The sequence below is a fragment of the Jaculus jaculus genome, chromosome 13, assembly GCF_020740685.1.
Source record: "Jaculus jaculus isolate mJacJac1 chromosome 13, mJacJac1.mat.Y.cur, whole genome shotgun sequence".
Lineage (NCBI taxonomy): Eukaryota > Metazoa > Chordata > Mammalia > Rodentia > Dipodidae > Jaculus > Jaculus jaculus.
In genome coordinates this window covers 74,930,813-75,215,369 of record NC_059114.1, presented here as the reverse complement: position 1 = coordinate 75,215,369, position 284,557 = coordinate 74,930,813, and the positions used below count along the sequence as shown (strand labels likewise).

Genomic DNA, 284,557 nt, shown 5'->3' with positions numbered 1-284,557 from the left:
GGTTACCCCCCAGTCACATCTGAACCTAGTATGTGTCCTTGGCACCTGGAAACAGCTAAACGTCTACAACAATGTGACAAAGGAATAAACAGACAATGCCCATATATTCCACATTTGGAAGATGCTTACAAAGGGAGAGCCTGGAGTCTCTGCCACAAAAGTGTTGACAGTTGAGATGAAAATGATAGTTGCGTTTAGAAGTATGAATATTTTTCCCATTGTTTTTAACTTTGCTTCCATGGAACCCTGCCATCTTTATCTTTGAACTGATGATAAAGTGAATGATCTCAAACGATGACAGAAAAGTAATGTAAAATCTCTCTAATCTATATCTTCTTGAATTGTGCAATTAGACTCATAGTCAGAGGACCCATATAAAATGAACTATTCCTTCCCCAAGGTTCAAACCACTTATTTCAGATGGAGATTCGAAGGACTCTTATTAGAATCATATTGTGCTGTCATCAAAAGTTCCAAAGTACTGTAATGAAAACTCCCATGTTTTAAAACTTAAAAGATAAGCTCTGTATACATAATATATATACTTACAACTATGCTGACTTTTCTTATTAGTCATAAGGACTAATTTTCCGTTAATGTTAATTTTATAGACATAATCTCAGTGTCACCTCATTTAGGGATATTGTCCTATCAGCACACTTACTGTTTGGAAAGTCCCTGTTATGACTTTTAAATAAACAGGAAGTCAAAGTGGCACCTTTAAAACAAGAGAAATGTAGAATTTTTATTTCATTAGTTATTTTTGAGAGAGAGACAGACAGACGACAGATGGACAGATAAAGAGAATGGGTGCGCCCAGGGCCTCCAACCACTGCAAACAAACTCCAGACACCTGTGCCACTTTGTGCATCTGGCTTACATGGGTCCTGGGGATTCGAACCTGCATCCTTAGGCTTCACAGGTCAGCGCCTTAACTGCTAAGCCATCTCTCCAGCCCCTAGAGTGAATTTTTTTTTTACAACCATATTATGGTTCCTGAATGGTTTCTTATTTTGTAATGGACAACCCAGTATACTAACCTGTATTTCATGTTTGGGGTATTTAAGGGTTTTCCCTTCCCAATTCTTCATCCACAAACACACACCCATGCACACGCACACATACGGGAATGTGGACAGAGCACTGCTACAGGGCTTCACTGCCCTGAGAACTATAGTCACCGGTAAGTGTTGAAAAAGCCTCAGAGAAGTAATAAGAACTAGAAACAGCACTAGAGCAGCACTTTGATCACGTGGTCTATTGTAAAATTAAAGTGTGCTCTTTCCTTATGTCTTATGTCACATAACAAATTGAAGCCAGAAGCATAGTGCTTGAAAGGTGTCGTTAAAAGTTGTCTTTTTGAGCTTTCTGTGTTAACTGGACTTTCTAAGAGTTGATATGAGCAATTTCCACTGGTTCAGTATAAAGATGACTATCTCCTTTGAAGAGAAGTTCTACATTAGGGTATCCAAAACACAGTAGGGCAATGTATTTCATCACCCCAAAGATGACACATTGTACCAAGAATGAGTAATATGACGTAAAATCAAAATAAGTTGGTCAATGTCTTACCATGAAGATTGGTGATGAAATAAATCTGTGGGAAATTGGGCCATTGGATATTTACTTCTGAGTCCTGTAAGTGTCAAGTCAGACAGACATTTTCATTCAAGAGTCCTTGACGTAATGCAAACAAAGAGAGCCCAACTCTATGGCTCCTGTGCAAACTCACTTCCTTCCCATCAAAATACCAGGGCAAGCATCACTCCATGGGCAGATTTCTTATTTGATAGGTCCTGAGCCAATGTGAAAACTTTGTGGAGGAAGAGGGGAAAAAACAAAGGCTGATTAAATGACTGAGATGTTCCCTAGAATGAGTCAAAATTTCTAAACTATTAAGCCGTTGCACATAAGCTTAAAACCCTTTCACTTTCTTGCCCACTTTCTGCACAAAGTCTGAAATTTGTCCTCAAATCAGCACAAATGTGAGTGAGGTAAAGTTGCTTTCATAAGCTACAGGAGAGAAAATGTGGCCCTTGTAAGTAAATCCTTCTGTCGGTGTTCCTGGTTCTGTAGTCTGCATGCCTAAAGAGAGGTGAAGGACTCCATTTTCAGATGGAACAAAGCTGATGATTCAATTTTTAACTCAGTATAAAAATATGTGACTTAGTTTCCATTTCCAGTTCCTAAAAAGTTTATGCAGGAAGTTCTTAAAATTGACTCTATATCTTAGGAGCATCCAAATCTTGTGGATCCAAAATAACTTTGTAATGCTCCTATTACTTTACTCAACATACAAAAAGATGTCATATGCCCTGAATGGCTGGACATTATCATGTATTACCATTATCACAAAATGGATATTTCCTTGGGGATGATGATGTGTAAACTAAGTACCAAGGAGACATTCTTAGATTCTGTACACCTGAGTATGAAAGAAAGAAAGAAAGAAAGAAAGAAAGAAAAGAAAAGAAGCGAAGCACAGTGGAGAGAGAAGAGTTGATTTCTAGGAGCAAACTAGTATTTAAAAGAGGCACTCACCCTTATCAGCTGAATCCCTTTTCCTCAGGAATGTAACCACCAAATAAATTCTCTTACCCTAATCACTAGCTTTAAAGTGGTGTAATTACTTTGGAAAAAGTCATGATCCCCACTGGTTTTGAAAGGAACCCTCTGAAAAGGATCATTTTTGTGTGATTTTAATTTTTATGCTTTATCTAGATGAAATCTTTCTTGAATTGTCACATCATGACAGGAGACTCCAAATGCAAGCAATCTACTGTATTGAAATTAACATTACACCCCAATCTTCCTTATCAGATTATAAGAGTAGGAAGATTAACACTCAGTATGTGAGTCTCCAAGGAAAATGAACTGTTACCTAAGGTCTGAAAAGCAGAATTACACTGTGGTCTCCTTAAAGTCCAGTGATTTTGACAGCTGCAGCATTTTGAGTCTCCCTTTGACAACTTCATGAGGGAAATAACTCGAAAGGGATAATTCTCTACTGAAAACACAAGACCCCAACCATATTTAATGCGGAGAGTAATTTCCTCTTAGAAAGCAAATACATTGACTCACACACTTGTTAAAAGTTAATAGAGAAATAGCTCATTTTTAGAGCCAGAAGTTTATGGTCTCTGCATCATCGATTGAATTTAAGCATTGCTGAGACCATCTTTAATCTACTCCTCATTTTGTAATACCTTATTTATGACGCATTTTCATCTTCTAATTTGCGGGGGGGGGGGGGGGAATGTTAGCCTGACAGAGCCAGTAGATGAAAGTGTAGAGAGGAGGTCAAATGGAAACAAAGACTATTACCCACTGTATCTCAGACAGGACCGAAGCACTTAGCCGAAGAGCCACTGGGTTATTAGATTAATTTCAAAAGAGCTTTTACAAGTTGCTTAATTCCATTAAAAAAAAAAAAAAACCATGGACCACAAACTCAAATGTCCCTTCAAATGGGGTTAATTTGACAAATGAGGCATGGACCCAGTGTTGTAGAAAAAAGCATTCCACTGTAATGAGATCTTGGTCTTTTCTTGTGAGACTATGCTATGTATGTAAATATATCTGGAGGCACCTTCGATAAGCTTTTAGTTTTCTATGATCTATTAGTTTAGTGTTATTAAAGAATCAAATGTATAGAATTACTAGGCATTCACAGGAATGCTATATAGCTAATGTATAATGGATCTGCTCAAAAGAGACACAAGAACACTTCAAACCCACTGTACTGTTCAGTTTGCGATTATATTCATTGCTTTGAAAGTAAACTATATCTGAATAGGCCTTATAACAAATGCTATTTGTGTCTTTAGTAATACCAAGCTAAGGCAATTTGGCATTCTCCTACTGTGATTTGTGACTTTAAACCAAGAAAATAAAGGCTTTTTGGTATTGATTGTATTTAATTAAAAATACTTCCTCGTATAATCTGAGGCTGATGCCACTCTCAGAGATTTACCGGCTGAGTGTTCCGTTCATGTTGCTTTTCTCAGTATCATTCATGCCTTCAGCAACAAGAATGAATGGAAACATTCCTGCTCACTTTCCATCCACACGTCTGGCTAGGCAGACTTTCATAACTTCACAGGTTACTCGGGAAGGTTTTCTGTACTAGGAGAATGGAGTTGAAACAATGACGTTTTAGCTCAGTGCAGCTGAGCCTTATATTGTAATCGAATGGCAGATATGCACTCCTTGAAATGGCTTCTTTTATTTTGTTTTGTTTTCTTAGTCTTATAAATTTGAAAAGAATGCAATTTAAAAAGTGATTTCTCACAGAGTAAATATGCCTTTTGCAAATCAATTTTTGTAACAAGTTATTTATATGATATTACTTAATAAACTGTTTTTTTCTAAGTTGTTATTTTTTTTCAATTCTCTCAAACTATGGTTTATAATCATGGACTTATTTTTAATGTAGACGCTGACATACCTTATCTCTCTTCTCAGACAGCTAACTAAAGCTGGTTTGCTATGCAATAATTAGCTTGTAAACAATCATTTCTTTTAGCCAGCAATATATACCACTGGCACTCACTGCCCTACACTTCCTACTGCTGGAACACCAACAATTCTGTTACTTATGACATTACTGTATTAAGAACAAAACTACTGGGCTGGAGAGATGGCTTAGCGGTTAAGCGCTTGCCTGTGAAGCCTAAGGACCCCGGTTCGAGGCTCGGTTCCCCAGGACCCACGTTACCCAGATGCACAAGGGGGTGCACGTGTCTGGGGTTCGTTTACAATGGCTGGAAGCCCTGGGGCGCCCATTCTCTCTCTCTCTCTCTCTCTTTCTCTCTCTCTCTCTTTCTCTCTCTCTCTCTCTCTCTCTCTCTCTCTCTCTCTCTCTCTCTCTGTCTCTTTCTCTCTGTGTGTCTGTTGCTCTCAAATAAATAAATAAACCAAAAATTTTTTTTTAAATTTTTTTAAAACTACTTACCCTTGTGGTAATTGCTTTATGTTTTAAAACATGATGACAGTTCTATACTTGTGTCCTTCCCAAATCTCCATCTCTTGTTTTACCCCCATAAAAACAATTGCCCATGGATCTCTCATTTTAAAAAGAAAAGAAAAAGTACAGGGAAATAAGAATAAAAATCCTTCCAATATTCTGATATGAGTAAATGAAATGCTTTCAGCATATTCAGAGCTCTAGCACTTTGCATCCTTATTCTTTTTTTCAGCTGCCTCCCTTTTCTTTCTACGGAGACAATTTCACAACATTTTTTAAAGTTTATTATTATTATTATTATTATTATTATTATTATTTATTTGAGAGCAGCAGACAGAGAGAAAAAGAGGCAGAGAGAGAGAAAAAGAGAATGGGCATGTCAGGGCCTCCAGCCACTGCAAATGAACTCCAGACACGTGCGCCCCCTTGTGCATCTGGCTAACGTGGGTCCTGGGGAATCGAGCCTCAAACCAGGGTCCTTAGGCTTCACAGGCAAGCGCTTAACCATCTAAGCCATGTCTCCAGCCCTCATAAATTTTTTTTAACTAAGACAATTTATAGTCTTGCCAAAGGGATTTTTTGCTTATTTATTCATTCATTTATTTCCTGTAGATTCGGAACTCCACCGTGTGCTGTGCAAAATTTGACAGTAAGCCACACTAGTGTATGTTCCCTTCTCTGCAGAAGCATCTGGCCCAGGAGGAAAAGATGAGCTCCTACATAGGGTGCACACTAGAAGGTGATGTGGGCATATCTTAAGAAAGACACTGAGGAAAGTATTCAGAGGAATTTTTTTAATGTTTATGCCCACATAAGGGCTTTGGAGGAGGCTTAGCAATTAGCAGGATTGGCATAAGGGGAGATAGAATCAGACTAACTAGAGAGGGAGAAAAGACAAGGATGCCTGAAGATGGCAAGGCTTGAAAAGCCACGTGGCATCAGAAGGAATAAATGCCATAAAGGCCAGGTTTTGCCATTTTTAAAATGCATATATATTATTTATTTATATACTTATTTGAGAGAGGGGGAGAGAGAAAGAAAGAATGGGCATACCAGGGGCTCTAGCTATTGCAAATAAACTCCAGAAGCATGTGCCGCCTTGTGCATCTGGTTTACGTGAGTAATGGGGAATCAAACCTGGGTCCTATGGTTTTTCAGGGAAGTGCCTTTACAGCTCAGCCATCTCTCCAGCCACTGTTTGTTTTTGGTCTCGATATTTTGTCATTTGGCTTGAAGTTAACATGCCCAGGAGCAGAAGCTCACAGAAGGAAAAGATGCTGCTCGAATGCACTTGTGAAAGTTGGGCCAGCTGCTGTACAGTAGCCTGCCCAGTGCTGTGGCAGGCTTGTCCTGCTCGTCGACATGGAGACATAACATTGTCATCCACAAAGTTCACAGTAGAATTCCACACACACACACACAAAAAAAAAATATCAAAAATATCTCATAATGTTTTAAGTCTGTTGTAATTTTGTATTGGGCCACTTGTTGGGCACATCTGCTAGAGCCAAGTCTCTCTACATTTAACCCAGCCGTGTGCCACACTCAGAACTGTGACTTCCCTAAAGCCGTAGACAGAGCCAGTAATCTACACAAGGCTGGGACACTTCCCTGATCTAGTGGCAGCGCAGTCTGAGAACACAAGGCAACGGCTTCATGAAACCAATTCCAAAAGCAGAATTTGGGCAGACAGTTAGGTAGGAAAAGCTCTTTCCCAATGCCACAGCGAATCACTGTGTGTTGTAATTTTACTAACCCTGGTGCCCACAAGAGATGAAAGCTAAAAAGTCTCCATAAAGTCGATTTCTCACTCCCTGCAAAACCAGAGGGGCTGAAGTCCTTCCTCCCTCTTGTTCTGATGGCATCAGATACACGTCGCCTCCAAGATAACCCTGGAACAAAGCCCCTGTGATGCTGCCCAGCACTAGTGATCTTTGCTGCCTATAACTTCAATCCTTGTCAATCTCACGGTGTCTTTCTGAAATTCTCACCCCATTGGAGACACACACACACACACACAAAAAAAAAAAAAAAACCCACATCCCATAACAACTATGAGGGAATTATCAGGAGAGAAAGTAGAAAGTCATGTATAATTTCAATCTTGGTTTCAAGTCGAAATCCATCTAAGCAGGTGTTTGCCCACCATCCCTGATTTCAACCCCCTAGCAGACGTTACTAATCAATCACCACACTCATTGATCTCCTAAGTGTAACTTTAGAATGCCTTACTGGAATACTCTAAGCAGCCATCAACAATAGAATAATGTTCACTGTGTGCCATCCCAAACATAAGAGATGAAGTTCTCTAGTTAAGAGTCTGTTTACAGGCTGGAGGGATGGCTTAGCAGTTAAGGTGCTTGCCTGTGAAGCCTAAGGGCCCAAGTTCGATTCCCCAGTACCCATGTAAGCCAGATGCACAAGGTGGTGCAAGTGTCTGCAGTTCATTTACAGTGGCTAGAGGCCTTGGTGTGCCCATTCTGTCTCTCTCTCTCTCTCTCTCTCTCCTTCTCTCTCTCTCTCAAACAAATAAAAATAAAACATTTTTAGAAGGATCCAAGTTCTGGGCTGGGACATCACACAAGCAATCCTGATTACGGGGCTCCATTCCCAGATTCCATGTAAAAGAAAGCCAAGAGGCTGTGGGGGACTTGCCAGCAGGCTGACAGTGAGCTGGGAGGCGGAGCCAGGAGCATTTCCCTCATGCTCTTCGTAAGCACAGTGAAGAGGAGCAGTGAGAGAAGCCTCCCTCCGATCAGGTGGGCCAGTGAGGATTGAGCCGAGACTTGTCCTCTGACCTCCACGATCACGCGGGTGCGTGCGTGCATCCTCACTCACCTGAGTAAGTGTGCTCATGCACCTGTACACAAACACACACAAAACAAAAATAGAGTGCGTTTTCTGGGCCGGGCATGGTGGCACACGCCTTTAACCCCCAGCACTCGGGAGGCAGAGGTAGGAAGATCATCATGAGTTCAAGGTCACCCTGAGACTACATAGTGAATTCCAGGTCAGTCTGAGCTAGAGAGAGACCCTACCTCGAAGAAAGAAAAAAAAAAAAACTGTTTTCTTTCATTGTAAGTTTTTTTTTGGGGGGGGGGTTGGCTTTTTCTGTATTTATTATTATTATTTATTTGAGAATGGGTGTGGCAGAGCCTCTTAGCCACTGCAAATGAACACCAGATGCATGGGCCACCTTGTGCATCTGGCATTGGGGAATCCAACCTGGGACCTTTGGCTTTGCAGGTAAGCTTAAGGAGCTTAACAATCTGCTAAACCATCCCTCTAGCCCTTGTTTGGCTTTTTAACTTTTTTAAATTTATTTGCAAGCAGAGAGAGACAGATAGGTGCACCAGGACCTTCAGTCACTGCAAACAAACTCCAGTCACATGTGCCTCTTAGTGCATCTGGCTTTACGTGGGTCCTGGGGATCTGAACCCAGGTCATTAGGCTTTGTAGGCAAGCACCTTAACAGCTGAGCCATCTCATCAGCCCTTATTCTAAGTTTTGTTGAGTACTACTCACCACCAATATTTGGAAGAGCCTTTTGGTCTTGAAGTTGTCAAAATTTTAGAATAATTTAAGATGCTAAAATACAGCCTGCTTTATAACCAGCTCATATCTTTCAGAGGTCTGTGCCAGTAAGCATGAGTCCCTTGTTTACACAATTATGATATTAAGTTATTGGTTGAAATGTCTCCCCCGGGTAATATTCCTGGACTTTTACACTCATGTTTTTCAGAAATCCTGTAAACATAGGTCAACGTGACAGGGCATGATAGCAGACACAGATCTTTGATCAAGGGCTGCCATAACTTATCGTGCCATTGTTAATCATAGTTTGCCCTACTAAACATCTTGTACTGCGTAGTGCTCTGATTCTTTATAGCACTTTTCTAGGTTTCATATTCCCAAACCCAACACTTTTCTAAATATGCTATGAATAGATATGGCTCTTTTAAGAGAAGTAGATTGTCTCCTACTTCTCTCTATAATATACTTATTCCTTTTTAAAATGTCTCCCTTGACATATTAGATCATCTTTATTGCTTCCTGAGTCATTGAGTCTCAAAAACTTAACTTTTAAAGGCGAACATGTCTTGTTTGCACATTGGTTTAAAAAAAAATGTCTCCCTACAGTCAGTAAAGGATAGGTTTTATTAAAGCTTTTAACTTTGCTTAGCTGCCTGATAATAATGCCTTACTTTTCATACAGCACTTTAGAAATAACTATCATATATATTACTTAATAAAGTCTCTGTACAATAGGCTGTTCCATTCCCATTTCATGAACAAAGAAAGTAAGGTCATTTGCCCGTAGGTCCTCATCACAAGAATTCTAATTAAACTCTCTTCTCTTAATACAAGTTTTGCCATCCTGCCATCCTTGGCATGTACATCCAATTCCATCCATTTGAGTGGATATTTGTGGGGAGAGGAAAGATTTTTCTTTCCTTATCCAAATCCTAACGATGATGGCCCCTGCTTTGCTGATGGCTGCAGCCCCAAAGACATTCCTCTGCATGAGATCAGGCCCAAGTCTCCAACGGGTGGGGCGGGGGGGGGGGTGTGGAGAGAGACTGAAAAGCAAATTTTTGCCTATTAACCCCAATTACCCAACTAATTCTTATTATAAAACTGAAACAGTGCTGTTAGGGAAAAAAAATATATATCCCCAAGAAATATCAAATTCCACACAATATGCAAAAGTCCTAATTGTTTATGTAAGCATAATCTTGATAACACAGACACTTCCAAGCTCAGATTGCAGCTGGCTCTCTGTAGAGTCGCAATGCCCCACGGTGGAGGGGGAGGAGGCAGGCTGTAATTAGTACATACTGTCTATCTATGTGACTAGAGGAAAGGAGGCTGTTATAGTTGGGTTTTCTAGGCACCTCTAAACCCAAGGGCTAAAAGCTTGGAGCTCCGCAATGGTGCTATTAGGAAATAACTTGACCTATTGAGGTTAGGCCTGATGCAAAGAAGTCAATGGAAAAGATAAATACCCTTGAAGGTGCTGCAGGGACCTAGGATTCTTCACCTCCCTCTCTGCTTTCTGGCCACCATGAGATGAACAGCCTTTTTGCAACACATGCTTCTGCCATGATCCACTGTGTCACCCCAGGCCCATAGCGACAGGGCCACATGACCATGTACTGAAATGTCTGGAGCCAAGAACCTTGTAATAAGTTGTTCCTTAAGTTGATTGTCTCAGCGTTGTTTGACTTTTCTTGGGGAGTTGTAGACAAATGTCTGTTCACTCCCAGGGCACCCACAACAGACCAAATTAAATTATTCGACCTAACCCTAGCTTGGTGAACTAATGAGTTTAATTAGGGTTGCTTACAGAAGCACAGTTGAGGGATTGCTTCCAGGAGCATAGACAACTTAAAAGGCAGCTACACCAAGAAAGGAGAGTCTCTAGGCTACAGAGATGGCTCAGCAGTTAAGGTGCTTGCCTGAGAAGCTTAAGGACCCAGGTTCAATTTTCCAGATCCCATGATGCACAAGGTGGTACATGTGTCTGGAGTTCATTTGCAATGGCTAGAGGCCCTGGAGCACCCTCTCTCCCTCTCTCTTTCTCCCCTGTCCCTAATACATAAATAAAAATAAAATTGAGAAAAAGAAAGGAGAGTCTCCCTCCAAGAAAATGGTATGAAGGACTCAGGAAGCCATAATAGGCCTCAGAATCATCAATAGGCCAAAGTTTCTGCTTCCCAGCAAGGTCAGTCTCCTGATAAGGGAATGGACTGTCTGCACTGTGCCTTCCTGTGGTCATAGATAAGTTTACTCAAAATAAGTCTGCTTAAAGTTCTTTGATACACATAGCCAATCACAATAAAGGTTACCTAATCTGCTTGGAATCCCCCTTGCCCCCTGCCCACCAACATCTTAAGCCTATCAGAAAAATACAAGTGCAGTTACTGCTTAAGTCAACAAATCATGTGACCATTCCCCTACTTCTCCCTACTTCTTTGTTCAAATCCCTATAAAAACCCTAGCCCCCTGCTGCCCAGGGCTCTTGTATGGACCCACTGCACTAGTGAAGTCAAGAGTTGGAGCTTAAGCCCCGAAATAAAGCTCCTTGCTTTGCTTGGTTCTCCTTGGTGGTTACTGGAGGGGGTGCTGAGAACTGGGCATAGCAGGTAACCACTTATACATCTTTTGGGGAGAGATTTCATTTACCTCATGAGCCCTGCCCACTTCTTTGGGGGGCTGGGAGAGCCCATGAGTTTCATGCATCCCCTAAGCCCTCCCTTTCCTTCCATGGGGAGACATGTGTCATACAGGCTAAGACTTCTTAGGGACTGCTGCCACGCCCAGATGCTCTGAGTTGAAGACCACAGCGTCTATGTCACTCCTGGAGGTCTGAGAAAGTACATTTGCCGGCAGTTAGGATCCACTCATGAAGACTTCACCAGCATAATGCGCCGTCTGAGATGTCACCAGAAAAGCCAATTGCTCAGTTAGGCGGGGTGTAGGTGTGGCAAGTTAGCTTCTGTACATCTTCCCTATTAACTGAAAGAAACATGTTCTCCTTCTTGTTCTCTAATTGGATGAAAGTTCTGGATGTAACCCTGCTTCCTGTGAGCAGCAGGAACTCACCTTTGCTCTTTCCCACAGTCTTCACAGATGCTACAGCTAAATCGCATGAGGCAAAGGTGATGTCAAAGGCTGGGTGAGGAGGAAGATGAGGCATCACCAATGCTTACGGCTAACCCACTAAGAGAGAGGGCGGGTGCTGACGGATGCCTGGGAAAATATGACACTTCTCTATGTGAACCTTCCCTGATGGTACTTCCATCTACTACAAAATAAGGAGACAGACTTTTATTGATCAGAATTCTTTATTTCATTGCCATTATTTCTCACTTTCAGAAGGTCAAGATCAAAAGCTTAAGGAAGACACCTGATTCTTCCCTCTTGTAAGGCTTGGCAGAGACCCAGGAAGAACTGAGGCATCACAGAGTGTGTCACTGTTTCCAACGTAATGCTAATTTATAGCAGTATCTTCTTATGTTTTACTGCCTCTGACATTACATTAGTTAATGGTATCTAAAAATATTAAATAATGTATTAAGAATTGATCCCATCTTTAATGATTTCTGAATATCTGTGATAAGTGTATGCCTGCAAACTTTATATGTAAGATTGTTTTTTCTTTATTATATATCAAAAAGTACATGACAAAGTACTTTCTGACTTATGAATACATTTACACAAAACTCATATAAAATCACAGTTAAATGTATATTTAAGAATTCCTTTGTACTGCAAACAATGCATATGTGCAATCCAGTATGACTAGCTCCATTAGAATTCAACAGCATCTTTCTTCTTTAAAAATAACTTGGTGGGGGCTGGAGAGATGGCTTAGTGGTTAAGCACTTGCCTGTGATGCCTAAGGACCCCGGTTCAAGGCTTGATTCTCCAGGACCCACGTTATCCAGATGCACATGGTGGCACATGTTTCTGGAGTTCGTTTGCAGTCGCTAGAGGCCCTGGTATACCCATTTCTCACTCTCTCTGCCTCTTACTCTGTCTGTCCATCACTTTCAAATAAATGAATTAAAAAAAAATAACTTGGTGGGGCTGGAGAGATTGCTTAGTGGTTATGGCGCATGCCTGCACAGCCTAAGGACGCAGGTTCAATTCTCCAGGTCCCACGTAAGCCAGATGCACATGGTGGCACATGTTTCTGGAGTTCATTTGCAGTGGCTAGAGGCCCTAGTATACCCATTTCTCACTCTCTCTGTCTCTAATAAACAAAAAAGAATAAATCTTAAAAAAATAATAATAATTTGGTGGCTGAGGATGTATCTCAGTGGCACCATGCTTACCTAGCATGTATGAGACCCTGGGGTAAATCTCCACCACAGCAACAACAGCAGCAGCAGCAAAAAGTAATAACAATAATAGCAAAGGCATTGCTATTATTATTATATAATTATAATATTGTGGCTTAGTGGATAAAGGACTTGCTGTACAAGCATGAAAACTGAATTTGCAGCCCCAGACCCCAAATGTAATATACCAAATAAATGAATTCAAGGACAAAAATCACATGATAATCTCAATAGATGCAGAAAAGGCATTTTAGAAAAATCTAACATTCCTTCATTATAAAAGTCCTAAAGAAACTGGGAATAGAAGAAATCATCTCAATATAATAAAGGCTATTTATGACAAACCTACAGCCAACATTATACTAAATGGGGGAAAACATGAAGAATTTCCACTAAAATCAGGAACAAGACAGGGGTATCTACTTTCTCCACTTTTATTTAATAAAGTATTATAAGTCTTAGCTATAACAATAAGACAAGAGACACAAATAAAAGGAATACAAACTGGAAAGAAACAGATCACATTATCATTATTCAGAGATATAATTCTATACATAATGGACTCTAAAGACTACCAGAAAACTGTTAGAGCTGATAAATGCTTTCAGCAAAATAGCAGGATACAAAATTAGCACAGAGAAATCAGTAGCCTTCCTACATACCAATAACCAACATGCTGAGGATGAAATCAGAGAAACACTGTCATTCATGATAGTCTAAAAAACAAAAAAAAAAACCTAAAGTATCTAAAGTAACCTAACCAGAAAGTGAAGGATCTTTATAATGAAAACTTTGAAACAGGTCTGGAGAAATGACTTAGCAGTTAAGGCATTTGCCTATGAAGCCTAAGGACCCATGTTTGACTCTCCACGTCCCACATAGGCCAGATGCACAAAGTGATGCAAACATGCAAGGTCACACATGCACAGAGGGTGACACATGTGTCCTGTCCGGAGTTCGATTGCAGTGGCTGGAGACCCTAACATGCCAATTCTCCCTCTCTCTCTCTCTCTCTCTCTCTCTCTCTCTCTCTCTCTCTCTCTCACACACACACACACACATACACACACACACACACAAACATTAAAATGGCCAGTCTATTGCACTGCCTCAAAAAAAAAAAAAAAAACAATCTTGGGCTGGAGAGATAGCTTAGCTGTTAAGCGCTTGCCTGTGAAGCCTCAGGACCCCGGTTCAAGGCTCAATTCCCCAGGTCCCACGTTAGCCAGATGCACAAGGGGGCGCACACACATCTGGAGTTCTTTTGCAGGGGCTAGAAGCCCTGGCACACCCTCTCTCCTCTCCCTCTCCCTCTCCCTCTCTCTCAAATAAATAAATAAAAATAAACAACAAAAAAATAAAAAAAATTACTCTGAAGAGAAATTGCAGAAGACACTAGGAAAGGGAAAGGCATCCCATGTTAATGGGTTGGAAAAATCAATATTGTAAAAATGTCTACCTTACCAAAAGCAATCTACATATTTAATACAATCCCCTTCAAAACTCTAATGGCATTCTTCAGTGAAATAGGAAAGAAAAAAACCCTGCACCAGGTATGATGGTACGTGCCTTTAATCCCAGCACTCTGGAAGTAGAGATAGGAGGATCACTATAAGTTCGAGGCCAGCTGAGACTACAGAGTGAGTTCCAGGTCAGCCTGAGCTAGAGTGAGATCCTACCTCAAAAAAGAAAAGAAAAGAAAAAAATCCAAATATGTATCCAGAGCACAAAAAAAAACCCTCAAATAGACAAAGCAATTATGAGCAAAATATAAGGCTGGTCATATTACCCTGCCTGGTTTTAAGATAGATTTTATATCCATAGTAACAAAAACAGATATGTAGATCAATGGAATGGAATAGAGGAACCAGATGTAAACCCAGGCAGCTACAGCCATCTGATCTTTGATAAAAACGCCAAAAACATTTACTGGAGAAAAGACATTCACTTTAATAAACAGTGCTGGGGAAACTGGATATCTGTATGTAGATGGATGAAAATAGATCCTTATCTCTCTCCATGCACAAGACCTCAATACCAGACGTGACACTCTGAAAGTACAAGACAGAAAAGTAGGGGAAGCAAGGATATATCATGAATAGAACCCTAGCCACCCACGGAGTGAGACTAATCAACCACAGGGACCTGGTGAAAACACAAAGCTTTTGGATGGCAAAGGACACTGCAAATAGAGCAAAGATCCAACCTATAGAATGGGAGAAACTCTTTGGCAACTATGCATCTGACAGAGGATTAATATCTAGGATTTACAAAGAACTCAAAACAACTAAAGAATAAGAATTCAAACAACTCAATCCAAAAAAAAAAAAAACCTCTAGAACTCAATAGAGCATTCTCAAAAGAAGAAATACAGCTGGCCAATAAACATCTAAAAATATGGTCTACATCCTTAGCCATCAAGAAAATGCAAATTAAAACTACTTTGAGATTCCATCTCACTCCTGTCAAAATAGCTATCATTAAGAAAGTAAATGACAGGCTGGAGAGATGGCTCACTGGTTAAAATGTTTGCCTGCAAAGCCTAACACTCTGGGTTCAATTCCCAAGTACCCACATAAAGCCAAATGCACAAAGTGGTGCATGCATCTAGAGTTCATTTGCAGTAGATGGAGGCCTTGGCACACCCATTCTCAAACAAATGACAATCAATGCTGGTGAGGGTATGGGGAAAGGAGAATGTTTTTCTACTGTTGGTGAGAATGTAAACTGGTGCAGCCATTTTGGAAATCGGTGTGGAGGCTCCGGAGACAGCTAAAAATAGATTTACCGGGCTGGAAAGATGGCTTAGCGGTTAAGCGCTTGCCTGTGAAGCCTAAGGACCCCGGTTCGAGGCTCGGTTCCCCAGGTCCCACGTTAGCCAGATGCACAAGGGGGCGCACGCGTCTGGAGTTCGTTTGCAGAGGCTGGAAGCCCTGGCGCGCCCATTCTCTCTCTCTCCCTCTGTCTTTCTCTCTGTCTGTAGCTCTCAAATAAATAAATAAATAATTTAAAAAAAAATAGATTTACCATATAACCCAGCTATACGACCCTTTAGCATATACCCTAAGGTTTCTACTCATTACTTTAGAGATACTTGCACAACCATGTTTATGGCAGCTCTAGTCACAATAGCTAGGAAATGAAACCAGTCTAGATGCCCTTCACCTGATGAATGGAGAAGAAAGATGTGATAACTTTGCATAATGAAGTTTTATTCAGCTATAAAGATAAATGAAGTTATGAAATTTATAGGTAAATGGATGGATCTGGAAAGGACTATACTAAGTGAGGTAACCCAGGCTCAGAAAATCAAATGCCACATGTTCTCTCTCATATTTGGATCCTAGCTTCAAATATTTAGATTTGTGAGTCAGAGTGAAAGTTAATAGTCGGGGCCAGGAAGCTAGAAAGGGGCCATGAGGGAGGGAGGAGAGGGGAGGGTTTAGGGGAGTATACAGTATATATGCAAGTAGAGGAGCAGAGTCCTGGGGGATCTAAATTGAGGGGATGGAGGAGAGGAGGGAGTGAGTAAAGCAAATGAAAATTTGTGTTATTAATAAGCTATATGGAAACCTACTTCCTTGCTAGCTAACAATATATATGTTAAAAAAAAAAATAAAGAGTATTGGCTGGGTGTGGTGGTGCATGCCTTTAATTCCAGCACTTGGGAGGCAGAGGTAGGAGGATCACCATGAGTTCAAGGCCACCCTGAGACTACATAGTGAATTCCAGGTCAGCCTGGGCTAGAGTGAAATCCTGCCTCAAAAACAAAAAAGAGCCAGGCATGGTGCACGCACCTTTAATCCCAGCCTTTGGGAGGCAGAGGTAGGAGGATCGCAATGAGTTCAAGGCTACCCTGAGACTAGTGTAAATTCCAGGTCAGCCTGAGCTAGAATGAGACCCTACCTAAAAAAAAAAACAAAAAAAAAACAGGGCAGGAGAGATGGCTTAGCAATTAAGTGCTCGCCTGTGAAGCCTAAGGACCCCAGTTCAAGGCTCAATTCCCCAGGACCCACATAAGCCAGATGCACAAGGGGGCACATGCGTCTGGAGTTCGTCTGCAGTGGCTGGAAGCCCTGGAGTGCCCATTCTCTCTCTCTCTCTCTCTATATATATATATATATGTATATATGCCTCTTTCTCTGTCTGCTGCTTTCAAAATAAAATAAAAAAGGTAACCAAAAAAAAAAAAAAAAGAGTATCCCTCCAGACATAAAATGGCCTCGATATCCATGATCTCATAGTGCCTGACACTACCTACACAAGACCATAATAAGAGGAAGGAAAGATCATGACATCAAAATAAAAGAGAGACTTATTGAGATGGGGAGGAGATATGATGGAGAATGGAATTTCAAAGGGGAAAAGGAGGGGAGGGAGGGTATTACCATGGGATATTTTTTATCATCATGGAAAATGTTTTTAAAAATTGAGACAAAATTAAATTAAATTAAACTTTAAAAAAAAGAGTATCTCATGGAGGTGAATAATGTTGTACCCAGAAGCCATAGATTGTTATTAGAAAAATTTCAGTGCTGGAGCTGAACTAGAAGCTCTCTCCCTTTGACTAGCTGTCAGAAGGCTGAAAAGAGCTTTATAACCTTTTGGGAGAGAAAGGTCATCAATGCTGTTAACCAGCAGTGGAGCCTGCAAGCTTTATGGCTGGCTAGACAAGCCAAATGTACCTCTGATTGGACTGGAGACCTGTTCAATGGGGGAAAATTGAATCCCTGCCTGGTACTGAAAACCTAACAAAAAGCCTATGGCTGGGGAGGTCATAAGCACTAGGGGGAAGCTACTACCATTGTCTGGCTAAAAAGATATATTATGTCTACCAAACTACCGTCGAAATATTCATGGCTATGCTCATGTATTAATGCTCTTCTCATTTTTGCTTAGTGAAGCTTTTTTCAGATGGCGATGACCAGTAAGGTGACTCAAAACTCACCAAAGTGCTGAGAAGTGGCAATGCAGTGTGCAGCATGAAGTGAGACATCGGGAGGCAGGGAGGGAGGGAGGGAGGGAGGGAGGGAGGGAGGAATAGTATGAAGAAAAGAAGGAAAGAAGAAATGAAAAAGAAGGTAGGAAGAAAGAAAAAAGGAAGGAAGGGAGGGAGAGGGAAGGCTAGTATGAAGAAAAGAAGGAAAGCAGAAATAAAAAAAGAAGAAAGGAAAAAGGAAGGGAGGGAGGAAAAAAGAAAGGAAAGGAGGAATAGTACAAATAAAAGAAGGAAAGAAGGAAGGAAGGAAAAAGAAAGACTCCAAAAAAGGATTAGGTATCCGGAAGGAATGCGGTGGGAAGCACATTCGGATAGTTTTCTCCATTACCTTGCAAATTTTTCATACCTATGCCTCTGTGCCTCTGTTGAAAAGATTTTAGGTTTCCAACTAGAATGCCAGAAGAAGTTCATACAAGGGATATTTAAAACCTAAGGTAAAGCTTCCCACGAACTCCCCATTCTTCACAACTTTCTCCCTCCTCTCCCTGCAAGTGCCAGTCAACAGGAAACCACGGAAACCCTCCAGAGTTGGAGCCTGGCTAAGCCTGCGCTGCTTCTTCTTTTCTCCTACTCCGAGCCTCAGCTGGGAGAACACACCCTCTCCCAGGACCCAATCAGAGTTCCACTTCAATTAGCTTAATTGGAAGAAGACGCAACCAAATTTCCAATTAAAGTTCTAAACAAGCTATTAGAATAGACTGTTTTTTCAGAGCAAGCTCGCCTAATAGTCATTTTTTTAAAAAGGCAAAAAATAATCCTTAAAAAAGAAAAGGTGAGTACAGTAAGATCATTGATGCTATTAACCACTCTGGATCAGAAAGGGGGCTTTTCACTGAGATGACTAGGAAGTAAACCACTTACACATTCATTTAGTGTGTGTGTGTGTGTGTGTGTGTGTGAAATTGCACATAGTTCTTCAACACTTGTGGTGAAAACTTCCTACTTTGCCTCCACTCCCTTTGGCAGAGGTAATCTTCTTAACTCTGAGGGATGACTGTCCTAGCATTTACTTTCATGCCTTATACATTTTATAGTGAAAAAATTAAAACTAGTTAATATCAACAATTTCCTATAGATCAAACTAATACTACTTCTTAGGTTTACAGGTTTTAGTATGATGTACTGACTTCCTATTATAGGAAGTAAAACCTTAGATTTACTACAGTCCTCTTCCCTTGCACACACAATTAATGATGACATACCAATTCCCAGTTTTCTTTTCTTCACCTTTCCAATATACTTACAGCATATTTTGAGGTCTGTATTTAAAGCTTCTATGGTTACCTCTATGTAAATATTGTTCACAGTTGAATCTGATGTAACACTGCAAATTCACTTCCTTTCTTATTCAAGTTTCTTGTTTCTGATATTAATAATTGCTTTTTTAAAAATACCATTGAGTCTTCTACATCCTAGCCATAATTTAACCACAACTTACTGATTTGATTCTTAAATTCATCTCAACCATGTAATTTATCCACTTACTTTGACTTTCCATGTTGCACCAGAAATTGTCCAGCATTGTGATATCATAGTTCTTTTTAATTTTTTTTGTTTATTTTTATTTATTTATTTGAGAGAAACAGACACAGAGAGAAACAGGCAGATAGAGAGAGAATGGGCACACCAGGGCCTCCAGCCACTGCAAACGAACTCCAGACGCATGCGCCTCCTTGTACATCTGGCTAACGTGGGTCCTGGGGAATGGAGCCTCGAATCGGGGTCCTCAGGCTTCACAGGCAAGCACTTTAATGCTAAGCTATCTCTCCAGCCTGTGATATCATAGTTTTAAACATTTGTTTTGATCCCTGCTTCTTGTGTGTGTGTATGTGTGTGTGTGTGTATGTGTGTGTGTGTATTGCGCACACATGCGTGCACACATGCACTTCTTTTCTGTTTATGTCTTTGCCTTCCACATTAGACACTTTCCTCAACTACTGGTGACCCTTCATAGTTAATAATGAAGTACCAAAGAGCTAAGGAGAATCCCTGGGTCAGCTAGCAAATGTCATAGAGTGGCTGGGAAAGTGATGTTTCAGCTACAGCTCCCAAGCATCAGCATTCACAGATCCTTAGTTTGGGGTCAGTCTGTTTCTACCCAAACAATCCCTTTAGTTTCCTCCTTTGAGGTATAGTCCTGGCTGCCAATTCCGTGATCTTTACAGATCAAAGAGGGCGAAGAGGTCTCAATGATCAAAATACAACAGCCCTTTCAACCATGGAAGCTATAGTCCATGACCTCCTGGGATGTCTGGAACCATGGAACTGTCAGACCAAAGGATCTAAAAGATGTGCTCAGTCCTTTAAGATGGTAGATTTTGAGTAAGTTTTGGAGTATGGGCAGAGAGGTGGGTCTATATTTTTTTTTGTTCATTTTTTATTAATTTATTTGAGAGTGACAGACAAAGAGAAGGACAGATAGAGGGAGAGAGAGAGAATGGGCGAGCCAGGGCTTCTAGCCACTGCAAACGAACTCCAGACGCGTGCGCCCCCTTGTGCATCTGGCTAACGTGGGACCTGGGGAACCGAGCCTCGAACCGGGGTCCTTAGGCTTCATAGGCAAGCGCTTAACCGCTAAGCCATCTCTCCAGCCCGAGAGGTGGGTCTAATTACCTCTAAAGAAAAGAAGAGGCACCTGCTGCAAAGCCAAAGGACCCAGGCTTGATTCCCAAGGACCCACGTAAGCCAGATGCACAAGATGGCATATGAGTCTGGAGTTCATTAACAGTGACTGGAGGCCCTATTGTGCCCATTTTCTCTTTCTCTGTCTGCCTCTTTCTCTGACTTGAGCCCTCTCTCTCTCTCTCTCTCTCTCTCTGTCTCAGAATAAATAAATAAACAAACAGAAAAGGATAACTGAGAAAGAAGCTTCCAGATACAGATGGCTCCTGTGGTGGTTTGAATGTAAAATGTCCTCCATAACCTCATGTGTTTGTGATTAAGCCTACATAATCCCCAGCTGGTGGAGCCCTGGTGAGGAGCAGCCTTGCTAGAGGAGGTGTGTCACTGAGGGCCAGGCCCCGAGAGTCACAGCCCAGTACGCCTGCTGCACTCTCTCCACCTCCTCCTGCTCCTGCACTGCCTTCCCCCACCGAGATGAAACTCCCCTATAAAATGTAAGCCATACATAAACCCTTTCCTTTCCTAAGCTGCTTCGGGCTGTGTGTTTTGTCCTATCAACAAGAAGGTTACTGCTACAGGCCATGATTTAACAGGATTTTTCAATTTTATGATGGCATGAGAGGGATATTCAGTCTGTAGAAGCCGCGCTTGCAATTTTGAATTGGCTCTGTTCTTCACTAGCAATATGTGATGTGAACCTCTCACGGCTCTAAGCAGCAGCAGCAGAAGCAGCAGTGGTTCCCAGTCAGCTAGAGGACCAGAAAGGAAGCAGCTGCTGTTCTGTAGTGTGCTGTGATGTTTGGAAAGTCAGACATATGAAATGAATTTTTTAAGTATTTTATTTATTTATTTATTTGAGAGAAAGAGTAAGAGAGAATAGGCACACCAGGACCACTAGCCACTGCAAATGAACTCCAGACGCATGTCTGGGGAGCCCAACCTGAGTCCTTAGGCTTCCCAGGCAAGCACCTTAACAAACAGCTAAGCCATCTCTCCAGCCCTTGAATGCATTTTTGACTTTGGCTATTTTCAATGTATTCTGAGACATAGCCACACTGCAAATTGGAGCACTGGCCGTGCTTAAGGCCAACATGGTGTTCCAGTTTGTGAATTTTTAGTAGCCCCAGAAATGCTACAGTGATAAAGTCTGGATCATCTCTTTTTGTCTAAAAACATAAAACCCTCACTTACCTTTCCATCAAACTTGAGCCACTCAGAAAACGTAAGGGAATACCAGTACTGTATTTTTATTGATTACATATTCAGTGCCATTAAAATTCACTCTCTTGAGGGTATAGCTGACAGTTTGGAAAAACATGTTTCTTCCTAGAAAATGCCTTTTATTCTTGTCCTGTATCAAAGGCAATTGATTGGGTTCTTAAAGAACAAAGAGCTGGGCTGGAGAGATGGCTTAGCGGTTAAGCGCTTGCCTGTGAAGCCTAAGGACCCCGGTTCGAGGCTCGGTTCCCCAGGTCCCACGTTAGCCAGATGCACAAGGGGGCGCACGCGTCTGGAGTTCGTTTGCAGAGGCTGGAAGCCCTGGCGCGCCCATTCTCTCTCTCTCTCTCCCTCTATCTGTCTTTCTCTCTTTCTCCTTGTGTCTGTCGCTCTCAAATAAATAAATAAAAATTAAAAAAAAAAAAAAAGAACAAAGAGCTTATCATACATGCAGACTTCCCCCCTACTAATCAGGGCAACTCAACAGTTCAACGTTCACAGATACCTTTTGTCTTGAATATGTATGATTGTCTCAGAAAACAGATGACTTCTATAATTAAGTCAGGTTTAACTCATTTCACTTGGAAAAAAAATAATATTTGCCATATCTATCCTTAATCAAATCTAACTTAAATCTACTTTTTTCCATGCAAGAGTCTTTTTTTTTTTCAAATTCTCCATGAATTATATTTAATACAACTTCTGAGAGATGAGTTGTGAAAAGGTTGCCTGGTCATGTTATTGACATGTATACGAAATAATTCTCATCACCATTCACAATGGTCAGTCCTCTTGGTTTCTACTTTGCTAGGAAAGCCCTTTAAGAAATGGTACACACAGGGTCAATACAATATGTCAAACATCTTTGTTATCCATCCATATACCTGCTGCGTTGTGTATACACTGGGTTTACAATGAATATTTATTGAATACCTGAATGAGTAAATTTTTATATCTTTTGAAGAATAGTTACTCATTAACATCTATTCTCCAGAAATGTCAAACTGTATCTAAAAAAGTAATCAAGGATGACTATCCTAATATTTTCCTAATCTTTGTACCTTAAATTTTGCATGCTTTTCATGTTCAGCAAGCAAGTGCATCCAATGCCTTTTATGTACTTGCAATGAATCTACATATTACAGACTCTCAGTATGAAACTCTCGCAGAATTGACCTTGAGATCTCTTGGTAAGATATTGAGTGGTGATTCAGAGAAAGACACTAGGTGGGTGGGCGGGTGGGTGTGGGTGTTGAATGTTGCAGCTGGTTTCTTCATCAGGAGGGAAAGGTCGAATACCTGGGGGATAAGCGTTCTCACACACTGAGAGACAACGCTCATCTCTTTTGAATACATGATAATGGGGAGAACAATGCTGCTGAGCAGGCAGAACAGGCAGGATATCAGCGGGGACCGTGAAAAGATGCTGTACAATCAAAACTCATGGAGAAAACAAAGAAAAACCCTCACCAAGAGCCTGGAAAATATTTATAATTTTTTTTTCAAAAACTAAGTTTTGCAAAAAGATTTGGGATTGAAATGCTTTCTGAATATTTAAGCTCATTGTAAAAGGAAACCATTGTTTCCTGAATTTGGCTACTTGCGTAAAGGCAGTCTTCTGTTGGAGTGATTCAGGACCAGAAAGTTACAACCAAGGAAAGAAAATTCTTAAATCACTGGGCTAGAGGGAAATAATACTCTTTCAAATGAGGGTTAAATGATTAACTTTTTATACATACCAACTATTTTGTTTTAAGTTTATTCTCATCCTCCAAAGCACCCAAGACAATGAGAGTTTTGCTTTTTCCTCCTGCCTGTCGTGTCTCTGTTTCTTCATATATTTATTCACTTGTTTTTGAAAACATTCACAGTGCACCTGTACCCCACACAGAGTTCTGTGCAAAGCTCTGAAGAGATTTTTAAAAAAAGAAAGTTGGATTCTTGCTTATCCTAGAAGAGCTGTTAAATATTTTCATGCTGAGAATGTTTCAGCATTGTTCATTTAAAATGGTTGTATATACTCACAACAGTTAGAAGAAAAAAAAATTACTTGATTCCTCTATTTTGCCTATAATGGATGCTTTTCTAACTAGTCTGCTATGTGGCTTCAGCTAATAAGCCCCCAAGGAGAAATTAATAGGCTACTTTCTCACTTGCCGATTTGGATACATTAAATCGTGCTTCTAAGTATTTCAAGCCCTTTAACTTTGCATAATTTTACATAGAGTGAGTGGGGAGAAGTTATACTAAAACTATTTTCTCTCATTTGTCATAAAATTTTAAAACAAGAGACTGGGGAGATAGCTAAGTGGCTAAAGGTGCTTGCTTGCAAAGCCTGCTAACCCAAGTTTGATTCCCCTCTACCCATGTAAAGCCAGATAGATACAAAAAGTGGTGCAGGGGCTAGAGAGATAAATGGCTTAGCAGTTAAGGCACTTGCCTGCAAAGCTTAAGGACCCAGGTTCAACTCCCTAGTACCCACATAAGCCAGATGCACATAGTGGTGCATACATCTGGAGTTGCTTTGCAGTGGCTGGAGGCCCTGGCATGTTCATTCTCTCCCTCTCCCTGCCCCTCTCCCCCCCCCCATAAATAAATAAATTAATTTTTAAGGTGGTACATATATCTGGAGTTCATTTGAAGTGGCAAAGGCCCTAATGCGTGCACACACACATACACACACACACACACACACACACACACACACACACAGACACACACACAATTTTTTAAAAAAAGAAGGCTCAATGGTTAAAGGCACCTGTTTGTAAAGCCTGATGACCTGTGTTCAATTCCCCAGTACCCACATAAAACCAGATGCACAAAGTGGCACATGCATCTGGTGTCCACTGAAAGCAGAAGGAGGCCCTGGTGGGCCCATCCTCTCCATTTTCCTGTCACTCTCTCCCTTAAATAGATAAACATATTTTTAAAATTTAAATAAGAATAATTGTCCACATTGCCAGTATCCTTCCCTTATTATATGAGTTGATAGTTCTTTTATGTAATTAAAATGAAAGTATTACAAAAATTAAATCATTAAATACTGTTTGAAAATTAAATATTGTTTGAAAACAATACTTTCACTATTAGATAAAGTTTTGATCTTTTGACATGTGGCCTTTTGATTATTAACTTCTTATTTCTATATTTTCTAGGAAGTGAATTGTTATTTCTACTTTTGTGATAGTTTCTAATTCGGAGGCAAACAATATACTTTCAGTGTGTTGTCAGAGCTATGTTTTCACTGTATCTTTCATGACATTTATTTAACTAGACAAAATTAAGTTAGCAATGAATGTGCAATAACTGTTTTTCTCAAGCATCAGAATAAAACAGTTAAGCAGCATGTGCAATGGTCCCAACTTTACTGTTGCGCTCAGGTGCATATTGCTGGCAAGAGACATCTGACCAAGAGCAGCTTGTGGGAACAGAGAACTTACTTTGGCTTACAGACTTGCGGGGAAGCTCCATGATGGCACGGGAAAATGATGGTATGAGCAGAGAGTGGACATCACCTCCTGGCCAACCTCAGATGGACGACAGTGACAGGACACTGTGCCAGACACAGGCAAGAGGAAGCTGGTTAAAATACCCATAAGCCCACCCCCAACATACACTGCCTCCAGGATGCTTTAATCCCCAAATCTCCATCAGTTGGGGACCTAACATTCAGAACACCTAAGTTCATGGGGGACACCTGAATCAAACCACCAAAGCAGCAAAAAGAACTCAAAGGATGGATGAAGAAAAATGGAAGATAATCAACAAGATCATCAACAAAATCATCTCAATAGATGACTGAAGGAAACAAGAGAATCAGGAAACAATATTCTATTGGCAGATTAATGAAATTAAAGTCAGTCAAAAAGAGATCAACAGAAGGCTAAAGAAATTTGAGGAGAACCAATGAATAGAATAAATGAGCTCATGGGCCAATGGAACAAACTCAACATGTACATGTACAAATGCATGAATAAACTCTAAGAGACAAGAAAAAAGTCAAATCAAGAAATGAAAAACGGGGACCGGAGAGATTGCTCAGTGGTTAAGGCGCTTGTCTGCAAAGCCTGAGGACCTGAGTTTGATTCCCAGTTTCCACATAAAGCCAGACGCACAAAGTGGCGCACACATCTGGAGTCTGTTTGCAAAGGCTGGAGGCCCTGGCACGCCCATTCTCTCTGTCTGTCTCTCTTCTATCTCTCTCTGTTTGCGAATAAATAATAAAAATCTTTTTTAAAAGAAATGAAAATGGAAGTTAAGCAAGAAATGAAAATGCTAAAGAAAACCATAACAGAAAACAGAAATGTAACCCTCTCAAAAGACTTCCAAAAGAGCCTCAGCAGCAGACCAGACCACATGGCAGACAGAATTCAAAATTCAAAGACAAGACAGAAGAATTAGACTGAGACTCCAAAAACATTGTCAAGTTCAAAAAAAAAAAAATGTGTGAACAGAACATGAGGTAACTGGTTTTCTCCAATTTTTGTGTGGTTTTTGTTTGCCATAAATTTTTAGCTTTAAATTTTATACTTTTGAATGATACATTTAAACTGCTTTTAAAATGTCTGCATTGGCCTTAAACAGTATCTATAAGCTTCCTTAAGGAAGATGAGGTAAATTTTCATATGCACTCATCTCTCAAATTCACATGCCCCCTGGCTTGGTTTGGTATATCGCTATTTTAAACTATCCTGGTATTATCCTTATGTGCCTAAAGAATACTGAAACCAGGCTAGAGGGATGGCTTCGTGGTTAAGGCATTTGCCTACAAAGCCTCGATTCCCCAGGACCCACGTTGGCCAGATGCTTAAGGGGTCGAACATGTCTGGAGTTCATTTTCAGTGGCTGGAGGCCCTGGCACGCCCATTCTCTCCCTCTCTCTCTCTCCCCCTCTTTCTCTGTCAAATAAATAAATAAATAAATAATATATTTAAAAAAGAATACAGAAACCGTTATCACTTGAGTTACTAGCATTATGACTTCTCAAGCTCCATAATGAAACCAGGGGAAAGGAGGAGCTGTGTGCATCCATCTCCATCTCCTTCCAGTCTCCTGTCGATGGTACAGACATCATTACTTCTGTGCAGTTGATATTTGTAACCTTCACATTGTCTTCTAATGTCACCAGTCCTAGTGGCTTAGCCTTGGTGCTCTATCAGAATTGTTTCCAATATTCACAGCAGGAGTCCTTTTGCCTTTTAAATTTATTTATTTGAGAGAGAGAGAGAGAGAGAGAGTGAATGGGCATGTCAGGGCCTCCAGCCACTGCAAACAATTTCCAGCCGCACCTTGTGCATCTGACGATACTTGGGTCCTGGGGAATTGAACCTGGGTCTTTAGACTTGGCAGGCAAGCACCTTAACTGCTAAGCCCTCTCTCCAGACCCTAGGATTCCTATTTTCTATTCTGGAGCTCTTCATTTTTATTTATCCCTTATCTCTTAGTTAGATTTCATAATTGGGTAAACTTTTTTTTTTTTGGCCACACAAGCCAATATGTACTATCATTTCCTGAGCCCTTCTGTGTGTCAGAATTAGCTGTTTATTTTCTATATATCTGAATACTGTTTAAGTGGGTCTTGAAAATTTCATAGCACCATTTATTTCCTGAGCACCTTGAAATGATTTAACGATCGCCTTGCGACAAGCCCAAAGCAACAGGGCCGATTGTTCCTGAACAGAAACTTCCAGAATAATGAGGCAACTGAAGTTTTTCTGTGTATAAGTTGGTTTGTCTCAGGGTCTTTGTTAAAGTTATGAAAAAGTGACTGAGGCGGAAGAGCAGGAGCCCCCTGTTGATCCCAGCTGACTGGGTGCACATGCAGAGACGCAGCAGGACTGGGGGACTCTGGATAGAGGCTAGACCTTGATCGGGCCAGTGATCGCTAGCAAGATCAAGGTCATGATACTGGCCTCATTATAGGTTACTAGAGATTACTTCAGTTGGTACAAGCAGATCAGTGTAAATATCAGCCCTATTTCTTGTTAATATTGAAGTTAATTGGCGTCATGCACTATTCCGTCCCGCTCTGCGAGCGTGTTTTACGCACAGTTAGTGGATTTTCCTCCTTGCAGTTGAGTCTGGTCTGGGCACAGACTTGATGGTCGCTGGGACGGGATGATGGGGAAAGTTGTGCCGTGCACAGAGACCGTGCAGCAAGCGCACACTTCAGGCGTCCTCTGGAATTGGGGCCAAATGCTCCTATATTTAGAAGCAATTCTTTATAGTTCGGAGTTGTGTCTGTCTCCTGGGCTCATTAAAGACGGACTCTGGTTAGATTTTTGCGTTGCATTCGGCTGATACTAGCAAGGCGAGCTCCGTGCAATTATCTTTCCACTACCATCTCCAAGAAGAAGCTCTTAATACTTTTAAATCCAGGAATATTTTTAAATAAGTGAGAGATGGGTAAGTGCCTCTCTTTCTCCACTGAAGCTTAAACATGAAGACATTTTAAGAAGGATTTAAGAGTTCTTAATGCAATGTTCATAAAAGGACAGTTAAAGCCTTAAAATCATTTCCTAGGGGAGATTATTAAATCTTATTCCAATTTTGTACTTGTGACTAAATATTTTCTTTATTTAGAAAATGCTTTCACATGAGAAATAGAAGTAAGTCTACAATATAAAACCTCAGTAAATATATTTCAAGTTCTTATTTAAAACCTTTAAAATGTATTTTTATATTTTGAACAAATATACGTGATATGATTATACATGTGACCATTCAAAAGATACATTCTTCAGCTGGGCGTGGTGGCACACACCTTTAATCCCAGCAATCGGGAGGCAGAGGTAGGAGGATCACCGTGAGTTCGAGGCCACCCTGAGATTACATAGTAAATTCCAGGTCGGCCTGAGCTAGAGTGAAACCCTACCTCAAAAAAACCAAATTTTATATGTGTGTGTGTGTGTATATATATATATATATATATATATATATATATATATATATATATTCTTCAAATAATGTAAAGCTGTTTCAAAACATCATACCCAAAAAAGAGCTTGAATTTGTGAATTTTACTTTTCTTCAAATGTGGGTCTTATTTATTATATTATGGAAGTAACACAATGAAGGCAGTTAAAGATTGGGGCTGGAAATGGCTTTACCGGTTTAAGTACTGTCAGTGAAGCCTAAGGACCCAGATTCAATTGCTCACTATCCACATAAGCCAGATGCACATGGTGGCACAAGTGTCTGGAGTTTGTTTGCAATGGCTGGAGGCCCTAGCAAGCCCATCTCCTCTCTCTCTCTCTCTCTCTCTCTCTCTCTCAGAGAGAGAGGATATATATATATATCCTCATACACACACACACACACACACACACACACACACACACATATATATATACTCTCAAATAAGTAAATAACTTTTTAAAAGATTAGTTCTTATTTTCATTATTTTCATTATAATGATAATAGTGGTGGCGGTCTCACACATTTATATGTAAAATAAAACTATGCTTTAAAATTATTTCATTTTCTTTTCAAAACAACCACTAGTAGGCTAGATCATTATGCCTACTTCATAGGTAAGAAAACCCAGGCATAGGGGTTAAATCACATGGCTGTCATCATCTAACCAGGAAGTGAGAGATTTACAGAGTCACACTGCCTCAAAAGCCACAATCCTGAGTAATGTGTGAAATTCACACCTTTTAATGCTGTTTCCTTGATAACATGGACATCACAATAGTCACTCTACCTAGGGCAAATGAAAGTTCTCAATTCACAAATTTCCTCAAGATCTCTCAATTTCAAAAAGAAAAGAGAATCCTAACATACACTGGTTAACTTCAGTTTTCCAGAATCCTGAGCAAGTGAGAAAGTTCTGATAAATATATTTCAATTCACTTACAATTCTTTAAAGCCCTACTTTCCCTGTTCTAAGCAGTAGAAGGAAGATACTCTCAGGAATGTTCTTTTCCATGGCTGGCCAAATCTTCCAAAGCTTGAATGAATCTCCAAAACAAATGATCACTTGGCTTTTAAATGTAGGGAGAAATTTTTCTGAACAATGGTGCATATAAACTGAATTTTTGAGGTATAATAAATACCTTCTCCTTGAAGGTAATTTTTTAAAAAAATATTCAGGTTGCTGTAGGAAGTCAAAAGAGACAAATACAGTTCTTTGCCTCTAGGCGTGGAGGTTAATCATAAAATGAATCTTTGTTTTAAAAATCCATGGACGTCAGAAGAGGAAGCCATCCAACATCAGTTCCTAAGTGGACCATTCTGTTTGAAACTTTGACAAACGATTCTCTGCCTTTGCTTCTCTTTGTGGAGAAAGAAGCAGTGGCCTTCTGGGACAGCTCTTTAAGATATTTCTATGGGATTTATGTGACACAAAGCACTCTCAAAGACAAATCAATATATCCAAGTGGAGCTTCTAATATAATCACACTGATCACAAAAAGCATTTCATCACCACAGATCTGTCATTCTTTCCTTTCCTTGTGCAAAACTGCCTAAGGTTTTAATGTTCCTAAAACAAAGCTCAGAATGGCATTCTTCAGTCATGTTTCATATTAACAGAATCCCAAGGAATGTCATCACTGTAGATGCAAACTTCCCCTTGGGGCAGCCATGCAAGTTCAAACCTAATGAGAGAGATATAAGATGGAGAACAAAACTATTGAAGAAGCATGGTCCTAGATGATGGACTTGTAATTTGTTGTGAACCTACTTGTACCCACCAAGAGCACCTGTGCCATTTTGATAAATCTTAAGTCCTGCAGTGTTAAGAATGGTGATTGTATTGCTGCACACTGTCTGGAGGAAGGCTGACAGGGGTCTCACAGGGCCTAGCTTCCAACCCTTTCCAGTTCCAGGCGACACAGTCTAGCAGCCTTCCCCCTACTGGTACCATCCTGTTGACCATCACTGCCCTGTTTGTCTTTAAAGAAACTCAGCAGTGCCCTGATTAAAATTTTTCTCATGCTTGACATTAAAATAAGTAGAGGTCCTATTATCTCTTGCACTCTCTCTCTCTCCTCTCTCTCTCTCTCTCTCTCTCTCTCTCTCTCTCTCTCTCTCTCACACACACACACACACACACACACACACACACACAAATAAATAAAAATAAAGAATATTTTTAAAAATTTTAAAGGGGGTTCTGGAGAGATGACTTAGTGGTTAAGGCACTTGCCTGCAAGGCCAAAGGACCCAGGTTCGATTCCCCAGGACCCACATAGGCCAGATGCACAAGGTGGCACATGCATCTGGAGTCCGACTCTCAAAATAAATAAAAATAATGAAAATTTAAGGAAACAGCAGACCTGCACTGGAAAAACATTATATGTAAAAGAAACTTTATTATATCATTTATTAAGACATTATAGAAATGAACTAAGAAGCAGTGCAGGGATCAGCAGACAGATCTGAAACTACCAGGACCCAGAAGAGATCAAGAAGGAAGAGAACTCCCTGAGGAGGATAGAGTGTCAGGTAGGAGAAGTTGTTCTTCTTTCTCTCGTTCCTTACTTTTGGACTGTGGGAAGTGAAGAACATGTTACCCTTAGTGCACTCCAGTTTTATTGCCATGCATTCCAGAGACATAAGACCCATCAGTCTGGTTATCATGTGCATCTCAGGCCACTAAAATGTCTCAAGATGATGTCTCACTTTCCACCTTTCCACGTCCTCATCTTTCTATGGTTCTTTGCTTAGACAGAAGAATATTGCACATATAAAAGATGGTTGACTCAGCAGTTAAAGGTGCTGGTTTGCAAAGCCTAATGGCCGAGGATCGAGTCCCCAGCACCCACATAAAGTCAGATGCACAAAATGGCACATGCATCTAGAGTTCAATTACAGTGGCAGAAGGCCTTGGAATAATGCCATACTCAGTGTCTTTATATCTGCCTCTTTCTCTCAAATAAATAAATACATATTTTTAAATATATATATAATCCCAGCACTTGGAAGGCAGAGGTAAGAGGATCACTTGAGTTCAAGGCTAGCCTGGGACTACAGAGTGAATTCCAGGTCAGCCTGGGCTACAGAAAGACCATACCTGGAAAAGAAAATTGTGTGTATGTGTGTGTGTGTGTATATAAATATGGGTAAGAAGGTTATCTGGGGTCATCTTGCTTTTTCCTTCTGTCTTCTGGGTTTTTCCTCTTTGCTGGTTTACTAATCTGTCTGCCCCACTCCAGCTTCATCAGTGCACCTGGATTCCAGTCCCATCTTGCTTAATCTCTGCCATGGTCTGGAGATGCTTTTCCCTCCAAAAGATTCACAGGCCAGAAGTTCGGTGCCCAATGTAACAGTAAAAGTGATGGGAGCTTGAACAGGTGAGACCACCTGGATGGTGGTTAGAACATGGTCATTATTATGAAGGGACTAACACCTGTTTTGAGGAATGTGCTAGATCTCATAGAAATGGATTCTTTCCCATGAAAGTCCAGTTGTCAACAAAGAGTGGACGTGGACCCTCCCCTCAATCTTGCTTTCTTTCTCTGCCCGTGACTTCTCACACGTTTCCACGATGTGAGAGTATCCTTCATGAAACTCCTACAAAATGATCATGTCCGTGCCATGTTCTTGGACCACCAGAATTGTAAGCTAAACATATCCTTTTTTGAAATAAATTGAACAGTCTATGGTGGTTTGTTATAGCAACTACTAATACACTTGCCTCACCACTACATGCCATTCTTCTCACTGTCACTGGAATGAAACTTCTAAAACCTCAACTTATCCACAATTCTCCACAAATTAAAACCATTCCATGCTTGCTGTGTAAGCCCCAGGTCCCCTGCCTCACTTGGCTTCCCGTGCCTCTCTGTCCAGCCAGAGCCAGGATTCCATCAACAGGCAGAGACACTGGGCTTTGACCACGAAGAGAACAATGTTCTACACAAGATCTTGAGGGAGCACCCATGGGCAGGGAGAAACTTTGCCCCTCACCCCATGCCACCTACAAGGACATCCCTGCAAGGAGAAGTCCAGAGCGATCTCTGTCCCTGTCACCTAGCCTTCCCTGGGGGCAGAGGAGTTAAATTAATGGACCAGCATGTCCCTGTCCTCACCTTGCCATCTGCTGCCCACAGAGGGTTCACACTCTTAGGAAGAATGCAAGTTTTTCATTTAGAGGCTTTGTCCCTGAAGGATGTCACTTGTATCACAAACATGATTAGAATATAATCATTGAACCATTTTCATTTTCACGGGCAACATAAGGAGGTTCATCTGACCTTCATGTGATGCCTTATTCTCTTACATTTTCTTAGCGCCAAAAATATATATATATATTTTAAATTTCTGTCTGCAGACTCTAAGGGCTTTAATAAATTCTGAGTCTTCATAGAGAATAATGGCTGTCACTTTAACCTCCTCAACCCCAACATTTTTGAAGGGCTGGGATTCCGTCCTGGTGTGAGAAATCTGTAGCATTAACAGCTTTATGCATTCACACAGTAGACGAGGTCACAGTTAACGATGCTTGCTCATAAAAGGAGTGAGTTAGAGGAGAAGGGCTTCTGGCAAAGTAAGGATCAGCTGCCACAGGGCCAGCAGTCTTTAGTGCCCCCTCATGTCCTTAGGGCTCCAGCTTGTTACTGTCTTAGCACCTCCTGCTTTTCTTTTGCATTTCATTTCTTTTCTTTTTTCTTTTTTTGAGGCAATCCCAACATACTGGCCCTTTTTAAATGAGAGAGACAGAGGGAGAGAGATAATTGGTGAGCCAGGGCCTCAGCCACTGAAACTGAACTCCAGACATGTGCGTCCCCTAGTGGGCATTCGTAACCTTGCACTTGCCTCAACTTTGTGCATCTGGCTTATGTGGGATCTGGAGAGTCGAACATGGGTCCTTAGGCTTTTAAGGCAAGCATCTGCATCTCTCTGGCCCCTGCTTCTCTTTTGACTTACGACTTTCTCGCTAATTCACCTGATCTCAGAGCTCCACGTCACTACTCATGACCTTCCTCTAACTTTTTACAAATAATTTGTTAGCAAGCCATGAAGATTCAACCATCTTACATTTCTACACTCATTATCCCTCTCCACTTCTCAGATTCCACACTTCCTCACTGTTTTTCATCTGATACCACAATAGTTTCCTAACTGGCCTCTGAATTTAGTCTCTCTCTGCTCTGATTTATCCCATTCACTGCCAGAAGATTAACATTCCCAAAGGGCATATTGGGTTATGGCTTTCCTCCCTCAAAAAAAAAAAAAAAACCTGCCAATGAGTCCCTCTTAGCTTCTAAATTAAATATGATGACTAGAGCTGGAATTAAAAAAAAAAACACCTTCACAATACACCTCCAACTGACCTGTTCAGCTCTGCCATCCTACGTTTTATAATGTAGTCATGCTAATTCAACGAATCCTACACTTTTTTCTGTCTCCTTGCTCTTGCCAGGTCCTACCTTTTGAAGACATCTTTTTTCCCTCTCTTACATAGATTTTGAAGGATGAGTAAGAATTAATAGATGAAGGACACTTGTTTTGTCTTTTATCCCTGTGACCCTGACAAAAGGTTGAGTCTTGAACTCACAGCTGACGTGGTTTTCTGAACAAAATGGAACCTGTCATCATGAAGGAGGGGACCACAAGGCCCCACACCTTCCAGAATAAACATAAATTCGGGAGGAAGGAGAGGCATGTCATTTAGTGGTGTGGTCACTGGGGGGCTGACCTCTCTTCATGGTAATGTGAGCAACCCTCATGTAACTCACTGGGTCAAAAGGTGCATGAAAGTAAGATGGGGTCTAAGGAGGAGAAGCATTTTAGTGGGAGGAGGGGGAGTGAAAAGACACTGTGAGGACATGGGATCAAAGTGCATTGTACACATGTAAGAAAGTGTCAAAAATAAAAAGAGTTGAATTTTTCTGTTTTTTAATCAGTTGTTTATTTGGAGAAAGAGGCAGATAGAGAGACAGAGAATGGGCATGCCAGGACCTCTAGCCACTGCAAATGAAGTCCAGACACATGAGTCACTTCATGCATCTGGTTTTATGTGGGCACTGGGGAATTGAACCTGCGTCATTTAGCTCAGCTGGCAAATACCTTAACCACTAAGCTATCTCTCCAGCCCTTTTTCTCTGTGTTGCCAGCATAATATCAAAATACTTTCTGTTTTCCTTACTGCACTTGTTTAACTTTACCTCTGTGCTTCACCTCTTCCTGTTAACAGCACCCAAACTTTTCTTTTTTTATTGGCAACCTCTATACTTATAGACAACAAACCATATTTCCCTCCCCTCCCCCACTTTCCCCTTCACAACTCCACTCTCCATCACATCCCCTCCCTCTCTCGCTGTTAGTCTCTCTTTTAATTTGACGCATCATGTTTTTCTTCTATTATGAGGGTCTTGTGTAGGTATTGCTAGGCACTGTGAGGTCATGGATATTGAGGCCAACTTCTGTCCGGACAGTTGCATTGTAAGGAGTCAGACCCTTCTTTGGCTCTTACATTCTTTCTGCCACCTCTTCCGCAATGGACCCTGAGTCTTGGAGGGTGTGAGATGTTTCAGTGCTGGACACTCCTCCGTCCCTTCTTCTCAGCACTGTGTTGCCTTTTGGGTCATCCCAGTGGTCATCGCCATCTGAAAAGCTTCTCTAACCAAAAGTGAGAGTAGCATTAATATATGAATATGGACATTCAATATAGTGCTTTCAGGGCAATTTGGTGAGAATAATATATACATTTATCCAGATAAAAGCAGGCTTCATACCCTTAAGGCTCATGACCTCCCCTGCCATATGATTTTGATTAGATTTTTGGTATCAGGCGCGTATTCCCTCCCATAGAGTGGGCTTTTAGTCCAATTAGAGAGCAGTTGGTTTTCCCCAGAGCAGACATGGCACTCGTTCGGCCATTTGTCCTGTCTGGCCAAACTTGAGGCTTCCAGTGCCCACTGTTTTTAACGCTGATGACTTCTGTCTCCCATAGAGCTGCATACAGGGCAGCTTTCTCCAGCTTTCAGTTGGCTGGTCTACAGGGAGAAGGCTTTCTGCTCAGCACCAGCTTGATTTCTCAGTGACTTTGACACTCAGGCTTGTGAAGTCTTCAGCAATAGGATCTTACCATCTGTTTCTCAAGGGAAACCAAGGGCCTTGGCAGTAGCCTGTAATATTTTGGAAGCAACAAGGACCAACAACTCACTGGAAGATATCCCATCCCTGGCACTGAAAATTTTCTAGTAACAATCTATGGCTCTGGATGTGCCATTATCCAAAAAAGTAGGTTTTCATATGTCTTATTCAGAATATCTTGAATTTTGATTGACTGCCCCCCTCCCCGCCACCCTTCTTTTACACAGTCTCTTCCTCTGACCTCGCTTAGGCCTTTCCTCTCCCTGTCATCTGTTCTTCTACTTACATATATACACTACCATCCCCTAAAGTCCTTCCCTTTCTTCCCTCCCTTATAGTCTTTTTCTAGCTTACTGGCCTCTGCTACTGATTTTTGGTTCCAGATCACACACAAGTCTACACATTTGTAGATAGGATCCATATATGAGAGAGAACATACAACATTAGGCTTTCTGGGCCTGGGTTACTTCACTTAGTATAATCCTTTCCAGATCGATCAATTTCCCTGCAAATTTCATAATTTCATTTCTCTTTACCACTGAATAGAACTCCACTGGGTAAACGTACCCCATCTTTATTACCCGTTTACCTGTGGAAGAACATCTAGGCTGGTTCAGTTTCCTAGCTATTGTGAATAGAGCAACAATAGACATCGTTGTCAAGTATCTCTAAGATAGTGAGGAAAGTCATTAGGCTATATAACTAGGACTGTTATAGCCGATCATATGATAAGTCTATTTCTAGCTGTCTCAAGAACCTCCACACTGATTTCCACAATGGCTGTACCAGACTCCATTCCCATCAACAATGTAGGAGGGTTCCCCTTTTCCCACATCCTCACCAACATTTATTGTCATTCGTTTGCTTGACAGTAGCCATGCTGACAGGAGAGAGATGGAATATCAAGGTACTTTTAATTTGTATTTCCCTGATGGCTAAGGACATAGAACACATTTTTAGATGTTTATATGCCATCTGCATTTCTTCTGATGAGAACTCTCTATTTAGTTCCATAGCCATTTTTCAATTGACACCAAACTTTTCTTTGAACAGTTGCTCCCTTTTTTTTTTTTTTAAATTTATTTATTTGAGAGCGACAGACACAGAGAGAAAGACAGATAGAGGGAGAGAGAGAATGGGCGCGCCAGGGCCTCCAGCCTCTGCAAACGAACTCCAGATGCGTGCGCCCCTTGTGCATCTGGCTAACGTGGGACCTGGGGAACCGAGCCTCGAACCGGGGTCCTTAGGCTTCACAGGCAAGCGCTTAACCGCTAAGCCATCTCTCCAGCCCCAGTTGCTCCCTTTTTATTCCTGGTTATCTGAGTTAGAATTTACCCCTCCTTTGTGTTCAAGAGAATACCAATTGGCCATCTCCTCCTTTCCATCTCTGAATCTTTAAATATTTTCAGGAAAAAGATATGTTCTAGTTAAGGCTCATGAGACATAAGATATATTGTCTAGGGCTTTAAGAATAGGAATATACTGGGCTGGAGAGATGGCTTAGCAGTTAAGGTGCTTGCCTGTGAAACCTAAGGACTCACCTTCAACTCTCCAGGTGCCAAGTAAGCCAGGTGCACAAGGTGACACAAGCGCGCAAGGCCACATGTGTGCACAAGATGAAACACACATCTGGAGTTCGATTGCACTGGCAAGAGGTCTGGGCACATCAGTTTTTTCCCTTCCTCCCCACTCCCTCTCTCTCTTTCTGGCTCTCTCTCTGTCTCTCTCATAAAAAAAAAAATACAAAAACAACAAAGAATAGGAGTATCCCTTATCTTCCTAGACATGGTCTCTCTTTCTCAAATAGTGTGCTGAGGGTGTGAGGTCTAGCTCAGCAGAAGCCATTTGTCTGGCTTTAGAGGAGACAGCTTAAAGGTGTATCTGGAGCAAAGCAAAGGGAACCAGCTAAAACCATCATGGAGAGATTATGATATTTTGAACTTTGGAGTCAAGTAGTACTTGGAGCCAGGCCTAATTTTGTACTTCTAAGTCAATAAATTTCTATTTTTTAAAGCCAATTTGAATCGGTTGTGTTTATGCCAGCAACTGAATTTTCACCTCATACTAGACATGACATACTAGACATTTTCATTGGTTCAAGTTTAAACTGCTGGAATGGATCTCATAGAGCCTTACATAGCTGCCTGCTAGTAAACATCTATTAATAGGATTGATTTGATCAATGGGAAAAATGGTACCGAGAATTGACATAAATAATTTTTAATATTTTATTTTTATTTATTTATTTGACAGAGAAAGAGGGCGAGAGAGAGAATGGGCACACAAGAGTCTCCAGCCACTGCAAATGAACTCCAGACATGTGAGACCCCTTGTGCATCTGGCTAATGTGCCCATGTGTGTGTGTGTGTGTATATATATATATATATATATATATATATATATATATATATATATATAAATTCAAAGATTCTAGGGACAGTTCCATGGCTAAAAGAGTATCACAGGCATGGTATATCTCTGAAGATAGGGCTCCAAGTAAACATCCAAAGCTAGAGACCATGTGCTGAGAGGTAGAGACGCCAGTAGAGCACAGATTGGCACATTTGATTTCTATTTTTCATAACAAGTGATCATAACTCAGTGACTTCAAACAGCATCCAGTCACTAGCTCACAGGCCCGGGGTTGGAAGCTCGGGAGGACTGGCTGTGCTCTCTGCTTGGGGTCTAACAAGCGGGGACCCAAGGTCGTCTGGAAGATCTCAGGTGTTCATTCTGCTTCCAAACCTTTCAAGCTGTTGGGAGATTTCAGTGTGAGGCAGTTGTAGAGTCTGGGGTTAGGGTCCTGGTTGCCAGCCAGAACTGCTCTCAGCTGCTTTATTAGGTCACCTGCATTCCTTGGTATGTGGCCTTTTGCCAGCTTCAAGCCAGCCATGGTGTGTCAATACTTCCTGTGTTTGAATTACTAGAAGGGTTCCTGTAATTAGGTGATGCCCATCCAGAAAATTATCCACTCTAATGTCAACTGATGTGGGGGCTACCATAGGTCTCCAAAATTCCTTCATAACAGCACGTAGATTAATGCTTGTTTGGATAACTGGATGGATGTTTGTGCATACTGGGGACCAAGAATGTTGGGAACTTCCATGGGCCACCACCTATAACACCTAAAGTTAAAAAGAAAACGATGGCCCCCACATTAAGGGACCATCCAGTTCTCTTCAGAAAATGACACCTTGGGGGCTGATGATGAGATGGCTTAATGGTTAAGGCACTTGCCTGCAAAGCCAAAGGACCCCAGTTGAATTCTCCAAGACCCACGTGAGCCAGCTGCACAAAGGGGTGCATGCATTTAGAATTCATTTGCTGTGGCTGCAGGCCCTAGTGTGCCCATTCTCTCTCAAATAAATAAATAAATAAATAATTTTTAAAAAAGAAAATGACACTTTGTTTGACCTGTAAGTCATCTGGTTGGCCTTGACGGTGACCATTGTGTTTTGATGCTCTGTCAGCAGAATGAAATGGTACCCAAGCCAATCCCCTTCCGCGTATTTCTGCTCAATGTCTGTCTTAATCAGCTCAGGCTGCCATAACAAGACACAACTGCCCCTCAGTATCCACAAGGAAAGGCTCTAGGACACCCTGGGGATACCAACCTTCATGGATATTCAATTCCCTTATATAAAATGGCATAGTATTTACATGTAGCCTGTTTTCCTATGTAGATTAAATCATTCTAGATGACACGTAATATGCATTCAATGTAAATACTTATTGTAGTTTATTATTTAGCAATTAAGGAAAAGAAAACATAAGCTTTACATCTGTCCAGTAGAAAGCCAGTACTTTTTCCAAATATTTTTTTATCAGTGGTGGGCTGAATCCATCCATAAAGAACCCAGACATGCACAGAGTCAACCACACCATCCACAGGGTGGCTTGAACAACAGAAGTTTATTTCTTAACATTTTAGAGGCTGTAAAGGGAAACAGAATATTTAATACTTCATCTCTACCTAGTTACCTGCCAAAGAACCCATTTTCAAACACCAAAATGTTGGGGGGAATGGGCATTCAGCACTGGGGGGCACAAATCAATCCATAGCAGTTTAAGACAACAGTAACACACACCCTAGTCACCACCCGAGGGGCAATCAACACTTCATGAGCAGTGCTACCTTAACTCAAACAGGAAAAGAATTCCTCTTTCCTTGTCCTCCCTTCTACCTCCCCACCCCCACTGCCATTCATGCTATTGCCCATAAACAGAAATAAAAAGTTTCCCCGAGATATAGTTTTCCCCAGCTTAGTTCAGGTATGAATGCTTCTGGAAGAAGTATTGTGGTGGTTTGAATATAAAATGTCCTCCCTCACTAAAAGACTAACTCTTATCTGCGAGTGCCTGTAAAATCAAAATACAAGTGATTTATATTTCTGATACATGACTTCACAGAGTAGACATCACCATTCCAAACTGGAAGAGCAGAAGGGGAGCAACGAAAGGTAGGGCCAAAGCAAGACCCGCGCAGCACAGCAGACATTAAATCCTGAAACTCCCTGCTCAATATCTGGGACACATGACAAGCAGCATGCGCCTCTGGTCCTGCCATTTCTGGCACGCATGGCCTCTCTTGGACTCCCTCCCCTGAGAGCCAATAGTGTTCCTTAGAAGAAACGCCATGACAGCCCTGGCACCCCCAACCTCCCAACCTCCTGGAGTCTCCCTTGCAGCGTGAGCTTTACTCTTACCATTGCCGGCACTGCCTTCTCCAGGCCTCCCCGAGTGGAGTCAGACCCTGCGGTACATTGCCTGGTCTCACCAGTGGCTGTTTCTGAGGCCAGGGTGCAAGCCTCTATGGCTCTGTCACCTCTGCTTTCTGTGTGCTGAAGAATCAGTGCCACATAGGTGACCCCATGTTCTTTGTCAGCTCAAGAGGTAGCCAGGCCTCCTTGGATTGTAGGTTTATGGGCATGGGGATGGCTGAAACTGAGAAAAAATAAATTCCCCAGATGTCCCTTTTCCAGCAAGATTCCCTGGCGTGTGTCTGTGTAGGCATTCTCTCCTCAGGCACTTTTCTTCCAGATGGATGTCTTCCTAATGAATTTGGGTTTGCACACCCTAAAGCCTACAGTGAAAGGAGTATTGTGCTCAAAGCACCTCTCCTACGCTCTTAATGAAAAACAATTGCATGGTTTTTCTTTCTAGAACTATTCATTTTAACAGTTAGAACTGCTTCGTCCACACCTGTCTGGTCTCTAAGTTTAAGTGAATTCATGCTTTCTTCCTTACCAAGCTACAGGTTTCCCATATCTTTTGGCTCTACTTTTTGTTCTGGGTTCTCACTGTAAATATGGCTAAAGTCAGTGAACAATAACCATGCTAATGAATGTTAAGATATGTTGAAATTTCCTCTGTCAAATAAATTAGTTCATTCCTTGTGAATTTAGCCTTACTTAAGATTTCAGGACACACGCAGAACATAGCCAGATTCCATTGCAAGATATAATAATAACAGCTTCTAATACAGTTCCCAGTAGGGTCTTCATTTCCATCTGAAACCTCATGAGAGCCTTTTACCACTGACGTTTCTAGCAGTATTTTAGTCTTCTGAACTCCCATCATACTAGTTCATGAATCTCTCTTTATGGAGTGAATAGATAGCCCAGGAAATGGGACAAAATCTTTTCTTAACTACATATCTAACAGGGAATTCATATCTAGAACCTATTAGGAATTCTAATAATTAAATGCCAAGAAAACAAATTATTCAGTTTATTTATCTATGACTTGAATAGTTCTCAAAGAAATACAAATAGCCAATAAATATTTGGAAAAGCATTTAACACCTTTACTCATCAGGAAACTGAACATTGTTACTCCATCTCACTTTAGTCATTATGGCTATCAGCACAGAAATAAAGAGCAAAAGTTCTCAACTTCTGCCAGGCATGGTGGTGCACACCTTTAACCCCAGCACTCAGGAGGCAGAGGTAGGAGGATCACCATGAGTTTGAGGCCACCCTGAAACTCCATAGTGAATTCTAGGTCAGCCTGGATTAGAGTGAGACCCTAACTTGAAAAAAAAGTTCTCACTTCAGTCATTATGGCTATCATCATGAAAACAAAGAACAAAAGATGGTGAGGATGTGGGAAAGAAGAACTCTTACACACCACTGGTGGAGATTTAAAATGGTGAAGCTACTATGGAACTCAGAGTAGAGGCTCCTCAAAAAACTAAATACAGGGCTGGAGGGATGGCTTAGTGGTTAAGGCGTTTGCCTGCAAAGCCAAAGGACTCAGGTTCAATTCCCTAGGACCCATGTTAGCCAGGTGCACAAGGGGGGCGCACATGTCTGGAGTTCATTTGCAGTGACTGGAAGCCCTGGTATGCCCATTCTCTCCCTCCCACCCCCCTCTCTGTCAAATTAATTAATTAATTAATCTTAAAAAGCTAAATACATAAAAATAGAACTACCATGTGATCCAGCTATGTCCCTCCTGAGTACCAGTCCTGAAGGATTCTAAGTCAACATACCACAAAGATACTTGCACATTCATGTTTATTGCTGCTCTCTCTAGTCACAATAAACAAGATATGGAACTATCATAGACATCCGCTAATATGAATAAATAAAGAATCTCTTCCCCCTTACCCCGTGTGTGTGTGTGTGATAAAATTTTATTTAGCAGTAAAGAATAATAAAGTTTTGGCATTTGTAATTAAATGAATGTAACTGGAAATCATTTTAAGTAAAATAAGCCAGGTTCAGAAAAAGAAATATCATGTTTGCTGTTTGTACGTGGAATACACACACATGCACGCACACAATAATATGCAGAACATAAAAGAAAAGGGATTGTAAGACAAGGAAGAGTCTAAAGGGAAGAAGAGGGGGAAGAGGGGGAACAAGTGAGGGGAGTGGAATATATGTGTCTCTAAAGAAAAAAGTGAGTAATTGCTGGAAGTAGGAGAAGGGTATGAAACCAGCATGGACTGGGGTGAATTAGAACAAAGCATAGGGACATCCATTTATGAAAATGTTACAATGAAACCCATTTCTTTGTATGGTAACAAAATACTGATGTAAAAATGCTGATTTAAAAAAAGTAAAGTTCTTCTCATAGTATTCTAGGAATTTAATAGCCCACAGCTCCAAACAACTACCCCACACAAACCAGCTCCAAAGACCCATGAAGCATGCAGTCATGTTTACCAAAGAAAAGACTTCATTTCTAAGGACCAGTTTTCTTTTTCAACATATTTTAGTTTTATTTATTTAATTAAGAGAGAACAAGTCAGACAGAGATACAGAGAGAGAGAGAGAATGGGTGCGCCAGGGCCAGACACATGTGCCACCTTGTACATCTGGCTTACATGGGTCCTGGGCAATTGAGCTTGGTTTCTTTGGCTTTTCAGGCAAGCACCTTAGCCACCAAGGCATCTCTCCAGCTCAGGACCAATTTTCTGCATTAATCTCTGTTCATATCTGTCATGATTTGAACACCAAGTCTCCCTCAGCAAATGTGTTTAACCCTTGGTCCCCAGCTGTTGGGAAGGTTGTGGAACCTTTGGGAGGTGAAGCCTTCTTGGAGGCAGTATATTACTGGAATCAGGCCTTGAGTGACTACAATTGCTCTTACTTACTGATCTCTCTCTCTCTCTCTCTCTCTCTCTCTCTCTCTCTCTCTCTCTCTTTCTCTTCCTTTCCTGCCAATATGATGATGTGATCTTATGACACAAGTTTCCGGCTCAGGCCTGCCATGACTTTTTCATCATTATGGATGCTACTGTCTGGAACTATAAGCCAAATTAAATCCCTTTCCTTCCATAATCTGCTTTTGGTCTAATATTTCGTCCTAGCAATGAAAAAGTAATTGATACAACACAACTATGACAAAATAAAGCAATGAGCAGAAACAAGGCAGGAAAGATTTATTTTGGCCCATGGGTTCAGAGGCCTTGGGTCTGTCCTGGTGGGAAGGGTATGATAGCCAGGGCAGCTCTATCTGTGGTGCTGACATCTGCAACGCCTGTGTCTTGGCATGTTGCAGACCAGAAAGGACATAAGGCAGACTAGAACTGAAGCAGGTAGAAACTTCAATTTTATTTATTTTGAGAGAGAAAGAGTGAAAAGCAAATAGAGAGAGAGAGACAGAGAGAGAGAGAGAGAGAGAATGGACGTGCAAGGGCTTCTAGCCACTGTAAACAACCTCCAGATGCATGTGTCCTCTCGTGTGTCTGGCTTACGGGGAATTGAACCTGGGTCCTTAAGCTTCGCAGGCAAATGCCCTAACCACTAAGCAATCCCTCCAGCCCACAGGTAGAATTTTAAAGGCCCTCTCCATATGACCTCCTTCTGCCAGGTAGGCCTCACATCCCAAAGGTTCCATAACTTCCCAAAACAACATCACCAGCTGGAGACCAAGTGTTCAAATACATAGACCTGTGGGGAACATTTCAACCTAAGTCGTAAGTACTACACTCCTTTTTTCCTTTTCTTTCTTTCTTTTTTATAATTTACCTTTTACTTGCTTGTTTGAGATAGAATTACACATACCCCCAAGTTGGCCTCAAACTGACTATTCAGACAAGGACAGTCCTGAACTCCTGATCTTTCTGAATTCTGGGATTACAGGTGTGTGCTACCATGCCTGTTTTTGTTTTTTTTTTTAACATAGATGTATCTTTTATTGACAGCTTCTATACTTACAGACAATAAACCATGATATTTCCCTCTGCCACTGTGGTGGTTTGATTCAGGTGTCCCCCATAAACCTAGGTGTTCTGAATGCTAGCTCCCCAGCTGATGGATATTTGGGAATTAATGCCTCCTGGAGAGAGTGTATTGTTGGGGGCGGGCTTATGGGCTTTATAGCCAGTTTCCCCATGCCAGTGTTTGGCACACCCTCCTGTTGCTGTGGTCCATCTTCTGTTGGCCAGGGGGTGATGTCCACCCTCTGCTCATGCCATCGTTTTCCCCTGCCATCGTGGAGCTTCCCCTCGAGCCTGTAAGCCAAATAAACCTCTTTTTCCCAGAAGCTACTCTTGGTTGGGTGATTTCTACCAGCAATGCGAACCGGACTGCAACAGCCACTTTCCCCTTCATAACTCTGCTCTCCATCATATCCCCTCCCTCTCTCCATTAGTGTCTCTTTCAATTTGATGCCATCATCTTTTCCTCCTATTATGCAGTAGGTATTGGGTAGGTACTGCTACCATGCCTGGTTCTTGAGCTTCTCTGGGAATTGATGAAGCCAGGGATGCAGGCTTGGCACTCTACCAACTGAACTTCATTCCCAACTCCACATTCCGGTGTTCTTTTTCTAGTATGACAAATGTTCTTTACCAAAACAACCTGAAGAAGGAGCCGCAGGAAGTCCGATTTGACAGTGCATATTCATGCAAAGACACTCGCTTGTTCGTTTCACTCCAACAGTTCCTAGTTAGAGGCTCTGGTCTGGGTGGGGCACATCTCAATTGTGTCACGTTTGAGTGTCTCGCGTGCAGTATGTACACAGAGAAAGAAAATGGAACAGGTGGCATGTTTGGTCAGTCTGTTGTACCTTGTTGTACCTGTTTCTGTGTCTTTCAAACTACTCTCATGTTTAGATATTTATTTTCTCCTAATGATATCTGTGCTTAGTTTTTACTCTTTCTTAAATTTTATTTATTTATCTGAGAGAGGGAAGGAGAGAGAAAGTGGCAGCATAAGAGACAGAGAGAGAGAGAATGAGCACTCCAGGGCCTCCAGCCACTGCAAACGAACTCCAGATGCATGCTCCCCCTTGTGCAGCTGGCTTATGGGGGTCCTGGGGAATCGAACTGAGGTCCTTTGGCTTTGCAGGCAAATGCCGTTATTAACGGCTAAGCCATCTCCCCAGCCCAAAAATGCATTGTCAGTGCAAGATCGTCATAAGCCCTCGAATGGTTGAAGAATCACTGAAGAAGACGGTGCAGACCTACTACGTGACATTGTGTGTGCTTCACAAGTGTTGTCTATTAACTATTTAAACTGGTGTTCATTATCCAATTGATATATAGCTGTCTGAGGAAATTGTTTGAGTGCCTCAGGTGAGGCCAAAATTCATTACAATTAAACGGAAATGTCTTTCTTGCTGCAGCCTTTTCACTTAATGGCAGGGTCCGAAGGAGAGGATTCAAGCTGACAGCCCAGGGTGGGGTGCGTTTGCTCTCGGGGACTAAGCGCCCATTCAGGCGGTTCGCCCAGAACAAAAGAGCCATCTTCCCCAGACAGGACTTCTGACGTCCCCATTGATCTAGACAACTGCTAGCCATTTATAAATGACAGGTTTTCCGACTCCCACCCATCAGGACTTCAAAAATTCCTAGGGTTGAATTTCAACAGAAGCACTCTGCTGTAGGCATGAAAGAGGAGTGTGGAGTTTGATTTTGATTAAGCCTCTGTCTGTATTGTCACCTCCGTATAAGCCCTCTCCTCGGTGGCCAGATGAACGGTCAAAAAGCAGAGGCCAGTGCTCAGGCATTGCATTCTAGCGAAAGCAATCTACCCCCAAGGCTTCTGGGAGGCTGTTTATTGGGAAAGCAAAATTGCACTGGCAGAGGTCAGGGGTACCTGTTCACCTCGCTGCGGCCACACGAAGGGAGTTTTGCTTTGGTAGGGCCATAATAAAGCATGGGACACGGCGATTATACCTTTGGTGCCATAGGTTGAAATCAATTTTAGAAAAATAAACCTCCAGCTCATTTGGGGATTTTTTTTTCTTTCCAAGAGTTCTACAAATACTTTAATGAAACTTGTCAGCCTGCAACAATTAACTACTCCCAGTAATTGCTTCTATCGGCCCTAAACCAACCAGAACTGATTTGGGATCCATAATATATGCACAACTGTCACAGACCTCTTCGGGTTTAGTGTGGTACCATGTGGAAGATGTTACTCGGCACATGTGGAATGAAGCACTAATTGGGACATGCCATGTAGCTCACTTTTCAGAACGGATCACTACTCATTTTCAGTCCATCAATCTAAGGAGATAAAGAAGGCCATTAGCCAGATTTTTGATACAAAGGTTACCCAGGCCCAACACTTAAAAAAAAAAAATGAAAAGAAATGATGCCATTGCCACATTCTTGACAGCTCTGTAAGGGCTGGCTGGGCTATTCCTTAAACCTGCACCAAGGCACGGTACCTTTTTCTAAAATTTTATGTTAGGGTTAAATGACTTCATATTTCACTCAGAACTTCCTTCTATCTGAGAGTCCTCCACCTATGAAGAGACGTGGGTTTGTCACCCACTGCTACTTCCAAGAGACTTCCTAGTTTCCCAAGACCCAAGGGCTCAGTGAGGAAAAGATTATTGATATGTTAGAGCTTGTTGCAGTCAGGTTCATATTGCTGATAGAAATCACCCAACCAAGAGCAGCTTGTGGGAAAAAGAGGTTGATTTTGGCTTACAGGCTTGAGGGGGAAGCTCCATGATGGCTGGGAAAATGAGGGCATGAGCAGAGGGTGGACATCACCCCCTGGCCTACATAAGGTGGGCAACAGGAACAGGAGAGTATGCCAAACACTGGCAAGGGGAAACTGGCTATAAAGCCCATAAGCCCACCCCCAACAATACACTCCCTCCAGGAGGCCTTAATTCTCAAATCTCCATCAGCTGGGAACCCAGCATTCAGAGCACCTAAGTTTATGGGGGATACCTGAATCAAACTATGACAGAGCTCAAGCTAAACCGTGTGTGTGTGTGTGTGTGTGTGTGTGTGTGTGTGTGTGTGTAGGGGTGTGTGTGTGTGTTTAAGCCTTAACCATTAATTCCACTACATTTCGTATCACACATCCAAAATTCCACTTTTATGACAGCAGTCTGCACTGCTGCACAAAACCTTTGATGTAGCTTCACTCGCTAAGTAACTATATTTTGAAAAGCCTTTCCACCTAAGCCTTGCGTGTTTCTTCACTGGTCTCTTGCCTCATGATGTCTCAGCCCTGCTATGCCAGTTTTGACCATGGAGGCTGGGAATGCCTACAGAAGTCTACAAAGCCATGTCCTAGTATCCAGCATTCCACGTTCTCAGAATCCTCACTCAGACACTTTTTCTTCAGCATAGGTATTCTATAAGCATATGCCCCTGCAGCATCCAGCCAGGCAAACCCACAGACTCACAATTATTTTTTAAAATACTTTTTATACTCATTTATTTGAGAGAGAAAGAGGGAAAGAGAGAGACAGAGAATAGCTGTGCCAGGACCTCTAGCCACTGAAAACGAACTCCAGACCCATGCGGCTTTACGTGGGTACTGGGGAATTGGATCTGGCTTCTTTGGCTTATGTTGGCAAGTGCCTTAACTGCTAAGCCATCTCTCTAGCCCGATGTTTTTTTTTTTATAATTTATATAAAAATACCATGGGTATATTATAAGAAAAAAAGTAAATAGCAAAGAAAAATGCAATGGAAAGAAAGGCTTCTCACCACCAGTGTTCCTTCTCAGAAATAATATCTTAGCTGCATCTGTTTTTAATTCTTATACTTGCTACTTTAAAAATACTAAATAATATGCATATGAGATTTCTGAATGTATCAAATTTATATTTAGCCTATTGTCTCCCAGAAATGAAAGATGAGGATTTAATTAACTATTCAACTATTCACTCCTCTCCCACCTTTTCTTTCTTTTATTTGCTGTATTATCATTTTTATTTCTTTGCTTGTTTATCTTTAATTACTTTAACTAATATACTTATGCCTCGATGTCTTATTGTAGCAGGTGCAATTTTCTCAAGCTGCGTTCTTGGGAGTGAAAAGGATTAATTTCCTTTTTGTTTCCTGTAACTAAAGGACCCCATTTCACTAACTGGTAGAAGCCTTAATCATTGTCAATTCCAAGCAAACCAATCATTTTACATTTAAACTTTATGAGGTTAGATTTGACTGTTCCCTGTCACTTTTCCTGGCAGGCTAGACCATTCTAAGTGCTTGTGAGGACGTGAAACACTGGCGTGAACAGGTTAGTAGATTAGGTTGACCTATGTACTTCTTGGCATGTCCTCATATGTGGTCACTAGCATCTCTGTCGATATCCACGGAGCTACTGAAGGCACCATTGTGAACTTTGACCATTCATCCACGTGATCTGTACCATCTGTCTTCTAGCTAGAGATCTCTTCAGACTTACCAGCCATTCTATGCCCCCCCTTTTTTAATTTTCTATTTATTTGAGAGAGAGAGAATGGGTGCTCTAGGGCTTCCAGCCACTGCAAATGAATTCCAGATACCTGCGCCATCTTGTGCATCTGGCTTACATGGGTCCTGGGGAATCAAACTGAGGTCCTTTGACTTCATAGGCAAGTTCCTTAACGGCGAAGCCATCTCTCCAGCCTTCTATGGCCCTATTTAAGGACATGAACAGCTTTCTGGTTCTTTTCTGTGAAGACAGTGACATGGAAATCCAGGCAGACCTGTCTGCCTGTGGCCCACGGAGCCTGGCCCAGCACACTGCAATTGCCATTTGACAGCTATGGCATCATTGTGATGGGAGGTGGACACACTTCTGTAAGGCTTGTGGTCTGGCTTGCTGCGTTCTAGAAAGGAGTGCCCTGCTCTCTCCTCTCTCCTCTCATCTTTTTCAGACCCACCCCACTCACCTCAGGGCTGAGGTTAGGGGCAGACAACCTCCCAAATGCTGTCTTTCTGACTCTCTAACACTGTGACCTTTTCCCTCACTTCAGACAAGCCTACCTTGAGGCTCCAGTTTTTCTTAAGGCAATGCTTCATATCTTTCTTTCATATATCCAAAGTCTATGGGTTTTAAAACAATGAACTTCAAAAGCCAAGAACTTGATTGATGCCTGTGGTTATGACAGTCCTCCTCCTCTAGGTAATAAGCTCGGAATGTCTCAGCCTAACCTCATTTTATTTAAAAGGGAGATGATCTCATAATTTTGTTTGTTTGGTTTTTTTGTTTTGTTTTGTTTTGCTTTTCAAGGTAAGGCCTCATGCTAGCCCAGGTGGTCCTGGAATTCACTATGTCATCTCAAGGTGGTCTTGGAACTCACAATGATCCTCCTACCTCTGCCTCCTAAGTGCTGGGATTAGAGGCGTGCGCCACCATGCCCAGCTCTCAGAATTCTTTTTTTTAATGTAAATATGACCATGTGGCTTCCCTGCATGTAGTCAATGACTTCTCATATTTTAAACATTATTTTATTTTATTTTAGACCAAAAGAGAGAAAGAGACAGGTAGAGTGTGAGAGAGAGAGAAAGGGAGAGAATGAGCACACCAGGTCCTTCAGCTGCTGCAAATGATCTCCAGACACCTGTGCCACTTTATGCATCTGGCTTGCAGGGGTCCTGGGGAGTTGAACCTGGGTCCTTTGACTTTGCAAGCAAGTGCCGTAACCACTAAGACATCTCTGCAGCACGTACACACACACACACACACACACACACACACACACACACACACACACGGTTTTTTGAGACAGGGTCTCGCTCTAACCCAGGCTGACCTGGAATTTACCTCTGCCTCTCAAGTGCTGGGATAAAAGGCATGTACCACCATGCCAGCCCAATCTCAGAATTTTTTTTTTAAAGGTTGGGAATCCTAATGACAGATATCAGCATCTCTGGTCTAATGTCAAGTGAGGCAATCAGCACATCTCTCCTCACCCCTCTCTTCTTCCTTCACTCTTCTAATTTCATGATACCTGACTGACAATGCCCTAACCAAATTCAACTTACTTAAGTATCAGTAGATCCAGGCAGAACCAGGCAATCCAGAATTGATACACTGGGCAACAGTGTTAGTGGCACACTATACTGAATCTTCCCATGAAGTCATTGTCAGCATGTGGACTCTTTATTCCATGGTTGTGGAATGACTGTAATTCTAGGAATTACATCTATGGAGAAGGAAATGGATAGCTGAGGCCACCCACATCTGTTTCCTTCCTCAATAGAGCAAATACAGCAGTTCCCACCATACATTTCTGAGTGTGTCTTATTCGCCAGAACTGTGAGACAACCACCCTTGGCTGTGTAGATGACTGGGCAACTGTTTCCATTTACAATCACCATAGCAGAGTCAGGTAGCGAACCAGGCTTACAGACGAAATTGAAGGAGGTTAGAAATATTGTAAATTGGGGAAGCCCAATTTATATCAGCCTCAAGATCTATATGTACATCTATAGATCTAACCATAGAGAACACACAGTACTCCTACCTCAAGGGAGACTGTCACACGGTGTCCTTCAGTTGTCACACGAAGCCTGAGGTCCATTATCTTCAAGCAATGGTTTAGCCTCTCTGCCAGGTATAGATGGTTCTCCTCAGAGACAGATGAGAGGACCTATGGCTTATGCAAGACACGCCTAAAATGCAATGGAGGGACAGAAACAGAATAATTGAAAACCAGGAAAGCAAAAACAAAACCCAGACAAATATCTATGCATTTGGGAAATGGCTGGGTGGATCTCCGCTGTTCCATTTGCATATCAGTCACATGAAAACCTTTCATTGCTCCGCCTGCCTGTGTGAAGCCCTGGGGTCCTTCTCGGGCCTCTGGCCCTGTGCACTGGGAGACACGCTCTTGACCATTGTGTTCCTTTGCCCATTTCACGCTTGGTCAAGAGGTTGCACCTGCAGAGCGACGCACAACTTTGCACTGCATTTCCCACTCGTGCAAAAGCAGGGGCGTGACAGTTACTGTTGGTTGGTGGTTCTCAAATGGGAGCTACTTGTAGAGACATTTTCAGTGGCCATACCAAGGTAGGGTGACCCTGGCATCTAGTGGATAAAAACCAGGAATGTTACTAAACATTCTGTAATCACAGGATAAGCCTCCACACAGAGACTAATCCGGAACAGAGTATCGATCATGACAAGAAGGGAAGTGGTTGAAGCCCATCACAAAGCCTCACACCATTTCTAGTAATTTTATAGGCGTAGACATAGACATGAGACCCAATCCATAACATCCAATGCTACCCAATGGAAAGCTCATGAGACCTTGTGCTGGTAAAGTTCTGTTGTCAGTTTGATCTGATTAGGAATCCACAGACCCTCCTTTTGGCTGGGTCTCTGAGGTTGCTTCCAGGAAAGACAGGCTGGAGGAGGAGGTCCTTCCTCCAGAGTGAGCCCTTCCCCAGAGTGGACGGCCCTCCTGGGGGTGGGCTTTATGTAAGGACGCTCTGGGAGAAAAGAGCCCTTCTTCCTGCCTGGCTGTCGGTGCTCCGCTGGTGAGTACATCACTTGCAGGGCATCTACCCTGTTCAGCCGTCCTTCGCAGGCATTGGAACCAAGTCTCCTCAGCCTTCCAGCGTGGACTGAAGACGAGCGGCTCTCCAGGAAGCCTCCAGGCCTCCACTGCTAGATTGGCACTGCTGAGGCATCCAGCCCTGTGAACCAAGCTGCAACTGGGTTCCCAACTCTCGAGCCTACAGACTGCTATTGTTGGACTGCTGCAAGTTTATCAGTTCATTTTTATTTACTTATTTAGTTGAGAGTGACAGAGAGAGAGAGAAAGAAGCAGAGAGAGAAAGAGAGCGTGCGAGAGAGAATTTGCAAGCCAGGGCCTCCAGCCACTGCAAATGAAGTGTGCCCTCTTGTACATCTGGCTAACGTGGGTCCTGGAGAATCGAGTCTCGAACCAGGGTCCTTAGGCTTCACAGGCAAGCACTTAACCGCTAAGCCACCTCTCCAGCCCTAAATTCCCTTTTTAAATACATTCTATTGGTTCCTTCAGAGAACCCTGACTAATACAGACCTCCTGAGGCACTTATGGAAAAAGCATCCATGCTAAGGATGATGGTTACAAATGTACATATGTGTATATATATACACACATTACATATGTAAGATGCATGCATGTCATATATGTGAACAGCAAGCACCCTTCTTCATAGAATTCCTGCTGCTGTTCGAAAGCTGCGGGAAAACCCCCCTCACACGCCAAGGTTGGTGGAAGAGAGCCCCAAGTCCTTGCTTCGCTGAGCTTCTCCAGGAGGAACTAACTCCTCTCTTTCTGCTTATGAGAAAATACATGTCCTACTGGCTCCAGACTATTGTAGTTTGGACTCTCTGTATTTGTAGTTTAATGGACACAAGTTCCCTTCTCCCTCTTCCCCCACCCCTCTCTCTTGATCTTTCTCTTCCACGTCGCTGATTTTTCCCCTGTAAAAGATGCTTTTCCTATTCTGTCCTAAAACTAGCAATGTTCATTCATATTTAACACAAAATCCAGGGTGATGGATGTGCCTTTCCTCTGCTGCTGTGTAAGTAGAACACCCCGAACCTGCCACACACACACACACACACACACACACACACACACACACACACCCTGAGAGAATTCTCACTGGGAGATTTGTCCATATGGGTGAGGCACGTCAGCAACAGGATTGCATTGAGAGCTTTCTTTAGAAGACTTGAGGGTGAATGAAGGGCTGGCTCCCATGAGACTGCAGGACTAACAGGCGTCATCTCCTAGCTGGAAACTTAACTTTCTTTTTGTGAGGTAGGGTCTCACTCTAGCCCAGGCTGACCTGGAATTCACCATGGAGTCTCAGGGTGGCCTCAAACTCACAACGATCCTCCTACCTCTGCCTCCCGAGTGCTGGAATTAAAGGCATGCGCCACCACGCCCAGCTGGGAACTTAACTTATTCTCAGAGTTGGCAATTGTTTGTAAAATAGGCCTCTGTGTTACTCATTGTCTCAGTGGTTGGTTGGTTGCTTGGTTGGCTTACAGAGGAGACCCGGGCTTCTTGCTGTTCTTAGTGCAGAACTGTGGTTCCCCCCCACACCCCCGTTTGTTCTTTCAGCTGTTCTTGGGTTCAAGCCCTCCTGGATTACCTCATGGTCTCACCTAACACCTGGCGTCTCTTCACACTTCTTGGCTCCAACTCGTCCTATCACATCCTGAAGCATGTTTCTTTCCCTCAACATACTTCTGTTTCCCAGAAATTCATTGCACTTTCTTACTCATAGGCAACCCACCTCTCCCTGTCCTTGCCATGGCTTTCCCATGGGTTCAAGACATCCAAATTTTGCCTTAGTTCATTTCCCCTTCTTATGACAAAATACCTAAAACTAGATAATGTATAAAGAATATATGGGGGCTGGAGAGATGGCTTAGTGGTGAAGGCATTTGCCTGCAAAGCCAAAGGGCCTCGGTTCGATTACCCAGGACCCATGTAAGCCAGATGTACGGGGTGGCACATGTGTCTGGACTTTGTTTTCAGTGGCTGGAGGCCCATTCTCTTCTCTTCTCTCTCTCTCTCCCCCTCTTTCTCTCTCGCTATCAAATAACTAAATAATTTGCTTTAAAGAATAAATGTTTACCTCTATCATTTCACCCAAAGCTCAAGGAGTATTGCAGAAGAGGGGACAGAAACAAAACAAGAACCGCAGGGTGGGGAGAAATACTTTGGGGCTGTCATCCAAGCATGAAGTAACTGGTACATTGATGTCCTTACAGTAGCTGTCATTATCTCCATAAGGTCTGACCAATTCTGAGCCCCAAAATATTTTGACCTAGAGGACAGAGGAGGACCCCCCAAAAAAATGAAAGACATAAAAATAGAGGAACTAGTTGGAAAGAGTCTGCTCCATGGGATCATGGTGAGCGAGGGTGGACAAAAGAGGTTAATAGAAAGGGAATATGGTCAAATTACAGTATGTGTAAGTATTAAAATTCTCAATAAAAAACAATACATGTTGGGGGCTGGAGAGATGGCTGAGCTGTTAAGGTCCTTGCCTGAGAAGCCTAAACACCCATGGTTGACTCTCCAGATCCCATGTAAGCCAGACACACAAAGGTGAGGCAGGCGCAAGGTCGCACATGCCCACTAGGTGGTGCAAGCATCTGGAGTTTGATTGCAGTGGCTGAGGCCCTGGCATGTCAGTTCTCTCTCAGTGTCTAAAATTTAAAAAATAAATAAAGAATAGATGTTGATTTGACTCATGCGTCTGAAGCCTGGAACATCCAAGAGATAGTTAGTGGTCATGTCTCCTCAACATCTGGAGAGGACCTTTTTGCTTCACCATAACATGGCAGATGGCATGAGGTAAAATCACTCTTGTTAGAAAACCAGTACTGCCATTATGGGAACCCCACCTTCTTGACCTCATCTAATCTTAATTACTTTCCAAAGGTCCTGCCTCTAGGTACCATGATCATGAACTTGGAGATTGAGTTTCCAGCACATGAACCTTTGGAGGACACATTCAAATCACAGCGCCTTTTAGTTCCCAATAGGCAGGTCTGCTCATCCTGCCATTTTCAAACCGAAGCGTGCACTGACAAGAGTATATCCCACTATGCTCTGTACGTTACACTCTGCCATTTCTAAAGTAATGCATCACACATTAGCTAGTGGCATCAGAGGAAGGAAGGGCCACAAAGTCAAAATCCAGGACTAGGATTCCACTCGACAATGCTCCCAATGGTGAAGGCATCGCTTCCTTTTTGTCTGGGATTGGATTGCTTGGTGGTGTCTGTCTTATATCATGGCCATGGGTAGTAGGACTTGAAAATTTTTGCCATTAAAGCTGGCATGAACTCAAAGGAAAACACAGGCTATGTTTCAACGATGACCACAACATTTCAAATTAGTCTCAGAAAGCCAACTTCTCAGTCCTTCTTCTCATGACTTTTTAATTCAATAACATGGTTTCATGCTGGCCTGTGAAATAATGCATGAGCCCACAGAGGCGCAATGGAGTTAACGTGGTCTCTGAATGTATGAATTCAGCCCTTGCGATTGGAGCAGAGTTTGACAAACAGGTTTCCTGAAATCTCTTTCTTTCATTAGCAATGTTACTACGGCAACAAGAACAGCAGGACTGATTTAGGGGAAATCTAATCTCTAAATTTGAATTCTCATGGCACTCAGATAGAAAGGACAGATGAGATTTTTTTCTAAATAATTCTTCTTAAGTTTCCCAAGCTATCATCTCTGTGTTGTCCCAATCTCCAATCCCCACATCACAAATGTCACTAGGAAGGTAACTAAGGGCTGGGCACAGATCCTGTCGCACAGTAGCTTTGTGGCAAAACCCCATAGGACAGTGATGCAGAGAAACAAAACGGTAGTGTCCAGTGTGTGAATGGCTTTCTCTCCTGATCCAGCAAGGAACCTAGCAACAAACATTGACTTAGTCCAGCAAGCACCTGCCTCCTCCTCATTCTATCAGTGCACAGTGAGCTTCCTATCTTGGTGGATCCAGTCTCCAAGGGCCTTGTGGTGGTTTGAATGTGAAATGTCCCCCATCACATCTTATGTGGGTGATTAAGCCTCAAACTGAATCTCCAGCTAGGAGGTAGAAGCTTGCTTGAGGTATGTTACTGGGGGCAGGACTTGGGATTTGATATCCGAGCCTCCTTGCCAGGGTGAGCTATTTTACTCTTGCTGCTTCCTCCCAGCTGCTGTGACAAGAGGTGATGTCCTGCTGTTTGTCCCTGTCATGCTTTCCCTGTCATTACGAAACTTCCCCCTCAAAACTATAAGCCAAAATAAACCTTTTGCTTCCACAAGCTGCTTCCAGTTGGCTGTTTTGTCCCAGCAACAAGAAGGTAACTTCATTGCCAGGTGTGGTGGCGCACGCCTTTAATCCCAGCACTTAGGAGGCAGAGGTAGGAGCATCGCCGTGTGAGTTCAAGGCCACCCTGAGGCCACAGAGTGAATTCCAGGTCAGCCTGGGCTAAAGTGAGGCCCTATCTCAAAACAAACAAACAAAAAGAGAAGGGCTGGAGATATGGCTTAGCAGTTGAGGCACATGCCTGCAAAGTGTGAGGACCCTGTTTTGATTCTCCAGGTCCCACGTAAGCCAGATGCACATGGTGGCACATGTATCTGGAGTTCATTTTCAGTGGCTAGAGGCCCTGGCATGCTCATTCTCTCTCTCCCTCTCTGTCTGTCTCTAATAAATAAACAAATAAAAATAAAATCTCAAAATAAAAAGGTAACTGCTATACTCCTTCCTATAATTAGAGCCCAAGAAATAACTAACCCTTGAGCTCAGTGGCTATCTTCTCCTCCAGAAACCCAACATTTCTTAAAGATATATATAAATATATATATACATACATACATACATACATATATATATATATATATATATATATATATATATATATATATATATATTCTATTTATTTACTTGAGGGAGAGAGAGAAAGAGGTAGAAAGAGAATGGGTATACCAGGGCCTCCAGCCACTGCAAACAAACTCCAGATGCATGCGCCACCTTGTGCTTCTGGCTTACATGGGTCCTGAAGAATCACACTTGGTTCCTTTGGGCTTTGTAGGCAAACACCTTAACCACTAAGCCATCTTTCCAGCCCCACAAATCCAATATTTCTGTTCACAACTCTGCTTCATATCCTCCATCAAACCTACCCAATGTAAAACCATGTCATGTTCATTTCCTAACTTCTATAAACGCCCACATGCATTCATGGTAAGTAGAGTTTTAACAAGTCTCCTGCATGAACTTTATAAATGCAATAGCAAGTAAAGATTTATTTTGCTAACCAGTTTCTTAAAATGTTTCCAGTGTGGACATATTTTAAATCTCTCCAGGTGAGAGAGCAACTATTCATTTTCAAGGTTGTGACTGGGCACTTATTCCTCTCTAGTCACTTGATGCACATATTTACCTCATTACTCTTTAATGGATAATAAGACATATCTAAAGAGAAAAGACCACATAGGAGGAAATTCTGCATGAGATTGTCACAAAGCAGCCTGGGTGGAAAATCACAGACTATTAGTGAAATGCTAAACTGGAAAATAAGTACCTGAACGCCACATTCACGGTAGCACAGATGGAGAGCAACACCTAACTGCTCCAGTCTAATCTATCTAAAAAGAACACCAAGAAATATTCAGAACAAGATTGGAGACCCATTTGAATTTATATGATGTTTGGCTTCCGTTAGCAAAAATATTTCCCACTGTGGCTAAGATTTCTTGGGTTTTCTTTGTTTTCGGGGGTTGGGGGGTGTTGTATTGGGTTATGCTTGTCTGGCAGATTCACATTGTCAGTTTTGACAACTAAAATTCCTAAAAAGTACTCTGTGTGTGTGTGTGTGTGTATGTGTGTGTGTGTGTGTGTGTGCATGCGCACACACACATGCATGTTCTGCAAAGGGAAGCACTGAGGTTCATGACCTTGCTTACACACACGGTCAAGAAGGCGACGGCACATTCCTGGAAGGTCTTTGCTAACTATTGCTTTGGTTGTCTTTTCACACCCGCAATTGAAACTGTTCAGTCAGCTAAAATGGATAACGAGTGACCTGGTACAAATTACAGGAATTTGCAGGACAAGCTCCAGAAAGCACTCAGCCAAATGTCTGTGCAGTTCTATTAAAAAACCCACAAATTCTTCTGGGACTGGGCCAGAGGTCCCCGGGACAGTGAACATTTCTGATTCAGGGCATCTTGAAGTCCATTGTGAGGGAAAGTGAGAGCATTGCTTGAGGAGTGAGTCACTTCCAGGGCTGAGGAGTGGCCGTGTTTTTAATTTATCTATCGAACTTCAGTCATGATGAGTAATAATCCTATAGAAAATATCAGTTCTTCACCAGAATGTCAATACCAGAGGTGGAGTGAGCAGCTTGTGGGCTTCCACACAGGATTCAGGAACACCAGCTTTCAAATGGCAAACTGAAAATGCCCACCATTGTTTTACAACCCTGATTATACAGGCATTTGGTGCCTAGATTTTGTGTGTGTTGTTCTTGTCTGCCCTGCTAAGCACTATAAAATACAACCCATGAACGTGTTCTTGATTTATAAGAGTAAGGAAAATTGGATGTTTGCTGACCGTACTTCGTCTTGCATAATTGAATTTTTTGCTCGTGAGGATGCTTGCAGGAAAGGGCAGGAGGGAAATAAAGTCCCCTGCGCTTTAGCTATGTAGATTGTATGTCCAGGACTTTACGCATTTTATCACGTTCAATTCATATCTCATCCTGTGAGATATTTGACATTATTGTTTCAATTTTACAAACAATTTTCCAAGATCACGACCCTGGTAAGCTTTGTATAATCTGTCCAATTGCAAAGACTATGTTCCTCTCATCACCTTATTTTCTTGAACCAACTCAGAATATTATCTAAAAAATGATGAAATAGTAATTTTTTTTTCTTCTTGGCCCATCTTAGAGACGAAACTGTCATTGATTGTGCTGTTACAGATTACATTGTATTACATTAAGCCATGAGATTAAAACAAGCAAACACAAAAAACCTCATCGTCTTGTTCTTTATGCTTTTGTTTGGTGTGGGTACAGCTTGCTTCTTTGTTATTGTAGATTGAATTTAAGATTAACTCTCAGTCTACTTCTGAGATAATGTGAAGTAATTTACAAGCTGAAGCACCATATAAAATATGACATTTACACTAGAAATAGAACTCAGTTGGTCAAAAGAAGCTAACCATTTCCCCAATCATTCAGCAAATACGTATTAATCAGGTACTTTTCTGGAAGTCATCACAATAGGACCAAGATTAACTCATTACACAAAAGTATTGAGTAATGCTCAGGTAACTAAAGAAAACTTGTTATATTACAAAGCTTAAATTTTCTTTCTAAAAATATTTATTTATTTATTTATTTAGGAGACAAATATAGAGTGAAAGTATGGGCATGCCAGGACCTTTTAGCACAACAAACGAACTCTGGATACATGTATTACTTGGAGCATCTGGCTTTATGTGGGTACTGGGGAACCAAACCCAGACCGTCTGCAGGCAAGTGCCCTTGAACCACTGAATCATCTCTCCAGCCCACAAAGTTGAATTTTCCAACAGGTTAAAACTATAAGTTTCGGGCTGGAGGAATGGCTTAGTGGTTAAAGCATTTGCCTGCAAAGCCAAAGGACCCTGGTTTGATTCCCCAGGACCCACATTAGGCAGATGCACAAGGGAGCACATGTGTCTGGAGTTCGTTTGCAGTGGCTGGAGACCCTGGTGCACCCATTGTCTCTCTCTCCTTCCCTTTTTCTCTAATAAATAATAATAATAAAATTCTCTAATAAATGTCCAGATTCCTCTTAAAACAACTAAAAGTTTCACATGAAAAATAAGAGATTTCTTCAACCAAAAAAAAATCAAGTCAATTAGTCACATGGATCTTTATAGAAAGGGCATTGAGTAACTTGGTGGAGAAAATCAAAAGTGCCACTTTGAAAACTACAAGATATGCCATTCAAATGGGCGATTCTCCGATCGATCTTCCATATACTTAAGCTTTATAGGAATTAAAGTCTTGGTCATCAAACAATGCGGATCAATAACTGGCACAGAGAAGTGTTTCAGTACCCTCTGACAATCGTACAAGTTTCCATTCCCTACATTACAGAGGAAAAAATATCTGTACCCAGGAAATTTGCTTTTCAAAAGCAAACTCAATAAAAGATAGTATTATGTCATCTGTTTTTTTTAATGCTTTCAAACATTTTAAACATCAGGTTTAGAATATTCAACATAAAGTGTATGTAAGAATTGTGTAGTTTGGGGTTTGTGGGGTTTGGGTAACAACTCAAGATACAGGAAAATGGGGATAAATACCTCAGACATAACAGACCCTGATTCTTCCAGCCTCCCTCTTGGTCCCACTGTGGCCTGATTGGACTTAAGAAGGGCTAGGATGGAATGAGCAGTTCCTTACAGAAATGCAGGGCAACACTCCTGTCTAAAAGTAATCTAATGGTAACATAACGTCTGTGACTATACCCGAAAAAGTCTGCTGCGAGATTGTTTTTTTTCTTCTTAAAATACAGCCATCTTTCCTGAACCTCATTCTGCCTGATATTCTGCAAGCATCTGACATTTTTGACAGCCCTGCTATTTCTTCGACTGTCCTCACTGCTTTCCCAGTGCAAGTGCTCTCGAGATGACCTGCTCGCTCCTCTGCACCCTGTCTCCCCCCCTCCTCCCGGCTGCTCTCGACAATCTTGCTGGGCTCTAACGCCCCACCGCCCCCACCTAAGACGGACGTTTGACCCCGTATTCTGTTCGAGCCACTGTCGCCTCCACGACCACCTGTGTTTCTCTACGAAAACTCTCTTTCACAGACCTCCAGCTCCAAGTGTGTCACCAGAGCTTTCCGGCAGCTTGGCGGATGGTTTGCCTGTCTTCCTCGACAGTATCTCAAACACAACCTGACAGAACACAGCACGTTTCCTTGCACTGTGCCTCATCTTGCAGCATCCTGGGTCAGGAGTGGCATCACCATTCTCCCCTTCCTATGCAGATAAGTTACTTGCACGCGCCGTTAGATTTGCCTCCGGTTTCTTGCGAGGCATCCTAACCATTTGTGGTTATGAACTTCATTGAACAATCCAATGAAGGCACGTGTCCTTGTGCTTATAAGCCTTTCAGATGTCCCAGCTGTGCACTTGGAAACAGAGCTGCTGCTGTGTCCACACCGGGGCCCTGCCTCTCATGGGCTGTTCCCACATGGTCACTACACAGAACAGGACGAGGCCCAGGTGTTCCTAGGAAATGGAGACTCAACGGTGGGTATTTTGGATGAATGTTATAGTTCAAATGTTCCTCAGCCCCAATATTTAATCATCATTGTACTGGTAGTCACTGAGAGAACTTGCCAAGAAGGGATTACATAGGACCCTCAGAATGGATTACTGACATTATTGTAATAATTGTTGAGGTCACATCCTAAAAGATGGGTTTGAGGGCTGGAGGGATGGTTTAGTGGTCAAGGCACTTGCCTGCAAAGGCAAAGAACCCAGGTTCAATTCTCCAGGACCTACATAAGCCAGATGCACAAGGCGTTGCACACATCTGGAGTTTGTTTGCAGTGGCTAGAGACCCTGAGATACCCATTTTCTCTTGATCTGCCTCCTTCTCTCTCCCTCCCTTTCTCTCTCTCTCTCAAATAATTAAATTAATTAATTTAATTAATTAAAATTAAAAATATTTATAGACGGGTTTGACCCAAGTTTCCTCTTTATCTTGTACATGCTTATTGCCCTTCTGCCATGGCATGGCATGGCACAGATGACCTAACCACATACTGGGTGTCAAGTTCTTAGACTTTCTAGCCTCTAAAACCAAATCAGATCAAATTTTGCCTGGTCAGTGGTATTCTGTTTGAGCAGCTGAAAATGGACTGAGACATTAGAAGATTTCCCAACAATTTTACTGATCCCCTCTTATTTGGCATACAATTCGAAAGGGCATCCTCTAGAACTAGCGCCTTCCTTTCTTTTCATTTCTCCCTCCCTTTCTTTCTTCTCTCTGCTGGTTCCTTTCCACTTGTCTCTAACAGGCATTTCCTATAAGACATTTCTTGAATTTTAATCCCAACTTAGCAGCACCTCCTTGTTGAGTGATATAGGCCATTATGGATTGACGATGAAATATATCCCAGCAAATAATGTTTTGAATGTCTCATTTCCAACTGGTTGCACTATGTTGTGAGGTCATGGAAGCTTTAGGAAGTGGGGCGTAGCTGGAGGAAGCAGTCATTAGGAGTAGGTTCCTAGGGGGTATAGTATTCCTGGCCCTTTGATCTCTCTCTCTCTGCTTCCTGTCTGTCATGATGTCAGCAACTGTCCTCTGCCACGTGCTCCCGCCACCATGATGCTCTGCTCAAGCGCACAGGGGCAACCCGTCACGCACGGAACCCTCCAAAACTGTGAGGCAAAATAAACCTTTGCTTCTTTGCTTCAGTCCAGTACTTTGTGACCTCAAAGTAACTCATTCACAGGCTGAATCCAGTCCCTAGCTAAACGCACATGTGCAGCTCCACAACACTGGATGCACAATCTGCGACTGAAACAGTCCTCAGGTATTGCTGAGCCACTGTGCTAAGAACCCCGCCCCTTCTCTGTACCCCCCGCCGCCATCTTCCCTCTACAAAGGCCTTTCCTCACCTTTCACACGGGAATTAACAGCCTTGTCATTTCTCTTCTACCTTAGACATGTCCACTATCCAATCCATTCTTTATGAGACTTTCTGAAAATTTTTGTAAAGAGGAAAAAGGTCTATTTGCATCATTCCCTTGCTCCCACACCACCAACTAAGTTTCATGACTTAAAAGGAAAATTGCCTGTTATGTCCAACCCTTTTCCTTCCCCAACTCATCCCCTTCTTCTGCAACAAGGGGTATCTCAACATCCCTAACATTGCTCCCATATCCTAAGGGATTGCAAGTTCTGCTGGTTAAAAATGACCTTCTTCCCATTCCCTCTCTTTCTTTCTCTCTTTCCCTCTCTCTCTCTCTCTCTCTCTTTCTCTCTCGCTTGCTCGCTCTCTCTGTCACTCTCAAATAAATAAAAAAATTTAAGAACAAACTTTTAAAAGATGGCTTAGCAGTTAAGCGCTTGCCTGTGAAGCCTAAGGACACTAGCTCGATGCTTGATTCCCCAGGACCCACACAAGCCAGATGCACAAGGTGGCACATGCTTCTAGAGTTCATTTGTAGTGGCTGGAGGCCCTGACATACCCATTCTCCCTCTCTCTCTCTCTCTCTCTCTCTTTCTCTCTCTCTCTCTCCCCCTCTTTCTCTGTCTGTCTGTCTTTTGCTCTCAAATAAATAAAAAAGAAGTTACCTTCTTCTTTTGGGCTGGAGAGATTGCTCAGTGGTTAAGGCATTTGCCTGCAAAGCCGAAAGACCCTGGTTTGATTCCCCAGGACCCATGTAAACCAGATGCACAAGGGGGCACGCACATCTAGAGTTCATTTGCATTGGCTGGAGGCCCTGGTGCACCCATTCTCTCTCTCCCTCTCTCTGCCTCTTTCTCCTTCCTTCTCTCAAATAAATAAATAAAATTTTTAAAAAAATTTAATTACCTTCTTTTGCCAAGCATCATGGCTCATGCCTTTAATCCCAACACTTGGGAGGCAGAGGTAGGAGGATCACCATGAATTCGAAGCCACCTTGAGACTACATAGTGAATTCCAGGTCAGCCTGGGCTAGAGCAAGACCCTATCTCAAAAAAAAAAATTGTTTTTTTAATTACCGTCTTTTAGCTAGGCATGATGGTGCGCACCTGCAGTCCCAGCTACTCAGGAGGTTGAGGCCAGGAGACCCTTTGATCCCATAAGTTCGAGACCAGCCTTGGACAAGGTAGCAAGACCCCCATCTCAAAAGAAGAAAAGCTGTCCTCTTTCTTCTGGGCCTCATTAGAAGGGCACTTCCTCCCCAAAGTCTATTCTCTGTCTTGAACCCAAGGCTCATCACGGCCTTGTGGGGAGATGCCTTCCCCACTGGAGCGTACGTTCTGCAGAACGATTAATCATTTCCTCCCCCACACTACCTTCGCCACGGCGAGGGCTCAGTAAGGATGCACTGACTCGATCTTCACCCGTGCCATCGCTGCGGCAGCTACCACGTTCCACAGCCGCGCTCACCACGGCACCTTTTTCAACCGCAGCAAGGTCGTGATGATGCCTGAGCCAGGAGACTGATCATACCAGGTCGGTGACAGGACTCACCCAGTATGCGCAAGGCCCTGGGTGGAAGCCGAAGCACTGAAAAGAAAAATGTCTATAGCCCGGAGTCGGGCTCTTAGCTTCAAAACCCAAAAGCAGATTTTTCCCTAATCGTCTTCCTTCAGCAGGCAAATCCCAAAGAGGTGCTGACTTAAGACTAAAAGAATGCTTGGGGGCTGGAGAGATGGCTTAGCGGTTAAGCGCTTGCCTGTGAAGCCTAAGGACCCCGGTTCGAGGCTCGGTTCCCCAGGTCCCACGTTAGCCAGATGCACAAGGGGGCGCAGGCGTCTGCAGTTCGTTTGCAGAGGCTGGAAGCCCTGGCGCGCCCATTCTCTCTCTATCTGTCTTTCTATGTCTGTCGCTCTCAAATAAATAAATAATTTAAAAAAAAAAAGAATGCTTGGTATGTATAGAAAGAAAAGAACTGGATTAATGAAATATTTAATAACATCATTTATTAGTTTGTTTATTCATCTAATTGAATATCTATTCACGCTCTCTTATTCTGGCCTCTTCCCAAGCCATGCCTTTGCCCATGAGAGCAGAAGATTACAAATTCATTGGGTGAAAAACTCCCTCTCCCCTGATGGAGCTCGATGGGGCAGCCCCACTCCGTCTGCTAGGAATGCAAGACTGACCAACCTCACTTTTTCTTATTGTGCTCTTTATATGTGTTCATATCATAAAGCCCATCTTGTTGTAGGGCAGTCTCTCGGACCAGGGATACAGCTCAGTAGCTAAGGTGACCTGGTATATATCTGCACCTGGCCCGTTATGTACTGGCAGAGATGCGGAAGCTGGCATCCCCTTCAGCTCTCCGGTGACCACGACACGGTGGCCCCTTTGCTCTCCTAGCATGTGCCACTGGCCCTCTTCACAGAGTTTCCATCCGAGCTAGGCTACTAGGTCTTCTCCTAAGAAGACCACCCTGCCACGGTGAATTCTTTCTTCCTGGGGCCCCACGACCTCGCACTCTACCTCCAGTTGGCCACTTCAGGTACCAAATCAGACTTCAGTTCCTCTACGGCGCCACCTCCAATCGTGCGATCCCATTCTCAGAAGCCCCATTCACACTGAATACCACGTACAGGTCACTTTATCCTGTGCTGCCTGGACTTCCGTTTAACCTTCTACTGTGCGAAGATTGAGTCTCATCAGCTAAGCTGTAAAGTCTTGGCACTAAACAACAACAGCTCTGATAGGCATTATGTACTCGCAGAGAAGGAAGACTTTTCCCACCCTTGGCCGTCCAAGGACACGCTACCATCGTAATATTTCACCTTGAAGACTCCTAATAGCCAAGCCCCCTCCAAATCCAAGTTTTCACTCGCTTCACTTCCAAGTTTTCAATCCTACCGACTGCCCACACCTGCACCACTTGTCTGGCTCCAGTCCTCTAATATTTCTTAACATTTCCGCAGACGCATACGGCCTTCGTGACCATCTGCTTCCAAACAACTCCTTGAACCATCCTGACCTCCAGTCTAGAAACTTCAACCCAGGCTAAGTCTTGTCATGCCTTCCCTGCCAAGATGGACTGCGAGCCAAATTAACCTCCCTTTTTCCTTTAAGATGCTTTTGGTTGGGCATTTTGTTCCACCAAGAGACAGCAACTGATACAATTCTTTCTTTTTCAAAAAAAAAAAAATCTTTTTCTAGCTGGGCATGGTGGCACACGCCTTTAATTCCAGCACTCGGGAGGCAGAGGTGGGAGGATTGCTGTGAGTTCGAGAGTTCGAGGCCACCCTGAGACTGCATAGTGAATTCCAGGTCAGCCTGAGCTAGAGTGCGACCCTACCTCGACAAACCACAATATATATATATGTTCTATATTTACTTGTGCAAGAGAGAAATAGACAGAGGCAAGGTACGGGCGCACCAGGGCCTCATGCCACTGCAAACAAACTCCAGATGCATGCACTGCCTTGTGCATCTGGTCTTAATGTGGGTAATGGGGAATTGAATCCAGGTCAGCAGGCTTTGAAAACAAGTACCTTTAAGCGCTGTCTGTGATCCAAATTTCATACGAAGCCAGAAATTTGCTTTCTGTTCACAGACTCTCAGCATGACGCCTATCAAATTAGTCTTAGTGTTTTTTTCTTAAATCATGATCCTCTTACTTTAATTTCAACATCGTTTTCTTCAAAAAGCAATACCAACTTTCTGCAAAAATTTTATTTGAGTTTATTCAGTGATCAAGTTGGAAATGAATCATGGTGACCTGGAAAACAGCATTCCGCCAGTTTTTGGTTCAGAATACTTACGAACATAAACCTAACTTTTATAAAACAACATAGTTCCTGGTCTACAATGCTTCTGATGAGACCTGACTCAACTCCTGGCTCTAGCCACATCCCTGCTTCCTAGAGGCATTCTTTTTGGTGACGTTAGAGTGTGTTTCGCATCCGAAGAGGTGGAGAAATCAGTCTCATATTCATGGAAAGGCCTTGCTTTCTCTGGGCAGTTTCTTGAGTGGAGTCATCATTGCTTAACTTCCGTGTCACAGCTGTGTATTGGAGACTTAACATGTTATTTATTTATTTATTTATTTATTTATTTATTTATTTATTTATTTTGGAGGAAGAGACAGACACAGAGACAGACAGAGCATAATTGGTACACCAGGGCCTCAGCCACTGCAATGGAATTCCAGACCCTTGCACCACCTAGTGGCCATTTGCGACCTCATGCTTACCTCACCTTTGTGCAGCTGGCTTATGTCAGATTTGGGGAGTGGAACCTGGGTCCTTGGGCTTCGCAGTCAAGCATCTTAACCACTAAGCCCTCACTCCAGCCCCACTGGAGAGTTGAAGCTATAGTTGCTTGAGTGGGATACCATACTCCTCAGTAACCCGGCAATATCTCAGGGGACAAAGATGGCTTTTGTTTGCTGACAATAAGCTGTGCTTCTTAAAAGCCACCATCGCCTAGAGCTCTTCCCTTGAAAATACCCTCGCAGTTTCTAGTGATCTAGAGATATCTAGGCAGAGCAAAAGTCACATGAATGAAAGGCGCAGGCAGAGAATGCAGAGCTGCTAGGTTTTATTCTTAAGCAGGACTTCAGACAGCAGACACTGACTTGCCTGTGAAGGTCAAGTTCTCCCGGGCTGACTGATATGCAATGCTGGGTCTAGGAAATGCCCCTCCCACTTCTTTTCTCTTTATTTGAGAGAAGAGGCACTCCAGGCCTCCAGCCACTGCAAACAAACTCCAGACACATGTGTCACCTTGTGCATCTGGCTTTATGTGGGTACTGGGGAATCAAACCTGGGTCCTTAGGCTTCTCAGGCAAGTGCCTTAACTGCTGAGCCATCTCCCCAGCTCTAGCCTCCTCCCACTTCTAGATTGCCTTTTTTTTTTTTTTTTGTCATTCTTTGAAGTTTTCACATTTTTTTTTTTTATTATTGTTGTTTTGCTTTGCTTTTTCAAGGTAGGGTCTCACTCTAGCCCAGGCTGACCTGGAATTCACTATGGAGTCTCAGGGTGGCTTCGAAGTCACAGCAATCCTCTGCCTCCCAAGTGTTGGGATTAAAGGCATATGCCACCATGCCTGGCTACATTTGATTACCGTTTATGTGTTGTTTTTCTTCACTGACCATTCTTTTATTTTATTTTATTTTTAATTTAATTTATTTATTTATTTGAGAGCGACAGACACAGAGAGAAAGACACATAGAGGGAGAGATAGAGAATGGGCGCACCAGGGCTTCCAGCCTCTACAAATGAACTCCAGACGCGTGCGCCCCCTTGTGCATCTGGCTAACGTGGGACCTGGGGAACCGAGCCTTGAACCAGGGTCCTTAGGCTTCACAGGCAAGCGCTTAACCACTAAGCCATCTCTCCAGCCCCACTGACCATTCTTGAACGTTTTGCTTTCAAAGTACAGGCAAGGGGGGACTCCATTTTGGGGCTCCTACTAACTGCTATGACTCCTTCCCTAAAATACCATGAGTAGAATTGATGATCTTCACAGCCTGTAAGTTATGGTCCAAAGTCCTCCGAATTACATTCCATCATAAGCACAGCCTCCTAGTTCAGAGGCCCTCCGGTTAATTGATTGCAGTACCCAACTAAAATCATTTTTGGCAGATGTTGACCAAAACATAATTGGTTCACATCCAATTACCTCATAAAACAGGTAGATTTATTTAGAAACTAAAGTAAGTATATCTTTCAATTAGTGCATTCTGGCAGTATCAGACTGCTTTGATCAACATGTAGCTATCCAAGGGAACCTTTGTTTTAGAACTAGCAACTGTTCTCGTGGTCTACAGGCCTAATGTTTCTTACAAGCAGACTTTCCAGGGTTCAACGAATCATGTCCTCAAGTGTGACAGAAGCCTCAGAAGTATGTGCTGAGGCCAATTCTAGCTCCCTGCACTCTCCTCCATGCAGAGGTCTGGTGGTTCTCCATTCAAGGGGGTAGCCCACTCACATTTTATAAAAGAGAATTAGATTGCTATCCACTTATTTATTTTGTTTCCGAAGAACACAGTTCCACCGTCAATGGACACACTATCTTTAATATTAAAGACTGTGTCTGAAAACCTAATACCAAACCATCACCTGGACAATTCTTATTAAAAACCTCAGATCAAAAAGTGACAAATATGGCTGGGCATGGTGGCGCATGCCTTTAATCCCAGCACTCTGGAGGCAGAGGTAGGAGGATCGCCGTGAGTTCAAGGCCACCCTGAGACTACATAGTGAATTCCAAGTCAGCCTGGGCTAGACCAAAACCCTACCTTGAAAAAAACAAACAAAAAAAAGTGATGAATATGGGCTGGAGAGATGGCTTAGCGGTCAAGGCGCTTCCCTGAGAAGCCTATGGACTCATGTTTGATTCTCCAGATCCCACATAAGCCAGATGCACATAGGTGAGGCAAGCCCACATGCCCACTAGGTGGTTCAAGCCATCTGGGAGATGGATTTCAGTGGCTGAGGCCCTGGTTCGCCAATTCTCTCACTCCCAAATAAAAAACTTAAAAAATTTTAAAAAGGTGCTGAATAGTGTGGTGGTTTGAATGTGAAATGTGCCTCATAACTTCTCATGTTTGTGATTAAGCCTTCTTATTCAATCCCCAGCTGGTGGAGCCATTGCGGGGTAGAACCTTTCTGGTGACTTGCAGGTTTAATATCCAGCCCATTGGGTGTTTATAGTTTATTCACTCTTTATTTAAAAAAATTATTTATTTTTTATTTGAGAGAGAGAAAAGGAGGCAGAGGGAGAATAGGCATACCAGGGCTTCTGACCCCTGCAACTGCACTCCAGCTACACGTGCCACCTTGTGGATCTGGCTTATGTGGGGTTCTGGGGAATCAAACCTGGGTCTTTAGTCTTCACAGGTAAGTGTCTTAACCACTCAGCCATATCTCCAGCCTGAGCTTGTTCACTCTTGCTGCTACCTTCCAGTTGCTGTGACAAGGTTTAGTGCCCTTCTCTCTGCTCTGCTGAGATGAAGTCTCCCCCCGTGACCATTCGCCAAAGTAAACCCTTTCCTTCCATACACTGCCCCTAGATGTCTTGTCACAGCAAGAAGATGGTGCAGTCAGGTTCGCATTGCTGGCAGAAATCACCCAACCAAGAGCAGCTTTGGGGGAAAACGAGAGGTTTCTTTTGGCTTACAAACTCGAGGGGACATTCCATGATAGCAGGGAAAATGATGGCATAAGCAGAGGGTGGACATCACCCCATGGCTAATATCAGGTGGACAGCAGCAACAGGAGAGTGTGCCAAACACTGGCATGGGGAAACTGGCTATAACGCCCATAAGCCCGCCCCCAACCATACACTCCCTCCAGGAGGTGTTAATCCTCAAATCTCCATCAGCTGGGAACCTAGCATTCAGAACACCTGAGTTTACAGGGGACACCTGAATCAAACCACCACAGAAGGTAACTGCAACAGATGCTTAAGATATATGTGGTATGTTTGGAAGGCTACCTAAAGCCCATCATGCAAACTCAATGTTGGAAGACACAGAACTGAACCCAGTGATACTTGCCTCTGCCGGACTTGCCTCCCCCAAGCTCGGCTGCAGGTGCTGAGCCCTCAGCTTTGATCAAGAGACACGAGAAGGCAAGCCCTAGATGCCAGGTGCCAGGTTTACTGTAGGAATATTGCCCTCTTGGTCACTTAGTGTCTCCCTGACGACCCGACTGTGAGATGCACTTTGGAATCCATGCTAACAAAATCTATGGCCACCCAGAGACACATAAGCTGTGCTAAAATCATGGTGTCACTTACTCTGGGCTGCTATAATGGGCAAGCTCTCCAGTTCAGGTAGCAATATGATGGTGCCTGGTGGAGCTCCTTAACTCAGGACTTTATGGATCTATTAAATAGACCCCGGGGAACAATATACTTTACACTATGCCGTAAACTTGAACCTCACTTAGTTATGATGACTTGTAACTCTGGACAACAGAGCTGTAGCATCCGTTACCAGACTAGATTCAAGGGCTGGTGTGGGCCCTGGGAACCGGTTTATTTTCTTCCCCTCCTGCTTTCTGTGTGTTCTTGCCCCATCTAAACCTGAGTTGGACTTCTTTCTTGTGAAAGAATACTTCCTGCAGAAGTCTGCTGTGCCCTGGCTCAAGTTGACGTCACACGCAGCGTTTAGCAAGGGCTGGGGCCCTGCATGAGCCTCTGCTAAACCCATCCTAAGCTCAGGGCCAGGGGGCTGCTCTCTCGCATCAGTAGCCAGCCCCAAGGCACACCTTCCATTAGGCTGTTTCTGCTTACTTAATGGCAGAGTTGAATTCTGCTTCTTTTCATTAAAAAACACTGCACTTGGCAGAAATCTGGGGGCTGTAAGGCAGCCCCTGGCTAACACAAGAGTGAACAGCTCTGCAGGGCTCTGGCTGAACAGTTCTCTTCAGAGCCAGGGACTAGTGCTTTGCTCTGCACTCTGGCCTTGCCTCCCACCACTCTATGATCTCAGGCAAGCAAGGAAACTTTTCTGCGACTCCATCTAGAAATAGCACATACCTAAGTACAATTGTAGTAAAGATTGCAAACTTCTGCTTCTAGAAGGATGGATAAAGGAAAAGAATGAAGAGGATGGGAGGGAGAAACAACATTTTTTTTCAATGAGAATGAAAAACCACACCTCTTTCTTTTTAAGAAAAATTTTTCTTTTTAATTTATTTAAAGAGAGGAAGAGGGAGAGAAAGAGGCAGATATATATATATATATAGAGAGAGAGAGAGAGAAAGAGAATAGGTGAGCCACGGCCTCTAGCCACTACAAATGAATTCCAGATGCATGTGCCACCTACTGCAGCTAGCTTATGTGGGTACTGGGGAATCGAACTTGAGTCTTTTGGCTTTGCTGGCAAGCACTGAAGTGCTAAGCCCCATACCTCTCTTTTTTCCTCCCTTTGACTTTTAGCAGATTGGAGATCCATCTGTTGCTCAGGTTGAATAGGAAAGGAGAGAAAATCTTGCATATGGTTTTGAATGTTTATTTCTCCTGCATCTTTGGTTTCTATTTTCACCTATACCCTCATTCTTACTCTGTATTTATTTTTATTTATTTATATATTTGACACAGAAAGAGGGAGAGAGAGAGAATGGGCGCACCAGGGCCTCCAGCCACTGCAAATGAACTCCAGACACATGCACCCTTTTGTGTATCTGGCTAACGTGGGTCCTGGGGAATCGAACCTGGGTCCTTTGGCTTTTCAGGCAAACGCCTTAACTGCTAAGCAATCCCTCCAGCCCCTTACTTTGTATTTTTAATTGATTATTATTAATTTGTTTTCAAGGTAGGGTCTCACTCTAGCCCAGGCTATTGTGAATTTCATTCTGTAGCCTCAGGCTGGCCTCAATCTCACAGCAATCCTCATATCTCAGCTTCCCAAGTGCCAAGATTAAAGACATATGCCACCATGCCCAGCTGTTTATTATTTGGCATTCTGTGTGGAATCTTCTCTGAGGGTTTTGAACTTTGCCTGAGGTCTGAAGCATGTCTCCGATCTTCTATGGAACGAGATGGTATGTTTGTGTATACATGGAGACATTGTCATGAACATCTTGCTGATGCTATATGACAATATAAAATCTTATAAAACCATACTGTCCTCTTTAGCTCTCCCAATGACCCTGTGAGACAGACTTTATGAACGTCATTGCCACAATACAGCAACTTGGCCTCACAGCAGCCTTCCTCAGACCACGTGACTCCCCACCCCAGAAGTCCACACACATCCCCATTGTTTGAAATCCAACCTGAAGCTTCCCCCCCACCCCCGCCACTAACATGAATGAAAAATGCTGGTTACAAAAGCATATTCTGTAGGCACCTGCTACGTGTCAGGCATTTTACACATATTGCCTCACTTAGTGCTACCCACAAGCCAAGGAGGTGGCAATCGCATTACCCTTTATAAGCTGTGAGCTACACGAAGGCAAGCTCCTGACTGTCACATGCCAGTCAGGGGAGGGCTGGGAATTTGAACCCAGGTGAGTGCAACTCCAAAGCTCTCCCTGTTAACCAGTACCCTGTGAGGGCACCAGTTCTGTCACGAAGTGACACTTCCTGGGGTAGTGTTCAAAGACCTTTGGGTTTGTGTGATGTCACCGTGTGGCCACGATTGAAGCAGACAGTGTCAGTGGGCTCTCCCTGCTTCCCTGACCTCTTCCCAGAAGGAAGGCTGCACTAAATGGGCAGTGAGATCGCCTTCGCCACTGAGCTGCCATGGTTCATTAAAGTCTAGGTCTTTGTAATCCCTCTGGATCTGAGCAACCCGGTCAGAGTCTCGGGCTTTATGTCCCCATTCATGCTTCCCTTGATGCCCAACCTGTGCTGTGATTTTCTTGGCGTTCTCTCTCTCTCTCTCTCTTTTGCCCGTTTTAAGATCTTGACATATGTGCTACTAACAAAACACATAATAGTACTGGCCATTAGAAGCATCTTAGAACTGTCTTTGGGAGTCTAATTATTACCTTGAAGCCTATTCTTTTCATCTTTGAGATTTATTTGGCTTTTAGACCCTTTTACTTTTAAGATATGTTTTTAGCTTGCAATAAACAAGGCTAACAACTTCTCAAAATATTCAAAGTCTTACGTTTCTTTTTTTCATCATTTTGAGACAGGGACTCAAAGCCTTGGTTTTGCTTAGGCTCGTTTTCAATTTAAAAAAAAAAAATTAAGATAATCCAGCTGCTGGTGGCGGCACATGCCTTTAATCCCAGCACTCAGGAGGCAGAGGTTGGAGGATCGCTGTGAGGTCGAGACCAGCCTGGAACTACAGAGTGAGTTCCAGGTCAGCCTGGGCTAGAGTGAGACCCTGCCTTGAAAAAAACAACAACAACAAAAACAAAAATCAAGGTAATCATTACCCTTCCCACCTCTCAGGATATTCTGACAATTAAACAAGATGGTGTGTTAAAGTGCATTGAAAAAAAATAAAAATAAAAAATAAAGTGCATTGAAAACCATATGCTATCAAAAAAAAAAAAAAAAAAAAAAAAAGGAGGATCGCCCTTGAGGTCCCTTGATACAGTCTTCTGATAAAAGGGCATGTGCTTAAGGAATATGGCCTGCAGCCTAATTACTTGGAAGGATAGCAGAAAATCCTGTAACTCCGCCATCCTGCCTGTCCATCAGGAATCAGGCTGGGACGCAGAGGCAGGAAGTACACCCTGCCTTTGGATACAGATTGATCCACAGCGGTGTTTTTCAAGCTCCTTAATGCACAGGTCAGTAAGTCATGGCCCATGGGCCAAATCTAGCTCACCACGTGTTTTTATGCATCCCAAGCCAAGAATGGTTTCTATCATATTAAAGAGCTGGGAAAAAAAAAATCAAAAGAGTAAAATTGAAAATTATATGGAATTCAAATGCCATGAGGTATTTTTTTAATACTTCATTTTTATTTATTCATTTGACAGAGAAAGAAACAAACGCCAGGCTCTTGTGCAACTGGCTAACGTGGGTCCTGGGGAATCGAACCTGGGTCCTTTGGCTTTGCAGGCAAACGCCTTAATTGCTAAGCCAGCCCTCCATGAGGTTTTTTTGTTTGTTTTGTTTTGTTTTGTTTTTGGTTTTTCGAGGTAGGGTCTCACTGTTGCCCAGGCTGACCTGGAATTCATTATGTAGTCTCAGGGTGGCCTCGAACTCATGGCGATCTTCCTACTTCTGCCTCCCAAGTGCTGGGATTAAAGTCGTGCGCCACCACGCCTGGCTCTCCATGAGATAATACTATCAAAAAAAATTGTGCAGTCATCTCCCTTGCTCATAAAAGGCACCTGCATAATGCTCTTCTTACTTGCCTGTTGCCCACAAAGGCTAAATAAAGCCTGCACTTTCCGGGTCTCTCCAGTCCGTCTGAAAGCATTCATCCTGCACTTGTGTGCAAGGCATGCTCGATGCTCATCAGTTTGAGGCCGCCATGCTGCCGGAAGGGACTTCATTTGTGCTGAGACACAGAGATGATGATCTAAACAATGAAGGCCCGGGGGCTTGAAAGAGCAGAGGGGTCCATTTAGGGTTGGATCAGGATGGGAATGGCCAAAAGGGGAAATTGACAATGGAGGGATGTGTAAGCCACGGGGAGGTGGAAGAGAGATCAGTTCCCCTGTCAGTCCCCTAGGCACTGTGACCCACATTTGGCTAGACCTGCGTGCTCTCAGCTCTCTGTGTGGTCGTTCTAGGCCCTGATCTCAACGCTTGATTCCACAGCTGTATCTATGAGCAAAGGCTATTTTGCTGACGCAGTCTTGAGAGACAGAGAAGGGCATGGCGTGGACACTGGTCACACTTCGTGATCCTTATCTCCAGGTAAAACTTCCTCCACCTACACCTGCCTGCTTCCCTTGCTCAAGCCCCGGGGCTCCCAGCTTCTGAGAAGCAGCAAGCTCTGGCAGCCACCAGCTCTCACACCTTGTGTTTCCTCTCCCCTTGCATGACTTAGCTCTGTCCAGGCCAGCCTCGCATCCACACACTCACTACTTAACTCTGCCCTGCTATGTGCCTCTGTGGAGAGGGGTCTGTAAATAATATATGAGGTTTCCCGGACCCTGCAAACATTGGGGAGTGCGTTGGGGCTAGGAGAGCCTTTGTTAGTGGTTTGGGAATATTGACAAGTACTGATGCCTGTTGATGGATTTCTTACCTATGAGAAGTCAGAGAGCAAGGCTGGGAAAAATGGAGAGTCCACTGAGAAATCAAAGTCGGAAGAATAATTTCTCTGGCACCTGCCAAGACTCAGTGCGAGGAGTCGCCCCCCGGAAGTAAATGTAATTGTGCCAGGCCGGAGAAAAGACAAAAGTGCCATGGTTGTGAGGGGACGTTTGCACATCAAGGCTGTCCTGCCATTGTCGCAGCTTTGTCTAGTCTTCAGCTTACATTCGCTGTTTCTTGTGCAATAGTGTGTGTGTGTGTGTGTGTGTGTGTGTAATATGTATGTGTGGTGTGGTATATACACGTGGGACACCCCCGGTATGCCTGCTGAGCCTCATGTGCGCACCTGTGGCAGCCAGAGACCATCAGGCTCCCCCTCCCATCGCACACCTGCCTGTTATTCCTTTACAACAGTTTCTTACTGATTTTGGAGATTGCAGTCTTTGAGCCCGTGTTACATAGCTGCGGTTAGACATACATGGCCATGCCAGCCATTTACATGGGCTCTGGAGATCCAGACTGGGGCAGACTCAGGCCTCCGTGTTTGTTGTAAGATGCAGACTTACTCACTCAGTCATCTCTCCAGCCCAATCCAACTTCCTTCCTTCCTCTTTCTTTCTTTCTAACTTTCTTTCTTTGCAAGGGAGGGGAAGAGAGAGAGGTGGGAGAAGGAGAGAATGAGAGCTGCAAAGAAACTCCAGGTGCATGTACCACCTTGTGCATCTGGCTTACATGGGGACTGGAGAATCGAACGTAGGTCCTTAGGCTTTGCAGGCAAGCGCCTTAACCACTAAGCCATCTCTCCAACCCCCAATCCAATTTAATGTGGCTTTGCTCAGTAATGATCCAGACCCGGGATAACTAAAAGTGGGGGTATACGGATCACCCTGTAAATGCCCTGGGTGAATTCACAGTGCGGCCTTCAGATCAAGGCAGACACACGTCCCCGTAGGAGAACAAGTAAGCAGGTAAAGTTGGCTGACCCACAGCCACTTGTGGAACTAAGGACAGGATGTTACTGATGACTTCCTAACAAGTGCCCTTTCCTGGGAATATTCATTGCATGAAAATGAAAGCTTACTTTGCCTCCAACTCCTTCAAGCAGAAATGATGTCTTAGTGGGTAAAATAACGCTGATTAGCACTGCGCTGCAAGAAGCCTCCAGGGTCGGATTTTGCATCTCCTTTGGACTTGGTCCTCAGGCAGTCAGGCATTCAGGAGCAAATCCCTTCTCTTTCTGTTGCTGCTTGAGCCACATCATCTGTGAAACAATTTTCAACAGACAAAACACAACAGACCCCCGCACTTTTATGCCTCTTATCTAAGGTGCCCCTTGAATTTCCAGCTAATCTTTTTACATGGTTAATTTCTCCATACCCCCAAGCCACTACCATTAAGTTAAAAAAAAGAAAGAAAGTGAGGGAGAGAGAAAGAAAAGGGGAGAAAGCACACACCCCCTGTGTTACTCAGCAAGATAGGTGATTTGTAAGTTTCTAAAAATCCTTCCAGCCCCGCTTATTTTGACAAAACTACTTAACACTTCAAGCAATGAACTACGGGGCATAAAAGTATAATCTGCAGAGAAAAACCTTAATCCTCCACTATAACCTATTTGAATCTCCTCAAACACATTTCCATATGTAGGCCTGGAGAATTAAGTCAATTGTTTGATCTGAGAAGAAAGGCAATTAGGGCTCTCTCTTGATCTTGCTGGCTGAATTCTAGTCAAGGGGCAGCCAGTACTCGCAACAGCTCCACGAGACCCCCATTATTGTAATAATAGAGGTGAGCGTTAGACTCACTGCTGTTAAGAGCCTTGCTGCATTTTCATTACAAGTTGTTTTATCGGGGAGTCTCAAGTCATGACGGGCTAATATTCAGCATGCAAATGCTCAGCCAGCCGCAGGGTTTTTCTTTCAAAACTTCACCAAAAACTTCCTCCCTGATCTGAAGCACAAGGGAAATTTTACAGGCAGCTTCTCAAGTTATGGACAGGGGTCTTTTGTTCACTGTTGCTGACAGAAAACTGTTGGGGTTGAGGTGGCAGGGTGCTAGTCAAAGGGGTGTCTCTGGGATCCTGGATGTGTGAGTCAGAGGTGAGATTCCAACTGGGAAAAGTTGAGGTTCTGAGATTTGTTTTCAGACTACTCAGAGAAACCCCCCAATTTCCAAAAAAAAAAAAGAAAAAAGAATTCAGTGACGATCCAGTTGGAAATGAAAGTGAGAGATGTTATATAAGATGACATACGAGGAACTGAGGGTCATCTGTCATAGCGAGGTATGCTGGCGATGACAGACGGTGGCCAAAGCCTGTCCTAAGCCACCAGTTCATGCTGTCCCCGATGACTCAGCCTTTCTTCCCTGCAGCTGCCGTGGCTCTGGTCCGTGACCTCGGATAATGCTCCGGGAGCTGTTCCCCGCCTTGTCCATTCTATGAAGCTCCGGCCTTGGAGAGGCGGAAAAGCCAAGGAAAGCGCTGCTTCCTGCTGGATCTGAGCTCACGCAGCCGGGCGAGAGCGCTCAGCTCCTGCCTGACGCAAGTGCAGGAGACCCAGAGGGTGGCGCGCTGCACTGGCCTACGGCGCGCAGATCATTCTCTCTGCCTCACCTACTTACAGGAAGCTGGGTCCCCACAGGAGGTCCCCGAAGGTTGTGGAAGAATGGCAAAAGCAGCCGAGTTATTTTTAGTTTTTTTTGTTTTTTCAAGGCAGGGTCTCACTTTAGCCCAGGCTGACCTGGAATTCACTATGGAGTCTCAGGATGGCCTCAAACTCACGGCGATCCTCCTACCTCTGCCTCCCGAGTGCTGGGATTAAAGGCGTGCGCCACCACACCCGGCCCAGTTATTTTTTTAATATGAATGTGTGTGTGTGAGTGTAAGAGAGGGGTGGGTGGGCATGTGTCCGCCACTGCACGTGTGTGGAGGTCGGAGGACACCCTTCGGGTCCAGCGTGGACATTGCACCTCATTGAAGCAGGGTTTCTCTCAATGTCTCTCTGCTCTTTGTGGTGCACTCTCCAAAAGCTTCCCAAAAATTGTCCCTTCTCTGCCGCTCATCTCCAGTCAGCATGGGGGATTATAGAAGTCACAAGTGTCCAGATTTTCATGTGGGGGGATCTGAGCATCAAACCTGGGTCCTCAGGCTTGAGTGGCACGTGTTTCCACCGAGCCATCTCCCCAGCCTGAGACCAGTTATTTTTACTCAGTGAAGACTGATGGAAAGCCCACCAAGTGTCGGGCACCGGAGCCCCACAGCTCCAAGACAGATCAGGGACAGTCCTGCCCCCCAAGGCTGTGCTAGTGGGGAAAGGGGGGAAAGTCAACTGAGTCAGGACAGAGCCCCAGAGGGTCCACCTCACTCAACACTTAAGAACCAGGGACTGAAAAGCTAAGAAATAACGTGCAGAGAGGTGGCCCGTTTGGAGAAATGATTCTGGGGAGGAGAGAACCAGAAAGTACTTAAGCATCTGCAATTAGTGCTGTGGGGCTGGACGGTATATAAGTGGGGCCACTCAGAAGCTGACATCTGCTCACGAGGGGACTTTGCGTCATTGTAAGGAACCCAGGCCTTATTCTAGAGGTGAGAGGAAACCCAGGAGCTATTTTTTTGTTTATTTTTATTTGTTTATTTGACAGCGACAGAGAGAAAGAGGCAGATACATAGAGAATGGGCGTGCCAGGGCCTCTAGCTACTGCAAATGAACTCCAGATCCGTGCGCCCCCTTGTGCATCTGGCTAATGTGGGTCCTGGGGAATTGAGCCTCAAACCAGGGTCCTTAGGCTTCACCGGCAAGCATTTAACCGCTAAGCCATCTCTCCAGCCCCCCACGAGCTATTTTAAACCTGAAGAGATTAGCTGCTTAGAGAGAACGGGACTGTATTCATTTTTCTCTAATGAATTCCAGATACCTGCACATTTTGTATCTAGTTTATGTGGTTCCTGAGGAATTGAACTTTGGGTCCTTAGGCTTCGCAGGCAAGCACCTCAACAGCTTAAACCATCTCTCCAGCTCCAAGTATTTATTTTCTATTACTGTTAACAAATGACCACAAGTTTAACTGCTGAAAACATCTCTAGCTTGGCCATACTGACCAACTTAATGAACCTACCCATTGGAGAAATGGCACTACGGAAATAATAACTGGGGGCCAGGTGATTCCTGAAATATACACTTGCCACACATTTTGACTACATCAGGGCTATCTAAGGCAGAGGATACAGAGAAGCTTGACCCCACAGGGAAGCAATGCACCACATGCTGAATTGACCCAGCTTCTAGAACTAACTGGTCATGAAAAAGAGGGAGTGGTGGGCTTTCCTGGATCAAAGGTGACTTAAGAGTTATAAAAACTAGAAGTCATTCGCGGACCCTACTTGAATCAGTGCTTGAACATGGCAACTGTACGTGTGCATATGGATTGGTGGTTACAAGTTATTAAGGACATTTTGATAATTTTGTGATATCATAATGCTATTGTGCTTAAATAAAATGTTTGACTTGACAAAAGGCTTTTTTGGTCCAGGCAGTATGGTAGATTCCACAATCTGGTAGACTAGGTGACCCCCTTAAGACCCTTCCAGAAGGAACAGGTCTCTCTTCCGGTCCTTTGCAGGCCCTGACAGTCATAGGTGTTTCCTTTTCCAAACAGTGAGCAGTCTGCAGACACGGACTACACGTTTGGCCTTCTTCGGCCAGGACGCCGTATATGCTGCAACTGTCCCAACAAACCTTTGAACGCAGCATGTTCTCAGAACCCTTAATTCATAAGTAGGGATTTGTTTTGTCATTATCAATTAGAAACCTTTTAATCTAAGCCTAGGGGATTTCTGAACTGTAAGTAAACATCCTTCTACAAAAAAAAATGTGAGCACTGGTTCATTACAGCATTTGGCAATAGGGGAATGAACAAGTTCTTTCCATCTGGTTGGACAGGCATTTAATTACAGCCAAGTTCATGGCTCAGGACGCTGTATGAGTTCAGGCAACACTAGTTTGGGGTAGCAGACAAGCCCCTCTAAGCCTCAGATTTGATGTGTAGGTATATTTCTCGTGGATGTAAGTCCAGACCCCCTCCAGCTCCCTATCCCAGTCCAATGAAGTCAAGAGACAATGCCTCTGAGAAGCCCCCCCCCAGTCATTCCGAGCCCCTGCCTCTGCCCACACACCACTGTTTAATGAGTCTCCCACCACACCAGCCCCCACCTCGTGAAGAGAAACCATCCTGCTCATCAGCCCTGGTAACCAACAAGACTAGACCACAGTTCAATCACACACAGACTTACCCATTCTGGCTGGTGCTTCTGCGGGTTGGCACCGGAGACACGAGGTGGCAGTGGGGTTGGTCGGAGGCAGGCTGGAGTGTGCTCACAGTGGCCGGCCAAAGTGCTCTACGGACGCTCTCTCTGTTCCACAGAGCACTGGAGCCGCTCTGCCCTCACCATCATGTGCCTGCAAGGCTTCAGTCTAAGAGCTAAGCTAGGGTCTTACGTGTGGCCTTCACTTCTCCAAGTTTTAAGAGCCCTTAACGCGGAAAGAAGCCAGAAAGTGGAAACCCCAGGTTTCAGCAACGATTTGTGACCGGCACGTTGGGGTTGGCACTATCGTGACATGTTTTCAGGATTCGTAAAGGTTATTTGTTCAGCAGCAATTCAAATATGTTCTCTTGCATTTTGCCTTTGCTTGTAACGTTGTCAAGGCCACCTATGAACCCAGCATTTTCCCACTTCCTATCTTGTTGTCTGCTGCACAAGCAACTTAAGTATCAGACTCAGAAAGATGGCACCCCAGTAGCATGGAAGATGCGCCAAGAACACCTGGCTTGACATGAGCTTTCTTCTCTTTCTGCTCCTTCCCAGGGCTGCCCTGCCACTGTGTCACGTCCTGGCTTCATTTCCTGGAGGAGAAGCGGGACAACAGGCCAGTCTGTCATTTCTCCCTCCATATTCACCATCCCCATTCTCCCTCCCACCTCATGTGGGAGTGAAACAGGGGTATGTGGCAGCAACACATGGCTTACAACCAACCTTCTGCTAGGTGACTGGATGAGTGCTGGTACACCCATAGAGCCGTGGACAAGTACATTCTGCAACTGTGAATGCAACACAGGGACACACGTAAGATATGTAGATAGGACATATTCGTTAATTAAAAGAAAAGGCGATGGCAACCATGTATGTGACATCCTACTGTTCATAAGCTCACGTGCAGGCGTGCGCATGTGTATACACAGGTCTGACAGGAGAGCAACATTGCATGGATGACAGAATCACCAAGAATTGACTTTCATACTGTGCTTTGTACCTTTCTACATTTTTTTCAAAGTCATAATTTTTTGTACTGCTAACATTTCCCCCATGTTCAATGATGTTTATCTGTAACATTTAATCACTAGATAGAAACACTTCCAGATTCCTAACGGCTTGTCCTTCTCACCTGAACTCACAGGCCATCCTTTACAAAGATCTGCTGCACGATCCCACTGAAATAAGCCTCCAGCCCCCTGCCTCAGTGCTCGCCGGGTTCTGGTACAAGCTCCTTGAGGCAGGGTAGAACATACAAGGCACTTGTATATACTACATTGAGATAATAAAAACGCATTTTTGTTATAAAGAAATTTTGTCTTTATTAATAAGAGGCCAATGATGTTCAGTGCAAAATAACACTTAAAAAAAAAAAAAAAAAAAGCTTTGTCTCCTTACTGCAGGGGCCACTTCATGAAGTGCATGGAAGCCATCCATCCTCCTCTTCCTGCTTCTTCCCCCTTCCAAAACCCCCAATTCCCACATGTAAAATCAAACACAACTTCAAGGACTCTCAGACTCCCAAGTCTTTCTGTAACCTTCTCGAAGGACTGCTGCCCCAAGTAAGAGACACTGGCCTAGAACCGTGATTTCTCCCTTTTCCAATGATTCAAGACAATACGCTCAAACCCAAGTCCTCCTCTTTCTAGTCTGATGAACCACTTAAATGCAAAATGGTGTCCTTTTACAAAGGACTCACAGCTTAGGATGGGACAGGCTTAAATTTTGGAGCTGAGGGCTGGAGGGATGGCTTGGTGCTTAAGGCATTTGCCTGCAAAGTGAAAGGACCTAGGTTCAATTCCCCAGGACCCATGTAAGCCAGATGCACAAGGGAGCACAAGTGTCTGGAGTTTATTTACAGTGGCTGGAAGCCCTGGCGCACCCATTCTCATTCTCTCTCTTTCTCCTTCTTTCTCTGATAAATAAATAAATATTTAAAAAGTTTTAAGAAATTTGCAGCTGAGAACTTATGAAATATCCAGATGAAAGCTGAAAGTGTTAGTTAATCCAGAGATGTCAAAGAGTGCAGCTGTTAGCACAGTGGGCGAGTAGCCGTGGGCGGTGAGGTGGTGGTGTGGTAAGGTGAATTCGTCCCTTTTCAGCTGCAAGTCTGGGGTCACAATCTCAAACACCAAAAAGCAGGACCAGTGCCACAGAGTGTGTACTTTCTTACATTTTATTGTTGAAAGAGCAAAACAAAAGGGAATAGTGCACATCCACCAGCATGAGGTTTTGCCATTAAATAGGACAGAAGTCAAATACATGTAACACAGACCAGCTAAAACCAGAACATCGGTCAGTGAAATAACAACAGCGGTCTGGCTGTGTTTATTTCAATGGGCACACTTCACTCATTGTCTCAAGGAAAACTAGGTTAGGTCTCAGTGGACACCAGTCACAGTTATTAAGCAAGTAAATACGCCGCCACTTCCGTGCCCTCCTTTACTTCTTTATGTCTTCAGCCTCATCTGGCTCTCTCTCTTGATGCTCTCTTTCCCACCTCATTTCTTTTAACTCTTGTCTGTATTTCCGTTCAATGAAGCGCTTCTGATGGGCCATCTGGGGAAAGTTATCTGACACAAAGAGATATATTTTACACTTAATAAAGGATAACCACAAATGCAAGGAATGATACAAAATGAACATGTGCACACATACAAACGCACACATAGCAGGTACAGACTTGGGTTTTGTAACGCAAGAGGCAAGCCATGGTCTTCCATCACACACAAGCATGCATGTCGGGGTTGGCACCCCGAGTCGGAATGTCGGTAGCTGATGTGAAGTGAAGTAAAGGCACCAAAGCACACAGACATGCGGAAACACACGTATGGTTTTGAATGTTTCCAACCAGGTGTTTTAAGCACTGTTCTCCTAGCAACAAGTGATTCTGGGGGAGATGTGAAAGGATTCAGTACACTGGAATTTCAGAGTTTGGAAAAGCTCAACTAGAAGCTTCAAGCAAATAATGGTATCATGTCCATATGTACCTAAAAATAAAGTTTCTGACAAAAAGTAAAACCAGATCAGATGAACAAAAGGAAGCCACAGTGTAAGTCTGGTAATTAATTATCTTTTCACAGTTGGCCATGAAAGGACCGAAGCTGTACCTGCAAAGGAACTCGGAGTGAGCTCGGAGTTGATTAAAGGATAACCATCACTCGATGGCAGGCTGGCTATGTTTCGTTTGACGCCTGCCCTGTACGGCAACCCTGAGGCAATCTGCACCGGGCTTTAGAAACCTCGTAAGCCTGCTGTTGCTTGGGCACTGCATTAGTGCAGCAATGAAGGCAGACACCGAGTACAGCATGAGCAAAGCCATCCATGTGTCCAGCCAAAAGACAGAGACAAGGACTACACAGGGCACATGCCTTCTACTAATGCCAAAAGCAAGCAAGTGGCACTGCTCTGGCTGGAGACTATAGGAGACTATTCCTTTGAAAAAGACAACTCCATGTTTCACACATGAAGAATCAGATCTGAGGGAGAATATGGCATGTTCAAGGAAGCAGGTCTGCTTGTTTACTTTTGTTGCAAGAGTGAGGAGTATCGACGGTGGACCTATCTACATGGGGCATGCTCTGGATTCCTTCTCTCCCTTTTTGATACAGAGCTCCATCTGCACCCCAGGCTAGAGAAGGCACCGGGACAGGGCAGTGGAAAAGCCCTTTGAAAGACCGTCAGTGAACCTCGTGTGTCTGGGAGATGGTGACTTTAAAAATTAATAATCCATGAATCCTTATATTTTAGAAATAAAACAAGAATGAAATTTTATTCCATAAATAATATTCCCCATGTACTGTGCAAATTCAGGTTTCAAGTATCATAAACACATTTTGTTTATTCCAGAGAGGGAGAGGGAGAGAAAGAGGCAGATACAGAGAAAGAATGGGCACGCCAGGGCCTTTGGCCAATGTAAACAAACTCCAGATGCATGCGCCCCCTTGTGCATCTGGCTTATGTGGGTCCTTGGGAATCGAACCTGGGCCCTTTGACTTTGCAGGCAAGCACCTTAACTGCTAAGCCATCTATCCAGCCCTATAAACACTTTTAAAATAAAACCCTATTCTTCAGCACATTCTACTGCATAACTGCTTGAATTAAAAAAAAAAACAACAACTACTATTTGGATCTAACCACTAATAACTTCCAGAACATATCCACAGCCCTTTTCTTTAAGCCTTTTTCCATATCATTAGTTTTCAAAATCATTAATTGCTACAAAAATATCACATTTGGTAAATGGGGGAATGAAAAGGCATTATACACATGCAGTTGTAAAAAAAAAAAAATTGCCCAAACTCCCCATCGCCTTTGGATATAGCAAATGTAAGTTACTGCCAACAGGCTAAATATGGCTCTCAGCCCATTTCTCACTACAGTGTTACCGGACCACAGACTCAACTGTTAGCTTGCATCCTACCAGTGAAGCCCACGGGCTACAGCAGCAGAGCTGAGTAACTGAGACAAGACTGGGTGGCTTAGGAAGCCTAAACATTTACATCTGATCTTTAACAAAAAAATGTTTGCCAGCCTGAGAGATATCATAATTTATTAAACATTTCTGATAAACATGCAGGTTTTTATTTGCTATTATGAACCAACTTGTCACAATCATTCTAACATAGATGCTCTCATTAGAATTCCAATTATTTGCTTAGGATGGATATCTAGAAATGAATTCCAGACCCAAAAGTATAAACCTCAAGGACCTGTCACATACTTCCAAATGACTTTCCAGTGTTAAACAATGTACTCTCATCAATGTTTCTGAGGAGCTCTGTTTCAGAATAAGTGATTTCTCTAGAACTGTTTTATAGCTGAATACAAACACCCCCCCCCAAAAAAAATCAAAATGAAAAAGAAAATCCTCCAAAGACCAGCTTTCGCAAAGTTCTAACTGGAAATTAGTCTCCCTTTATTTCAAACATGACTGAAACGTATGTCTTCATGTATACAATCAATGAAAGATTCCCAACGAAGTTAATGAAAGACTCTTGCCGACAAGCCCATGGGCACCAGGCCTCAGTAGCACTGGCTTCTGCCCCCTAGCCACCCTCCCTGCTCCACAAACAGTAAGCCCCTGTGTGCTGATTCCCACTTGGCTAGCGGCGCTCTTGCCTTTGCTGGAATCTGTGTCCTGGCTGAGAATCCTGGACCACTTCACATTCCGCTCCCCACACTGTGCTCTCTCCCTCCCTCCCATCTCCTTTAGCTGAGCACGTGAGGCATACCACCACCACACTGTCACACTGTGCCCACAGCTTCCTCCGCACAACACAACAGACCTCAAGGAAAAATACCTTGCACTCACACCTTCAATTTGTAAGACTAGGCATCCCCTACAAGGTCCATTATGCAACTGCAGTTTCTTCAACCCAGGCATTCCACTCTTGAGAATCTATCCCACAGAACTGAAAGCACCACTATACAGACATTCATTGTTGATCATGAGTAAATGCACACATACTCTCTATCAGTAATTAAAAAAAAAAAACACTGAATAAAATAGAGCATGCTCACAACAGGAAGTAGTATGCACCCATTAAGAGAAAATGAACTGGAGCCATTCCTTATGACCCACAGGGCTGCACGCGACACACCAGGCAGAACAAGGTGTCGTACTGTACCAGACACATTAGCCTGTAAGCATGTGCAGAAGAATGTAGCCACCAACCAGTTTTATTAAGACAGAGGCACAAAACTAAACACAAGAATATTTGCATGTGCATATTGATGTTTTTCTCTTTCCTCCCTCCCATTCTCCCTCTCTACCCCTCTCTCTTTCCTTTTGGCAGGGTATCAAGTAGGCCTGACTGGTATCAAACTGGCTATATAGCCAAGGCTGGCCTTGAACTTCTAACCCTCTTGCTGACACCTCCCTAGTGCTAGATTAAAGGCATGGGCCACTGCCATGTGCTTTACATAAGATTACAGAAGTGTGGAGAAATACATGGTCAGAAATATGGAGAGCTGTTCAGACAGGTTACCCAGGCAGAGAGCAGGACTCTATGTAAAAGACGGAAATTAAAACTCAGGAATGCCTTTTAAAAATTATTCCTCGTTTTATACAAACCTCACCATCTCCTGTACTGTACTGTGTGTAATTATGACAAAACAAGATCACATTTTATCAGTTCTTAACAATTCTTCTACTTACTCATTTTCTTTCTATAAAGCACTCATTACATTAGGAACACATAATTATAGAAAGAGATAGGCTCACATTTTTCAAGTGCATCCATTGCTGCTCCCATCTCTGCTTGCTGAATACTATGAGACAAAATAAAATAAAGGTGAGTCACAATTTAAAGATTTTCTTTTTCAAAAACACAAGTTATGGCTACATAACTTGATTTTCATTATTAGGTATATAAAATTTCATCTGATTACTTCTGTCACATGCCTAACTGCACAGATAGAAATGTATACAAGAGCATGCAGAAATGTCATTTATTTGCACAAAGGCTGTTTAAGATATTTGTTTCACACTTTCAATACTACAATAAAATGTCTTCCATTTATATTAGGTCTGAAGAATTTCTTATTTAAGTCTGAACATGCTCCATGTAAAGTTTAAAAATAAAAAGATTATATATATATATATATATATACACACACATATACACACACAGAAAAAGATAGGTACAATACAATATAGATTGGAGGGTTCAAAGAAAGGTGACAACATACATAATTCCTTTTACCCAACTTATTAAACATGTCCACAAAGCCCAAGTAGGTAGTGACAAGAAGTCACATGTGGAATATATTCCTGTCATGTGTATCAGGACATTCCATGTCTATATCAATATATGTACTCTGCTGAGATTAAAACTGGACAGACCCAACCTGTGAACCAACTAGTGTGGTTTCTCAAAGTAGCCAAAGAGTCTGAGCCAATGCCATTCCCCTATTCAAGGCTGCGATCAAGTTTAGGCATTGGTTTGGTGGGGACACTAGTCTTTGGGATTTGCTTTGCTATTATGACCTTCAACCCTCACGGTGCGAGTTAGCAAATAGACTGCAGAGTTTATAAAAATCAGATAGAGGCTTCCTGCACACAGACTCACATGAATGACTCTGAAAAAGATGCTACTCATACCTTGGTCCTTTCCCACAGCCTATCCTTTCTCCCTTGAAATAAACAGCCACAGTGTAGGTTCTAGCATGGGATGGCCCCACTGTCTGCAGAGTTCTGATGGGGAAGGAAAGAAAATTAATTACAATAAAAATTTTAGTTATTATAAAATGTTTAATGACACTAACAACAAACCCCTCATACTTGTACTTAGACAAAGGAAAGTGAAAATAACAAGAAGCGAGTAAGTATAGAAAAGGAAGTGGAGTAAGTTTACAATATGCTGACAATAAACCTGAAACAGGAAATGTGTTTTCACATGTGTCCCAAATATGAATAGCATCTAATGGCTCACACTCATGCAATACTTTAAAATAATTTCTAAGCATGTGTATTCCAATGATTACAAAATTAAACTTTTATTACAAGGGTGGGGGGAGTGGAAGGCAGGAGATGGGGTAATTCAGGGTCTCTAGCCACTGAAAACAAACTCCAGATGTATGTACCACTTGTAACTCTGGCTTTACATAGGTACTGGGGAATTGAACCTGGGTGCTTAGGTTTTGCAGGCAAGTGCCTTAACCACTAAGCCATCTCTCCAGCACCTACAAAGCTAAACTTTTATTTTAAAGAAGTCAGAGTTTTGGCGGTCTTGGTGGTGCACGCCTTTAATCCCAGCACTAGGGAAGCAGAGATAGGAGGATCACAATGAGTTTGAGGCCACCCTGAGACTCCACAGTGAGTTCCAGGTCAGCCTGCGCTAGAGTGAGACCCTAATGTGGGAGAAAAAAAAAAAAAGAATTCAGTTTTATGGGTAAAACATCTCAAGTGTCACCTGAATGGTCCCACATCCTTCATAGATTCTTTCTGATCATCTAGCATCTTATCTATACAACCAGAAAAAAACACACAACTTCTGAAGCCTCTGCAATCATTTCAAAGGTACACTATAATGGCAAGTACATCACACACGGCCAAAAAGAAAAAACCACAAAGCTCCAGGCATAGTGGATTTTAACGATGTGGTGCAGATTTCAAATGTAGTAAAACTGATAACTTCATGGAAAAGGGAAATTAAAAGTAGCCAAGGAAGATAGTGGAATGAACACAGCAACCATTAACAGCTATGTAAAACAACCCCATGGTCTTGATCACAAAGAACAAAGGCCTTGTGTACTTTCCATGTGGGGGAATTATGAGAAGGGCAGACGTGTCCTTTGTGCCAGTGTGAACGTGGTTGGCTCGTTAAGGTAGTACTTATTATGGTAATCATGCCTGAGCTATGAAAAGTTTAGCATCATTCTTTTGTTTACTGAACCTTAATTATCACCTGAATGGGGAAATTCTTTGAACCTTTCATATAATGTAGCTTAGATACTCATTATGCTTATTAAAGATATATTAAAGTGCTATTTCTAAACTTTGGGTTTTTTCCCCCAATAAAGCAAGGAAAATGTTGTTCACAGTGGCAGCTTTTTGGCATGATTTAGAGGAGCTGTGGGGTGACTAAGCCATCTTTTGGCCTCAGCTTTGCTCATAGCAATAAAGCTAGCTTACAAAGTGCTGTGGCTTTTTCTTGGAATATTTTAAAGTTTGAAAGTCCAAAAGAGGAGAAGGGCTTTCAAAAGGAATACACATACATAAAAGTATGAACCTGCAACCCTGTGTTGATGTTGGCATGGAGTAAAACACTATTGGAACTAAGTAGAAAAAAAAAGTTTTTTCCAAGGCACTGTCTCTCTCTAGCCCATGCTAACCTAGAACTCATGCTGTAGCCCAGGCTGGCCTCAAACTCATGGCAATCCTCCTACCTCAGCTTCCCAAGTGCTGGGATTATCGATGTGCACCACCACACTAGGCTGTGGAACTAAATTTTTAAGCCTCCCTAAAATGGCATTATAAACAACCCTTGTATTTCAGTAACCCTTTGTTAATTCCCCTTTAAAACCACCTTATGAGTCAGTATATGAGTATCACAAAATAATCAAACCTATTTCAACCAAAATTAGTGTTAAGTGGTATAGTGAACCACTACTCATATACATGCCTTCTGAATGACTTCTGGCTATCACAAAAAGTAGCAAGCAGCTTTGGATCTAAGTGTTAGGAAGAAAACGTACATGTTTCACACAGCAACAGCAGCAGTGAAATGCCCCGCTTCTTACAGTTAACACCAAAGGAGGTGCCTATTGGGCAACCTCAAGGACCAGTAAGGACTCAAGAAAAAGTAGAGAGTCCCAAGTTCAGCTACAAACACACACACAGGCTCTTCTAATCTATACGCACAGTCCAGCAGAGGTTCCAAGACATAAGACGAACGTAAGAATATGCCTAAGAACTAGTTTCCTATTCTGATTTCACCATCTTGACATCTTCCTGGCCAGCAGGCAGAGCCATTTATAGACAGGAGAAAACGAAGACTATTGACAAGCACCCACCTACAGCTTCAGCTGAGAGCCCAGCAGTTTCTGCGGCAAGCCCCATGTCACCCTGACAGCCAGGAAGGCTCGATGCTGGGTGCCTGTCACGAGTGTCTTACTAGTTTTCCCTCAAAGCAAGAGCGAGAGGCTCTCAGGACGCTGGGAGCAGAGGCAGCAAGGGCTTACTTGTACAGGGGAATGTCCGGCTCTTTTCCTTCCGTCCTAAGCGTCAAGCAGCACTGCTGCAGCTGGGACTTGGGGTCATTCCAATCCTGGTTCAAAATGAACTCCTGCGGAAGAGTCCACAGCATCAGGGTGGGTTCCGAACCACAGAAACACAGCATGTCCACTAAGGAAGCTTGCTATGACCTTACTTTTAATCGTGGGAAGAAACAGACATTCATGAAAGTATGGACATATTCCAAATCCTTATCAATGTACAGTGCTGCAATAAATGCTGAAAAAGAAACAATTCACTGTCATTGACCAGAAAGAGCAAAAGATGTAATTTAAGCAGTATTTTAAACAGATTTTCAACTTCCAGAACTTTAAAAAATTTTTTTAACATAATTAATTTCATTTTCTTCAAATAAGATTCTACTCTATCACTAATACTAGAAGCAACAGATGTGTGACAAAGATGCAAAATCATAGAGGGTAAGGACCAACCTTCATTTAGCTAAGGGCTAAATGAATAGTTAAAATGGGTCAGAAAATGCTGTTTCTGCAGGGAAACAGTGAATGGTAGAGTATCTGGGAACACGCCCAAATTGACAATCAACTGAATCAAAATGCAACTTCTAGATCATGTGATGCCAGAAAAAGCAGATCTTTGGATTATCTTGAGATCATCCATCGTGTTTGTTTCCACAAACAGGAAAAGAAATGACACAATTTAAAGACTTCATGTGTCCAATGTGACGGGGAAAAAAATACTTAGTTTTGGGCTGAATGTAACAATCAATACAACCTGGATTAGTAAGCAACAACCCCAAAGATAACTATTAAACGGAACTTCAACCAAGAAAACAAATGGTACATTTTTTAAAAGACTGAAAATGGTTTTCATAAGGCTTTTTAAAAAATGCTAGTAACACTGATTGCTCAACATCATTTATATACTCTTTAATCAATTGCTTTTCGTAAGTTTCCTAGACTACCTTTTCAATTTATAAATTGTACAGTAGACTTTAAGAGCTGCATATAATTCCAAATGTCAAAAACCTCATAACATAAAAGGTTCTAAGACCCAAGAGCATGATCTGCTTATTTTGAAGCAACATCAGAAATACTAAAATCATATATATAATCCCTTAATTAGCTATGTGGGAATTATTTTGAATACTATCAGACCATGTTAGAAAGGGCAAAAGATGGCATCTATCCAGAAAACTGTTACATTCACTCAAAACAATTAGTAAAAATTTTAGTATTCAGTAAAGAAATAATCAATCCATTTTTCTGTGCCTCTTTATGAAGGCTGCTGGGTAACAAAAAGCTGATTTACAATAGCCCATCTTTACATTGGGTTCCTGCTTTACAGTAAGAGACAGGATGGCTGTGTCAGGACGGTATGAGGGGCAGCCACCACTGAACACACAGGGACAGAGACTGCATTGTGTACATATCTTAATTCCAAATTCTGCTTCTTCAAACAAGCTTTGGTTAAAAAAAAAAGCATAAATAAAAACTAACAGAAAAGAGGTTTCTTAGCTGGGTTGTGGCAGCCTATGCTTATAATCCCAACACTTGGGAGGTAGAAGCAAGAGGATCAGTTCAAAGTCATTCTCAACTACATAGCCAGTTCAAGGCTGAACTTAAGACAAACTCCCCACCTATCCCCACAACCACAAAATAAATAAATAATTTAAACTATGAATCTAAAGATTAAAAGCTTTACATTGTGGGACTCACATTCCAAAAGGTCTGCCAAGGTCTTGGTTCTCAGGGCCACAGGCCTCTTGGTCTTGTCATTGGTGATGGCATACTCCTGCATACCCAGCTCTTCGGCTACCTTGGCTTGAGTTCTGTTATTCACTAAAGAGCTTCGTAACAACTAGGCAGGAGGAAACGGGGTATGGTTAGAAGCCACTTCACTTCTGGCATCTTTCTTGTGCCCTGTGCTGGAGCCACTGGGCCTGAGAGCAGCACATGACATGGATGCCAGGTTAGTCTCTGCCACTCTCCGGAGATGAAGATGATACATTCCACATGCGTCCACACTTCCGGTATATCCAGAACAACTCATTTCTGCTCTATCACCAGATTGTGCCTAACAGTTAAAGAGCTCAGTGACTCATTTAGTAGAAGTGAGCAGGCCTGGGAGTCATGTTGTAATATAACCAAAAATAATAGCTAGTATCAAAATAAGCTACCAAATGAAGATAAAAACTTAAAAATTATTTTACTGAAAGACAGTTTACACTAAATAAAATAAGCCCCTTTCATGTAAGAATGCATGAATTTTGAAAACTTAACCCATTCCCATCACCTCATCAAACAAGTCTCCTGTGCCCTGAAGCAGTCTCCTCGCTGACTGCCCTGGACCTGCTCCACCAAGCACGCTTGTCTCGCTCTCTGTCACCAAACACTCTGAGGTCGGGGTGAGTGGTGTGTGTGTGCAGAGGCCAGAGGAAGACGTCGGGTGTCCTCTTCCACTGCTCTTCTGTCTTACTTCCCTGAGAGTCTCTCACTGAACCTGGAGCTTCCCAAGTTTTGGTTCCTCCAGTGAGCGTCCTGTGTCCACCCTCCTCGCACCAGGGCTGCACAGGCAGGGGCAGCCTGGCGTTTTGTCTGCACGTCGGGATCCTAACTCGGACACGCATACTCGCACAAGCTCTCTTTCCCGCTGCCATCTCTCCAGCCCAACCACTTGTTTTATAGAAGCATTTTAAGTTCTGATATTACAAGACTGAGGGAAGTGATAATTGAGAAAGTATATTCCAAAGACTGGGATGACTAACTTATCATTTTACTGTTATTTTAAAGATTTATTTATCCTGAGCCTCAGTTTTTTCATACTGAGTTTGCTTTGTCGTAAGTCAAACTGCCATATAATTTCTGTTTCAACATCAAGAATTCAAAAAAGAAATATGAGTTTTAGACAAATAACAGTTATTCAAGACTTACTAAAGCAGCAATATTAGATACTATCTGAAATTACACAATTAATCTACCATAAACACATTCATAAAACAAGTGCAGTTTAAGCATTTACCACTTACTTTCAGTGGGGATGGCAACTAGGGAAAGTGGGTAGATTCTACTATGGGAACTTCGCTGAGCAAAAAACTGACATAATTATCCCCCGTTTCTAAGACGAGTGGGAGCAGAGATGCACTAAAACTACAACTCTGCAATGGCAAGCATTCATAAGTGGCTGGTTTCCTGAGGTTGGGACAAGGAGCAGGAAGCAACTGCGAGTCACACCCTCCGCTGTTCTGATTGCACTTGGTTTATTAGATGCAAGTTTTATGCTCTATGGCTTCACAGTGTCAACAAAGCTTATGAAAATCAAGATTTACTCACAATGTTTGATATTGAATCCTTGACAATAGATAAATAAGGAACAATATGTTCTTAATTTCTCTGACAATGATTCATGAAGCAGAAATACAACTTGATCTTCATAAGCCATGCTAGATGTTGAATTTTAGGCTATAATTCTTAGCCTGCCTCGGCTCCACTCTGCCTCCTATTTCCCCCATAACTCCATCTTTTTCTTGAATATAGATCATTAAGATTAATAACTACAAAACCTGTTACTTTGCACAATTAATATGTGCTAATAAAAAAAGCATACCAGAGGAGCTCAAAACCAAAAAAGCCAAGCATACCTTAACAGCAAACCCAAACAATAAGGAACCCACCAACCTAGTATCTTGATATTATAGAATATGTAAGCTGGAAGTGACAGATCTCTTCTGATTTAGATTTCAAGCAAAAGAGGAAGGGTTCTCGAAGTAGACGTCACCGGGGTTAAAAAGGCTGTCTGGGCAATATGCGTTCGCTGGGCGAGTCGAGTCTACTGTGAATATATGCTTCAGGTAAGGCCTGGAACTCCAAGTGTCATGTTCCTGGAGTGTTCATGCCCCAGGACCAACAGGCCCAACCTGCACACGCACGTGCGCACGCGCGTGCGCACACACACACACACACGTAACACAGGACGGGTTCCCAGGCTCCAGCTGCTACCTTCCAGTGTCACAACTCCTCACTCAGAGCCGCGCAGTAAGTAATGCTGTCTGACAGCAAGGAAGGGAAACTGTGGATGGAAGCAGAAATGCTCCAGTTTTATTTAAGACAAGCCTGACAGGTCTTAAAGTAGCAAGACACCTAGCAGAAAGTGGCAGCTTTAGGTCCTTGCCGAAAACCCAGAGTCTGTGTGTGTGTGTGTGTGTGTGTGTGTATGTGTGTGTGTGTGTGTGTGTGTTTGGGGGATGGCGGCTATTCATCAACCATACTTTTGTGTTCCACTTAAATGTGAAAGATGAATTGAAATATGTAAGAACTTGCTCTTTACCTAAACATGAAAGTCAAAATGGTGGTTCTTGACATGGCAGCTTGTGCCTTGTCTTCTGCTGAATTCTACTTCAGAATGAATCAGTTATTTGCCAGAGTGGGATCCAGAGAGAATGAACAGGCAGAAAATCTACGTAGGTTACGGAGGTTCTCCATGCCAGTGGTGGGGGTGGATTATTCAGCAGACTGTCCATGCCCAGAGGTCCAGCAGCACCCTGTTAAGTGCTGCCCATAACACCAACACAGAGACAAAGGTGCACACAGGTGCTGCTTCCTACACAGCCTTCCAGAAAAGCTGACTCTGGGTAAAGCCCTTCCAGGAGCATTCCACCCGGCTGTAGCATTAGAGGTGCATGGTAACTCTGAGATATTCATGCCCACATGCCCTCCAAAAACCAAGAATCACAACTTTGGAGGGTGAAAATCAAACACTTGTCTTTTGAAAGAAAGAGCCACATATACAAATCCGGATAAACAGAGAGCCGTAACTCGGTTGGTCAGGGGCAAAGGCCAGGTCTAGGAAGGGAGACACGCTGGTGAAGGTGCCTATCAGGTGGGACTAGAGGAGGTATCAGGAGCAAGTCAGCTGAGGCCAGGCGATGCAAAGACATCTATACTTCTCTGTAAGTACAAGGGACCCCACAGGAGGCCGTGGAAGGTAATGTGTCTGTTTTAGAAAAACAGTAGTAGATGGATTTAAGAGTTCCAAGACCCAAAGAGAGAAGGCCTGCAATGTTAATCCTATAATTACTATTTTACTTTTTAGTAGTAATCTAAAAAAACACACAACTAAACATAAGAAAGCTATCAGACCATGTGTAACACCTTGTGTTAGGTACCATAGTTAAAAAATAAAAAGGCACTTGGGTTTAAATCAAGGCTATGACACTTCCTAGCTAAATGATTTCGTTTCAGATACAAGATCTCTTTGGGTCTGGATTTTCTCACCGATAAAATGGAGAGGGGCAGCATCCACGTCACAGGCTGGTCAGGAGAACTGAGTAAATATGCACTCTAATTATAGTGAATGGCTTCTTATAAACACACCTGAAATATAGGTACTGTTGTTGCATACACAGCATCGTCAGTACTGAGGAAGATTTGCTTGCTATTCAGTTACAGGGAAATGCACTAGAAAGTCCTCTAGATTTGATTTCAGTGAAAAATGTTCTGGACACCCGTTTCCTCAATGTCATCAAAACTGTCCACTTTACCAAGTAATAACTTGTCCCCAACAACCTTTTTATTAACCTGACCTAAGAAGGTTAATAAAACAAACATATTGAAATAACCGAAAACAATAAGGAGAGCTACAGTTAGGGTTCCTTGAAAGCCTCAGAAAAGGACTGCTGGTCTCAGGAACAAGTACAATCCAGATCCCAAATTATGGTCCAATTCAGGATGTTTCCTAGTATCTCAGCAGAGATGTTTCCTGTACCTACTTTAAACTTTCACAAGAACAAGTTTTGCTGGTTTAAATCAAGCATACGTATTGACATTCTTCAACCCTCCCTATTCACAAGCTGTGGGCAATGAGCTACCAAAGAGGGCCACCTAGTGGAGAGTGGTGGCTCGGTGGTGTCCATTTCCCACGGAATTAAAGAAGAGGCGAGCAAGTGACAGCAGACAGAGCGTAGGCCAGATTCAAAGAGCCCAAGCAGTTGGTGATGGAGAGAGATCCTCGAGCCGGGGTGGGGGGGGGGGGGCGCGCTGGGGAATCTCTTCTCAGGGGTCCCTTAGATAAGAAACCCGCTTGTCTGTGTGATTTATGCTCACTGCTGTCGGGAGGCAGCAGGACAGGATGAGATCACTGCTTCTCTAGCTGATCTGCTGTCCTCGCTGTCTTTGCCAGTCTCCCAGATCACCCCTCGAGAAATCAAGCAGAACATGCCCAACTTCATTTTGCTAGTAAATGCTACCATTAGACCCTGTGCCTTGCACACAGGAGGCACAGAGAGTAACAGCTACCTTTATTTATTTATTATTTTTTGGATAGTAGCAGAGGAAAAGAATAAACGAGAAGAATGACACAGAGAATACTTCCATGGCTAAAAATCTGCCACAAAACAGGCATTCTGGCCCCAGTAAAGGCTCCCTTTGAGACACACTCACTATTTACCCTGACCTTACTGAACAGGCTCACTCTACAAAACAGAACCTCCAGTGTATGAAATAGAACTTCTTTCCTCACCATCACAATTCAAGCATGGCTACGCTGGGACAACTGCAAGACGTGGGCCTGGTGAGCTCCCCGCACAGGGCAGCAACTTCCTCAGCGGCCTTCACAGCGTGGGCACACAGTGACATTTGCTCACTTGTCCTCACCGCTGTAAGACAAGTGTGTACAGGACCGGCTCACGACTAGTGCTTCCCAGAGCAACATACCATGGCTGTTAACCACAATAATGACTGAAGTACGGAATCTCCCACATGTTTTAAAAGTTTTAACCCTTGGACACTCGAAAGTTAAATTTTCAGTTTATTCCTTAAGGCAGAAAGCAACACATCGCTTCCCAGGAGAGCTACTTCCTCTGCCCTCTCAATATGACTTGGCTGCCTAGAAAATTCTCCCTCTTCTACTGCTGAATTTGTACTGAGAAGGTAATGTATTCTAGGCTACAGAGATGACCGAAACCTGCTCTTACAGAACTTCTAATCTAGTGGAATATGGAAACTTATGTCAGTGCCAGAAAGGAAAAGGTGGCAAAATATTGACAGGATTGGGGCAGAAAAGTCAGGAAAGTTTCTCCTACACCTAGACACCAGGTCCGAACTGCCCCACAAAGGAAAGAGTGAGACACCAGGCAGATTAGAGATAGGGTCAGGGGCTGGCACCGAACAGTTTCCAGGCCTTCAGGACCCCACAGTGAATCCCACAACCCCACTAAGGAGGAAACTCAGGGTAATGGTAGTCGGGACACGGGGATTAAAGAGTATAACCTGTTATACAAAATAATAATAAAAAAATTAAAAGAATACAAAACATAAGGCTGGAGAGATGGCTTAGCATTAAGGCGCTTGCCTGTGAAGCCTAAGGACCCTCCCACATTAGCCAGATGTATATCATGGCACATGCATCTGGAGATCATCATCTGGAGATCAGGGCTAGAGGCCCTGGGCACACCCATTCTATCTCTCTCTCCCCATCTGTATCTAATAAATAAATTAATTAATTAATTAATAAAACGATTTTTAAAAAGGAATACATAAAGCAGAATGAAAAGCCCTCCCACCCCCACAAGTAAGACAAGCATTTCCTGGTGCTTCCTCTCCAGAGGTCAAGCTCAGGCATAACTCCTCCAAGCAATAGCTGCCACTTGCACTGGCTAATAATGGAGAGTGTTCATACTGGCACATAGTTCTCAACTTGCAGACTGTGACTGCGCACTGTGTGTTTCAATCATAATTAGTTTAACCCACATCTGATTTTTTTTTTTTTTTTAAGAACAGTGTTAGGGTTACAGAAGGTTGAGTGTGAGGTAAAGATGTTCCTAGAATTCTCTGGCCCCCACTGTGCTCTCCTCCTTGAATTCCTATGGGCCATCTGTTACTACTGATGAGCCAATACTGGCACAACCTTCACTAGACCCATAGTTAACATTAGGGGTTGTAATGGGTATTTTGGGTTTCTTTATCAATATACCAATATGCCAAAACACCAATAAATTTAGGGTATGCCCTGGAAAAAAAAAAAAAAGGACCATAGTGCTATGCTGTGCTATGAAGTATTCATTCAAAGCCAGTTTCTTGAGTCCTAACACAGCAGTAATTTCCAAAGGACCAAAAGATCATGATGAAGAAGACAGACAAAGCCTCTGTGTTCACTGTTTGCACTCTGATGGAAGCACATACTTTGTCCTAGGGAGAAAATGGAGATGAGGTTTGAGTCTACGGACAATTTCAAGACGAAGATAAAGCATGTTTGGATAAAACCATACTTCTGTATCAGAGTGTAATCTTAACATCCAGGAGACTGAGGCAGGAGGATTGTTATGAGTTCAAAACCAGCCTGCATTTGAGTTTTTAGGCGGGGGTGAGGAGGGAATCATCTATAGTGGATTCTTCAAGCTACAAAAGGAGCTGGCAAGATGTACCCACAGGTGTGATAGTAGAACAGAGGTCATTTGTATAATAAACTGCTCTCTGATTGATCTGAGGCCCTGGCAATGGAGGGAATCCATGCTTGGTATCGAGACCCAAGTCAAAAACCTATTGTTTGGAAGGTCCTAAACCCAAAAAGGAAGCTTCCACTATTCTTTGGCTAAATGGAGATGACATGTCCAACAACCAAAAAGCCTTCTAAGTGTGTGTTCAAGCCTTTTGATTAATGCTGTTCTCACTTTGGGTTACAGAATCTTCTTTGACAGGTTGTAGCCAATATCAGACACTCATCAAAATGACAAGAGCAAGACCAGGGCTCAGCGTCGGCCAGTCCTTTCTCTCTCTCATACCACCAGAGGCCTCTCTCTCTTTCTCTCCCCGCCAGAGCCAAGTCCTCTCTCTCTCTCTCACACCGCCAGAGCTTAGGTAGCACTGCAGAGTCAGGAAGAATGAGTGCTGCTCTCACTACAGGCCAGAAAGCTCTCTGCATGGAGATGGTGGAAGATACTGAGGACCTCAAAATCAAATACACATGAACAAGAGGAAGAAATCTAAGTCTTCCAAGTGTACTTTCTATGTACTGCATTATCAAAATAATATATATATAATAATATAGTATGTGATTCTGAAGAGTCAAAAATAAACCCACCAAAGTAGAAAATAGAGGCTGTTGCTAGTTCAACACTAAGGGAGATTTTTACCATACTCTCCAAGGCTCAGGAAACATTTCAGAAGAGGGAACAGAAAGAATGTTAAAAGCTACAGGATGCACAGGCATACACTTTGGGGCACTATACTCCCAACATGAACTGACTGGTGCATTCAGGACTCTACAGGGTCTCTAAGGCCCAACAAGACCAGCACAGTTTTGAGCCCATTCAACATTTTGATACAAAGGATGGAAAAGAACAAAAGGAATAAGACAACTAAACAGAGGAAGAATTACCTTAAAAGAGAAGGGTCCTCGGGGGATAGAAGGAGAGAGCAGACAAAAAAAACAAACAAAAAAGGATGAAGAGACAGGAACATGATCAAATTACTGTATATTCATATATTAAAGTTCTCAATTAAAAAGAACAAGAGCAGCCTGGGCAAAACACAAATAATAACAACAAAACTGTACCGCAGTGATCCAGAGAAAAAGCAAGATGTGAGTCTGGAGTGTGGACTTTTGCTTAGAGATAGATCTTGAGTAGGTCTCGGGTCTCTGAGCTTTACCTACTCAGTGCTGGGTCAGTGGGCAGTAGTCTATGCTGTAAGCAGGTGGGAAGCAGAATCTCAATGATATATAACATCCCATCTCCATGAGATCTTAGAGTTCATAATTAATCCTCAAAGAATAACATGGGAAGAGGCAGTGTCTATTTGACATATTTTCAACACAGGTCATAGAATGAATTGTTACTTCCAAGCTATTTGGTTTGCTATGATTTCTTCTCAGAACAACCAGCTATTCTGAACATCTGTGAAGTTTATTCTCAAATGAAAGACAGTGAACATGGGATCATTGTTTCTCTAAGTAAGACATAAGACGCAAATTTATTCCTCATAAACGTTCATGTTTCTTAAGAGTTTAGGCACTACCTCAAGGAGAAAATAATTCCCTGTCTGTCAGAAAATAGTTAACTTTAAATGGTAACCAAGCTGTTAATTTAAAATTAAAATTAGGGGTACCACTGATTCCTTATACTTGTCACAGTGCACAGTATACAACAAAAGCTCAACACTCACTGAGTGAATAAATTCTGTGTTTGGAAATTCCACTAAAACTTATACTTAAATACAGAGAAAGTACCATATTCTCCCTAATTCCATTACTTAGATCTCATGTAACCTGTTACTAGAATTTACAGTTGCAAAATTAAAACTGTAATGATGCAAAGAATGAAAGACCTGTTACAACATAATAAAGACCACGCTAAAAAAGCACTTTACAATGTGCCGCTGTTCTCTTTTGCCCAATAAAGCACTTGCTTTCTCGACATCCAGCTCCCAAGGGACTCTACAAGATTACTCCTTGTGTTTCAAAACATTATCATGACTGTCTTCTGGGTATGTTTTCTTCACCATTATTCCAGGTATATTACTATATAGTTTCACAAAGTAAAAACAGTATGCAACAAAAAAGAAAAAGAGCTTTATAAAAAGATACAAGGGAATGGAATGGTGACCACATTGCTTTGTTCATAAATTTAGCCTTGTCCCTTTAACCTCTTTCAGCTCTGCCATGGTGCGGCCAACACGAGTCCCTGCTGTCTCTCCATCCGTTGCCATTCTTGATTTTACGGCATGCCCTGGGTTCTCTGGTTCCAGTGTAAGGAAAGCCACTGCACAGAAATTGCCTCCACTAACTCCCAACGGTCAAATCTGACCTGTCATTAAGGTTACAAACATCATCAAACTCATGAAGCCTTCTTTGCGCTCCATGGCTAGAAGAAATCTTTTCCTAAGCTGCACAGATACAACAATTTATTTGTTTATTTATTTATTTTCTACCTCGCATCTCGCTCTAGTCGCGGATACTCTTTTGCGTACGTGGTGTGGCGTGGGCATGTGCGTGTGCAGATGCACACACACCTTGTGCATGTACAGAGGCCAGAAGAGAATGCTGAGTGTCCTTTACCAGAAGCAGCGGGTACAGGGAAGGTGTTTATTTTGGCCTTCAGTCTTGAGGGGAAGCTTCATGATGGCAGGGGAAGCTCGGCATGAGGATGGGCATCACCTCCACCAGGGCAGACGGAAAACAGCAGCAGGAGAGTGAGCCAGATTCTGGCAAGGGGGAGTTGGCTATACCACCCCTAAGCCCGCCACCAGAAACACGCCTCCTCCAGCAAGGCCCTACCTCCCGAACTGCCAGCAAACGGTGGAGCAGACAGCCTCGGGTTTGCTGAGATAACTCCAGACCAGGCACAGTTATGGAGGAAGGGACATTTATTGAAGCTTACAGATCCAGGGGAAGTTCCATGATGGCAGAAGAAGCTGGCCTCCTCTTACAGGAATAGGCAGAAGCAAAAGCCAAAAAGCCAAAAGCCACACAGCACAGCACACTTCAGGAACTCCAGCTGGGCACACTTTGTATATCTTTAGATTGGAATCTCAAACCACCACCACGCTTTAGAGCTGGACCCTAAGACCCACCCAGTGACACTGCCTCCAGCCGGGTGGCTCCAGATGCAAACTGCCAACTAATAAAGCACTGAATATACTGGGGCCATCTATTCAAACTACCACAGCTGGGGACCAAGCATTCAAAACACATGGGGTTTTTTTTTGTTTTTTGGTTTTTTTTGTTTTTTGTTTTGTTTTTTTTGGTTTTTTGAGGTAGGGTCTCACTCTGGCTCAGGCTGACCTGGAATTCACTATGTAGTCTCAGGGTGGCCTCGAACTCTTGGCGATCCTCCTACCTCTGCCTCCCAAGTGCTGGGATTAAAGGCATGCACCACCACGCCTGGCTTCAAAACACATGTTTAAATTTAAAAGACATGAGTTTATGGGGGACACCTGCTCAAACCACCATATTCACTGAACCTGGAGCTGCCAGTCTTGGTCAGATGGGCTGACCAACCAATCCCAGCAATTCTCCTGTCTCTGCTCTCCACAGTGCACAAGAACATACCCAGATTCTCATGTGGGCAATAGGTGCTGGGGATCAAACTCAGCCTGTCTCACACTTGTCCCACTGAGCCATTCCCCAGCCTCTTTATACACTCTACAACGTGTACTTATATGTACAGACATGCATAATTTATACCGCAGGGCATTTGTAATCACTTACATATACTTATCACATCCAATAGTTTTATATCTCACTATGGGGACTGGAGAGATGGCTCAGTGGTTTAAGGTCACCTGCTTGCAAAGGCCCACGCCTTGATTCCCCAGTAGAGCTATGTGGCACATGTATCAAAAGTTCATTTACAATGGCAGAAAATCTCTGACATACCTATGCTCACTTTCTCTCTCTCTCAAATAAATAAATAAATAGAAATATTTTTAAAACAAGTCATTATGAAATCAACTGATGCTAACTCATCTCTGTTTGCCCATTAGGTACAGTTCAATGTCTTGTACAAAGTAGGCGAACATTAAACCAAAAACCCTAAGACAAGGTCTCATCACAAATCTGCTTTGTATACAATTTAAATGATAAAATGAGCAAAGCCATATACTATGTTAAAAAGTCACTCTTATGGTTTAGATATAAAGTGCCCTCCCCTAAAGGGCTGGGCTAAAGATTTGGTCCTCAGTCAGTGCTGACTGTGGGAGCAGGGGAAGGTGACTATCACCAGAGCCACTAACCACACCAGGTTAATCCACTCATGAGCTCACAGCGGACTGGGCTGTTAGGAGGTGTGGCCCCACTGGAGGAAGCTGACTGGTGGAGGCAAGGCTTCGAAAGCATCTCACCACCAGTTCCAGTCACACACCCTCTGCTTCCTGGCTTACGTGAGCTATTTCTACCATGTGCTCTTACCATCACAATGCTCTGCCTCATCTCAATGAGGGCCAAAGCAATGGAGTCAGCTCACTATGAACGAAACCTCTGAAACCACGAACCAACGTAGACCTTTACTCCTTCCTTACTCCTGTTTTTTCATGCATCACCATGGCAAAAAGCTGACTCACGGTCACCAACTAAGTAAGTATGTACTGGGCCCTTCTGGTCGTCATTCTTTATTACACAGCAATTTCACTAGGGGCAGGGAAGATAAGTGAACACAAACTCACAGTTAAGTGCCCTTCATGATGGTCCGGAAAGTGAATGAATAAATACTCCGTGGCTACCAGCTGCATTATGGAGTCACCTAGAAATTCCATCCTCTGATTGTGGCCTCTGAATAAGGAAACATCAATGTAAAGAAATCAATAAGCACTTATGCATTTAAGGGGGTACAGATACTTTTTTTAAGGTCACAACTTTAAAAGACAATGTGTTTATTTTGTTTTAAAACATAAAACTTTAAATACAATTCCTTGATGACCATAGACTGAGATGAAATCTAAATTAATATATGTTGAGTTTCATAGTAAAGGGAATGCTATCTAAGGTTAAATGCCTACTACTACATTACGACTAGTAAATGATGTCTGGCTAGAAGCTGAGAGTGTCAGCTGAAAAACAAAACAAAACAGAGACAGCAATCTTAAAGAAAAGCAAAAGGGCCCCCATTTTTTCCCACTAAGTCTGAAATTCAATGTAAAAACATTTTTTAAAAATCTATTAAGAATTTTTAATCTTTAAGTTTAAAGTGAGTTAGTAGGAGCATTTGATTTGGGAGAAGAGAAAAAAAATTAGATAACACCCCTACATCTAGAGTTTTGTTAATTCTCCTTACTTTTTTGTGTTTGCTGTGCTGAGGATAGAACATGGGTTTAAATGGGCTAAGTTAGCACTCTGCCACTAAACCACATTTCTAGCCCCAATTTTACTTTTCCTCTTCATCATTTCAGTAGACCCTCATAAGGTCGTTCATCCAGAGGAGGGGTTGGAGGACTACCCACAACCGACGGCTTGCCTAAAAGTTCTACTAGAAAGCAGTTACGTTCTCCTTATATATATATATATATATATTTTCCTGTTTTCTTCCTTTAAATCTGTGGCTGCTTCGTTGCTATTATGGCGAAGTCAATCACTACAAATAGATGGCAGGGTCTGCAGAGCTACACTGGTTATTGCTGTGCCTGTGTGTTTTATTTCCTTCCCATTTCCTATAAGCTTCATGAAAGATAAAAGATGCAAGACTCGGGAAATGGCTCTGTGAAGTGCAGGCACAAGGGAGGACCAGAGGACAGAGCCCCAGCACCCACAAAAAGTTTGAATGTACATGGTGGCCTGCCTGTCATCCCCGTGCTTGGGAGATACAGACAGGGGATTCTAGGTGCTAATTGGACTAGCCCAACTGGCAAGCCCTTGGTTGAAGAGAGAGATCCTGCCGGTAAATAAGGAGAGTGATCAAGGAAGACACCAGTTATCAAGTTTTAGCCTCTATGCATACACACACGCACACACACACGTGCACCTGCACACATATGCACACACATATATGCACACATGCATGCATTAAGTAAAGGAAGGGTGGAAGGGCATGTCAATGGGACCGGAAACACTTAACTACAGTATGTTCCCAGTTCCCCACCACCGCCTGGCTGTGCATCTGTCTCACAATGTGCCTGTCTCGGAAGCACGTCCAAAATCTCAATTCCTCTGAAGGGCATACAGTAAGGTTAGGGAATACCTTTCCTAAATGGTCTTGTTGGGACTACATGGGCACTCTTAACTTACAGGGTCAGATGATTAAATCCCACAGTTCTCAATGTGAATGCCCTTGCCAAAAGTCGAACATGAGTAAAAATAACTCCAATTGCTTCTTCAAACTCGGTAAGTTTCTGTAGAACCGGAGAAGTTTCAATAAGCTGCCGGTCAGTATTTGGCTCCTGTAGCTACAGGAAAATGAAAATAAATGGAAAAAAAGTTATATGTAGTTTTTATTACAAGAGTAATTATCAATTCCAGGGCAGTGCTTTGCAAAATTCCATCTCCCATGGGCAGAAATTTCTGAAATGCCAAATAAAACCCAGAAGCTTCTTTCTCAAGTCTTAGAATGGCAAACAAACCTAATATTTAAAGAAGACTCAAATAATATTTTCCAATCTCCTATCAAATTTCAAGGCCAAGTTCTGTACACAGATAGTTCAAAAATCCTTGGTATTAGACTAACTCTCTAAGGAAGATGCAAGCTAAGAACAGCTGCTAACGTGTGCATGTGCACATGCACGCGGTGGTTTCCAGCGTTATCATGCATTAGACCACTTGCAGGACTTGCTAAGACAGATGGCCAGGCCCAACCCTTGAAGTGACTGATGCATGTCCTGGAGTGAGAGCTAAGAGCGTATGTCTCTGAAGAGTTCCCAGGGCATATGGATGCTGCTGGTCTGGGAATTGCCCTTTGAGACCCACTGCCTTACAGTAACTTGACTACTGCGTTTTCTAGGGAACAAACTGCATTGGCAAATGAACATCATTAAAACAATTCAGCTTCCACTCGAGATTATTAATCCACTAGACAAGTAGTGTTCCCTAACAACTGCCGAAGAGAAAATATAAGTGTTATTAAAATTAACATTTTCAACAACTTTGGACAACCATATATATATTTTTAAAAGAAATCATATCAGTTATACTTATCTACAGTATGTTGCTATATACCTCTTACATGCCTAGTTTTTTTGTGTTTGTTTGTTTTGTTTTGCTTTGCTTTTAAATTGGGTGAAGAGTTATTTACAGGACCATGGGCAACTCATTTAGCTGCACCATGGAAGAAAAATCCAACCTTATGATTTTAAGAGAGTATTTTTAAACAACTCGAACCTGTCATTTATTATTACAAAACTCTCATAAATTCAACCACTATTTTATACAGATATTATGTAAAAATGTGTGCAAGGCCAGGCGTGGTGGTGCACACCTTTAATCCCAGCACTTGGGAGACAGAGGTAGAAGGATCACCATGAGTTCAAGGCCACCCTGAGACTACAGAGTGAATTCCAGGTCAGCCTGGACTAGAATGAGACCCTTCCTCAAAAAACCAAAAAAAAAAAAAAAAAGTGTGCAGATGGGGTGAAATACATATGCATTTATCGTAAAGTAAAACAGAAAGAATAGCAAGAATTTTTAACCCAAATTAGGAAATGTCACCATATGTACATCTTTTAAATTCCTAAATCCTGAGTAACAAACCATTACATGGTTACTATGTTTTTTTTGAAAATATTCTTATTTATCATTTGCAAGCAGAGAGATAGAAGACAGACAGACAGAGAGAATGGAAGTGCCAGGGCCTCCAGCTGCTGCAAATGGACTCCAGATGCAAGTGCCACTTTATGCATCTGGCTTTACGTGGGTCCTGGGGAATCGAACTCAGGTAATTAGGTTCTACAGACAAGCACCTTAACCACTGTGCTATCTCCCCAGCCTAGGTTGCTATATTTTTAATGTGCAAAAATTTTATGTAATCTTTGTCAATTTCTAAGAACCAAATTAGGTTATAATTTAGCAATGTTAATTTAGTAATTGTTCAACTACTTAAATATGCCTAGACTTACTTCCAACATTTTCTTCCCTACAATGGTTAGGAGTTTCAGCAGTTTCCACTCCACACAGCACTGGGTGAAAGGGTGGGATTATAACTACACAGTGGCTCTTTCCAGGCCCCAAGTTTTCCAGACTGCACAGATGCACACAATGCACGGGTGTTTTTTACTCTTTATTTTCAAAATTTCCTATTCTACCACAAAGCATAAATTTGTAATTCCAGTGAAGGGAATCAAAGGATTAAAGTGAAAGGAGAAAAAGTCAACAGCAAGCAAAAGAAATAGGTGGAGTTGTAAAGCCCACTGCAGACTGGAAGGTCACACTTACTTGGAGTGGGTGGAGAGGATAATTGAGCCAGACTTCTCGCAGGTCCTGGAAAATGGAATGATGCTTTAAATGCTCAAGGGAGTCATTTAACACACTCTCGAGTACTAAATAAAATGTCATTATTTGAAATACTGAACTATTTCAGATGCTGACTCCACTTATTGCAAATTCAATAGTGCTGGCAAACTAATTTTTTTTAAGTGTATTCACCACTCAAACTGCCTGTAGTGACTCTAATTAGCCTATTAAGATAGGAGCCAAAAAGCCTCTCCCACCCTCAGAAGTCAAATTCACCTTTTAAAACTAAGTTACACATTGCTTTTACCTGGTAATACATGGAATTACACTACTGTTTTATTCACACTTTTCAGCTCACCATCTCCCAGAACTGTGTTTCAGTTGAGCCTTTAATAAGAAAACTCACCCTGGAGTCTTTTATTTTAGGGACTACTCATTATCATGAGCCCTTTCCAATGAAGCTCCAACATCTATGAGACCACACTTTTGCTGTGGTCTCACCAATGTTTACTTGAAATATAACAAATCAGTTTTACCATAAGCCCCCTAGTATATTATTTCATCAGCTGAGTTAAATTCAGAAGTTAAAATTAAAATTTTCCTCAAGATTAAAATGGTTTTCCTTTAGGTTTGGACTAGTGAGCCCTTGACTGGATCTACTTCCTGGCTTTCATGTTAGGTTTCTGAAATAAATGATAAAAATAGCTTATAAAGAAGGAACCTTTTTTCTACAGTTTGTTTTTCGGAGCAATACAGAAAAAATTTAGTACCACTCATGACGGAGTGATAAAGTGAAATAAGCCCAATATTTCTGTACATCTTGTGTTTTGACAAAACATACTTCACGGTTCTCTGCCAATATTGAGAGAGAGGGCTTACACATCAAACTGTTCTTTAGATGCACATGAAAGCGCTCTGCTAACCACATCATAAGCTTTCCCTTGAATTCCACCTCCTCTGGCCCTCTGCCCACCAACACCAGCCCTCCCGACGTCCACCTCGCCTCCTCTAGAGAGCGCCACCATTCCCAAGGCTCGTTCATCCCCACGTCACTTGGGTGATTTCATCCTGAGGCACATCTCCTAAGTCACAACTGACTCCTTTGGCATCTTTTATCTCGTATGCAACATGGCCAGATGATCACCCTTCAGTTTGACCTTGAACTAAGGTGGGGGATGGAATGTGGAGGAGCTGCCGGCTCAGGTAGGGCTGTCTGAGTTTAACGGACTCCACGCTGGTAGTTTCCTTAGTCTCTCTAAGCCTCTGTCACCTCGGGTATGAGACAAGGGTAATCCTAGCACCTACTCCTTCAAGGGATTCTCTGACACTGTCATGAGCACGGTGCCCCAGTGCTGGGCACAAGACAGCACCATCAGTGACAACGCACCAACAGTGACACAGCAACTCCCTCTTCCCACCAACCCGTTTCCAAAGCTCAGGACTCACAGGACACTTTCACTCACAGTCCTCCTTGCTGCTGCACGTCTTTCCCTTAAAACACTATGGCTTCTCCTTTAATGTCTGCCCACGCATCTTGGTGTAGCCTCACCACTTCTCGCTACACTACTCCAACTGCCCCCATTTCCTGTCATCTTCCCCACACACCGGGCGAGGCACTGGTGCACTGAGCGTAGAGGAAAATGCACTGGGAAGGATGCAGACTGGACTGGAGTCCCAGCGCTACCATTCATTAGCTCTGGGACTATGCAATGTCTCTATCTTCAGCATATCCTTCTAGAAAATGCTCAAGACCGATTGGCCATTCACACAGCCCACTTATATTAAATGCCTATTATGCACTAAGATGCCAAGATGAATAGGACAAACTATCCTGGCCGCAAAGGCACCTGAGAAGGAAGAATAAATAGAGCATAGTAACCCACATAAGTCCTTTAATAGTGAAAATCAGGTAAAACTATGCCAGGACTGCCACTGTGGCAGATTAAATCTGAGATTAAAGGAAATGGGTGTAGACACATATAGTATAGGATGTCAAGAGGTTATAACAAGATGGAAGGAAGCAGGTATCAGAAAAAGCCACACATCAAGGCTATGAACACCCAACCCAGCCTGGAGCTCCTGGATATACAAAAATTGGTAAATCAGGGCTGGAGAGATGGCTTAGCGGTTAAGCGCCTGCCTGTGAAGCCTAAGGACCCCGGTTCGAGGCTCAGCTCCCCAGGTCCCACGTTTGCTAGATGCACAAGGTGGCACACGTGTCTGGAGTTCGTTTGCAGTGGCTGGAAGCCCTGGTGTGCCCATTCTCTCTCTCTCCCTCTATCCGTCTTTCTCTCTGTGTCTGTCGCTCTCAAATAAATAAATAAAAAATGAACAAAAATAAATAAATAAATAAAGTACCAGGCCTTCCCTTTAAAAAAAAAAAAAAAACTGGTAAATCAGAGGGTGAGAACCAAAAGCTGGCGCTGAAACCACTTAAACAGCATGTGCTCTGACATACACAAAAAGGAAATCCCTTGTGACGGCATAAGAAGTGGGACAAGGAGACTAAGGAACAGCAGAGTGGGAACAGGAAAATGTCCTGTAGCCACTGTGGGCAGAATCTGGTGAGCAGTATCAAGTATCTTACGTGAAAAGGCCTGGGCATGCAAACAACATTTAGCAGACGTGGACTGCACTGGGGAATGGTGGTGAGAGATGAGGGGCCCAAAGCAGACAGCAAACGAGTAAAGCCAAGAGTTGCTTGGGTCAGAGAGATGGAAATTTAAAACTGAATAGATACAAAGGGGGGGGGGGGCGGGAGCTTAGGGACAGAAAAGATTCTAAGGTTTCTGGTTTACAAGAAAACTTAAAAGCAAAATATGTTTTGGGAATAAAGGTGATAAGGTCAATACGAAACAGAAAGTCTGCAGAATGCCCGTGTGAGGCTGCCCAGGAGCAACCTGAAAAGACACCTTCAATCTCTAGCGTGTCAGAGAAGGGACTGGGTCACAGATACTGGGAGAGATATACAAAGAGGAAAGATAGGAAAAAATATGCAATCCCTCTCTGTCTTTCTTGGAGGGCCACTGGGATAATCCCCATGAAGTGTTTGAGGCATGCAAACACACTGGGTAAATCTGAAGGTTATAGAAAGACTAAAATCAAACCTTGGGCTGGAGAGATGGCTTAGTAATTAAGGTGCTTGCCTGCAAAGCTAAAGGACCTCGGTTCAATTCCCTAGGACCTATTCAGGCCAAATGTACAAGGTGGTGCATGTATCTGGAGTGCATTTGCAATGGGTGGAGGCCCTGGCGTGCTCATTGTTTCTCTCTTCCTCAGCCTCGTTCTCTCTCATAAATTAAATAAATAAATAAATAAAAATACAATATTTTTTAAAAAGCACTTACCTGGGGCTACAAGTGAAAATCAGTTGAGGGAAAAAGTTAACCCAGATGTTAAAAGGGACACAGAAGAGAGCCACTGACAAAGCCAGTAGCCAAATTAGCAGAAAGCAAGGTTTCAGGGTTCAAGAGACGGCTCACAAAACAAGGATTCCCCCTCACTCAGCACCAGGGGAAAGCCACAAGGGCCCACTCTTTTGTTTGCATCTGCGCATGTCGACACTAGGTATTTCTTCAAATCGCTCCCCACCTTCCACACTGAGTCAGGGTCTCTCACTGAACCCAGAGCTCACTGACTGGCTCGTCTACATAGCCAGCTTGCCCCAGGGATCCACCAGATTCCACACCCTCAGCACTGCGATTACAGCTGTTGCTCACCACGGCCAGCACTTACGTGAGTGCTGGGATCCAAACTCAGGGCCTTATATTTGCACGGCAGGCACGTGACCCGCTGGGCAAAGGCCTCCCCTGAGGACCCTCTCTGTGAGTGTCTTCTGCTTCCCTGACAACACTGCTCCTCACCGGCTTTGCTGTACCTCAGCCCCTGCATGGCAACTGCTGGGGAGACTCTTGCTAACCATCCACACATCACAACAGCACCCAATTCCAAAGCAATCCCTCACTTCTCTGAAGGCAACCAACCAAGAACCCGCTCAGCACCGGCAACAGCCCCGTAACATGCCTCCCTCCTCCCACAGGTGAGCATCCCGCTGGCCACAAAGGGTTAATCAACCTGCCTTATGGCCGACAGGTTTGTCCTTGGCTGTGTTTATCTGAGTAGACTTTCGTGACAATATTTCACACACAAATATGTACAATGGTTTGTCAACATTTCTCTCATACCAGAACTAACAGATTCAAGCCAACTTGGAGATGTCAAGCAAGTTAAAAGGTCCAAGTTTGTGTGTTTGAAAAGGCTGAAGTGGAAAGCCATACATGACTGAGCCTTGCTCGGGCTCACAAAAGACACCAAACAAGCTGTGACCTCACCAGCCCATTTGTAAGAACGTCCAGACCCTGCTCAGCCACTTGGTCTCTTATTCATTTCAGTCGTTCTTAAGCATTACGAAATGCTGCACATGACAGCACTGAGCCAGGTACTGGAAATACAAGGTAAGCTGGCTAGGGAGACAGGCGGGACAGAGCAGCCTAAAGGAAAGAGTGTGAACACAAACATGACGTCTCAAGACCAGGTGTAAACCTGCAGGAGCAGGGCACAGGGTGGGGCAGGTTAGACAGGAGAAGGGGCAGGGACGGGGGTGAGAAGACACAGAGGTAAGAGAGGGAGAACACACAGGAAGGAGGTTGCTGAAATTTTCAACAAAAGATAAAAGCCTGAGCAATGATGGTATTTTAAGATTTGAGAGAACGTTCTAAAATACACTCCATCTGCTACAGACACAAATGAAGACACAAAGCTGCTTATATGTAGGACAAGATGGGGACCTAGGACACCTGGAGATAATGCATCCATCACGGGGAAATTCACACATACAAAAATCATTACGTATCTTTTAAAAAGCAAATAAAAATTCTAATTCTTAGACATCATACAGGTCATATTTTTTTTAAATTATTGATTTTTTTAAACCACACAAAGTAATGCAGTAATAATATCTGACAGCCACTTAGCTGAGGGGTTCACAAAGGCTTAAGACACTGGCTCCCTGCATTTTTTATTTCTCCATAAGGGCTAGTTCGTTCAATTATGATGGCATTTCAATTTGCAATACAGAGTTGCCTTTCCCTTTAAATATTAAACTGACTTGTTTTGGTACAAAAAGCAGCTACGATGTTCTATTACGTGGAAGATTAAAAAGGTATCCCTGGTAATATTAATAGCTTAATATTTCAGCAGCAACAGAAATACTTCTGGAATCTATCTTTTCTTAAATTATAATTTGCCTGAGGAGAGAATGTTCTTCCATCGTCTTTATTCTCAGACCTATCAGAAACTCCCTATGAACTGACTTTCTAAAGCAAATATACATTTTTCTAGCCTACATAATTTATAGAAAAACAAATCATAAGCAGAAAAGCCCAAATGCTATTATCTTTAACTAACCCTCTATGTGTTAGGTACCCAGTGATTAACTTAAAGAAATTTCATAATGAAGCTAAGTTCTATTATTATCTGTATTCATATTTAATCTGTAGGGGACCATGAGGAAAGATGATTCAAAACTCCTAGAGTAAATGCTTATAGATTTTCTTTAAGAGTTACCTAAGCTGTAGTTAATGTACTTGGTCTCTACACCTGTGATGAATTTGAGTATTTAAATTTCCTACAAACTCTTTAAAAAGATTCCCAACTCCTATGCTGACATATAGCTGAGGAAAACAAAATGACTGGAGATAAATACCGGATCATTAAACAGTAAACGTCCAAATAACTGCTTGGCTTCCTCCAGGCTTCCCTCCAGGTAAACAGCCCCTAGATGAAAAGAGGAGAATGTCAAAAGGAAGACTGCATTAATATTCAGAGAAAATCACACATCTCTATAAAAAGCAAAAAGGCAAGCCACAACTAATCACAGAAGAAAACCTATGCACTCAGAAGTGATTGTTTTAAAGGTACATTTTCCCTTTTAGCTACACTTTGTACTAACAATCAAGCTGAAATATGAAATTCAATTCCCTAAAATCTGACTCTAACATTGTAAGCAGAAGAGGCCAAGGATGGACTATTGTGAAGGACATAACCTATTTTAAGAGGCCAGTGAAGAAATACCTTACCACAGTACAGAAAAGAATTCACTTCACTTTCGATCTACACAGTTTGTCTCAGAACAAGTACATGGGCATGGAAGAAAAAACATGTATAGATAAAACTAAAGTCTAGGCCAGTGATGGCGCCTACAAATAAAAACAAGGGTAAGTTTTGCCTCTAATTTGAAATGGTGAAGCGCTGTGCCTTCATTTAGCTTTAATCGTGAGCACTGAACATGACAGTAACGTGTTAACTCAGTGTCAAATCAGCCTGGAGTAGAAGAGACATGTCTTCCTGAAATCATACTTTAACGTCTGTCTTCAGCATGGCTACTTCTCCATGGGCAGTATTTTTGGGCTTTTAAAAACTTTAACTATTTTTCAACATTTATTATTTATCAACAGCTGTAGCAATGAAAATGACTGTAGTAGTAATTACTGGTGCGGTCTGAGGACAACTTAAACCCAGCACCATGTAGTTCCCACATTCCATTTCCGAGGCAGCTTGGAAGGAGGGTGCTAGAAAAGATTGACAGGATTTTGTGCTCGTGGAATTGGTGGGAGTGCTCAGCTACGTAGGACTCCACTCTGGACTGGAGGTTGCCAGGACTGGACACCACGACTGTCTCAAGAACTCTGAGAGGAGCACGACCTGCAGGCCTCTGAGGGAGACACCGAAGACCAAAGACTGGATGATTTACCGAAGACACAGTTCTGACAACTGGTGCAACAAGAAATTGAATCGCATCTTCCTGACTCTGAAGCAACATTATGAATACAGAGTACAATAATTTCATGTGATAAATTCTCTACAAATCGAACTACTTATGAACAATAGACATAGCTGTGAAAGAATATGGATAATTCTTAACATGCTTTTACTATTATCATGAGCAGTTAACTATAATAGGAAACTCTTATGTTCATTTTCAAAGGAACAGGGCAAAAATAAGTATAAAGGACTTTGAAAAATAAAAATGTACTTGTTTACTTTAAACCAACAAACTGTCTGATCAACTAACATTTTATGGTAAACCAATCCAAGACCAGTTAATTAACTCTTCCTGGCAACTGTGTTACTGGTGGCAGACAGAAGTTGTGGATGCAGAGCCCAATGAAAAGTGTACATTATCACTTTTGCTTCACACGAATAAACCACAGCTATACAATTCCAGCTCTAGGATTTTAAAAACCATGTCTCCAAGATTTTGAAATCGGAAAATCTTATAAATAACTTTAAAAACATAGGGTCTTTCTAGCACTTTAGTTTCCTTTTGCCTATGTACATACCCCCACAGCACTCACTTCTATCTGCCTGACACCGGACCCCAAGAACGCAAAAGCCAGACTGCTGCTCTGGAGGAAATGCAGTAGCTGTACCACAAGGTGGTGAGGGCGCATGTGCTTCCACAGCAGTCGTCTGCCGTGAGTGACCACACCGAGTCTCAAAGCTCTCCAGATGACTTACACATGGTGGATTTCAATGGGAAATTACCTATCAATGCTTCAAAACAATTAGCCATTGCATGCCGGAGATCTGATTCTCTACACAGGTCAGGCCCATGAGCGTACAGCATGAAACGATCCAGTTCAAGTTTCTAAAAAATGCAAAATGACAAAAAGTAAGTGACAGTTTGCTAAAATCCTAACTGTACTAACTCAGCGTCTCCTGAGGAATGATGTCAAAAATCCACACCCTGTGTCAGTTTAGTGATAGCTTAGTCTACCATTCCTTGGAACTCCTTTACTCATGGTTCAGGCCTGACTAACGTAACAGACTCTGTCCCAAGTTCCAACAGTTTGATTGCAGTTTAGAACCAATTGGACCTGATCTGTCCAAATCCAAGTCCTGACCAAGCACAAGACCACAGTGAATAGAAGTCTGCCCCACCAACTGATCACGAGACACCAGCTCAGCCCTGAGCTCTGAATCTCAGCACTGACTGCAGTTATGGGATACGGAAGATGTCTGACTACTATACATTTTCAGAGGTACGGAAAAGGGGACCCTTAAAAGATTTCAAAACTACCTTACATCTCTCTCTTTACATCTCTCTCTCTCTTTAGATTTGAGGGGTTCCATGTTTTGCACATGAATCCCCTTTATTAGACTTATACACCCATGTCTTAGCAGGCTCAGTGACACTATCCAAACAATGGACTGAATCTATCTTAAGTGACTATCCTGTGTAGCAAAAAGTATTTTTCTTGATTTGACCTTAGCAAATCTGCAGCCTGGTGCTAGGTATAAGACTTATGAATAGATGTGCATATAAACTGAAATCTTTGGTTCCCTTCTCTGGTCTTTCCTTTTACTTTAATTTCTTGGGGTATTTTGGGGTGTATTTTGTTACAAGGTCTAATATATAGCTCAAAGTTGGCCTCAAACCCTCAGTCCTCTACCTCAGACTCTCAAGTACTAAGAACAGAAGCATGTACCACCAAACCTGACTTGTTTACTTGAATTTCTGTAGCTACTTACTTCTTATCCTAATATTCAATTAAATTTAAGTCCTTTTAGAAGTAAATACAAGATGAGTATTTTCTTATGAGACTCCTGAGAGTAAAATCACAGTATTTTTATAAAAATGACAAAACAATTGCATAAAAACACAATAAATCTGTTTCTGTGACCATTAAATTCAATTCAAACAAATACTAAAAATAAAAAAAAAAGGCAAGGTAATATGGAACAAGTCACACATAATTAACAACCTAGCACAGTATGATTTTCATCAGTCCTCAGACAGAAGACACTTAACTTTTATGTGTCTCAGTCTGTGTGTTAAACATCCAAATGCATTTATATTGGAAACAGACATGCATGTTTGTGCTGCGAGGAATATGAAGTATAAAATACACTCAAGTGAGAGCTTTGACTACTGGAAATGTAACAGTGGAAAGTATCTTTGAAAACATTATCCCCAAGTGCAGAAGTCCACATTAGAGTATGCAAATTTCATCTGCTTTACAACTTCACTGGGAAAATCCAATTGTTTGCTCTCTCTGGAGCACTGCTTGAGAGCTGATGCAAGTTGCATCTTTATCTTATAAACAACTATTCTACAGTGTAAGGATTCTCCAGCTTCTCACAGCCCCCACTCTATCATTCTATTATCTATCCTTTTTTCCCATGTAGGCATCAGAAATTTTAGAACGGACACAGTGACAGCTAAGAGTCATAGAAAGGCTAGTAGTTCTCTAATTTCTCCCACTCCTAAATAATTAAAGACAACTGATCTAGACCAAAAAAAAAAAAAAAAAAAAGTTGGGGTTAGAGAGATGGCTCAGCTATTAAGACACTTGCTTGCAAAACCTGATGACCTGGATTTGATTCCCCAGCATCCATGTAAAGCCAGACACACAGAGTGGAGTATGTGTCTAGAGATCATTCACCGTGGCAGGAAATCCTAGTGCGCCCATACATATTCATTCATTTATTTATTCACTTATTTATTCATATTCTCTCTCTCTCAAAAATTAATAAATAATTAGAAAGATGGGACCATGGCAGCTTCTGCTGGAGTGAAACACTATGGGAATGTGCAGGCTTAAGTGTGGTGGAGAATGGCAGAAATCCCTAAGGGAGGCTAGGCATGGTGGGGGCATGATGGTGCACACCTTCAATCCCAACCCTCAGGAGACAGAGACAGGAGGATAGCTATGAGTTTGAAGCCAGCCTGAGACTACAGACTGAGTTCCAAGTGAGACCCTACCTTGAAAAGAAAGAGAAAAAGAAAAAAGAAGTCCCTAAAGGGAGAGAGACCCTGACACTGGCCACCTATCATTACTCGTGGTTCTGTACAGCACCCAATGTGTTATATTAATAACTGGTTTCATACAAAAGCACTTTCCTACACTTGGAAAATATCCTCCCTACTGTCTTCTCTGTAAGTGTCTGAAGAGTAATTATGTAATTCCATTGTACCTTAAACTGAAAGGCAAGTGACTGAGGATGGACTGACCATCTGCTTGACATATGTATTTCCCATGTCATTTCTATATGACATCAGGAATCATTCTGACAAATCAACTAAACACTGAAGCAGTTTTACATGACATTGGAGAACTCCACTGGAAAGCTGCTAAAACCAGGAATGGCTCAGCTAGTTGCCTACACTTTTTTTTCATTAGACATCCCTATTTACATTCTCCAATGCTACCAACAAAGATGGTTCAAAGCTTCCACCATAACTTAGATGACAGTATTACACAAAATAATTCTTTTTAAAAAATATTTTTACAGGCTGGAGAGATGGCTTAGTGGTTAAGCGCTTGCCTGTGAAGCCTAAGAACCCCAGTTCGAGGCTCCATTCCCCAGGACCCACGTTAGCCAGATGCACAAGGGAGCACACGTGTCTGGAGTTCGTTTGTAGTGGCTGGAGGCCCTGGTGCGCCCATTCTCTCTCTTTTTTATCTGCCTCTTTCTCTCTCTCTGTCACTCTTAAATAAATAAAACAAACCAAAAAAATTATTTAAAAAATATTTTTACTTATTTGCAAGGAAAGAGAGAAAGAAAGAGGGAATAAGAATGAATGAGAGTGAGAAGGGTGTACCAGGACCTCTTGCAACTAGAAACAAATTCCAAATGCATGCATCACTTTGTGCATCTGGCTTTATATGGGTTCTGGGGAATAGAACCCAGGTCATCAGGCTTTGCAAGCAAGTGCCTTTAACTGCTGAGCTATCTCTGCAGCCCAATAATGCTTTCTTTCTAACACAAAATCACAGGCTATTCATATATACCAGTGACAAGCATACCAAGTGAAAACATCAGCCACAAAAAAATTAAATATTTTGAAATATTCCTAACAAAGGAAGTGAAAGGTCTCTATGCTGACTGAAAGTATTAAAACACTAAAGGAACAAAAACACTAAAGTGAAAGATACCGGAAGATGGGAAGATTTCCCATGCTCATGAATTGACAGGATTAATTATTGTAAAAGTGGCCATCCTTGATAGAGTCAATACAATTCCAATCAAAATTCCAGTTGCTATTCTTCACAGAAATAGGAAAAACAGCTCATAGTCCCTCCCTCCCTCTCTCTCTCCCTGACCCTCTCTCTCATGAACAAATTTGAAGTCAAAAAGAACACTGCCAGTGATGTAACTACACTTGATTTCAAGATTACTAGAAAGCCAAAGTAATGAAAACTGCATGGTCCTGGCACAAAACCAGACACACGGATCAATGGGACAGAAGACCCCCATGTAAGTTCTAATAACAGCTACCTGATCTCCAACAAAGAGGCCAAAAGTGCACACTGGAGAAAAGGCAGTGTTTTCAACAAATGGTATTAGAGAAACTGGACAACCAAATTTGGAATTTAGATTGCACAAAAACTCCAAATGGATCAAAGACCTTAATTTGAGACCTGAAACTATGAAAGAAAAACTAGAGAAGACATTGCACCATACTGGTGTAGGGAAAGACTGTGGAGACCCCAGTAGCCCAGGGAACTAGAAAAACACACACTTATGCTGGAACCTCAGGAAACTATAAAAGTATTTACTGTACAGCTAAGCAAACCACCAACAGAGTCAACAGAGAGCCTACAGATGACAGAAAATCTTTGTGAGCTGCACATCTCACAGAGGCTTAATATCTAGAATATACAAACTCAAAGACCTAAGCAAATAAAAAACTCAACCCACTCAAAGAATGGGGCATAGAACTGAACATATAGAGTTTTCAAAGAAATACAAATGGCCAATAAACATCTAAAAAGATGCTCAACATTTTTAACCATAAGGAAAATGAAAATTAAAACTACTTTGATGTTTCATCTCATTTTGTTCAGAATGGCTATAATCAAAAGTCAAATAAATTCTGGTGAGGGTGTAAGAGAAACCCTTATATACTGTTGACAAAGAGCAAACCTGTATACCCACTATGGAAATCAGTATGAAGGCTCCTCAACAATCTAAACAACAGACCTATCACTGGATACAGCTATACCACTCTTAGGCTTACACCCTGAAGACCCTACTCTTCTATAAAAAATTTGCTCAGCCATGTTTGTTGCTGCTCTAGTCACAATAGCTAGGAAATGGAATTAGCCCAGATGCCCATTAACTGAGGAGTGGATAATGAAGATGTGGTACATATACACAAAGGAGTTTCATTCAATTGTAAAGAAAAATAAAATTTTCAGGAAAATGTATGGGCCTGGAAAAAAAATAACACTAAGTAAAGTTACCCAGGCTCTGAAAGACAAATGCCACATAGGCAGATCCTAACATATCTGGATAAAAAGCTAGAATGAAGCTTAGAGAGGAGAAACAGGGAGGGAGGGATCACAGGAGGGGAGTATAGACAGACAAGTGGAGGGGCAGAATCAGGAGGTAGAAGGGACTTGGGGGGGGGGACGACAGGGATAAGGGACAGACGGTAGGAGGGAGATACACCAAACTAGCAATGACAGTAATCAGTAACATCCAAATCCACTTCTACGTTAGCTAATTACAAGACAGAACTCTTAGAAAGTGGTTGCGATTACGCAGAAGCACCCTGCAGGGTGGAAAAAGCTTTACCTCAAAACCATAGGCTGTTGCTGGTAAATCCTAGTGCCAGAATATCATTACCCTCTACACTAAGCTGTTAGTCAGAAAGTCTCGTAAGACACCCAAAACAATACAGGCCATTGCCAAAGCGCTCAGTTACCCACCAGAACGACATGGCATGACTGTAGTGGCATGCACTCAGACAGCATGCTGGAGTTGAGCTGGAAGCCAGCTCCCTGCTGGGTAGTTGTCATAGCACTAGAAAGCACCGTGTGAGATGCTGGGGGATAAAAGTCACCAACCGCGTGAACAAGCCATGGATCCTGCAAGCTACAAAACCAACCAACCAGCCAAGGTGTGCTTGCCAGTGCAATAGTGGCATATAGATTAGGGGTAATCAATTGCTCTCTGATGGGTTTCGAGGCCCTCAGTGGTACCGAGAACCAAGTGAGAGGCTTTTGTAGTTTGGAAAGTCATAGACCCTGGCCTGATGCTCCCACTGTTCAGTGGCTAAAAGGAGAGGTTATGCTCGCCAAAAAGTTCATCCCCGTTGAACCATGCTCCTCTCACTCTTGGCTAGAGAATCTCCTTTCAAAAACGGCAGTGGATACCTGGGAGACCCAAGACACATCAGAATGACACAAGAAGAAAGCCAACTGCCTAGCATGAGACAAGTCATCTCTATCACACCAGCCAGTGCCTAGGAGACCGTATAAAGGAAGTAGTGGGTTAAATATAAGTGCTGCTAGCCCAAGAACCTCCCTAGGAAGATAGTGGTAGACACTGAGGAGACTCAAAATGCAGAAAAGCAAAACGTTAGAGGCTGCAGACAGTTCAACACTAAAGGGGCTTGTATCATAGGGGACATAAGAGCCACAGGGCGGGAAGGTGTACTCTGAGGCATTGTCACCCTACAGGGGACTGACTAATGCATTCATGACTCCTCAATGAGAAAGGCCTTCAGTGGAATGAAGTGAAGGAGAAGGGACATTAAGAGCAAAACCTGATGGGGACATGAATAATTTAAAATATGTTCATTTATTAAAGTCCTCACTCAAAATTAAAAGAATAAAATAAAAACAAAACTTAAACACACACACATTCTTTCTCTCTCTCACACACACACACTTCAATCCACGTGGTGGTGAATACCTTTAATCCCAGGAGGAATGTAAGGAGGGTTACCCTGGGCTTGAGATTAGCCTGGGGCTATAAAGTGAGTCCCAGGTCAGGCTGGACAAGAATAAGACCCTGCCTTGTAAAAGCCCCCCTAAAATAACAATAACAACAACAAAAATACACAGGCTAAAGTTGGTCACATTTAAATATAGTATTAGTATTAAGATTGAATGAATAAACCAGTCATTAAGCTCTCATCTTAAACTTTTATACCACAATGAAAGAGAATAAAGACAAACCACTTAAGGTAAAAACAAAGGAAAGCTTACCATGGCTTTTCTACAGACTCTTAATATCTGGGACCTTAAAAACTACAGTTCTTTCTATTGCACAAAAACAGAGGTCTATGAAAGTGTAAGGATTTGGGGCTGGGGAGATAGCTCAGCAGTTAAAATGTAAGTATTCTTCCTAAGAACAGTGATAGCAGCAATAAAAATAACTGGCTGCTACACATTTACTGACTGATATCTTTGTATGATTTTTATGAAGTATATTACCAACCACTTTATAAAACTTATAATCTGGGCCACAGAGATGGCTTAGCCATTAAGGCATTTGCCTGCAAAGCCAAAGGACCTTGGTTCAATTCCCCAGGATCTATGTAAGCCAAATGCACAAGGTGGCACAAGCATTTGGAATTCGTTTGTATGGGCTGGAGGCCCTGGCATGCCCATTCTCTCTCTCTCTCTTTATGCCTCTCTCTCTCAAATAAATTAAATTAAATTTTTTAAAAAATCTCACAATCTAATTTAATTCTCCCAACCTGCTTGTGTAGCAGGAGCTAATGTTATCCCCACCTTAAAGATGAGAAAGCTGAGGCATGGGGAAGGGAGCCCTTCATCTGTGGGCCACCATGTCTGTAAAAGCAGGGAGGCAATCAGAACCCGGAAGGGTCAGCAAAGGGAGCTAATAGAAACACCAAATCAGACTGTGTAGGAAAAACTCTAGTATGGGCAGCTAGTGTGGTGGTGCACACCCATTAACCCCAGCACGCAGGAGGCATAGAGGTAGGAAGATCACCCTGAGGTCTAGAGCAGCCTGAGACTAAGAGTAAGATCCAGGTCAGCCTGGGCTGGTGAGACTCTACCTCAAAAACACCAAAAATAATTAAATAAAAGAGGTTTTGTTAGTTGCTCAGATAAGTCAAGGCAAACTGGACAGCCTAATTTCTCAATCCTAATTAATGGGATTTTTGATTTTCAAATACCTAAAAAGTTACCCCTTATGAATGTAAATCATCTCAAGTATTCTGTTCAAAGCTGTAATTCTTCTTGTTAACATAAATTAGTAACAAAAGTAATACAGAAACGTTCCACAAGGGGAAAGTATAAAATATTTCCTTTCTCTGCCTGGCTCCCATGTTCCTCTTCCCCAAATGTTTAACCTGCTCATGTACATCTGTCAAGTTTTTCTATCTGTTTTTAAGTTACTTCACTGTGGAATTCATTAACTGCTGGTGAAATTCATGAAGGTAACAGAACTAGTAAGGCTGAATACTTAAGGTCAAACACAATGACGCATTCTAGTGAATGAAAGAGCACACCCATCATGTGCTCTAGGGGTCACTCATTCAACGGCAGCGTGACGCATGGGCTAGAAGGGCACGTCAGGCTCAAGCACACAGGCTTCGAATGTCTGATACCTTGGCAAGCATGGCAAGGTGCTGGTTCTGAACAATGGCGGTCCGGTAGGTTGCCAAGCCTCCTTCTTCCAGACTAGGAAATAAATAGTAGAGATGGACACTGAAAACAGAAACAAAAACAAGTAAATATGCATCACAAATGTCATTGGTGGCTCTAAGGTACATCAACAGCACTCAAAGATACTAGCTGAACTGAGTTGATCTAAGGGTGTGACTAAAAGTCTTTCCAAGTCAGTTACTAAGACAAGTATGTATAAATGTACTAAAACCCAAATAGCAATATTCATTCCTATTTCCACAGTTATTTTTGTTAAAAGATTTCTCTGGGGCTGGACAGATGGCTTAGCAGTAAATGTAATTGTCTGCGTAGCCTAAGGGCTCAGGTTTGATTCCCCAGGATCCATGTAAGCCAGATGCACAAGGTGGCACATGGGTCTGGAGTTCGTGTGCAGTGGCTAGAGACCCTGGCAGCCCATTCACTCCCTCCTTTCCCCCTTCTCTCTCTCAAATAAATAAATAAAATTTTAAAAGCGATTTCTCTGGAGCTAGGTATGAGGGCACATCCCTATAATCCCAGTATTCTATAGAGAGAGGCAAGAGGATTGCCACAAGTTCAAGGCCAACCTGCTACACATAGCGAGCTCTATCTCAAGAAACTAAAACAAATAAGCCAACAAACAAGATTTCTGTGAGCTCTGATGAAGGCAGACAATATATCACAATGTCTTTATCTAATAGGAACAAACGTATCTCAAAGTCTGAAATTGGGACTATAAGCAAATGCTGTGCCCAGACTGGAGCTCTGTGGGCCCCGAAGGCCCTCCGGGAAAGCCCTGAGTAGGGTACAGTAGTGGCAGTGTTCACATCGTGGGCGAGATGGGGGATAGCTGCAGTGCAACATGAGGACGTGAGTTCAGATCCCCAGTAACCCCAATGCTGGCGAGGTGGAGGCAAAAGGATCCACAGGGCCTGCTGGCTAGCCTGACTAGCTGCATCTGTAAGCTGTTTTGAGTGAAAAAAAATTCTGTCTCCACAGTAACAGGGAGTGACTTAGGGAGACACCAGATTCACATACACACACACACACACACACACACACCCATGGGCAGGGACAAGAGCAGAGGAGCGACACATGGCTGCTCTGTGTAAGAGATGATCTGCAGCAAAGTGCAACATAGGAGAAGGGAGAAAACCATCCAGGATCTCAGTGCAGCTGACCTCTCCCATGCCATGCACCAGTCAGGACAGCCCAGCACACTTAGCCATTCAAGTACCAGGGAGCAGTCCCTTCTCCTTATGTCTTTCTTGTCAAAATAACTGACCTAAGGAGGATAAAAAAAAAAGCTTGAGAGTTGCAAGAGAAGGTATGTAACACCTCCCTTGAGAAGAATGATAGTGTGAGTCTAGAAAAACAAAATGCAGTTTTAATCCCTGCCTCCAAATCACAAATCCTAAAATGCTTTTGTGTGCGTGTACACACACACACACACACACACACACACACACACACACACGTCAATTAAATTACTTGTAAGCTTTACTTTCCTCAAGATTAGAAAGAGTGAAAAAAGGATCAAAGACAAATCCTGGAAGATGAAATGACATTTTAAAATATTATCCCTTTCTTTTCAAATGGAATATAAGCTCAGAAGCATCTAGACCAAGACCAGCTGATCTCCCATGGCTGTAAGCAACTTTAGCACATGCTTGACAGGACAGAGCCAGCAGCCTTTCATCTTGTAATCTCACTTATTACAGCTGTGGCAAGTGTAGCTGTCAGGGCAAGAGCCACAGACATGGCTTTTAAGTTATACAACAGAGAAAATACATGGTGTTTCCACTGCCTTGTTTGGACAGTGACAAAGGAAGTAAGGTAATAAGTATGCTACGTACAAAATGTAATTACCAAGGAATTATACATAAATAAATAAGTCTGGGCTAGAGAAATGGCTCAGTGGTTAATGGGCTTGCCTGAAGAGCCTAACAACCTGAGTTCAATTCCCCAGTACCCACGTAAAGGCAGATGCACATAGTACCATGCACACATGGAGTCCATCTGTAGTGGCTAAAGGCCCTCTCTAGCCCTTGCAAGCCAAGGACAGACGGACGGATGGAAGGAAGTCGGTCCACTTACCTGGTCAAGAACTCAACAACAGCATCCCCCAGGAACTCCAACCGTTCATTGTGGTTAATCCTATAATGAGAATTTCAAAGATCACTTAAAATGGCACATTTACATACGTGTCTTCAACACAAAAGAAAGATCAGGGTCAAGGATCCTCAGCACCAAAAACCTTACTCCTCATAATCACAAATACTGACCAGCATCGAAACCACAAAACACCCAGGCTCATCTAGTAGGATGGAAATGAGGGTGCATGGCATCAACCCAAGGCTTCCTTCCACCGGGAACCAGACTCAGTATCCAGAGAGGAGGTGAGTGGTTGTGAGTATCTTCGTATCACCATCAAGTGGACCAAGGAAGGAGAATATATTCTAGAAGAATCAGAACTGGGCTCACTTGAAAAGGCAGTTCTCAAGACAGCTTCTCATCACCTAACCTCTAAACTCAACGGAGTATCTGACGTCTCCAGGAGGCCTACCCTCGTCTGCTATCAACTTACGCAGCTGTCCTCCTCCACTGGGGACAGGCTCTTGCTCAAACCACTCAATACTCTATGAGGACACTCAGAGGCTCGGGTCAGACCAAGTTTCTGCCTCCCTCGAACTTTCCACTCTCTACCTAGTACACTCAGCTACATCGAAGATCTACTTTATTCCACAAGACCTTGCAAAAATGTTGCTTTCTCTGTGACATCGGCCTGATGCCCCTCACCAAGATGAGTACTTGCCCCACCCCCTGCACACATCACACTTTACGACTTCTGTGGACAATACGGTTTCTCATGTCCCAACACCCGGCTGAAAGCACCACGGAGATACCGAAACAAACAAACCACCCTGCTTCTGCGTCTCAGCCCAACATGGCCGCCTCATCTCAGTGCTAATGTGGTCACATGTGGCCGCTCTGGCAGAGCACAGGCTTCGTGGACAATGACTTTTCGAAGGCCACTCTGATTGCTGTGCACAAACACAAACTAAGTGCAAGAGACAAGGAGGCATGGCAGCAGGTAAGAGTACGGAGAGATTGGTCCTCTGGATTCTACAAGCAGCTGCCGGTATCCACTGGACCGTGCCAGACTGCAGCCAAACGAGTCACCCTCCCCCCAGGGGGACAGTGTTTGCCCAGGCCCACGACATCCCCGCAAAGGGCGAGGGCGCAGCACATATAAGTAAGGAACCTTCTCAGAGGCCAGTTCTGACTGTGTCACGTGTTGTTTGGGTCCATAGCCATCTACTGCTCTGACACTCCACAGTGCTCTGAGGTCAAGTTTTATCAATTCTGCTATAAACTCAGACCCATCCGCGAGCGTGTCAAGCTGCATGGGGTGGAAGGCGGTAAACCCAGGACGCTGCAGGACAGTACATGTAGTCGCCCACCACTGTGTAAGTAACTTCTAGTAACCTCATGCCCACTCACAAGACAGATTTGGACAAGTCACTGTTTGGGCTGTTCATACTGTCCTCCTAGTTTGTGGGGGAGGAGTAATTTCCCACCTCCCCAAAGAAGCAGCTTGCTCGGGCTGGGGAGGCCACGATGCAGAACAGGAACAGATTTGGGATACATTTTAGGCAAAGAGCTGAAACAAATTGTTGATAATTGGAATTTAGAAAAAAAAAAAGAAGGTGAGAGCCTAGATTTTTTTTTAATTAATTATTTATTTATTTGAGAGCGACAGACACAGAGAGAAAGACAGATAGAGGGAGAGAGAGAGAATGGATGTGCCAGGGCCTCCAGCCTCTGCAAATGAACTCCAGACGTGTGCGCCCCTTGTGCATCTGGCTAACGTGGGACCTGGGGAACCAAGCCTCGAACCGGGGTCCTTAGGCTTCACAGGCAAGCGCTCAACCGCTAAGCCATCTCTCCAGCCCAGAGCCTAGATTTTAATCTGGTGCAAAATGCTGTCTTTACTATGGTGGGGAAGACCACTGCAGATTTAGGGACAAATAGGGTTTTAGATATGTGGTGGCGTTCACTAAACATGGAGAGGGACAGAGGTGTTAGGTTCACTGGAAAGGAACAAGGAGGCCAAAGTTGAGGAGTGCTCAGCATATAGACAGGACTCCAGGGCTGGAGAGATGGCTTAGCAGTTAAGCGCTTGCCTGTGAAGCCTAAGGACCCCGGTTTGAGGCTCGGTTCCCCAGGACACACGTTAGCCAGCTGCACAAGGGGGCGCACGCATCTGGAGTTTGTTTGCAGAGGCTGGAAGTCCTGGCGCGCCCATTCTCTCTCTCTCTGCCTCTTTCTCTGTCACTCTCAAATAAATAAATAAAAATAAACCAAAAAATTAAAAAAAAAAAAAAAAAGACAGGACTCCAAGCAATGAACCGATGACAGGACTTGGGGGGAAGCTGCAGCTACAGAACAGACAAGGGCCCACAATTAAACCAGGGGGACGTCAAGGCTAAGAGGTCAACAAGACAGGGTAGCCAAGGAAAAGTTTAGCCAGGGAAGCAGGAGGAAGAGGCCAGTGTTCATCATTTAGCCCAAGAGCAGAATGTGTGTTAAGAAGAACGTGAGGGCTGGAGAGATGGCTTAGCAGTCAAGGTGCTTGCCTGCAAAGCCAAAGGACCCAGGTTCGATTCTCCAGGACCCACGTCAGTCAGATTCCCGAGGTGGCGCATGTGTCTGGAGTTCGTTTGACCCGGGTGTGCTCATCTGCCGCCTTCCCTCCCCCGCTCTGCGCATGCACGTAGTGTGGACTAGGAGGCGGAGGTCACCTGGCCCGCGTCATCTGGGAAGGAGCACGGCCTCAGTCACAGGAGCAACCTAACATGGTGGGCACAGCCCGATTCTGCCCGAGAAGGCGCGGAAAGGCGCGTGCAGCTGGGTGTGAAAAGACACTCAGCATCTCTTTCGGAAATGACTGCTGAAAGGAAAATGTCAGGGTGGACAACAGAACAAGAGGGATACCGACATGTCCAAGGAAAGGAGGGCTCGCGGCGCTCCCAGGGTCTGAGCAAAGCCCAGGGCCTGGGCAGGGGCTGGCCTCCGTCCCTCAGCACTCTCTCAAAACTCTGACACTGAGCTGCACCTCCCCAAGTCCAGCAGGTGGTCATCAAGTCCACGCTTGCTGTCGGCCGAGGGTCTTCTCTGTCTAGTCCCATTGTGCCCACCCATTTGGTATCCTATGAACAGCACTTTTCAACTCTAGTCGACCAGTGTCCACAGCACACCACACACACCGTGGCCTCTCCCACATCCCGCCTATTCTAAAGACGTCTGGAAAGTGTGACGCCCCTAGGACGGAAGCTAGTGCCCACCACTCCCACTTCCATTTCTACGACTCAATCTATGCAGGTGTCAGGACTCTCTTCCATTTTATGTGTACCGGTTTAGTTTCCACACTTTAAGCTCTCCTACAGTTTCAGTATGCAGTAGAAGATTAAAACTAATTGTAAATCAAATGACTATTAGCTACCAAATCATCTACTTGGGCATTAAAGTACAAGTTTACATAATTTCATTTATGTATTTGGGATACATTTTAAGTAAACAGCTGAAGAAATTTATTCTTCTACATTTTGGAGTTTTAAAAGTAAAAAATGACAAGACATGAACTACGAAGAAGTGGTTCTGAACCCTTATTTCAATTGGTAGCTCCTACTTAACTGCAAAGGCATTCTGGAAAGTAATTAATAGCCAATAATGGAAATGAAAATAATAGTGGGGTGAAACCTACTTTCAATTTATGGTTATGCTTAAGAATTAATAATTAACAATTTTTAAAGTAGTGGGTCTTTAAAAAAATCTCTGATTCTTATCAAATATACACTTGATTTTGATTTTAAAGGACATTTCATTTGCTCATATTGTTGTTGCCAAAGTGACTAAAAAGCTCCATACATAAAATATGCTGCTTTTGTTTAAGTCAAGCCAATTATGGCAGCACATGCTTGCAACTGCAGCATTGATGAGGCTGAGGCAAGAGGATTCTGAGTTCAAAGCCAACCTGGACCACACAGTGAGTGCCAGGCCAGCCTAGGCTATACAGTAAGACCTTGTCTAAAAAAATACCACCCCCATATATATTTGTTTGTGTGTGTGTGTATGTATGTGTGTGTATATATATATATATACACACACATGTATATATACTCAGAGAGAGAGAGGGAGAGGAAGAGAGAGAGAAGAAGAGCTAGGGAGGAAGAGAGAAAGAAACTCTGCAAGTGTCTATCTCTGAAGAAAGCATCAGAGACTAGAGGCACTACTTAATGGTAGGGTGATGTAGCCCATAAACCCTTTTGGTAATTTGAAAAATCTCGTAAGCTATTGTCCTAAGAAAACCCAACAATTAAGAAACTTTAAAAACAAGAAAAAAAGAAAATATATTACTCTATTTTTTTTTTAATTATTTTATGGGCTGGAGGTGGCTTAGCCACGAAGGTACTTGCCTATAAAGCCTGAGGACCCAGGTTCAACTCCCCAGTACCCATGTGAGCCAGATACACATTGTGGCGCATGCATAAGGAGTTCATTTTCAGTGGCTAAAGGCCCTGGTGTGCCCATTCTCTCCCCGCTCCCTTCTCTCTCTACCTGCCTCTTTCTCTTTCTCTCAAACAAATAAATAAAATAAATTTTTAAAAAATTTTATTTATTTGCAAGCAGAGATATACAGAGACAGAGAGAGTATGTGTGCACCAAGGCCTCCAGCCACTATAAACTTCAGATGCATGCACTACTTTGTGCATCTGGCTCTATGTGGGTGGGTATTGGGGAAATCAAATGTGGGTTGTTAGGCTTTGCAGGCAAGCACCTTAACCACTGAGGCATCTCTCTAGCCCACTACATATCATTTCTTTTAATAAGCCTGTAATATAAAAATCCATTTTCTGTGACAGTGATTTTATTTTCTTCCTAATAGTTCAAAAGTATTACACAGCAAAATTTAGTTAATGTGAAAGCCTAGAACCCTGGCCTAAGTCCTGGGGACAGACTCTATATGACTTGTCTTGTGCTTTATTAAAGAGAAGTAAGACATCTAGTCAAAGAATAAGAGCCTGTTTAGGTCATATATTATTTTAAATGAAGTCCTACTAGTTTAAGTTTTACTTTAATTTATTTTATGAACTTTCATGGAGACAAGAAATATGTCTAGTACTTTAATGACCACAAAGTTAGACTATTATGTGGTTTGTTAAAATACAGGTCATAGTTCTAAAACGGGTTTATTCAATAGTGAGTTTGTCTTTCCTTAAATAATTTGCCTATCTCTAGCACATGTTTTGTTATTTCTACATTATGATTCAACACTGGCAATAACTCACAAACCCAAACAGGACTTAAATTCCCATCTCGTTTACTATTATACTGGGCAATTCCTAACGCACTGACTTGTCGAGGCAAAGGGCCCAGTGAGCTGCCAGTGTTCACACAGTTGCATGTGTACACACAGACTTACCACTGTTCCCTAGATAATGCGCTATAACCAGTACTTACACCCTATTAGGCATTACAAGGGATGCACAAGGACATAAAGGAGGAGATGCATGGGCTAGATAGAAATTCCATACCGTTTTACAGAAGAGACTTTGGATTTCTGGTATCTACAGGGGGTCCTGGACCAATTCTCTGTGGATACCAAGGGATGATGGGTTAATTGTGCAACATCACTTCCTTAGGCACAAACACTTACAAGGCCAATGTCTCTGTTAGTCCAGTAGCTTTACACATTATGTCTGGTAAAGCCTCTACCAAGTCCCAAATGAGAGCAAACCAGAAAGCTGCTTAATGTTTCTCAGGTTTCTCTTGCTATGCTTCTGGCCCGTTTCTCAAAGGTCTTAAGAATACATGCATTACTTGAATACCACCAAAGGTGATCCTGCTGAAACTCTTCTAATGGCAATATTTCCTCACAGTTTGCTAGTATTAGCTAAATAAAACTATACAACTGAGATCTATGTGGTTAAACAGAGACACGTTAAAGACGGTGGTGTATCAGCTGAGGTGACACCATAACAGTCAACTCTTGTGTAGCTCTCACAGGCTTTTCAACATTACTAATTCTAAGCCTCTGTGCTGTTTTTGAATTTCCAGCCAATGACACAGGGGCATAAGCAAGGCGCTAGCAGTCATTTAGAACTCTGACAGATTACTACCTTCCTTTGGGCGCAGAATGCCTTTTCTAGTCTACAAGCAAACGGCCCGGGATAAAAGCAGTACTGTGCACAGCACTCCTCCTTTAACGCCTGCTCACCCACGCCTGCTCTGCGAAGGCACTGGGAGAAACAGGAGAAGAACGAGCAGGACCCTCACAATCCAGGAAAGGTGAGCACGGTACAGGGAACAAGAACACGGGCCACTGAATAAATAGCAGCAGGATGTCACAGAGGCCTACACAATGACAACTGGTACATGGGAAAGGAAGAGGAAATGCCTGACAGCCCGGACGCATCCCCGGTGGACAAGAAGCAGAAGGGGTGGCGGGAAGATGGCCTAGAGCCAGGTCCTGTGAGCCGTGCCCAGGAGGTGGTGACTCAGTCCTTGCTAAGTTGTTGAAGCTTTAGAACGAAGTACGAGGAGTGAAGCACCCAAAACAGCAATGACAGCAGCAACAATCAGGAGAATGGGCAGCATGTGGCCATTAGCGGCATCACGGTATGGGGGCAGCGAGCCTCCCTGCCTCCCCACCTTGCCGCTTTTATCAGGCTGGAAACCAAGACCCTGCAGAACCTGCCAGCTCTGCCCGGTCTCCTTCCTCCTGCCACGCTCTCAGCTCCTGCTTCACAGACAGACAAACGCTGCCACGGAGAGAGACTACCAGATCGCATTTTAGAACAGCAACGAAGAAACAAACAAGGAAAGGGGCCAATAGTTTAAAGTCAATTCAATTATTCAAGTGCACAGCAGGAAACTGACCTACAATCCTGAGCACTGCCAGATCTATCCTGAGCCCCCAGCCGTTATGTACGTTTCGCTTTAGATCTTCGGGGAAGCACTTATCAGTCTCCCTACAGCATTTATGTTTCCAACATTCTCATCCCACCCGAGGCAGTCACACCTCCTGATGAGCGAGGTCTTGGTCGTGTCTTTGGATCCTCTAAAATACCTCTACAAACTGCCTCAAACTAAAAGGCTCTGGATAAATGCTGAATTAAATTTGTAAGAATCTTCTTAAGTCCAGCGCGGGTTGCTGAGCCCAGCTGCGACCCGTTAGCAGCAGCCACACAGCCGCTGACCAGCAGCTGAGGCCGGGGGCACCTTTGGAACAGACACCCAAGGTCAACTGTGCGCCCACAAAGGCAGCACACTCACGGCAAAAGCCAAAGAGTAGAGGAGACGTACTTCTCTGTTGGTGGTTGCAGCATTTTTTAAATGCTAAATACAGAGATGACACAAATTCCGAGATCTCGTTCCGTTCACTGATTAGAAATGTCCTCCCTGTCACACTCACTTCTCAGGGTACAATCCAATTTCATGAATGTTAGGCATGCACTCTACCAGGCAGCCACATGCCAGTTGCAAAGCCACCTCCTTTAACAGAACAAAAACCATGAAATGTAAACAATGCCATCAAAAAATATAACACAAAAATCAGCTGCAGTGAGGTGAATGAGGCCAGGGTGCTTTCAGCCTGTGTTTTCAACACTGGAGAGTAGGGGCTTATGGCACGTGTACTTTTCTATGCAGGGTTCCACTTATTAAGAACTGTACAACGTAACAAGAGTAAAAAGGATCATAGCATCCCAGAAGTAAAGACTAAAAGACTTGCAAACTAGACAGCTCTTCACTAATCTTAGACTCAAAAGCACTTAAAGGGGCCTGTGCTCAACTTCAAACCAGAATTTAAAGATCTGTCCTGCTTTTCTTTTTATCTCTTGATTGAAGAGGAAAAGTGGTTAGGTGTACAATGACCTCATAAGAGAGCAACTTGCAGCAAGCCAATTCAAAAAGAAAAGTGGGGCTAGAGAGAGATGGCGCTTGCCTGCAAAGCCAAAGGACCCAGGTTTGATTCCCCAGTAGCCACATAAAACCAGACGTACAAGGTGGTGCATGCGTCTGGAGTTCAGACACAGCAGCTAGAGCCCTGGCATGAGTGCCTGCCCACCCACCCACCCACCCTCCCTCCCTCTCTCTTTCTCTCTTTCTCTCTCTCTTTCATTCTTTCTCTCTTAAATAAGCAAACAAATTAATTAATTAATAAAATATTTAAGAAGTAGCCACGTGTGGTGGTGCACGCCTTTAGTCCCAGCACTCGGGAGGCAGGGGTAGGAGGATCTCCACGAGTTCAAGGCAACCCTGAGACTACAGAGTGAATTCCAGGTCAGCTTGAGCTAGAGTGAGACCCTACCTCGAAAAAAAAAAAATTTAAGTAAAGAAAAATAAAAGTGGTATACAGGTCAAGGATTCCTAACATCTGAAACTGGTAGTATTCCAAATTCCAAGGAAGTTGTGGATTTTAAAACTCTGGAGTTTGCATTAGGGCTACTGAAGTGATAAAGCCAGTAAAATATCCCAGAATCAAAAAAGAAAAACCCAAAATCTGAAATATTTCTGGTCCCAAGCATTTCAGACAAAGGACGACAACTGTGCATGAAGAAAAGCAGCAGCTGCATGGGCACACGGGGCAGTTCTGCGGCAGAGGAGGGGGCACCCCCGAACACCTGCCTCAGCCCTCTCAATGCGGCCAGACTTGACCCACCTGCAACACACCTCGCCTGGAGAATGCGAAGACAGCCAAAGCTACTCAACTCCCTATTTAAAAAAGAAGCCTTCCCTCACGCAATCTGCTTTATCAGCTTTCAAAATACAACCTGAGGTACTTCACACACAAACTAAATCCTCCTGCTAGCAACCCCGTTGTCGAGTAAGCCATCAAAGCCATTTGGCTCTAGTTACTTTTCTCCTTGCTGGCTCTAAATAGCTGATAAGAAGAAACTTTAGACAGACGGGGTTAACTTGGTTTAGTTTAACATGGGACGTAGGAGCAGGGCAGGGTGGCTCATGTCCAACCCTAGTACTCAGTAAGGTGACAAAGGAGGATCACTTTGAGTTTGAGGCCAACCTAGGCTACCAAGTGAGCTCCAGGTTAACCTGGGCCATTTGTCCCCCCAAAAAAGTTCCAGGTTAATCTGAGACCATTTGTCCCCCCACCCCCAAAAAAGGACAGGATACAGAGCTGGAGATACTCAGTGGGTGAAGAGCTTGCAGCACAAGCATGAGGACTTGAATACGGTCCTCAGTACCAGCATACAAGTCAGGTGTGGTGGCAGGCGGACCTATAATCCCAGCACTGAAGATGTAGACAAGAAGGTCTGTGGGACTTGCTGGCCAAATAGTCATATTAGTAAGCTCTGGACCAGTAAGAGACCTGCCTCAGAAGGAGGGCATTCCTAAGAATGCCCTGAGTTTGCCCTCAACTTCCACACATGCCAATGTGCACGTGTGTATGCACAGACACACGCATAAACACACAAAAGGATTGTCTGTATTAGTTACCTTCTCACTGCTGAGACCCACAGCTGACAAAGATCAGTTTGAGGGAGGTTTGCTTCCACTCACAGCTTCGGGTGTCGGGCCATCGTGACAGGAAAGGCGTGGTGGCCGGGTCCTGAGGCAGCCGGTCACACTCAGTGCTCAGTGAGAAAGCAGAGTGCTGCGTGCTGGCGCTCACCCAGCCTCTCCTTTCACAGTCTAACCCAGACAATCCTTCACAGGCATGCCCAGAGGCCAACCTAATCTAGATAACCTCTCACAGGGGACTCTAGGTCCTATTAAATTGACAATCAAAATAAACCACCACACAGTTCTTCAGGGTGGAAAAGGCAGGTGTGTGAGGTAGCAGGTCACACTGTCTCCACAGTCAGAGAGCAGAGAAATCAAAGGCAGGAGGGAGGGCCAGGCTATAGACCCTCAAGGTCTGCCCCCACTGACTCACTTCCTGCAGGAAAAGCTTTATCTCCTGAAGGCTCTACAATCTTCCAAAGTAGCACCAGAAGCTGTGGTGTTGTGTTCAAACACATGAACCTAAGGGGAACATTTGTCATTCAAACCATAACAGGGTGCTAAGCTTCTAAGATCCAGCCCACTTCCTTCCCATATTCTTCAGAGACTCAAGGTCAAACAAAAATGAAGAGAGTAAAATAAGATATATATATACATTTGGTTTTGGTTTTTCGAGGTAGGGTCTCACTCTGGTCCAGGCTGACCTGGAATTAACTCTGTAGTCTCAGGGTGGCCTTGAACTCATGGCGATCCTCCTACCTCTGCCTCCCAAATGCTGGGATTAAAGGCGTGCGCCACCACGCCCCTCAAAGATATTTTATGAAATAAAGAAATAAAATAAGGAATCAGCTTATAAAATCTTACAACTTACTCTATGAGGCCAGTATTCTCATAATAATAAAACAAAACAAAAATATTGTAAGAAAAATTATATACCAGTATCTCTTGAATAAAGACAGAGTAGACCTTACGAAAATACTAACAACTGAACTCAGCAGCATGTAAAAAAAAAAATTAATACACCATGATCAACTTTGGTTTAACAGCACTAAGTCAATTACTGATAAAAAAAAAAAAAAACCTTTGGGTAATCCGGGCGTGGTGGTGCACGCCTTTAATCCCAGCACTCGGGAGGCAGAGGTAGGAGGATCTCTGTGAGTTCGAGGCCACCCTGAGACTGTATAGTGAATTTCAGGTCAGCCTGAGCTAGAATGAGACCCTACCTGGAAAAAAAAAAAAATTGGGGCAAAGGGAAAATGAATATCTCAATATAGAAAAAGTATGTAACAAAATTCAGTACCTTTTCATGATTTAAAAAAAAAGACAAGGGCTGGAGAGATGGCTTAGCGGTTAAGCGCTTGCCTGTGAAGCCTAAGGACCCCGGTTCGAGGCTCGGTTCCCCAGGTCCCACGTTAGCCAGATGCACAAGGGGGCGCACGCATCTGGAGTTCGTTTGCAGAGGCTGGAGGCCCTGGCGCGCCCATTCTCTCTCTCTCCCTCTGTCTTTCTCTCTGTGTCTGTCGCTCTCAAATAAATAAATAAAAAATTAAAAAAAAAAAAAAGACAAAAAAAATTTCAGCCAACCAGGAATAGTAGGGAATTTTCTTCAACTGAGTAAAGGGCTTCTGTGTGAAGTCTACAGTTATCGCTATGGTCAGTGGGGAAAGGCTAAATGGTTCCCTCTAGACTAAAGAAGGGAAGGATCTGCTATCAATAAATACTTAAGTCATACTCGATTGAAGCCTAGCCAGAACAACTAAGATTTATTCAGACTGCAAACGAATAAAGTCAAACTGTCTAAATTGCAGAAGGCTGTGTCAACAGAAAATCCTAAAGAACTTACATAACAACTATTCAAGGTAATAAACAAAATTATTAGGTTTTAGGGTACAAGAGCAGCATATGGAAATCAACTGTACTTCTAGATGCTCTTTGTAAGAACTTACTTTTTTCCCTTTTCTTAAAAGGTTTATCTTATTTATTTATTAGGAGCAAAGAGAGAGAGAGAGAAAAAAAAAATGGGTGCGCCGGGGCCTCCAACTACTGCAAACACACTCCAGACGCATGCGCCACCATATATATCTGGCTTACATGGTACTACAAAATCGAACCTCGACCTGTAGGCTCTGCAGGCGTGTACCTGAACTGCTAAGCTATCTCTCCAGCCCTGAAAACTTAAATAAATGTAAAGACACCCCATGTTCCCAGATCAGAAGACATATTTCAAAACAGTAATTGCTCCCATACTAATTTACAAATTTGATATATTCTTTCACCAAAATTCCAGGTATCTATTAGCAGAAATTAAAAAGCTGATCAAGAAATCCATGTGAAAATGCAATGTACCCACAATAGCTAAAACCATCTTTTGAAAAGGTGAGAAAAAACCTGGGTATGGTGGTGCAGACTTTTAATCCTAGCACTCAGGAGACAGAAGTAGGAGGATTGTCTTAAGTTCAAGGCCAGCCTGAGACATTACTTTATAGGTGTAGCAGTCAGGGCCACATTGCTGGCAGAAACACCTGAACAAGAGCAGCTTGTGGGGAAAAAGGCTGATTTTGGCTTACAGACTCGAGGGGAAGCTCCACGATGGCAGGGGAAAGGATGGCATGAGCACCACTCCTGGCCAACATAAGACAGACAACATCGGCAGGAGAGTGTGCCAAACACCGGCAACAGAAAGCTGACTGTAATACACATAGCCCACCCCAACAACACACTGTCTTCAGGAGGATTTAATTCTAAATTGCCATCGGCTGGGGACCTAGCATTCAGAACACCTAAGTTTATGGAGGACACCTGAATCAAACCACACTAGGCAAAGGTTTCCCCACTGGGACATCATTAAGAGTAAAAGGCAATCTTTAGAATGAGGAAAATTTTGTAAATCATCATCATATATGATGAGATTTTTATCTATAACATACAAGATTTTTAAGAAGATTTATTTTTATTTATATGTTTATTAGAGACAGAGAAAGGGAGAAAGATAGAGAGAATGGGTACACCAGGGCCTCAAGCCACTGCAAACAAATTCTAGACGCATCACCATGTGCATCTGTCTTATGTAGGACCTGGAGAATTGAACCGGGGTCCTTAGGCTTTGCAGGCATGCACTTTAACCACTAAACCATCTCTTCAGCCCGAAACATTTTAAATCAATAGTTAAAATAACCCAAATAAATGGAAAAAAGGAATCAAATATAGATTTCTCCAATTGGCCAGCAAGAACCTAGAATCAGTCTAAGCATGAGACATGAGGGAAATGGTAACACTTCATATCAACTAGCATGACTAAATTAAGAAAGACTAATAGTGAGCTGAAAAGATAGCTCAGCAGTTAAGGTACTTACCTGCAAAGCCTAAGGACCAAGGTTCAATTCCCCAGTACCCACATAAGCCAGATGCACAAGGTGGCACATGTATCTGGAGTTCATTTACAGTGGCTAGAGGCCCTAGCATGCCAATTCACTCTCTCTCTCACTCTTCCTCTCAAATAAATAAATGTTTTGTTTTCTTTTTTAAAAAAAAAGACTAACAGTAGCACATGCCGACAGGACTGTGAACACACAGGACAGAAGATAAAGTAACCGCTGGAGAAAACAGCTCCTAAGAAGATGTAACAGAGTCATTGTATGACCCAGAGGTCCCATTCCTAGGAATTTTACTCAGGAAAAATCAAAGTGTATGTCCATATGCCCATCAACTGAGGGATAAATAAAATATGCAATATCTATATCATGGGGTATTATCTGTCAATAAAAAGAAATAAAGAGTACATACTTCTAAGTAGACAAACCTTGAAAGCATGATGTTAAGTAAATGAAGTCAACCACAAAAGGCCAAATGCTGTGTGGTCCTATTCATATACAATGTTCAGACTGGGCATACCTACAGATATTTAAAAAATTAGTAGTCCCTCCCAGAAGACAATGGTCACCAACAGCACGAATAAGCAAGGGACCCTACAGACTACGAAGTCAACCAGCCAGACAAGTACACACTTCTGCACGAGTGGCACACAGCCTCTGCAGGTCACCAACTGTTACCTGCTTGGACATGAGGCCTGCTCAGTGGCAAAGAACACAGATCTGGTACTGGGATCCAAGTCAGAATCCCATGGTCAGGAAAGAGTGGGCTTGGACACCAAAAACCTCCTAAACAATTTTGCATACCCCCTTTAACCCAAAATGCTCTTATACTTGGTTGGAGAATCTGTTTTATTTTACAGATGGCAGAGAAAACAGAGAAGAGTCTAGATCTATCAATGCAACAAGACAGCCCACCAGGAGACTTTCCACCTCTACAACATCTGCCAGGGCCCAGGAGAAATTGCAGAGGAAGCGACATCATGACTAGTGGCTCTTACTGTTACCCTGACAATGAGTCCCAGGTTGATGGTGACAGATACTCAGAATAATCAAAACCTATGAAAGCAGAGATCCAGAGACTACAAATAACTGAACATTAAATCAAACTGCCAACAGGCCCACCATAGCTCAAGGAATATTGCAGAAAAGGGGGTGGAAAGATTGTAAGAGCCACAGAGCAGGAAGAATATCCTGAGGCTCGGCCCCACCACCCCATAAAGTCTGACTGAGGCCTTAATGACCCCACAGTGACTACCAGAACCCCACTGAGGAGCGCCCCTAGGATAATGGAAGTGGGGGCAATGGAATAACAGTATATAACTTGTTATAATATAGATAAGATAAAATGTAAAAAAAAAAATTGGTTGTTGCCTAGGTCTGAAGAAGCTGAGGAAAAATGCAGTTATAGTGTTTATTTTGAGGTGATAAAAATGTCTTGAATAGACAACAGTCACAGTTATACAATTTTGTGAACATACTCCAGACCACTGAATTGTGCATTTTAAGTGAGTATACTATATGATATATGAAGTACTTCTCAATAATTCTGTTTTTACAAATTTTACCTTGAAGGAGTTGGATCATCTTGGCCAAGGCGTGACATAATATTTATTAGGGTGTTAATTCCTGTTTTTAAAGAAACACAAAAACATACAGAAGTATGGTGAGAAATAGATTAGGGACCATCACATGACATGTAAAAAGAAATTTTCTTATTCCAACTTGACTTTGTAAAACACTGACAAGCAAGTATTTTAAACATTTGATAGAAGATAAAGAAATCATCCACCTTTATTAAGTATTCTGCCAAAGTGAGCGCTACTAAGTACCGGCTGGGAAGCATGAGGAAGGAGGAGCACGGCAAGCCTCAGGGGAACCATCTGGGGGGCAAAGTGGAGTCCACAGTAGGGAACACGGCCGCGGTGAGAGCGGGACTCCCAGTCAACTCAACCAACCTTTCTTCCGCATGTGCATGTGATGAACTTTTCTGTCTCCGTACTTGGGCTGCCGAATTCCACAGTTAGACAACGAATTCCTGGCATGATCAGGATTCATTCCAAAATTTAAATGATGGCTTGGATGAGTCATAGCAAGCTAAAATTTCAATGAAACAAGATCAGTCTTAAAAATTTAGCTTAGTATGCAGGCTGGAGAGATGGCTTAGTGGTTAAGTGCTTGCCGGTGAAGCCTGTGGATCCCAGTTCGAGGCTCGATTCCCCAGGACCCACGTTAGCCAGATGCACAAAGGAGCGCAAGCGTCTGGAGTTCGTTTGCAGTGGCAGGAAGCCCTGGCGTGCCCATTCTCTCTCTCTCTCTCAAATAAATAAATAAAAATAAAACAAAAAAATTAAAAAAAATTAGCATAGTATGCCCCACAATCCCCATGGGGTTGACCTGCATCTCCAATAAGGAAGTCCTCTTCAGAAAAGGGGTAGGGAGAGCCAACATAATTCTAAAATGGAGAAAAACTGGAAGCTTTTCCATTAAATTCAGGGCAAAAACCAGGGTGTCTACTGTCCCTACTTTTATTTAATATTGTACTGGAAGTCTTAGCTATAGCAATAAGGCAAGAGGCACTCATAAAAGGGATACAAATTGGAAAGGAAGAGAACAAATTATCATTATTTGTAGATTATATGATCCTATATATAAAAGACCCTAAAGACTACCAACAAACTGTTAGAGCTGATAAACACTTTCATCAACATAGCAGGATACAAAATAAATACACAAAAATCAGTAGTTTTCCTATTTACTAACAACAAACAAATCGGAGAATCTCTCCCATTCACAATTCCTCAAAAATAAATAAATAAATAAAGTACCTGGGAATAAACTTAATAAAGGAAGAGAAGGATCTCTACAATGAGAACTTTAAAACACTCAAGCAAGAAATTACAGAAGACACTAAGAAATGGAAAGACATCCCATGTTCTTGGATTGGAAGAATCAATATTGTGAAAATGTCAGTCTTACCAAAAGCAATCTAATTTTTTGTTTGTTTGCTTGTTTGTTTGTTTTGTTTTTCAAGGTAGGGTCTCACTCTGGCCCAGGCTGACCTGGAATTAACTATGCAGTCTCAGGGTGGCCTCAAACTCATAGCAATCCTCCTACCTCTGCCTCCCAAGTGCTGGGATTAAAGGCGTGCACCACCAAGCCCGGCCAACAATCTACATATTTAATGCAATCCCCATTAAAATTCCAATGGCATTCTTCACAGAAATAGAAAAAAAAAAATCTTAAAATTCATTTGGAAGCACAAAAAAACCTCAAATAGCCAAAATGATTTTGAGCAATAAAAATAAGGTGGGTGGTATCACCATACCCAATTTTAAGTTGTATCACAAAGCCATAGTAACAAAAACAGCATGGTATTGGCACAAAGACAGACATGTAGATGAATGGAACAGAATAGAGGACCTAGATGTTAATCCAGGGAGCTACAGCCATCTGATTTTTGACAAAAATGCCAAAAATATTCACTGGAGAAAAGACAGCCTCTTCAACATGTGGTGCTGGGAAAACTGGATATCTATATGTACAAAGATGAAAACAGATCCTTGTCTTTCTCCATGCACAAGAATCAAATCCAAGTGGATCAGAGACCTTAATATCAAATCTGAAACTCTGAAATTACTAAAGGAAAGGGTAGGGGCAACCCTTCAACATATTGGCATAGATAATGACTTTATGAATATAATCCCAATTGCTCAGAAAATAAAACCATTTATCAACCACTGGGACCTCATGAAATTACAAAGCTTTTGTAGAGCAAATGACACTGAATAGAGCAAAGAGACAACCTACAGAATGGGAGAAAACCTTTGCCAGCTACACATCTGACATAGGATTAATATACAAAGAACTCAAAAAACAGAACAATAAAAAATCAAACAACCCAATTAAAAAAATGAGCTATGAGTCGGGCATGGTGGCATATACCTTTAATCCCAGCAATCAGGAGGCAGAAGTAGGAGGATCACAGTGAGTTCAATGCCACTGTGAGAATACATAGTGAATTACAGGTTAGCCTGGACTACAGCGAGACCCTTCCTCAAAAACAAACAAAGATGGGAGATGGAACTAAACAGAGAGTTCTCACCACAAGAAATACAGATGGCATATAAACATCTAAAGTTTTCTACATCCTTGGCCATCAGGGAAATGCAAATTAAAACTATATTGAGATTCCATCTCTCTCCTATCAGAATGGCCACCATCAAGAAAACAAATGAAAGCCAGGCGTGGTGGTGCACGCCTTTAATCCCAGCACTTGGGAGGCAGGGATAGGAGGATCACCATGAGTTTGAGGCCACCCTGAGACTACATAGTGAGTTCCAGGTCAGCCTGGGCTAGAGTGAGACCCTACCTCGAAAAATCATAAAAAAGAAAACAAATGACAATAAATGCTGGCAAGGATACACTAAGAGGGGAACCCTTCTACACTGTTGGTAGGAATGCAATCTGGACCAGCCATTGTGGAACTCAGTCTAGAGGTTCTTTAGACAGCTGAAAAGAGATTTACCATATGATCCAACTATAGCACTCATAGACATATGTATATCCTAATGACTCTTCTCAGTACCTTAGAGATACTTGTACAACCATGTTTATTGCTATTCTATTCACAATAGCTAGGAAATGGAACCAGGCTAGATATCCATCCACAGATGAATAGATAATAAAGATGTGGTACATTTCCACCATGGAGTTCTATTCAGTGGTAAAGAAAAATGAAATAAAACTTGCAGGGAAATGGATGGATCTGGAAAAGATTATACTAAGTGAGGTAACCCAGGCCCAGAAAGCCAAACGTCACATGTTCTCTCTTATATGTGGACCCTAGCTAAAAATGTATAGACTTGTGTGTAAGCTGGAACCAAAAATCATTAGCAGAGACCCATAAGCTTGAAAAAGGCTATAAGGGAGAGAGAAGAGGGAAGGACTTATATATATGTAAGTAGAAGAACAGATTACAGGGAGGGGACAAGTCTAAGCAAGGTCAGGGGAAGAGATTGTATAAAAGAAAGACAGAGGACAAGGGTCAATCAAAATTCAAGATATTCTAAATAAGACATATGAAAACCTACTTTTTTGAATAATGGCACATCCAGAAGCCATAGATTGTTACTAGAAAATTTTCAGTGCCAGGGATGGGATAACTTCCAGGGAGTTGTTGGCCAGGGAGGTCCTTGTTGCCTCTAAAACATTATAGACTATTGCCAAGACCCTTGGTTTCCCATGAGAAAAGATGGTAAGACCCTATTGCTGAAGATGTCACATGACTGAGCAGCAAAGTTACTGAGAAATCAAGCTGGTGCTAAGCAGAAAACCTTCTCCCTGTAGCCCAGCCAACTGAAAGCTGGAAAAAGCTACACTGTATGCAGTCTTATGGGAGACAGAAGTCATCAGCAATGAAACAGTGGACACTGGAAGCCTCAAATTTGGCCAGACAGGCCAAATGACTGAACAAGTGCAATAGTGGCTTGTCTGCTCTGGGAGAAAGCGACTGCTCTCTAATTGGACTGAAGGCCTGCCCTGCTCTGTGGGAGGGAATATGTACCTGGTACTGAAAACATAATCAAAATCCTAATGGCAGGGCAGGTCATGAGCCTTAGGGGTATACAGCCTGCTCTTGTCTGGATAAATGCATATATTATTCTCACCAAATTGTCCTGAAAGCACTACACTTAATGTTTTTACTCATATATCAATGCTACTCTCTCTTCTGGTTACAGAAGCTTCTCTTTTCAGATGGTAATAACCACTGGGATGACCCAAAAGGCAACATAATGCTGAGAAGAAGGGACGGAGGAGTGTCCAGCACTGAAACATCTCACACCCACCAAGGCTCAGGGTGCAATGCGGAAGAGGTGGCGAAAAGAACGTAAGATCCAAAGGAAGAGAACCACTCCTTACATACGACTGTCTAGACAAAAATTGGCCTCAATATCCAAGACCTCGCAGTGCCAAGCAATACACAAGATCCTCATAATACGAGAAAATTATGATGACATCAAATTAAAAGAGAGACTAATGGAGAGTGGAAGGGGACATGAGGATATGATGGAGAGCATAGTTATGAAGGGGAAAGTGGGGGAGGGGAGGGAAATGCCATGGTTTGTTTAAGTATAGAAGTTGTCAATAAAAAATTTAAAAAAAAACAACAGCCAGACATGGTGACACATGCTTTTAATCCCAGCACTCGGGAGGCAGGTTGGAGGATCACTGTGAGTTTGAGGCCACCCTGAGACTACATAATGAATTCCAGGTAGGCCTGAGCTAAAGTGAGACAGCACTTCAAAAAACAAAAAAAAAAAAAAAAAAAATACACACACACACACACATATATATCTTAAAGGGGGTAGGGAGAAGGGAAATGATGGTACCCACGTGTGCTGTTTACATACAAAATATGTCCATATCTAAATTAAAAAAATAAAAGCTGGGAGTGGTGGTGCATACTTTTAATCCCAGGCAGAGGTAGAAGGATCGCCTTGAGTTCAAGGCCACGCTGAAACTACATAGTGAATTCCAGATCAACCTAGACTAGAGTGACATTCTACCTTGCAAAACCAATAAATAAATATAAAATATTTTTAAAAGAAAAATAATTAGCATAGGTGTACAATCTTTCTAACATTCCAAGTGACATGAGAAAGGGACATGAGCTCCTTCACAATCAAATTTCCAGACCTCTGTTGAATGCCCACTTTAGAAAACAATCCTAAAAACTCACTGCTTTCAGGAGAGCATCGGAACATTTGGAGCTCTGAATGAGGAGCCATAAAGAAGGGAATGTGCTGCTTGGTTCTGACAGGCAAGTTTTAGATTCAGCCCCTCTCCCTGCAGAGGCAGCCTCAAGTAACAGGAGCAGAGGAAAACAGGGCACAGCCACAAAGGATTAGCTGTATGTCTCCAAAAATCCTTGTCATCTCCCAGGAGAGAGCTCAATGTACCATTTCTAATCTGTAGAAGAATTATCCCTATGTTATTGCATGAAAGTACAAGAGAGTAATTCTTACCTGTAGGAGACAACGGTCTTGGAAAGTATAGCCGATCAACTTGTCCAGGTGCATTAGGCACTGGTGATAACGGATATGATGGGTCAAAACAGGCAGCATCATTGCATGCTAGGGAAAAAAAAATACTGCAGTATGTTTTATTCTATAAAAACTTATTAAAATGCTTCATTTATTGTATAAGTAAGAACTATTTTCCCATCCTAAATCCCATCTCATGAAGTCCAGAAGCAGTTTACTGAGTATGTGGGTGACATTCTGGAGAATGTCTATGAGGGAACAACAGACAGCAAGTGCTAAGAAAGTTTGTTTCAAATCTTGCTCTTTTACCCACTCACTGCATGACTTCGGGCTAATTATTTTATTCTGCCTGTTTCCTCACAGGTGAATGGGAACAATAAATGTAGCTCATTCCAAAGAGAGTTAAAAGGATTAAAAGGACTGGAGAGACAGCTTAGTGGTTAAGGTGCTTGCCTGTGAAGTCTAAGGACTCAGGTTTGATTCCCCGTAACTCATGTAAGCCAGATAGATGCACAAGGTGTTACATAGTGGCTAGAGGCCCTGGAGCACCCATTCTCTATCTGCCTCCCTTCTTCCTTATCTTTCTCTCTCTAGCTGCCCTTTTTCTGTCTCTCTCAAAGAAAAAACAAGATTTTTAAATGAAGGTCTTGATATGCATGCATCCTAAGCTAACCCAGATGGTCCTAAACTTAGAATTCTCTTGCTTCAGCCTCCTAAGTGCTAGGTTTATAAGCGTGTGCCACTATACCTGGCTACAGGAAATCTTATGACAAGGGGTGTTAGTCCTTATTCAAGTCAGAACAGCTCTGGTCCCATCATTATTCAGGAAGCCAGCTTCAAGTCACATGCCTTTCCATGCCCCCTTGTCTCAAGTCAATAAGGAATAAATTAGGATTTATTTGCACATTTAATATTAAGGTGTTTTGGGGACTCAAACGAAAAATGTTCCTATTGCACACATATGCAATATACAGTTTTAATGTGTTCACCAACCCCCGATTCCCATTGCTATCCTTCAGGTAAGTCATCCTCAGGCACACCACCTCTCTGGAAGCCACTTCAGGCCCAGCAGTAACTGCTCTAACACCCCAAAGACAGGGTAATCTATAACCCACCACTGCAGCAGGGAAGGCACCCCAGGACAGGGAACTTGACTTTTCATCTGGCTGCACATTCCTTATCGGGAGATGATTTCATGAAAGGCATACCTTTTCCTTTTTCTTAATGTTTCCCTGGAACTCAAGAGAATGAAAGAATCCTTCTTATTCACCAGAACCTAGAGGGTGGGCACAGCCCTCAGAGTGACTGGCATACGCTTTGTATCATTTCAGTCTCTGAAGTATTTTAAACTGGCATTATTTTTAAAAATGCATGAAAATGAATGTGCTTGAAATGACAGAAATCAGTTCTCTGTATTATTAACTTTTAAAGAAACAGTAGTTCTACCAAATAGGATCTAATCAATGGAAAGTCTTTTTTCGCCACTTCAATTCAATAAGCACCCCTCCATGAGTAAAGCCTTACTGTCTCTGTGGAAGACGGTAAGACATGAATAGTTTTTACATCCACCACTTCCTAGGGACATATCATTACAATGTGCATTCCTGGTACGTTGTCCACTTTGTTTTTCTAAATGCTATATTTAAAACATAGCAATATGAAAATAAAGTGCACAGCCAAATATAGTAAGTTTTCCAGTAACTTAAACTGTGGGAACTCAGGCCATTTACGTGAACAATGCAGAGTGAGGGTCACGAGGCGTGCACATGCACTGCCTTTCCAAAGCACGGACTCAGCTTGACAGCGTGCATGCTTGGCGCCAAGAAATGAACCAGTGCCTATCTAGAAAATCATGACCTCTTGGCCGTGCATGGATTTCTTGACCATTACTGCACATTGTAAGACCCTATTTCTTTGGAGTTCTACCCCTTGAGTCCCCTCATCCCCACCTTTTCTTAGCTAACACCTAAGATCTATGTAAATTTGCTGTAAACACAGTTGGATTTCTCCTTCCAAAGATGTCTGTTTCTTTTACTTCTTTTTTAGAAAAATAGTTTAGCATATGGATGTGCATTGTGTGTGCATGTTGAGGCCAGAGGTGACATCAAACATCTTTCTCAATCACTCATTACTTACTTTATAAACTTTTTAAAATTTTTTTTATTTATTTGCAAACAGAGAGAGAAACAGAGAATGGGCACAGCAGGGCCACGAGCCACTGCAAGTGAACGCCAGACAAATGTGCCACCTTGTGTATCTGGCTTTAGGTGGGGGCTGGGGACTGAACTCAGGCTTATGGTTTTGTAGGCAAGGGACTTAACTGCTGAGCTATATCTCCAGCCCCCTCACTCTTCATTTTTACTGAGGTAGGGTTTCTCACTTAAGAACAGAGTTGGGCTGGAGAGATGGCTTAGCGGTTAAGCGCTTGCCTATGAAGCCTAAGGATCCCGGTTCGAGGCTCGGTTCCCCAGGTCCCACGTTAGCCAGATGCACAAGGGGGCGCACGCGTCTGGAGTTCGTTTGCAGAGGCTGGAAGCCCTGGCGCGCCCATTCTCTCTCTCCCTCTATCTGTCTTTCTCTCTGTGTCTGTCGCTCTCAAATAAATAAATTAAAAAAAATTAAAAAAAAAAAAAAAAAGAACAGAGTTGGCAGATTCAGCTAGCCTTGCTAGCCAGCTTGACCCAGGGACCCCAGTCTGCACCTCTGCCTCCTCAGGCTGACTGTACACCTGGCTACACATCCTCTCCTCCAACATTACTTGGATGCTGGGGCTCCAAAGCCCAGGTCTCCCACTTACATTGTAAGGGCTTTGTCTACTGAGTCCTCCCACCTCCAAAGCCTGTTTCCTATGAGCACTGTGGAATGGTGTGTATGTGTCATCATCCATTTGATACCAGATGATCAAATCTCAATGGTATCTATAAAATTTATAATCTATAACACCATATTACAAATTACCAATCATTGGGCTGGGAAGATGACTCAGCAGTCATAGGTGATTGCTTACAAAGCATGCTTGCCTGGGTTCAATTCATCAGTACATGTAAAGCCAGACGCACAAAGTAACATTATGCACCTGGAATTCATTTTCAGCAGCAATACACTCTGGTGTGCCCAATTCTCATCCCCCACCACAAATAAACAGATTTTTTAAAATTATCAATCTTTAAAATGTTGCAATATAGTTACTGAGCATCTTTTCTTTTCCTCTAAAATTCATGCCAACTGCTCTTTGTTTATTTGCAAGAGGGGGAAGGTCCTTTGGAAATTCTGAAAATATAACAATGTATAGTTTTCAAATCTCAATTTCTTTCATAGACTAGGAAAACCAAAGATTAAGTGATGTCTACATAAAAACCAGATGACAAGGAATCCCCGTAGCCATCTACAAGTGTGCGAGGTAGCTACAGAGCCTATGTGAGAGAAAAAAGAAAGTCATAGGGCTCTGGTGGTCCTGAAACTGAGAACCCCCAAATTAACAGTACGTAGTCAATGTACATGCAAGTAAAACTAGAGAATGCTATGCAAAACCTAATTTCCTAAGGGAGGACGGGAGAGGCCCAGACCTATAAACATTCAAGTTGAAGCAAGCTCCCGACCAGGTAAAAGCTCGACAATGTGGAGAAAGTGTCAGGAGTAAATAAAGGACACTTAAAAGGAGCAAGGCAATAGCTAGGCGTGGTGACGCACACCTTTAATCCCAGCACTTGGAGGCAGAGGAGGAGGATCGCTAAGACTTCGAGGCCACTCTGAGACTACATAGTGAATTCCAGGTCAGCCTGGGCTAAAGTAACACCCTACCTCGAAACCCCCCCTCCAAAAAAGGAGCAAGGCAATAAGAGGTCTAAAGGGGAAGCATAACAGGTGCACCCCTCCGTGCCCGGCATTTCAAATGGGCATGGGGGATCAAATTCAGGTCCTCGTGCTTGCAAGGCACGTGTTTTCCCCGCTGAGCTAGCTCCCTGCCCACTGTACTAATCTTCTTAATCATCGTCTTAGCGTGTGTGCCTACTGCAAACACACAAACAAAAAGCACCATAACAGAAAAGAGAAAGCCACGTGCAGTAGCAGCAGCCCCACACATCCCGGGCTTCCTGGCATCTCCTGACTGCAGGCAGAGGCCACATCAGGTGACTGACTTTTCATCGAAGTTTGAGTAGAGTCTCTGACAATCACTCAACTAAATCACCATACCATATGCTTCTCAGAATGAGTCCATTATGAAGCAAGGCATAGCTATGTGTATTTGTTTATATTAAAATGAGAAAAAAAAAATAGTTCATTTTAGACAGTTGATTTCCCTGGGACTAAGGGAACGAGGGGAAAGAGCTAGATAGAATACAAATGTTATGTTTTTTAAAAATATGACTATGAAATCATACACTATATAATTATATAATAATCTTAAATGTTAAAATCAAAGATAAAATAAAGTAAGTCTGCTCAGCTTGTAACCTAAAGACCACTCTATAAGAGGAAAGTCATGCTTAGTACTGAAAACCTAGTCAAAAGCCAATGGCTTCAACAGTGATAGACCCTAGGGGAAGCTATTACTGCTCTTTGAATAAATGGACACGTGGTGACAGCTGAACTGCCCTCTATATTCATGTGCATGTCCATGGAATAGCGTTGCTTTCACCTTCGGCCAAAGCAGCTTCTTTTTACAGATGGCCTTGACTATTGGGGAGACCTAAGACCTTTAGTTTTAATGGTTCCTTTTGGATGTGTGAGGCCTGGGGGCCGCAGGTTGGATACATCTGTCCACTTAAACAAAAGCTGCCCTTCCTTCATCAATAGCACTGTGTCGGGTATAGCTCAGTGGCAGGGCATTTGACTGCACAAACAGCAGTATGTTATCAATCAGAAGAGAAAAATCAAGAAACCTATTATAGTCCAAAACTCAAAATGCTTTTTTTTTAAATTTTTTTTTGTTCATTTTTTATTTATTTATTTGAGAGTGACAGACATAGAGAGAAAGACAGATAGAGGGGGAGAGAGAGAATGGGTGTGCCAGGGCTTCCAGCCACTGCAAACGAACTCCAGACGCATGCGCCACCTTATGCATCTGGCTAACGTGGGACCTGGGGAACCGAGCCTCGAACCGGGGTCCTTAGGCTTCACAGGCAAGCGCTTAACCACTAAGCCATCTCTCCAGCCCTCAAAATGCTTTTTAACAGTAGCTATGAAGCATTTGTCTCTGAGGTCAAATGTTCCTCCTTTACACATGTTTAACTTCAAAAACCTTTCTTTCCTTCAATTTGTTGTCCAAAATCTCTTATTCCCAAGAGATGGTTTTTCACTGTCCGGCATCTCTTGGGAAATGGCTGAGCAGCACTAGTGCTTTGGCAAGGGAGGGAGACTTCCAGCCTGCTCCACACAGTACTGCCCCCCGCCCCAGGACAACACACTCAGTGACTGGGCCACTACAGCTGTCCTTTCAGTTCAGACAACCACCTAACGCAGCCCCATCCTCATTCTAACAGGCTTCTCCAGGCACCAGAGCCTCCTCAGGGGACACAGTATTCTACAGTTTCAGGAGCCTCACCCTAGATTCGTCACCATTACAAAGAGGTTATGGTGCTGTGGGGACCTGTTGGACCACCTCATGACTGCACAGGCTGGTACCTATGTCTACAGAAGACAGCAATCCAATTTAAAGGGACAACGCACTCCTTTCTTCTCCTGAATTACCAGGCTGAAATTCAAACTCCAATATAGGGTTTTGTTTTTCCTGCTGAGCTACTCATAAGTACACTAACAATCAGGGAAATCCTTCAAGAGTTTCTCTCTAAAAGTGGAGACATGTCTTCATTCTGTTCACATACAATCGCAGGTTAAGCACAGATAATTCCTGTGGCTGAGGAAAAAGTACTCCAGGGGAGTCAGTACTTGGGACACACAACCTGAGATTTGTCACCACAGCTATATCTTCCAGAGCATGCCGAGGGTAGCCGTTTTGCAGGAACTGCCTACCAGTTACTACTAGCAAACACTAGCTTCTATACTGAACCACCAAATAAGACTGGAAAAAAATATTTTTTTAAAGGCACTTGGGTTTTTTTCTCCTGAAGACTGAATATATTCATGTGCTTGAGGGTTATTCGAACTACTACTCTATAACAGAACAGTCATTTCTCAATAGATTCAGCGAACAAAGGATATCATTCACTTGAAAGTTATTTCTCAATTGGATTTTTAGTTTTCATTACCAAACATATTGTGTGCCTTTATTTTCAATGTTTTCAACTGTGCTCTTATGAAGAAAAGATTTGGTCTAAGACAATAAACTAAATATACTTGAAAATTCAAGCAAAAAGGCTTAGCGGTTAAGCGCTTGCCTATGAAGTCTTGCCTATGAAGTCTAAAGACCCCGGTTCGAGGCTCAACTCCCCAGGACCCATGTTAGCCAGATGCACAAGAGGGCTCATGCATCTGGAGTTCGTTTTAGTGGCTGAAGGCCCTGGCGTGCCCATTCTGTCTCTCTCTGTCATTCTCAAATAATTAAAAATAAAACAAAATTCAAGCAAATATGTATTACTAGTGTATCACTACTTGTATATGAAAATTTCATTAAATATTATTAAAATATTTACAGCACAGTCATTAAGGGCATACAGAGGATCAGCAAGCAAATGCAAAGGAAAGGAGAGGAGAGGAGAGGAAAAGGGGAAGAGGAAGGGGAAGGGGGAAGGGAAGAAGAAGGAAAAGGAGGAGGAAAGCCAAGCCTTGGGCTGGGGAGATGGTTCAGCAATTAAAGCACTTGCTCTGTAAGCCTGCCGACCCTAGCACTTGATTCCCTAGCATCCACATAATTCTGGACACAAAGTGGCACACACAATTATGATTCCAACAAGCCTATGGAAATGGGAGGCAGACCAGGTGAATCTGACAGGTAGACTGGGCCATTTAGCAACAAAGCAACAAGAGAAACCCTGTCACAAACAAAGGTGGGAAGGACGGACTTATGCCCCAAGGCTGTCCTCCAACTAACCCCATGCACATCATGGCACACATGCACCCATACACTTCATATATGCACACACACAATCATACACACACACACATAAAGTAGAAAAAAATGTTAACATGTATCTTGGTAGAAAAAAGCTTGCCTAGCACATACAAAGCCCTGGGTTTGATCACTAACACTGGAACAAAAAGGAAAAAGGGGGCAGAAAATATTATTGCATCTGATGTTAACTTTATACTGCACTAAACATAAAAAACTCTGACCTTCTTAGAAGACTAAAAATAGGCCATCATAGTAACCAAAATAAGCCAAACTCAGAAAGACAAACCAATATTACATTTTCTCTCACAGATGGGATTGAGATGTAAACGTAAGTAAGAACAGAAGAAGATAAAGTGATGCTAGTCTCTCCTTAGACAGAATCTACAGTGTGATACAGTAGACAGTAGTAGTGCAGATGCAGAGAGGGGAGGAGGAACAGAGACTGAGAATGGAAGCACAGCTTCAAAGTAAATGACAGTTCTCCTTGGAAGAATGAGAATTCTACCAAGCGGCCATTATGATTAGATCATGAAGCATTCACCTTGCAGCAGATTCATTGATTAATCAGGTTCCATTTTCTCCCCAGTTAAGGAGATGGAGTAGTATTTTGGTTTTTGTTGTTGTTGTTTGTTTATTTGTCAAGGTAGTCTCACTCTAGCCCAGGCTGACCTGGAATTCTCTATGTAGTCTTAGGGTGGCCTCGAACTCACAGTGACACTCCTACCTCTGTCTCCCGAGTGCTGGGATTAAAGACGTGTGCCACCACACCCAGAGAGACGGAGTCGCTTGGTGTACCAATCTCACAACAGAATACAGAACACAATGCAGAAGCAGCACTGCTTCACATATGCTGGGGGCCTCAGTAAAGCATTTATGACACCGCTGAAGACACAAATTTGCACTGGGACAGATCCCTTATTTCAGTGTCCAGTTTCACCACAAGAAAAGAGAGAAAAGAGTTGTTTCAAACAGCCTTGTATTTGGAAGAAGGCAATCAGTTAAGGACAGCTACATGCAGCAGGAGAACCACCAGGTGAAACAGGGAACTCTTCTTATACCTGTAACCATCAGTCCTTTACCTTTTAACAAATGGGCTCCCCTGGGGTTTTGTTTGAAAGACATTACTTAAAGGCTAGGGAAATTGCACACTGAATAAAGGGCTTGCCACACAAGGCTGAGAACCTGGGCTTCGATCCCCAGAACCCACATAAAAGCGGGACAGTGTGGTGGACTCTGTAATCCCATAGGAAGAATCAAAGTAGAGACAGAAGAATCTCCTGGAAGCTTGCAAGCCAGCTACCCTGGTCAACGAAGAGGTGACCCTCTCTCAAACAAGGTAAAGGCAAGGACTGAGCCCTGAAGGTCCTCTGACCTACACATATGGGCCTATACATGAACAAATACACACAGTATGTGCATTTCATATTTAACTCAAAACACAAGTTTAAAAATAATAAATTAAAGCCAGGCATGGTGGCACACGCCTTTAATCGCAGCACTCGGGAGGCAGAGGTAGGAGGATCACCAGGAATTCGAGGCCACCCTGAGACTCCATAGTGAATTGCAGGTCAGCCTGGGCTAGAAAGAGACCCTACCTTGAAAAGCAAAACAAAAAAGTAATAATAATAATAATAATAATAATAATAATAATAATAATGGGGGAGGAGAAGTAAAGTCTCTAAGGTCTCACCCAGTTCTTAAGACTTTTGTGTGTGTTATTTTTGTGACCCTGGTGATCAAACCCGGGGCCTCATGAATGTTGGACAAGCGCTCTACCACGGAGCTATAAAATCTCATGTCTTTCTTAAAGAATCAACTGTGGCATTACTGAGCAGACTGCCCCCTGTGCTCTGTTTTATGATGCCATCTTATGACATATTAGTTTTGGAAAAACACTATGAACAAGAAAAATTATGTGACAGGACTTCAAATGGTCCCAAGAAAGAATCAAAGCAAATTGAATACTTATATCTCAAAGCAACAACAGTGAAAATTACTGGTTATGCCAGGCATGGTGGTACACACCTATAAATCCAAGCACTTGGAAAGCTGAGGTAGGAGGACCTTTCCAAGTTCAAGACCAGCATGGTCCACAAAGTGAAACCTTGTCTGAAAAGAAAGAAGACAAGAATGAAATTGGTCGACTGACAAAAGAATTGAGGAAATAGTGAGCGAAGCTAGCTACCACTGCAGATGATTATTCTCCAACTATTTAATACTACTGTGTCGACAGCAGTCCATCTTAATTAATACAATGCACTGGCTTTGGACATCTTTTAGAAAATTAATTCCGCAGTAATACTTTTAATTATGTGATTAAACTCCACTGTTCAATATTATATCTAAATGCCAATATTGATTTTTTTTCTGAAATAAATTATGACAAAATGAATATTTAAGAGTATGTTTCCTGAATTCATTACAAAACATGTGGAAGCTTTTTTAAGCTTTATTTTTATTAACTTGCAAGGAAGAACAAAGAGAGAGAGAGTGTGTCAGGGCCTCTAGCTACTGCAAACAAACTCTAGATGCCTGTGCCACCTTGTGCATCTATCGTTACCTGGGTCGTGGGGAACTGAACCCAGGTCATTAGGCACTGGAGGCAAGTGCCTTAACTGCTGAGCCATCTCTCCAGCCTCACCCTAGTAGCTTTTTTTCCAAAAACCTGAATAAAGCAAAATGTATTGTCTGCACCAGACTGTTCACATTTCCTTTACCGTTCATGAACTAACCAATATCCATTATGACAACACAATCACATGAAGAGTCAAAGAAACTGGTTTGGAAGGATATCTAATCTGGTGTAAATTTCACCCACAGGAAAGACAAAAAAGATTATTAATGTGACTCACAGCTGAAATGTTTCTCCATTGAGCTTACCCAAGGGAAAAAAATACTGTCCTATATCTGAAAGTGAAGTAAGTACATCGTGATTCTGTTCATTAATGCCTTCAATTCTCTGCAATATAAACTCCAGGTCCTATCTGTGTGACTACTGGACTTTTCACACAAGTATCTACATATTTGCTGTAAACAGAGAGATGTGCTTTACTGGTCTGCATCCAAAGTAAGGAGAATTGTTTGGCTGGCTTGTGAATGGAGGGGGGACAAGTGTATTTTTAGTACCGGGGACCAAATCCAGGACCTTTAGCTTGCTAGGCAAGTGCTCTATCACTGAGCTGAATCCCTAATTCCAAGGGACTGAATTTAACTACACTATACATGCTCTTCCTCACCACACTGCCCTGTAACACACACACGCACACATACCCACAGGCACCAAGTCAGAGAACAAAAACAAGGTTCGAATAACAACACAGAATCTGTGGTTAGTGTTCCATTAAGCATCAGAGTAGTCTGTTCTATAGAAGCTTCTTAATTAGGAAAAAGCTCAGTGCCAATGCCTCTAAGGAAGATATATACGGGCACAAGTCTGTTGGCAGAAGCATCATCACCTGACAGACATCAGAGCGAATGCCAGTTTTCCAGAATCCTTGGCTACTTAGCTCCACAGTTACTTCTCGTCTCATTGTATTCTTCTGTCGTATTTTTTGGAGTGCTTCCTAGAAAAGAACTCATTATGATAAGTAACTCAACAGCTGAAAAGCAACACGAAGCCAAACATCAAGCATGAGAAAATAAGTTAAGTTCCTTCGATATTTTCCTTACATTCAGGTACTAAAACCTCTGTGTGAAATTACAGTGTTATTAGAAACAAAGGCCGGAGTGTGTGACGCTTTGGGCATGACACAATCCTCACTATGCACCACGTGGGGAAAACTCCAAAACAAACCCACCAATGCGGCATATTTGAACAAGGTGCACTCTCTCACAGATAAAAGAAGCAATATGTGGGGCTTGGGATTTCAGATAAGCATATGCAACTTATATTTATATCAAGCTTTATGTGAAGCATTTCCATTTAAATGAAAGACAATCAATTAACCTGGCACCCACATAATCTAAAAGCCGCCTTCTAAATTGCAAATCTCTGACATCGTGCTATGAGGGCAAGGGCACTGGCAACCAGCCCACTCTGATGATGCACGGCGACAGCCCAGAGCTGCGAGTCTTGATGCACCCGGACGACACGTGACCCAGTCTCTAAAGGAAACAAAGATAAGACAGGGAGCTAAAGCCTCACTTGTGAGACAATCAGAACCATGTCTTCCTTGGATTGCCCTTCACATAGCTAGTTACTTTAAAAATTTTATATTTCTATGCAGGTAATTTAATAAAGATCTCCTAGGAGTCATAAAGCATTAAGCATTAAGGTCCCACTACAGAGAGAGTACCCTAGGAGGGACGTCCACTGGGGCAGTTCAGCCAGTCTCTCTGCTGCAGTGCTCTTCTTTATATCTGGCCGACTCGAGCCACAGAAGTCACAAAGGCAGAACTCACCTCCTTTTCTAGCTTCTAAGCTTACATAGCTCCAGCATAATAAAACCTCACCGAGCAAGGTCTGTGCTGATACTGAATGCGTTTTCTCTTCAGTTTTAAACTATAAAACAAACCCTGGAATACAAGGCACCACACCCCTCATGCTTCACAAAGTAAGTATAGCCTGCTGAACTGACAGAATTACTGGACGATGATCTGTTACAACCTGAGGACCAAGAAATCTAAGACTCACCAATGTGTCAGGCACACTCTAATTCAAGACAAAAAGCAGATTTACTAAAGCTGAAGCTTTCTTCTGTTTCTACTAAAGATGTGTTTAAGGACTCAGGAGTAGAGTGACTGCCCAGTATACAGAGCATGAGACCCGGCCTGGGTTCAGATACCAACACCAAAATAAGGAAAAAAGAAAAAGATATGATTATTAAAAGCAACCATTGGTAAAAAACTGAGTTTTTTTTTTTTTGTTTTTTTTTTAGGGATAATGATATTCCCATGGATACTAAAAGATGGTGTAGTAGCAATCAATAGACTCATGCAGGCAGAGGAGGAAGGGTCATTTCTTCAAGTATTGGTCTACCTTCTGCCAGCAGTAGAGAGGAACGCACAGGAACAGGGTTCCACACCCACCTCTCTCTGTGCCAGCTTCTGTTTGTCCGTCTGTTTGACCTTAGGGCTGTTTGCTAGGAGGTGGCGAAGTTTCACATAACTCTTCCATAGTTTCTGGTATCTAAGAAAAAGGAGAGAGTGCCACGTTAGCCAAAGAGAAGGAAAATCTAAAGTGAAATAAAAGCAATTATTTTAATAGGCCTGCACAACCATCAGTACATTCCTCTGAGCTCCTTAGTGGCAGGACATGTTTGTTCTAAGGAGGAATAAATATGGCCTGGCTGAGAGGCAAGCTGGCCAGGAGTCACTTGGAAGCGGTGATTAAGTAGATGATTGCTGATTTGCATTGAAAGTGAGGTTCAGACTAAATGGAGAAGTGTCTGGAAGAATTCCAAACAAGACACACCAAGACATTTTAGCCAACGGAAACATGCTTCCTTTCTCATTGTTAAGTAAAGGGTTTTATTGAAATATAAAATATCTATTTAATGGAAAAAAAAAATCCCTTCTTTAATAGGGATAATCAGTTGCAAAGCATTAGAACAGAAAACCTCATTTGTGCTAATGCTTTAGCCACAGAGCTGTAGCCTGTTTCCATGGGGTGGAGAGTGTAGCATGGTGATGCTCTATACTAATTTTTATTTATCATAATAACAATTAGCACATTTGTTGAAGCCATGTATATGATAACCGGGATCAGCTAAAGGAACTGTTAAAGGGATCTGGGAATGAAGACACCACACAGCCTCTGTCAATGCAGTCCTGCCATCTGAGAGTCGACGAGAGCCTCATCACATTCTACTAACATCTTTCTGACAAGAAGGGATCTGCAAAAGATTTGCTGTCATGTTGAAACTGCTCCTTTCTTGGCCTGAACTAGGCCTCTCCTTTTTCAACATCTTTTAGAGAATGGAGGAAAGAAAGAAGTACTTACACAGTGCCTGGTTCACTGCTTCATACTTTTATCCAAAGGGGAAAAAAAGAACAAAACCCTTTAGCCTCTTCTAGTACATGTCAGCCAGAACTGTATTTATGAACTGAAAATTTCCCATGCCCTTTTCTCCCATTTATGAAACTTTTGTAAAAAATTAAGTCAGGAAGTTATCTGCTTAAAAGACAGGAAATCCAACACATTTGAAAACTACTATGGCACAATCTCCATTCCCACATATCCTCATCTTCCCCCAGAAAAAATACTAACATGCTGGTTTGGAAAGACCACAGTGATGGGTGGAAGCCATCAATTCTAAATGCAGGAAGATATGGCTCCTCTTTTCCCATCTAACCCCTGACTCCTGTGTGGGATATTGAAAATGGCCCCTGAAAATGCAACTCTGCATCAATTCAGCAGTGTTAGGAACCAATAGGTGCTGCTTTTCTCTAAAGGGTGCAAAACAAATGAAAAATCATCGTCATTATAAGTGTATAAAGGAAAAGCTTCTTAAAGTGGAAAACCATGCAGAACTCACAATTTACTGCAATCAAATACATAGAGAATATCATTCTTTAGCGCCAATAGACCCTAAATTGTGAATTTGGAAACAAGGGTCATTTCAGGTCTTAATTTTCAAAATGGAAAATGTTTACTAAAGGTATTCCCCTGTAAATTCAGCTGTTAGTAGAAGGTGAAATTGGCTAAGACAAACACCGAGAAGTATCTTACTGTGGGTCTCCTGCATAACTCAACTGTGCAGGGCGTATCCCAAAGTGGACGATAATCGGAAAAGTAATCACATCGGGGTTGAACTGTTCACGATCCAGTTGATCAATGCGGACAGAGCTTGGTTTCTAGGGGGAAAAGAGTCAAAGCCATTTATTCCCATAAGAAGCCCTGAAGTATTGACTTTAGCCTAAGTAGGGAAAGAATTAATCGGATTTTTTCCAGGAAAGCCTTGTCCCCAAAGGGAAAACTGTCATTTAAAATCCTTTAGTTGTAGCAGTTATACTATATAAAAACTATAATGTCATCCCCACAAACGAGTCTCTGCCATTTGGCTTAATGAACAGTGATTTTATCCTTTTTTGCAGTCCACACAGTAACCTTTAAAAATTAAACTTGTAAAAGGACACCTAGTCAGATATAACTTTTCCTTAACCTTCCCAAGGCACAGGGGAAGGATTCCACATCATGGGAAAGGGATGTGCAGACAGGCAGAGCCTGCTTTCACGTCACACTCAAATGAATAGCACATTATTACCCAGGATGAACCGATGGATGCTTCTTTTTAACTTTTCCCTTAGTTCTCAATGTGCCTCATATACTCCTTTTTTTTTGAATTTAATTTATTAGTTTTCTTTTCAGTAAATACAGGCAGTTTGGTACCATTATTTAGGCTCATCTGTGATCTACCCCTTCCCATTAGACCCTCCTTGTTAATGAAAATGGGTCATGCATTGTGGAGTTAGCCCCCAGTTATTGGTATGATAAATGTCTCTGCAAATCATGACCCAACATGTGACTCTGACATTCTTTCCGCCCCCTCTTCCGCAAAATTTCCCTGAGCCATGTTGGGTTCATTCTTGGTCTGCTTCAGTGCTTGATAAGCTACCATCAATCATGGGGTATAAGAGGGCCTAAATCTACCATACTGTCTATCAAAAAAGTAAGTGTTATCTCAATTTTCCGGGTGCTAACTTACTCTCCGTTGGAGAATCTGCTTCTCTTTTCCAGATAGATGCAGATCCTAAGAAGAGAGCTGCCCCAACATACCTCAAAAGGGGCCCAACTGAAACTAAGGACAACTGGCGAAATAAGCAAGGGTGATGTTTTCCTGTGAACCGGATACCAGCACAAAGGGGAAGGAGATCAACGCAGAGAAAAATCATATACTCCTTTAATTCACACTTTTCAATCACAAGGTAGGGCAACATAAAAGTCAACTATTTTCTTAATAGCTGTACAGAATATCTTTTACTTTTTTTATTTATTTTTTGTCCATTATTTATTTATTTATTTATTTATTTATTTATTTATTTGAGAGTGACAGACACAGAGCGAAAGACACATAGAGGGAGAGAGAGAGAGAATGGGCGCGCTAGGGCTTCCAGCCACTGCAAGCGAACTCCAGACGCGTGCTCCCCCTTGTGCATCTGGCTAACGTGGGACCTGGGGAACCGAGCCTTGAACCGGGGTCCTTAGGCTTCACAGGTAAGCGCTTAACCGCTAAGCCATCTCTCCAGCCCATCTTTTACTTTTTAACAGTTTCGTGATTTTATGTTTTCTTGATGTTTATTAAAGAAAGAAATAGGTAACTGGTTCCTTCTGGGCCATTCATGAAAATGCCTTATTTCCTAAAAGTTTACATTTGAGCAAAAGATGGTCAAATCATAAGCATCTATTTGAGCAACCCCCTGTTTATAATCAACTGTCAGGGGAATTGCTAGTTAGTGATTCGGTTTGCACAGGCAGGTTGTGGGTCCGTAGCTAGGTTTCTTTAGCGACTACAGCCACAGAATCAACGCATGCTGCGGCCAGTAAACTGCAGATGAATTGCCCCACACAATGTCCGACAGCCAGAGCCTGGATGGCAGCCTGGCTTGTCTGGGACAAGGTGACCCCCTACCTGCATGCACAGTCCAGTAAGTCAGCTGACAAAGACAACTAGGGGACAAAGAAGATAGATTTGTGTAAACTCATGCACATTGCTTAAAAAAAAAAACAACTAATTTTTTTAAATGTTCAAATGTCATTTAAATATCAAAATTGCACTAGTCAAATTTCCCTAGAAAAGTCAGCCTCTGCTGTAAAATTACGAAATCAGGGCTGGAAAGATGTCTGTAAAGCCTAAGGATCCAGGTTTGGGTCCCCAGGATCTATGCAAGCCAGACGCACAAGGTGCACCTGGGGTTCATTTGCAGTGGCTGGAAGCCCTGGTGCACCCATTCTCTGCCTTTCTCTTTCTCTCTCTCTCAAATAAATAAATAAGGAGATCTAGAATTTGTATTTTATAAATCAAGGATATTAAACAATTGAGACCTAAAGGAAAAAAAAAGCTGAGACACAGCTTAGTTTCAATAGTTCACTTTGTTTCTTGGCATGGATGTGGGTTTTTTGCAGCCTCGGCTGGCCGTGCCTACATAGCCCACAGTGGCCTGGAGCTCATGTTCCTCCTGCCTCAACCTCCCAAGGGTCAGGACTATAGGCAGACACCATCATATATAGCTACATGAATAAATTCTCTATTTCTGCAAACTTTTATCCTAATAAGATGCCAATACATAATTTAAAAAAAAACACAAGAGAAAAATTACATTAAAACAAAGAAAATGCAAGCCGGGTATGGTGGCGCATGCCTTTAATCCCAGTACTCAGAGGCAGAGGTAGGAGGATCACAGTGAGTCTGAGGCCACCCTGAGACTACACTGTGAATTCCAGATCACCCTGAGCTAGAATGAGACCCTACCTCGAAAAACCAAAACCAAAAACAAACAACAAAAAAAAAAAAAAAAAAAAAGAAAGGAAGGAAGGAAGGAAGAAAATGCTAGCTTTACATGAGCATTAGCTACCTTTAAATTTCTGCTTTTAGGATTTTTTTAATTTTCTTCAAAATATAATATTAAAAGCTAGATGTGGTAGCTCACACTTAAATCCAGCACTTGAAAGGCTGAAGGGGGATCCTGAGTTCAAAGCCCACATGGGCTACATAGTGAATTCCAGACCAGCCTAAACTACATAACAAGGCCCTAATCAATAAAATAATAACATTATGCAACGGATCAATAACAAAAGAATACCACAAAATAAAAATCACACAACTATTAATGGGCAATTATCAAAAAATGCATTAAGCTGGGCATGGTGGCACACGTCTTTAATCCCAGCACTCGGGAGGCAGAGATGAGAGGATCGCCATGAGTTTGAGGCCACCCTGAGATGACAGTGAATTCCAGGTCAGCCTGGGCTAGAGTGAGACCCTACCTCAGGGGGGCGGGGGGAGGGCATTTTAAATAATGAATTTTCACTACAAACCAAAATAAATACAAAACTGACCTAAAGAAAAAATTTCTTGGGCTGGAGAGATGGCTTAGCCATTATGGCACTTATACCTGTGAAGCCCTAGGACCCAGGTTCAATTCCCTAGAACCCTTATAAGCCAGATGCACATGATGACACATGCATCTGGAGTTCATTTGCAGTGGCTAAAGGCCCTGGCACACCCTTTATCTCCCTCTGTCTGTCTGCCTCTCTCTTTCTCTTTAATAAAGAAATAAAAATTTTTTAAAAAGAATAAATTTCTCTATCAAACTGACAGTTTTTGTTTCTTTAAACATATCTATCAGTATGAAGAAATGAATTCTGCCATATATTTCACAACCCATCTAGAAACCATCAGAAATGTGTAACAATAGCCTTAAATATGTGTTTACCTTCAGGCAGAAGAAACTCACTAATCAGGTAAATTGACTATTAGGTATAACTAAATTGTAGTATTTACTAAGTACCTAAAGGGAAAATTAGTCAAAAGAGAGGAAGCAATAAACACTTGTACATGCTCGTGTGTGTGTGTGTGTCTGGAAAGGGTTACTGGGTCTTGGGAATGTGAGCACCCCTTACCGTTCCCGGGTTGGTGACAATCATGCCTTTGCATTCTTCTGCGTATTTCTGCCACTCAAGCTCCTCCCACTGCAGCATGTTGGCGATCTCCTCCTCGGGAACCAGGGCTCGGCTACAGCGCAACAGGTACAGAAGGATCTGGTGCATGGACAACACCTCCTTGCCTCCATCTTGGGTGACAGTGGAGAGAGGGGACAAAGTAAGGCTACCAGCTCACTAAGGTACAACAGTTAATGGCTGGAAAAGAGCACATATAAAAAGGGAACTTAAAATTTAGATTGTTTAAACTGGTGTCAAATTCTACGGAAGCCATTTGTTTCACTGACGAGAGCACTGCTCATGAACAATCTCGTTTACGAAAGTGGCAACAACATTAGGGCTGATAAAAGACTATTTGTGAGTATGAGTATAAAAAAAGGTGCCTGCCTAAATGAATTTCAAACATCCCAGCATAAAGAACCACAGTTTATAATAAAACAGAGCCATGTTATGTCTAAATATTTTAGCATTCTTTCTAGGCTAACAGATGAAAGCGTTTTAGAAGTGATGTTACTGTCTTAGGGAAACTAAGCTTTATGAGATATTTATGGATGCTTTCAATAAGACAATGTATTGTTACGATCTGATTTTGGGTGCTAATGTGCTGCACCTGTCATGATGAATGGAGCTGAGGAGCCTGTACTAATATCATGGAGGATCATTACAGAGTTACTACACGGATTAAATGCCAAGTGTTGGGGGCTTAAAAAGAAGGCAAGTATCATTACGGACAGAGGACTGAAAACAACAAAGCACACAATTAAAGGGTCTTGGAAAAAGAGTCTGGCATCCATTTAAAACGGTCATTAACGAGGGTTCACGGGCTCTACCTCTTTATTGGGTTGAACTTCTTGTCCAACATGGCAATACATCTGACGCCACTTCCTTTGTCTATTCCCACCCACAGGAAGAAGAGAACCCTAAAGGGGACTCTGGAGGAGACCGTCCCTGCAAGGACACTTACTACCCTTCCAGCAAATACAATTGTATCTGTATCGCCAAACAACAAGGACAGATGGGGGTGATGAGGGCAAAGGACAGTAGTGCTGGGACAGTAGAGAGTGCCCTATTGCTAGAGGAATTATAAGCACCCAGGGGTATAAGAAAACAGGAAGGATTAAAAAGAAAACCTTGCGAGCAGTTGCTCCTGGCTAGGAATGTGGGCAGACCGTCGCACTTGGGGGAGAAGAGTACGAACCAGCCCTCCCATCACAGATGTGCCCTGACCCGGGACCCACTACCAGTCATGGTACACACGCCTGCAGCCATTCACCCAAATGCTCATTAAAAACACTCACCGGGCACTGTTCTAAGTACTGGGAACACACCAGTGTTCCCAAGAGCTCAGAGCTTGCATTCAGTGGAGAGGAGATAGTTAAAAACTACACAATAGACCAGGCCACGATGTGTGTCATGAAGAAGAACAATGGAGAAAGGAACAGAGAGGACAGTCAAGGAGCTGGACACAGTGGTACATGCCTGTGATCTCAACACTCAGGAGGCTGAGGCAAGAGGGTTGTGAATTTTGAGTTACAAATCAAGACCTTATCTGAATAAAAGAGAATTTCAATTTTTTAAATTTTATTTTTGAAATATAAATCATATTCATACTCATTACCCTCTCTTATAAACCTAACTTCCATATCCATGAAATCCCTTCTTCCCAACTAGTCCCAATGAAGGCATTTTTGAAGAGATATTGTGAGAGTTAGCAAAATGAAAGAAAGGCTAGACATTTGCTTAGTGGTAGAAATCTTGCCTGGCATGAACAAGGCCCTAGATTCAATCACAGACCCAGAAACAGGAAATAAAAAAGGAAAGAAAAAAACCCAGCAACCCTGAAATATGCAAGAAGAGTCCACCATGCAGCTACCAAGGTAAAGAACGTCACAACAAAAGCCCAAAGGTGAAGTGAGTGGTGTGTTCAGGATCCGCAGAGACCAGCGTTGAGAGTGTGGAGGGAGCAGCAGACATGAGAGAGGCCGCGCAGACGGCAGATCTTGCCAAGCTTCCCGATGCCAAGAGCTCTGGCAACAGGAGCTTTTTTTTTTTTTAACTGTTATATATACCAGTGCTGTGACTAGTCTGGTGTTGCAATCATAACCCACTTCAGAGAGATTCCACAAGCCCTTGGGCCTCAAGAAGTACATACACTAATAATGATTAATCACAACAGTTCCAAGAAGAACCTTTGTAGATAACATTCTGAAAATAAAATTCTCTAAGTCAAAGACCAGGAGCCTCTAAAAAAAATTCTAAGAAGTGACAAAACTCACAAAACACAATGAACTACCTGCAGATATGTTCTACTGACGAACTCAAATTATCATCCACAGCAGTGGATTTTTTATGCCTCATTACCAAGCAGCTGTCTTAAATCCAAAAGTCACCTGTGGTCAGCAAGCCCTCATGGTGTCACAGGCTGAAGTGTTTGTGTCCCTCCAAAATCTGCATGTTGAAATCCTAACTCCCCAAGGGACACTATACAGAGCCAGGGCCTCTGGGGGCGATTAGGTCAGACCAGCGATGAGGGCTGGGGCTGCGCATCTGTTGGTGTGGCAGGGGCAGGAGGCACCTGGTACACAACGGAAAACAGTTCTCCCACTGCAGTCAGATGTGCCTCCCTCGCTGCCTCTCGCACCCTCACAGGTGAAATTCCTGTCTCTAGAAGAGACAAGAGAGCCAGGCATGTGGCTGGGGAGAGAGCTCAGCACTACAGGGCCATCCTTGCAAAACCTGCCTGCCGGCACAGGGCTCCATTCCTCAGTGCCCATATCCAGCCGTGTTCACAGTGGTACAAGCGTCAGTGCTTCAAATGCATCTCCAGCAATGGAAGACGGGGCAGGGAGAGTGGAGCTCACGGGACGGCTGCTCTCACGTCAGCCTGCACTCTGGTAGCTCACTTGCAGCGGCAAAAATAAGATGGGCGCTTTGCAGCTGTGCCCTAACCCCCGCACATGCCCATATGCACACACAAATAAATACACAGATTTTAAAAAGAAGAAAAGGAAGCCAGATGTGATGGCAAACTCCTGTAGTCCCAGCCATCAGGAGGCTGAGGAGGCAGGGTAACTGTGGAGATTCAAAGGCCATCATGGACTACATAGTGAGTGCCAGGCTGAGCTACCGAGCGAAACCTTGTCTCAAGTAAGAGACATGTGTGTCGTCCTTCGTTCTTCATCCTATGAGGAGATAAGAAGCTGTCTTCACTAGAAGCAGTCCTCACTAGAAACTTACCGTGCTAACATCCTGATACCCAACTGCCAGCCTCCAGTACTGTGAGAAACACACTTTTACTATCTAAACCACTTGGTCCACAGTGCTTTGGTTCTAGCAGCAGAAAGTACACAAGCTGTACAGGGGCATATATCTCTAAGTCAGTCTCGAAATGCATTTTAATCCACCTGCACGAGACATGTGTTTTTGAATCCATGATGTCACCCTCTCTGCTAAGGAGCGCAGCACAGGCACGATGCCCGTCTTTCAATGTGAGCCCTTGGCACTCTCGTCTTCCAGGGGCCTGCGGCGCTGACACCGCAGAGCCGGGAACGCGAGGCTGGACGGCGCATGCTCGCTGCAGGACAGCAGGGATGGCGGGCGCTGGAAAGCCGCGGTGCGAGCTGCGCGCTAACTAGATGTGCAGCAACAAGGAACGAGCACATGAGCATTCGCCTCACAGACTAAAGCATGCTGGGATTACTTAAGAGTACTGAGGGCTACAAAGACACTAGACTAAGATGCTGCAGAAACACGATGTTATTTTTATGGCTCATATTTTTATGAAGGGAACATGATGAAAGTTGCCAATGTACAGAGGTCCAGGTATACAAACAGCCACGGACTCTCCTGGCAAGCAGCTACCTGGCTGGCTCTTAGATAAAAGTAAAATGTATGGGGGGCATTTAGAGTGAGGAAGAAAAACAGAGCTCCTTGGAAATATTAAACGTACAAGCCAAGGGTCTCTTACAGTCTCCAATTCTGGGCTAAACGAATGGAACAGGCATAGCCCAACTGAAGAAAGGAATACATTTAAGATTTACCACAAAATGGTTACTAAATGTTTGTAAATAAGCCAAGTACCTAGTTTTCAGTTTGGATATAAAGCTGCTGATTAGGAAGGAGTAAGTTTTACAGCAGCAGAGAAAGTGGACACAATTAAACAAAACATGCACACCAAATCCACAGTCAAATCTACTGAAGATAGCGCCTATAGAAAGGTAGTCAGGTACCACTGTGAACAAGCAGAAACCAGGGCAGACAGGCTGGGCTGGAAGGTTTGTTCCGGAGAGGAGGCTGAGGCTGTGCTCCAGGGTTCACACTGGGACCCAGTCTACATGGAAACGTAGGAGGAGGGAGGCAAAAGTGGAGAGTCATGTGCAAGCCCAGGGGACATGGGCTATATCTGTCACATCCCACATGGCAACAAGACACCATAAATACCGTGGAATGACTTTCTGAAGCAGATTAATACCATGGCCACTTGCTCTCAGACGACCATGGATTTACTCATGTTAATGAATTGGCTCTTTGCGTGCGTCGGCTTTGCTACATGTTTATGGTGGGGATTTATGGAACAATGTCACTGAGGGCTAGGAAGTAATTTTTATCTCATTGGCTAGGATAAATAGGACATGATATAAATGAGAAATTAGAGCGGGTAAGCTAAGGTTAGCAGGAACGCTGCCAGCTCTGGGGCTGGAGCTGTGACAACGACTCATTATTCGGGAAGAAGTGGAGTTTGTGTTTCAGGGAATGAATCTGGACAGTCACTAATGAACTGACAGACTTTATAAACTGTGTCTCAGAGACCCAATTCCCTCAGTTTATATTGCTTGATTATTTATGTGGTTATTTGGAAGAAGGGGACAATTTGTTAGGGAATTTGTGTTAAGTATATGACTGCTTAAACAAGTATTTATCAACTATGTAACAAACATTCAATTTTAAGAAATAAAAAAATACCTTGCCCTTCCTCTACACTGAGAATAACTAACTGTATTACTACATCTTCTATTTCCAAGATGACTTGAAACAGTCTTACTGTGAACATCTGTATTAATAATGAATATTTTTTTAATTTGCCAAAACATAAAGTTCTATTAAGAAGGTGCGTCGGTTGAAATTGTTTTCAGACTACACTTGCCTTCAAGAAATTCTGATACAGTCTCTCATCCTCCTCGTCCCCCACCTCCAGCCCTACCAGAGAACGGCTCCTCCAGATGGAGCAATTTCTAAAAATCAACTTGCAAAACTGAGCCCAGCTTTTCAATGTGGTAACAGCAATGCAAAGGATTTCCCTGCATGCCATCTCACGGCCTGGAATTACTCCTCCCTTGGCAGGTACCGTCAGAACCTTAAACTGGGTTTAGCTTCAATCACTGTTTTGCAACCAAAGGGAAAAATAGGATAGGAAAGAAACAAAAATGTGAGAGGATTCTTAAAATCTATTCGGGATTCTCTGTGGTTCGGCTGGCTTCTGGCAAAGTGACCTGCACTGAACAACAGTTGGCTTACAGCATCGAGCTTAGTTTATACACACATACAAAGCCACTGAAACAGCTGTCTTCAAAACATGACAACTGAGAAACTGGAGAAAAGTTATAATGACCAATCAAAGTTGAACATTCAGCAGGGTGTGGTGGCGCATGCCTTTAATCCCAGCACTCGGGTGGCAGAGGTAGGAGGATCATCATGAGTTCGAGGCCACCCTGAGACTACATAGTGAATTCCAGGTCAGCCTGAGCTGAAGTGAGACCCTACCTCAAAAAAAAAAAAAAAAAAAAAGTTGAACATTCAATTTGACACAATAATAAACTGATATAAATAACAAGTAAATGGACCTGAAGAGATATCTTAGTAGTCAAGGTTATTGCCTACAAGGCCTAAGGACCCAGGCTCGATTCCCCAGTTCCCACGTAAGCCAGATGCACAAGTTGATGCATGTATCTGGAGTTGGTTTGCAGTGGTTAAGGTCCTGGTATGCCCATTCTCATTCCCTTTCTCTCTCTCTCCCTCCCTCCCTCCCTCCCCCCCCTCTCTCTAATAAATAAATAAATAAAATATTTGTTTAAAAGTAAGTGAATGAGGCGATGGAGAGATGGCTTAGCAGTTAAGGCATTTGCCTGCGAAGCCTAAAGAGCCATATTCAATTCCTCAGGAGCCCCTTAAGCCAGCTATGGCGACACATGTCTAGAATTCATTTGCCCTGGCAAGCCCCTTCTATTTCAATCTGCCCTCTTCCTCGCCTCCTCTCCCCCCACCTCTTTTAAATAAGTAAGTACTTTTTTAAAAAAAGGAACCGAAAGCCGGCATGGTGGCGCACACCTTTAATCCCAGCACTCAAGAAGCAGAGGTAGGAGGATCACTGTGAGTTCAAGGCCACCCTGAGAATGAATTCCAGGTCAGCCTGGGCTAGGGTAAACCCTACCTCGAAAAACAAAACAAAACAAAGTACAGGAATAAGAAGACCCATAAAGTACTTAAAAACATCTAAAAAGCTACTCAGTATCTTGGCTCAACAAAATGGCAAACACTAACAATGATATTTTTACCTGTCAGGTGTATAACTGAAAGAAACTAGCAATATTCAGTGTTAGCAGGTCATTTTAAAGAGTGCTTTTTATAAAAACTCTTGCCCAGAACTACAAATTGATGTGTCCTTTCTAGAAAGGCTCTGGCTCCTTTTCAAAATTTAAAATATGCATACTATCTGTGACGGTTAATCTCTTCTAGTTGGCAACTTGACAGGATTTGGAGTCACCATGAAAACAAATCTCCAGAAATGCCTGTGAGGGATTTTTTAGATTAAGTTGAAGTGGGAGGATCTATCCTAACCATAGGTGGCACCGTTTCTGAGGCTGGGGTTCCGAGCGAGCCAAGTGCTGGCGTTCACTGTTCTCGACAGCCTCACTATGGACTGGGAGTGAGCAGCTACCTCAAGATCCGCCACCATGCCTTTCCCGGCACGACGTACAACCTCCAGCTCCAAGCCAAAATAAACCCTTCCTCCCGGAAGCTGCTCCTCATCAGTATTTGGTCACTGTAATGAGAGTGTCACTAATCACCATCTTAATGAAGAGATGTCACTTCTAGAACTCTCATGAGAGCTCACAAACGCAGACAGACAGACACACAACACTGCTACTGATGCTGTGAAAGTCAGATCCGTCTACAATGTAGAATTCCATTTCTACATTGATATTTATAAAAAGACATAAAAATTACACCAAAAGTGTCTAAAGTATGTGAGTTAAAAGGGCACATTATACTGTGCTAAGGAGATAGCTCAGTGGTAAAGTACTGGCCGTACAAGCCTAAGGACCAGAGTTTGGATCCCCAGCACCCACCCATGGAAAGTGCGTGCCTGCAATCCCAGTGCTGGGGAGACAGAGATGGATGGGGAATGTGGGACTATCTAGTCTCCAAACACATACACACTCACAGATACCCATGCATCTTATACCCATGAACATACACACACACACACATACACATACACACACACACACCCATGCATCCTCACACATATGAACATACATACACACCCATGCATCCTCACACACATGAGCATACACACACACCCATGCATCCTCACACATATGAGCATACACACACACACACACACTCACACACACCCATGCATCCTCACACACATGAGCATACACACGCCCCCATGCATCCTCACACACACGAGCATACATACACATACACACCTGTGCAACTTCACACACATGAGCATACACACACACAGAGCCATGCATCCTCACACACATGAACACACACACACACACCCATGCATCCTCACACACACACACACACACACCCATGCACCTCACACACATGAACATACACATGCACACTTGCAAAGGCGCCATGTAAGCACACTCAGCATAATCCCATTTGGAGAAGAAGCATAATTCCCCTCACACAGATTGTACAACTGCAAACAAGTTATAGTACCTACTTGTTTTCACACATGCAGAAGGCAGTGCTCTTTCATACTGAGTACTCAGCTGTACTGTCTGTGTGTGTTTTCACAAACAGAGCCAGCCCAAGAAAAGACAGATGATAAAAACAAGAGAGATCTTTTCAGGAAATGGTATGGGGCAATTAGGTATCTATACTGAAAGTGAAAAAGCTTTACACCAATCATAAAAACCAAGTCTAGCCAGGCATGGTGGTGCACGCCTTTAATCCCAGTACTCAGGAGGCAGAGGTAGGAGGCTCACTGTGAGTTCAAGGCCAGCCTGAGACTACATAGTGAATTCCAGGTCAGCATGAGCTAGAGTGAGACCCTACCTTGAAAACCAGAAGAAGAAAAAAAAAAAGTCTAGATAGAGATAAAGCACCTCACACAACTGGAAATAGTGTCTCAAGCCTGTGATCCTAACACTGAGGGAACTAAGGACCAAGGGTTGCCATAAATCTGAGGCTAATCTGAGCTAAAATTTGAGATCTTATTTTTAAACATCTACAAATCAGTGAGAAAAATGCCATCACCATGTAGAGAAATAGGCAAAAGACAAGAACAAGCACATTAGAAGATAACACCCACTTCCTGATGCTGGGCAAGCACAACTACCAAATGCACTACATCCCCAGCCCCATCCAGTATTTAAAATTTAACTTTTATTTTTTATTTGAGAGAAAGAGATGGAGAGAGAAAGAATGGGCTCGCCAGGGCCTCCAGCCACTGCAATCTTACTCCAAATGTGTCTGCCCTCTTGTGCATCTGGCTTACGTGGGTCCTGAAGAATTGAACCTGGGTCCTTTGGCTTTGCAGGCAAATGCCTTGACTGCTAAGCCATCCCTCCGGCCCCTAAATTGTAAATTTTAAGATAAAATTAATTTTTTAAAAATGCTGGAGGGTTTTGTTTTGTTTTGTTTCGTTTTGTTTTGTTCAAGGTAGGGTCTCACTCTAGTCCAGGCTGAGCTGCCACTCAGTCTAGTTCCAGGCTGGCCTCGAACTCACAGTGATCCTTCTACCTCTGCCTCTCAAATGCTGGGATTAAAGGTGTGTACTACCACACCCAGCTTTTTCACTAGTCATTAGGAAAAGATAAAACAAAACCATAATGTGATACTTCTGAACATTTACCAGAACAGCAAAAATGCAAAAAGAGATGCTGATAGCCCAATGGTACAGCACACACTTAACATGCATGGGGCCTGGTCCAAGCACAAAAGAGAAATGGGAGTGAGGAGGAATGGAGGCAGAAAAGCAAGAGGAAGGTGCCACGTGGTGAAAAAAAATGAACTCTCATATGCTGCCGGTAGAAAAGTAAAAGATGGTACCATCATTTTGGAAAACTCAAAGTAACTATAAAGTGTAATATAAAATCACCTAGCATTTGCATTCCTGCATATAAACACCACTTGTTTCAAAAGGCCAGCACAGGTTGTGTGTGGGGGGGTATGAAATGTGCATCCTCAAATGTTCATTAGTCACAGACAGGTTTGCTTTAAGTCATACTGTATAGAACTACATAGTGTACAAATTATCCAATAATATAATATAATAAACTGCAAAGCATCTTTCTCCAAAACCTATTAAACAAAAGGGAACACACAGCTCTAGTTTTATGGTATAAAACCAGAGCAGAACGCTACGAGCGAGAAGAGGGTTTTCACTGAGGGCTGGAGCAGTGAGAGGAGAAGGGTTCACAAAGGGGCCGTGGACGCTCTCACTCTTGATTTGGGCACTGAGAGCACGGTCACGTTTAACCATAAAACTCCACTGACTCCTATACTTAGGACATGTACACTTATCAATATATGGGTCACCGTCTGATCAAAACTTTACTTTAGAAATATGAGACACAGAACCAGACATAAGGGTGCATGCCTGCAAAACACATACATGAGACCAAGGCAGAGCGAATTACAAGCCCACCTGGTACAAAACACAACCCTGTCAAAACAACAACACAAAAGCAAACAAAAGAGGGGAAGACACCAAGAATGTTTGAAAAGCACACTTATGACTCATGAGCAACTAACACATATTTGAATAAGGATTGATTGAGATATACTAAACAAAACTAGTATTTATGGAGTCCCTACTAGGTGCTACGAATCACGACAGCGCAGGTAAGGCAAAGAGCGCCCACTAAAGCGCGGTGGCACACAGCAGCAACACCAACAAGTGTAAGGTGGTAGCAGGAAGACAGAAGCCAGCTGAGCTTCAGAGAGACCCTGCCGAGAGAGAGAGAAGGAAAGGGGAGGGGAAAAAACAAACAACATTTCCTTGAGTCTCAAGACACTGGTGAACAAATTTTTTAAAAGAGATAAAAGGAAGGAGCACTTCTAGACCTAAAGTGTTAAAGAATAATAGTGTAATTTTCATGGCTGCATAAACTGGTATGCTTCTTCTAACAAGAAATTTGGCACCATATAGTATAATCTTTAAAAAATATCCATCTGCTCAATGAATTATGAAAAATAGGATGTAAGTCATATCCTAGTGTGATAACTATGTAAAACAACTCATAGGTAGGAAAAATAAAAATATGTATCAAAATATATTTTTTAATTAACCTTTTGGAAATATCTTTGATGAAGTCATATTGTAAAAAAACAAATCAACCATAATACACCACCTAATATCTAAAAAGTGTATTATGTATTAGGTCTTTTTCTGTATTCTCCAGAGTATTTCAAATACATATATCAAAGGGAGGTCTAGTGAAGAAGCAAATCCTGCATAAAGCAATAGACCTCTTCATTTATGACAGCATAAATGCTATCCCTACAGTTATGAGAAACATTTTTGCGTTGAAATTTCACAAAATAAGTATCTGACACGAGACTTTTCTGTAGGATGATTTTAAAACTGCCCACTTTCTCTTTGAGATTTGTTTGGTCATAAAATGCTAGAGGCAGAGAACCACAGAAAGGAGAGGCTTTTCAACAAACAGCATTTTCTAATAGGGTTACTGCTAAGCTCCATTATCAAATCAAAGACATATTCACATAAAAAGAAAAAAAGGCACTGCAGTGACAAGAACCCAGAAGTAAAAAAGGGAAAAGCTTCTGACTGCATTGCCTAACAAACAGTAACAATTATATGAAAAATATGGACAATGTTATCTTAAAATGAGAATATCCTTTCCTCAAACTTGAGAGGAGAAATCTAACTAGATTAAGTAGACAAAGAATGAAAGCAGCTAAGGAGGAACTGAAGAAGTGGACAAAGAGAAGCCAGAGGAAAGACAAGGTCCCTGAGCACAGCGGCTGTCTGTGGCGCGGCTGGCCTTGCTCTCCAGGAGCTGTGGTACAGGGCATCTGGCACTAAAACGACAATGCTGCAAGTGGACCAAGAACACCTGAGGAAACCAGCGCTTGAAGCCAGGCTTCAAGGAGGGTTCAGGCATGAGGACTGCCGGGTGGGGGGGAACTGCACCCAACAAGGGTGAGAGACACAAGGAGCAAAGGCATGAATGCAGAGCTGAATTCCACAAACTGACGACAAGCACAACTGCGCATGAAGACAAATTGCCCTCTGAGGCTCCACGGCAAATTTAGGGCAGCGGCCGCACTTTGTCCTCCAATATCACAGAGTAGTCCACATACGTAAGTAGAAAAGGCACTGGGCGGAAGACATGGGCAGACATGACACCAAGGACTAAAGCCACAGAAAGACCAGAGAGGACGCAGGATCCAGCCAGGAGAGGAAAGATGCCACACACAAGGAGAGCTCAGCAGAATAAAGGGAAATGGGAGATCCAAGCGTAGAAGGATGTCATCCACGCGAAATTCTGGAGGTACACTCATCCCAGGGACAAATTCACTTAATGTGTTGGTACAGCCCAGGGTTTAATCTGAAGACTGGGTGCTGAGCTGTGGCAATCATTAAAGCAGAGAAAACAGACACGTGACACGGGAGGGACGAGCACTAGGGCTTGCTGGCTGGTTGGCCTAGCCAAATCCATGAGCTTAGCTTCAAGGAAAGACCCTGTCTGAAACAAGGTGGAGAGTGACTGAGGCAGAGACAGGCACACGCGTGCACACGCGCACGCACACGCACACACACGCACACACACACACACACGAAAGAGCTCCAAGTGGAATACTGAGTAATGTTCACTCAGCTGGTAACAGAGCTTTTCTGAGAATCTTTACAAAATTGACAGACAGCCCATGTAACTGATGATGAAATCAGAGAACGGAGTGGGACCAGGGAGGCAGATCAAAGGAAAGGACTTTGTAAATACAAAGGCACCCAAAAGATTTTATTAAAAACCCAAATTCTCTTTTAAAAAAATACTAAATATACTGCCACACATAACAATACAAAGCAACAGAAAGACCAGAGAGGGCGCAAGACTTAGTCAAGAAGGAAAGATGGCTATCCACAAGAAGAGCCATCTCCCCACGCCTACTTGTATCCTTCAGTGAGAACAAGGTGCTGCACATCCTTCTGACAATGCCAAATAGTAAAAAGCACATGCATCAGAGTGGAAAAACCCCTGCCATCGCCACCTCAATATAACAGCACGGGCCTGCAAGTGTTCAGTGCTGGAAGGCACTTGCTCTACTAGCCTGCTGAGTGGAGTTCAGACCCCAGCACCCATGTAAAAAGTAAACACACACTGGCACAGGCATGTGCAATCTCAACACCTCTATAGCAACAGGACACAGTCAGGTAAATCCTAAAGCTCATGGGTCAGCGAGTCTGGCCTTCCCAGGGGCAAAAACAACAAGGGGGACTGTCTCAACCAAGGAAGAAGGAGAGCACCACCACACACATAAAAAATGGAAAAAATAGAACTATTAGCACTTAAGTTTAGCACAGTCCTATGAAATTTGCTGCTTTCCAAACAGCCTTATGCATTTTGAGTAACACACATTTTCCATTTTAATTTTAACACTCATAAGGTATTATGGAGTGTATTTCAAAATTTATAAATTATTCCTCCATTGCCCATCTAATTTGGCATTTTGATAAGTTATGCAGGGGTATAAGTCAGCATGTAAAATTTTACATTTCCATGTACAGTCTAGGAAGTAGATACTTAACAGTGCCCAATGTGGAAAAATTGTCACTACAGATTGAAAGAATGGCAGGCTTACTTCAGACATATGATCTCACCAAGTCACTGATAGGTCACAAAAGATTACCTGGAAGAAATCTTACAAAACGTGGCATGAAATGAAATCGTGGGCAGCAGGGTGGACTGTCTTCAAACAAAGGACCTAAAGTAAACAAGTGAAAGAAATCAAAGAGCCTTAGAAAGCAGACACTGCAGCTTAATGCCAAAGATATATGGTGACCACAAAAAAAAAAAAAAAAAAAAAAAAAAAAAACCAACAAGTAGGGACATAAAAAATACTCTTATCTTCAATAGCTCAACCAATCATGAGTAAATGGCACAAGCACCAGTGAGGATCACCATGAGGAGACTGCAACTAGTCAAGACAAAAGTGGGAGCCTCAAAGAGCTAATGATGTTTACAAACCCAAAAATACCAAGGTTTTTCTTATAAGTCAAGAACAGCAAGATGTATTATAACTATATGTTAATCCTTTCAAAGCACCAGGAATCAAGTCTTTGAATCTTGCGAGGTCACTCTAAGTGTATACTTTCATGACTAACTGACCTTATCTATTTTATTGTAATAAGCGTTCATCTTAGTTGTTTATTGCAGGAACATTGACTAGACTGAAAATACTAACTAATGAACTTTGTCCCTACATCAAAATAGTTACTTAAAATATCTGGTACTATCTTCTTGACTAGTAAGAGATGCAGTCAAACTGTACCAAGTAAAAGCCACAAAAACCTATGCATGTCAAATGATAGCAAGAATTCCCATGAATAACATACTTTCCCCTGGGTATTTAAAAACTAAAACTATGTTCCATCCCATCTTATGGAGAGTTTTACATACACCATAATATCCAACTGTAAGCATTACTTCTTTCCTTTAAACATTATTTACCTTTAAGATTCCAGTCATATAATTCCAAAATATCTCTGAATAGGAACAGCGAAAACAGTTCCAGCCCTTTCACACAAAAATTCTGAAAAATAAGGCACAATAAAATCACTATAGATCTGCAAATATGTATTTACTGCATGTATATTTCAACTTTTTCTAGTAAATTTATAAGCTCCTGTTGAAACTACATTCAAAACATAATTACCTACAACTTTTCTACGCAAGATCACTTAGGGCTGCAGTGATGGCTTAGCGGTTAAGGCGTTTGCCTGAGAAGCCTAAGGACCCAGCTTTGATTCCCCAGTACCCACGTTAGTCAGATGCACAAGGTAGTCCATGCATCAAGAGTTCCTCTGCAGTGGCTAGAGGCCCTGGCATGCCTATATTCATCCCCCCCCTCAAATAATTTTTGTAAATCTACTTAAAAATTCACTGATTTCAGGTAGAAATTAAGTAGACGATTAATACCATTAGGATTTCTAAAAAAAAGCCAACTCATCCCTTTTCAATGTATAAATAAAATGAAAATTTAAATAGTCAAGTCTAAGTCTAATACATATTTTTCTAACCCAGTTTCAAAATAGATTGGACTTCCTTAGGAATGTTTTGTTAATTTTTTTTAATTATTTATTTATTTATTTGAGAGCGACAGACACAGAGAGAAAGACAGATAGAGGGAGAGAGAGAGAATGGGCGCGCCAGGGCTTCCAGCCTCTGCAAACGAACTCCAGACGCGTGCGCCCCCTTGTGCATCTGGCTAACGTGGGACCTGGGGAACTGAGCCTCGAACCGGGGTCCTTAGGCTTCACAGGCAAGCGCTTAACCGCTAAGCCATCTCTCCAGCCCTATTTTGTTAATTTGAATCTCACATACATTATAGGCTCTGATTAGTTTGTCCCTTACCCTCCTCCTATACCCAGAATCACTGCTGCCTAGTTACCAAAAAAGTTCAAACTCTTAACAAAGACAAAGAAAGGGCAAAGAAACACTACAGAGCTTTGTACACAAGCTACATAGATGACGATCTGCAAGTGAATCTCATAATTCTTCCACCTACTTGCTTTTCTCAGGGTTCATAAATCACCTTGCATGAGAGCACATCAAAAATCATCAACCTTCATGAAAGCAAACGAAGGCTTGATGACCTTAAGAACCAAAAAGAAGATAGCAAAACCTCCCTTCTGAACGCTATTTGAATGGCAGGCAGAATAAACAGGCCTTGCCAGAATGAAAGTGGTGCCCATCAACTCCCCTCAGGGCCCTGCCCATCCATGGCAGCACATCCTCGTTAAATTCCAAGAGCCAGAGGCTCCCAAATGGATCCCAGCTCCAACACGTGAACTGCACAAGCCTGTTTGTTGTCTAGTTGTTGTTTCTTAGTGGGATTTGTTGACACCACCAAATTTACAATCAGGCAATGAATCATCCTGAGATTCTCATTAATCTTGTTTTGGAATTTTGAATCTCTTGCATATATTGAGATAAATCTGCTGCTTAGCATCCGCAATGAAAAACAATTAAGAAAAATATGTAAATATATGGGAAGAAAAATGAATCAAGCACTGATCTTGTCACTGGAGACAATGAATAAGATTACCATAACAGTTATCAGATTCAGTTTCAGTATTGCAATCTTCTGTGACAATGGCCAAACCAAAATCTGTCCCCCATGATGACACAGAACAGATGTACAGTTAGTATCAGCAGACTAACTCAAGCAGAAACAGGTTCAAAAACAGGTCAGCTCATTTTAAAGTGACGCATATTTTAATCTTGATACCAATGACCCCATCAACAGTGCACAGGGTATTGGGAGTCTAAAGTGGCAAAAATCCAGAGTTGACCAACTTCAACAATTTTTTAAAGTGTGGGAAAACCAAAGAGGAAATTACATAAATCTATTAAACAATTCTTCTCCTTACCTCAGGCATCATTTCTTCAATGAAATGAATCGTGTAGTCTATGTTGAATCGAATTACTTTGCACAGTGGAATCTGCGAGAAGAAGAGGCGTTCAGTTTCCCAAGCTCTCTGCAGGCTCACCCTGCACGTCTCCAGTTACCGGGCCCAGGCAGGCACTGTTCTAATGCGGCTCAGCATTTACTCACGCAAACCGTCACCACAGAGACCCCACGGGATGGACCTGACCATTATGCCACATTGTATGGTGGAGGAAACAAAGCCAGAAAGCCATGACTTTCTTTGCCTGAGAGAACAGACAGCTAATAAATTAGGAATTCTTGCTCTAGACCTCGGCTCTTGGCTACCAGACAATATACTTCTCATTACCCATGCTCGGGAAAAGGCAGGCAGGCTCAGCATGAGAGAAATCCACATCTGCCTCCCTCTTATCAATACATCATCAGACAGCAGCACAGTGTCTATACCCAAAAGTTTCCTGTTAGTAATTTTTTAATAAAAGAAAGAAAAGAATGGTGAGGAAAGAGGTACCTTCAGTGGCTTAGCTGGGTAGCTGGATACGCTAATTAGACCCAGCGGCCCTAGAGATGGGTATAGGCTTTTCTAACTGTGCGATCTCAATATAATCAGTTTTACAAACCACAGCCATCAGAAAGAGACAATTTTTAACTCAGCCAGCAAAGGGTAACTTAGAAAAATAGTCTCCTAATGCCATCTACTGGAAGTCTTTTTCTTAGAAATGAAGTATCAGTTTTTTGCTATTGTTGTATTTATTATTTGTTTAAGATACTGATTGCTACATTTAACTTTTGTTGTAACTAACATAAATAAAGGATTCATTTTCAATATTATGGTGGTATTGTATCCCAAATTAATCTAAGAAATATGCTAAGGCCACTATTATTTTAAGACCTATCTTATTTCTATAATCATTTAAACGTACTTCAATTACAAAGTATGTCCATGAGTTAACATGGTGTTTCAGTATCTATTCTTTGGTAACAACTATATAAAGTTAATATTTACTCTATAATTAATAAGCCACAGGCCCTGCCTTAAATGTCTGGGCATGTTGGCACACCACTTATAATCCTAACACTCCATAGACTAATGAAAGAAGATCAGGAATTTAAGGGCAGCCTAGACTACATACTAAGTTTTAGGCCAGTCTTTACAACATAACAAGACCCCATCTAAAAAACCAAAAGGAAGGCTAGACAAATGGCTCAACAGTCATGGTGCTTGCTTGCAAAGCCTGACAGCAGGAATTCAATTCCCGAGCACCATGTAAAGCCAGATGCACAAAGTGGTGCGCGCATCTACAGTTGATTTGCAGAGGAGGCCCAGCACACCTATACTCTTTCTCATTGTCATTGCCCCCCCCCATTCTCTCTCTCCAAATAAATAAAAGTAAAACAAGGGGGAAAAAATTAAAGATACAGAATAATAAAATCATGCAATTAAGTACAAGTAGAATATGATACAATGTGACATATGTGTAATTAAAAAACAAGCAGATAGAGGGCTGCAGAGAGCTCGACCTGGGTTTGATTCCACAGTTCCCACGTAAAGCCAGATACACAGAGTGGTGCACGCATCTGAAGTTTGTATGCAGCGGCTAGAGGCCCTGGCACACACATTCTCTCTCTCTCTCTCTGCTTACAAAAAAAAAAGCAATAAATAAAATATATTAAAAAAAAACCAAGCATATAAAAAGGCATAAAGTGTAAAAGAACAAGGTAACACTTCAAAGCTGGAGAAGGAATTCAGGCATGGCAGCACACACATTTAACCCTAGTGTGTCGGAAATAGAGACAGAAGGACCACAGCAAGTTTGAAACCAGTCTCGTCTACATAGTGAGTTCTAGGCCAGCTAGGACCTACAACAGGACCCTGTCTCAAAAAGGGTGGGGGGAGGGTAGGAATACAGAAAAATACAGAGTTTAGCTACCAGCAAGAAGAGAAAAAGGGACTGAGAAGTCATGTAGCTATTTAGAAAATAAACTACACACAGATAGAAGTAGGATGATTCCACAGAGAATGGATGAACTCTTATGCCACCTTTATGAGCCACAGGGCCACAGTAAGGCCAGGCTCTACGACCATACCCCAACAACTTTCAAGGACACTCAAGTAACAGACTCTCACAGCTTGCATTTCAGATGAGTCACTAGGGAAACAGTATGGAAAAGGCTTGAAGGGAACACAAAGCCCTAAGGACCAGACCACTAGTTCAGAAGCCAAACAAAGGAAAGACAGGAAGCGAAGGGAAATTTTTTAAGTGCAGGATATGTTATTGATCTACACACTGACCTTTCTGACATGGGAGTAAGAACGAAGAACAATAAACTTCTGGACTTCTGGCTTAAGTGACCAAGAGATCAGAATGGCATTAATGCACAAGCAGAAATTCACCAAGGTGTCCCCAAGTACCTTCAACTCAATAGGCAGAGAAGAAGCCAGGTTAGGTTTACAAAGATTGGGGTACCTGAGGGGACAGCACAGAGCACACTGCAACAGACAATCTGATGAGACAGTGTACACCAAAGATGTCCACCACAGCTGCCACGTATCTCCAGCAGGGATCGGGATATTCATGGGAGCAAAACGCATGTGTGGGCCGGGTGTGGTGGTGCAGCAGAGGCAGGAGGATAGCTGTGAATTTGAAGCCACCCTGAGACTACATAGAGAATTCTAGATCAGCCTGGGCTAGAGTGAGACCTTACCTTGGGGAAAACAAGAAGAAAAGCAAAGCTGAGGGTGGACTGCATCACTCAGTAAGAATAGAAGAAAGAGGGAAAGAATGAGAGCAGCAGCAAAGGAGCACAGGTGTCGCCCCTCCTCCTTCCGGCCGTGGGTGAAAGAAAGCACACCGCTGGGACTGACAGCGCAGACCTCAGGACTCCCCGCCTCATGTGCGTCATTTACTCACTGAAATCTTTTCTTTAAATTCTCCTCTATGTACATGAGTGAAACCCACCAGACCTTCTCAGACACATCAAGTTGGATAGGCCTCATCTCCTTATCTATCCAAGGACTGATTCTCTCCTTCAGGCACAAAGAGAACTATCTTCTTACTATCAGCCAGCCAAGAAACTGTCACTTCAAAATCACCAAGACAGTTTCTAATCAATACCACCAAAAACAGAAATGCCTATCACATCTTAAGACAGGTTTGAATGTTTGTTTATTTATCTACCAGGCAGGTAGGCAGGCATGCATGCATGAATGAATCTATCTATCTACCTATCTATCTATCTATAGGCAGAGTCCTATCTATCTGTCTGTCTGTCTGTCTATCTCTATCTATCCATCCATCCATCCACCCATCCATCCACCCATCCATACACACACACACACACACACACACACACACACACACACACATATGCTCTATGTGTCTATTGGCAGGAAATCACTCTAGCCCGGGCAAATGTAGGACTCATTCTGTAGCACAGGCTAGTCTTGAATTCATAGTGATTCTATCTCCTACCTGGAATTAAAGGTATGTGTCACTCTGCCTGAAGGTTATCTTTTCTTAAGAATTTTTGTTTTATCTTATTCATCTGAGAGGCAGAAAGAGAGAAGAAATACACCAGGGCCTCTTGCCACCTCAAGCAAACTCCAAACTCACGTGCCACTCTGAGCATCTGGCTTCCCGTGGGTATTAGGGATCAAACAGGGGCCTGCAGGTTCTGCAAGCAAGTGCCTTTAAATGCTGAGATGTCTCCTCCACTGGATGACTGGTGATTTAAGAGGAAAGAATGTCATATGCCCACTGACACTAACTCCTATCTTATCACAGCAAATACAATTTTCAAAAGCACTTCTGCAATCCAACTTCCAGATAGTTATTGACCAAATCCAGGTGTAAGTGAGGTCGCTGGAAACAGAGCTAGAATGATAGAGAAATGCTTGGAGAAGAGGGCTAGCCTGCACAACTGAGACTGTGAGCCACTCTCAAAGCCCTTGATAATGTCAAGTACTCTAAGTAATAGCAAAAGCACTGCAGAAGAGGCTTCCGTCCTCCCAGAATGCTACTGCTAGCCAGCAAGCCCTCAACCCGCATCGAGACTCCGCGTCACCGAGAGCTCGGGGTGTCAAGGCCCACTGTCCTATCCCCGCACCCCTTCTTCCTGACCTGCTCTCTCGATGAGAAAACCAGTCACATCAGTCATCAACTTAAAAATCCTCTTTCCTGGAGCCTACTGCCAATTCAAGAGGTCTTGAGTGGCTCTAATTCCTACGAACTGTAGAACACTCCGCTCAAAAACTGATTTACATTTCTCATATAAATGATGGGGCTCTCCATTATACACTAAAGTCTCAAGTTTTAAGAAATTCAGTATTGGGCTGGAGAGATGGCGTAGAGGTTAAGCGCTTGCCTGTGAAGCCTAAGTACCCCAGTTCGAGGCTCGGTTCCCCAGGTCCCACATTAGCCAGATGCACAAGGGGGCGCACGCATCTGGAGTTCGTTTGCAGAGGCTGGAGGCCCTGGCGCGCCCATTCTCTCTCTCTCCCTCTATCTCTCTTTCTCTCTGTGTCTGTCGCTCTCAAATAAATAAAAAATTTAAAAAAAAAAAAAAGAAATTCAGTATTAAAATATAAATATAAAATATATGTTGTTCTTCAGTCTTATCTTTTATAACAAGAGTGTGGTGGTTTGAATGCAAAATGTCCCCCACAAGCTCAACTAGCTTGGTCCCCCATAAAGCGACACTATTTGGAAGGTTGTGGAACCTAGCTAGAGGAAGTGTATCACTGGGGACGGACGGCCTTAAAGAATTAGGGTCTAGAATCAGCTGGCGCTCATAAGCATTTCTACTCCTCTTGTCTGACACATTGACGTGACGGGGGCTGTCTGCTCTGCCTCGCTTTCCCCGCCATGATGAACCCACCCCCCCTTTAAACTGTAAGCAAAATAAACACTTTGCTTCCTTGAGTGGTTTCCAGTCGGTGTTTTGTCTCAGCAACAAGAAGGCAGCTGATGCAAACAGTAGTAACGATGACTAAGAACAAACTGCCTCAATCCCAAGCCCTGTGCTGGGAAGTGCTTTAACAATTGTCTTGTAAGAGATGGGCGTGGTGGCACAACGCCTTTAATCCCAGCACTCGGGAGGCAAAGGTAGGAGAATCACCATGAGTTCGAGGCCACCCTGAGCTAGAGCGAGACCCTCCCTCAAAAAACCAAAAACAAAAAATTGTCTTTAAAGAAAATTCTGTCTTCCACTCTTCTTGCTGTGAATCTAAACCTGCTCAAAAAAGAAAAAATATTAAAGCACAATTCAAGGCCAACCTGAACTACATAATAAGACTTTCTCCAGTAAACAAATTAGATAAATTAAATAAAATAATAAAAATTCTTTTTTATTGTTTTCTTCAAGGCAGAGTCTCACTGTAATCCAGGCTCTCTTGGAACTCACTCTGTGGTGCCAGACTGGCCCTCAAACTCATGGCAATCCTCCTCAGCCTTCTACTTGTTGGGACTAAAGGCGTGTATCACGATGCCCGGCTAAACATTCTATTTTAAAAAATAAACCTACTTAACATATCTCATTTATTTTTACAAAAATAGATTAAGTGCTATAACTAATACCCTACCTCAAAGATAAGAAAACCAGGTCTTAGAAAGATTAAAGTGTAGCCGGTTGTGGTGGCTCACGCCTTTAATCCCAGCACTGGGGAGTCAGAGGTAGTAGGATTGCTGAGATTTCGAGGCCATCCTGAGACTACATAGTTAATTCCAGGTCAGCCTGGACCAGAGTGAGACCCTACCTCGAAAAGCCAAAATAAATAAATGAATAAATAAAGATTAAAGTGTCAAATCACACACCCAGAAAGTAGAATTCACTACAATTTAAGCCACATTGTTTTTCTTTTCTGATTAAAGTGACCCTAAAGTCAAAGACAGATTTCTGATTTCTACAGAATTAAGAAATAAAGATGGTGTATAATTTTAAGTATTTTCATGCTAATAAAATTAGTGTCTGCAAGCCCTTGAGGGGAGGAGGGCAGAACACGGTGGGAGGAGCTGGATAAGGTGATTTCTAAAGGCCTTCCTGGCTTTAACGCTGGACTTAGTAGAGTATGAATCACAACACACACTCAGACTTGAAATTCTTCAACAGCCACTGTCTTACATGACATGAAAATAGAATGGGAATAAAGGGGGGGAGAGTGTAAAGGAAGGAGTAAGAGAACAACAATAGAGACAACATATTGTACATTTTTTGTACAGTGTAAAATCTAGATTCAAAACATAGGTGCTTGCCTGCAAAGCCAAAGGACCACACTATTCAATTCCCCAAGATCCACTGTAAGCCAGAAGCACAAGGTGGCGCTTGCATCTAGAGTTCATTTGCAATGGCTGGAGCGCCCATATTCACATTCTCTCTCCCTCCCTCCCTCTCTCTCTCTCTCTCTCTCCCTCCCTCCCTCCTTCCCTCCCTCCCTCTCTCTCTCTCTCTCTCTCTCTCTCTCTCTCTGCCCTTCTCTCAAATAAATAAAATAAAATAAAATGCTTTTTAAAATAGATAGGGCTGAAGAGCTGGCTCAGTGGTTAAGTGTGCTTCTTACACAAACATGAGGACCGATGAGGGCCTGAGATGGCCTGAGTTCCTATCTCCAGAGCACACATCAAACAGCCGGAGTGTGGCCACATGTGCCTGCAATCCCAGTCTGGTAGGGGAGGAGAGACTGGAGAATATTTGGGGCCGGAATCAGTAAAAACTGATTCCAGCTCAAAAACCAAGACCAGGCAAAAGAGCAAAAGAAAGGGACGCCCAATGTTCCACTCCACTTCAGCCTCAGCTGGTGAGTGACAACCCCTCCCCCAGCCCACCGCAGGTGAGTGTATACGGCACAAGGGACTATATGCGTGAATACGCCACAGGACACATTCACACACATACCAGGGAAACAATGAAAAACAAAAACTAGACATGAGGGGCTGGAGAAATGGCTTAGCGGTTAAGCGCTCGCCTATGAAGCCTATGGACCCCGGTTCGAGGCTCGGTTCCCCAGGTCCCACATTAGCCAGATGCACAAGGGGGCGCACGCGTCTGGAGTTCGTTTGCAGTGGCTGGAAGCCCTGGCGCACCCATTCTCTCACTCTCCCTGTCTGTCTGTCTCTCTGTGTCTGTTGCTCTCAAATAAATAAATAAATAAATGAACAAAACATACTAAAAAAAAATAGACATGAGGATTTGTTGAGGAAGGAAGGGAACCAGTGATGGGGAAGGAATAGGGAGGGAAGGAGGGACAAGTGTAAGCAAGCGCTAATGGTGTACGTGTGTGAAAGATCAAAACCATTAGGTCTGGGGAGATGGCTCTGTGGATAAAGTGTGTGCCATGGAAGCATGAGAACTTGAGTTCAGATTCCTAGCATCCGTTTAAATCCCAGGCAGGCCGGGCATGATGATGCACACCTTTAATCCCAGCACTCGGGAGGCAGAGGTAGGAGGATTGCCGTGAGTTCGAGGCCACCCTGAATAGTGAATTCCAGGTCAACCTAAACTAGAGTGAGACCTTACATCAAAAAAATAAATAAATAAAATAAACCCTGGGCATAATAGGGACAGAAGGGCTTGCTGGCTGGATAGGTAGTCTAGCAGAATGGATAAGCCCTAGATTCAGAAAGAGACCATGACCCCCAATAATAAAGGTGGACAACTAAGGAAGATTCTTGGTATCAAACTCTGGCCTTCACACGCACACATACACATGTACCCATGCATAAATGTACCCACATACATATGATCACACATTCTCCTCACACACCAAAAGTAATAATTAAAAACAATTTTGTTTCTTTTTCAGTATAATTATCTTCTGAAAGAAAATTCTCAGTACAAAGCCAAGCATGGTGAATGCTTGCGTATAATCCTAGCATTCAGAGGCTAAGGCTAGAGCATCCTGAATTGAAGGCTCCTTGTGGGCTATAATGAATTCCAGGCCACCATGGGCTACAGAAGACCTCCTCTCAAAAACAAGAAAAAAAAAAAACAGGAAAAGCCTTCAGAGAAAAATGCACTGTAATGAAAAGCTCATAGGAAAGCACTTTGTTTTAAACTAGTGAAGAACGACTGACAGAGGGCCAGGGCCCAGCCTCGGTCTGCACGGGGGCAGTCACGTTAGGGGGCAGGTATCTCACCCGCACACCACAGCTCTACACCCCAAGCTCCGCTAGCGAGCCCAGCCGGAAAGCACCGCGCTGTGCTTGCTTTCTCCTGCTGCTGCCGCGCCGGTTTGGCGTCCAACTGCAAGGTGGACAATAAGCTGGGCGATTCCCAAATCTTCGAAACAGAAAGATTTTTATCCCAGAGAACTTTCATTTGAAGTGATCGCAAGAAAAGTATCCTCAGTACCTATGTGAATATCAGGACTCCTTATGTCAAAGCAAGTCTCAGATTAAAGAAGACATCTGCTAGGGTTTAAAATCAGAAAGCTGCACGATGCTATTCCTCCTCTTTTTTTTTTTTCCTCAAAGATATATTAGCTTCTCCTTACAACTTTCCAACTTTGTTTTGAAGGACAACCAACTCAAAATAGTTTTAACACGTCACTGCACAGTTTATCCTCTGTTTTCACTCTTTCACACTCAAGATGGTATTCTGATCCTCAAAACGTTTACTTATCCCATTTAATGTGGCCCAAACCTGTGACTCATTAGCAGACTCAGTCTCACCTGACACACTGCTGCAGCCTTCCTACCGCCCACACAGCGAGATGCAGAGTGAATGTCACTGACAAACAGGTGAGGGGGGGATCTATTTTGGCTTTTGAGAAAAAGGATGTAGGGGAGGGAAGGTAAAGGAAAAAGGAGGGCAAGGCAAGGGACAGGAACCAACTGGCGCATACTTACATTGGTCAGGGGGGCATGTGCAAACATGGAGAACCCTTCAAAGATGTACTCATGGTCATCATACTCTATAACAGTTGGCCTGTCAGTCTGGAAAGAAACAAGAATTCGAAACAGAAAAAAAAAAAGAATTCAAAACACGATTTAAATAACGACACATTCACATGTGCAGGACACCAAAAAACCAAAAGTAGAAATAAAAGCAACTTTGGGTACTCTTTTTTAATAAGTCTTATTTATTAGAGAAAGAAACAGGCAAACAGAGAGAATGAGTGCGCCACGGCCTCCAGCCTCTGCAATCAAACTCCAGATGCATGTGCCACCTTGCACATCTGTCTAACATGGATCCTAGGGAGTTGAGCCTGGATCCTTTTGCTTTGCAGGCAAGCACCTTAACGGCTAAGCCATCTCCCCAGTCCAACTTTAGGGACTCTGTTAACGTTATTCCAAATACTAGGAAACTTATACAAAAGATTAATTTTAACTAAATGTGGTGGTGCACTCCTTTAATCCCAGTACTTGGGAGGCAGAGAAATGAGGATCACCATGAGTTTGGGGCAACCCTGAGACTAAACATTGAATTCCAGGTCAGCCTGGGTTAGAGTGGGACCCTACCTCAAAGAAGAAAAAAAAAAAAGATTGATTTTAACTGGAATTCTCTGGCTTGATGAAATTTCTTGACTTTAAGTATTAAGTATAACAAGATTGTTCTAGAACAACCAATGACAGCTACATTTTCCAGGAACCAGTTTTCTTTAATCCCACCACGCTGTCAGTTCTATGCTATTGACTAGCACAGCTGACTCCAATGCAAACTAAAAAGACTGCCCATCAGCATGGTCGAGACTAGAAACTGCCTAGAAGACTGGCAAGGGCTCGGGGTGCCAAGCTCAGCCTTTGTCACTACAGTCTCAGCCTCGGGGAGAGCCAGCCCCTCACACCCACAGTGCAGCAGTCCCCCACATTTTAAAGACTGCCTTTACCTGAGACAAACTCAATCCACAATCATGCAACACAAATGTCAATCTAATCACAACACTTTTTCTTTATGCCATTCTTAATAGCCAACCACTTTTCATAAAAATTTTAAGTGTAAAACAGATTATAAAGATTTGGCTGGGCATGGTGGCGCTCATCTTTAATCCCAGCACTCAGGAGGCAGAGGCAGGAGCATCACTGTGAGTTCAAGACTAGCCTGGGAGTACAGAGTAAGTTCCAGGTCAGCTTGGGCTACAGTGAGACCCTACCTCCAAAAGAACATCAACAGGACTGGAGAGGTGGTTTAACTGTTAAGGTGCTTACCTTAAAGCCAAATGACCTAGGTTCAATTCCCCAGGACCCACATACAAGCCAGATGCACAAGGTGGCTCATGCACATGGAGTTCATTTGCAGTGGCTTGATGCCCTGGCACACCCTTTCAATCTCTCTCCCTCTCTCTAAAAAATATTACATAATTATCATCTAATTCAGCAATCCCACTCCCAAGTACATGCCCAAAAGAAGTCAAAATAAACATATCCACAAAACACTTTGTATATAAATATTCATATCTGCTGCAGTCAGCACCACATTGCTGGGCTGAACATCAAAACCAGACACAGTTTACAGGAGGAAGGGATTTATTTCTGGCTTACAAATCCAGAGGAAGTTCCATCTATGGTGGAAGAAGCCGGCTCCCTTTCACAGATTGATGCAGAGATAACACCAAACAGCCAACAGTGAAAGAAAGCTGGGCTGACAACGCAAACTGCTCTTGGCATATCTTTGGGCTGAGATCAGATCTGTCCCTAGTGACACAGGCCTGCTTCAGGAACCTGCGAGGGGCTTAAGTTGCAAACTCAATTTCAATAAAATACCTGAGTCTATGGGGCCAAACATTTACACTATCATAGTCAAACTACCACAATTAGCCATGAAAATTACACAGGGGAGCAGGGCATGGTGTGACACACACCTTTAATCCCAGCACTCGGGAGGCAGAGGTTGGAGGATTGCTATGAGCTCAAGGCCACCTTGAGACTACATAATGAATTTCAAGTCAATCTGGGCTAGAGCAAGACCCTACCTCAAAAGAAAAATAAACAAATAAATAAATAAAAATAAGATTACATAACAGGTTGGGGCTCGAAGCTGCCTCAGTAGTTAAAGGTGTTTGTTTGCAAAGGCTGATGACCATGGTTCGTTCCCTGGCATCCACATAAACAAGTAAACAAAGACATACAAAGTGGTGCATGCAGCTGGAGGCCCTGGAACACTCATATTCTTTCTCTCCTCACAAAGAAATAGAAACATTTTTTAAAACTATATATGGAGCTGGTCTCAATAGTTCTGTGGAAAAGCACTTGTTTACCATACATGCAGCAGTGGTTCACTCCCCAGCACCACAAAAAAGAAATGACATAGTGATACTGCTACGACATGAAGAAATCTTGAAGAAAAAAGGAACAGAAAAAGCACACATTTTGTGATCCCTATTAAATCTCAGCTGGGCAACTGCATAAACACAGAAAATTACTCAACCTAATTGGGTACAAGTTTTTTTTAAGGAAAATGTTCTAGAGTTAGATTACAATAATGGTCTTACAAGTCTATAAATAGACTGAAATTTGTGGACTACTCACTTAAATGAGCATAGCTTAAGATGTAAGAAGTATAGCTTAATAAAGTTTTTAAAATACATCAGTATAAATTTTGAAATCAAAATTTCTTGATGACACATGCAACTAGAATTATTAAACCTCACATTGCAAGAGATAATACCACACGGTAGGCGTACATATGGACCTGCACACTGGAGCTGACTCCTCAGCCACCTTGCCACACAGAACCTAAGACGTCTCAAGAAATTACTAAACCTCATCGGTGAAACATGAACTGATACCCCATAGTGTCGCTATTATAGACTTAAGAAATATATTTGGGCATGGTGGTGCACACCTTTAATCGTAGCACTTGGGAGGGAGAGGTAGGAAGATTGCCATGAGTTTGAGGCCACCCTGAGACTTTGAATGGTACGAAGAACACAGTACATGTCCAACAATTTTATATCCTGGGCTGGAGAGATAGATTAGTGGTTAAAGTGCTTGCCTGCAAAGCCTAAGGATCAAGGTTTAGTTCCCTAGTAGGCATGTAAGCCAGATGAACAAGGTGGTGCATGCATCTACAGTTTGTTTGCTGTGGCTAGAGGCCATGGTATGACCATTCTCTCTCTCTCTTTCTCCCCCCTCCCCCCACATAAAAAAAGGCCAGTCAGTTGGGCTTGCCTCAAAATAAATAAATTAAATTAAATAAAGGGCCATAGAGATGATGGCTTAGTGGTTAAGGCATTTGCCTGCAAAGCCAAAGGACCCAGGTTTGATTCCTCAGGACCCATATAAGCCAGATGTACAAGGTGACGCATGTGTCTGGAGTTCATTTACAGCAGCTGGGAGCCTTGACATGCACATTCTCTCTCTTTCTTAAATACATAAAAATTAAACTTTTTTAATTAAAAAATAATCCATAACTGAACATGTTCACGTCTTAGTCTATCTACATTCTAAATTGGAAGTGATTTGATCTTATCAAGAACTTACTAAAAAGTTGGTAGGTGGGGAGACTGTAATCCGGTAGTGGAAGAGTCGGCCAGCGTTGTTGGTCATAGGACGGCAGGGCTTGATTGCCTGGGGGAAAGAAAATGAAGATGACTTTACAAATAAAGCATCAAAAAATTTTCATTTGTAACAGACTGCATTGCCTGATTTACATCCAACAAAAGATGCTTTTATGTGTGTTTCCATATACTCTCAAGAAAGAACAGTATTTGATTTACCATACATTAACTAAATGAATAAAATCACCAGTTCTCAGTCTTTCTGACATACACTGGTGAAATTCAGCATGACCTGTGATTCAATGTTTAGTACAGAGACGGCATCGGGGGGACCTGGGGGACAACAACCGGACCTGCAGCACACACAGCGGATCTGTCACTGGCACGGTCTGCTGCCGGTCAGTTCAAGCAGGCTCCTGAGCGACAGCAGCGCCGGGGGACTCTGCGAGAGCTAGCCCATCGGCCTGCCGGGTGAGTCAACCGGGGAGCCACGTCTGGCAACACTGCCAGTGAAGGTCCTCTACCCACAATGCCAACAGCTGGACTGGCGAAAACGAAGTGGGCTGCTGCTGTGAGCAGCTGTGCCCTGCCTTATCCAGGGCAGTGAGGCCTTGAGGAGCGCAATTCCCTTCAGAGGCTGTGCCATCAGAGCCACCAGAGATGTTTGGCCAGGGATGAAGCTCCTCTTAAAAACAACTGCAGAGGGTGAAGTGCGCGCCTGCAAACATGAGGACCTGAGTTCAATTCCCAGCACCCACACAAGATGCTGGGCGTGGCAGCAGTCCCTGTCATCTCGGCACTGAGAGGCAGACATCCCTAGAGCTCACTGGCTCAGACCAGTCTTGTAGTGTGCTCCAGGCCAATGAAGGACATCTTTTATGCCAGAGGTGGACGTCGAGCCCGGAGTGACGGCCAAGGTTGTCCTCTGGCTGGTCCACACACACACACCCAGACGTGCCTGCATAAAAACACGCATGCACACACAAAGAAACACATTTCCCAAAACATAAACTAGACAACGGAGCCCAGAGTGGTCCCACAGGGCCTCCTCCACAGTGCTCTTGCCACACGGGGAGACCAACTGCAAAACCTCGTATCCCCTTCCTTCCCCGCCTGTCCCGCGGCCACTGCCAGCCCCTAGTGCGAGGAGGCTCGTGCTGCAGAGCGACAGCCGCAGCGGTTGCGGCAGACAACAGGGGCAAGGCGTGTCTGCGCTGGCTGTGCCCTCTCTGGCTGGGTTACCCAAGACGGTTTGCAGTAACCTTCTTACCACTGTTGGCGTCAGTTACTGGGGTTGTACTTCTCAGCCCAGGAGCTGCAGTGCACATTCCGATAGTGCAAACGTTTAGCCAGGTGGTGTTTCTGGGTCCCTGCACTGGGTCTCTGAGCAGCCTGTGAATGTGCATCCATGTGGAGAAGCACACTTTCCTGTGGATCTGTGGTATCTAGAGTGAACTCTTCACCTGAGCCAGCTGTGGGGAGCTGCTTCCTTAACAATGTGCCAAGTGCTGACTGACAACGTCTCACTCAGCGTCACCGCTGCACAGTGTAAGGCTGGCTCTCAATATTGCTGACCAAGGAGAGCCCAGGAGACATGGGCATGCTGCCCAGGGAACTCTTGCCAACAGCCCTTGGCAGACATCATAGGAGGTGGCACTCTATCAGACGCCATACGTCTGTGTCAGCAGGAGTGTGCAGTAACACAGGAAAGAGAACAGTGACTTTTGGAGGGTGTGGTGGTTTGATTCAGGGGTCCCCCATAAACTTAGGTGTTCTGAATGCTAGGTTCCCAGCTGATGGAGATTTGGGAATTAATGCTTCCTGGAGGGAGTGTATTGTTGGGGGCGGGCTTATGGGTATTATAGCCAGTTTCCCCTTTGCCAGTGTTTGGCATACTCTCCTGTTGCTGTGGTCCACCTTATGTTGGCCAGGGGGTGATGTCCACCCTCTGCTCATGCCATATTTTTCCCCTGCCATCATGGAGCTTCCCCCTCAAGCCTGTAAGCCAAAATAAAACTCTTTTTCCCAGAAGCTGCTCTTGGATGGGTGCTTTCTACCAGCAATGCGCACCGGACTGCAACAGTAGGGTTTGGGGACTCTCTGAGCTTCCCCGGTAGTCAGAGTCCTGGGCTCCAATGGGAAATACTCGGCTCACTCCCCACTGGCGGAGCAGATGCGACGATGCAGACAGACGTCCTGCTTCTCTCACTCGGCGGCATCATGACGCAAGACAGAGCCCATTTATTTATATTGGTCCACTCTTAGAGCCAGGCCAGTACCCTTGACCAGCAATGGCATCCAACTAGGAGCCTGCATCCCTTGCTGGGGCCCAGAGAATCTTAGGAATAATGTGGGCCAGTTGTGTCTCCTGAGGCACAAAGTACACAGAGGAGGCAGCAGCAGGCCAAACGGCACAATAAAAAGCACCGAATCCGCTAAGCAGCATTCTATGGGCTTCCCAAATTCCCAGAGCAAAGCCAGGAACATCCACGGTGCCAACTCTCTCTCAGAAATGTGTGGTGACTCTCTTGCTTCCAAGAATCTCAGCTGGGTGTGGTGGCTCACACCTTCAATCCCAGCACTCTGGAGGCAGAGGTAGGAGGATCGCCATGAGTTTGAGGCCAGCCTGAGACTACAGGAATAAAGAGTGAATGAATTCCAGTTCAGCCTGGACTAGAGTGAGATTCAACCTTGGGGGTGTGGGGGGGAATTAAAGAACCTCATCCTTCTCTCAGCTATCTTGCTCAGGTCCCAGTCAACCAGCTGACCCACGAGTGACCTTTCCCCTTCAGTGTGACTCACATCAGGTACCACCCAATGCGGAGACAGTTATCTGACAGCGCTCTTTCACCACTGACACCCACAGTGGGCCAAGTATCCAGGAGACAAATGACCCACTGACCAGAAGATTCCTTGCCTGAGGCTATACCCAGAACTTGGGGAACCCTTCCCCCCTGTCTTGCACCTCTATTCAGCCTAAGGCAGTTACCAGGTATTCCCGATTAAAGGCATTTACCAGGACTGAAGAGATGGCTCGGTGGTTAAATGCTCTTGCTTGCACAAAAGTTTACCTTATATGCAATGACTGTTCAAAGGTTTAAGAAAGTTGCATTTGTGCTGGCGAAGCCCTGTCCCCTGGGTTATATCACACCAATCCTGTGTGTGAGACGCCCTAGTGAGACTAAAAATACAAAGTCACAATATGCCTCCTAAAGGGGCTCAGAAAATATGACTTAAGGATCTTTCTAGATCAAAAAGCCTTTCATCACCTTCCTTTCATTTGTCAAAGAACACAATTGATCTTTAGCTAAATTTCAATTTTCTAAATGCAGAAAATTAATCTCAGATACCACAGCAGTAGGTTTTAATAGGAATAAAAACAGTGTAAAGAATATGTGGGACACTGGAAGAGATGAGATCCTATTGCTGCAGACTCCACATATTTGGGCTGCAAGGCCACTGAGAAACCCTGCTGGAGCTGAACTGATAACCTCCTCCACGTAGACCAGCTGACAGAAAGCTGGAAGAAGCCATTCTGCATGCAGTTCAATGGGAGAAAGAGAAATCACCAGTGAAGATACTCAACAGTGGACAATGAAAGCCTTATATTTGGCCAGCCAGGCTAAATGAGCCAACAGGTGCAATAGTGGCACATCTGTCATGGTAGAAACCAAATGCCCTCTAATTGGACTGGACGCCCACTCCATGGGAGAGAATACCTCCCTGATACTGAAAACTTAAACAGGTAGTCACGAGTCCTGGGGGTGCAACGTCTGCTGCTGTCTGGCTAAATGTACATACTATGTTCATCAAACTGCTCAGTAAGCACTTCTCTTAATGTTCACACCCTTATATTAATGCTACTCTCACTTTTGGTAGAGAATCTTCTATTTTCAGATGGCAGTGACCTTGGGATGACTCAAAAGGCATCATGGTGCTGCAAAGAAGTGACAGGAATGCTCAGTAATGCAATATCTCTATCACACCTTCCAAGGCTCAGGGTCCATTGTGGAAGAGGTGGCGGAAAGAATGTAAGAGCCAAAGGAAAGGTAGGACTCCTTACAACGTGCTCCCCCCAGACACAAAATGGCCTGGATATCCATGACCTCACAGTGCCTGACACTACCTACACAAGACCCTCATAAGAACAGGAAAAGATCATGACATCAAAATAAAAGAGAGACTGATTGAGAGGGGGAGGGGATATACTGGAGAGTGGAGTTTCAAAGGGGAAAGTGGGGGGAGGGAGGGAATTACCATGGGATATTTTTCATAATCATGGAAGTTGTTAATAAAAAAAAAAAAAGAGTATGTGGGGCAAAACTCGTAAAGGCCAGAAATGAAGGGAACATGAGAGGTGCAGACTGAAACAGACATGAGCAAGGTGAGAAAAGGATCAGAAGAGGAGCATGAGCACAAGCACCGGTGCAATCACTGGTCCACGGGATACGCCTTCCAGACCCCCTCAAGGAAGGATGCACTGCCCAGCCAGCTGCAGTATGGACAGGCAGCTCGAGCTTTCTATTCCTTCTGGATCTCTCTTAGAGGTAAGCCCTGGGCCCTGGTTCCAGAAAGGGTCAAGAAAGTGGGAAAGATGTCATTTTAGACAAAAATGACTTACCATCCAACTATCAAAGTGGACCTCCCACTGATGGTACGTGCAATATAGACATCCATGGCATCAGGTGGTGGGCCAATTAAAATGTTCAGACATCAAGAAATAGGAGGCTGTTAACACCAGAAGCTGGTACAATATACCAGGTCTTTAGAACTATAGAGGAAAAGGTGTCTATAAGAATAAGGGCTAAGGGACTGTGGGAATGGATAGCAACTGCTAAAAACCATATTCTCTAAGAAATTGAGGAAAAAGATAACTAATATACAAGAGTTTGAGAGGAGAGAGATAGAGGGGAGAGGGGGAGAGGGAGGGAAGAAGATGTAGGAGATTTAGGTCAGTCTTGATCCTACCCTCTCCAGTGTCTTGTGGTTCAGGTGTTTCCTGTAAGAGACTAGTGAAGGTTCAGTCATTTGGTCTGTCTTTTAGGAAGTAGAATTTTATGGTACCATTGCCGTTTGGGTCCGGATTACTGTTTTCCACCCTTTGATTCCCTCCCCGCCCTCCCATCCATCTTATTGTCTAGTCCATGAGGTACTTGCTAGGTATGTAAGGCATCTTGGGCAAATTCAGGTTAGGTGTTGCAGATGAGTGAGACTATGTGTCGATTTTTTTTCTGTGATTGGGTAAGTTCGCTGAGAATGATCTGTTCCAGGTTCAACCATTTTTCCTCAAATTTCTTTCTTAGTGGACACTGACCTGTAACCCCCACTTCCAGCTTGGGCCTACAATCCACAATGAGCTTTTGATCAGAGAAACCTACAAGGTTTCCCAAAACAATGACAGACTTCTGTCAGAGTAATTGATGACCCACCAAAGGCCAGTGGTAAGACCCTATTGCTGAAGACTCCATACGCAGCTGACACGTAAAATGGAATGACATGGCTGGAAGCCAGGAGAGAGTCAGTCCCCAGACAGTCAGCGTGTCTAGTGCCAGAAGGCGCTACATAGGCGACTGGGGGAAGTGACCAAGATCTGTCCAAGCAACACATTGTTTAACCTAAGTAGCAACAATTAACCGGATGTGATACCCACACAAGTGCAATAGTGGTACACAGCCATGGTGAGGAATCAATTGCTCTTGATTTGGCTAACTGATCCACTCAGTGGTACTAGACCCTTAGCTGGAGCTGGGAAACAAGTCAGAACCATACCCAAACACAAGCCCACTCTACAATATCAAGCTACCATCAATCACGGGGTATAAGAGGGCCTACACCTATCAAACTAACTATCAAAAAAGTAAGTGTTATCTCAATTTTCTGGGTGCTAACTTACTCTCCGTTGGAGAATCTGCTTCTCTTTTCCAGATAGATGCAGATCCTAAGAAGAGAGCTGCCCCAACATACCTCAGAAGGGGCCCAACTGAAACTAAGGACAACTGGCGAAATAAGCAAGGGTGATGTTTTCCTGTGAACTGGATACCAGCACAAAGGGGAAGGAGATCAATGCAGAGAAAAATCAACTCCTACCAAATCAGAGAGCCAGAGCCTCAGAAGCCCCCAACACCTCAGCACTGAAGCAGACCAAAAATGAACCCAACATGGCTCAGGGAAATCTTGCGGAAGAGGGGGCGGAAAGAATGTCAGAGTTACATGTTGGGTCATGATTTTCAGAGACATTTATCATACTAATAACTGGGGGCTAACTCCACAATGCACGACCCATTTTCAATAACAAGGAGGGTCTAATGGGAGGGGGTAGATCACAGATGAGCCTAAATAATGGTACCAAACTGCCTGTATTTACTGAAAAGAAAACTAATAAATTAAATTAAAAAAAAAAAAACAAAAAACCATATTCTCTACTATGGTCCTCAATCCTCAGTCTGCCCAGAAATTACCTAGAGGGATTATTAAGTCATAGATTACTGTCTTCCCATCTCCAGGTGCTGACTCCATAGCCAGAGGGCTGACATTCTGCATTTCTATCCAGCTCTAGATTAGGCTGGTACGAATCAGAAAACTTCACTGAAGAACTACTGTTCACAGAGATGTAAGCACAGAAGACAAGAGGAGACTGGAAGGCAGGTGTGAAGGCCACAAGCCCTCTGGGAGCTATGAAAAGAACCTCCCATCATCTGCAATGAGACATCAGAGGAAGTCAGGAGCTAATACTACAGATCTTACCTGTAAAAGAAGCCATTTTCAAGAGCAACTGACAGCCAACCAAGGTAGGTTTGTTATGCCAAGGTCAGAGCCCTAGAAACCTATGATGGGGACATTCAGGTCTTAACTGCCCAGACTCCTCTGAGCCTTCTGACTCTGTTCCCAGTTGAGAGCAGTCACTTGTGCCAGAGAGCAAGGCAAGATCCTATTAGGCAGCTCTGCCCATCACTACCCCAACCTATGCACAGCACCCAAACAACTCTGCCTCCTGGCCAATATACCTATCATCAACTATTTCACGGTATCACCCGGATGCAGAGGTACTTGGGAGAAGGAGCAACAAAAGATAACCAGCATGTCCAGCAGCCACAGGAGTCTGCAGAGGAGCAGCTGGGAAGAGTGCTTCAGGTTGGACAGGAGACACTGACTTAGAAGCAAGTATACAGGATTCACACATACCTAGAGACTTTGCCATGCATGCCCCTACTAACGTGCCTCCAAAGAACCATGGTCCCTATACATGACGCTCCAATTCCAGAAATACCCATGTCTGACGGTGGAGGAAAAAGAGGACCTATAGAGTGGACATAGTAGCTATAGATATCCCCCCCCCCCCAGAAGAGCCACCAAAAGAAACGTTCTGGAGAGAAGCACCACAGCACCAAGATGAGCGGTGGCCTCCCCACCAGCCAGGGCCAAACGCAGGACAGTAGTCAAAGAGTGGAGCTTGTTGAGAGCAACAGGGATGACAAGATCCTGAAATAAGAACACCAAGTGATGGGACCAAACTACTAGAAGCCACATTACATAATTATCATCATGGCTTATCAGGTAAAGTGCCAGCCAGGGGCTCTGAACCACAAAATCATGACATACTGAAGAGAACTTGTCCTTGTGTGCAAAATAAATGGGTGACTATTTAAGTGTACTAACAGAAGACATTGAGAATGAGTAATCAAGGGGCTAGAGAGATGGCTCAGTGATTAAGGTACTTGCCTGCATAAGACTAATGACCCAGGTTCGATTCTCCAATGCCCATGTAAAAACAAATGCAAAGTGGTACAGGTTTCTGTAGTTCACTTGCAGTTCATTCTTCCTCTCTCTCCGTACCACTCCTTACAAATAAGTATTTTTGAAAAAAAAAAAAAGGATGAATAGCCTGGCATGGTGGCACACACCTTTAATATTAGCACTCAGGAGGCAGAGGTAGAAGGATCGCCATGACTTCAAGGCTACCCTGAAACTACATAGTGAATTCCAGGTCAGCCTGGCCTAGACCAAGACCCTACCTTGGGAAGAAAAAAAAAGAGTTATCAAGAGGCCAAAGGCAGGTGATTCCAATAGTCACACTATCCTTGCTCAGTTCCAGATGATCAAGGGGTTTCACCAAAGAGCTGACCAGTTTCCAGGAAGGATCCTGTACACTGTAACAAGCAAAACTTTCGACAATTCTCCCTCCCCAAAGTTTAGTGGAGATTCTGTACCCAGGGGAAGTGGATATCCAGACAGTTCAATGAGAACTGCATGCAGTAAGCAAATAATCGTTGGATACATCATCTGTGTACCCCAGGCAGAGTAGAAAATATGAAGCCAAGGCACTAAACAATCTCAGTCAAGATCTAGTTTATAATGAATCACCTCAGATTTACACAGTGCTCATTGCCCTGCCCCTTGACTATATCACAGGAACTGAAAAACCTCAGCAGATGGTGCCGCTCTACAGTAGATCCCAATGTGGAGAAGGGACCAAGCAGAAACGACTTACATTACCACCAGCAGCCCTCCAATCCAGTTACCAAAAACATCACTGCATTACAGAGACAATGGAGAGCAGTACAAGCACTCTAGAGAGATGGTACCTACCACATCTCTGTTGAACTCACCAGTGAATAGCTGATGAGTGTAGCAGCTATGCAAGGTGCTGTAATTCAATGAGGACAGATTAACATGATCTCGGCTACAAAGTCCATGGTAATTCATTTGGTCAATTTTTCCTTTTCTTTAAAAAGAAGAAGAAGGGAAGGGGCTGGAGAGATTGCTCAGTGGTTAAGGCACTTGCCTGCTGAGCCTAACGACCCGAGTTTGATTCCCCAGTACCCACATAAAACCAGATGCACAAAGTAGTGCATGCATCCAGAGTTTGCAGCAGCAGGAAGCCTATCTGAGTACAAAAGGCCTAGCCCCAGGGCACCAAATAGATGATGTGACCAGAGCTGAGGACAAAGGCTAGATTCTGTCAGTCCCAACAAGCAATCCAGATAAGTGGCACAGACAACTACCCATCCTAAGGTGGAGGTGGTACATCCAAACCTGAAGACAGCATAGGAATGAAGGACAGACAAATGGCCCAACAGGTGGCCCAGATCCCCAATGGCTTCAATGTGTGACACAAGCACCCCTCCCTCAGTTGATATCTAAGGATGCAGCAATGAATGTAGAGGAAAGGGTCTACATTCAGGTTGCAACAAAGTCGACTGGTGTGGGAGCAAACCAAAAGCTGGCTGCATCCCAGCCTGGCTCTGAAATGGCTTTGAAGGACAGCAATGACTGTGGCAAGAGATGGTGGAAAGAATGAAAGACCCAAGAGATGAGGCCCAGAAGAAAACTGACTGCATCATCAGGGTGAGGTGGTCTTGGGAGAGGCTTGTGTGTGGACTAATGGAAGAGGACAAGATGACTTCTACATCAGCACAGGTTCCATCAGAGTAGCCACCACGAAAGAGACACTACCACCAAGCAGACAGCCTATGTCCACGCTCGCCTAGATCTAGATGTGACGGGACAGGCATGAGTGAAGTGTCCACAAGATCCGAGCAGAGTTTCCCTTGAGGACTATGCAAACAGCCCACGGCCACCACTACACAGCCAGGTGCACATCTACAACGAGACGTGGTTGAGCTCCCAGAATGGCACCACTCCTTGAGGAAACCAATCACTTGGTGCGTAAGAAGTTGATGACGAAGGCCCTATCATCCACACAGGAACGAGTTGCATGTACAGCCCACAAACGTTCCGCTGGCACCACTGCCCATCCTGATTCTCTTCTGGGAAGAGCCTACTGTCTAGTTGTAGGGAAATTAATCAGCATGCAACTTGCAACAGTTAGCTCCTCAAGATGGTTCCTTTGAGGTCATGTTAAGCTCCAGAGCCCCTTCTACAAAGATGACGCTCGTTCTGAGAAAGGCACTCTGCTAGCTATGAAAGCCATTCCAGCCCAGCCAAAAAAATCCCAACAAGACAGACCTGATCACGCCTATATCACAGCTGCACTGGCCCTCTTCTCAGTCCGGCCCCATTCTCTTGCCACAGTTGTTGGACCCTTATTAGTATCTGAGAACTCCCAAGCATCTCACAGCACTTGAATAAAAGTATTTCTCCAAGGTAGTTCACAACCATTATGATGAAAACAGAATAAAAATGCCATAATATATACTTTGAAAATACTTACTAAAACACATGTTAAATACGCCTTACTGACTTTCAATAATGAGCCTTTCAAAGCTTTTTAAAGTTTTCTTGGTAACATTCTACTCTCCAAACCGAAATCCTGACCCTCTGTAGTTATTAGTAAAAGAGCCTACTTAGGGGAGACAAAAAGACCACTTTGACGACGTTATTTCATTCAAGTGGAATGCATGTCTCCTGGCTCCTCAGCACCTACAGACATCACGACCGAAACCAGTTACCTCCTCTCCAGGGTAGATGCTGTGCCGGATTCCTGTGCGTCTCGCTTTTGCGCTGCACTTGCAAAGTGGTCCATCATTCATCTGTCAGACATAGAACGAAGTTCAGTTTTATTAGGGGAAGTCCACACCAGGCATAATGGTGTCTTGGAAACTATGGTATTTAATGTCATGACAACTGAGGCTCCAAAGCGACCGTGATGGTTAGAAGATTAAACGGATGCTACAAAAGCAACGAAGCTGCAAACTGTCTATGACATCGATAGAAGGCAACTGTCGCCAACACTGGAGCCCCACGGCACTGGTGCTGCCGAGCAGGAAAACCAGTGTCAGCACACTGTCCGCCCTCGTCTCCTTCCACCTCATCTCAGGGCATTTTTCTCCCTTTTCTTAATTCACAAAAAATTAAAATTAAAAAAAAAAAAAGACACACACACACACACACACACACACACACACACAAAAGCTTATTTTGTATCCTAGTGAAAGGCACAGAGTAATCTGAAGGTGACCTGGAGAGATTAGATGTTTTAAAAAGAAAGACTTGGGGCTGGGGAGACAGCTGAGCAGGTAAATGTACTTGCCTGCAAAACCTGCCAACTCACATAAAACCCGATGGAAAAAGTGGCGCAAGCTTCTGAAATTCAATTGCAATAGCAAGAAACCCTGGCCCATCAATACACACACACACACACAAACATTTGAAAGCCAGGAATGGTGGTGCATGCCTTTAATCCCAGCATTTGGGAGGCAAAGGTAAGAGGATCGCCATGCGTTCAAGGCCACCCTGAGAATTCCACGTCAGCCTATTCTATAGTGAGACCCTAACTCGAAAAAAAAAATCTACATTACAAATGACTGTGAAATATATTCTCAAAAATACAATTTGGCCTGGAAAGATGGCTGAGGTTAAGATGCTTACCTGCAAAGCCTAATGACCCGAGTTCGATTTCCCAGTACCCATGTAAAGCAAGAGGCACTCATTATCTATCTATCTATCGATCGATGGATCTATCTTTCCCCTTGCAAACACATCTATCCAGTTCTCTGTGTTTGTGTAGACACAGAAATGTGGGTGTCCTCTGCTTGACAGTCAGGAGTATAAACTGGTACAGTTTTCAAACAGGGCTGGAGAGATGGCTCAGGGATTAAGGCACTTGCTTGCAAAAACTGACAACATGGATTTGTTTCCCTAGTACCCAAGTAAAGCCAGATGTGCAAAGTAGTGTATGCATCTGGAGTTTGCAGGGGTAGGAAGCCCTGGTGTGCCCATTCTCTCACTCATCTCTCTCAAATTAATTATTTTTATATAATTTTTAACATATTTTATTTATTTAATTTGACATGTGGGAGGGATGAGCATGCCAGGGCCTCCAGCCACTGTAAACATGGATCCTGGGGAATCAAACCTGGGTCCTAGGGTCCCTTGGCTCTGCAGGCAAACGCCTTAACCACTAAGCCATCCCTCCAGTCCTAAATTAATATTTTTAGAGAGAAAAACTTAAGTTATCTCTGAAGCATAGGAAAATAAAATGCCTACTAGAACCAAAACTTTTCAACACTAATCAGAACAGAACATATCCTCTTTCACCTGAATTTATTTCACTCATTTCTCAATGAGTGAACAATGCTGACTGTCTCTCAGACAGAAGAGTGTTAATTATAAGGGATAAACAGCAGAGTCCATGAATTCAGTAAGTATTTATTCTCAACAGCAAAAATGGCATGCCTAGTACTTAGGAGAAAACCCATCTGCAGGCACCCGTCACTGGAGCGCGCTAGTGTGGTTGGTTAGGGAAGGCCTCCAGAGAGCGGGAAGACGGAGCGCAGGCAGCGCGCACTAAGACGGCCGTGCCAGAAAAGACACGAGTAGCAGCGCCAGCATGCGCGATGGAAGAGAAGACAGAAAGCCCCTCTTAGCCCAGGACACGAGAACCAATCAAATGCACTGGATCATTTCTGTGAGTGAAAGACTAACAAGAAAAATCACATTCAAGAGAACTTTAGAAGCCAGCCTCAAGACTTTACACAGCACTCTGTAAACGATGCAGTATAAGAACTACCTTCACAGTGTTTACACTGCATTAGGTAGTATGTATAATCTAGAGATTTAAAGTGTGCCAGAGCTAAGGGCAGTTATATGTAAGTACTATTCCCACATTATATAGCATCTATAGATTTTGGATCTGTGGAGACCCTTAGATTCTGAGAAGATGACTATATATCTACATGTATTTCTTCAAAGTTCCAGGGTTCTGTAGCTCATTGTAACCAATTAAAATATAAATAAAACTGCCGCAGTAAGTCATTACAAGAAATCATAAAGTGAAAAGTTTTGACTTGTTTAGCCTTTTGGAAAATCTAAAGCGCCTGGTGGTATAAGCAGATAGATAATACTATCTAAAAAATATACTGTCGGGATACCATCTAAAGTAACATCTGGCAAATAAGAGATTAAAGTTTTCACTGAAAACCACAAAACACTCCTAGTGCCAGGCATAACTTGTGAAGACAACATCAAAATCACTCGGCATTCACTGGTGTCCAGGGGAGCAGACAGATATCCTATAGTCCTTCCTCTCAGCAGAGTGTGTGCTCCTACATGGATCAGACCTTTACAAGGCTCAAGTACACAGAGAACAGAAAACCAATACAATAAACACACAGTGAGCCAAGACAGGAGCCCTGCAGCACTGGCTCCACAGAGGAGGAACCCACAGAAACCAAGGTGGACACTTCCTGACAGAACAGCTGATGAAAAGACCACATGTGGGGAAAGAGAAGAGAGACAGCGTGTATGGGCGTGCCAAGACCTCTTGCTGCTGCAAATAAACTCCAGAAGCATGCATTACTTTGTGCATATGGCTTTACGTGGGTACTAGGAAACTGAACCCAGACCAGCAGGCTCTGCAAGCAAACACCTAAAACTGCTAAGCCATCTTCCCAGACCAGAAAAGGTTTCTTATAGGGAAGACAAAATGCTCTAAAATTGTACTGTAGTGTTAAGAGTACAGCCCTGAAAATATAATAAAAAATGGATTATAAATTTACATGTAAATTTATGAAGTTCATTATGTGAATTAAAACTAAGTAATCTGGATTGGAGAGATGGCTTAGCAGTTAGGGCACTTGCCTGCAAAGCCAAAGGAACTCAGTTCAATTCCCCAGGACCCATATAAGAAAGATGCACAAGGTGGCACATGCATGTGGAGTTTATCTGCAGTGGCTGGAGGCCCTGGCGCTCCCTTTCTCTCTCACTCTCTTTTTGTCTCTGAAATAAATAAAGTAAAATAAATATAATAAAATAGAGTAAATAGAACTAAGTAATCTATATAAAAAGACAACTGCAGGGTGTAATGCCAACATTCAGGAAACTGAACCAGGAAGATTGCCACAAACTCAAGGACAACCTGAGGTGCATATAAAAGTACGTTTTGGGCTGCAGAAGTAGCTTAGCAGTTAAGGCACTTGCCTGCAAAGGAAAGGAACCAAGGTTCGATTCCCCAGGACACACATAAGCCAGATGGACAAGGTGGTACATGTGTCTGGATTCGTTCTCAGCAACTGGAGGTCCTGGCGCATACTCTCTCCCCACCTTTTTCTCTCTCAAAAATAACTTTTTTTTAGAAATAACTTTAAAATGCATAGGCAATTTTTCAAACATTTCTGCTCAGTCCCAAGGTACCACACAGTACATAATTATTAGTCATTCTAAATATAATAACCCTATCAAAACAAATTTTAGCTATCATCTAACAAGAACCAGAAAAGTATTCTACTTAGTATAGAATGATATTTATTCACACTGACGAGTGGCAAATTATCTTACAAAACACATGGGTATATATTTCATTATATTTAGTAATTTCACATTGATAACAGATACTATTTTGTATGCATAGTATATCTGTATGGTTAAATCCTGTTACAAGAATACTATTTTTAGCTGGGCATGGTGGTGCACCCCTTTAATCCCAGCAACTCAGGAGGCTGAGGTAAGAGGACTGCTGTAAATTATAGGCCAACCTGAGACTCCAGAGTTTAGAAATAGGTATGGTGGTGCAAATAGTGTCCAAAATGAGACCCAATCTCAAGTAAAAGAAAAACACATGTATTACTCCAAAATAAAATAATAAATAATGGCACAGCTGTCCTGCTGTTATATCATTAGTTCAAGCCTACCTAACAAGGTAGAGAGCTTACAAAGACTGTGTCAGTTACCAATCAAAAACAATGAATTTTACAGAACAATTTTATTTACTGTCTGGCAGCAAGATGCCTTCCAGGCAAATTGCCTTCAAGAAGACCTACACGCTCTCTCTCCCCGGCCTGCCTGCAAGTCTAGTGAGGCAGCACTATTACTCTGCCCCAGGAAGGAATTTATAAACGTCATCAACTCAGAGTCAAGGAACAGCTGCTCTAGTGCTTCAGCTTTGGAGCTGAACTCCGAAGCTGAAAAGAAATAAGCTCTGAAAAACGACATACAACTCTGACAGCAAAATCCCACTTCTATACCAGCCAGCATGCATCTTCTGAGTCTGGGTCTTAAACGTGACGTGTGCGTTGCAACCTTCATAGGAAACGCAAAAACACAAAGCACGTACCTGGCCCGGGTCGTTGTACCAGAGTTCGTCGTGAAGTCGGTCGGGGTGGGCTTTCTTGCGCTTGATCTCTGCGATGACGTCGAAGACCTCGGAGTCCGAGCTGCTGGAGCAGGTGCTGTCCTCGTCGGACTCGCAGTCAGACTCGCTGCAGCTCTCTAACCCAGGCCGGGGGACGTGATAGCAGTTCATGAGGTTAACACGGCAGCGTGGTAACATTTTTTCTTTCTTTCTTTTCTTTTCTTTTTTTTTTTTTTTTTTTTTTGGTTTTTCGAGGTAGGGTCTTACTCTAGCCTAGGCTGACCTGGAATTCACTATGGAGTCTCAGGGTGGCCTCGAACTCACGGCAATCCTCCTACCTCTGCCTCCCGAGTGCTGGGATTAAAGGCCCCACCATGCTCAGCTGGTAACATTTTTAAAATTATTATTTATTATTATTTTAAAATTATTATTTATTTATTTGAATCAGAGAGAGAGAGAGAGAGAGAGTGAGCGAGAGTGAGAATGGGTGCACCAGGGCTTCCAGCCACTGCAAATGAACTCCAGACACCAGACACGTGCTCCCCCTTGTGTATATGGCTAATGTGGGTCCTGGGGAATTGAACCTAGGTCCTTTGGCTTTGCAAGCAAGTGCCTTATCAGCTAAGCCATCCCTACAGGACAGCTTGGTAACTTTTAAGTGATCTAAACCTCAACACGTTAAGAGACAGCTGAGATAGTTGCTGACTCTTCCAACTATTTGAAGGGCTGCTCTACACCGAACTCTATGAAGTAATGCCATAAAAAACAGAGTTTATGCCGGCATGGTGGCAGATGACTTTAATTCCAGCACTTGGGAGGCAGAGGTAGGAGAATCACCATTAGTTTGAGGCCAACTACACAGTGAATTCCAGGTCAACCTGAGCTGCAGTGAAACCCTACCTCAAAAAACAAAAAAAATGGAAAAAGAAAACAGAATTCATGTTTGTTAAGTCATAACCTAGTTGGAAAAACAAAGAAAATGTAATTTTTTTTCTTTTTGTTTATTTAAGAGATAGGGTCTCACTCTAGCTGAGGCTGACCTGGATTTCATTATGTAGTCTCAGGCTGGCCTCAAACTCACGGTGATCCTACCTCTGCCTCCCGACTGCTGGGATTAAAGGCGTACGCCACCACGCCTGGCAAAAATATAAATTTTTTTATAAGAAAACAAGACCTAACAATGAACAGTGGTACATAAAATAACACAGCAATAGTAGCTTCACACTTTAAAAACTATTACCAGTTCAGAAAAGGGCTAGTCCCTGATGATCCAGAAAGGCCAGTGACAATTTCATGGCAGGGGCACTTTGTGACCCAGCCACTGAGACAAAAGGGGAGGGAAGTGACAAAGGGGACAAGCGATGAAGAGGGGCCATGCGGGCGAGAATGTGGAGGGAGGACTACTGTATGTCTCTCCCTCACACATGCTCTATCACCCCCTTTCTCTCTCTCTCTCTCTCTCTCTCTCTCTCTCTCTCACACACACACACACACACACACACACACACAGGCCAGTCTGTTGGGCTTGCCTCAAAAAAATTATACTGCATTAAATTTAAAAATGCCGAAAGGCATTTCCAGACTCAAGGATCTCACAAGAGCTGGGCATGGTAATTTACACCTGTGATTCCGACACTTGGGAAGCTGAAGCAACAGGACTCCAAATTTAAGGCTGGCCGGGACCACACAGGAAGTTCCAGCCTGGCCTGCGTCCAGTCAGACCTTGTCTCAAAATAGCAGGAAGGAAGGGGAATCTCACCATGTACTTAGAATCTCATTCATTTAAAAAGTAGACCACCAGTGCCTGGCGTGGTGGTGCACACCTTTGATCTCAGCACTTGAGAGGCAGAGGTAGGAGGATCACTGTGAGTTCAAGGCCAGCCTGAGAATACATAGTGAATTTCATGTCAATCTGTACTAGAGTGAAACCCTACCTCAAAAACATAAAAAGTAGACCACCACATGAAAATCTACAAGACTAAAGAGAAGCCATCACAGCCATCACACACAGAGGTGAACCCAGTTGTTTCCTCGTCAAGCCAGGAGTGTCTGGCAAAGGAGAGAGCCAAGGTGGCACCTCTTCACCTTCACAGGCTGGGGCACAGGCTCTTGCCTTCAAAAGGATGGACGCTATGGTCCTTTCTGACTGGAAGACGAGACGACTCTGCCCAGAATATGCTTGTTAGCAAGCCTTGTAAATGAGACCCTCACACAGTCTACAGATTGTAACTTTGAGGAAACAAGATCCAAAATAAGGGAATTTCCACTGCTCTGTGTTCTTGAAAAGTGTAGCAAAGGAAAAGTAAGATGAAAAAGAGGAGATCTCAATTTGGGCCTATTGAAAAATATTTCCCAAAGGGCTGGAAGTAAGTAATAGGAAGCTTTTCCACTCACCTAAATCTTCATCTAGCTTTGTTTTTGGAGGTTCCCATGGAGGGCGAGCAGCCTTGGCCTTTTCTTGCCTGCTCCCCAACTCTTCCTCAAATTTATCGTATAAGTCACGAAGCCGACTTGTTCCAACTACAGTAGAGTCTCCCTTTTCAAAATAAAGGATCAAGATGGGCAATTATATTAGTGACCATATCAAAGACACATTAAAACTTCATAAGCAAAGAATTTTCAATAGCATACCATTTCTCAATCCCAGTTTAACAAATATTAAAAAAGTACAATCCTCAGTCTTGGCAAGGATCCTCTGAATTAAGCACATGCTCCCATGGCTAGAGTGGACGAAGTGATGTCCACAGGCGGAGCACCACCTGCCACTGTGGAGGACTCTCACGACAATAGCAGGGTGCCATCCCTCAGCACCTGGGCAAACAAGGGCCAGGGCCTTACTCCAGAGCCCTTGTTCTAAGAAAACCACACCAGGCTCTTGTGCTCTTTCATACAGCACCGTGCTGAACTGACAGGACACCAACAGCCTGACAGACAGATTCTGAAGATCAACTAAAGCAGGATGAGGAATGGGTAATGAAGTGTGGGCATCACGTAACAGAGTGCCCGCACATGCGTGAACTGGGACTTTTAAGCCTGCCCCCGATATCAAAGTATCATGCTACTATCATGGATTTCTAAACCCCTTTTCTTCCAAAGACAAGGAAATCTTTCGAATTGCACACAGACAAGGGTCCCAAAAGAAGCTGCTGAGAGGCCCTACCTTATGATTACTCTATATTCTTCAAATTTAGGACTTTGATCTTTGCTGCAATGAACAATATGCCCTGACCTTTCCTGGGAAGCTGGGCAGGGCAGGGAGTCGCTGCCCGACCAGCCATGCTACACACAGTCGGTATTGTACTGTGCACTGCGTTGCTGGCATTTTCTAGATGAAAGGTTCAAAAAACTACATGAGATATTTAACATGTCATTATGAAGCAGATTTTGTGTTAGATGATTTTGCCCCACTGTGGAGTAATTTGATTGTTCTGAGCATATTTAAGACAGAAAGGGCTTAACTATGACATTTGGTAGGTGTATTAAATACATTCTGAACTTTTCAACTTACAAGATTTATTGAAATATAATCCCATTATAAATCAAGGAACATTTGTATTTTTTAAAAAAGGGGAGAAGGAGGGCTGGAGAGATGGTATAGCCATTAAGCATTTGCCTGTGAAGCCTAAGGACCCCGGTTCGAGGCTCAATTCCCCAGAACCCACATAAGCCAGATGCACAAGGTGATGCATGCTTCTGGAGTTCGCTTGCAATGGCTGGAGGTCCTGGTGTGCCCATTCTCTCTCTGGCTTTATCTCTTTCTCTCTCTCTCTCTCTCAAACAAATAAAAAAAATAAAAACCTGCAAAAACCAGTTACAGGCAAGAGCTTATGAAACTATAGTATTAGGAATGTTCTGTAGCAAAAAAAATGCAGAATATCTATTCAACCCACTGTACTCTTGGCTTTGCTTTTTTAAATTTTATTGTTATCTATTAGAGAAAAAGATAAAATGGGCATGGCAGGGCCTCTAGCCACTGAAAAACTCCAGAGGCATGTGCCACCATGGATCTGGCTTACAAGGGTTCTGTGGAATCAAACCAGGGTTAGTAGGCTTCGCAGGCAAGGGCCTTAACGGCTACACCATCTCTCCAGCCTCAGCTTTGGTTTTTGTAAACAGCTTTTCTCTGTAGCAGTGATTTTCAGGCATCATGACACTATCTGACCAGCAGAGTAGGATGCTACTAGCATCTAATGGCTAGAGGACAGGACCTAGTGATGCTGCTCAGTATCTCACAATACACAGTCAGCCCCACAATTTGGCCCAAAATGCCAGTACGGAAGTAGACAAAGCCTGATCTACAACTACTGCAGACCTACCACCTGATCCATGGGGTCGCTGGAGTAGTAGTTTTCTGAATGCGTACATCGAATCCACACAGGCTTAAGGAGCTCTTCCTCCTCCTCTTCATTTTTGTCAGGGGGTGTCTCCTCTGGCTCTTTGTCCTTGATGGACGTGTAGTTCTTCTCCTTGCCTGAGCCCTGGCTGTCACTCCACCTGTCTTTTTCCTCCTCCCAACGAGCTCTCTTCTTCTCCCTGCTTGGGGAGTGACTTCAAAGGGACACAAAGAAGATTCTTTAGTAAAATTGTTCTTCCACTGTAAAAATAACTGTCTAGTGCATTTTCCACTTAAATACAAATGCCAGGCCAATGCACCCATCTGCTTTCAAATGCCAGGCTGGTAATATCAGAATCATCTGGTTTACTTTTTAAAAAATACAAATTCCGGGCTGGAGAGATGTCTTAGCGGTTAAGCACGTGCCTGTGAAGCCTAAGGACCCCGGTTCGAGGCTCGGTTCCCCAGGTCCCACGTTAGCCAGATGCACAAGGGGGCGCACGCGTCTGGAGTTCGTTTGCAGTGGCTGGAAGCCTTGGCGCGCCCATTCTCTCTCCCTCCCTCTATCTGTCTTTCTCTCTGTATCTGTCACTCTCAAATAAATAAATAAATAAAATTTTTAAAAAAATACAAATTCCCAGGGCTGGAGAGATGGCTTAGCAGTTAAGCACTTGCCTATGAAGCCTAGGGACCATGGTTCGAGGCTCGATTCCACATTAGCCAGATGCACAAGGGGACACATGCATCTGGAGTTCATTTGCAATGGCTTAGAGGCCCTGGCTCACCCATTCTCTCTCTTTCTCTGCCTGTCGCTCTCAAATAAGTAAATAAAAATAAAAATATTTGAAAAAAAAAACCACAAATTCCTAAGCCCTACCCCAGATCTACTTACTGATTCATAATCTCCGGGGGTGGGGCCCAAGAATCTGTATTTTTAATAATCTCTCCAGGTATTTCTGGCGTGCATCCAGCAGGCTCAGGAACAACTGGCACACCATAACTCCTAGAAGAGAAAGATACTTGAGAAATACTTGGAAATCTCTGTGTACAGAAAATTTCAGCAATGAGGATATAAGATGTTAATCTTCTATACCTTGCTTTGCCAAAAGTTTAAAATTAAATAACTTTTTTAAAGGCTTCCCAAAACCTAGTCTCCACTTGGCTGCCTAAGTACTATGATGTGAGTGAAAGAAACAGTTCCAACATTCCTAACCATCTCTCTGGAATTCCACACATGAATATTAGTATATAGTGAACCACAAGTGACTGGTTCTGATGCCCACAAACACTACTGTAAACTCAGTTAACACAGAAGACGAGAAACCAACTATATCTCCCTGAATGCCTAGGACCTGAAATACACAAAGACTCAACCTGTAGATGTAGTTTACAGGGTAAAAACTACATGGTAGATTTTATTTTAAGCCCAAGATAAAGATAGAATCTATAATCCTTAAAAAGCCAGCCAGGAAAAATAACTCTATATCAAAGTCAAAATTTACTTTTTGCCAGACATGGTAGTACATGCCTTTAATCCCAGCACTCAGGAGGCAGAGGTAGGAGGATCACCATGAGTCAAGGCCACCCTGAGACTACACAGTGAATTCCAGGTAAGCCCGGGGTACAGCAACTCCCCTACCTTGAAAAACCAACAATAATAATAATAATAATTTTTTTTAAACTTATTTTAAGTAGGTGTGGCTCACACCTATAATCTTAGCATGTGGGAGCCTGAGGCAAGAGGACTGCCGTGAATTTGAGGCTAGCCTGGTCTACATGGTAAGTTCCAGGCCAGTCTGTGCTATACACTACCAATAACTCCTATTTTATAACACAGACTCCCCTCCCTCTCTCTCTCTCTCTCTCTCTCTCTCTCTCTGTGTGTGTGTGTGTGTATAATTTAGTGTTGCATTCTCACACATATATACATATTTGGAGAGAGTATAAAGATCATACAAATTGGTTACTTACTTATATAACTCCTAAACTCATGTATTATAACATGGGACATTCATTTTATTACCTGAAAAAGTTCTAGTAAAAATAAAATGTATTCAATGTAGAGCAACAAATCGTCACTCAGATGTTATACCTGTAACCCCAGCCCTTAGGAAGCAAAGGCAAGAGGATCACTACAAATTTGAGGCCAGCCTGGCTGATGTAGCAAGTTCCAGGTCAACCAGGGCTATATAGTGAAATGCTATTATCAACACAATCTCCCTCCCACAAAAACAACATAAATATAAAACAAAAATCATCTGCAATACCACCATTGGCAACTACATTTCAAAATATAATCAAATAATATTAACACAAATTGTATATAATACATTTTATACTTAAAATTCAGTGTTTAAATAACCTTTAAAATCTATATGTATACATATATACATCAAAAAACATAAATAATGAAAAACCCTCTGTCTTACCTTTCTATTCAGCAGTCAATCAAGAATGTTTCTACTTTAATACACTCATATGTGAATCATTTTTAAAATTTTATATTATAAAAAGTTATTCTCTTATCCCCTCACACCCACGCCCGTCTCCCTGGTGGCCCTCCTCAGCAGGGTTATGGGATTCACTGTGGGGTCATGAAGGCCTCAGTTAGTCGCTGTGGGGCACTGGAGAACCATGTCCGAGGGTATTCCTTCCCACTCTGGCTCTCACAAACTTTCCAGCCCCTCTTCCACAGTGTTCCCCAAGTCATGGCAGGCCTTGGAAGTCTGATTTAGTGTTGTGGTCTCTCTGGATATCTGCTTTGATGGCTTCTAACTGATCACCATGTCTGTTACTATCACCCAGTATCTGTGAACTAATTTTCTTAAATGTATTTTATTTATTTATTTGAGACAAAGAAAGACAGAGAGAGAGAGAGAGAGAGAGAGGAGAGAGAGAGAGAGGGAATGGGCATGCCAGGGCCTCCAGCCACTGCAAATGAACACCAGATGCTGCCCCCTTTGTGCATCTGGCTTACATGGATCCTACAGAGTTGACCCAGGATCCTTTGGCTTTGCAGGCAAACGCCTTAACAGCTAAGCCATCTCTCCAGCCCTGTGAACTAACTTGAATTGGTTCTTTTCTTGTTGTTTGGAGTCAGGAACACATGTAGCTCAGGCTGGACTGGAACCCACTATGTAGTTAAAGCTGGACTTGAATTTCTAATCCTCCTGCCTCTACCTCCCAAGTGCTAGAATTAAAGTTACGTAATTTAAATTTCATATATATATACACACAATACGCATATGCATATATACATATACACACACATACACACAAAAAATATGTATGTATACACATATGCATATACACATATACGTATATACTTTTCTAGCTTTTTATTTTCCTTTGAATACTATTTAATTATGGCTATATATAACTTTCATTAAAGTCAAATTTTAAAATCTTCCTATTTATGCTTCCTACTGTAGTATTTTGCTAAAGAATGTTTAAGTTCAGACGTTGCTTTTTCCTGAAACAAGTACATCTAAGAGTATAAGTATGAGGGCCAGAAAGATGGCTTAGCAGTTAAGGCGCTTGCCTATGAAGCCAAAGGACCCAGGTTCAATTCCCCAGGACCCACATAAGCCAAATGCACAAGGTGGCACATGCGTCTGGAGTACGTTTGCAATGGCTGAAGGCCCTGGCGTGCCCATTCTCTTTCTCTCTTTCTCTCTCTCTGCCTCTGTCTCTTTCCCTCTCTTTCTCTCTCAAATAAGTAACTTAAAAAAAAAAAAAAAGAATAGGGCTGAAGAGATGGCTTAGCAGTTAAGGCATTTGCCTATAAAGCCAAAGGACCTCAGTTCAATTCCCCAGAACCCACGTAAGCCAGATGCACAAGGGGGCGCATGCATCTGGAGCTTTATACAGTGGGAGGAGAACACTGTGTGCCCATTCCCTCTCAGCCTTTCTCTCTCACTCTCAAATAAATAAGTGTGCGTTTTTCAAACTTTTAAGAAATGTTTACAATTATTAATTTATAGTAGTGATCAGATAAAGTGGCCCATTCAATTTCTAACATAGGGAAATCTACCCAGATGTCCTTGTGCACAATCAATCCGCGTAGAAAGCAGGCTCAAGTCACCCTGGCCAGCCTCTTTTGCTCTCAGGAGGACGTGGCTGGCGGGCGCACCAGCACGGACCTGACCCGAGGCCTGCCTTCACAGCGGCGCTTGCTTACCTTCCCGGTTTCTTAGACTCTTTTTTGTAAGACCTTTCCAGAGACGGTGATCTTCGGCTGTCACGGTGCCTGTGTCTCTCACGATCCCGCTCTCTTAAAGGAATGAATGCACAGAACCATTCAACAGAAAGACTCAAAGACACCATCTCCTCGCTGAATTTAACTTCTAAATGAATGAATCACAGCTAAGATTTTCCAGGTACTGCTTACTACCAGCCATCTTTATTCTTCCTCGGATTTCTGGGGAGGCCTTTCTGCTCATGGAGGTAAGCTGACACGGGCAGCCTCTGCTGATCTGCACACCTGACACTAAGCCGCACAGGGATTCTATCACAGTCCTCTCTCAAGGTCATGCAGTCAGCCAAACCGTGGTTATTTAACCTACAGCAAAAATTTCAAATGACTCTCCTGCCCACTGACTTCTAGAAAACTCTTTGCTCATCAAATAAATGCAGATTAAAGTTTTTTTTGTTTTGTTTTGGTTTTTTTCAAGGCAGGGTCTCACTCTGGCCCAGGGTGACCTGGAATTCACCATGCAGTTTCAGGGTGGCCTCAAACTCACAACGATCCTCCTTCCTCTGCCTCCCGAGTGCTGGGATTAAAGGCGTGCGCCACCATGCCCGGCTTTGGATTAAAGTTCTTATAGTCGGGCTGGAGAGATGGCTTAGCGGTTAAGCGCTTGCCTGTGAAGCCTAAGGACCCCGGTTCGAGGCTCGGTTCCCCAGGTCCCACGTTAGCCAGATGCACAAGGGGGCGCACGCATCTGGAGTTCGTTTGTAGAGGCTGGAAGCCCTGGCGCGCCCATTCCCTCTCTCTCCCTCTATCTGTCTTTCTCTCTGTGTCTGTCGCTATCAAATAAATAAATAAAAATTTAAATAAAAAAAAATTTTAAAAAAAAGTTCTTATAGTAAAGATTAGTACAAGGTTCTGTAATAACAGAGCTCTGACCCCTATGAGGGAGAGGCCTGAGGTGCCATTCTAAGCTATCCCTAACCTGCCCAAGACTTAAGTTAAGTGCTCGTTTTATCGGGAGGGGAAACAACAACAACAAAAAAAAACCTTACATGGAGACATTAGTCTTACCCAAAGTGAAAATGGAATGAGAGATGTTTTAAAACCTTCTAGTGTAAATCCTAAATATAATAGTTTCTGAGTCGATTTAATAAGAACAATTAAGACCTGAAACAAAAACCTCAGTGCTGGTATCGGAATCCAAACCACAAATCTAAGGGAAGTAACCATCCACCCACTCTTCAACATGGGGGGGGGGTGCAGAGGTTGAGCATCCCTTATCCAAGATCCTGCAAACACAAGTTTTCAGTATTTAATAAACTTACAAGTTGAGTATCTGAATTTTGAAAATCTAAAATCTGAAATTCCCCAAATTCCAAAACTTTCTGAGTATGGTTCAGAGACACAAGCATTTTAAATTTGGAGTTTCAGATAAGAGATCAGGCACTAGAATGTCTGAACTCAAAACTATCTCTAACCTATATACCCAAATAGAAGAAATGTTAATACTGTGAAATCAAAACATAAAGCTGGTAAAGTTCAGCTTAGAAATTAAGACAAATAATTTCTTTCAGTTCAAGATTCCTCTACTCTCAAGAAAGATGACTTGGAGTAATATACTTCTGAGACAAGAGCCACTGGTATATGCCATCTGTCTACAATAAAACAGCCAGAGACTGGAACTCTTAAGTTCTCCATGTGACATAGCTCTAAACGCATAGATTGCAGTGTGGTAATAATCTTAGTTAAGAAATAAACGAATGAGCCGGCCATGGTGGCCCTCGCCTTTAATCCCAACACTCGGGAGGCAGAGGTAGGAGGATCGCTATGAGTTCAAGGCCACCCTGAGGCTACATAGTGAATTCCAGGTCAGCCTGAGCTACAGTGAGACCCTACCTCAAAAAAAAAAAAAAAAAAATTAAATGAATGGTACAACTTGTCAAAGCTGCCTAAGTTGTAACGACATGGCAGCTAAAAAATACAATCGTTTATTTTCAAATAAAAAATATAATTGAAGAATATGTCTAATTTTGTGTGTTTTTTAACATCTAGCCAGGTAGGTGTGCATTATTACTTGATAACTGCTCCTTCTGAACGCACAGGAATTAAAAAGATCAATTTACATATAAATTAGCTTATTGGATATAAGTGGACTATGAATCCATTGAAAGGAAGGAAAACTATGCTTGCACTACTAGTCCCAAGATGCTTCCTGTTTCGGCATTAAGATATTCCTTCCGTACTTGATGCTAGCCAGCTGGGGACAGCTGCACGGTCACTGTCCCCAGCACAGCCATGGAAGCCTCGGTGAAACAGCTCCCCGCTGTGGACAAAGCCCAGGGCGGGCTTCCTCCCACGGCAGGTGCCGTGCCTGTGTGCACTGTCTGCCTCTCCTTCCCTCCTTCCTGTTTCCTACAGCAACCTTGCTCTTTCGTGGTAACAAATACCCACCTCACTCTTTGCCAGCCCTTTCTTGAAACGGTTTGCCTTGGGACAACCTTGCAGTTATTATGCAGCCTCATTTGGAAGAGGAGAAGGCAGCAAATGGAAAGGCTGACACCAAGCAGGAAGAAGAGAGCCAACCAGAGGCAGATGACAGAAGCCAAATTACCCTCAGTCTAATGTACACATCTACGAAGTTGTAGATTTTCCTGGTATACAACTAAAAGTTATACTAAGAGTTCACATGCCGCATGCTCATTTCAAAGAAACATTCCATTTGGAACAGACGCCAAATACTCCACCAAGCACGCCAGAGGGAGCCCATTATAACCAAGGGAACTCGGGCAAGCCCTCAGTCACGTTATAAACATCTGACAAGGGGTGTTTATGCATATCTGAACGTGCTCAAACTCAGAACTCAAAGTTTAAACCTTGGGCTGGAGATTTGGCTCAGTGGTTAAGGCACTGGCCTGTAAAAAAACCAAAGGACTCAGGTTCGACTCCCTAGTACCCATGTAAAGCCAGATGCACAGGGTTGGTGCACACGTCTGAAGTTTGTTGGCAGTGGCTGGAGGCCCCGGTGTGGCCACACTCATTCTCAATCTCCCTCTCCCGACTCACTCTCACACACACTCTCGCCCTCGCCCCACCAAAGAAATAATAAAGTATTTTAAAAACTTTAAACATGGCTAGAAGAATTAGGGACGTACAGCAGAGCCCTGACAGCTTCTCAAATCATAATAAATCAGGATAGAAATGCTATGTAGAATGTTTACAAGAAATTTTCCAAGGTTATTACAAGTACCTTAATATCTAAAGAAAACTATTAACTCTTTCCAGTTTAGATTTTCACACTGAAATTTTAAATAAACTAGTCAACTAGTCAGCCAACTAGGCTATTACAGAATAATTAGGAACACAAATGGTCTTTCAGCCTTGGCCCACCAGAGAGCTCTACAAGAAATCATTCTTTCCTTCCAGGCTGCTGGCAGAGAGAGAGAGAGAGAGAGAGAGAGAGCACGCAGCCTTTTTTTTACCCTTGCAAGCCTGCTCCGCAGACAGTGGCTTCCTACCAGTCAGAATCAATTCACTGCTCATGAGGAAAATGCACAGCAAGACGTGTTGATTCTAGCACAGTAACTGCAGCCCAGCCCAGCTATACAGCCCAGAGAGCTAAGGGACTAGTTTGGGCAACTCAAGCACTTTTAGCACAAAAGTTGCAAAAGAGAATGAAAGTAAATGAGAAGAAAAACAGTTAGTCATCTGACAAGAAGAGCTCAAATCTAAGAGGATATAGTACTCACTAGAGACAGAAACAATTAGTATAATCATTAAATGCCCTCTTATTTTCCCATATAAAGAAGTGGTTCTCAGCTTCTGGAACTAACTGCCTCTGAAAACCTGCCCCAAGCTTCTCCTGGAAGCACACACATGGTCATAAAACTGCACGTGCCTTCAGACTACTTGTAAAAGTACATCTCTGTCTGCTTTCAGAATACCTACTGGAAGCTTCTTCTTATATTAGGGAAATTAGCTTTAAAACATTAGATCAGCCAGGTGTGGTGGTGCTCGCCTTTAATCCCAGCACTCAGGAAGCTGAGGTAGGAGGATCGCCATGAGTTTGAGACCACCTTGAGACTAACTACATAGTGAACTCCAGGTCTGCCTGGATTAGATGAAATTTCCCTACCTAGATAGATAAATTAAAATATATATATATATATATATAAGCATAAATCCAGAATGGAATGGTAATAAGTTCAACTTTCCTCAATTTCAGTGCAGGAAAACAGGCTAAAAGTCATGTTGAAAGCTGTAATTTTAACTAGTCTTCCTTCGTTTTTTGAAGGCCCTCATCTTCCAAATCAGAATCCAAGCTCGTTGCACGTCACCAACCCTGAAGGCACTCAAAATTACTTGTACCTGGCATGATGATCACAAGGAGGAAAACGAAGTCTCTGATCATGAAAACCTGTACAAGATCTTCATGTCAGAGGATCATCGTTCCATGTCAACTGTGTCATGTAAAGTACAAGGTTCGTAGTCACTGAATGAGTCTACGCTCATAATTCTGGAATGCTTTGCGAAACATTGTTTTTCTGACAATTTACTTGTCACCATCTCTCCTAAAAGCATGCTTTCTTTCCTTTTACAGATCGAAAGGCTCAACCTTTGTGTTGCTTCACAGATGGAGAACCAGCTGAGCTGCTGTCGCCGGTGAAGACCTCCTCGGCATGAGGGCTCACCTGCTGCGCTCGTAGCTGCGGTGGCGCGTCGGCGACCTCCCTCGATCGTAATCTGACCGGTAGCGGCTATCTGGTCTTCGCCTGTCGGGGCTGCGACCTCGCTCCCGCCGCTCCAGGGAGCGGTGCCTCTCGCCTCGCCCGTGACTGTGATCGCGGTGCCTGTGGTCGTCATAGTGCTTAAGCCTCTCTGGGGACCTTCTCTCACTGGGAGCCTTGGGGAGTGGGTATGGGGGCAGATGTCTAAAATGAGGACTGCTGCTATTATTAGCACTTGGTGGGAAAGAACTGGAACTATTCTGAAAACTATTAAAATTGGGAGGTGGGAAATTATGTGAGTAACCAGGAGGGTACTGGTAATTAACCTGCTGTGGCATGACTGGAGGGGGTGGAGGGTGGGGCATGGAAGGAGGGGGCACCATGAAGGGGAAAGCGCCTTGTCCAGGAGGTGCTCCAGGGACTGAGGGGTTATTCGGACAAGGCATTGGAGGGGGCATGGGTGGAAAACAGGGAGGCACTGGAAAGGGGTGCCTCATCTGGTGGTTGGGGAAAGGGGGTCTGACTGGGCAGGGGGGTAGCGAGCCTTGTGCTGACGGTGGCATGGGTGGTGGGAAGGGTACAAAGTCTGGTCGTGGAGGCAGAAAATTAGGAGCTGGAGAGTTCGAGAATGTGGTGGAAGGCGCACTTGGAGGCTCATATTGATACTGCACAGGAGGCTGCTGAGGGTGAAGGAGTCTGAGGTTCTGGGGCCTGAAGGCTGGTGTCGAGGGTCTGGCTCCATGTCCTCCTCGTCCTCGGGGACATCCTCGTCCTGGGTGGAACGACATTCTATGGCTTTTTGGAGAAAAGGAAAAAGGTTAAAAATAAAAAGCAACATATGGGCTGTAGAGATGGATTAGCAGTTAAGGCGCTTGCTGGGGAAGCCTAAGGACTCATGATCAACTCTCCAGGTCCCACCTAAGCCAGACACACAGTGACACAAGCGGGCAAGGCTGCACGTGTGCGTGAGGAGGCGCACATGTCTAGAGCTTGAATGCAGTGGCTAGAGGCCTTGGCATGCCAATTCTCTCTCACGCATCAAAAGGAAAAGCAGTTGGGCGCCCCTTCTCCCCCCCCCAAAAAAAGGCCAGGCATGGTGGCACACACCTTTAATCCCAGCAATTAGGAGGCAGAGGTAAGAGGATCACAGTGAGTTCAAGGCCACCCTGAGACTACATAGTGAACTCCAGGTCAACCTGGGTAGAGTGAGACCCTACCTCAAAAAAAAAAAAAAAAAAAAATCAACATACTATATAAACTAGATTCCCTAAATATTTAATGGACCTTTTAGTTAGGCAAGTCCAAAATGTTCATTACATCTAATACTAGCCAGGTCCTCCCTAATACCTCAAAGTCTTTACAACCAACAACTCCTCCTCCCACCTCACATCCCAGCCACTGCCACGTTCAATCCCTAGACCCTGTCAGCCCCTAAATCTGCCCCACTTCCTACATCTATTTGCTCAAAGACCTTGCTTTCACCATGCTGCCCCATGCACACATTCATTCTTTTCTACATTTGTACCCGTATCTTCCTGTCTCCACCTCTCCCCACTCAGTACTGATTCCATAGCACAGTATTCTAATGGCTCATTTTCTTTAAATAATCTACACTCCTCTATCCCACTTTTTTCAGTCACAAAAACCTAACAATGCCTCAGACTTAGAATGATCCAGCATTTTGTTTCCTGAGAGTTGACCAGAACTTAGTCCTGGTGAAGAAAACCTGCACGGGCAGGCTGGTGACCACATTCCTTCAATCACAGGCTCTACCAATACAGCCTGGCATAGTCCAGCAGTGTACTCTCTTGTCCACCGTATCTGCTGCACACCTTCTGTGGTCACCTTCCTGACAACCTGATCTGTCTTCATGGTTTCAATTAACCTTTTCTCCCACCAAACAGGAGCACCGACGTCATCAGAGCATGGCCAATCCACCGACGTCATCAGAGCATGGCCAATCCACCGACGTCATCAGAGCATGGCCAATCCACCAAACCTACATGCACCCAACCCCATCCTCTCCCAGTTCCCTTACAATGACAAACCCTGTCCTGTCACATGCTCTGTGGGTCTCATGCCCAACCCCAAATGTGTGTTTGGATGTTTTCCTTCCCCCCCATCTCCTGCAATCATCCATCTCTCCCCACCATCAGACTCTTCACATCCCCATTTGAAAATGCTCAGGTCTATTCCAACATAAAATACTCCCCTTGGCCTCCAGGCCTCCCTCGACTTTGTACGGTCTCCTTCCTCTTTGTGTCTACCCTGAAAATGCTATGAGGGTCTCAACTTTGTTCTCCCCAAATTCATGTATCCCAATGTGATGCTATATAAAGGTTAAGCCCATGGGAAGTAATCAACATTACAACAGGTCACGAGATCAGTGCACTTTCTTGTGCTTTCTCTGACATGTGTATGTGTGCATGTGAGTATGCATGTGGATCACAGGTCAATGTCGGGTGTCTTCCTCCTTCACTCTCTGCATCATTCTCTGGAACAAAATCTCTTGCTGAATTAAGCCAGACTAGCTAGTCAGCAAACCCCAAAGAACCTCCTGTTTCCTCTTCTCCCCAGAACTGGGACTATAGGCACATACCACCACACCTGGCTTTTACTTAGGTACTGGGGATCCAAATCCAAGGGTCCATGCTGGGCACCAAGTGCTTGACTCACTAAGCCATCTCCCTGCCCCAGAATTAACAGCATTATGAAAAGAGGAAGAGATAAGAGATCCCCTCTCTGTGTCAGATGAAGATGCAGCAGGAAGGCAGCCATGGGCAAGTCAGAATAAGACCCCAAGGAAGAAAACGTGACCATGAGGGTGCCTTGGAAAATAAATGTTTGTTGCTCAAGTTACTGCTTTGGTTTGAATGTGAAATGTCCCCCAAAGGCTCATGTGTTGGTCCCCAAATGACGGCACTGTTTGGGAAGGTTGTAGAGCCTTCAGGAGGTAACGCCTTGCTGGAGAAAGTGTGACTCAGTTCCTCCACGCTTCTTATTCACCATCGAGTGCAAAGTGACCAGCCAGCCTCTCTTTCCTGTGGCCATGCCTTCTCTGCCATGACAGACTGTAGCCCAATAAACCTTTCCTCCCTTCAGCTGGTTCCTGTCAAGTACTTGATTACAGCAACAAGCAAAGTAGCAAATACAGTGACCCAGTCTACCCTAGTTTATGGCATTTTCTTATTCAGCCCCAGCTGACAAACACAAAAGTACACAATAACCTTTTAGTATTCTAGTGGGATTAGTGCCAGGACCTTTACTCCCAGAAACTAAAATGCAAGAATGCTTAATTCCTCTACATAAAATGGCAAAGTATTCGTACATAATATATCTCTTACATACTGCAAGTCTAATCTCCAGAGCTCAGGTGAGGCAGTTTAGCATGCATGAGGCTCCGGGTTCAACCCCCAGTTCCTCTCTCCACTCATAAAACGATCATCTCTAGATTATGTGTAACCCTGAATACAACATAAATGCGATAAAAACAATCACTTGTTTAGGGAACAATGACAAGGAGGTCCCCCATGTCCCATACAGGTACAATCATTGTAGGATTACCTACACAGGGCACAGACAACGTGCAACACACACAAGAACTAGAACGACTGAGGACCTGTTAAGAGTACCCAGCAGTACCCAACAGCAGCAAAGTTCATGTCTGCTTTAGGAACTTTCTGGCATTCTTCCCCCAAATATTTCCAGTCCACCACTGGCTTATCTATAGATTCTAAACACTAGGACACAAAGGGCCAACTATACATTTGCAACTCACTCTAATCTGGCTTAAGCTCTGCCTCCATGACACCTCGAAAAAAACAAAAACAAAAAAAAATAAAAAAGATTAAAAAAATAGCAGGGCAGGAGAGATGGCTTAGCAGTTAAGCTGCCTGCCCGCAAAGCCAAAGGATCCTGATTCAACTCTCCAGGACCCACATAAGCCAAATGCACAAGGGGTGTATGCATCTGGAGTTTGCAGTGGCTGGAGGCCTTGGCCTGCCCATTCTCTATCTCTCTCTCTCTCTTTCTCTGTGCTTCTTTCTCTCTCATAAATAAATAAAATATATTTAAAAAAAATAGCAATGCCAGCCCATCAGACCCAGGGAGGCAAACTGAGCAGCAGGTATAAACAGGTGGTAGGGGGCTAATATTTGAGTGTTTAATAGATTTGGAAACCAATATGAGAGACAGTCAAGTGTACGTGAAAGACCAGGGATGGGAAATCAATCCCCACAAGATGCCAGGCATAGGAAATTTTTTGAGGATATTGTGGTCAGGTGAAAGGTTATTGGGGGGAAAAAAAACTGTATTATGTGGTAAAGAAGGGTCCCATGAGACTGGGACAGAAAGGCTCAAGCAAGCTAAGATACTTGTAGGACAGGCTAAACAAATGTGTGCCCCAGTAATCCATGCCCTGTCGTGTGAGAAATCATGATGCCCAAGGGCTATTACACTTCCAGCCAAGATGGCGACCACCTAGCTGCGCTGCAAACCCCGGGGAAAGAAAGGCAGACCAAATGGCTGAACCTTCACCAGGCCCTTACAGGAAACACCTGAACCACAAGACACCGCAGAGGGTAGGATCAAGGCTAACCTTAATCTTCTACATCTTCCCTCCCTCCCTCTCCCTCTCTCTCTTCTCTCTAACTCTTGTATATTAGTTATCTTTTTCCTCCTTTTCTTTTTTTAATTTTTTTTTGTTCATTATTTATTTATTTATTTGAGAGCGACAGACATAGAGAGAAAGACAGATAGAGGGAGAGAGAGAGAATGGGCGTGCCAGGGCTTCCAGCCACTGCAAATGAACTCCAGACGCGTGCGCCCCCTTGTGCATCTGGCTAACGTGGGACCTGGGGAACCGAGCCTTGAACCGGGGTCCTTAGGCTTCACAGGCAAGCACTTAACCGCTAAGCCATCTCTCCAGCCCTTTTTCCTCCTTTTCTTAGTGGGCACTGACCCGTAACTCCCAGTACCAGCATGTGGCTATCATCTACAATGAGCTTTTGATCAGAGAGAACTACAAGGTTTCCTAAAAGAAAGACAGATTTCTGTCCGAGAACTTGATGACCCACCAAAGGTTAGTGGTAAGACCCTACTGCTGAAGACACTGTATGTGGTCAACACATAAAATGGAATGGCATGGCTGGAAGTTGGAAGATAGTCAAACCCCAGATGGTCAGCACGTCTAGTGCCAGAAGGTGCTACATGGGCGACTGGGGGAAAATGACCAATATCTGTCTAAACAACTCATGGTCTAACCTACTTAGCAGCAAATAACCTGTTGTGATGCCCACACAAGTGCAACAGTGGCACACAGCCATGGTGGGGAACCAACTGCTCTTGATTCGGCTAACTGATCCCCTCAGTGGTATGGGACCCATAGCTGGAGCTGGGAAACAAGTCAGAACCATATCCAAACAGAAGCCTGCTCTCCATTATCAAGCTACCATCAATCGTGGGCTACAAGAGGACCTACACCTATTAAATTCTGTATAAAAAAAAGTAAGGGTTTTCTCATTTGTCCTGGTGCTAACCTACTCTCCATTGGAGAATCTGCTTCTCTTTTTCAGATAGATGCATATCCTTAGGAGAGAGCCACCCCATCATACCTCAGAAGGGCCCTGGCTGAAACTAAGAAAAATTGGCGAAACATGCAAGGGTGCTATTTTCCTGATGAACCGGATACCAGCACAAGGGGGAAGGAGATCACCTCAGAGAAAAATCAACTCCTACCAAATCAGAGAACCAGAGTCCCAGAGGCCCCCAACACCTCATCACTGAAGCAGACAAAAAATGAACCCAACATGGCTCAGGGAAATTTTGTGGAAGAGGGGGCGGGAAGAATGTCACAGCCATATGATGGGTCATGATATGCAGAGACATTTATCTTACCCATAACTGTGGGCTAACTCCACAATGCACAACCCATATACCTCACCAAGGAGGAGCCATGGGGAGGGGGTAGGTCACGGATGAGCCTAATAATGGTACCAAACTGACTGTATTTGCTGAATACAAAACTAATTAATAAAAAAAAAGTAGATTATATTTGTGGTGGTTTGATTCAGGTGTCCTCCATAAACTTAGGCGTTCTGAATGCTAAGGCCCCCGGATGATGGCATTTGGAAATTAAAGCCTGCTGGAGGGAGTACATTGTTGGGGGCAGATTAATGGGTGTTATAGCCAGTTTACCCATGCCAGTGTTTAGCACACTCACTCTCCTGTGGCTATTGCCTACGTTATGTTGGCAGGGGGTGATGTCCACCCTCTGCCCATGCCATCGTTTTCCCTGCCACTGTGGAGCTTCCCCTAGAGTCTGTAAGCCAAAACAAACCTTTTTTCCCCCACAAGCTGCTCTTGGTTGGGTGATTTCTACCAGCAATGCGAACCTGACTGCAACAACAATAGTACACATGTGTGCACACACACCTGTATACATATATGTGTACCCAGGCACACAAATACACACATACACTTCTTCCTATTTGGTTTGTAAGTACTTCCAGAACTCACTTGACAGCTTACTGCAATAACATCCTTGCTGGCCTTTCTACAGTCGCACCAACACACCGGGCATTTGCTAGGTGTCTTGCTCTTGCAGCACTCTCTGCTGCTTCTCGGCGGGTCCTTCGATCACAATCCACAAACGAATTACATAATTCCACCTTCAATGTCTATTTGCCACTAAGAATTCCAAGCTCAATCAGGAAGCCCCTGGGATATATTTTTTTATTTTTATTGATTTATTTGATGGGGGGGGGCAGATAGAAAGAGAAAGAATGGATACAACAGGGCCTCCAGTCACTGCAAACACACTCCAGATGCATGTGCCACCATGTACAACGGGCTTACATGGGTATTGGGGAATGAACCTGGAGGCATCGCTCCAGCCCCAGGATGTACCTTTCAAGTACTTTCATTTGACTTCTAGCCCTGCACAGTGTATTATGCCCACTGTTGGAAGAATGAGCAAACATCCTGCCCCTTCAGTGTGTGGAAAGCCTACCCACCCTCCGTGGCCCTGCACCTGCCCTGCTCCTCACTGTTCTCCCCAAGCTGCCATTCCTAGCACATCACTTACCACGTGTTGCTTTGCATCATGATGCATTATCCAAGTATGTCACATCTTCCAGAGAAACTAAGTTCTACAAGACAGAAGCAGTGAGATACATAAACACGCTTTCCAAGCTGCCAAGCTATGCAGTATTTCTTTACAATGATCTTAACACTAATGTTAAATTTCCCCGTGCACTTACTCTAACAAAATCAAGTGCATTCTGAACTATATCCAAGTTTCCAAATAAATTTTACCAGGTCATTATTTGTGCTAATTCAAAACTACCAGTGGCTAAAAAAGACTGAAAGCACAAGTATCTGCCATTTCTAGTTTTTTTTAAAGATTAGGGAAAATCTCCCCCACCCACATTTCCCTTTGCTGCAATGAAAGGCAGGCATAAATCAGATGCCAAAACCCACAGTGAAATCAGCATTCAAAATCAAATATGCTCACAATCTTATTAGTACAACAGTTACAATGCTTTACTTTGGCTCTTCCCACAGAACATCAATGATTTCCAAATACTTGAACCTCAGCAAATGCTTAACAACAACAACAAAAAAATCTCCAATGTTAAGTGCAAAAACTCTTAATGTAGAAACATCTTTCTAAAGTCTTTCTAAAAGTTTATCGATAGCCATTGTAAGCTAGCATAACTGCAATAATTCACTTGTATCAGCCATTGCTTAATGCATAATACAAATATTAATTATTATTATTCATTTCAAGACTCATGATTAAACATGGGCCCAGATAGCTAATCCTGCCATCACAGGCTACTCACTACCAACAGAACTCAATTCAAACTCCATCTTAACCCAACCTCTGCTCCCAAGCACAGCCTCCATTTCCTTCTCTGCAAAACAACCCTCCTACCAGAGACTGGGGCTAGTAAACGTATCAAGCACTCTCTTTCATTAACTTCTTTGCTTCTATCCTCTCAAATCATCAACCCTATAAACCTGCCCATCAATTTCCTTTTTCTAATTTTATTTATTTATTTGCAAGCAGAGACAGAGAGAAAATGGGCACGCCAGGGCCTCTAGACACATGCACTACTTTGTGCATCTGGCTTACATGGGTCCTGAGGAATCAAACCTGGGTCCTTTGGATTCTCAGGCAGGTGCCTTAAACACTAAGCCCTCTCTCCAGCCCTTGCCCATCAATTTCTATTCATCCACCAATCTCAAATGCCACCTCCTTTGTGGAGCACTTCTTGCTTTCCTTTGGGGAACAATCTCATTCCCTGCAGCCTGTTACTGCTTATTCTATACTTACTTCTTTCATACAGCACTTACCAGAAACTGCCTCATATTACAGTCATGTGTGCACATGTCGAACTCTTCCACTAGCTTACTAGCTCCTTGATAACTTGGGTTGATTCATGGTCATTTCCGTATCCTTCAGAGTCCCTGGCAGAGCATCCTGTGCACAGTGGATGGGGGTAAATTTTACTCTCACCAAGGGCAGATTTCTCTACCACAACTGGATATAGCCCATCCTCATCTATGCACACGCTTGCATTATCAAAACGCAGGGCAGACCTTTTCTGACTTGTATTACATTCAGTGAGCCCATACACATGAAACATGTCCCAGACCCTTTGGAACTCAAAAGATGTGTAAGAGAGTCTGCAAGATTCAAGGAACTCAAAAACCACATACAAAAAAAGAACTAAAACCAAGAAAAAAAATTCTTAATGCAATATTCCCAGCAACGCAAAAAAATATAAATAAATAAATAAAAAGCAATGCAATGTGATAAACACAAGAAAAGTGGCTTGCAAAGGATCTTGGGGAACACAAAGAAATGTGGTGAAGCTAGAGGTGGGTAAGAATTAACATCCCTGTTGTTATAATATCATGTAATATTGTATCATTGACAGCGAGCAAAATGTGGACACCCCCACTACCAGACCACTCTCAATGCTTGTACAGTTAGAAAACCAAAAAAAAAAAAAAAGAAAGAAAGAAAGAAAGAAGGAAAGAAAGATAAAATAGATCATGAACCCAACCTATTAAGAACATGGACTGTATTGCAGATGTAAACTTAATTCAATGCAACTGGGGGGGGGGGGGTGACGACTTTCCGCACCTACCTACTCTTGGGGACTCTGCACATAAGAGAAACTGAGGAAGCGCGGCCAAGACGCCCAAGAAGGCGTGCGCCGACATACAAAAAGAGTTGCAAAGCGTGACTGTCTGCAGCGAGCCCCGCTCCCGGGCTTGGGCTCGGTGCAGCCCGGCCTCCCCCTGCAAGCGCTTTCGGTGCCGACGCGCTCGCATCTCCCGCCCGCCGGCTCCACGCGGCGATCGCGGGACTGCGGGGCTCGCTGGGCCCCTCCGCGGCCCCGGGCCCGGACCCCGGCGTGCGCCCCGCAAATGAATGGAGGGCGCCCCTTTCCACGCGGGTTCACCTGCGGGATGGGTGCCGGCGGGGCGGGCTGGGGGCGTCTACGGCCCGCGGCGGCACCCCAGGAGATGGGCTCCCCGCCCGCCCGCCCCCCACCGACCCCCACAGGCTCCTTTCGCCCCAGCGTGTAAAATTCCATTTAAAGTCCCGACCCGCGGAAGCTCCCAACAAGCCGCGCGCAGAAGTCCCCGTTTACCAACAAAAGAGCCGCGAGCTCGGGCAGCTTTACGACGGCAAGCTTTCCCAGACCGCCGCGCCTCCGGAACAGGAAACCCGGGGAATTAGAAAAAAGAAGAAAAAAAAAAAAAGCTAACCTGAGAAAGCTGGCTAAGGAAGAGGGAGAAAAAAAAACTCTTCGACTCGCCTCAGCGCCTACTGCGCCGTGATTGGTGCGTCAACGAGAGCGACGGATACTTAGACCAATGGTTACTGCCGGGCGCTCCTGCGCCCGCCCCCTCCGCTCTGACGTCCTCCAATCCGGAAGCGCAACCGGGTGAGCGCGCGCGTTTCCGCCCGGAAAGGGCAGCGGGGCCGCGACGGCTGAGGGCGATGCTGACGCGGGGAGTCGGGCGCTGGGCTTAGCCGCGCGTAGACATGGACGAGCCGCGGGGAGAGCGCTCCTGCTGCCGGCGCTACCCCGAGCTTCCCGTGTGGGTGGTGGAGGATCATCAGGAGGTGAGGGGTGGCCGGACGCCCCCGGGCCGGGACCCTGGGCAGTGCAGATTCGAACCGCGGCAGTCGGCGTAGCCCGGGGCCCTGGGCCTGCGCGGGGTCCGGGCCAAGCGCGCGGCCTCAAGTCCGCGACGTGGCTTCAGCGCTGGGACCGTACTCGGGCTGCACGGCGGGACTGCTATCCGCAGATGGTGTCGGGGGCTCTCCAGTGCCGAGCCCTCAGAAACACTTTTAAAAATCGTGTTTTTAAAGGTTGTGGTGCTTTACGTTAACAAAATTGGTATCTTAATCTAGACATCTGGATATGAAAAGCTAATAATATGGGCTTGCTTACGAAGCCTTAGGACCCAGGTTCGATTCCCCAGGACCCACGAAAGCCAATTGCACAGGTGGCGCGTGAGTCTGGAGTTCGTTTACAGTGGCTGGAGGCCTTGGTGGGCCCATTCTCATTTATTTTCTCTCCCTCTCCCTCCCCATCTCTCTCTCTCTCTCTCTCTCTCTCTCTCTCTCTCTCTCTCTCTCTCTCTTTCTTTCTCAAGTAAGTAATTTTTTTTTTTTTAAAGTAGCTTGAGGAGCCGGGCGTGGTGGCACACGTCTTTAATCCTAGCACTTGGAAGCCAGAGGTAGGTGGATCACCGTGAGTTCAAGGCCAGCCTGTTCTGGAGTGAAACCCTACTCGAAAAATTAAAAAAAAAAAAAATTTTTTTAAGTAACATGAATAGGCTTGCAAGTTCTATGGATATAAAAAGAGAAAAGACTAGGGCTGGGTGAACCTCAGTGTGTTTAACCAGCTTGTAATATGGCCTGGCTTTAATATCCAGCACGACAAAATAAATAAGTATTGATACATACATGTTTATTTACATATGTATGCATACATACAAGGAGTGAGTGAGTAAGTAAATAAATGGGATGGGTTGTTTAGAAACATGACTTACTCATGGAGAAAGTTGGGAGCCTTGGGAGAAGACCAAAATGTGACTAGGCTGTGCTTTCACACTCGGTATTAAACATATAAAGGGGCTGGAGAGGTGGCTTAATGGTTAATGCTCTTGTCTGCAAAGCCAAAGGACCCAGGTTCAATTCCCCAGGCCCCACATAAGCCAGATGCACAAGGTAGCACATGCGTCTGGAGTTTGTTTGCAGTGGTTAGATGCGCTGGCGCAACTATTCTGTCTCTCCCAAATAAGTAAATAAAAAAATAAAATATTTAAACATATAAATGATACAAGAGTTCAAGCCTCACAAACCATCTAACCGGGCTCCAACATCCCGAAGGCACAGAAAGCGTCCAGGACCTGATGTACCTGGTAAACCCAGTTAGTGCTAAAGTAGGCATTAACTAATACTTTATTCCCAGTCCTAGTCTGTATATTCACATTGTGTATTGGATTTGAGATAGAAACTGGAAAGCAATTTGAGAGGCAAGTTGGAAGCTCCTACAAAAAGAAAGATAGATTAAGATCATCTGAACCATCTACCATCAAGAAATTTTGTATTCCACCCCTTTTTTAAAAGGCCATCTCTCTTTTTTTCTTTCAAATATTTTATTGACTTATTTAAGAAAGAGAGAGAGAATGGGCACACCAGGGCCTCTAGCCACTGCAAACAAACTCCAAATGCATGTGCCACCTTGTGCATCTGGCTTATGTGGGTACTGAGGAATCAAACCTGGGTCCTTGCATTTCACAGGCAAGTACCTTAACCACTAAGCCATCTTTACAGCTCATATGTCCCGCTTTTTTTTTTTTATTTTATTTTGGTTTTTCGAGGTAGGGTCTCACTCTAGCCCAGGCTGACCTGGAATTCAATATGGAATCTCAGGCTGGCCTCAAACTCACGGCGATCCTCCTACCTCTCCCTCCCAAGTGCTGGGATTAAAGGTGTGCACCACAACACCCGGCTCATATTCCCCGCTTTTAAACAACTTGACATGCTTCAAATTAGATGCAGTTATATTTGTTCTCAGTCAGCATTTGGAGCACTGCTAGTGTAGGTACCGATTCTCAAAGTGTGCGTGTCTCTTCTACAGGCTCTTCCATTCATATACCGGGCCATAGGTTCAAAGCATCTTCCTGCCAGTAACATACGTTTGGTACATTTTGACTCACATCCGGACCTCCTCATTCCTGTGAACATGGCAGCTGACACTGTGTTTGATAAGGAAACACTCTTTGGGTAACGTGATTTTTGATAATGATCTTTTTTATGTGTTTGAAATACAACATGCAGTAGATGAGACTCAGTTAAGAGAAATGGATTTTACTAAAGTCATGTGTTTTTTGTTTTATTTATTTGTCTCTGGGTTTATTTAGAGCAAGTGTTGACAAAGTGAAAGAGCTGGGAGGCTGGGGCAGAATCACAGTTTCAAAACAAAACAAAGAACATAATAAATAGTTTTAAGTTTGTTGCCATTATGAACATCTGTACAGTAGCTACTTATCTCTGTGCTGGTAATGTGACCATAAAGATTTACTTATTCGGAGAGATCGCCCTGTGGGAAAAGCACTTGCTACATAGCATGAGCACCTGAATTGAGAACCACATTGAAAGCCAGATGCTAGGAGGCATCTGTAATCCCAGTGTGCCTATGGCGAGATACTGGGTGGAGCAGGAGGCTCCCTGTTAGCCTGACAAGCACAGCAGAAAACAATGGGAGTGTCTCAAACAAGGAGGAAGGCAAGGACCAACATCTGAGGGCATCCTCTGATCACACACACATGTGCATATTAAAACAAGCAAAGCCGGGCGTGGTGGCGCACGCCTTTAATCCCGGCACTTGGGAGGCAGAGGTAGGAGGATCACCAAGAGTTCGAGGCCACCCTGAGACTATATAGTTAATTCCAGGTCAGCCTGGGCTAGAGTGAGACTCTACCTCAAAAAACCAAAACACACACACACGCAAACGTACATATATTGCCATCTGTCAGCTTTTGCTGATGCCTAGTTTACAATCTAGGACTACAATTAGAACTAAGAGGGTCTTTAGGAATATCTGAGGAAATTCTTTCGAGTGTCTTTAAAATCTGGATGCTGAGCTACAAGAAAATGTGTGCTAATACAATGGAAAAGGGAAACACTCTCTTAATATGTCCATGAAAATAGTTTTGACCTAGTGGTCACCCTGTAAAGGTCTCGGGAACTGATAGTTTTAATGTTCTTCTGTATTTCTTTTCTAGAGAATTGAGTATTGAAAACTGGATTATGCCTGCAGTTTATGCTGGCCATTTCTCTCATGTAATATGGCTTCATCCCACGTGGGCTCAGCAAATAAGAGAGGGCAAACACCACTTTTTAGTAGGCAAAGACACTTCAACCACAACAATCAGGTAACGTGTGTGCGCACACGTGCGCATGCATGCATGAAAAGGAGTGGGTGCTTTTATCATATGTGTGTATATGTACATGTGTGTTGTATATGTGTTCGTTTGTGTGCATGAAAAGAGGTGGATGATTTTATCGTGTGTGTGTGTGCATGAAAAAGGGTGGGTGCTTTTATTGTGTGTGCGCACACATGCGCATGTATGAAAAGGGATGGATGCTATTATATGTGTGTGTGTGCGCGCGCATGCATGAAAAGGGATGGGTGCTTTTATCATACTTTGGATCCCTGTAATAACTTCATTCTCTAGAATTCTAGAATGAAGTTAGATGGTAAACTTTGTTAAGCCACTGAGGTATCTTACAGAGTTATGTATTCAATTAACACATTTCACTATTTCTTTCCAATGCAAATAATGTGTGTTGACATTAACATTTAGGAATAAAGTAGGTATGATGCTGCATGTCTGTAATTGTAGCACTTGGGAGTCTGAGTCAGGAGGATTGCTGCAAGTTTGAGGCCAACCTTGACTACAGAAACAAAGGATGTCTGGAGGGTTACCTTGGTGATAGTAGTGCACCTGCCTTCCATGCCCAAGCACTTCAGTCCCCAGCACTAAAAAAACCAATTTAAGTGTAGACTGGCATTTTGTTGCATACATGTGATCCCAGCACTTGGCTGGTAGAGGGAGGTGGATCAAGAGTTCAGGGCCAGCCTTGGCTACATTAGACCCTGTCTCAAGTCGGGGGAGGTGAAAGGGGACATTTAGGAATGAGATAAGGAAATTACCTCACTTTGCTATTGTTTTCATCCATGGTCTGATTAAGTAGATAGTAGGTTTTTAATTTAGATTAGTTTTAGTACTGACTCAGTCATTGCCACCTCTGAGTTGAGTTAGGTGTGTATCTATTTTTGTTGTATATATTTAATCAGTTTCCTTTGTCTTGTGGTATTTTCTAATTTCTCTTGTGATGAGATTATTTTAAGCAGATCTTTATAGAACTTGATGGATAGTGGGATAAAATGATAATCATTGAAAATACGACCCTTTATTTCCATTTTGGCTTTAAGGGTACTATTAATATTGGTAGTGTTTATTCTTATCTTATTGTGATATATTAGATTGTTTTGTTTTGTTTTTCAAGGTAGGGGTCTCAACTCTAATCCAGGCTCTCCTGGAACTCACTGTAGTCTCAGGGTGGTCTCAAACTCATAGCGATCCACCTACCTCTGCCTCCCAAGTGCTGGGATTAAAGGCATGCACCACTACGCCCAGCAAGAATTTTATTTATTATATATTTTAAAATAAGCTAGGGAGGTGACATAGCTCATTCAGTAAGTGCTTGCCTTGCTAACATGAGGATGTGAATTCCATCCTCAACACCCAAATAAAAATGTCCGACGTGGAGCTAGAGAAGTGGTTGGTGGTTAAGGCACTTGGCTGCAAAGCCAAAGGACCCACGTTCGGTTCCCCAGGACCCACGTAAGCCAGATGCACAAGGAGGCACATGTGTCTGGAGTTGCAGTGGCTGGAAGCCCTGGCACACCCATTCTTTATGTCTGTCTTTTCTCTTCCTCCAACCCCATTTTCTCTCATATAAATGAATGAAATACTTCTTTAAAATGTCAGGCATGGGGTGGAAATGTTCCCTGGCTACTCTGCCCAGCTGGAAGGGCAGAATTGGAAAATCTGGAGACTATCAGTCTCTGGTTATATTGAACTTAAACTGCAGAAGTTTGATGTTTGTTTGATGATGGTTGAGTTTGCATTGTTTTAGTCTCTCCTTGCCATGCATTGTACCAGTTGAAAACATTTACTCTTCCTTTATAAATGTTGGAAGTATTTAAATTGGTCAAGACTGGGGACCTTTGAAAGTGTCTGGTTGCTATGAATCTGTTGGGGAACAGGGGCAGAGCTCACGGTTTAGGTTACTCTCACAAGTAAAAATATATTAAATAGCCACAGTGTATATAGGCATGAATCTGAGATTACACGTGTGTTCATACAGACTGGAATGTAATTTTTTACATTGAGAATATAGCTTCTTCCTTAGGGTGGTAGTTTTTGTTTGTTTATTAGAGAAAATGGACACACAGGGCCTCCAGCCACTGCAAACAAACTCCAGACACTTGTGCCACCTTTTGCATCTGGCTTTACGTGGGTCCTGGGGAATCAAACCTGGGTCCTTTGGCTTTGCAGGCAAGTGCCTCAACTGCTAAACCATCTCTCCACCCCTAGAATGATAGTTTTTTCATAAGCTTGCATTTTATTAAGTCATTAATCTTTTTAGGAATCTTTCTAAATTTAAAGCTATATATGCTAGATGTGGGCACATAGAAAACAAGTAATATTATTTTAGCTTAATAGGGAATGCATCTGAAAGAAATATACCATAAGGAACTTATTTCCGTTTATAATTTATTTCCCGAAATTATTTCTAGTTGTCATTTGGTTCTCAAGTGCTGTTTTTGTTGTTCTGTTTTCGGATAAAGGTGCAGCTAGGAGGAGAGAAACCAAAGGAACCCTGGACTAAACAAGAGTACATTTCTTTCTGATGTTAAAGTTCATACAATCTAGGCCTGTGTGGAAATTTAAAGGAACCCTAGCTCTTAACAGTTTTGTGGGGTGGGTAGTGGATCTCACTGTAGCTCAGGCTGGTCTCAAAAAATCATATGACTCCTACTTTTGCCTCCCAAGTGCTGGGATTACAGACCTGAGCCGCCACTTCCGGCACCTTTTGTCTTGAACGTTCCTTAATCTCGGAAGTCCTCATAGTCCAAAGTAACTGGCCGCTTCCATGTTCATGTGCCAGTCAGCAGGGAGGGGGAAGAACAAGAGTCCATTCACTTTTCTTCCTTTTACCACCACTGGTCAGCACTCTCAAGAGGCCACATCTTGCTGCAAGGACTATAAAATATAATCCTGACTTTGGGCAGTTGTGTGTCAGAACTTGGGGAATTTGTTTTCTTCGGAGTGGGAAATGGAAATGATAAAGAAAGCTCCCAGTCTTAGTTAAACGTGTCTTATTTCTGCATAATGTCAGCCAACTTGCCCATTCTTCTTTCAAGTACTTTTTTTCTTCGGAACCAGGGTTACAAGTACAGATCATTACTTCCTAAGTGATGGCCTTTTCGTACCTGAAGACCAGCTAGAGAACCAAAAGCCACTACAGCTGGATGTGGTTCTGGTAAAGCCTTATACAGTCTGTACGAATCAAGACGAAAATGCCTCCGTGTCTTCTGCAAAGAAACCCAAGCTAGCACTGGAAGACGGAGAGAAGACCGCCCCTGCCGAGTGTGACACTGACTCAGAAGGACTGGAGCAGGACACAGCGCCACAGAGAAGTGACCACGCTTGCCGCCAGCCATCCCATTCGCGTTCCTGTGCTGAAACTGAGCAGTGCCAAAGCTCAGCCACCACTGAGGAAATCCTAGAAATCTTGAAGAATGGCAATGCATTTGTTTTAGATATTGACTTGGACTTTTTTTCTGTCAAGAATCCCTTCAAAGAAATGTTCACTCAGGTAAGCAGAGTATTTTGAAAGCATAGATCTTGCATGTTGCATAGCTTCTCTTGATTAGGGTTAGCAAGCTTTCTACAAACAGCTAGATAGTAATAATTTTAGGCTTATCACAGTCTTGGGTTTTTTCCATCTTTTTTTGGGGGGGGGTCTCAAGGTAGGATCTCACTCCAGCTAGGGCTGACCTGGAATTAACTTTGTCATCTCAGGGTGGCCTCGAACTCACAGCAATCCTCCTACCTCTGCCTCCTGAGTGCTGGGATTAAAGGCGTGCACCATCACACCAGGCTCATTTTTTTTACTCCCCCCCCCCCCATCTTTTTTTGTTTTGTTTGTTTGAGGTAGGGTCTTGCTGTAACCCAGGCTGACTTGCCTCTGTAGCTTCAGGCTAGTGATCCTTCCGTCTACCTCCCAATTCATGACCTCCCCCTGTCTCACTGTCTAATAAAAAGAAGGGGAACATGTGCCCAAAAAGTCTGGGTGTAGCAGGCAGGCAGCTCTCTTTCCTCGTGTGGAACCTGCTGACTCAGGTTCGGCATCTGCCGTTCTGCTGCCGGCGCCGCCTCTGCTCCAGTCCCGAGGCTCTCCCGGTGCAGAAGGACTGCACGGTGCACACGGGGATTTCCTCGTGTCAGCATCGAAGACACTTAGATCTCCTGTAAGCCACTCTAGATCCTAGAGTATATCTGTTTACACAATAAAATATTATTAGAAATGCTTTATGGCTGGTAGCTACCTAGTGTTTTTCCATTGCTCACTTTTACACATTATTGTTCTGCCCAACTGGATAGAGTTGCCTTCACAAAATTGTTTACATGGGAAACCTCAAATATACATTATGCATGATTGTTCCAAAGTGTTGAATATTGTCTGTATGTTTTCCTTGTGTCACTGGTAGACCATTGAAAACTCAACCTGATCTCACTTTGTTTTTCAGGAGGAATACAAAATTTTACAAGAGCTTTACCAATTCAAAAAGCCTCGTAGTGACCCAACTAAGGTATCCAGCTTCTGATTTTCCTGGGCCATTTATCGCATCGAGTAACATCTTGATTTCAGGCGGGGGGAGGGAGGGGGATTGCTTGTTTTAAGGCAGGGTCTTAGGTAGCCCAGGCTGGCCTGGAACTCTTGAAGATTACAGGCATGAGCCACTACGCCCAGCTCTAACGATATGTCATAGCTTATTAGAGTGCTGTCACCTGTCCGTATTCTTGGGGGCGGGGTGTATGTGTGTTTCTTGGTGGAGCTGCCAAAGTACTTGAAGTTCAGTTCTGACCTGAGTGAACTATAGGAGGAACTGTATAACCTCAGCTCTTCCATGTCTTTAAAGGAAGATTTGATAGATACTGTTGACGCTCGAATTCATCAATTAGAAGATTTAGAAGCAACTTTTGCTGATTTATGTGATGGTGATGATGAAGAGACTGTACAGAGACTGGCTTCAAACCCTGGGTAAGACCCCCCACACCCCAAACTTTTTCTTCCACATATTATACATTTGCAGTCCTCAATATATTCCCAAGTTTGTTGGACATATTGTTCTTTAAAAATTAGTATTAAGGGCTAGAGGGATGGTTTTGTGGTTAAGGTGTTTGCCTGCAAAGCCAAAGGACCCAGGTTCCATTCCCCAGTACCCATGTAAGCCAGATGTAGAAGGGAACACACGTGTCTGGAAATTGTTTGCAGTAGCTGGAGGCCCTAGCATGCCCATTCTCTCTGTCTTTGTCTCTCTCAAATAAATAAATTAAATTAAAGAAAAAAAAAGATTAGTATCAAACCAATAGAAGCGGCTTATACTTGTAATCTGAGCATTCCAGAGGCAAAACAAGGGGATCTGCCCAAGTTCAAGGCTGGTGTGCTGGTCTACATAGTAAGTTCCAGGTCAATCATGACTACATAACAAGACCCTCTATTAAATAAATAGTAGTGCTAAATTTCAGCAAACATTTACTAGTAGTATTCATTGAGAGGTTTTTGTGCTCTGAATCTGAATGTTTTCATTGCATAATTTCATAAATTCTTTACAGCCTGGACTAGTGTGAGACCCTACCTTGAAAACCAAAAAAAAAAAAAAAAAAAGCAATAGTCCAGTGAAGAAATAAATGATAGATACCCTGACTTGATCATTTCATAGCATATACATGTAGCAAGGTACTGCACTGTACCCTGTAAATATGCACAATTATTATGAGTCAAAATAACAGTCCAGCTATGAGTAGAGGAGTTTCTTCATGAGGTTATTTATTTGACAATTCTCACATTGTATCATGACCTTGAAAGTATAAAGAGAAAAGGTTGGTTTTTGGTTTCTGTGTGTGTGTGTGTGTGTGTGTGTGTGTGTGTGTGTTAGTTTGGTTTGGGTTTTAGAGATAAGGTCGCACTGTAGCTCAGGCTGACCTGGAATTCACTGTGTAGTCTCAGGGTGGCCTCAAACTCACAGTGATCCTCCCGCCTCAAAGGGGTTTACCACCATGCGCAGCTAAAGAGATAAGTATTTTTGGAATAAAATTGTTTGGTATTAAACTTGGCATGAAAGGAAATTGTCATAAATATTGTAGTTAATAGTCTCTAAAATCATTCTTTTTTATTTTTTTAAATATTTTTATTTGTTTATTTAGAGGAAAAGAGAAAGGGCATGCCAGGGCCTCTAGCCACTGCAAAGGAACTCCAGATATATGTGATATAATGTGCATCTGACTTACTTGGGTACTGGGGAATGGAACCTGGGTCCTTAGGCTTCGCAGGCAAGCACCTTAACCATTAAGCTATCTTTCCAGCCCTTAAATAGTTTTTAAGTCGTAAAAACTCCAAAAGACAAAAAACTAAAAGCCATCAGACTTTTTTTTAGATAGGAAATTTCTCTGTCCAAAAGATAATTTAAAAATAGGTTAAAATATTCAAAAGCATTCCTGGAATGCAAATATCAGGAAATTGTCATTAAGGAAAGCAGTGGTATCAAAGAGTGATTCTCAGTAGTTTACCCATATCAGTACATGCTGGTCAATTAACGCTTTTTTCTCCTTTGTAGGAAGCTAGTTCTAAAAACAGTTCCTTCTGTTTTGAGTTTACAATGGAAAAGGGAAATACAAAATTAAGTTACAAAAGACAAGTCTTTCAGAAAAACTGAAAAGTACTCACTATTTTGTGAGTATGAAGTGTTAAGCCAAGTTTAAAACCCACACTACAGAGGATCAGCAACCTTAGCACCCTGAGCCTGTCCACTGAGCCCCCTGTGCTGCCTGCCCGAGCATGGCCAGGCGTCGGGGGCTCCAGGGGACAGCGAGGGAGTAGAGGGGAAAGACTAGCGCACAGAGAAGCGCGTGAGGCAGTTGGGAACGTTTCTTTCTTCGTATTTTAAGACGATGCTTCAGGGCTAGGGAGATGACTCCATTGGCAAAAGTGCTGGTTTGCAAACAGGAAGACATGAGTTCAATCCCCAGAACCCATGTGAAAAGGCTGGGCTTGGGAACAGGTGGATCCTTAGAACTTTCTAGCCTCCCTAGTGAGCTCCAGGCCAGTGAGACAACCCAGCCCAACCTGAGGCTGTCCTCTGGTCTACACACATGTGTATGTGCACACACACACACGGGGGCGATAACAGGTGTGGTGGTACACTCCTGTGATCCCAGCACTTTGGAGGTTGAGGCAGGAGGATTTGGGGTTCAAGGCCCTCCTCAGCTACATTTGGAGTTCGTCTGCAGTGGCTGGAGGCCCTGGTGTGCTCGTTCTCTCTATCCGCCTCTTTCTCTCTCTCTCTCTCTCAAATAAGTAAATAAATATATTTAAATAATAATATTTTTGTGTAGTACTGGAAATGGAACCGGCGCTTTGTACATGCTAAGCAAGCTCTCTACTACTGACTGAGTAACCCCCACTCCTGGTTTCTGATAAATACAATTTGATGCAGTGATTTTCTTTGAGTTGATTGTGGTGTCTAATTGACTGGTGGCTCTTTTCCAGAATGGAGTCACTCGTTCCACTCATAAAGAGTTTGAAGAAGCGAATGGAAGTACCTGACTATGAAATGGTGAATATTTTATCATTGTAAAATTGGCCCTTTATCTTTTTAATTTTTTTTTTTTTGTTTATATATTTGAGAGCGACAGACAGAGAGAGAAAAAGGGGGAGGGAGAGATAGGCACACCAGGGCTTTCAACCACTGCAAACAAACTCCAGACACATGCGCCCCCTTGTGCATCTGGCTAACATGGGTCCTGGGGCATCAAGCCTTGTACCAGGGTCCTTAGGCTTCACAGGCAAGCGCTTAACCACTAAGCCATCTTTCCAGCCCAAAATTGGCCCTTTATATAGATACTTTTGGGGTAAAATTTTTATTGAAGTAGCTTTTGTTTATGTTTCTGAACTCTCAATTATTTTTTAAAACTAGCGAACAAAATGTATAATATTTAGAAACCAGAACTCTAGAACTATTTTCCAGGAAAAACCTCTTTCCTCATTTCATGTATGAAACAAAGATACCCTGTATTCTTTGCTTCTTTGCTTTTGTTGTTTGAAACAAGAGTTTCATGCTGGCCTCAAGCTTGCTATGTAGCCGAGGTTGTTCTTGAACACTTGATCTCCCTGTGTCCATCTCCCAGGTTCTGGGTTTACAAGTGTGTCACCATGCCTGGCTGCTGCGGCTGCTTTTTGTTATTGTTGATGATAGTCAAATCTTACCTCAGCAGAGAAGAGTTAAGTTCACAATTTCTAAAGTTATCCATTCCCTTTATATTCCCTTTGTCTTTTTCTGGCCTTTCTCTGGTGATAAAAACCCCAAGAGAAAGTTGAAAGCTGTATCTCGTGCCTTTTAAAAGTGTGTTAATTCTTCTTTGCTCAGCAGTAATCTTCGTGTCATTTTATAGTCCTTGAAGCATATATTTTTCCATTTGACTCAGTGCCTTAGTGAGAAAACTAGCCCTGGAAAAGTTCAAGAAAAGCCAGATGTGGCTGCACTTGCCTATAACTTAAGCCCTCTGGAGGTTGACACCAGAGGATCCCAAGGCCAACCTGAACTATATAAAAATGAATTCAAGGGCTGGAGGGATGGCTTAGTGGTTAAGGAGTTCACCTGCAAAGCCAAAGGGCCTAGTTTCAATTCTCCAAGACCCATGTAAGCCAGAAGCACAAGGTGGCACATACATCTGGAGTTCATTTGCAGTGGCTAGAGGTCCTGGCGTGCCCATACATATTCTCTCTCTGTCTGTCTGTTTCTTTCTCTCTCTCTCAAATAAATAAATAAATAAATATAAATAAAAGTTTGGCCAACCTGAGATACTTTTTGGGCTCAAGGCTACCTTAGGCTACCATAGCAAGACCGGGTCTCAAGAGTGCTTTGCAATACTGCCTTTCAAACATAAAATAGCTATGGTGTTCATGATCTGCACAAGACCTGCATAATAGGAGGGGGAAAATGATGACCTCAAAAGGAGAGAGACTAGTGGGAAAGAAGAAGGGATTCAGTAGAGGGGGGTTTGAGAGAGAGAAAAGAGAGCATGATGGGAGGGGATTATGATCATGGCATATTGTCTATATGTATGAAGGTTGTCAAGAAAAAGGTTTTAAAATTTTGAAGAAGAAAAAACTTTTTTCAATAAAACAAAACAAAAAAATTAAAATGAATTTCTCGGAATTTGTGCCAGAGCTGAGACTTCCAAGCACTCTATCTATAGGTCCAGTTCTTCTCTTACATAAGTCAGTGTTTCAGTGTTAGCTTTGGTTGCAGAATACATGCAGACTGTCTTATTGAAGCTGATGTTACTAATTTAATTTCCAGTTTATCAGAATAAAAATATAACGCGTGAATATCATGATTAATAATGTTTTCTAACCAAAGGATTACTCTTTAGTAAAATGACATTTGCTAAGAATGACAGAGGATACTTGGGATTGAGAATGCTTTGAGCTCATGCAATCATCACATGTGTCTGGATTGTTGTTGTCATTTAGGAACTGCAGCCTCTGCAGTATTGCAAAGCACTCTTGAGACACGGTCTTGCTGTGGTAGCCCAAAAAGTATCTCAGGTTGGCCAAACGTGTATTTATTTGTTTGGGAGAGAGAGAGGATGAATACGAAGGGCGCATGGGGCCTCTAGCCACTGCAGGTGAATTCAGGACGGCAGGACTCGGGTACAGAGCGTGGTGTGCTAGCGGCTGCAGGCGAGAACACTAAGTGGTTTCAGTATGTTAGTGAAAAACAAAATTGAAAACCCATAATTTACTATGTTGACTGATCACTAAGTCTTTGGTGTAGATCCAGAGATACCACTAAAATTAACTAGTATATTTTTGCATTTATGTGCTCAAGGCAAAACTGTTAACATATTTGAGTTCCAATGTGAGGTTCCAAAATAGTAGTCTGTGAGCCATTTCTAGCCTCCAGACACAGTTACTTTAGGGCTAAGTCTCAAACACCATTTGCCTCCCCTTAAAACATATAAATACCACTAATGTGTGGTTAAGCATGAAGGACACACAAGTAAACAGTTTGTTTAAGGTATGAGGAAGATTTTTGTATCTTCTTAAAACCTTAAATACAATACAGGTACTTGCATTTTAGAAGCAAATAAAGCCAGGTGTGGTGGCACACGCCTTTAATCTCAGCACTCTGGAGACAGTGGTAGGAGGATCCTGAGAGTTCGAGGCCACCCTGAGATTAGAGTTATTTCCAGGTCAGCCTGGGCTAGATTAAGACCCTACCTCAAAAAAAAAAAAAAAAAAAAAGAACTTAATGAAAAGTTGAGTTAGGATAGTACATATGGCTTTAAACCTTTTGAATTGATGCTAGAAAATGTGAATTGACAAAATGACCTCAAATAAAGACAAAAACTTAAGTCAATCCATAATCACAAAACTAAATAATTATTTCTAGAAAAGTCTCAGGTCTGCACCAATACGTACTTCACATCTGTCTCAATATCAGAGAGCAAATAATTTCAACTTAGAAACCGCTAAGGAAAAAGCAATCCCATGCATAAAAATAATTTAAAAATTAGAAATTTACTAACAAGACTGATTAAAAATCTTTTAAAAACAACAGAATCCCCTGGGCTGGAGGGATGGCTTACCAGGAAAGGCTTTTGTCTGCAAAGCCAAAGGACCCAAGTTTGATTCCCCAGGACCCACGTTAGCCAATTGCATAAGGTGGCACATGCATCTGGAGTTCATTTGCAGTGGGTGGAGGCCCTGATGTGCCCATTCTCTCTCTCTCCCTCCATCTCTCTGTCAAATAAATAAAAATTAAATTCAAAACAACAGAATCTCACAGTATCATTCTTAGAATCATCTCCCCCATACTGAGAACTGAACTGAGTTATAACCCCACACACAGTGTCATTTTTAATCATTTTCAGGTTCACCAGGCTGGTCTAACTTGTGATTATTCAGAACTTCCTCACCATGTCAGCACAGAAGAAGAAATTGAAAATCTTATTCAATCTGTATATTATTTACTGAAAAATTTGCCAAAACCTACTCTTGTGACAATTGCAAGGTAAGTATAGATGGCCCAAATAATATTCCATTCAAGATTTCCATGTCTGAATCTCAGCAAACCCTGACTATGCTGTCCTTACATGGCAGGAGGGATTTTGCAGTGTTGAGTAACGCAAGAATTTTGAACTAAGATTATCTGGAATTATTGGAGTGGTCCCAGTATTGCCCAAGAGTCCTGGTAAAAGTTGCAGGAAGACAGAGAGGTAGGAATCAGAGAGAAGGGTGGAGGGGGTGCGGAGAAGGAGGGAAGAAGATGTGGAAGTGGAGGTGGAACCACAAGAAGAGTGGACTGCACACACCCTGCACGATCTCAGGAAGCCCAAAGGCCAGATTCTGCCCCAGAGCCTCTGACTCCTGTTAAAACGCCATTTCTCACTTAGGTGAGGCCTCCGAGAACTGTAGGAAGGATGCGGGACATAGGGCAGTTTTTCATAGTGCAGGAAAATCTTGCGTGTTGCAAGTATTGCAGCAGCCCAGCCCTCTTGTCCCCAGGCCCTTGGCTGCCAGTAAGTAGCATTCTGTAGTCAAGATGATCAACAGTAGACGGGTATGAAAAAAATAACAACACTTAAAACTAGTCCAGTGTCTTTGTGGAAGCCTTGAGGTATCCTCATTTGTTACCGCTTATGAAAGAAACTTTTGCATATATTTTATTCATTAAGTTGAAACTTGGTGTGGAAACATCAAGTGTTGCTACCATCATTGACCTCCTCCCTGCCCCCGCTCCACTGAGGGCTCCCTGCAGTAGAATTGCTGGCATTCACCATGGAGTAATGGGTGATGAGTTGTGAGAGCAGCGATCAGTCATTGTGGGGGAGGGGCAGTGCATGTACTCAAGTAGGCTTTTATCTGTATATGTCAGTCTTCAATAGTATAACATGCTCTTTATAATTTGCTCATTGTGTCTTAAATGAGGTTGGCCTCAGACTCAGGCCCTCCTATCTCAGCCTCTCAGGTGAATTACAAGCACACATAGTCATGCCCAACCATCTCTTAAACTTCTTGAATTTTTTTGCATCGTAAATTAAATTTTTATAATTGTTACACTTCAAAAGTAACCTCATCACCAGAGAATGGAATGAGTTTACCAAGTCTTTCAGATTATTTCCTTATATCTAAAATAGTTAATAATTTTTCAGTAAGCTACTGGGTAATTCCAGTTGCTTCAAAAGACATTTTTGCCACATTTCTTAACCTGTCCTCTGTTCTAGATTGAGTTTCCTGACCCCGTAGTCAGGAGACAGGATCAGATCTCTCAGTTTACATGGTAATCTAGCTGAAATTGACAACAGCATGTTAATTGCCCTAGTCCAACTCAGTAAATTTTCCTTGCTGAGTTCTAGAAAGAGTCACAAGATACTGATTCCTCCCCCTCTTCACTTCTTTCTCCTCATGCTGTGTAGGAAACTGATGCCAGCACATTGCAGTTTGAACTAAGTCATAGGTCCTGCCCACTTGTATAGTTAACAGGCTGCATTAGAAATAGAGCCCTTTTGGTGCTGGAGAGACGGCTTAGCGGTTAAAGCCTTTGCCTGCAAAGTTGAAGAATCCCAGTTCGATTCTCCAGGACCCACATAAGCCAGATGCCCTAGAGCACCCATTCTCTCTCTCTCTCTCCCCCTTTCTCTCTTTCAAATAAATAAATATATTTTTAAAAAAGAGAGGGAGAGAGAGAGGGCCTTTTTATCTGTTGGAAAACCCATGCCTTACTCATTTCTAGCCTAGTGTACCTACAAAAAAAGAAACTAACATTGCCCAGTGTTCCCAAGCACCATGTCTGACTCAGGGAAGAACAGTTAGGCACTGAGGCTCACACCACATAAGTTTAAACCATTCACCAGCACTTAGTAGCCATATAACCTTGCACAGGTTAACCTTTATCTAGATTCCTTTAAGCCGATGTTAGTGCGCCGGTAATCCTAGCACTGGGAAGCAAACACAAGAGGACTGCAACAAGTTACAGGCCAGTCTGGTCTGCAGAGCAAGTTCCGGCCACAGGGCTGCATAGTGACCCCCATCTCAACAGAGGGAATTGCTTTAAACAATGAGATGATTCTTGTAAAGCACCTGTAGTAACACTTAATAGCTTTCAATTGTTGGTCCACAATTAACGCACCTGCATTTCTGCAAACGTATGCATTGCCATCAGCGCCTGCCTTCACGCTGTTCATGTGTGTTTTCTTCTCTCCTCGCCTCCAGGTCAAGTCTGGATGAGTACTGTCCTTCTGACCAAGTCGATGCCATTCAGGACAGGGTCCTCGGGGCGCTGCGCTCCCTCTATGGGCCTTTAGACACTCACCTGGTGTACTCGGCAGAGTCGCCGCCATCTTGAAGCAGACAAAACACCGGCTCCTTTGCATCTTGGTAGAGCGATGGGACTTTTATGAATTTATCTGTGCGTCTTCCAGAGAACACTCTCTTTGTTAACTTTCCATTGGAATTGTTCAAATACTTAGAATCTCCAGACCAATGGCATCAGCTGTGGCATGGCGTCCCTTCAAGGTGAGAGGCACTTGTTTAGCTTGGTTTTACACGTCAAGTAAGTCTATTAACCTCAAGTTAGCAACAGACAAGGCTGTTGCATACTCTTGCTTTCCATCTTGTTGTCTTTATTGGGGGATGGGGGGGGAGGTTCTGTTTATTTCTTCCTCCTTGCCCAGCAGCTCACGTGCAGGGTGGAGACGCGCTCACTCATCACGTGCAGGGTGGAGACGCGCTCACTCATCACGTGCAGGGTGGAGACGCGCCCGCTCGTCACGTGCAGGGTGGAGACGCGCCCACTCATCACGTGCAGGGTGGAGACGCGCCCGCTCATCACGTGCAGGGTGGAGACGCGCCCGCTCATCACGTGCAGGGTGGAGACGCGCCCGCTCATCACGTGCAGGGTGGAGACGCGCTCATCACGTGCAGGGTGGAGACGCGCCCACTCACAGCTGCTGCTCGCTCGGCCCTCACGTGTGTGCGGCACAGCTGAGTGCTGCTGAGCGGTAGGCGCCAAGGGGACAGGATGCCCTCCCCGCTCCTCCTGGTGGGGCTGGCCGAGGAGCAAAACGGGTGGTGAACAGTGTTAGAAAAGAAAGAACAAACCTGTTGTGGGCATGCTCTTAGTTCTCAGGGTTCCCTAGTGTTATAGGAAGTAATGCCCACAGTCAGGCATGGTGGTGCACGCCTTTAATCCCGGCATTCGGGAGGCAGAGGTAGGAGGATTACCATGAGTTCGAGGCCATCCTAAGACTATATAGTGAATTCCAGGTCAGCCTGGACTAGAGTGAAACCCTCCCTCAAAAAAAAAAAAAAAAAAAAAAAAAGCATTGAAATAATGCCCACAAACACTAAAAGGATACTGAAAGCCTGCCTTTTCAAGACTCTTTAAATTTTGACCAGACTTTTGCCATTTTCTAGCATTACGTTAATTTTTTTTTTTTTTTAATTTATTTGGAGAGCAAGAAAATGGGAATGCCAGGGCATCCAGCCACTGCAAATGAACTCCAGATGCATGTGGTCTATACATCTGGCTTACGTGGGTCCTGGGGAATCAAACCTGGGTCCTTTGGCTTTGCAGGCAAGTGCCTTAACCATTAAGCCATCCCTCCAGCTTCTCTAGTATTACTCTTAGTCAAGAAGTCTGGTTGAGTAAACTTGACAAAAGAAAATTTCCCATTTTGCTGCTGCTCTGGTTTGGTTTTTGTTGTTTATATATATTTATTTTACTTTATTTATTTATGGGGGGGTCAGACAGAGAGGAAGAGAGAATAGGTACATGAGGACCTTCACTGTAAATGAACTTAAGATGCATGTTACCTTGTGCATCTTCCTTATGTGGGCCGTGGAAAGGAGCAGGCAGCCATCAGCCTGTCTGTCATACAGCTGCCACTTTAGCGGGCCTTGTCCACACGTGTTCCTCTAGAGCTGCATGGAGTTCTCTTGGCTTTGCAGGCAAACACCTTAACTGCTAAGCCATCTTCCAGCCCTGGTTCTTGTTGGTTTTGACAGAAAAGCCCTTCAGAAGTGCTGTACTTCACATAGTCATTGGTTGACATTTGACCAGTAGGTATACCACTTTTTTGGCAATTAGGGTTTTTAACTCTTCACATAAAACAACTGTTTTGTAAAAACGTAAGAGAAAAGAATTAAATGGCTTCAGTTTTAACCTGTCATAATTATGCAGGGATACAACTGTCTTCCACCAACGTCCTTATAATATAATTGAACACAGTGGGTTTGCCCTTAGGCAAGTGCAAAGCCAACAAGCAGAGCTAAGAGATAAAAGAAGGAAGAGTGGATTATTATGGGAAGCAATAAAAGAAAGTACTGGAAAGACTGCTCTCAGGATCCTTTCTATAGTTCTTTACTAGAGAAGTTTCTCTGTAGGATATGCAAACCACGAGGAAGACACAGCATCCTCTCCTGAGCGCGAAGCGGCTCTTGGTGTTGCTTTGCTGCAATGCCACGGGCCGTTGATGATCTTCCTGCCCTCCTTTGGGGGACTAGAGGGAGAGGACGCAGTCTTAAGAGGCAAAATAAAGAATTAATTGAAAACAAAATAAAGTACTGGAGATATTCCCCAAGTAGTGTTTCTTCCCAAATAAAAGGAGCCAAGTATGGTGGCACAAACCTTTAATCTCAGCACTGTGGAGGGCTGAGATACGAAGATTGCCATGAGACCCTGCCTTGAAAAGTAAAATAACAAGAAAAGCGATCTCATTGGGAAAGACTTGTCCTCACATGCTCACATAGAGAAGGAGATACATGTATGTATACAGTTGGAGACCATGCTTCATAAATTACATGTTTGAAAATGGTAGAAAGAACACCTCTGGGACAGAGAGGGACATTGTAATGAGTGAGTCAAGTTTAATCTTAGTGGCCTAGGAAAGTGTTCTCTGGTTTATACCTGTTCTAGCATTGGGGGCTGGGGGAGGGTGGGCCAGGGACATAACTGGAGCTTGATCTGAAAGCAGCAAAAGCCGTTCTTAACCGCCTGGTGTGTTTTCCCTCAAAGCGTGCGATGGTGTGCAAGGAAAGGAGCAGGCAGCCGTCAGCCTGTCTGTCATACAGCTGCCACTTTAGCGGGCCTTGTCCACACGTGTTCCTCTAGAGCTGCATGGAGTTCTCAGATCAGAATGTCACTTAACTGCAGCTAACACTGAAAGATACATCACCATTGTCCCTCAGTGAACAGTACCATATTCCATTTTTCCAGTCATAGTATTTTCCTCCATTGAATTTTTCTTTTCACAGTTGATTTTCAAAATCTAATACTATGACTGCACATTGGCATTGAGTAAAGCAAAACTATTGGTACAGCTGTTCATTTTGATATAACATATGCCTGAAGTGTTTCTGTTCTTATAAACTCAGTTGTAAAAGTATGCTATTTATTTTTAATTTTTTTGTTAGACATCTGTAAATAGGCATTATTTTTATGAGGAAATTATTTTGTGTGCTAAATGAAATTAAAAGTTTTAAGAATTTTGAATCTTTCTGATCAGTGTTTATGTCATTGCTTTTATGAGTAAATTTTAGTTATGATTCCTATGAATTTTATGTGATTCCTCATTGTTTTAACTTCAGTTGAATCAAAACATATCGGTCAGCCAGGACGTGGTGGCATGTACCCAAAGGCTGATGTGGGAGGATTGATATGAGGCACGTGTGGTCTTCACGGCAAGCTCAGTATATGTCCTTTCCCGTTTGAATTTGTTGATAGTAACAGAATTGGTAACAAACAGTCACTGGATTCATTCCCAAGGTGAGAAAGCTGGAAGTTAGGGCTGGGGAGACGGCTTAGCACTTAAGAACCCTTACCACTTAAGTGTATGGACCTCTCAGGCCACAAACCACCAGGGTTGATTCCCTGGAACCCATGTAAGAAGCTGGGCGGGGCCATGTATGTGGGCAGAGACTGGGGCGTGGCTGGGGCTCATGATGGACAGCAGCTCAAGCTGACAGTGAGAGCCCATCTTAAGGACAGAAACATAAAGGTGACCCTCAAGAGGTCACCCAGTACTGTCCTCTGGCCTCTACATTCATACACACGGGACACATCTTCAGTCATACCACCTCTCTCTCTCTCTCTCTCTCTCTCTCTCTCTCTCTCTCTCACACACACACTGTACACATACATATGCAAAAGGAAGGAGGGAGGGAAGAAAGAAAGCTAAAACTAGAGCTGCATGGTTTTCATCCTCTTCCAAATCCATTAGTTGAAATGTATTCTCTTGATAGGAAATGTCTTAAAACACACATACATATGTCATCGTGGCATGAATGTGAAATGTCTCCCATAGCATCATGTGTTTGTGATTAAGCTTCACACTGGCGGAACCACCCCCCCCCCCCCGCAGGAGCGTCGCTAGGAGTGGACCGTGAGGTCTGTTAGTCCAGCCCTGTTGGTTGCTCCCTCGCTCGCCCACTCAGACTATTTCCTGCCTGCTGCTGCTGGGTGACAAGATATGAGCTAGTTTCCTGTCCCTGTCATGTTTTTCCCACCGTGATGGAACTTCCCCTCAAAACTGAGCCTGAACTAAGCCCTGTCCTCCCCATAATCTGCTCTGGTAGGGTGTCTTGTCCCAGAAACAAGAAGGCAACTTCTACAGTCATGAAGAAATCTGGAAATGAAGTTCGTGTAAGATCTCAGCTGAGGATTGACGAGCCAAGATGGACTGGTGTAAACTATGTGTTCAGAGGTAGCGGTGAGATAAGGCAGTTGTGTTTCCTTTCAGGCCACTTTATGACCAACTGATGTGGTTCTGGAAACTGGGCCTAGAACTGGAAACATGACTGTACAAATGTTAGAAAAGGCAAAAGTGGTAGGAAGGGGTTTCATGTTTAGTTATCAGAAATGACAAAGTAAGCTCAGCTGGTTGTTACTATCTTAATAATAATACTTAGCTGGGCATGGTGGCTCATGCCTATCCCAGCACTTGGGAGGCAGAGGTAGGAAAGGCCACCCTGAAATTACACAGTGAATTCCAGGTCAGTCTGGGCTACAGTGTGACCCTACCTCAGAAAACCAAAAATAATAATAATTCTTGATCCCTTACTAGAAAATCTACCTTAGAAAATAAGATAGGAAGGCGGAAACTATACTCGGCATATTGACAGGGAATTTAGTATAGCAATTGGTTACATGTTTATTAGAGGAAGAGCAAAACAAAGTGGGAACATGGAGTTAATTCAAACTAAATGCAGGGCTTGAGAGAGCTTACTTAGCAATTATGGCGCTTGCCTGCAAAGCCTAAGGGATCTGTGGATCCCACATAAGCCAGACGCACAAAGGTGAGGCAAGCACAAGGTCACACATGGCAACTAGGTGGCACAAGCATCTGGAGATCGATTGCAGTGGCTGAGGCCCTGGCACGACAGTTCTCTCTCTCTGTCCCTCTATCTCTCACTCTCTAAAATTTTTTTAGAAAAAAAATGCAGGGGGCTGGAGAGATGGCTCAGTGATTAAGGCGCTTGCCTGCGAAACCTAAGAACCCAGGTTCATTTCCCCAGTATCCACATAAGCCAGATGCACAGTGTGCACATGCACCTGGAGTTTGTTTGCAAAAGCTGGAGGCCCTGGTATGCCCCCATTCTCTCTATCTGCCTTTCTCCCTCCCTTCCTCACCACCACCACCACCCCGACCCCCCCACACACACACACCCACACACAGCAGTTAACTGCCTCTTAGCCTAAAGGAGTAGAACGCAGAAGCTGGAGCTACTGAACTTTGTGGACATCCTGCAGAGCTGGAGTTCAGGCCTTTGAGATTGGGGGGGCCACCTGACCGCTGTCCCTTCAGTGACTCTTGACTGGCCCAGCTTTTATTTGGAGGAGCCATTGTTGTGGAAGCAGGCAGAACAAAACATGTTTAAAGACTTGTCTAAAGAGAACTTATCGAAAAGACTGGAGATGTGTAGAACTGGAGTTCAAGGGGAGCAGTTAGCATCCCAAAGCTTCAGAGGGGAAGGGAAAGAACTGTCACAAGAGCCCAGGAAAACCGAGGGTCACTGAAGAGGAACCATTCTAGCAGAAGACAGCTACCACCAAACCTTGGGCAAGGAATAAGGCAGACATTGGGAAATGACGTAAGTCCCCGTGGTATTAGCGTCTTTTAGGTGACGCTGTGGGTTGAACCCAGGGCCTCCTGCATGCCAGGCATGAACCTCATCTCCAGCCCTTGTGCTGCCACCGAAGTCTGAAGGGTTAAGGAGCTGGGCCATGTCGTCTACAGAGTACAGAGAGATGGGAGGATGGACCTGGGAACCAAAGAACAGCTCAAGATCCGAGGTGATTTCAAATGCAGCCATCCCAGATTTTCCAATTCTACCACTTCCTTTCAGAAGACCCTGACATGACACTAACATGCCCACACTTCACGATTGTTCTCCGAGGTTGGTTTGTAGCATAGTGGGCCCTCCTGCAGCAAGAACTGAGAGGCTAATTAGAATTGGCCAGGAAAGCCTTTGGGCCTTCAGAAGGCCTCTGAGTTGATAGTTGGTGTCCCTACTGTGCCATTGATTGCTCTTTCTGATGTCTTCCAAGAAAGTTTTATTTATTTATTTGAGCAAGAAAGAGAGAGAGAGAATGGGTTCACCAGGGCTTGCAGCCACTGCATACAAACTCCAGATGCATGTGCCACTTTGTGCATCTGGTTTACGTGGGTCCTGGGGAATCGAACCGGGATCCTTTGGCTTTGCAGGCAAATGCCTTAACTCCAGCCCCCCAGGGAAATTTTATAAGTCAGACACATCCACAATCCTACCCTAAGCCTGTACTGCCATCCATCCTGACCAAATCCTAAACAATCCAAGGCGAAAGTCTTAGGACATGAGGTGACATGCTACAGGGTATTGTCCCTGTTAGGCCAGCTTAGGGTTCTTGTTGCCCTGGTCAGAGCATGGACAAATTCTTTAAAGTTTGTTTTTTTTTTAATTTTCAAACAGGGAGAGAAAGAATTGTCCTTTTGTCACTGCAAACCACTCCAGACACATGTGACACTCTGTGCATCTGGCTTTTTGTGGGCACTGGAGTAGCAAACCCAGGCTGTCAGACTGCAAGCGTCTTTAGCCACTGAGTCATCTTTCCAGCCCCAACAAATTCTCCTTTTATATATTTTATTTATTTATCTATTTATTTGAGACAGAGAAAGGTGCATAAGAAGAGAATGGGCATGCCAGGGCCTACAGCCACTATAAACAAACTCCAGCTGCATGCACCACCTTGTGCATCTGGCTTTACATAGGTACTGAGGAATCAAACTCCTGTCCTTGGGTTTTCAGGCAAGTGCCTTAGCTGCTGAGCCATCTCTATAGCCCACAAATTCTTTTTGAAGATCCAAGGTAGATCTGAACTACATCCTCCATACATAGCTATTAAGTGGCCTAATAAGACCCTGTTTCCAAAAAAGGAGAACAGGAGTCAGATGTGATGCTGGCGTGCAGTCCCAGCACTTGAGAGGCAGAGACAGAAGATCACAACCAATTCAAAGCCACTGTGCGGATGTGAGGGCGATCTGGCTGCGACATCTGTCACCCCGTTGGTTTCCAGGGTCGATTCAGCTGATAGGCCTGGCTAGGTGGGTGTCCCCTTCCTCCCCCATCCTTCTGTGCATCTTTCCCAAAGCTGTGCACTTGATCGAAGGGGATGACCTTCCCCAAATAGAGAGGACCACTCTTTGGTCAAGGGTCTGCAAGTAGCTGCGCTCCCCTGTGAGAACCTCCAAACAAGCTCGCAAAGCCAATCTGTGCTACATAGCCAGTTCAGCCCACCCACACGCCCCCCACCCCAAATTTAAAAAGAAAAGGTGCTATGGGGATGGCCATGACAAAATGCTGTGCAGACATGGGGACCTGGGTTTGAATCCCCAACACCCACATTAAAGCTGGGTGTGGTGGTGGGCATCAGAAACAGGGTGACCCCCTGCGAAATCGTGAGTTCCGGATTCATTGAGAGACTGTGGGAGCATGAGGGAGAACCCAGCCTCTGGTGTAGACACACATGCACGCGTGCACCCATCCACATGTGAAAATCTGTGAAAACAACCCCCCACACACACAAAGGAAGGGATCTCGCCACATACCCTATGCATTAACGTTATGCCAAGAAACTTGACACACAATGGATGAGAAGAAAGTTTCTTAGGAAACACAATTTATAGGCCTGGCATTGTGGCAGATGTTTATAATCCCAGCATATGAGAGGCTGATGCAGGAGGATTGCCCCGAGTTGAAGGCCAACCTGGGCTACTTTGCAAGACCTTATCTCAAAATAAGTAAAGATGGGCTTAGTGGTTAAGGTATTTGCCTGCAAAGCCAAAGGACCCTGGTTCTACTCTCCAGGACCCACGTTAGCCAGATGCACAAAGTGGCACATGCACCTGGAGTTCATTTGCAGTGACCGGAGACCCTGGCACACCCATTCTCTCCTCTTTTTCTCCACCTCTTTTTGTGTCTCAAATAAATATATATATGTATGTATGTATGTATTTTTTTAAAATAAGTAAAGGCATGGGAGGTAACTTAATAAAGTTAAAGCAAAGTGCTTGCAGCTCAAGCACAAAGGCCGAGTTCAGACCCCCAGCTTCCACATAAAAGCTGTGCACAGCAGTCCATGCTTACAATCCTAGTGCTGAGAGGTGGAGAAAGGAGGATCCCTGTGGCTCACTTGGTAGCTAATCTAAATGAATCGGTGAGCTCCAGGTTCAGTGAGAGACCCTATACCAAAAAATTACAGTGGAGAGTGACTGAGGAAGACATCGACTTCTGCCTACATATGCATGTGCACACACACATGTGCAACCACAAACATGAACATGTATTCACATAGGCATATACATCATACACATACACACACAGGCAAAAAAAAAAATGGGAACTGAAATTACATTTATTTTTAAAGTTAAACTGAGCTGTGTGAGGTAGTTCATGCCTTTAATCCCAGCACTCAGGAGAGTAAGGTAGGAGGATCACCATGAGTTCAAGGACAACCTGGGCTAGAATGAGACCCTTCCTCAAAAAAAAAGTTAATTTCGCTAGGCATGGTAGTGCACACCTTTAATCCCAGCACTTGGGAGGCAGAGGTAGGAGGATCGCTGTGAGTTTGAGGCCACCCTGAGACCACATAGTGAATTCCAGGTCAGCCTGAGCTACAGTGAGACCCTACCTTGGGGGAAAAAAAAAAAAAAGTTAATTTAACAAATACTTTCCTTCAAACTAGGCACAATGATTGATACATCTTTGTAATCTCAGCACTTGGGGGTAGAGGCAGGAGAATTGAAGAATTTAAGGCCAGGCTCAGATACATAGCAAGTTTGACATCACTCACCCTGGACTACTAAAACCTGTTTTATGGAAGAAAGGAAGGAATGAAGGAAGGGAGAAGAGAAGGCAAAGAAGAGAAAATGCTTCCCCCAGAGAAAACCGTAGGCCCAGATGGTTTCTTCTGGGAATTTTACCAAATATTTAAGGAAAAAATAATATTAATCTTATATAGACTTTTTTTTCTACATAATAGAAACTGTTCCCAACTAAGTTTGTGAAGTGAATATAACCCTGCCAAAAACGTGACAAAGATATTACAGGCAAGCAAAATTGGAGATCAGTACCTGTCATGATGTAAAAATCCTTGACTAAATCTTACCAAGTTGAAACAGCAAGAAAAAAAAAAGAGAGAGAGAGAGAGAGAGAGAGAAGTACTGCATTGCTAGGGTCTATGCTTGGGAAGCAAGCTTGCTTTTAACATGTGAAATTAGCCGGGTATGGTAGCTCATATCTGTAATCCCAACATATGGGAGGCAGAGACAGGAGGTTTGCTACATGTTCAAGGTCAGATGAAAGCAGTGAGTTTTAAGCTGCCCTGCCTACAGTGCTAAGAGTGTCTCAAAAATAAAACAGCAAGCCAGGCGTGGTGTCACACGCCTTTAATCCCAGCACTCGGGAGGCAGAGGTAGAAGGATCACCGTGAGTTCGAGGCCACCCTGAGACTACATAGTTAATTCCAGGTCAGCCTGGGCCAGAGTGAGACCCTATCTAGTAAAACTAAAAAAATGAATAAATAAAATAAATAAAAGTAAAAAAATAAAACAGCAACAACACCCCTACTTGTGTGTTTTATATATTATCAAATAACACTTAGGTTTATGCCTGCTTTTGCCAACTTAAAATATTTTTAAGGATTATTTAGCATTATTTCTATATTCAGTAGGTTTTCACTTTGGCCATTTCTAAACACTTTGGGTAAAATTTTGTAGACATTGGCAAAAGAGACTTTTGTTTTGTTTTGTTTTTTTGAGGCAGGGTCTCACTCTAACCCAGGCTGATCTGGAATTCACTATGTAGTCTCAGGGTGGCCTCGAACTCATGGTGATCCTCCTCCTCTGCCTCCTGAGTGCTGGGATTAAAGGTGTGCGCCACCACGCCCGGCTGAGACATTTCTTTATGTCTTTATGTTAACCAGTTCCATGTTACAAACAAAAGCAAAGAAAGTATGACTTAATGTCTATCACTTGACTAAAATATAAGTAGCCTATCTACCCTAGAAAAAAGTTTAGACTCTGTGGTAGGCAGAATAATGTTCCTCACTCCAAAGAAGGTATCGTCCTATTATCCAAAAGCTGCTCAGCGATTAAGCACTTGCCTGTGAAAGCTAAGGACCCCGGTTCGAGGCTCGATTCCCCAGGACCCATGTGAGCCAAATGCACAAGGGGGTGCATGCCTCTAGAGTTCGTTTGCAATGGCTGGAGGCCCTGGCTATCCCATTCTTTCTATATGTCTGCCTCTTTCTCTGTCTGTTGCTCTCAAATAAATTAAAAAAAAAAAAAAAGCTGCGAGGAGGCCATGCCCCATGGCTTGCTGGAATTAAAGTTGCAGCCTGTTGAGGTAGAGTTTCCTGGCTTACCCAGGTGGGCCCAACAAGATCAGGGAGCCTGGTCAGTGAAAAAGCGCCCAAAGTCAGAGTGATGCATCAAGGGGGAAGATCTGGCTGGCCATGGCTTCCTGAAAACAGGAAGGGGCCAGCAGGCAAGATGGGCCACCATCACAGGTGCAAAATTCAAAGAACCCTTCTCCTCTGGAGCCTTGCTAACACCTTGATTTTAGTCCATTGAGACCTATTTCAAACTCAAACCATTAAGTGTATGTGTTTAAACATTTTTTTTATTTCTACTTAAGTGCATTAACCACGAAGCCATTTCTCCAGCCCAAGTGTGTGTTGTTTTTAAGCCATGGAGTTTGTGACAATGTATTCCAGCAGTGTGAACACGCAGAAAGTGACACTGCAAAGCACAGCATTTCAGCTCTTCGAGCTAAGGAACATGGGAGGGTCTAAGGAGCTGTCTCCGAATCCAGGTCCCCTGGACTTTCCCTCACTTCCCTTCCTCCCGGCAAAGGAAGAAGCTCTGCTTCATGGTCACTTGTCTACCTACAGACAGCAGCCACCGAGAAGAGAACACAGGATTGCTTTCAACCTTCTTACTGACACTTCATGATGCAAGGAAGATTAAGCCCGTGTGTGGAAGAAGCAGACCTGAAGCCCCGGAAACTTTGGCCCATTCGGCTCTCCAGTAAAACATGCTACCCCCTCTAGATTGCCGGGCCCCCTCCACCTTCCTCCCCAATGTCCTTCTTCCCTAGGAAGCTGGCTACATAAGTTTATTGGGTACTCTCCTGTAAAGCCCCCCATGAACATTAACAAATGTGTATACTTTCATTTTAATCTCTCCAATTCCACTTTTCTTCAGCACACCTACGGATATAATCCTTCCAAGGAGCGAGGACTTAGTAGATTCCCTTGGCCCCATTGGCAGCAATAGGAATACAGGATCTTCATTCATTGTCGCATCATGTAATGGAGCAGTTTGAACACGAGGGGGCGAAAGACGACCAGATTAATGGAAGGAGTGCCTTGTTCTGTGACTTCTAGGAAGGGTAATGATGTCTTTCTGATCTCCTAATATAATGCCTTTTAATTATCCCATCACATTTGCACTTAAGATTTCTTCCACGTCGGTGGACAGCCACTTAAATTAGCCTTGAAATTTTCTATTTTTTAAAAAAAGTTTATGTATTTATTTACTTACTTGAGAGATGAAGAGAGAGAGAGAATGGGCGTACCAGGGCCTCTGGGCACTGCAAACGAACTCCAGACATATGCAGCACTTATGTATATCTGGCTTATGGGGGTGCTGGGACATCATTGAACCTCAGTCCTTAGACTTCACAGGCAAACGTCTTAACTGCTCAGCCATCTCCCCAGACCGAATTTTTTCTATTTTTAATTTCAGTGTTTCTCCAGTGCCGAGGATCAAACCTCTTCAACCTTAGTTTTTTGAGTCAAGGTCTCACTGTGGAGTTCACACTTTTCTTGAACACGTGCATCTCTATAGCACGGGCAGGTCTTGGTCTCCCAAGCAACTGTGTTTACAATAGGCCCTGCCTGTCAGGCCTGGAGAGAATGCAGTGTGAAGCCCAGGCTGCTCCCACCATGAGGTCCTCCTGTCTCCAACTCCCAAGGACTGGAATCACAGGCCCAGCTAATGTCGTGAATGTTTTTTTTTTCTTTTTTCATCTTTTTATGAGAGAAAGAGGGAGAGGGAGAGAGAGGATTAATGTGCCAGGGCCTTAGCCACTGCAAATGAACTCCAGACTCGAGCACCACCTTGGATGCATTTTGCCACCTATACATATGGGTCACTTTGTGCATTTGGCTTACAAGGGTTCTGGGGAGTTGAACCTGAGTCTTTGGGCTTTGCAGGCAAGTACCTTAACCACTAAGCCATCCCTCAAGCCCTTTTTATGTGTTTTTTGTTGTTGTTGTTGTTGTTTTTTGTTTTTATGTAGGGTCTTGCTCTAGCTCAGGCTGACCTGGAATTCACTATGTAGTTTCAGGTTGGCCTTGAACTCACAGCGATCCTCCTACCTCTGCCTCCCAAGCGCTGGGATTAAAATTATGCACCACCATGCCTGGCTATTAAGAATCTTTAAATTTATTTTTCTATAAATTTATTTGCAAGCAGAGAGATAAAGGGAAAGAGAGAAAGAATGGGCACACCAGGGCCTCTAGCCACTGCAACCGGACTCCAGAAGGGCTGGACTTACATGGGTACTGGAGAATTGAACCCAAGTCACTAGGCTTTGTAGGCAAGAGCCTTAGCCACTGAGCAATGTTCCAGCCCTAAGTTGAGTTTTTTTGATGATAATTATTTTATCCAAAACATGAATGGATGTAACAATTAGAACATGTGTCGCTAGGGCAGAACATTTGTTTCTGGTGCCTCAAATACAGGGCATGCATAGCAGATGCCCAGTCACTGATTGCATAAAAGAACATCTTGCATCCAATGTGCATATATAAATTGTTTGGGGGAGTCTTTTTTCACTCTAACCTGGATAATCTGGAACTCAAAGGAACTTCTTTTATTCAAGATTTTCAAATGTCTCACTATTCAAACTGCCTACGATGCATTCTTCTTTGTGCTAAAAATGAAGCATCCATTTCTTATGCAGAGCCCGCCTTGCCCTACACCCAGGTGCATCCAATTTTAACCCAACAGCCTCTGCGTTCCTATTCACCTCTCACCGTGGGTGGGTGACTCGGCGAGAGTGCGTGGTCAGCGCGACAACGGAGCACAAGCCAAACACCTCCGCTGTCCCCGCCTGAGCGCTTGGAGTCTGTGCCGGCTGCACCCTCCACCACAGGCAGGAGGCCCTCACCCCTTGTCTGTTAAGCCCTCCATGTGAAAGGGAGAAAGTGCCCTCTGTGGAGAGTTCTTACCAGTTATAACTTCCATTGCTCTTTACTGTAACTCCCTGGAACAAAAGAAAGATTAAAGAGAAAGGGGGGCTGAAAGATGGCTTAGTGGTTAAGGTGCTTGCCTGCAAAGCCTAAGGATGCAGGTTCAACTCCCCAGGACCCACATAAGACAGACGCATAACGTGATGCATGCTCACAAGGTGGCACACGAGTCTGAACTTCGTTTGCAGTGACTAAGGCCCTGGCATGCCAATTCTCTCTCTCATAAAAAGAGAGGGGGCGGGAGGAAGACAGGTGTGGTGGCACACGCCTTTAATCCCAGCACTCAGGAGGCAGAGGTCAGAGGATCACTGTGAATTCAAGGCCATCCTGAAACTACATAGTGAATTCCAGGTCAGCCTGGGCTAGAGTGAAATCCCATCTCAGGAAAAAAAAAAAAAAAGAAAGAAAGAAAAAGAGAAAAGGAGACATGTTTATTAACATGCATACCTCATGCACATGTATGTGGAAGAAAACTCAGAGAAATAAGGACATCTCTAGAGCAGATCTCAAAATAAGCTATTAAGTTGGCTTAAATAGCATCAGTCTTTGAAACAAAGATGCTAATTAAGGGTGACCAATGCAAGGGCGCTTGGAAAAGTCTCATGAAACAAATGTATGGATTCAAGTCTTGGTTTTCTCTACTGTTTTATTTATTTATTTATTTATTTATTTTGTATGTTTGTCTGCACTGGGGCTTAAGCCCAGTCCTTGCACACACCAGGCAGGCTCTCTACCACAGAGCTGCATTCCTGGCCCTGACCCTCCTTTTCCTGCTGCCGAGAGGTGAGGACACCCTTACAAACAGGGTTTCCCTGTTGTAAATATGTTTCTCTTACAAACAGTTAGCTCTTCATGTTAAGAGGACCATCCTACATAACCCTCCCCACCCCCCGAGGCTTCATTAGATTTTAGTTGACTTAAAAGTCACTAATTTGGGGGCTGGAGAGATGGCTCAGTGGTTAAGGGGCTTGCTGGCAAAGCCTAACAACCTGGGTTTGATTCCCTAGTACCTACGTGAAGCCAGATGTACAAAGAGTGGTGCAGGCATCTGGAGTTTGTTTGCAGTGGCAAGAAGCCGTGGTGTACCCATTCTCTCTATCTGCCTCTTTCTCTTTAATTCTCTCTCTATTTCTCTCTATTTCTCTCTCTCTCTCTCTGTGTCTCTTTCTCAATTAAATAATATATATATATTTAATCTTTTTGTTTATTTTTATTTGTTTATGTTGACAGTGACAGACAGAAAGAGGAAGAGGCAGATAGAGAGAGAGAAAATGAGCACACCAGGGCCTCCAGCCACTGCAAATGAACTCCAGAAGCATGCGCCCCCTTGTGCATCTGGCTAATGTGGGTCCTGGGGAATCGAGCCTTGAACCAGGGTCCTTAGGCTTCACAGGCAAGAGCTTAACTGCTAAGCCATCTCTCCAGCCCTAAAATATATATTTAAAAAAATCACTAATTTTGGAACTCACGCAGCTGGAGGCACATCATCAGTTTCTCGCTAACTGTTGTGGATAACACCTCTGGCGTGTGGGTTGAAGTAACAGCCACCTGGGTTGCTTCTCAGGGACTTGAAGGTTGCTGTTACTGAGAAGACTGGCTCATCACCTGCGCCTGCACGTTCTGATGAGGGGTCAGAGCAGATTAAGGCTTGCCATCTCTGTCCTCGTATCTGGTTCCTGGGTTGTCATAGTCTTTGTTGTGTTTTTTTTTGGAGGGGTTGTTTTGCTTTGGTTTTGGTTTTTTGTTTGTTTCCTTTTTGGTTTTGCGAGGTAGGGTCTCACTCTAGCCCAGGCTGACCTGCAATTCACTGTGTAGTCTCAGGGTGGCCTCAAACTCACGGCGATATTCCTACCTCTGCCTCCCAAGTGCTGGGATTAAAGACATGCGCCACTGCGCCCGGCTTGTGTCTTTAAATCAGACTCTATGCTGCTCTGCATGTAGACATGTTGAGCATTTGATAAATGTTTGGTAATGGGGTTTAACTTAACCTGGACTTGACTACTGTCTTTCCTCCTCCTTCTAGGCCACCTAGTCTAGAAACACCCGACTATGAAAACAGGGCAAGGGGAGAGATAAAATACTATACCAAGTGCTTAGAAGATTGCAGGTCTTCTAATCCCAGAAAAGTTTTTTTTCCCTTTTTTTTTTTTCTTTGTTTATTTGAGAGGGAAAGAGAAAGAGGCAGAGAGGATTGGAGTGCCAGGAACTCTAGCCCACTGCAAATGAACTCCAGACACATGTGCCACCTTGTGTGTTTGGCTTACGTGGGTCCTGGGGAATCAAACCTGGGTCCTTATGCTTCGCAGGCAAGTGCCTTAACAGCTAAATCATCTCTCTAGCCCCATATTTTCCCTTTTTAGCCTGTCTTGCTCTCCCTCACTGCTCCTATCATGGGCATTTGAATCTCCTGAACCCCCCCCCCCCACAGGAGTTGAGGAGCTGATGTGTAAGCAAAACTCCCTTCTCATTCTTTTGCCACTGAATAAAGCTCTGCCTCAATACTTTTGTCTCTGACACATTGATTTTTATGGGATAACCTTCCAGATCTGAGGACTATTCAAAACTATTCCTGAATCTGAGGTTTCTCAAAATAGCTCAATACAATGAATATAACAACGAAGAATATTTTGGGGGTGACATATTCTGGTCGTCTATGGTCAGATTTTGGGGGGTATATCCTAACTCTTCCTTTCCAATAGAACACTGTGTCCCCAGACCTCTTGTGTATTTTGATACCTTCTCCTCTCTTTTCATGGTGCTTTACAGTTAGTTGTGTGAAGTAGCACAAGATTATAATTTTTTTTTTCTAAGGTAGGGTCTCATTCTAGCCCAGGCTGACCTGGAATTCACTATGGAGTCTCAGGGTGGCCTGGAATAAACTCACGGTGATCCTCCAGGGTGGCACACGCCTTTAATCCCAGCACTCAGGAGCCACCTGCGTGGTGGCACACACCTTTAATCCCAGCATTCAGTAGTCAAAGGTTGGAGGATCACCGTGAGTTTATTCCAGGCCACCCCGAGACTCCATAGTGAATTCCAGGTCAGCCTGGGCTAGAATGAGACCCTACCTTGAAAAACAAACAAACAAAAAATTATAGTTTCTTAGCAGATATAATGGCACAGGCCTATAATCCCAGCAGCTCTTGGAAGGTGGAGGCAGGAGGATCAGGAGTTCAAGGTCATCTTTATATAGCAAGCTGTGGTGGTTTGATTCAGGTGTCCCCCATAAACATAGGTGTTCTGAATGCTAGATTCCCAGCTGATGGAGATTTGGGAATTAATGCCTCCTGGAGGCAGTGTATTGTTGGGGTAGGCTTATGGGAGTTATAGCCAGCTCCCCTTGCTAGTGTTTGGCACAATCTTCTGTTCCTGTTGTCCACCTGATGTGGGCCAGGGGGTGATGTTCACTCTCTGCTCATGCCATCATTTTCCTGCCGTTGGGGAGCTTCCCCTCAAACCTGTAAACCAAAATAAACCTCTTTCCCACAAGCTGCTCTTGGTTGGGTGATTTCTACCAACAATGCAAACCTGACTGCAACAGTAAAGTGGTACCAAGGAGTGGGATTGCTGCTAGACACCTGACTGTGTGGCTTTGGCCTTTTGGAGCTGATTTTCAAGAGGAATGTGGAAGGATTTGAGACCTCGGCCTAAGAGCTGTGAGTACAGCTTGATGGACTATTCTGGTCAGAGTTGAAAGACCTGAGTGCTGTAAAAACTACGGACTGCGAGGTTTGGCTCGTGAGGGTGAAAAAGAGCTTTGTTTGGACTGGGCTAGAGGCAGTTTATGTGAAAAGCTTGGAGTTATGCCCGTGTCCTGAGAAGTTGTGCAGGGTTGCATTGCATAGAAATGAACTGGTGTGAGCAGAGGGATATGACACAGAAAGAAAAATCTTTGGGCCTGAACTGCTGCCCGTTCACCTGCACATTGTTTGAGAGATTATAACCTTTGAGATTAGGCCAGTTGACCTACATTGGGGCAAGAGGAAGAATGTAGACTCCTTTGAAGGGGCCTGAGTGTTCAAGGAGTGTCCTGTTCTTCAAAGTCTGCTTTATTCCCCTCCTGGATTAACAAATTGGCACCCTACCTGGTATTGTGGAGTATAAGAAATGCATGAAAGAAAGGGTCATTGAGTTTGCAACATGGTCTTGTGTTTTGGAAATGGCCATGGGCAGTGTGAAGCAGGTTTACTGGTTGCCTGCATAGAGATCCCATGGGGCCATGAGGATGAACCGTGGGTTGCAGTGGAGATGCCAGGATCACGAGATGGCTGCTAAGGAAAGCTGCCAGCCTGGGATGAAGTTTTCCAGGACTGAGTAGTCTAGCTTGAGGAGCAGAATTGGAATACCAGAGGCTTGTTGCTGGTTAGAATTATCGGACTTGGAGTCTTGTCACTGGCTAGAGTTGTTGGACTTGGAGTTTGGTGTTTGCTCTATTTAAATCATGTATTGCTTGAGTATTTCTTTGCTATGTATGGCCAATGCCATCTTTTGCAATGTGAATGTTTATTCTGTGCCATTGTGGGGTTTGAGGGGGACTTTTTTTGGTATTGTGGCTCAGTTAAAAGACCTTGGATTATAGGGATGTTTGAACATCATTGGAATTGATAAAACTATGGGGACTTTTAAAGTTAGATGAATGCATTACATTTTACATCATGAATGATTATCAATTTATGGGGGCCAGAGGCAGAATGTGGTGGTTTAGATTCAGGTGTCCCCCATAAACTTAGATGTTCTGAATGCTACGTTCCCAGCTGATGGAACTTTGGGAATTAACGTCTCCTGGAGGCAGTGTATTGTTGGGGGCAGGCTTATGGTTGTTATAGCCAGTTTCCCCAAGCCAGTGTTTGGCACACTCTCCTGTTGCTGTTGTCCACCTTATTTTGGCCAGGGGGTGATGTCCACCCTCTGCTCATGCCATCATTTTCCCCTGCTCTCATAGAGCTTCCCTTCAAGTCTGTAAGCCAAAATAAACCTTTTTTTCCCCACAAGCTGCTCTTGGTTGGGTGATTCCTGCCAGCAATGCGAACCTGCCTGCAACATGCAAGAAGGGCTTTCTCCAAAGTTCTTCTCTTTGGCCAAAGGAAGATCCTCCTAGAGTCCACCCCTGAAGTTTCAGCACATAAAGATTACACACAGGAAGAGATGAGATGTCTATATCTATATTCTCTTTTTCTCCCCCTTCCCTTTTTGAGGTAAGATATCATGTAGCCCAGGCTGGCTTGAAACTCACTATGCAGGTGAGGATGGTGTTGAAGTTCTGTTCCTCCTGCCTCTGCCTCTCAAGCGTTAGGGTCACAGACGTCTGCCACCAGTCAGGGCTGTCACCTCTTCTGACCACTGCCTCTAGAGAGACTTTGTTGCACAATGTGACAAGCTTCCATTCACTGTGCAGTTCCTCCCCATTTCTCTAAAGGTCCTAGACCCTATTCTTCCAACTTCCCCCTACTTCTTTCTGTAGTTCAAAATACTATTTTTAAAAGGTTTTTTGTTTATTTTTATTTATTTGAGAACAACAGACAGAGAGAGAGAGAGAGAATGGGTGCACTAGGGCCTCCAGCCACTGCAAACGAGCTATAGATGCGTGTGTCACCTTGTGCATCTGGCTTATGTGGGTCCTGGAGAATGGAACCGGGATCATTTGGCTTTGGGGACAAATGCCTTAACTGCTAAGCCATCTCTCCAGCCCCAAACTACTATTTTTCAAGTATTTTTAAAATTTTATTTGTTGAGACAAAGGGTCTCCAGGCACCACAAACGACCTCCAGATGCAGGGCCACCATGAGCATCTGGTTTATGTGGGTACTGGGGAGTTGAACCTAGGTCCTTAGGCTTTACAGACAAGTGCCTTCACCTTTGAGCCCTCTCTCCAGCCCACAAAATATTATTTATGCTTCAACTATCTAACCCTTCTGTGAGTCTCATATTTTGAGTGTATAAGCATATAAAGAAATATGGATGCCTTTAGATATTACTCTTATTAATCTGTCAATGATTAGCTTTTATTCACCCAACAAACACCACTATCAAACCCTTCACAGAGGGCTGGAGAGATGGCTTAGCAGTTAAGGTTTTGCCTGCAAAGCCAAAGGCCCCTGATTCAATCCCCCAGGACCCATGTAGGCCAAATGCACAAGGGGGCGCATGAATCTGGAGTTCATTTGCAGCAGCTGGAGGCCCTGGCATGCCCATTCTCTCTCTCCCTCTCTCTGCCTTCTCTCTCTCTCTCTCTCTCTCTCTATCTTCAATAAGTAAATAAAAATGAAAACAAACCTTCAGTGCACAAGAGGGAAAGTTCTTTTCCTGCCTGCCAGAGGCAAGGGCAGGTGGGAATTAGAACTGTCCCATCATGGGGCTCATAGTGCAGATGATTTCTCATAGTACACTGCTAATTCCTCAGTGTTTAAATGTAGGTGTGTGCATATACATTTAACCCAGAAAAAAAAAAAAAAAAGAAATGACAAAATTACATCTATTTGGATATAATTTCCACTTGCAAACTCTCAGGATAATAAATACAATGAGTCCTAAAATCAAATCAATTTTGACTCTTTTGAAAAGATAAGGAAGGAATCTGAATGCAACTTGTAATTTTTTTTCTTCAAAAGCAAGTGATTTGCCACTTTAATGTGATAAAATTCTTTATACTTCAGATACAGATTCAGGCTTTAAATATTAATAAACCTCAGAAAGCGGGAATCAAATCTGCAGCCCTTCGTGAATTAATTATCACAATTTTAAAACTCTAATTTTACAAAGCATATCACAAGTGAAAAATGGCTTTTCTAAATCGTGTCTTCTTTTTGGTATTAATTCATGATTAAATAAAATTTTATGTATGTTAAATTGAGTAGTAATGTATAATTCGAAGTTTCCAGTTTCCTGGTATCGTATAACTCCAACTAAACATTTTTACCTTCAGTCACATAACTACAGCATAGTAATTAATATCTGGGGCTGTGGATGCAGCTCAGTGGTAGAACACTGCCCTAGCATGAGCAAGGCGCTGGATGCTATCCTCAACTCTGCAAGAACAACAACAGTAATAGACTTCTTTATGATGTTATACTTGAATACCACGAGAGGTCAGAGAGTGCTGAACCTGCTGGGTGCAGTGGCACATGCCTTTAATCCCAGAGCTGGAGAGGCAGAGGTAGTAGGATCTCCATGAGTTTGAGGCCACCCTGAGACTATATAGTGAATCCCCGGTCAGCCTGGGCTAGAGTGGAACTCTACCTCAAAGAAAAAAAGAAAAAAAAAAAAAAAAACAGCCTTTCTCTTTCCATCATGGGTCTCCCTATTTCGAACACCTAAGTTTATGGGGAACACCTGAATCAACCCCACACTGCACTTGCTGCTTGCTAAGCTCTTTTGGTTTTCAGAAATCTTGGGGAGACCCCTATGACTCACCAAGAAAATAATTTCAATTTTTTGGTTGTTTCCACTAACTGGACTCTCTTATTTCTAAATAATACATATATGATGACATTTCTTTTCTTTTCTTTTCTTTTTTTCCCTCCAAGGTAGGGGCTTGCTCTAGATTAGGCTGACCTGGAATTCACTATGTATTCTCATGCTGGCCTCAAAATCACGGTGATCCTCCTACCTCTGCCTCCCAAGTGCTGGGATTAAAGGCTTGCGCCACCACACTCAGCTACAGTGATATTTCTGAGGGGGTGGTTTGTCTTTTGAGACGAGATCTCTCTTTGTAGCCTTGGCTGGCCTGGAATTCACAGTGTAATCCAGGCTATACTTGAACTATTGGCAATTCTGTCTCAGCTTCCCAAGTGCTGGGGTTGCAAGTGGTTTTGTTTTCATTTTTCATATATCCCTTCTCTTCCTTTCATTATCTTTCCAATAAAATAATGTCTCAAATATTTGTTGTTTATGTGCAATGCTTTCATAATTTTGATTAGCTTGCATAGTATTACTGTGGAGCCAGGTATGGTTATTTGTTTATTTGGCATTTCTTTCTTTGCTTTTTTTTTTTTTTTTTTTTTTTAATTTAGCCAGGCCTAGTGGCACATGCCTTTATTATTATTTTTATTTATTTGAGAGTGACAGAGAGAAAGAGGAAGAGAGCAAGAGAGAGAATGGGCACACCAGGGCCTCCAGCCACTACAAACGAACTCCAGACGCGTGTGCCCCCTTGTGCATCTGGCTAACGTGGGTCCTGGGGAATCGAACCTAGAACCGGGATCCTTAGGCTTCACAGGCAAGCGCTTAACTGCTAAGCCAACTCTCCAGCCCTCTTTGCTTCTTTTTTATTTAATTTTATTATTTGTAAGACAGGATCTCACTATGAAGCCTAGCCTCAAACTCAACATCCTCCTTCCTCGGCCTCCTGTGTGCTGGGACTATAGTCATGTGCTCCATACTCACTGCTTGCACGTCCTTTCTTACATAATAAGTAGCTCATTCTAGGACTGTTGTTTTCTTAGAAAAAAATTTTTATTTGGGACAGAGAGAGAGGAGAGAGAGAGAGAAAGAGAATGCAAAACTGGACACACCAAGGACTCCGGCCACTACAAAAATTTTCAGACACATCATCACTTTGTGCATTTGGCTGCATATGGACACTGGGGAACCGAACCCAAGCCTTCAGGCTTTGCAAGCAAGTGCCTTCAGCTGCTGAGCCATCTCTCTAGCCCCAAAATGTTTTCTTTTTGAAAAAAGTTTGTTGTTTCTCCAGGCATGGCGGTGCACGCCTTTAATCCCAGCACTCGGGAGGCAGAGGTAGATGGATCGCTGTGAGTTCAAGGCCACCCTGAGACTACATAGTGAATTCCAGGTCAGCCTCAGCTAGAGTGAGACCCTACCTCAAAAAACAAAACAAAACAAAAATTGTTGTTTCTTTATTTGAGAGAGAGAGAGAGAATGAATACCAGGGCTACAAAGGAACTCCAGACACGTGCTCCACTCTGTGCAGCTGGCTTTACATGGGTGCTGGAGAATCGAACTCAGGCTGATGCACCCTACAAGAAAGTGCCTTTAACCACTCAGCCATCTCCCCAACCCCTATACATATATTTTTCCAAACACCTAGCTAAATATTTGCACACCCTCAACATCTCTGTAACATACCATCAAAACAAATATTTTACACGGAACATGTTAGAAAACCGAAACACTAAAGCCCCTCCCTCCCCCTCAGCCCCAGTCCCCGCCTAGAGCCAGCACAGTCCCAACCCAGTGACCCCGCGGGCAGCTCGGCTTCTGTGCTGGCTCCTCACACTGGGAGTTGTCTGCCTCGATTTGATCCTTACTTCCTCAATCCTGTGCATTCTAAAATCCCAATACCGTCCTACACTGTGGGTGTGCATGGGGTATTCTGAATACGACAGTATAAATGCATGGCCCGTAGACTCGGGTGTTTTATTAAAATTGCCTCGTAACTTCAACCCCTGGCAGGCAGATCCTTGCTAGAGGGGGCTTGTCACAGGGAGCGGGGGGACAAATCATGGGGTACAGCCCTAAGGGGTGCTTAAGGGTGGATCTTCTGCCCAGCCCTACGAGGTGTGTCCAGAGCAGTTTGGGCTCTGGCTGTATTTGCTTGCTGGCATTGGTTTTTCCTCTCTGCTATGCTGATGGATGTTGGAGTAAGCCGCCATTGATAGTTTTCCCAGGATTTGTAAAAGCTGAAATAAACCCCTTCCATGCCTAAGCTGTGTCTGGCTGGATGTTGGTCCCAGCAAAGGACTAGAACAATACACAGACACACACATAAATGCACTTGGGCGCATTCACAGGACTTCCTAAGAAAGGGAACTGGGGGCTGGAGAGATGGCTCAGCAGTTAAGGTGCTCGCCTGAAGAAACCTAATGAGTTGGGTTTGATTCTCCAATGCCCATGCAAAGCCAGGTAGACAAAGCAGCACACGCATCTGGAGTTCATTTGCAGTGGCCAGAGGCCCTGGCTCGCCCATTCTTTCTGTCTCTCTGTGTCTGTCTCATTTCTCTCTGTCTGTCTGTGTGCAAATAAATAAATTAAAACATTAAAAAAATAGAAAAGATGATTGGGAGATTTTTAATTTTTTTTAAAGTTTTATGAAATAATGCATAATAGTCCACATACACACACACACACACACAAAACAACCTTGCAGAGAGGGAAATACTGATCCTGAGTACAGCTCTCTAACCTGTAACCATTCTTGCCCCAGCACTGAAACCCAGGACACTCTTGAAACTAAAGACCAAGTCTGGGCTGCTGAAGTGGCACAGGCAAGATTCAGTCCAGCTTAGTGGTTTCCTCTTTATTGGTGTGCCTCCTACGCCCCCCCCCCACAATTTCAGTCTCTTCTATCTACCCCCCAAAAAGAAGGTAGTGAAAGGAAGGGATTGTTGGGGGCCTCTGAGCCCCTAGGGCAGCTAGCAAGGGCATTGGAACCCAAATGATCAGAGACTGGCAATCAACAGGTCTAAAGCAGAGTGAGAATGGAGGGCAACGGGGAAGGGAGAGATCCAAGTGGCCACGTCGACCAGGACCCATCTTGCTAAGAGGGACAGGAGAAAAAGCCACAGGCAATAAGGGACCCGAAGAAGGGAGCTGGGGCCTGGGCCTGGGCCTGGAGAAAGGAGGGGTTCAAGGATAGGCGCCGCTTTTCTTTGCGGAATCAGATGACAACCCCCACCCGTGTCAGGAGCTTCCCAATCAAGAAAAATTCGCTTCCCAATCATCAAGAAGTAAAATGGGGCTGGAGAGGTGGCTTAGCGGTTAAGCGCTTGCCTGTGAAGCCTAAGCACCCCAGTTCAAGGCTCGATTCCCCAGGACCCAGGTTAGCCAGATGCACAAGGGAGTGCATGCATCTGGAGTTCCTTTGCAGTGGCTTGAGGCCTTGGTGCACTCATTCTCTCTCTCTGCCTCTTTCTCTCTCTTTCTCTCTGTCACTCTCAAATAAATAAAAAATAAAAATGAACAAAAAAAAAACTTAGAAAAAAAAGAAGTAAGACGGACCAACTATGAGATCAGAAGGCACTGGGTATTTTTTATCGTCCACATCTCCTATTCAAGCTTTGAGAGCCTTTTCTACTGGATCCTGGTCCAGGTATTTCTCGAAGAGATGCTCCTCTTTGTACTTGGAGCCGCTGGTTTTTTTTTTAAATCTTTTCAAGACTTGCATGTCTACAATTTTTTTTTTTCAATGCTCATTCTGTATCCCATTCTGGCCTGAAACTCATTAAGTAGCCCATCCTAGCCTTGAACTTGGGGAAATCTTCCTGCCTTACCTTCCCAAGGACTGGGATGACAGCCACAAGCTATATCACCTGGCTCCAACGTTTGAGCTTGATAAAGAATTTAACTACATATAATTCTAGGTTAAAAAAAATTTATCTTCCCTTAGAAATTTGCAGGTTGAGCTTCATTATTTTCGACTTTGTATTTGAGGAGTTTGATGACAGGGCTGGTAGTTTGGCTTGGGATTTGGGGGAGTTTTGTTACTTTTTGGACACAGTCTTGTTCTGTAGCCCACGCTACCCACAAACTGATTATGTGACCCAGGTTGGCCTTGGATTTTGTAGTGGTTTGATTCAGCTGTCCCCATAAACTCAGGTGTTATGAATGCTAGGTTCCCAGCTAATGGAGATTTGGGAATTAACACCTCCTGGAGGCAGTGTGTTGTTGGGGATATGATATAGGTATGATAGCCAGTTTCCCCTTGCCAGTGTGTGGCACGCTCTCCTGTTATGGTCCACCTTATGTTGCCCAGGGGGTGATGTCCACCTTCTGCTCATGCCATCGTTTTTCCTGCCATCGTGGAGCTTCCCCCTCGAGCCTGTAAGCCAAAAATAAACCTCTTTTTTTCCCCCCACAAGCTGCTCATGGTTGGGTGATTTCTACCAGCAATGCGAACCTGACTGCAGCAGACTTCACCTCTCTGAGATCCTCCTGCCTCAGCCTTCCAAGTACTGGGATTGCATTTCTGGGCTTCTCATTTTATTTAGTTCTTCTCTCTGCTGTTGTTTCTGGGGCCTTAATAACTAGTTCTAAGGCCTCCTGGTTTACTTACCTAATTTTCTGTATTTTCTCTCATATTGTCCAATTATTCAACATTTTCCTCTATGAGTTGGATTTCTTGCTATGTCCTTCACTTCTCTATTGAGATTGTCATTTTTGCCATCTAATATTTCTTCTTTTTCTTTTTGTTTATGGATGCTATCTGAATATATATATTTGGTTTTTCAAGATAGGGTCTCGCTATAGTCCAGGCTGACCTGGAATTCACTATGTAGTCTCAGGGAGGCCTCGAACTCACAGTGATCCTCCTATCTCCTGAGTGCTGGGATTAAAGGCATATGCCACCACACTCAGCTAATGTTTTTTAAACTACCATCTTTTTTGGTTTATGGCTTTCAAATTTTCTCTTATTTCTAGGAAAACAGGAACAATTCCTTTTTGTCCATTTTTCTTATTTTTCCATAGTTTGAGTTTTCTCTGCATTCCTTTTTTTTTTTTTTTTTTTTTTTTTTGATCTTTCAAGGTAGGGTCTGACTCTAGGCCAGGCTAACCTGGAATTCACTATGGAGTCTCAGGATGGCCTCAAACTCACAGTGATCCTCTTTCCTCTGCCTCCCAGTGCTGGGATTAAAGGCGTGCACCACCACGCCGGGCTTACATTCCTTTTTAAGTACTTTATTTATTTAGGAGAGAGAAAAAGAAGAAGATATATAGAAAATGAAATGAGCACAACAGGGCCTCCAGCCTCTGCAAAGGAACTCCAGACGCGTGGGCCCCCTTGTGCATCTGGCTAACGTGGGACCTGGGGAATCGAGCCTGGGTCCTTGGGCTTCACAGGCAAATGCCTTAACTGCTAAGCCGTCTCTCCAGTCCTGAGTTCTTTGTTTGTTTGTTTGTTTGTTTGTTTGTTTATTGGAATATAACTGATGTGATTAAACAATAAACATTTTAGGGCTGGAGAGATGGCTTAGTGGTAAAGGCACTTGTCTGCGAAGCCTAAGGATTCCTGTTTGACTCTTCGATCACATATAAGCCAGACGCACAAGGTGACGCAAGCACACAGGGTCACACATCCACACATCCACACAAGGCGATGCACACCTCTGGAGTTTGATTACAGTAGCTGGAGGCCCTGCTGCGCGAATTCTCTCTCTCTCTCTCTTGTTCACTCACTCTTGCTCTCATTCTCATTTAAAAAAAAGGACCAATCTGTTGGGCTTGCCTCAAAAATAAGGTCATTTTAGTTAATTGATTTATTTTAAATTTTGTATTTGTTTATTTCTTTGAGGAGTGGGGGAGGTCACGCCACTTTCTTTTGCCCTTGCAAACAAACACCAGACACTTTTTTTTTTTTTTTACATCTGGTTTACATGGCTACTTGGCAAGCTTGGAAATCGAACCAGTGTTGGCTCACTTTGCAATTAAATGTCTTCAGCCAGTGGGCCATCTCCCCAGTCCTCAGTTTAATTTTTCAGGCTTTCTCTCAGATTGATCTAATTTTCTAAAAGAAAACTCTTCTCGTTTCTTCTCTGCAGGGTATAATCCTAGCTTCCAGTGTTCTAGGAGCCAAGAGCAATTAGAAAGCTACATTGTTATAATTTTAGTGCATAAACTTCCTTAACCCCCTTGCTCTCCCTAGGAGAAGGTCGGTGGCTGCAGACTTCAGGCAAAGCCCAAAAGCCTCCGCGTGGTCATCATGGTATACTGTTTGCAGACCGCAGAGAAAGAAGGAAGCTCACTCAGGGGGCGTTGCCACGTCTTTAATCACTCACCGAGTCCTCAGGGAAGCCTTGTCCCCAAGGGGACTGGAAGAGCAGTAGTGTTGAGTCAGACTGGGGAGAAAGCGAAAGGGGGTCTGAGTGCTCAAGGCTGTGTTAATTACCTTCTCCGTTTGTCTGCCAGACCTTCTCTCCCCTCTCTGTCTTCAGAGAGGAAAAGCAGGGTAACTTTGCTCCCACATCAGGGCTCACTCCGACAATCCTCAGGACACCTGTGAGGAGGCCTCAGCCGCAGACAAGGGAGGCTTCCCACGCAGACTTCCCCGACTCCCCATTTTCATCAGGCGGGGTCTACGTCACGGAGTTTAGCCCGGAACCACTGGTAGCCTCAGTGTCCCGGGTGCTAGGATTTCCAGACATGCGCCACCGCACTGGATTTGCAAGTCGTATTAAAAATAAATAAGCCGGGTGTGGTGGCGCACGCCTTTAATCCCAGCACTCAGGAGGCAGGGGTAGGAGGATCGCCAAGAGTTCGAGGCCACCCTGAGAATACAGAGTGAATTCCAGGTCAGCCTGGACCAGAGTGAGACCCTACCTTGAAAAGCCAAAATAATAATAATAATAAATAAATAAATAAATAAATAAATAACATCCTCGTCTTTTCAGACCTACAATTATCTGCAACTCCTGTTCCATTTCCAGAGATCTCTGATGCCAATTTCTGGCACTTTGGGGTTTGCAGTTCAAAGTAAGCGACTTCGATGCTTGGCATGGACAATGTAGGATCTAGGATCTGTTTCTCTGGATCCATAGTAATTCATTTAGCACTTTTGCCATCCACATTACAGTGTCCAAAATTTCTACTGCTATTATTTTCTTCCCAGCCCTTCTTGGTCTGTTGTTGCTTTGCTTTTCAGCATAGGGTCTCATTCTGTAGCCCTGGCTAACCTCATTGGTGGCAATTTTTCCTTCCTCAGCATTCCCAAGGCTGGATTTCCAGTGTGAGCCACCACAACTGGGTTCCCAGTCCTCATCACAGGTTCTTTAAAAAAAAAAAATTATTATTTATTTGATAGCAACAGAGACAGAAATAAAACGGTGCATCAGAGCCTCCAGCCACTGCAAATGAACTCCAGATGCATGCGCCACCATGTGCATCTGGCTTATGTGGGTACTAGGGAATTGAGCCTCCAACCTGAGTCCTTAGGCTTCACAGGCAAACCCTTAACCACTAAGCCATCTCTCCAGCCCCCTTTTTTAAAAAAAATAAATTATTTTATTTTAGAGAGAGAGAGAGGGAGAGAAAATTGGCAATCAGGACCTCAGCCACTGGAAATGAACTCTAGATGCTTGCGCCACCTAGTGGGCAAGTGCGACTTTGTGCTTGCCTCACCTTTGTGTGTCTGGCTTATGTGGGATCTGGAGATCAATCCTGGGTCCTTAGGCTTCGCAGGCAAGTGCCTTAACTGCTAAGCCATCTCTCCAGCCCCATACTGATCTCTTATATTGGGCTGAGGGGGTGAAGCTCAGGTGTAAAGCCCTGCTGACCCACATAAGCCAGATGCACAAGGTGGTGCATGCTTCTGAAGTTAATTTGCAGCAGCTGGAGGCTCTGGAGTGCCCTTTTTTTCTCTCTTTCTTTCTCTATAAGTAAATAAAAATGAAATAGGTGATAACTCAGTGGATACGGGCATGGGGACCTGAATTTGGATACCCAGCACTCACATAAAAGTCAGGTGCTAAGGCTCGTGTTCTGGGGAGACGGAGACAAGAGGATCCTTGGGGAAGGCGAGGTGGCAGGAGGGGGAAGCGGCTCACCGCATTGGCAGTCAGGAGGCACTCGACAGACAAACGGTGTAGCGAAACTTGTGAGCTCCAGAGTCAGTAAGACACCATGTCTCAAAAATTAGGTGCCGAGTGACTGAGGACAATGCCCAGTGTAGACCTCTGGCCTACACACATGCACACACACACACGTGCCCACATACAACAATGCATATCTACCACACACATGCACATGGCACACTCATGTATCCAAACACACAAGCAAAAAATAATCCAAAATACTTTTACATTCATTTTCGTAGCTGTCTTTGGAAACAGTACATTATTTGATTCAACCACCTATCATTTAAGGAAGGCCTCAAATTAATACTTTAATAAAAAAGAAAATTTTTGATTCTAAATAATTTATGTAACTAATAAGGTAGGCTTTATCAAATAACCTTTTTTTTTTTTTCCCAAGGTAGGGTCTCACTCTGGTCCAGGCTGACCTGGAATTCACTATGTAGTCTCAGGGTGGCCTCGAACTCACGGCAATCCTCCTACCTCTGCCTCCCGAGTGCTGGGACTAAAGGCGTGCGCCACCACGCATGGCTTAATAGCTTCCTTCCAAGAGCACAGCATGAAAAGTGACGGAGGTGTGTGCTAGTCACTTTCTCCTTGCTGTGAGCAAGTCCTGATCCGACCAAAAGGGTTTAATTCCTGCTGACAGGTTCAAGAGGTAGAGTCCATGGTGTGCAGGAAGGCGAGGTGGCAGGAAGGGGGAGCCGGCTTACCGCATCAGCAGTCAGGATGCACAAAACAAACAGGAAGTGAGGCCAGGCTACAGAACCTGGAGACCCATCCCTGGAGGCCCACTTTCTCCAGCAAGGCTCCTTCTCCTAGAGCCTCCACAGCCTTCACGCACAGCACCGCCAGCGAGGCACCAACTGTTCAGACCCATGAACCAACGGGCACATTTTACCTTTAACCACGACTGAGCCATAATGTCGCAGCCATCTTGTTGAGGTGACCAAGGTGACCCTCAGTAAAGTCAGGTCGACAGTGTACACCTTGGATGTGATAAGAGGGTCCACAGTTCACCTCTACGGTTACCTGCCCCAAATCCAGAATTCTAGTCTGATCATGAGGAAAAAAAAAAAACACAGACAAATCTTAAGAGAGGAACAACCTGAGCCGGGCGCAGTGGCACACGCCTTTAATCCCAGCAGTCCAGAGGCAGAGGGAAGAGGATCGCCATGAGTTCAAGTCCATCCTGGGACTCCATAGTTAATTTCAGGCCATTCTGGGCTAGAGTGAGACCCTACCTTAGAAAGGGGAACCACCTAAAAATTGCCTGAGCAGTACTACCCAAAACTGTGAAGGTCATAGAAAATAAGAGAAGTCTGGAAAAGTGCCTTACCCAGGAGGAGTTCAAGAAGACATGAGTGGGGCTGGAGAGATGGCTTAGCGGTTGTGGCCTTTGCCCGCGAAGCCTGAGGAACCAGGTTTGATTCCCAAGCACGCACAGAAGCCTGGGGCACAAGGTGACGCACGCATCTAGAGCTTGTTTGCAGTGGCTGGAGGCCCTGGCAGGCCCACCCTGTCTATCTTTCTTTTTTTAATCTTTCTGTGCTTGCTAATGAATAAATATAAATAAAAGACACGAGAAATGGAACATTTGGTACTACTAAAGTAATTCGGTTGTGTATCAGGCTCTGTTAATAATAATGTATCGGTTCATAACTTGTCACAAATGTACCATACTAAGGGAGAAACTGGGTGGAAAGCACATGAACACGCTCTATTATCTCTGTAACTTCACAAATTTAAAGCTATTCTTTTAAAGAGTTTTTAAAGCCAGGCGTGGTGGCACACGCCTTTCATCCCAGCCCTCGGGAGGCAAAGGTAGGAGGATAGCCTTGAGTTCAAGACCACCCTGAAACTACATAGCTAATGCCAGGTCAGCTTGGACCAGAGTGAGACCCTACCTAGAAAAAAACAAAAAAAAAAGGAGTTTTTGAAAGATTTTTTAAACTTAATTTTATTTATTTGAGAGAGAAAGGAAGAGAGAATGGGTGCATCAGGGCCTCTAGCCACTGCAAAGGAACTCCAGATACATGGGCCACCTTGTGCATCTGACTTACGTGGGTCCTGGGGAATTATACCCAGGGTCCTTGGGCTTTGCAGGCAAATACCTTAACCGCTAAGCCATCTCTCCAGCCCTAAAGATTTTTTTTTTAATGAAGAAAAAATCTCTGTCAGGAAACATCTTCTCAAAGTGTCCTGAAATGCTCTTCTGAGATTTCAGTTGATTAACTTTGATTTCATACATCTATTGGAAGAGGCTGGCATCTTATGATATTGAGGCTTCAATCTAAGAATACTCTAATTTTAGGTTTCACATGTCTATTTCTTCTCAGCTCCTGCTATGGGGGATTCTAGCTAGGTGTGGTGACCTGTATTTTCAGTACTTTGGAGGCAATAGTAGGAGAGTCATGAATTGGAGACCAGACTGGGATAAATCCTGAGACCTTGTCTGAAAAACAAACAAGCAAACAAAAAATAAATAAATAAAACTTTCCCATCTCTTGGTTCAGGGCTGGCTTTACTATTGCTTTATCAAATAGCATGTGACAGAAGTGGGTTTTGCAAGTCCCAGGGCTTGGAGCACATGAAGTGACACTGTTTCCATCTTCACGTTCTGGGAATGCTTCCTGGAGACAACAGCACCATGCTAAAGCTCAGGATAAAAGTCCATATGGGAGCTGGAGAGATGGCTTAGTGGTTAAGGTGCTTGCCTGCAAAGCCAAAGAATCCCGGTTCAACTCTCCAGGACCCACGTAAGCCAGATGCATGTGTCTGGAGTTTGATTGCAGTGGCTGGAGGCCCTGGTGGGCCCATTCTCTTTCTCTCTCTCTCCCGTTTTTTTCTCTCTCAAATAAATAAATAATTTTTTTTAAAGTCCAAATGGAAAAAGAGACACAGCCCATCCCAGTAGCCCCAAATGAGTTCAGCACCTGTCAGTGGACCCTGCAGCGAAATTCAGGTTTGCATCCAACCCAAGCGAGAGCATCAGGAAGCTTGGCCTGCTCACAATCAGGTGACGTGGTGAATGTTGATTTACGGCACTAAGATCCTGCGTGTTTCATTCCACAACAAAGAGGAGCGAATGCTGCCACAAGAAACTCAACATGTAAAGCCTTGTTGGGTTTGCGTAGCAGACAGGCTCCAAAGGCAGAAGGCCCCAGAAGGTAGAAATACAGTGACGAAAGTACCATGAAGTCAGGAAAAGCCAGCAATGCCTGGTTTATGCAGTGAAAACCCAGCAAAACTGTTGCTCATGACTTGGAGATAGTATGGGAACTCTTTTTCATTACTTATTTTTTTTATTATTATTTTTAGAGAGAGATGGGGGGAGGGAGGAAAGAAAGAGAAAGAGAGAGAATTGGCACGCCAGGGTTTCAGCCACTGCAATCAAACTCCAGACGTTTCCGCCACCTAGTGGTCACATGTGACCTTGCACTTGCCCCACCTTTGTGCATCTGGCTAAGGTGGGATCTGGAGAGTTGAACATGGGTCCTTAGGCTTTGCAGACAAGTGCCTTAACTGCTAAGCCATCTCCCCAGCCCAGAAACTCTTGCTAGAATAACCCTTGCGGGTGAGTCAAGACTTCTCACCTAGCTCCGGGTTCTTGGCTAAGACTCCTGTAATTAAAAAACAGATTGGCAAGAGACAAACTTGCTGCTGTCCCCTCTGTTCATGTCATGTGGACATTTAATTGCCATTGTAAGTGTGTTAAGAGTCCAGACAGGTACAGAACATGCAAGAGGCCCTGAGTTCAATATCCAACACATACCACTGATTAGGCCACAAGGGAGAAGTTTGTTCCTTTTTCTCTTTCTGTTGCTTTCTTCTTGCCCTTGTATGTGTGTACCTTCTGGCATATTATGATGCAGCACACAGCGCTGTGCCAGGAGCTTGCTGGCACCTTTGAGGTGAACTTCCCAGCCTCCAGACTGTGAAAAATGATTTTCTGCTCAGGATGAATAATCCAGTCTCTGGCATTCTGCTGGTGCAGCACAGAACACTCGAAGACATAGACAAATCTATTTAATACAAGTTTTACATGACAATGGAACCATCAGAAATGAAGTCCCCAAGAAACAGGAAATTCTGTATATGTAGATACCAACCATGCAGACTTATGATTGGAGGACAAAAGGGTAGACTCGAATGGTCACACAGTGGAGCAGTCTTAGCCAGGCTTGGTATTCGGATTTTACTTGGTGCCTCTGTGTCTTTAGTCCTTCAACTGAGGTTTGTGGCATCCTTCAGGGGAGAAGGGCAGGGAGAGCTCAGAGAGACTTCCTACTCTGCCGTCTCCTCAAATGCCAAGGTTCCATATTTTGGAGTAAACAAGACACCAGCAAAGACTTAACAAACCCTTGTCCACTGTGGCTTTTCCTATCGGCATGCTGCTTAGAATCCAGCATCCATCCTCCCAGTAAATCAAAACAGTGTGGAGTGGTCTACCCAGAATTTAAACCTCCCAGCCATTCTAATATCACAATTCCAGTGGTTAGTCTTTTTAAAAATTATTCATTTATTCATTTATTTGAGAGAGTCAGAGAGAAAGAGGCAGAGGGAGAGAGAGAGAATGGGTGCCCCAGGGCCTCTAGCCACTGCAGACAAACTCCAGACGCATGCACCCCCTTGTGCATCTGGCTTACATGGGTCCTGGGGAATCAAACCTGGGTCCTTTGGCTTTGTAGGCAAATGCCTTAACCGCTAAGGCATCTCTCCAGCCCTAGTTTTTTTTTTTTTTAAGTAGGGTCTCACTCTAGTCCAGAGCTGACCTGGAATTCACTATGTAGTCCCAGGGTGGCCTGAAACTCACGGCGATCCTCCACTGCCTTCCCAGCGCTGGGATTAAAGGTGTGTGCACCGCGACGCCTGGCCTCGGGTTCTTCCTTGTCAACTCAACTGGGTTTAGAATCACCATGGAAACACAACACTGGGCATGTCTGTGGGGGTGTTTCCAGAAAGGTTTGGCTGAGGTAAGGGTCCAACTCTAAATGTGGGAGGCAGCATTCCAAGGGCTAGCAAGCACCTTTTCCTCAACAAGAAGGAAAAAGCAATCAGGCTTTCATCTCTCTGCTTTTTCCCCCCGACTACAGATGTGTGAGACCAGCTGCTGTCACGCCTTACCCACCGTGATACACTGCTTCCTCAAACTGGGAGCCAGGATAAATCCTTCCCTCCTTGACAAGTATCTTGTCACGGCAGTGGGTAAGAAAATAACGCAGCAGCCTATGCAACATAAGGCCCAAGAACCACTTAACCAATCCATATGGCAAATGGTGAAGATTTGTAGCATTAAAAGGGAGGTTGGGCTGGGCGTGGTGGCGCTCGCCTTTAATCCCAGCACTCGGGAGGCAGAGGTAGGTGAATCGCCGTGAGTTCAAGGCCACCCTGAGACTACATAGTGAATTCCAGGTAAGCCTGAGCTAAAGTGAGACCCTACCTCAAACAAAACAAAACAAAAGGGTGGTGTAGCAGGAAACAGAAACACAAGAATGGTGGGTGACTCTCAGTTAGCTTTCTTTTTCCCTCCATTCGCTCCTGGACTCAGTCCACAAAGATGGTACTGCCCACATCCAAAACGTATCTTTCCTCTCCAGTTAATCCTCTCTGGGAATGCCCTCGTCAACACAGCCCAGATTGGTTGCTTCACTAATATTTAGGTATTTCTTAATTCAATTAGGTTGACAGGTGAAATTCACCATCACACAGAGCTTCAATTATCTTCTCCAGGACGAGTCAGTATGTGTTACTTCCTGCTACAGATGTGTCATCATAGGGCATGAAATACTTAGAGCCAGGAAAGCTCACCTAAGCCCATGCCCAAAGATTTTACTGAGACTCCATTACATTGGTATGATTAATTTCCATGCAGTTGACCTCAGCCTCCAATCCCCCAGGGATCAAACCAAAACACTAATCTATATTATTAGACTGTTGGTCTTTCTTGTATGGTAAGTCCCCTACACTAACACTGTTGAATGTGGTCTGTCCCCATCATAATTATATTGCTGCTCTCTGTCCAGTCCAAGTCCTCAGGTTAAAAAAAAAAATCTTAGACAAACCAACTTAGAGATGAGGCCATTTACCTTTGTCGAGCAACATTGAAATTTTATTTAGTTACTTATTTATTTATTTATTTATTTGAGAGTGACAGACAGAGAAAGAGGCAGATAGAGAGAGGGGGGGGGGGAGAATGGGTGCACCAGGGCCTCTAGATACTGCAAACGAACTCCAGACGCATGCGTTCCCTTGTGCATCTGGCTAACGTGGGTCCTGGGGAATTGAGCCTTGGACCAGGGTCCTTAGGCTTCATAGGTAAGTGCTTAACCGCTAACCCATCTCTCCAGCCCAACATTGAAGTTTTTAACTATACATGAGGAATATAAATAGTTACAATCAGAGTGTGAGCTGAGGTGGGTTAAATATGATCACAAATTCTTTTAAGAATCTCCACTGAGCCAGGTGTGTTGGCGCACGCCTTTAATCCCAGTACTTGGGAGGCAGAGGTAGGAGAATCGCCGTGAGTTCGAGGGTTCGAGGTCATCCTGAGACTACATAGTGAATTCTAAGTCACTGCGCTAGAGCAAGACACTACCTCAAATTTAAAAAATACAAAAAAAAAAAAAAAAAAAAAAGAATCTGCATTGAGCCAGATGTGGTGGCTCATGACTGTAATTCCAACACTAGGGAAATTGAATCAAGGCCATTGTTATGATTTTGAGTAGCTTAGAGTGCATAATGAGCTCCAAGTCAGCTTGGGCTAGAACATAAGGCCCAGGCTGGAGAGATGGCTTAGTGTGTAAGGTGCTTGTCTGTGCAGCCTAAGTACCAAGGTTCGAGTCCCCAGGACCCACATAAGCCAGATGCGCAAGGTGGCGCATGTGTCTGGAGCTTATTTGCAGTGGCTAGAGGCCGTGGCATGCTCATTCTCTCCTGTTCTCTCTCTCCATCTGCTTCTTTCAACTAAATAAATAAAACATAAAAAATAAGACCCTATCTCAAAACAAAACAGCAACAGCGACAACAGAAAGCCAGGTACAGTTGCATGTGCTTAAAATCCCAGCGTTTAGGAAGCAGAGGCAGGAGGATTGCCATAAGTTTGAGGATAGGCCTACATAGTGATTCCAGACTAGGCAAGGCTACATAGCAAGACCCTGGCTCAGCAAAACAAAATAAGAATCTGGCTTGAGCTGTGACTCTGACCAACACAATATAGTTGAAGTAACACGGTGTTTTAGAACCTAGGCCATTCACTGTCCCACAACGTCCCTGAGACCACCATGCTAAGAAAATGTCCTGGTGAAAGGCCAGCCGATCTGACAACGAATACAGCCTGATGAGTGAGCCTGAGACAGGCCACAGAAGAGCTCACAGCACTGTGAGAAATAAAAGCCCTTCTTGTTTTTAAGCCACTGGGTTTTACATATATATGTGACTTTTCTCATCAGTGGGACACCAAGCCAGGGACCAAATATTAAACAGAATGTGGGTTGGAATGTGAAATGCCCCTTGTACTCTGAAGTGTCTCATGTTTGGTCCCTGGCTGGTGGCACTGTTTTGTGAGATTACGGAACCTTTCGCATGTGGGTCTAGCTGAGAGGCTGGAGGGGTGGAGGTGGAGCCACAGGACCACAGCTCGCCCTCAGCTGCGGGCTATGTGCTCTGATTCCTGATCCGAGGTGTGAGCAACAACTGTCACGCCGTCTACATCGCGGTGGACTGTGCCTTCTCCAACCATGAACCAGAATAAAACAGGAAACTTCCTCCTGTAGGCTGTCTTTGGCAGGCATTCCGTTACTCAAAACTCCAAATTCTCGTCTGGACTCAAGGCAATCTCTTAGCTGGCAGTACCTGCGTGTGAAGTCAGAACACAAGTTACATAATTCTACTACACAATGGCACAAAGTAAAAATTCCCGTTACAAAAGAAAGAAATGGGAGAATACAGGGAAAATATCAGGCTACAATACAACAAAAGTTAGCAGCATGGAGCGATGGCTTGGCAGTTAAGGTGCTTGCCCTTGAAATCTAAGGATGCAGGTTCAGTTCCCAAGGACCCACGTAAGCCAGATGCACAAGGTGGCACATGTGTCTGGAGTTCAGTTGCAGTGGCTGGAGACCCTGGTGTATGCACTTTCTTTTTCTCTGCCTGCCTTTTTCTCTTTCTCTCTCTCTTCCTCAAATAAGTAAATAAATTACACACACACACACACACACACTTGTTGTTTATTTTCATTTATTTGAGAATGACAGACAGAGAGAGAAAGAGGAAGATAGAGAGAGAATGGGCACACCAGGGCCTCCAGCCACAGCAAACAGAACTCCAGACGCGTGCGCCCCCTTGTGCATCTGGCTAACGTGGGTCCTGGGGAATCGAGCCTTGAACCGAGGTCCTTAGGCTTCACACCAAGCACTTAACAGCTACGCCATCTCTCCAGCCCTAAAATATACTTTTTTTTAAATTATTTATTTATTTATTTGAGAGCGACAGACACAGAGAGAAAGAGAGATAGAGGGAGAGAGAGAGAATGGGCGCGCCAGGGCTTCCAGCCTCTGCAAACGAACTCCAGACGCGTGCGCCCCCTTGTGCATCTGGCTAACGTGGGACCTGGGGAACCGAGCCTCGAACCGGGGTCCTTAGGCTTCACAGGCAAGCGCTTAACCGCTAAGCCCTCTCTCCAGCCCTAAAATATACTTTTTAATATTAGCAACACAAACATCAATGTCTTCATCTCCATGTCTGGCCCCTAGAGCTCGTGGTATCATCTTTTGGACTCAGATGGGCTTGGGTGGTCCTCCACAGCTCTGTCACCTGCCGCGCACTTAGCTTCTCTTGGGCCAGCTCTGCTCCATGCATGCAGCCTCCCTAAGATGTCCCAGGGGCCCTGGTATCTCCAATATCCTGAGGTCAACATTGCAACTTGGGCTTCACATTCCAGCTCCATATACAGCCAATTCTGGAGCCCCACGCAGGTAATCCAACCCCGTTACACATTGCCTGACCTCAGCAGCTTTCTGAAATTCTGGGGCCAGTCTCCATGACCCTGTCATCCTTGCTCTCTGTGTGCTGGAAAAGCCAGTACCATGAAGAGGAAGCCAAGTAAGTCTGCTGCCACTTCAAGACTTGGTCATGTCCTGGTCCCCTAACTCACAACCACAGTGGCCTGTAAGTCCCTTGCCTGGCTGAAAGGGGAAACCATTTACCTAGCAATCCAGTTAGAACAGGCTACACTGGAGGCTCTACCTTTTCCAAGTACTTTTTAAAAATAAATCCACGGGCTGGAGAGATGGCTTAGCGGCTAAGCGCTTGCCTGTGAAGCCTAAGGACCCCGCTTCGAGGCTCGGTTCCCCAGGTCCCACGTTAGCCAGATGCACAAGGGGGCGCACGCGTCTGGAGTTCGTTTGCAGAGGCTGGAGGTCCTGGTGCGCCCATTCTCTATCTGCCTCTTTCTCTGTCTGTCACTCTCAAATAAATAAATAAAAATAAACAAAAAAAAGTTGTTTTTTTTTTTTTTTTTTTAAGGGACAATGTACTTGGGTCCATTGTCTGAGATGGTCCAGTCCATCGCAGTGGAGAAGGCCAAGCGGTGGGTCTGGTTTTCCTGTGGAGGTGGAGGAGACTGTTTATTCCTATCTCAGCCCCATCAAGAAGCAGAGACCCCAGGCCATAACAAAGCCCTAGTCCTGCTCCTACGACCCTACGCCCACCATCCGGGCCCCACGTCCGAAGGGTTCCGCAGCCTCTGAAACAGCCCTGTCCTCTGGAGACTCACGAGCCAGGGGTGGACAGTTCACCTCCAGACCGTAACACCCAACCTGCTCGAGAATCGTCCAGGTTCTGGTCTCCCCATCGTGAAGAACTAAGTGGGCAAATGGACACAGTGTGAGCAAGCTAGGACTTTCATCCGATAATAGTTTGAATGGAAAATGGACTGGTGGCGGGGAGATGCCAACGAAGAGGGTCCAAAGGTGGCAGTGTTGAAAGAACTCCAGGCTCTCCATGATAGCAGGGTATCAACCGAGGGGCTGCTATTGCCTGGCGTTGCTCTAAACCCCGGGCAAGCAGCTAAGAGGAGTCTTACCAAAGCAGGAACTGGGACAGCCAGAGCAGA

The 284,557-nt window shown here is 43.4% G+C and overlaps 2 protein-coding genes and 1 pseudogene across 6 annotated transcripts; 2 read left to right on the top strand and 1 right to left on the bottom strand.

Annotated features, from left to right (window-relative positions):
* Positions 1-82,706: 82,706 nt before the first annotated feature.
* Positions 82,707-228,445, bottom strand: Drosha (drosha ribonuclease III). Of its 3 annotated transcripts, none has more exons than XM_045132499.1 (35): positions 228,332-228,445; positions 227,022-227,148; positions 225,748-225,811; positions 218,628-219,458; positions 213,928-214,020; positions 210,640-210,750; positions 209,731-209,962; positions 207,809-207,950; positions 205,397-205,551; positions 200,796-200,876; positions 190,370-190,456; positions 186,797-186,883; positions 177,937-178,008; positions 176,015-176,096; positions 175,194-175,268; positions 162,036-162,205; positions 158,145-158,269; positions 156,503-156,602; positions 154,930-155,037; positions 144,445-144,552; positions 139,375-139,513; positions 138,985-139,045; positions 124,617-124,676; positions 122,483-122,582; positions 114,652-114,754; positions 112,811-112,881; positions 107,089-107,133; positions 104,953-105,110; positions 103,398-103,503; positions 91,962-92,103; positions 90,422-90,504; positions 90,234-90,337; positions 87,652-87,744; positions 86,773-86,819; positions 82,707-83,119 (listed from the first exon to the last, which is right to left on the bottom strand). In XM_045132499.1, the coding sequence occupies exons 3-35, from the start codon at positions 225,765-225,767 to the stop codon at positions 82,989-82,991; spliced, it is 4,122 nt and encodes a 1,373-aa protein (XP_044988434.1). In that variant the 5' UTR covers positions 225,768-225,811; positions 227,022-227,148; positions 228,332-228,445; the 3' UTR covers positions 82,707-82,988. The 3 variants fall into 3 exon arrangements, with proteins under 3 accessions (XP_044988434.1, XP_044988435.1, XP_004652582.2); XM_045132500.1 differs by having other exon boundaries at positions 158,169-158,269; XM_004652525.2 differs by lacking the exon at positions 227,022-227,148 and having other exon boundaries at positions 228,332-228,411.
* A 228-nt stretch (positions 228,446-228,673) lies between these two features.
* On the top strand, positions 228,674-256,571 carry C13H5orf22 (chromosome 13 C5orf22 homolog). Of its 3 annotated transcripts, none has more exons than XR_006633214.1 (10): positions 228,674-228,810; positions 230,840-230,985; positions 231,987-232,136; positions 235,221-235,653; positions 236,588-236,650; positions 236,981-237,102; positions 239,611-239,677; positions 243,000-243,139; positions 245,341-245,643; positions 256,556-256,571. XR_006633214.1 is itself a non-coding variant. In XM_004652524.2 (9 exons), the coding sequence occupies exons 1-9, from the start codon at positions 228,730-228,732 to the stop codon at positions 245,471-245,473; spliced, it is 1,335 nt and encodes a 444-aa protein (XP_004652581.2). In that variant the 5' UTR covers positions 228,674-228,729; the 3' UTR covers positions 245,474-246,410. The 3 variants fall into 3 exon arrangements, 1 of the variants encoding a protein (XP_004652581.2); XR_006633213.1 differs by lacking the exon at positions 256,556-256,571 and adding an exon at positions 248,144-248,620; XM_004652524.2 differs by lacking the exon at positions 256,556-256,571 and having other exon boundaries at positions 245,341-246,410.
* LOC123454433 lies at positions 247,458-247,658 on the top strand (annotated as a pseudogene).
* Positions 256,572-284,557: the final 27,986 nt, after the last annotated feature.

Bases quoted from the DNA above. Each gene is read 5' to 3' on its own strand.
- Drosha (XM_045132499.1), bottom strand. From the start codon at position 225,767: ATGATGCAAAGCAACACGTG. The intron at 155,038-156,502 runs GTGGGTGTGGAA...GTTCTTTTCTAG, and splicing joins AGAAGCTGGCACAGAGAGAG to GAAGCACTCCAAAAAATACG. The intron at 90,338-90,421 runs GTAAGGTCATAG...ACTCTTCCGCAG, and splicing joins GTTTCTTCCCACGATTAAAA to GAGTTCATTTTGAACCAGGA.
- C13H5orf22 (XM_004652524.2), top strand. From the start codon at position 228,730: ATGGACGAGCCGCGGGGAGAGCGCTCCTGCTGCCGGCGCTACCCCGAG. The intron at 230,986-231,986 runs GTAACGTGATTT...TTTCTTTTCTAG, and splicing joins GATAAGGAAACACTCTTTGG to AGAATTGAGTATTGAAAACT. The intron at 239,678-242,999 runs GTGAATATTTTA...AATCATTTTCAG, and splicing joins AAGTACCTGACTATGAAATG to GTTCACCAGGCTGGTCTAAC.